The following is a 264560-nucleotide window of genomic DNA, read 5'->3' as shown; positions in this document are numbered from 1 at the left end:
AATTTCAGTGTGCTTACTGACAAAACAAGGATGTTAGACCCTTCCAGATATAGATAGGTTTGGACACATTTGTGTGTGCATATGTACATGTATGTAGGATCCAAAGTCCGGTGCTGGGTGGTCATCTAGTTTGATCCCTGTTCCTGGGATAAACACTATGAACAAGGCAACTTAGGAAAGAGTTTATTTGGCTTCCACTTCTGGGTGGGAATTCATCAGTGAAGGAAAGGAGGACACCAGCTAACACAGGAACTGAAGCAGAAACCATGGAGGAACCCTGCTTACAGGCTTGCTCCCTTTCTTACACAGCCCAGGCCCATCTGTCTAGGGATGTACTGCCCACAGTGGGCTGGGCCCTCCTTCGTCACCTAGACACATCCAGAGGCCACCATGATGGAGGATGTTCTTCAACTGAGGTTTGGTGTTTCTTAGGTGTCCCAAGTTGACAACCAAGATTAACTACCTGTATCATTTTTTTTATTCAAGGCCTCACTGAATACATTTTGCAAGACTAACCAGCCAGTGAGCTCTGGAATCCTCCTGTCTCAGCTCCCCAGTGCTAGCATTACAGATATGCACCATTGCACCCTGTTTTTTTAAGTGGCTGCTGGGATCTGAACCTATGTCCTCAAACTTGCTTAGCAGCACGTTCCTGGATGAGCTATATTTCCCAGTCCCTAAACATGGTTTTAAAGATAAAATGGGTTTCAGGAGGCTGAAAACATGACTCAGGAGTTAAGAGCACTTGCTTCTCTTTCAGAGGCCTGGGGTCCAGTTGCAAGTACCTATCCAGCAGGTCAAAGACATCTGTAACTTCAGTTCCATGTGACTGAATACCTTTCTGCTCACACACACACACACACACACACACACACACACACACACACACACACAAAAGCTTTGAACTTCGTATGCAATCTATTTAGCAAGCACTAGAGGGCGGTAGCTGTTTAACAAGAGTAGCCAAGATGGCAAAAAGAGAAGATGACCAGGCTTCTCCCATTCTTTCTTACCTCCTCTCTCTCACCTCCTTCTTTCCCCTCTCTGCTCCTAATAACCAGCCCTCACCACCATGGTCTAGGCAGAACCCATCTAAGAGAAAAAGCTGGCCCATTGAAAGTCCTATTTTTCACGTATTTTCCAACTTAACAGTTTGACACAAATCTCCAAGGCTTTAAGTAGATAGAACAAATAAAGTCTTGAGATGATTTAAGAAGCATTTTCTCCTTTTTTCATTTTTATTTAAATTAGAAACCATCTTATTTTACACATCAATCCCAGTTCCCTCTCCCTCCCATCCTCCCATGCCCCTCACTGACCCCCTGATCCCACCCCCTTCTGCTCCCCAAGGAGGGTGAAGCCTTCCATGGGGGATCATCAAAGTCTGTCACATCATTTGGGGTAGGCCCTAGGCCCTCCCCTGTGTGTCTAGGCTGAGAGAGTGTCCCTCTATGGGGAATGGGCTCACAAAGTCCTTTTGTACACTAGGGGTAAATACTGTTCCACCATGAGAGGCCCTCTATACTACTCAGACCTCTTCACTGACACCCACGTTCAGGGGCCTGGTTCGGTCCTATGCTGATTTCCCAGCTGTCAGTCTGGGGTCCATGAGCTCCCCCTTGTTCAGGTCAGCTGTTTCTGTGGGTTTCCTCAGTCTGGTCTTGACCCCTTTGCTTATCACTCCTCCCTCTCTACCACTGAATTCCAGGAGTTTGGCTCAGTACTTTGCTGTGGGTGTCTGCTTCTGCTTCCATCAGCTACTGGATGAAGGCGCTGGGATGGCATATAAGGTAGCCATCAGTCTCATTATAGGGGAAGGACATTTTTAAAAACATCCCTTTGTAGAGAATCAGATTAGTAACCAGGTGATTTGGGGGTTGAAAACGCCCCCCACCTTTGTTAATGGATTTGGAGAGGGCAGAGAAAGGCTTTTTCTGTGTGTTTACGGATGTTTCCTCCTCTATCCCTGCTCCACATAGCTGCAGCCTCTCCTGCGATGGGAAGGCTTGCTTCGTCTCTTTTTTGAGACAAGGTCTCACTCTGTAGCCCAGGCAGGCGTCAGATTCTCAACCCTCCTGCATTCCATTTTAGAAGTACAGGGTTACAGCCATGCATCACCACTCCTGGCTCTAAATGTCCCCTGTTCCTCCCTGTTTTCTTTCTTCCTTCTTTTATTTCTCTTTGAGATATTGTCTCATCTAGCCCAGGCAGTCATTGAACTAGCTATGTAGCCAAGGATATCCTTTGCTAGGGTCCAGCCTCAGCTCAGGTTTGGGTCCTGAGCCAGGGAACGGGTATCAGAGCAAGGAAAACTTCTGAGCACCAAGTGGATTGCACTCAAGTGGTCCTGACTAGCTCAAGCCATCTTTAATTACACTTAAACAGAGTTTTGCTTACCTGGGTTACACAAAAAGCTTTATTATTGGCTCCTATTTTTGATATTTAAGAAATACACCATGTTTTAATTATTATGAAAGTCACATTGTTCCCCTTTATGCTTCCCCAAATTCACCTCCCCCTCCCCATATAACCTTACTCTAGACATAGAGTTCAGCATTTTTACAGGGTTAATTAGATATCAGCCAGACACATCCTGTTCTCGGAGCACTTAGGTCAGCTGGCAGCCACTTGTGGTTACAAAGTTAAAAAATAATAGGCATGGGCACAATGCTTTAAGGACAACAATATTCAAACCCAGACAATTCTTTCACGTCTGCAGGATATGTTTTTATGTAGTTCCCTTTTCTACCAGAGGGCCCCATGTCACAATCTCTCTGTAAAAGGCAGACGTTGATAAGGCATTCTTTTCTCATTCCACTATACCATACATCTTTTACAAATATAATCTCCTGTGTGTGGTGAAGATGGATCTTTCCATACATATTTTACATTACGTTTCTCCCCCATTGGATCATACTAGATCCTATCATTGATTCTATGTTTGGTGTCCAGGGAACTTACTCTAAACAGTTGGCACTATGTGTACTCTTGAGGCCTTTTCTTTATTCTGTGTATGCATGCCTTACTCTGCTTTCCAGAACTGTGAGACATGGTTAATGTTTCAAGTGTTGTTCTCTCATAAATACCTATCTCTACTGAATCAGAAAAGTGCCCAGGATTGGGAGCCATAGTTAGTAAATCCAGATAAGAGATTTGAGAACCATTAGCCCCTGTTGAATCTTAGGGGAAAATATTTGAAAAGGAAGAGAATTTCTAGGGAAAATTATAGCTGTCGCATGTGTGACTGACAAAGTAAAATGGAAAACCTCCCAGAGAATCACCAATCTAATGACAGAGAAAAGTGCCTGCAGACTGCACGAAGTTTGCAAATTCCTACGCTGTCCCATGGTCTACTGGTCTGGAACATCCTGTGTAGCTGAGGACGACTTTAAATGCCTGATCCTCTAACTCGCCAGTACTGGGATTGGAGGAACCACGTCTGGTTTAGGCAAACGTGCTGCAAGCCCTGTGCCAGCTAAGCTATGTCCCCACTACCGAAGAGTCCCTCTTTCATCAGGAGAACGCTGGACCAGAGAAGCATGCTGCTCCTGTCTCATTTCAGTAAATACTGCCATTTGCTACTCAGTGTGTCCTGGACCAGGAACTGCAAAGCAATGATTTCCTTTGTCTACTGCCTTGGCCACTACATCCAGTGTTTACTATATACTACTATTTCCTCCCTCCCTTCTCTCCCTCCCTCTCTCCCTTCCTCCCTTCCTCTCTCCCTTCCTCCCTCCCTCCCTTCCTCCCTCCCTCCCTCCCTCCCTCCCTCCCTCCCTCCCTCCCTCCCTCCCTCCCTCTCTCTCTCCCTTCTATTTTCTCTCCCCTTTGAATCAGAGTTTTCGCTCTGTAGATTGATCTGGCCTCAGACTCACGGCAATCCTCCTGTCTCAGCCTCTTAAGTGCTGTAATTACTGGAGTGAGCATCCATGCCCTGATTCCATTTCCTTGTCGAAACGTTCTCAAAGTCACCTGACACCACTGCCTCCTCACTGTGGTTTAACTCTGTTTCTCAAAGTTCATGTTTTAACGCCTCTCTCACGCGACAGGGTTAGAAGGTAGAGTGCTGACAGATGAACGGCCTGGGCTGGAGCTGCAGGGCACAAGCCTAGCGTGTGCAGCGCCCAGTGCCTGATGGCTTGTACCGATTTTTAAAAAGTGGCTAGACTTTGCTCTCCCAAATAGATTAATGACCTATTGTAGAAGTGGGCTCCTGTCTGCCTCTACTCTCTCTCCCCCACTCTCTCATGTTCTCTCTCTCTCACGTTCTCTCTCTCTCTCTCTCATGTTCTCTCTCTCTCATGCAGGTACTTCTTTCCCTTCCACTCTTCATTCCACCACAGAATGAGGAAGATCTCCATCAGATCCAGCCTTAGGGACTTTAGAATTTTAGAATTCCCAATTCTGGAGAATGGTAAGAGATAAACTTCTGTGCATCCTAAATAACTAAGTCTCGGGAATTCTGTTACAGCAGCACACAAGACAGTGTCCTTGCCTGTTTCTCCTCATTCAGCTCCCACATCACCAATTCATTCCCTCCATACAACTCCAAGTCATCTTTTAATTACAAAACATAGGCATGTAATAGCATACATGAGACTATCTGCCCATACTACAGTAGCAGAGATTACTAGCTGAATGTGGCATGGTAAGGCTCCCGTATTCCACACCATCTAACCACCTAGTTCTAGGGACCAAATCCAGGTCCTGATATATGATAGGTGTCTTAGCTAGGGTTACCATTGCTGTGATGAAACACCATGACCAAAAGCAAGTTGGGGAGGAAAGGGTTTATTCCACTCACAGTTCCATATAACAGTTCATTAAGCTTCGAGAGCAGGAGTTGATGCAGAGGCTGTGGAGTAGTGCTGCTCCCTGAGGCTTGCTCAGCCTGCTTTCTTATAGAACCCAGGACCAGCAGCCCAGGGATGGCACCACTCACAGTGGGCCAGGCCTTCCCCCATCAATGCCCTCGCATACAGTCTAATCTTAGGCAGGCATTCTCTCAGTTGAGGCTCCCTCCTCTCTGATGACGCTAGCTTGTGTCAAGTAGGGTTATAACTAGACAGGACACTAGGCAAGCACACTACCAGTAGCTACACGCTAGTCCTAGAAAGTAGCTGTTAACATCTGCCTTCCTCCCACAAAATCTGAGATGTAAGTACCCAGCTCTCCCCATCATTTCTCTGACGTGCCAGAGAAATGTCAAAATGTCCACTGTGCTTTCAAGTAAACTTCCCCTCTTTACCCGGCAAGCCTTCTCATCCTCCAAAAGCAAGGTCATGTGTTACCCCTCCTCCACACTCTTCCAGGTGGGTATTATCCTGGATTTCTTCCTTGTCCTTCTTTTTGTTAGTGTTCAGGCATCTGCACTGGCCTGTCCCTGGGGTTCTGGCGGGATACGCCCTCAGCTGCAGCCACTAAGAGCACCACCTGTGCACATTCACTACGTCCCTTTAAAAGGACCCTGCCCACCACCTCCCCCCCCTCTCTGTCTGCTTCTCTGTCCGTCTGTCTCTCCTTCTCTCCCTTCCCCTGCCTCTCTTCTCTTTTGCCACTTCTGTCCCCAGCCCCCTCTCCCCTCCCCCTTTCCCATTTACTTTTCCCCAATAAAAACCCCCTCCACCCAAGCTCTGTTGCATGGCATCTTTCTCTTGAGCACCTCTCTTTAAAATTACCACACTTTTTCCTGTCTATCTGTCTGTCTGTCTTTCTTTCTTTCTTTTTTTGGGGGGGCAGGGCCTCACGAACAGTCTAAGCTGGCCTCAAACTCACAGTGATCCTCCTGCCTCCGCTTCTTGAGTGCTGGTGTTATAGGGAAGCGCCACCATGCCCTTCACAATTCTTTAATAAACATATTTTCCCCTCTGTTCTTTGTAAGAAAAATCCATTTACATCAACATAAAAGGTATATATGATTTGTTAAAACTAAATTCTATATACTTCTGATGACTGTGTACATAGCGTCTTTAAAACAACAAAACAAGAATCACCTCAGCACCTTGGTACGCATTTGGATTTTTTTTTTTTGTCTTTTGTCTTGTTATGTTGCTCAGGCTGGCCTTGAACTTGTGGACTCAAGTGCTCTCCTGCCTTAGCCTCCAGAGTAGCTGCAGAGTAGCTTTGACGGCTGGCACGTGCTACCTAGCCTGGGTTGCTTTTGCCTTTTAATGTGGCTGATTTATCTACCTGGCAATATGAAGAATGTCTGGAAGGTTAGCCCTCATCTTTCACTCCTTTTCATGTTAGAGTCATTTATCGTTTGCCATCTGTGGCTAGAGTGTGTACCTATCCCTCCCCCTCCATTTAATCCTAATTATATGTTGTAGGGGATGAGAAAAACACAGTGTGCAGAGCGGCAGGACTTGTCTGACCTGGTCGTCCCCTTCCATCCTTGCTTCATCTGCTTTTGGGCCCCAATGGCCTTTGCATTGAACTAGTGATCAATACATAGTGATTGGAAGGCCAGGGAAGATAGCTCAGGGGAGGAACATTTGCCTGGCTTTGGCTAGACCATGGGTTTGGTTGCCGCCATCATCACCAACATCACAAAGTTTGGGGAGAGCCCTAGAATATAGTTCAGTGATGGAATGTTTGTCTAGCATATAAGCTCAGTCCCAGCATTGCCAAAGAAAGAGAGGGAAGGAGGAAGAGCAGGAAAGAGGGAGGGAGGGAGGAACCTAGTGGTTAGTTTGGACATCTTTTCTTTTTTAGATTTATTTATTATGTATATAGCATTCTGCCTGCATGCATGCCTGCAGGCCAGAAGAGGGCAGCAAACTCATTGTAGATGGCTGTGAGCCACCATGTGGTTGCTTGGAATTGATCTCAGGACCCCTGGAAGAACAGTCAGTGCTCTTAACCTCTGAGCCATTTCTCCAGTCCCTTGGCTTTTCTTTTCATGGCACAAAAGGAAACAGAGTTGCAGCCAAACAAGACATGTAAGAGTTAGGGAGTGAAGGCAATCCCTTCTTTGCTCTCTGATCTACCCAGAGGCAGCAGCCTTTCTCCCCCAAAGCCATCCTTTCCTGAGTGATGAATGTACCCTCTTTAACTGCAAGCCAGAATACATTCTTCAACAAAAGGAGAGCTGGCTCAGGAAGTGATGTGATGACCTTCTAAATTCGATCCCCCAAAATATACTTTTTGTTTGTTTGCTTTGCTTTTGTTTTAAGCCTCACAATTGTAATTGCAGTGCTGGAGAGGCAAAAACAGGTAACTCCCTGGAGCCTGCAGGCCAGCCCCTCTAGCCTACTTGGTGGGCAGGGGTGGGGTGGGGGGGTGTCCAGGCAAGTAATCGACTCTGTCTCAAAGAGCAAGGCAAAACAAAACCCATTTCACTGCAGCATCAAAGAAAACTTTACCAGCTCCTCCATCACCTTTCTGATCATGTCCATCTACAGGCTTTGTGTGTAGTAAGCTCAGGGATGAAAAGAAGAGCAAAATGAAGAAATCAGAACGGCGGTGGATGAGAGCTATAACCCGGGGCAGTGCTTAGGCTCATAAGTGGGTAAACCAAGATGCACACATTCACATGAGTCCAGAGACCAGGCAGATGAACCACAACAGGCGAATGTAAATGATGATTTATTTTGTTTGTTTTTCGATAGGGTCTTACATAGCCCAGGCTAGCCTTAAGCTTTCTTTATAGTCAAGGATGGACTTGAACTCCTAATCATCCTGCATCCAACTCCTAAGTGCTGGGATTCAAAACGTGCCCACCAAAACCTGGTCCATGCAGTGATGGGTTTGTGGGTGCTAGACAAGTTCTCCACCATTTGAGCTACCTCTGGACCCTATTACTTAGTAGTTACTGAAACTACACATATAGTGCTGACTTTCTTAACTGTGGCTGATGACCGCTAACCAGTAGGGGTTTCCGTGCTGGGATGACCAGGTACAATGGCAACTAGATCAAATGCTGTCGCCAAGTACCCTCCTCTTTAAATGCCCAAGAGTGGTGGGGACAGGGACAGCTGCATTTCTGCAGACAGCAAAGAGCCACCAAAACACATTCTTTCCCATCCTCCCTTGCCTTCTAGACAAGCATCCTCATACTCTAATTAGGTGTTGTAAATCTCAGTTTCCAATCTTGAGACTTTGGCTGGTGTGGAGGATGGGGATTAAAAGAAAGAAAGGAAGAAGGAAAGAAAGGAAGGAAGGGAGAAAGAAGGAAGAAGGAAGGGAAAAGAAAGGAAGAAGGAAGAAAGAAAGAAAGAAAGAAAGAAAGAAAGAAAGAAAGAAAGAAAGAAAGGAAAGACCTGCATGAGAGGAACTCTGCCCATGTTGCCCCCATTCCGTCTCTCATCATGACTGGAAGCCATCCCCAGCCACAATCACAAAATATATTCCTGGCTAGATTTGTGACCTCCCACCCACTTTCCTGCAAAAGGCAAAACTTTGAGAAAAACAAGAGGGCTGATGGCATGTGCTGAACTTTCAAATGCTAAATGACGGTGAAAATTTTTTGGAAGAGAAACTATCTTTGAAATTGTGCTACACAGTAGAGTTAATGCAGCCCATATGTCCCCTACTAAAAGTTAGAAAAACAAACTAAAAACAATACTTTCACGCCTGCCAGGCTGAAATGTGATCTACTGCTTAATATTCACTTAACCCAGAGCCAAATACTTTAAAATGGTAATGATTCCAAAGGGCAGGCTGGACTCAGTGCATAAACAACAGACCTTAAAATTTATGTCCCACTCCTAGCTCTGGGCAAGACACCTAATCTCCTAGTTGCTTCTCAATTTTCTCAGCTCTGAAATGGGGTATCAGTACTTTGGAGGTGTTTATGAGCCGCACCAAACTGACTGTAAGGCATGTTCCGAATGTTTAATAACTGATGCTCTTTTCACAGTGTGGCTTTACGACGTCTTTTATTATCCATCCAGTGGCATGGAAGTAAAGGACGACGGCACGGATGAGTGTGGAGGACATTTATACTCAGAGCCGGCTGCCGAAGGTGTCAGCCACCCTCTCTTGCATCTCGAGGAAGGCCGAGGACGTGAAAAGAGAATTTAGAGTGAAAAGGGGCAGCTTTGGATATGCTAGGATCTGAGGTCATTGGAACAGAGGAGGTGGAGGCATGCTACCAAGAAATGGAGCCCCTCAAACGATTGCTTTGGGAGTTGCATTTGGCTTTCTCTGGCTGGTCCTGAATTGGAAAGTGAATGGGATTCTGGGTAGAAGTCAATTACTGCCTGCAGAGGTTGTGGGTCAGATTTACTGGCCACAGTTGGCCTAGCCATTGTTCATTGTCTGTGTTTTCAGTGTCCTTATAGAGAATTAAAAGTGTTCTAGTTACTTCCAAGAGACAAGCAGGCACTTGCCTGGTAGCCAGGAATAACTTGTACCTTTGATACCACCTAAAAACCCCTTTTCCTCCCAAGGAGTGGTGGCACACATGTTTAATCCTAGCACTCCAGAAACTGAAGCAGGCAGATCTCTGTGAGTTTGAGGCCAGCCATGATGGAGCTGGGAACGCCCACCACGAATATGAGCGGCCACATTCCCTTGGCTTGGACCCAGGACTGTATAAATGTGGAGAAGGCAGGCCGAGTGCAAGCATGCGTGCATTTATTCTCCCTCTGCCCTTGGTGTGAATGTGACTAGCTGTTTCAAGTCCCTGACTCCATGGCTGAAACCATGAACTGTAACATGAGATTGTGAGCCAAGTAAGCCCTTTTCCCCTTAAGTTGCTTATCACAGCAACAGGAAATGCAAGGAGGAAACCTGGTTTCTCACTGATCCTGGACCTGGTGGACCAGGCTGGATAGTCAGTGAGCTTCAAGAGTAGATGTGTTTTCTTTTTTTTTTGGTTTTACGAGACAGGGTTTCTCTGTATTATTTTGGAGGCTGTCGGTCCAGCCTGGCCTCGAACTCACAGAGATCCGCCTGCCTCTGCCTCCTGAGTGCTTGGATTAAAGGCGTGCGCCACCACCGCCTGGCTAGAGTAGACGTGTTTTCACTGTGGCCTCCAGCTCTGAGTTAGACATGCTTGGGACTAAAGCCTGAGCCTGGGCTTTAGGTGCTGAGGATCTGAACTCAGGTCCTTATAGTCAGATGCAGGCACTTTGCTGACTGAGCCATCATCTTCCCAGTTCCATTTAAACACTCCCAAAGGGAGCCAATTTAAGTCAGAAATAGTGGGCACTGGTTTGTAATCCTAGCTGCTTGGGTGACCGAATCTGAATGATGGAACGCTGAAAGCCTACCTGGACAACTGAGAAAGTTTGAGACCAGCTTAGGCTACTTAATGAGACCCTTTCTAAAAATTAAAATAAAAAAGCACTAGCTGGGCAATGGTTGCACACACCTCTAATGCCAGCACTTGGGAGGCAGAGGCAGCTGATCTCTGAGGTCGAGGCCACCCTGATGTGCATAGTGAGTTCCAGGACAGCCAGGGCTACCCAGGGAAATCAGTCTCAAAAAAACAAAAACAAAAACAACTTCAGCAACAAAAGAATTTAAGGATCAAGAATATAGATCAGTGGTAGAGTACTTGCCAAGCATACACAAGCCCTAGTTTCAATACCCAGTATCACAAAAAAAGAAAGAAAGAAGTTGGGTGGTGGTGGCTATACCTTTAATCCCAGCAGAGGTAGGTAGATCTCTCTGAGTTTGAAGACAGCCTAGTCTACAGAGAGTTCTAGGACAGCTAGGAATACTCATAGAAACCCTGTCTCAAAATAAACAGACCAACAAATAGGAAGGAAGGAAGGAAGGAAGGAAGGAAGGAAGGAAGGAAGGAAGGAAGGATGAAGAAAAAGAGTAATTTCAGAAGATAGACTGCTAAACCACTCAATACAATGGACATGCTATTAGACTAGCAATCAGGACAGCCGAGCTCTAGCCAGGAGCCTGAGCCTTCTTAGGGCCCTGTTCCTTATGGGTAGGCCAGGAGTCACTATCTGTCCAGCATACACCCCTTTGGTTTGGGGCCTAAGTAGCCTAATGTTTGGGAAAGGACCCTATAAAACAACCAGATTAAATCCTGTAAAGGTGGGGTTTTTTGTTGTTGTTTTGTTTTTTTGAAGTGAGATAAGAAAGAATACAACGTAAACCTTTGGAGTTCTACCATGTGGACCGGGCCTTAAATTTCTATATGTCCAGTTAGAGAGATCACCAGACTGAGACTCTCCATCCTGCCCACAATTCCTACCCCCACACCTCACTCTGCCTACCCCACACCAATGTTGTTGTTGCTTGTAAAGAAGTAGTTTTCTTTTTAATCCACATAAGAAGAATAATGTGCAATAAAATCACTCACGTGTCCATGCCATTAAAGCAGAAACAAAATTGTCTGGGCGAATGAAAGAGAGGGTGAGAGGAGAGAAAGGAGAGAGTACACGGGTGCAAATATAGTCAACACATATAATGTACATGCGTGTAAATACAGTGAGTGCACACGATGTACATATGTGTGAACATAGTCAGTGTGTGAACATAGTCAGTGTACGTGGCATACTTGTATGTGAATATCTTTATGAAAACCATCACTATATATAATGAATATATGCCAGTAATATAATGTGTAGAAAAAAGATGAGAGATTGTTACACGGACAAGCAAGTGTGCTTCAGGTCAGTCTGTTTGGCATTTATATTACTTTCTTGCCAAAGAAAATCCAGGAAGAACGGCCTCAAGAGCCAAAAAGTCACCCAAGGTACTTTGTGACAACGGCTGCTTGCGTAGTAACTGCCAAGCTGCCACACGACTGCCATGATGGGTTGTTTTAGGGTGGTCACACGTCTTTGCTCTCACTCTTCTCCTGGTAGAACCAATGCAATCAGAGATTTTTTTGTAAAACCATTTATCCAGAAATACCTCATGGGAAGGGCACCTGGGAATGGAGTGAAATGCATCTCCATCGGAAGCAGTTGTGTCTATATAGTTTTCTTTTCCTGGGAAAATTAACTGGCCTCTGTTTGATGATAAGGAGACTCGTTGCAAAAATAAAAAATACCAAAAAAATGCTGAAATCTCAATTTTTTTCTTTTCTTTCTTTCTTTTTTTCCACACACATGTGATCAATAGCTCTCCAAGGAAAGAAATAGTCCGTAAATAGTCTGGGCAGTATCTGCCTGCCTCACCCCGCATCCTACAGACAGACCTCAGAGGGCTGCCAGCGCTTTTTCCAGAAAAAGCTAATGATTACATCAGACAAGGTTCATGTTGTTGTTTTTTATTACTCTTTTTACTCTTTGACTCTTTGCGGGGGGCTGTCACCCAGCTCCCAAATAAATCACAGCCTTAGCTTGGCTTGTTTCCTTTTTTTTCATATTTTTTTATTTAACTTACACATGTCACTTTCAGTTCCCTCTTTCTCCCCTTCTCCCTTGCCCCCCAATCCTCCCAACACCTCACCCCCACTCCATCCCCCCTCCGCTCCCCAGGGAGGGCCAAGGCTTCCACGAGGGATTATCAGAGTCACATCATCCTGGGCAGGGCCTAGGTCCTCCCCCATGTGTCCAGGTTGAGAGCGCATCCTTCCACGTCCATCTGTATGCCCAAAACAAATAATGCTCTACTCTCCAAGGTCCCACATTTTGTGAAGGCCTCCTCTCTGTCATCCAGGTTCAGTGGGAGGGATGTCTGGATCAGTCCCATGCTGACCTCTCAGTCATCAGTCTGGTGTCCATGTGTTCCCCCTTGTTTAGGTCAGCTGCCTCTGTGGGTTTCGCCAGCCTGATCTTGATTCCTTTGGTCATTACTCCTCTTTGCACTGGGTTCCAGGAATTAAATTCAGTTCCTAGCTGTGGGTGTCTGCCCCTGCCTCCATCAGCCACTGGATGAGAGTTCTAGGATGGCATATAAGGTAGTCATCATTCTCTTTATCATGGGAGGGCATTTAAAGTAGGCTTAGTGACAGTTGGTGTCATTCTTGTAGATCTGTGAAAATCTCACTAGTGCCAGATCTCTCCTCCAACTTATACTGGCTCCCTCTTTTCTGGGATCTCCCATCCTTTTCTCCTCTATTCTTGCCCTGGCTCAACCTTCCTGCTCTCCCCTCCTCTTTTCCCCCTCACTTTCTCACATTTCCTTTTGCCCTCCCCTTTCCCCCTCAATCCAATTAGGAGATCTCATCCCCTAACCCTTCCCCTGGTTACCATGTATATCTCTCTTAGGGTCCTCCCTGCACCCCAGACTGTCTGGCGGTGGGATTGTAAGCTGGCAATGCCCTGCTCCATGTCTAAAATCCATATATGAGAGAGTACATACCATTTTTGTCTTTTTGTGACTGGGTTACCTCACTCAGGATGGTTTCTTCCAGTGCTATCCATTTGCCTGCAAATTTCAAGATTCCATTGTTTTTTCTGCTGAGTAGTACTCCATTGTGTAAATGTGCCACATTTTCTCTATCCACTCTTCAGTTGAGGAGCATCTAGGTTGCTTCCAGGTTCTGGCTATTACAAATAATGCTGCTATGAAAACAGTTTAGCAGATGTAAACTGTTTTTACATCTTTTTGTATGAGGGTACATCTTTTGAATATATGCCTAAGAGTGGAATTGCTGGATCTTGTGGTAGACTGATTTCCATTTTTCTGAGGAATCTCCATACTGATCTCCAAAGTGGCTGTACAAGTTGGCGTTCCCACCAGCAGTGGAGGAGTGTTCCCCTTTCTCCACATCCTCTCCAGCATAAACTGTCAATAGTGTTTTTGATTTTAGCCATTCTAATGAGAGTGAGATGGTATCTCAGAATTGTTTTGATTTGCATTTCCCTGATGGTTAAGGATGTTGAGCACTTTCTCAAGTGTCTCTTGGCCATTTTGGACTCCTGTATTGAGTTCTGTACCCCACTTTTTAATTGGATCCTTTGGTGTTCTGGAGACTTGTTTCTTGAGTTCTTTGTAAATTTTGGAGATCAGCCCTCTGTCAGATGTGGGGTTGGTGAATATCTTTTCTCATTCTGTGGTCTTCAGTTTTGTCTTGTTGACTGTGCCCTTTGCCTTACAGAAGCTTCTCAGTTTCAGGAAGTCCCATTTATTAATTGTTGATCTCAGTGTCTGTGCTACTGGTGTTATGTTCAGAAAGCCGTCTCCTGCACCAATTCGTTCAAGGGTACTTCCCATTTTTTCTTCTAAGAGATTCAGTGTGGCTGGGTTGATGTTGAGGTCTTTGATCCATTTGGACTTAAGTTTTGTGCATGGCGATAGACATGGCTCTGTCTGTTGCCTTTTACATGCCAGCATCCATTAAAGAAGATACCAGAAAATGGAAAGATCTCCCATGCTCTTGGGTAGGCAAGATCAACATAGTAAAAATGGCAATCTTACCAAAAGCAATCTACTCCAGCACCATTTGTTGAAGATGCTTTCTTTTTTTTCATTGTATAGTTTTAGCTTCTTTGTCAAAGATCAGGTGTTCAAAGGTATGTGGGTTGATATCAAGGTCTTCAATTTGATTCCATTAGTCTACATGTCTGTTTTTGTGCCAATACCAAGCTGTTTTTAGGACTATAGCTCTATAATGGAGCTTGAAGTCAGGGATGGTGATGCCTCCGAAGTTCCTTTATTGTACAGGGTTGCCTTGGCTATCCTGGGTCTTTCGTCTTTCCATATAAAGTTGAGTATTGTCCTTTTGAGGTCGGTGAAAAATTGTACTGGTATTTTGATAGGGATTGCATTGAATCTGTAGATTGCTTTTGGTAAGATTGCCATTTTTACTATGTTGATCTTGCCTATCCAAGAGCATGGGAGATCTTTCCATTTTCTGGTATCTTCTTTAATTTCTTTCTTTATAGACTCAAAGTTCTTGTTATACAGGTCTTTCACCTGTTTGGTTAGAGTTACCCCAAGATATTTTATGGTGTTTGTGGCTATTGTAAAGGGTGATGTTTCTCTTCTTTTTCATCCCCTTTATTGTCTATATATAGTAGGGCAACTGCTGCTTTGCTGAAGATGTTTATCAGCTGTAGGAGTTCCCTGGTAGAATTCTTTGGGTCACTTACGTAGACTATCATATCATCTGCAAATAGTGAAACTTTGGCGTCTTCCTTTCCAATTTGTATCCCCTTGATTGCCTTTTGTTGTCTTATTGCTCGAGCTAGAATTTCAAGTACAATATTGAAGAGATTTGGAGAGAGTGGACAGCCTTGTCATGTTCCTGATTTTAGAGGAATCACCTTTAGTTTCTCTCCATTTAGCCTGATGCTGGCTGTTGGTTTGCTGTATATAGCTTTTATTATGTTTAGGTATGTTCCTGTTATCCCTCATCTCTCCAAGACCTTTATCATGAAGGGGTGTTGGATTTTGTCAAAGGCTTTTTCAGCATCTAGTGAGATGATTATGTGGTTTTTCTTTTTCAGATTGTTTATATGGTGGATTGCATTGATGGATTTTCGTGTGTTGAACCATCCCTGCATCCCTGGGATGAAGCCTACTTGATCATGGTGTATGATTTTTCTGATGTGTTCTTGGATTCGATTTGCCTTTATTGAGTATTTTTGCATCAATGTTCATGAGGGAGATTGGTCTGTAGTTCCCTGTCTTGGTTATGTCTTTGTGTGGTTTGGGTACTAAGGTAATTGTAGCCTCACAAAAAGAATTTGGCGGTGATACTTCTGCTTCTATTGTGTGGAACAATTTGAAGAGTATTGATATTAGCTCTTCCTTAAATTTTTGGCAGAGTTCCCCCACTGAAGCCATCTGGCCCCGGACTTTTTTTGGTTGGAAGACTTTTTATGGCTGCTTCTATTTCTTAAGGGGTTATGGATCTGTTTAAATTGTTTATCTGTTCTTGATTTAATTTTGGTAAGTAATATCTATCCAGAAATTTTAGATTTTCCAATTTAGTGGAGTACAGGTTTTCAAAGTGTGACCTGATGATCCTTTGGATTTCCCCAGTGTCTGTTGTTGTGTTCCCTTTTTCATTTCTGATTTTGTTAATTAGCATGTTCTCTGTCTTTTGGTTAGGTTTGTCTATCTTGTTGATTTTCTCAAAGAACCCACTCTTTGTTTCTTTGTATTGTTTTCTTTGTTTCTACTTTATTGATTACAGCTCTCAATTTGATTATTTCCTGACGTCTACTCTTCCTGGGTGATTTTGCTTCCTTTTCCTCTAGAGCTTTCAGGTGTTCTGTTAATTCTCTAGTGTGGCTATTCTCTAGTTTCTTCATGTGGGCACTTAGTGCTATGAATTTTCCTCTTAGAACTGCTTTCAAAGTATCCCAAAGGCTTGAGTATGTTGTGCCTTCTTTTTCATTGAATTCTAGGAAGTCTTTTATTTCTTTCTTTATTTCTTCCTTTTACCCAGGGGTGATACAATTGAGCATTATTCAATTTCCATGAGTTTGTGAGGTTTCTGCAATTTGTGTTAAATTCTATGTTAAGCCATGGTAGTCTGACAGGATACGGGGTTATTCCAATTTTTTTGTATCTGTTGAGGTTTGCTTTATTGCCAAGTATGTGGTCTGTGTGGTGCTGAGAAGAAGGTATATTCTTTTTTGTTTGGGAGGAATGTTTTATAGATGGCTGTTAAACCCAATTGGATGATAACTTCTGTTAGTTCCATTGTTTCTTTTTTAAGTTTCTGTCTAGTGGACCTGTCCAGTGGTGAGAGTGGGGTGTTGAGGTCTCCCACTATAATTGTGTGGGGTTTAATGTGTGATTTGAGTTGTAGTAATGTTTCTTTTATGAATGTGGGTGCCTTTGTATTTGGGGCATATATGTTCAGAATTGAGACTTCTTCCTGATGGATTTTTCCTATGATGAATATGAAATGACATTCTTCATCTCTTTTGATTAATTTTAGTTTGAAGTCTATTTTGTTACATATTCGGATAGCTACACCCGCTTGCTTCTTACGTCCATTTGATTGGAAAGTCTTTTCCCAACCCTTAATCTTAAGGTAGCGTCTGTCTTTGAAATTGAGGTGTGTTTCTTGTACGCAGCAGAAGGATGGATTCTGTCTTAGTACCCATTCTGTAAGCCTATGTCTTTTTATAGGTGAGTTAAGACCATTGATATTCAGGAATATTAATGACCATTGATTGTTGATTCTTGTTTGCTTTGGATCCGTTTTTGGTGGTGGTTTTATGTGTGAGTTTTTTCCCCTATTTCTGATATCTGGTAAAGTAAGATTATCTATTGCTCATGTTATTTTGAGTGTAGTTAACTTTCTTGGGTCAGAGATTTCCTTCTAGATCTTTCTGTAGGGCTGGATTTGTGGATACATATTACATAAATGTGGTTTTGTCATGGAATATCTTGTTTTCTCCATCTATAGTGATTGAGAGTTTTTCTGGAAATAGTAGTCTGGGCTGGAATCTGTGGGCTCTTAGTGTTTGTAGAACATCTATCCAGGACCTTCTGACCTTCATAGTTTCCATGGAGAAGTTGGGTGTAATTCTGATAGGTTTGCCTTTATATGTTACTTGGCCTTTTTCCTTTGTTGTTTTTAATATTCGTTCTTTATTATGTATTTTTGGTGTTTGTCGCACCCACCTTGACCAGCAAGGAAGACACAACGTTCGGACTCTTCTTTAAGCAGTTTATTCAGGAAACCTTGAACAATCTTCTGACCCTGGGGAGTGCCAACCTACACCTTAAAAGCCCTTGGGTGGCCAACCCCAGTATGCCACATGGAACATGCAGATAGGTCCACGTACGCAGAAGCAAGCCTGATACCCAGCCTTAACCAAATACAGGTGAGGCTCTTAAGGTGTTGTTTATCACAGAGAGCACTTGCTGTCGGGCTAGCAGAAGGCGGAAGCCAGCGCCATCTTAAGGGTGCAGCACTTCGCAGCTCTCTACAGGTGTTTTGATTATTATGTGGTGAGGGGACTTTTTTTTTTTTTTTGGCCCAGTCTACTTGGTGTTCGGTAAGCTTCTTGTACTTTCATAGGCATCTCCTTCTTCAGGTTGGGAAGGTTTTCTTCTATAATTTTTTGAATATTTTCTGCACCATTAAGCTGGGCTTCTTTGCCTTCTTCTAAACCCATTATTCTTGGATTTGATCTTTTCACGGTGTCCCATATTTCCTGGATATCTTGTGTTAAGGATTTGTTGGATTTAAGACTTTATTTTATCGATGAATCTATTTCCTCTAGTTTATCTTCAGTGCACGAGATTCTGTCTTCCATCTCTTGTATTCTGTTAGTTATGCTTGCATCTGTAGTTCCTGATTGTTATTCAGCCTTTTGATTTCCAGCATTACCTCAGTTTGTGCTTTTTTTATTGTCTCCATTTCGGTTTTCAAGTCTTGAACTGTTTGAATTGTTTCCTTCATCTGTTTGTTTTTTCTTGGCTTTCCTTGCTTTAAGAGATTTGTTGAATTCTTGCTTTTTTTGGTTTGTGTTTTCTTCCATTTCTTTAAGGGATTTTCTCATATCCTCTTTGAGGGCCTCTATCACTTTCAGGAGGTTGTTTTGAAGGTCATTCTTTTCTGTTTCATCTGTGTTGGTATGTTCAGGTCTTGCTGGTGTAGAGTTTCTAGACTCTGGTGGTATCATACTGGTTCTTTTGTTGTTGACTGTGTTTTTATATTGCCTTCTTCCCATCCCTTCTTTCAGTGGGAGCTCGTGGGGTCTCTTCCTCTCCTGGTGGGTTTGGGTTTAAGGATCCCTTCCAATGCGTTCAAGCAGGCCCAATACTCCAATGGGTGCAGGTGGGTCTGAGACACTCTCAAGTACAGGGCAGAAACCAGAGGGGACTGAAGACTCAAGGCCAGGACAGGGGCTCAAGCTCAGGGCAGAGAATGGAGGGCACTGAAGACTGAGGTGTGGCCAGACTCAGGGTGATCCTTCCTGGCGGGGTCGGTCCTCTCTAGGCGCAGAAAATGCCAAGGGAGACTGAAGCAGGACGATGTAGGGGGTTGGGGCTCAGAGCAGGGCCCCCACTTACCTCAAGCACAGGGCAAGGCTGCTTGGCTTTTTGCCTCTGGCTGTTTTCCTTTTCTTACTTCTGTATTTCTTACTTTCACTCTTACTCCGTGTCTTTCTGGGTAGCTGGGTGACTGTCCCCTTACATCCTCCTCTCCTTGTTCTACTATGATCCTCTTCCCCTTCTTCCAGCTCTCTTCTTCTATTTATACTCTCTGTCTGCCAGCCCTGCCTGTCCTTACTCCTGCCTTGCTATTGGCCATTCAGCTCTTTATTAGACCGTCAAGTGTTTTAGGCGGCAAAGAATTACAGCTTTACAGAGTTAAACAAATGCAGTGTAAAACAAAAGCAACACATGTTTACATCGTTAAACAAATGTCCCAGAGCATAAACAGGTGTAACACACCTTAAAATAATGTTCGGGCCGGGCAGTGGTGGGGCACGCCTTTAATCCCAGCACTCGGGAGGCAGAGGCAGGCAGATCTCTGTGAGTTCGAGGCCGGGCTGGACCGATAGCCTCCAAAACAATACAGAGAAACCCTGTCTCGTAAAACCAAAAAATAAAAAATAAAAAATAAAAAAATAATGTTCGGGACACACCAAGCTGATTCCTTCCCACACCTCAACTTCTCCATTCTCAGTCTCAGAGGACAAGACCACCAGGAACTCAGGAAACATCTCTGGGACTGAGCAAAACCTGCATCCTGGATTTCCACATCTCACTAACCCACCCATTTATTTTTTTAAAATAATACTTTCTTATCGTCATTCGCGCACTAAATAATTATCAGTTTGTAACGTTTTTGGAGACAGTTTCATGTAGCCCAGGCTGGCCTTGTAGATTCGGCTGGTCTTGAACTCCCTATAAAACTGAGAGTGATCTCGAGCTTTAAAAATAAGATGTGCTTGTTTTTATGTGTTTGAGCATGTGCATGCATGTATGTAAGCACATCACGTGAGTTCATGGTGCCCATGGAGGCCAGAAAAGGGCATTGGATCCCGTGAAACTGAAGTTACAGATGGGTTGTGAGCCCCCATGCAGGTGCTGGGAACCAAACCTGGGTTCTCTGCAAAAGCAGCTCATGTTTATAACTGCTGAGCCATTTCTCCAGCCCCTGTCTCGAGCTTCTCGTCCTCCCGCCTCTGTCTTCAGTGACTTCTGGCAAAAGTATAATTTGCCTTTTTTTTTTTTTTGAAACAGGGTCTTATGCAGCCCAGGTTGGTCTCAAACTCTGTACATAGCTAAGAATGACCTTGGACCCACCTCCCACGTGTTTAGACTCCAGGCCTGTGTGTCTCCACACATGCTCTGACAATACTCTCATCTCACGCATCCATTCACTAAATATTCCCTGGCAGTTCCTCCACACCGGGCACTTTATCTGAAGTTAGAGAGTCAAGGGCCGTTGTTTCCGATGTCTTGTTTTGTTCTCTGAGATAAGATCTCTCACTGTGCTAGGCTGACCTAGACCCAGCTATATAAACCAGCCTGGCCTTTGATTTGATCCTATTCTCTTGCTTCTGCCCTTTGAGCAGAGGGATTTCAGGTGTGTACCATACCATGAAGTTAATACACAAATAATTACAGAAAATTGTGCCAAATATGACTTTAAACATTAACAAAGCAATATGAATAGAAGTTTTCTTAGGAAACTGAGAACTGATTTTGAAGTTCAAGGTTATCCTTGGCTACATAGTGCATTCTAGACCAGCCTGGACTGCATGGAAACCATGCCTCAAATAAATAGAAGACCGATGGATAGATGATAGATAGGTGATAGATTTTAAAAAATGAGGACTAGCTGACAGTTTACAGAGGCTGAGGAGTCACATGACCCAGAAAATTCAATGCTGTGTTAGCCTCTGTCCAAAGACTTGAGAACCAAAGAGGGGGGTGTAGTAAAAATCCTAGTTTGGGAGCAAAGGAAGACAAAATGAGAGGTCTCAAGCAGCAAGGTGTGTGTGTGTGTGTGTGTTTCTCCTTTGTTTTGTTTTCCTCAGGCACTCAACAGATTGGATAATGCCCACCCACATCCGGGAGGGTAATTACTGAGTTAAATTCAAATACTAATTTCTTCTGGAAACACCCTCACCGTCACATCCAGAAACATTGTGACCCATGGCTTATCCAGACTGATACATAGAATAAACCATCACACCTAACTTACTATCTGGGCTTGCCATCTAGTGCACAGGTGAGTGCCTCCTCCCAAGCTCCTGATTCTGGTCACACAGGAAAGAGGGGAACATTAAAATAGCAACATGGAATATGCCTAAGGCCCAGACATTCTGGAGACTGAAGCAAGAGAGTTGCAAACTGAAGACCAACTTGGGCAACTTAGTGAGACGCTGTCTTAAAATAAAAAAGAAACTTAAGAAGAGGGCTATAGCTGTAAGTAGAGCACTTGCCTAGCATATATGAGGTCTTAGGTTCAATCCTTAGCACTAGGGAAAGAAAAACACAACCCAAGAATCTAGAGCAGATTTGGTTGTGTATATCCAACAGTGTAAGCATGTGTTATGAGTGCCTTTGAAATGTATACTTAAAATAGTCCCAATAGTAAATTTTGATATGTGCATTCTACTGCAATTGAAAATATACTTTACTTATTTGTTTCTTTATTTCATTAAAACGCATAGATACACACATGTCACAATCTGCATATGGAGGTCAGAATGAGATGGTTTTCTCTTTCCACCAGATGTTCCTGGGGACCAAACTCAGGTTGTCAGCCTTGGCTCATAGCTACTTTACCTAAAGAACTGTCTCAATGGCTCTAAAATCATTTTAAATATGATTTCAAGTACATGTACTCTTCAGCCTTGAAAAAGGATGATGGACTCATATATGCTACAATATCAATGATGCTTGTGTCACATGGACCCAACTGTATGAAGTGTCCAGGACAGGAAAATTCATGGAGATTGGAAGCATGCAGATCAGTAGTTGTTAGGACTTGGAAACAGGGAGAAATGGAGAGAAACTGCTTGGATTTGGGGTTCCTAGGAATAATGGAAAGGTTGCAAAGCACTGGCGAGTACTAAGAACACTGAATGGTTAGCTTAAAGCATGGGACTCTGTCACGCATCACATACAAGACTGAGGTCAACAAGGGACTGCACAGACCTGGGGCCATAAGAGCATAATGGAGCTGAAAATTCCCTATTGTCCAGTGACACTGTAGCTTTCTGCATGGCATGGAATGATGCACCTGTCACTCTCGTGATTGTGGCAATACTGCTGTGACAACCTACTATGAAGTCACTTATATAAACCCATGCACACGTACTGTACATGATACTTGATGGTGGCGATAAACCACTGACTTAGGCTCACCTATGTACTGGTCTATACTTTAAACTTATAAAAATTGCATTGTGTGTGTGTGTGTGAGAGAGAGAGAGAGAGAGAGAGAGAGAGAGAGGGAGGGAGGGAGGGAGGGAGGGAGGGAGGGAGGGAGGGAGGGAGGGAGGGAGGGAGAGAGAGAGAGAGAGAGAGAGAGAGAGAGAGAGAGAGAGAGAGAGAGAGAGATGGGTTTCTTGTAGTGGTCAGAGGGCAGTTTGAGCGAGTTGGCGCTCTCCTTCCATTACATAGATTCAGGGGATTGAATTCAGGTTGTCAGCCTTGCATGGGAAGCACCTGGCCATCCCTATCCTGTATTTTAGTTTATTTGTTTATGGATTTTTAATATCTATTAACTATGTTTTAAGACATTTCCTATTAAACGGAATGTCATGTTATGGCTACACACACAGTGCCTTCACGCCTTCACAACATTGTGTGTTTTCCATCCGTTTTTTTAAATTAAGGAAGTAATTTTTTAAAAATTGTGTGTGTGCGTGCGTGTGTGCGTGTGCGTGCGTGCGTGCGTGCGTGCGTGTGTGTGTGTGTGTGTGTGTGTGTGTGTGAAGGGGTTGTGCTCATGAGTACAGCTGACTGCAGAGCTGTGGAGGCCAGAGGACACTAGATCCTCTGGAACCCATTAAATGTTTTCTTTTGCAAGTTGCCTTGGCCATGGTCTCTTATCACGGCAATGAGAATGCAACAGTACCTCATGGTGGCTCACATCTGTGCTTCCCACACCCAGAAGACAGAGACAAACAAAAACAAAACCCCATTTTCTGCAGGATAGTCTGTGCCTGTCCCAGGGTTCACGGGTGGAGAGGTTTCTAGAGCGCCAGGTCACGAGTGTGCCAGACGTTTGCCATGTTGCCCCTTGGGTGTCCTTTCCTCTCCTCTTGGCTCCGTGCCCCAGGAAGCTGGCCATTGCAGACTGCACGGATGACTTCCTTTCCCCTCGGGCTTCAGTTCGGCTCACAGGACTTGCCAGCAGGGGAACCGAGAACAGACACCGTGAGCGGCTGATTATTCTCCTGGTTTCTGGTGGGCTGGGCTTCCGGGCCTTGGCAGTCTTCCTCCAGTGGCTCTCTGACCCTACACCCCTTCTGCTTCGGGTCTAAGGGTCTGGTAACCCTTCAGCCCTCAGGTAGATGAGTAGCGGTGAAACTCCCCACCGCCCCTGTATCCTCTCATGCTTTTTGTTACCGTTTTTACCCTTACGGAAAGTGAATCCAGAGTTGGTTCTCTCCTCCCACAGTGTGGGTCCCAGGATCAAACTCAGGGTGCCAGTCTTGGTGGTAAGGACAGCACATTTAATGGTGGAGTCATCTCGTTGGCCCACGCATCTGGTGCTTTTAGTATTCACAGAGCAGTTTGATGTTTTTTTGTTTTGTTTTTCTGTTACTGTTTTAGGCAGGTCTTCCTAGGGACACTGACTATGAACATGCCTTCTTCCTGCGTTTGCTTCCCCAGGGCTGAGATTACAGGTGAGCTTTACCACACCTGGCTCAATTAGCATTTCTAAATGACAATTGGACCTAGGACTTTACACATTGCAGGCAAACACTGGGCCATACCCTGAGCCCCTTTAAAAATACATTCTTTGTTTTGTTTGAAGCAGGCTTGCATGTAGCCAAGGATGCGCTCCTGATCCTCCCGCCTCCACCTCCCAAGTGCTAGGATAACAGGCGTGAACCCATCTTTTCTTTCTTGGTTTTGTTTGCTTATTGTTTGAGACCTCGTATTAGCTGCTGGTCTAAATGCTATGGCAACAAAACCCCAGGTAAAGGGGGCCTTCCAGCTTCAGCTCAACTACCTAGACTCTCTGTCGCAGGCATGTCCAGAGGCCCTGTCTCCTGACTGACTCTAGATCCTACCAGGTTTACAGTACTAACCGTGGTAGATGTAGGTTTACAATCCTAACCGTGTCGATGGATGTCCAGGGTGGTTTTGAACTCACTCTGTAGCTGAGCCAAGCTTCAGTCCTCCTCCTTCAGCCTCCCGAGAAACTGTGATCACAGGCCTGCCCCGCCACACTTGTTTGCAAAGCCATAAGTGAACTTCCCACCTGAAACCCTTACCCCAGGTCTCAACGGATGGATTTTCCCCTTTTTGTGAATTTTTATTATGCTTTTGTTTTAAAAGGGGGATGTGCTGTTTTTATTTTTATTTGTGTGTATGTACAGTGTGTGTGTGTGTGTGTGTGTACCCGCGTGTGCACACGCACGTGCGCATGGGTGTATGTCACGAGAGTGTGGATGCCAGTAGACAATAGAGGAAAACATCAGATTCCCTGGAGCTGGAGTTATAGGCCGTTGTGAGCACCCGATGTGCATCCTGGGACCTGAGTCAGGTCCCCAGGAAGACCAGGAAACTGTTTAATCACTGTGCCATCTCTAGCCTGCTCAACTTACTCTTATGTCAATCATTTCTTGCTAACAGGCCCTGAGTTTAAGGAAGTGTACATTTTGGTAGTAAAGGAATTAAGGCCTCTAAGTTTACTGTAGTTATAAAGCTTTCACTAAAATAAGAAACATTCATACTCTTCATTAGCAGAGAAATTCTCAGTAGAGGAAACAGTGATATCCAACCACATTGTTACCGGGGATCAAGGGACTTCCATTCTCCACCCACTCCTGCGTGAAAATCAGGTTCCTTTTTGGACTTTGAAGTGTGTGTTAACATCTGCAGACGTCCTAAGGGAAATTGGCACGGAATACATCCATGTATGCTATTTTTAATTCCATGGGGTAGGGTGGGGGTGGCTAGGATAAATTAAGTTTCTCTGTATGAAATAGAAACACTTTTTAGAAGTCTACTTAAGCAAAAAGAAAAAAAATAAGGTTTCATAGCTACCACCAGACATAAGAGCCTACACTAGTAACCTCTAAACAGCTTATGATCAGGCTACAATAATAAATATGAATATTTGTGAGCTTACAAGTAATTTTCTTTCTTTTTTTCTTTTTCTTTTGGTTTTTTTTTTTTTTGGTTTTTTTTTGTTTTTGTTTTTTGTTTTTTTTTTTTTTTAGTTTCTCTGTGTTGCCCTGGCTGTCCTGGAACTCGCTCTGTAGACCTGCCTGGCCTCAAACTCCGAGATCTGCCTGTGTCTGCCTCCTGGATGCTGGGATTAAAGGCATGCACCACTCACCGCCCTGCATCTTTTTCTTTCTTTTGAAATATTTAATTTATTTTTAATTTTGATTTTATGTACATGGGCGTTTGCCAGCACGTGTGTCTGTGTGCCACATGTGTGTGTGTGATGCCTAAAGAGGCCAGAAGAGGGCGTCAGATCCCCAGGGGCTGCAGTTCTGATGGTGACAGTTAAATGTGGGAGTGTACCCAGATCCTCTGGAAGAGCAGGCACTGCTTTTAATTGCTGAGCTATTACTCCAACCCACCTTTATTTTTAATTATGTGTCTTTCTTGTCATCTGTGTGTGGGAATATGCAGGTACCTGAGGTGTCTGATCCATTGGGGCTGGGGTTACAGGCAGTTGTCTGGCATGGGTGCTGGGACCAGAACTTGGTTCCTCTTGGAAGGGCAGCAAGCACTCTTTTTGTTTTGTGTTGCGTCTGTTTTTTGAGACAGGGTTTCTCTGTGTAGTCCTGGCTGGCCTCGAACTCACAGAGATCCGCCTGCCTCTGCCTCCCGAGTGCTGGGATTAAAGGTGTGCGCCATCACAGCTCAGCTAGCAAGCACTCAGCGCGAAGTCATCTCTCTGGGACCCCTTTTCTTTCTTCTTGGTGTTTGGGAACACAAGTGTGGAGCAGCTCTCGGGGTTGCTTCTCCTTGTCCTCCGCGTGGGATTTCTGGAGTTAGAACCCGGGCTCAGGCTTGGCCGTAAGCACCTTCATCCACTGAGTGGTCTCCACAGAGGCCTAAGAAAAGGGCAGCAGTGGGGCTGGACAGATGGCTCAGAGATTAAGAGAACTAACCGACCTTTCTGAGGACCCAGGTTCAATTCCCAGCACCCACACCACACACCCCACCCCCACTCCCCCACCCCCATCTAAGGGTCCTGAGTACTGGGACTCCAGAGGCACATCGCCATGCCTATCCCAAAGCGGAGTTTATCTGCACTAAAGTTTGAGAGGCAGCGTACTGAAGCCCATGCCTGCCATCCCAGCACTTGGGAGGTAAAAGCAAGAGGGTTGAGTCCTACATGGTTGAGGCCATTCAGTGTTACATTGTGAAACCCTGTCTCAGAACAGCAAAAAAAAAAAAAAAAAAAAAAAATGTTTTAGAGGCACTAGCTCAAAGAAAATAAATAAAGGTTTATTATTTCACACAGCAAGAAATCTAAAGATAGGGAGTTCTGGTAAGTGGCCAAGTTCTAGGTGGTTTCCAGCTTTTTGCTTTGACATCCTAAATGTATTGCCTTTTGTCCATCCAGATAGCTGTTCTTTGTGACATAATGGCAGCCATAGCACTGGGCACCTTATTCTTACAGAAGCTGCAGAAGGGCATTCTTCTACTTGCTTTCTTTAAAGGAGAAAAAGTATTTCCTGAGAGGGCCTGAGGTATAACTCAGTGGTAAAGTGTGTAGTTAGCATGGGCAAGGGGAGAGAGAGAGAGAGAGAGAGAGAGAGAGAGAGAGAGAGAGAGAGAGAGAGAGAGAGAGAGAGAGAGAAGAATTTGTTAGTTGTGGTGGCACCACCACATGCCTGTAACCCTAGCAATGAGGAAGCAGAGGCCTTGCATGGTGGCACATGCCTTTAATTCCAGAACTTGGGAGGCAGAGGCAGGATCTCTGTGAACTTGAAGCGTCTACATAGTGAGTTCTAGACCAGCCAGGGCTACGTAGTGATTCCTTGTCTCAAACAAACAAACAAAAGGCAAAATGAGAATCAGTTCAAGGCCATTCTGGGTATATTGAGACCTTGTCTCAAAAGACAAAACAAATGTATACACACACATTTGCACATACACACACTTATTTCCTAGACATACCTGGGACAATCATCTCTCCTTCTGTTCCATGGGTCATAACAGTCTCAGACTGCACCAAACTGATTGAGGTAGTGGGTAATGGCCTTGCCATTGCTTAAGTCTATCATAGTCTGTTTCCATTCCCTGGGTCCCTCGGCACTGCCTGTGGATAGCTAAATTAAATGAAAGTTTTATTAACAAGGGCCACTGTATTAGTTCTCCTCCTGTATTCCTGACAGAAGTGATTTAAGGGAGGAAGGATTCGCATGGCTCATTTTGTTTGTTTGTTTTTTTGTTTGGTTTTTCCGTTTTTGGGTATCAACCATCATGACCAAAAAAGCATGGTAGTAAGATTGGCTCAAGCCATGTCAGCCAGAGTGTGAGGCAACTGTCATATCACCTTAGTCAGGAAGATACCAGGTCAGGCTGGCACCCTCAAAGCCCCCCCCTGAGTAGCCCACCTCCAACAGCACCTTCTAACGATTGTTCAGTCTCTCTAAATGATGCCATGGTGTGAGGACCCATTGTTCAAATACGTGAGCCTATGGGGGACATTCATATTCAAACCCGGTGAGTGCTAGTCTCTATACAGTAACTGTGGGCTGGGTGGGCCAGAAGAGACACAGTAGTGTCAACAAAGAGCAAAACAGATTTAGTGAATAGAGGGGCGTGTCCTGAACCCCCAACTTTTCTTGCACGTACTGAAGATGCATTTGCTGGTCAGGAGTAAGCAGGACCAACAATGAGTCGGTCGAGCTACAAATCGCCTGCAGGAACAGTGGAGCACTAGAGGGCATGGAGAAGGGCAGCAGGAGGCTACAGGAAGAAAAATAGTCAACGGGACAGCGTCGAAGACTTTCAAAAGGAAAGAAAAAAAGGAAGAGAGGGTTGGGAAGAAGGGAGGAAGGGAGGGGTGGGAAGGGGCAGGAACGGTTGAGGTTTTTTCATTTTGTTTTTATTTTCCCCTGTTCTCTCTTAAGCACCACAGCACAGTTCCGAGTCTCTCAAAAGGAGGCGCCATGTATGCTGTTGTAGGTCTGTAATTTCAGATCTTGGGAGTTTGAGGCAGGAGGCTCTACAGTTCACCCTCACTTCCTAGTCAGTTTGAAGCTAGCCTGGGCTACGTGAGAATCTGCCCGTTCTGCCCCACCATGGTGTGTGGGGGGGGGGGAGAAGGAGGAGGAGTCTATGGGGGAAAAGACAGATGTTGTCAGCAAGGAAAGAGGGATGTCTCAAATCTCAGGGACCTTGACCTTGATTGTCTCAAAAAGAACAGGCAAGTTAGGAGACGGGGAGAGACATGGGTGCCAGAGTTCTGGTGCCCCTAGTGTTGTCTCCAGACCTACAGCCGGCCTGGGAGATTGTGAGAGAAATGCAAATCTACAGGCCACACCCTGAGCTCTGGCTTGAATTGAGCCTAACTGTGCTAAACCCTGCAGGTGATGCTACAGCTCGGTCAAGTCAGAGACTCAGGCTGCCAGGGAATTGTTTACACAGCACCTACCTGCCTGCAGCCTCCAGCCTCTTCTGAGCCGTTTATTTCAGGAAGTGCTCTTCACTTTGCTCTTCAGTGTTTGCTGCAGCCAGGGACACCTGTGTGTTCAGACAGACACACGGAGGAGGGTGTCTAGCCCTCGAAGGGTAGGAACCTTAAGACGTATTTGGTGTTATTCTCGTTGAACCAACTGCATCAGTTTCCTTAAGAACTTTTTACTTAGTTAGCCTGGCCCGATAGCCACAGGAGGGCCATCTCAGCTACTCACGAGGCTAAGGCAGGAGGATCACAAGTTCAAGGGCTTCCAGGGCTGCAGGGCAAGTTCATGAGCAACCTGGATAACTTACTAAGCACACACCCACACACAGTTACACCACACACACACACACACACACACACACACACACACACACACACACACACACCTCCGTACTCACACTGAACCTGGGGCTGGGGAGATGGCACAATTGGTAAGGTATTTGTCCACAATCATGAAGACTTAAGTTAACAAACTGGGCATGTTGGTTCATGCCTGTAATCCAGACTGTGGAGGAAGGGACAGGTGGATGTCTGAGGTTGGCTACAGGTTCAGTGAGGGACCTGCAGAAAACAAAGGCTAAAAGTGCCAGGTAAAGCTGTAGACGACCACTGTGGAGCCACTAGGAACATCGGGTATGGGTTAGTTAAGACGGTTGCTACCTGATGTCCCAGAAACCATGAGCAAACAATAAGCATTATGTAACCAGCTCTGGCAAGAACACACTTTGTGTGACTTTCTATAATATGTCCTTGGGACCAAAGGTGCATGCTCTCACCTGAAATAAAGTATGTGGCATCTGCCAGCAGCTGCTGATCACCCATCTCTGCTGTCCTAACTCAACTGCATCAGGACCCTATCTCAAAGTAAAAGATGGAGGGGCTGGGGAGACAGCTCAGCAGATGGCTACACGGTCCTGATGTCCTCAGTTTGATCCCTTGTGCGGGTTAGTTTTATGTCAGCTTGATATGAGCCAGAGTCGTTTGGGAAGAGGGAACCTCAATTGAGAAAATGTCCCAACCAGATTGGCCTGTGGGACATTTTCTTGACTGATGATAATCGTGGGAGGGCCCAGCCCATTGTGGGTGGTGCCACCCCCTGGGTAGGTGGTCCTGGGTTGTATGAGGAATCAGGCAGAGCAAGCTATGAGAAACAAGCAGTAAGCAACAGTCTTTTAATGGCTTCTACCTCAGTTCCTGCCTCCATGTTTCTGCATTGAGTTCCTGCTTCCCTCAATGATGGGCTGTTACCTGGAAGATGAAACAAACCTTTCCTTCCCAAGGTGCTTTTGGTGATGGTGTTTGCTCACAGCAACAGAAATCTTAACAAATACATCCATGGAATCCATGTAAAGGTGCAAAGGAGAGAACCAACACCATATAAGTCGCCCTTTGACCTCCACATGTGTTGCGTGATCCTTTGATCACATTCTGATACTCCAGAGACTACTACTAAAATTTGCTTTGAATCAGAGGGTGGAACTAGCTGACCAAAATTAACCATAGAGGTTTGGAGGACTGAGAACAGGAAGTAGTAGGGTGGGTCTTAAAGAGGGTCTCGGGTTTTTGGATTGAGGAATGAGAGAGAGAGAGAGAGAGAGAGAGAGAGAGAGAGAGAGAGAGAAAGAGGTCACTTCTCCATTGCTTCTCTGATCATTCAGGTTCTTACCCTGGTATCTGACTCCTGAGTTTTTATTGATGAAGAATAATTAGATAAACACTTCACGCATGAATGCCATGGAATTCCTATACACATACATCATATAAACACACAATAATAATAATAATAATAATAATAATAATAATAATACATTAAATCTAAATAAATAAAGTACAAAGAATTGAAGAACACACCAGATCTTGAAACCTGGCCCCCAGGTATGGATACATACACATGTGTATGCCCCACGGCACCCCTCCACAGGGATGGGGATGTAGCTCATTGTTGGGGTGTGTCTTAGTCAGGGTTTCTATTTCTGTGAAGAGACACCATGACCAAAGCGACTCTTGTAAAGGAAAGCGTTTCATTGGGCCTGCTCATAGTTTCAGAACTTTAGTCTATTTTCTTCATGGTGGAAGTGTGGCAGCAAGCAGGCAGACAGGGTACAAGAGAATGAGCCGAGAGTTCTACATCCGGGTCCACAGACAACAGCAAGAGACAGACTCTGGCCTTGGAATGGACTTTTTGAAATTTCAAAGCCCACTCCCAGTGACATACTTCCTCCAACAAGGCTGTCATGACTCTTATTATAAGGTGCCAATTCTAGTGACAAGGGTTGCCCTCCCAAAGACTTAATTATCTCCCTAAAAGTGCATCTCCTGTCACCAAGACTTTGCTTGTTAGGCTGGCCTTGAACTCAGTGTCTCTGAAGATGACCTTGAACTATCAATTCTTCTGCCTTTAATTCCCAAGTTCTAGGATGGCATGTCCTCTTTGGTAGTGCCGCTATGAACAAAAATGATTTCACTGTCTCCCAAATCAACACATGGACAAAGCAAAGTGACTTGGCAAGGCAGTTCTTTTTGTGAAATGCATTTGCCAAGACCCAAACTGGGCTAGCAAGCACACTTGGCCAAGATGGCTTCTGACTTTTATCCATGACAGAGGTGTGACTTTGTCTTATCCTATTGATGAGATCTCCACAATCTATCTTGATGGACTATTGATGTAAAGGGGAAGGAGGAGAAAATTCAGTAAAATATGAGTTCTTGCCAGCTAGCTACCTTCGATAGAGAGAAACCTACCTATCTTTGATAGAAAAAAAAACCAAAACGTTTCTCACTAGTATGTTAACACATGAGTTTCAGAGGGCATATTCAGTCCTATAACACACTCAAATGAGGAAAAATGCACCCAAGTTCAGTGTTAGGAAAATAGTCTATATGCAGTGAGATGGAAACAGAAAGAGATAATCTTTAAATCAACAAAGGACTACAGAAATTAGTGTCTGCACTTCAAAACAGTTTTGAAGAAAAAACAGAAAGTGGCTTTGGGAGGGTAGAGATGTGGACTCCCAACTGAAGGAACAGTGCCAGCAAAGACAGGGAGGCTCAAACAGAGCAGCAGTTGCTGCGGTCCAGAGCTGCTTGGAAGTCATAGCCTAAGAAACTGGGTTGCTTGAGACTAAGCTAGCAGACAACCAACCACCCTGCCTTGTCCAGAACTGTCCCGGGCTGGCTGTGACCGTCCTTAGTCCTTCAGTTCGGAACGAACTAGGATGTCGGGTCACACCAGCAGACAGAAGCTCATACGGCAAGATACACAGTTGATCCACTGAGCCACTAAAGTGTCAGAATGTGTTTAGAAAAAAATGTCAGAGGGCTGTGTCAGCAAGCATGGTAGCCAGAGGTCAACGCCTATGCTTTGCAAGGGAAGGCAGACTCAAGTCGCCAAGCTTCTGCTAGCCAATGCATGTGGAAATTAAGATCAAATAATGTTGTTAAAGAGGAGGAGGGCAAAGACAGGAGGGCTGGGGGGAGGAGTATAGAGCATTCCTCCCAGTCAGTCACTCACATGGCTCTGTGAGCTTTGTCTTCTACATCTGTGAAATGGGATCATACCTAGTTGTTTTGTGAAATGGATAATACCTACCTCCTTGGTTTGTCTGATCATCAAACAGCCCCGTGTGTGTAAAAAAGAGTGGTTAACTATAAAGCACTCCATGATGGCTACTAATAGTACCACTGTCACACCCGTGTCTGTCACATTCAACCACATCAATCCGGACAGAGTAACTTCCTGCTGTTCAATAGTATTGTGTCATTAATAAACTCTGAGCGTCTGCTGGCTTGGAGAGGGTTGAGAGGTGGCTCGGGAGACTCTCTAGGGAAGAGACAGCCCAGAATCTTTCCCCTTTCCCTGCACACTGTAAACATTTAGACTGGGTAATGTGGGAGTCAGCCAGAAGGCTCAGCCATGAAAGCTAAATTACCCGAGCACGTACATGGTGGAAGGAGAAACCTGACCTCCCAAAGCTGGCCTGACTCTCACACTTATGTCTGGTATATGTATCTTTCCCTACATGGACATATCACACACAGAGAGACACACACACAGATACACAGTACACAGGCAGAGACACAAACACACAGATACACACACACAGACAAATAAAGCAAGTAAAGTGAGATTTAAAAGAATAAGAAAGTTATGTGTTGTGGCCTATGCCTCTAGTTCCAGTACTAAGAGGCTAAGGCAGTAGAATTGCTTGACCCCCAAGAGTTTAGGGTCTAGCCTAGGTTATATGGCAATCCCACATGAAAAAATAAACAAGTAAATAGACAGAATAATAGAAAGAGAAGACAGAGGGATAGAAGAGAGTGGGAGAGGTTTGTTCTTGACTCCAAAGTTTTCTCCTAAGGTTGTTATAACTTTATGTTGTATTCTGTTCATGTCCTGATAATCCCTTTCCAGAGGACAAAGTCAAGCAGTAAACATAGTTCATTGGGTGTCTGACATGTACGAAGCCCTGGCCTCGATTCCCAGCACCACATAAGCTCATACCTGCCGTCTCAGCACTCAGGAGGTAGAGTTAGGAAGACTAGACATTCCATGCCAGCCTCAGCTACATACAAAGTTCAAGACCAGCCAGGCCAACATGAGATCCCGTCTCAAAGAAAAACACATCAACCAACAAAGCTCACATTTCTTGATCAGGGTTCCATTTTCTCTGTTGTATTTAGTCTCTCTCTCTCGTTACAACTTAGATTACAGACCAACACATGACTTACCATGATAAACGGTGTCCTTTCTTCTAGCTCGCCTACTGTTTTAATCTAAAAAGAGTGTGTGTGTGTGTGTGTGTAAGACAGAGAGAGAGAGAGAGAGAGAGAGAGAGAGAGAGAGAGAGAGAGGGAGGGAGGGAGGGAGGGAGGGAGGGAGGGAGGGAAGGAGAGAGGGAGGGAGGGAGGGAGGGAGGGAGGGAGGGAGGGAGGGAGAGGGAGAGAAGACAGCTTTCAGGGGTCAGTTCTCTGTTCGTCCTGTGTTCTGGAGCCCTAACTCTGGCCGACAGGCTTGGGTGATGAGTGCTTTCTCTCACTGAGCCCTCTCCTCAGCCCTCTTTTTGTTTTGTGTTTTTGAGACAGTCTCGTGTAGCACACATGGTTGAGGGTGGCTTTGAACTCCTGATCCTCCATCTCCGCCTCCCCAGTGCTGAGATTTCAGGAGTGCGCCACCACACCCAGCTTCTCCCAGCTCTTCCTGTCCATGCCGCCCCTTGTCTGAGTTTCTTTTTTGGTGAACACATCCTGACACTTCAAATATGAGCTCAGTGTCTGTCACCAATGTGTGAAGTCTACTTTGGCTTCCTCAGGGAAAGTTAGAGATCTATGAGCCAGGGGCATCTTGGGCATTTTTCTAGTATAGAGGAGGGTGTGTTGTGTTATGTATTAGACTACTATTGTGAGGACAATTTACCTGGGGAGGTGTAAACCAACATCTACCCATCGCTATAGAGCATCAGTGACAAATCAAAGTTAGATTCCACTGGTCCAGCTTGGGGAACTAATACATTTATTGGGCTTACTTTCAGAACATGGTGAACAGTTTCTCACAGGAGTGTAGGTGGCCCCAGACAGCCACGCTGTGGGAATTCCCACCCCAGCGTGAATGAGGACTCACTCACAGCTTTATAGATGGGGCTCCCCAACTGCCTATACACTCTGGCACCCCCTGGGAACAGGAAGCCACATGCCATTCAGGCAGAATTACAAACAGCTAGGTAGAATGTGGGTGTGGCCGTGGCTAGAATCTCAGGTGACAGTCTAATGCCCCTTGGCATCTCCTCTCTCACTGAGAAAAAGTCAACAACCAAGAGGCCTGATAAATGAACACAGCTGTTCTGATAACGTTGAGGGCTCCTACATTCAGAGGAGGGCACTCCACAATGATTATGGAATTGGGTTTGAGGTTAAGCTCACATCTGCCATTTTGCCCCCTTTGGCTGAGGTTTAAGAGAAGTACTGTAGATTACCAAGAGCCTCATTCTGGAGCTAGATGGCCTGGATGAGAGATCTCAGACAAGTTATCATACTTTTGGTACTGCAGTGTATAAAATGGAGATGTTTGCATTAGTGCATATTCTATAGAATAGCTTAAAATACATATGTGTGTATATATATGACTACATCCATGTATATATACATATATGTGTGAATAACCCCTCCCATCCCCTTTTTGTGCAACTAAGGATTGATCCCAAGACCCTGGGAATGTTAGACAAGCTTCCTATATCCTACCAGTGTCTTTAGTTTTTACTTCCAGCAGTCTCGCCAAATTGCCCAGGTTGACACTGAACTCACTCTGTAGCCCAGGAAGGCCATGACTTTGCAGTCCTGCCTCAGTTTCCTAACTCGCTGGCATTACAGGCCAGGAATACCAGACCTATCCCTCTCTACTGTTCTCTGACCACTAAAAGTCAGCTTGTCTAGAGACCTGCCGGAGTGTTTTCACATGAGTTGAATTTTAATAGGATTGATAGTTTTCTCCATATTTTGAGAGGCAAAACCAAATTTATATATCCCTCAAATAGAACTGATTCTGAAATTAGAAAAGGAAAACTAATTTCTCCTTCCCTTGTAGCAGTACTCCTCTTCACCCTCTCTTGCAGAAATGGCAAGGATGATCAGGGGTTGGGAGTTTAGAAATGGAGATGGGAGGGGGATTATGAGCATGTTTTCTGTATCTGGACATGTGCTTTCTTTAAAACATTTTTTATTTTTTTAAAAGATTTATCTATTTTATGTGCATTGGTGTTTGCCTACATATATGTCTGCATGAGGCTGTCAGATCCCCTGAAACTGGAGTGACAGACAGCTGTGGCTGCCTTGTGGGTGCCAGGAGTAGAACCTGGGTCCTCCGGAAGAGCAGCCAGCGTTCTCAAATGCTAAGCCATCTCTCTCTCCAGGCCCTGGACATGTGCTTTTTTTTGTTTTTGTTTTTGTTTTTTCGAGACAGGGTTTCTCTGTATTGTTTTGGAGGCTGTCCTGGAACTCGCTTTGTAGACCAGGCTGGCCTCGAACTCACAGAGATCTGCCTGCCTCTGCCTCCCGAGTGCTGGGATTAAAGGCATGCACCACCAATGCCCGGCTGGACGTGTGCTTTTAAAGCAACAGTGACATTATTTCTTCCATTTTGTGTGAAAATTGAAGGAACCTGGCATTTCAAAGTTTAGATTCAGGCTAGAAGCGGGGTGAGATTTTAGTCAGGAACAGAGACGTAGAGTGAGGTGACAACGTCACCAGACCTTTTAGGAGCATGTAAGAAAACTGTTGTGTTAAGAACAGATGCACGTGCTAAAGCACTTCGTCAAGGATGGGACCTTGAACCCCCAGGCGTGGGTCCTGCTACTGCTTTACTGACAATACAACTTTAAACCCATTTGAGCTGGGAAATTTGTTATCAGATGACTCATGTGGGGAAATCCAGTTCAGTGGTGCCAAAGATGAAAGAAAGAGATTAGGCATTTAAATGTTGAGGTTCCACTCGGTCTTGTGAATGAACTACAGCTCTCTTGGATGGGGAGAAAACAGAGAAGGTAGTTATTCAAGTTAAAAAAAATAAAAACATTAAAGAGCTCTGTGGATTTCAATCATAAAACTTTATGCTTACAACATGTTTACCTTTCAAATAGCCTAAGTACTTTATTTTAAACATGCCAAAAGGTTTTTTTGAAGTAAATTATATATGAATAACTTTTTGTCTTCAGCTATTTGAGATTGAGAACTGGATTTCCCATCACCCCAGCACTTCTTATAATTATTTCCAAAAGGATCTTTCCTGTATATGTGATGAAGGGTTGGTCCCGTCTGGTGGACCAGTTGAAAATTCACTGGATTCTGAGGGCGCTACCAGAGTCAATGGACAAACCCTTGACCCATTCACAATCTGACGGTATTATCCCGGCGTAGTGGCATTAGAAAATGTGGTGTAGTTAGAGAAGTAGGTGTGCCCTGGGAGGGCGTGTTTTCTATCTGGCTCTTTGCTGCCTGGCAACCATAAGATGAGCATCTGTGCTGGGCTTTGTCCGTCTACCACGATCCTGTTTCACCACAGATCCTGAAACCAGCAGCCAAAACAAACCTTTAGTGTTTACATGATCTCCTTGAGTATTCTGTCACAGCCATAAAACGTCTGACCACACCCATAACACCCATGTGAAAAGTTTTATGGCAACCGCTTATAGAGAAACTTAGAACTGCCTCCTGTCTGTCTGTCTCTGTCTGTCACATTTTAGTCCAGTGCAGCTCAGAATGCTCTACGTAGACCAGCCTGCCAGCAAACTCATCATGACCCTCCTGCTTCTGCGTCCTGAGTGCTGGGTTTACAGTAGGGTTCCATTCATTTTTCCTCCCTGCACTTCCACCTAGCATCTTGGAATGAGGGCAGAGATCAGATGGTGGATATTCTAAAACTCCAGGCAGCCATACCAATCCTTGATTTTTTTTTTTTAGGGTTTTTTGTTTTTTTCTGGATATCACTGACAGTCACTCCAGGAAAGAGAAGGAACGAGAAGACCAATGCACCGCCTTACTCTGTACACTCAGATGCATGCTCAGCTTACTTCTCCCCCTGGGGGTGCTCATCCAGCAATTTCTGCCTTCTAGGACTCAGGCAGGGCAGCACGTAGCTGATGTGAGCTTGCACTGATTCTAACAAAGAAATGGGCAGACACCCAGTATATTACGATTCAACTAGCCCTGGACTTCATTATTGCATTATGACATGGTAGTATGTATCCCAAGAATGCAAGGCTGTTTTTTGTGTGTAGCTTCTGTGTGTGGTGTATTTGTGAGTACATGTTCATGTGGTACGTGTGCTTGTGGGTAGGACATGTGGAGGCCAGTGGTTGATGTCAGGTGCCTTTCACAATGACTCTCAACCTGCTAATGTCCCTTTATATTGCTTATCCTTAAGGTCAGACTCTGCCATTACTCCAGTGGGTCAACCTTATCCTGCGTGAGACAGAGTTCACAGAGGTGTGACTACTGAGACATGAGAATCATGGGAGACAATTTCACTTGGTAAAACTCTTGTTCATCAACTCTTGCCTTGGTGACTGCTTTTCAATAGGACAGGGGGTAGGAGATGAATATTATCCACCTCTATGTATCTCTATCTATCTATCTATCTATCTATCTATCTATCTATCTATCTATGTGACTATATATCTCCACCTAACTTCCTTTAATTTTTTCTCCTTCCTTCCTTCCTTTCCTCCTGTCCCCCCCCCCCCCCAGACAAGACCTCATGTAGCTAAGGCTGATCTCAAATTTGCTATGAAGCTGAAGTTGCCCTTGAATGCCTCCCCTGATCCTTCTGTTCCTCACTCCCACCTCCCAAATGCTGGGATTAATAGCATGCACCCACCTAATTTGGGTAGGGTTTTTTGTTTGTTTGTATGTTTGGTTTGGTTTTTCAAGACGGGTTTCTCTGTGTGCAGAAACCTTAAAAATTTAAATGTCATATGTAACAGATATCAAAGAGGTTAAAGGACCATAATTTGTTAGGTACATCCAGAGTATAAAAATCTTGATTTCTAGTTACCTGATAGAGACTCAAACTCGAAATCATGTACAGATGAATCCTTTTTCTATAATTAGTCAGTACTTTATGTGGCCATTAATACCATGACAAAAAGTTTAAAATATATATATGCTATTTTATACATTTTGAGATAATATTTACACCTTAATAAATGTTTTAAAGAGTCAAAATAAAGCCAAAGAATTATAAGATTAGTGGCAATAGAACAGTTCCTTAATTTTGGTTTATCTTCTGTCTCATATTAGGTGGCCAGCTTTAATCATTAATTGACTAGAACTACAAAAAGACCATTTTTATAAGTCTTTACAGAACAGTAGAAACAAATATTTGGGAAGATTTGTGAAATTTTATCCTGTTGTAAATGTGATATACCAATAGACCAATTTACTTTTTTTCTTGGGACATTTTTTCTGGATGATTTGCCCTTTTCCTTCAGATGTCTCATTTGTCCAGTAGTCTTCAGATTCCTTAGCTGGATGCCTTTATTCTCTTTAAAAGACCAAAACAAAACCATTCCCTACTCTAATTTTGGAGAGGGTCTCTTTTGGCAAGTTACATCTGATCAAATGAAAAGCATTTATTAATTTTATAGGTTACTTTGGTTTAGATTAAATGGCCATGCTCTTTGATGAACTACCAGCTCTTCTAATCAAGAGTTGTTCAAATCTAATCTTCATCAATTTTGATGATATCCATAGCTTTCCTTCTTTTGTGGAAACAAAGCAAAACCTCTTCCCCAACATAACACATGACCTGATTTCCATTCTGAGTTCAACACATCTTTAAAGTATACAGGCTGATTTATTTAAGAAGTGTTTTCTACTATTCAATGTCTTTTCATAACTGCTATTCCCTTCTCTTTAGCATTTAGAAATTTTAAAGCTAATAAAGCAATGTACAATCTATCTTTGAGGGGTCTTTGTTACTCCTTTCTGTTTAGTAAGCATTCTTTTAGAGTTCAATTAGATCTTTCTATAACTGTTTGCTCAGTGGGATTGTGTGGTATACCTGTAATATGCTTTATGTTATAATATGCAAAAAACTGTTTCATATTACCAGAGACATTTGTTCAGGTATCTCCATGATGGCCATAACTTCTAATAGATGTGTAATTATAGAATCAGTCTTTTCAGAACTCAATTTGCCCATTGAAATCCTGAATATGTATCTATTGTATGGTGTACATATTTTTAATTTCCCAAACTCTGCAAAAATGAAACACATCAATTTGCCAAATTTCATTTCTTTGAGTACCCTTTGGGTTACTTCCTGCAGGCAGTGGAGTTTGATTATACAAAGAACAAGTAGGACATTCCCTTGTAATTTCCTTGGCTTGTTGCCAAGTGCTGAAAAAAAATCTTTTTTCAAACCCTTGCTATTAACATGGTGTTTCTTATGAAATTTTGAGGCTTCTAGCATAGTTGACCAATTTCATCATTACCTTGTGATGGAGGGCTTGGTAGACCTGTATAGGATCTGACATGTGTTATATACAAAGGATGATTTCTATTTATGATTTTTTTTGTAACCAAATCAATAACAAAGTCAATTCTGAATCATCTGGAATAAATTCAGCAGTTTCAGTATGTAAAATATCTCTTTCTTCACAATGATACTCAGTAACTATATAAAGAAGTTCTGGAAAATCCAATAATACAATAAGAATAGCATGTAATTCTGGCTTTTGAATAGATTCATAAGGTCTTTGAGCCACTTTACTTAAATTTCCTGACTTATAGTCTGCCTTTCCTGATTAGTTTCTATCAATATAGAATGTCGGGGCTCCAGAAATTGGTGTTCCCTGTACAATGTGAGGAAGGATCCAATTAGTTCTCTTTATAAACTGAATTCTCTTGCTTTTGGGATATTTATTGGTAATCTTTCCCCAAAATTAGTGCATGATCATTGCCAATGTTCATTTTCTGTCTATAAAGAGGAAATTTCAGCATTAGTAAAAGGTTCCACAATTATCATACAAAACATCCCCATTATCAACAGACTGCACACCAAACTCAGCTTGTCTTACAAAGTTTTTCACTAAGCCAGGTGAAGTGACATAGTCCTGGCATCCTAACAGTTGGAAGATGGAGGCAGGAGGATCAGGAGTTTAAGGTCATCATTGGTATATGAAGAGTTTGAGTCCATCCTGGGTTATATGAAACCCTGTCTCAAAAACCTCAAATGATTCCAGGTGGTGTATATCTTTAAATCCAGCACTTGGGAGGTAGAGGCAGGTAGATCTCTGAGTTTCAGGCCACTCTGGTCTAAAGAATGAGTTCTAGGACAGCCAGGGCTCCACGGAGAAACTCTGTTTTCCAAAACCAAAAGCAAGCAAGCAAGCAAGCAAGCAAGCAAGCAAGCAAGCAAACAAACAAAAACCTAATCAAAACCAAACCAGGGAGGGCTGGAGAGATGGCTCAGAGGTTAAGAGCACTGACTGCTCTTCCAGAGGTCATGAGTTCAATTCCCAGCAACCACATGGTGGCTCACAACCATCCGTAATGAGATCTGATGTCCTCTCCTGGCTTGCAGACATACATAGAGGCAGGATGTTGTAATCATAATAAATAAATAAAATCTTTAAAAAAAACAAACCAAAAGAAAAAACAAACAAACAAAAACCCAAAACCACAACCACCAAGAAGTCCCCCCAAACCTCAAATGGATGAATGAATGACTAAATAAATAGTCAGTGTTGTGTAGTAATAAACCCAATTACTGTATGCTGGTTTTGACTCCGTTTTGACATTCCCTAAAAGCCCCACAGTTGAGCAAGATGGAACTACTTTCAAATCCCCAGCATGCCAAGCGCCCTGGTTGGTCTGTGCCTTCTTTTTTTATTATTATTTTTTTTATTTTTTATTTTTGGTTTTACGAGACAGGGTTTCTCTGTTTTGGAGGCTGTCGGTCCAGCCTGGCCTCGAACTCACAGAGACCCGCCTGCCTCTGCCTCCCGAGTACTGGGATTAAAGGCGTGCGCCACCAACGCCCGGCGGTCTGTGCCTTCTTAACTGCTCTGTTTCTACTTGTGATGCCTTGTCAGCCTCATCAACTGAGCCCGCTCTTGAGTTACATTCCTGGCCAGGATTCTCTAGTTCTTTCTTTGAACTATCTAGTGAGACTTCGGAGTTTCTACATTCAGCAAGTGTAACATTTTAACTCATTTGCGTTTACAAATTAGCTTGTTACATTGAGTATGAGGACTATTGGTTTTTCTCATTGTTAAATCATCAAGACTTAAGCCAGGGACTGTGTCTGATGTGCACTTAAATGACCGAGTGACAAATCAGTTCTATCCGAACAACATCTTTGGGAGGACTTACATTACAGAGGCTCACTTGGGTATCTCATGAAAATTTTTAGTAAAAATACAGTCTATTAAAGGAGAGGGAAGAAAAGGACATCTCTACCCTAATACCTATTTGTGCTATCATTTCTGGTCTTTTCTTAAATAAGTGGTATGAGTGTGTACACAGATGCACACATGTATAGAGTACATATAGTTATATTTTATACAAGTATAATTGAAGTTTTCACTTTCTTCCCCCAGTACAAGAGACTGAAGTCTAGGGCCTTGCACATGAAAGTCTACCACTAAGCCATACCCTCTTCCCCTCTCCATTTTTTTTACGTGTGTGTGTGTGTGTGTGTGTATGTGTGTGTGTGTGTGTATGTGTGTGTGTGTGTGTGTGTGTACTGGAAAGCCTGAGGGCCACAGCATATATGTGGAGGTCAGAGGACGGTTTGAAGGAGTTAGATCTCTCCTTCCACCACGTGGGCCTGGGGATTGCACTCAGGAGGTCAGGTATGGCGCAGGTACCTTTGCCCACTGAACTACACCAGCCTCTGCAAACGTTTCCCAGCAGTCTTCACAATCCTCCAACCTGGATTGGTTCAGGTCCTGCTCTCGGGACTTGAGTGGCCTTGGATAAGTCCCTGAATGTCTCAAATTCCCATTTTCCTCCTGTGTGCAAAGGACATCACAGCAAGTGATGACAGTGCTCGAAAGCTCTGGATGAGCCCCTTTTCCGTTTGCCTGCAGATAAGGGCATGCGATGGCTGGACAGAACACACCTGGTGTTCTTTTTGGTTTGACGCTGGGAGCGCCCAGCCTAGGTTGAAGCTGGCCAGGGGAATGCAGAGGACATCTGGGCCATTAGGAACGCCCACTGCACATGTAGTGGTACAAGTTGTTCTGGGGTTCTTTCTTTTTCAAGCAGAGAACCACTCATTCAATGTAGTTTGTAACCCGCAGACCAGCCCCGTCTTCCTGCCTCTTTGCTGTTGGGAATTGATGCCTCTATCGAAGGATTTGCTCTCTCAGTTTAGAAATCTTCAGTCCTTGTCAACTTAGTTTGCAAAAAAGGTCTATTTCTGGGAAGGCACGAAAAAGGCATGGGAAAGAAAAGAAATCTGTTTTTCTTTATTTTCTTTATTGGTTTATATTCATTATACATAATGATGGATACGATTCAAGCATGTAATTTTCTTTTAACGCATTAATCCCTATGCTTGCCCCTTTCTCCCCATCTCACAAGCCTCCTTCTTTCTCCCAGATTGTCACACTTTTGTTTTCTTATCCTATATGTGTAAGGTCATCCATCCATCCATCCATCCATCCATCCATCCATCCATCCATCCATCCATGTATGTATAGATACACACACAGTCTAGCAATCTAGATCTACATACAAGATTTATTTGTCGGAGTCAGGCTTACTATGTGTATAAAATCTAGGATCTACAATATTTGTCTTTTCAAGTTTGGTCTTTTTCGTATATAGGTGACTTTTATGTAAACATGTACGCCAGACTCCACACTGAGAGAAAACACACTTTCTTAAAAAAATCTGAGTCTGGCTTATTTCACTTCATATGATGATTCTCAATTCAGCGCACTGGATATCTGCTTCGCGTCGGCTTCTGCACGTCTTCCAGCGGGTTCACCGCTCCGTGCGAGTGCAAGCGGCACGGGCACGTCTGTTTTCCTAGGCGCAGCGCTGCAGCCCGGGGTCCCGCAGCTCCACCTGGCTCCGCGGCCGGGCGCACAAAGAGCGGGGCGGGCGGCGACAGGCCGGGACGCAGAAAGTAGTCCCGACCACGCCGGCCCCAGTGTCGGCCGACGTCGCCTCACGCCCTCCGCCGCCCGGGGAAAGAATCCCATTGGAATGCGCCCCGGGAAGACCTTTTCCCCGTCGGCCTGCCGGGGCTCGCGAGGCCCAGCTCGCGGGGGGACTCGGAGGGCCGTTGGCGCGCGCGGCGGCGGCGGCGGCTCCCGGGGTCCGGCGGCGGCGGCGCGCTGAGGAGGAGGGGGGGGGGGTCGGGCGCGCAGGGAGACGGCGGCGGCCCCGCGGCGGATCCCTGCGCCGCGGCGAGAGGAAGAGGCTGAATGAGGCGCCGCGCGGGGGGACGTGGGGCGCCGCGGGAGGAGGCGGCGGCATGGGGGCAGGCGCTGGCGTCGCGCGAGCCCGGGCCGGAGCGGCGCGCTAGAGCCCTGACGTGCGCCCTTTGCTTCCTTTCTTCTCCTCCTCCTCCTCCTCCTCCTCCCGGCCGCGGAAAGCATGAGCGTGCAGACCCGCCGCTGCGGCGGCCGCCCCGGCTCCTCGCTCGCGCGTCCCCTGGCCGCCGGTCGCCGGTGAGGGCCGCGAGCGCGCGCCGAGGGGGGAAGATGGGGGCCGTGCTGAGGAGCCTCCTGGCCTGCAGCTTCTGCGTGCTGCTGAGAGGTGAGGCGGGGAGGCCCGGGGAGGGGGGGAAAGTTGCCGGGGGTCGGGGAGGGGGGAGGGGAGGCGGCGGGGACAGAGGCCTGGTGCTGGGGGAGCCGCGCGAGCGAGGGGGCCCGCGATCGGGGGCCGCGCCCGGCCACGGCGCACACCCCTGCCCGGCCCCGCGGCGCGGCCGGACAAAGCTGCGGGCCTTGGGGGGACCCCTGACCCCCCGCACTGCGTCCGAATGACCGACTGTGCCTCGCTCTGCCTGCACTCCCGGGCAGAAAAGGGTCTTTTGTAGTTGGGCTTTTCAGCACCTTCGGTGTTGACCTCCTCCTCCCTCGAAGCCCCCCCGCCTTTCCCGTGTCTCTTAGGTGAACTTTTTATTTTTCTTCTTCAAACCTCACTGTTCTTCCCTCTCCCCTCCAGGCCTTGTTACAACTGATAATTGGCTTCCGTTTGGGATAGAATGATCCTGGGTGGAAGCACAGTTGGAAACTGACTCTAGGGTTATAGGTCGCGCTTTTCAGCATTGGGGACTCTTCTGAGCCCATAATAAAACACAAACGTTGCCCTCGCAACCCCTGGTATTCAGGACTCGCCCCCTGTTTTCGGAGTGTGCAGGGTACAGTTGGCACCAAGTAAGGGGAGTCATCCTCGTGTGGCGAGGAGCTTATCCTGGGGACTAAATTATCGTTTGCTGGGCATCCCTGGGAACTGCCTGACACTTGAGTAAATAACAGAACGCCCTGGGTAATTTGCTATGGGAATCGCTTAAATTTAGTGTTTGGAATGGGACTGTGAAGCTGACACCTACGTCCTGACTTTTTGTCGAGCGACGGTTTGCAAAGGAAAGCTTGTCCACGATCTTCTCCAGTTGATGAGAGGAGGGGCTGATGCTGTTGCGTGTTTCACCTGTGCAGGAATTTGGGCGCCTCTTGTAGTTCTGCTTTTGTTCATTTCACTTGTGCTAGTTAATGGGACCTCCCTGGGATTCTTAGTTACTAACTTAACAGGCTAAACTTTTAACTCCTTTAGAAGGAAGGAAGTTGGCAAAGCAGGATAGTAACTAACATCTTATAAGCGGGACAGGTGTGTCATCTCTGTGTATGTAAGAGTAGTAGCCTTTAAACGTAAGTAAGCATTTTCTAAAAATAAGGATATTCCAAATTATCTAGTCCTTCTTGTAAACTCCAGAAAGATAATTGCTGTTTAATTTCCATGGTAGAGAACTTTATATTATTAGGTGCTTGAGAGATTTAATATATGTTTTATTTTGTTATAGTAAACGCTATAAGAAGAGATTTTGCTATAGCTGTGAGAAAGTTGTAATTGGCATGAGAATATAAGTGACAGGTTCATAAGAGTTAATTATAAGAGCCAGTGGTTTGATCAGAGTTGGGAAAACCCAAATCCATAACCTAGGATGGGTTTAGCCTCTGATAGTCTAGTTGCAGTTCTTAGATGGGAATGGTGTGGTGCAAATGCTGTTTGTTTTGGTATCAGGGTTGAGTCTAGAGTAGATTCATTACTTGGGTGTATTTGGGTAATAGTTTAGAAGCATGATACTATGTAACAAACCCAAGAAGTAACAATCCAAAGTGGAGCTTCCTTTAGATGTAGCATAATAATGGTGCGAGGAGATCTTTCTTCTGTTTAGCACTATTTAATTGTATCTATCGTTTCAACTGAAACTGTCTTTTGATATAAAAGATTCTTGTTCCTAATTTAAAATCTCTTTACTCCTTGATGTTATCCTCTGTTATAAATGACAGTTACCCTTGGTTTCGCAGGAGCTAAGTTTAGTTCCTTGTAGTTCAAGAAGAGGTGGCACTTTTATACTGGGTGTGTGAGTTTGGGACTTTGACCCTGTAGCCTTGTTTAAGCAGTTGGGAGTCATTTACTGCTGCCAGCATCAGGGTCACTCCCTACTCCTATTATCAAATGACAGGTATATTGGAAAAAATGTGAAACTTGAGGATTTCACCCTGAATTCTGCAGCTTAAAGTTAGATCTTCATTATTCCTGCTCTGTTTCTCTCCGCCTCAGTTTATCTATAAAACATGTGTAATGATACCTGTCTGTCTGATTTGCAGGGCTATTAGGTGTGTTTAATGAAGTAACATATGAAGTGCTTCCCAAATATTAATTAAAAAATGTTTTAAAGACAAGATCTTTCTATGTTGCCCAGGCCGACCTCTGAATGCAACTATTCTCCTTCTCAGCCTCCCGAGTGGGTAACACATGGCCTTAAATGTTTTTTTTGTGTGAAAATTTTTGATTATTTATGAATGTTGGTGATTAAAGATTTAAGATCCAGGATTGCTTAAAGTAGATGGTATTGTGGTCATTTGCATGGAGCAGGGGCATTATCTGCCAGCTAGTTAATGGTAGAGCAGGGAATTACTCCATTCCCCTGGCAAGTGTGACCAGGGGAGCTCTTGTATGTACCCAATCCAGCTCCTATATAGCTTCGAATAAGGCAGGCAGGGCTGTGCTCTATTATACTCCATAGCTTAGGTTAGGTCTACCCAGGTACCAACAGAGAAAATAGTGTCTCTGATTTCCTAGATGAGGTATTTTCGGAAAGAATTACAATTCTATAAAAGATACATTGTTTTAATTTTTAAAAATTATGTGTGCCTGTATGTATAAATATAGAAGCCAGAAGCATGGGTTTCCTGGAGCTGGAGTTACAGGTGGTTGTGAACCACTTAATGTGAGTGCTAGGAATTGAACTCAGGTTCTCTGGAAAACAGTATGTACTCTTAAACCCTGGGCCTTCTCTCCAGCCACAAGAATTACAGCGTTTGAAGGCAAGCATGGACGCATATGCCTGCAATTCCAGCGCTTGGGAGGTAGAGACAGGAGACAAGGCCAACCTAGACTACATAGTAAGTTTGAGGACAGTCTGGGCTACATGAAAACTTCATCAACAACAACTTTCACCCCCCAATACCCAAAAAACAAACTTTCAAATGACATCAAAATATGTACTTGGTAAATACAAGCTTGGTTTTCTTTGAAGAGGCTTTTTAAACTTCTTATTGTCTGTATAAATGTTTTTATTTTTTTTGAGAATTTCATGCATGCATACAATGTATTTTAGTTGTGTTCATCCTATTATTCCTCCACCTAACTCCTCCCCCTAACTTCTCTCAGATCTACTCTTACCCTGGAGTTCCTAAAATAACCCACCAAGTCTAATTTGTGCTGCCTCTCTACTGTGAGTTTGGAATCATTTACTTGCATGTAGTAAACCTAGCAGGGGCCACAGACTGACTTTTCTTCCTCCAGAAACCATCAGCTCCCATAGCTCCTCAGACAGCAGTGGGGGCTCATGAGCCTCTCCCTGTCTCCATGTTGGAATGCTGACATACTTGAGTTTGTGCAGGGTTTGGGTAGCACTCCAGCTGCTGTGAGTTCATGAGTGCAGTGTCTTGTGGTATCCGTAAGACATATTTTGCCCTGATCCTCCATGACTTTTGACTCTTACAGTCTTTCACTCCCTCTTACAAGATAGTTTCTGATCCTTGCGGGGAAGGGAGTGTGTAGATGTCCCATTTGTGGCTGGACTTGTTATATGACAGTTCTTTGCTGGTCCCCCTCCCCCATAGACTGGTGAATGGTATCAAAGCAAACTAAAATTGTTTCCAACTTAAATTTGTAGAAAAGTGAGTCTTCCAAAATGGGTTTTCCTTTAAATCATGTTTTATAAGGTTTTAGGGCTGTCATATAGGCTTTGGCATGGAAGTCAGGAGATCCAGGTTATATTTCTTAAGTTTGGTGTTCTGTGCTTGGGTTGGTCACTTAGTCTCCCTATACCTTACTGTCTTCATCAAGGCAAGGGACTCTTTTGGGCTTTGAGAATTCTTGAAAAGTGAAATGGTCAGTTGTAGCTTTCCTTGCATAGTAGACCTCAAACCTGACGGTGATATGGTTTTTGTTGTTTTGTTTTTCCTTTTTGAGACAGGTCTCCTAGCATCAGGATGTCCCTGCCTCTGCCTCTTAGGTGCTGGAATTACAGGCACAGGCGTGTGCCACCATGCTTGGCTCTCACCACAACTTTGTGGTCTGTGTCTGATGCTTGCACACCTGTGTAGGTGCACTCCCTGTGTGCAGGCATGGGGTCCTCAGTTGCTCTCCACCTTATTTTTTGAAAAAGGTTCTTTCACTGGATCTGGGGCTTACTGATCGACTGACCTCAAGCCCCTTGGGTACTCCTGTCTTTACTTCCTGATGCTGATATTACAGATTCTGGGTGGCTTTTCCCATGGGTGCTAGAAATAGGAACTTAGCCTCATGTTCTCATGTTTGCATAGCAAGCAAGCACCTCACCCACTAAGTCATTTTTTTTTTTTTTTAACATTTTAGGGAACTTTGTGAGATTGGGTGATCTTTTGGGTTCTGGGTTGACTCGGGTGAACTGCTAATGTTTGGTGACAGCTGGTTTTGTTTGATCTCGTGCTTTTGTCCCAGCTTACTTGTCCTAGGTTTGCTCATCTAGCTGGGAAATAATTCAAGACTTCAAAGTTTCAGTTCACTGTTATCAGAGGTGCTAACAGTGTTTACCTATCGATCTGTTTTTTTAAAGGGAATTTTTTCCTTTGCTTTAATTGGAGGTGTTCTATTTGCTAAACTGACCTGTGTCCTTAAGCTGTACTTTGACCATCAAAAAGAACTTATCTTGTTTCAATATCAAAGGCAATTCTGTAAAGAGATATGTTGATAACTATTTTCTGAGAATGAATTTTGTCTGAATAATTTAGATGTATTAGAAAAACAAGTAAAAAAATTTGGTACTGCCGGGCATTGGTCACGCACGCCTTTAATCCTAGCACTTGAGGCAGAGGCAGGCGGATCTCTGTGAGGTGGAGGCCAGCCTGGTCTACAGAGAGAGTGCCATGACAGCCAAGACTACAAAGAGAAACCCTGTCTCAAAAAAACAAGAATTCAAGTAAACAAACAGAAAAATGGTCTTGACTACTCTGGGGAAATTGGTTTTCACTGTGGAAATTGTAATGAAAGTTTGTTTGGAGATGATTATAAAGGGGCTGCTGTGTTAGAAAGGTGGGGGCTTTTATCATCTTGTTTTCTGCCACTCTGTATCTCTTACCACAAGTGAGTTATGTAGCCTGCTTTGCTTTCTGTTTGATCGTAACCAGCATAACTTCAGTGAGAAGTGATGTGGAGGTTTGGGAAGGAGGAGCACCGCTGGTAGTAGGGTTGAGTAGGTGGCTGCTGCGGTGAATCTGGCATGGTGGCTGTAACCCTAACCTTTGCGAGGAAGAGGCCGCAAGATGAAGAGCACAAGGCGAGCCTGTCACAGAGCGTGAGCCATCCCCAGCTACATGACATCTTGTCTCGGAGAGTCCTACCAAACGGTGTCCCAGCTTAGTAAACATTTGAATGCTCACTGTGCGTACAGTGCCCCTTTACCAGTTGGTAGTTTCGGGGCTATGCTCTTTTGAAAGTTTGAAATCTGTTGCTGAAACGTTCTGCTTCCCATGTTTTGTGTCTTGTTGTATATGAAATAGGATGTCTGCTGGCTATCTTGCTTTATTTTTTGGCAGAGTCTCACTGTAGTCCACTTGCTCACTAGTGCTGCCTCTGCCTCCAGATGTGCTGGGAGTACAGGTGTGAACAGCCACGCCCAGCTTTCTTTTCACCTCTGTTCTAGTGTGTGGGCCACGGATGTGTGCAGTCACTTAGAAACTGCCTTCTGCCGCATTTTCAGGCAGGGTTTCTCACTGGCCTAGGACTTGACAGCAAGTGAGTCCCTGTGACTTCCTGATCCCTTCCTCTCTCTTGCTGGGGTTGCAGTTGCACCACCTTTGGCTTTTTTTTAAAACATGGGTTCTAGGGATTAAACTCAAGTCCTCTTGCTTGCAAGATGTTTTAAAACAGTACTTTATGGACTGATCCATTCCCCTAGCTCTCTTTTACTTTCTGAAGGGTTAAAACCTTAACACTGATTTAGGTGATGATGACTAGAAATAAGTTAGAGAGTGGAGAACTCAAACTCAGTTGATTGTGATACTTTTCACTTATTAAAGTGTTAAGTAAGCCAGGTGTGGTGACACATGCCTTTAATCCCAGTACTCAGTAGGCAGAGACTGGCGGATCTCTGTGCGTTCAAAACTAGCCTGGTCTCAACAGGACTGCAGGGTGGTTACATGGAGAAATCGTGTCTTGAAAAAAAAACAACAAACAAAACAACAGGAAAGAAACAGTTAAGTATGGGTAATACAATTTAATCAAAATAGTTAGAAGTATCCAGTTGGTGGGTTCTTTTCTGAAGACCGAGTAGATGCTGTCTATACTGAGTTCTTACGTGTTTTTAGCTTTAATATAACTGTGTTCCCGTGTTTGCTATAAAATAAGTTCCACTTTAATGACTAGGGCACTGATCTAGTCATTGAAATGTCAAATACATGATGAAGAATCAGTTTGCCCTTAAAATGATTTATTTTGTTGGGTATGGCAGTGCAAGCCTTTAGTCCCAGTTAGTTGGAGGCTAAAGAAATATTGATGCATGGAGATCAGTCTGAGATCCTGGCTCAAAAGAAATTAAAAAAAAAAGTACAGGGAAAACAGTGTTGTTAGATATTAGCATAGAATTTTGTTTCTTACAGTTTGTTATTTGTGGTGGTGACTATACTCAGGAAAGAGTCAAGCTGTTCAGGCGTGACATTAGAAAACAAGATGTGCTTGGGTTCTCCTTGTTGAGTGATTGGCACTTTGATGCTGTGGGCCTATTCTGTTGTTTAGCTTGCTTAGAAAGGCCATTTATAAGTGCTTTGACCATCTGGAACTAATTTCAGAAGATTGAAGATTCAGGATGACATTGAGGTATATAAGTGACTAATTGATACCAGGCATAATGTTACTGACCAGATTCCTAGAGTGAAGTGAAAATGCAAAGGTCACCACGGCCAGCAATTGTCATCCCTGTCCCCCAAGGAAAAAGGTCACTCAAATAATAAAAAAAAATTACCTTACCGAATGTTTGACTAGGAGGTATTTTTCTTCATTGGCCTTGATTACTTTTAACACTGAGATCCAGTGTAGATTATTAGAATAAGACTTTTCTTTATGATTGGCCAGCTTTATTAGAAAGTGAAGATTAAGAATATTCCTATATTTTGGGTGGCAGAGGCAGTTGAATTTCTGTACGCTTGAGGCCAGCCTGGTCTAAAGAGGAGTTCCAGGATAGCCAGGGCTACACACGCATAACACACACACACACACACACACACACACACACACACACACACACACACACACACGAGAGAGAGAGAGAGAGACAGAGAGACAGACCATGCCTCAAAAAAAAAAAACCAAGAAAATTGTATTTGTGCTTGACAATACAGAATCCCCCTTCCTGTCTTTATTCCCTAAACAGCAGTGTACCATCTGTTTTACAAAGTGCTTATATTAGGTGCTGTATTCTTGAACTGATTTAAGGAATTCACGGTGGTGTGTGTGTGTGCTAGATGTATATACTACACATTTCATATAAAATTTCTGCAGCTACAGGTTTTGGTAGGGAGACTTGGTTAGGTATGTGGGGTAGAGAGTTTGTGAATGGGATTTGGTATGCAGAAAGTAACTGACTCCTCTCCACCCCGTGTTAGGGATGGGACTCAGGTCCTATGCAGAAAGGCAAGCACCCTCCACTGAGCTATACTCCAGTCTTTGCTTCTTTGGAGGGAGCTCAGATCATCTTTCAGTCCTCTTTCCTTTGCTTCCTAAGTGCTGGATTATTGGTTATGATTAGTTTTTAAAACCCATTTTTAAAAAAGGCATTCATCATTCACATTGTGTAAAAATCTCCATTTTTAAGTGTCCACTGGTTTTTAGGATATTCACAAGGTTGTAGATGTCACCGTGATCTTATTCCAGAACATTTTTAGTACTTGCCAACACATCCCTTAGCAGTCCCTTTGTATTTCTCTCTGCCCCAGCTTCCAGTAATTTTGCTTTATGCCTCGGTGGATTAACATAATGTGTGGCTTTTTGTGTCTTCTTTCATGTGGTATAATTTTTTAATGTTTGTTGTATAACATGAATCTATATTTAGTCCCTTTTTATAGCTGAGTAATTTGCCTTGTATAGACATATGAAGTGACTCTGGGCTTGATTGTCGGGAGTCTTTACCTTAAGTTATTTTAAAAATCTTATCACTCTCCTCATTTGTTTTGAGAAAGGGATTTACTGTGTAGTCCAAGCTGGCCAGAAACTTGTAATCTTCTTGCCTCAGTTTCCTAAGTCCTGAGATTATATGCATGTGTCACCACACACAGCAGGAACTCAAATTTTTGATATTACTGAAAGATTACAGAATATCGTTTCTATTGGGCTGCTGAGATTTACCTAGATACTTACTAGCCTTTCTTGCTTCTCTCTTGACTTACAAACAAACAGCCTTGTCTTAGTTAAACCTGTGTGTGTGTGTGTGTGTAGGCCAACGGTTGATGTAGGGTGTTTTTAACAGTTCCCTCCCCACCTAGCATTGAGATTTGTCTGGACTTGCTGGCCATGAGCTCTAGGATTGCTTGTCTTTCCTTCAAGGTTTTTCAACCTGAGTTCTGGATATTGAACTCTGGGGTCTCATTGCTTGAGCAATAGGCACTTTATTGAGTCATCCTCTTAACTCTTAGTTAGACCAATTTATTTTTGATACTCGGATCTACCAAGTTCATATCTTCTAAACTCCTATTTAGAATGGTAAGATAGAAGAGACATGGAATTCTGTGGCCTTTCATTTTACGAATGAGAGAGGTGGGTGGGCAGCTGACTGAAGGCTGAGTGGCTGGCACTCTGGACAGAAGCTCTGCCTTCAGTGCTTCCTGTAGGTATCTACTCCTACCTTTTTACCTAAGTCTTTTTTAAAAGACGGCCTCACTGTGAGCCCAGGCTGGTCTACAATTCATAATCCTTCCATCACAACTGGCATTATGTGAACATGCCACCATGTTTATTATGGTTTTTGGAGTGATACTGAAAAAATTGATTTATTTATCTTTGAGACTGGGGCTTGGTATGTTGCCCAGACTGGCCTTGAACTCCTGGGCTCAAGTGATTTTTCTTCCTCATCTTTTTAAGTAGCTGGTATTACAGACAAATGTCACCACACCCAGCTAATCACTTTTGTTAGAAGACAATAACATAATTTGGAGTTTGCAAATAGACGGTTTGTTACAGGATGCCAGATAAAAACCAATCTGTACTTAGGTAGAAGAGAGGCTCATGCTTTCCTTAGACCCTCACCTATCTCAGCACCAAGCACAGGAACATCTCCTTTCTAGGCAAGGCCAGAAAACTAGCAGGAACTCTATGGGAGTGGAGCCAAGTGGAGAGGGTAAGCGGATTGCATGATCACAACCGTTTTGGTCTGGTCAGCTGATACTTGGAATGAGGAGAAAGTTGTGCATCTGCTTGCTTAAGCTTAGGGTGAGCCAAAGTTTAAGGGCTTGTTGGAGGGGAGAAGTCTGAATGTGGTCAAGCCTAGTCAGTGGGGACTGTGATGTGCATCTGTCAGAGGCCCTGTTGTTGAGAACAAAACCTGTCTCCCTTGGAGATGGCACAGGAGGCTGTGGAGTTAGTCTCTTTAGATTTGGCCTGATTGCTCTTGTGGTGTGACAAGAACGGTACTCTGCCATTCCTCTAATGGGTCTTTTAATGACTTTGCTCAGAATTTTTGAAGGACCCTCAGATTTTTTTTAAAGCCTCTTGAGACTAGAAATGTAAGTGAGGAACTCAACATCAGGTTTCAATCCTAGTAAAAGATTTGGGTTAATTCCCGGATTTCAGATGTTCCCCAAATACTCTGGGCTTTTGGGGCCTGCCAGGAAGTGACCATCCTTCATGTACCTGAGATGCTGGGAACTCTGAGCCAGATAGCAGGACTGCTTTCCCAGAAAGCGATGAACAAAGCTTGTACGTTCAGCTGCACTGGTGCTCCTTAAAGTGTGAGGCTGAAGCTTCAGCCCATGGTGCTTCCAATCTGAGGCAGACTCAGTGATAGAAACCAGTGTACTCAGGACTCAGTGATAGAGACCAGTGTACTCAGGACTCAGTGATAGAGACCAGTGTACTCAGGACTCAGTGACTAGAGACCGTGTACTCAGGACTCAGTGATAGAAACCACTGTACTCAGGACTCAGTGACTAGAGACCGTGTACTCAGGACTCAGTGACTAGAGAACAGTGTACTCAGGACTCAGTGATAGAGACCACTGTACTCAGGACTCAGTGACTAGAGACCGGTGTACTCAGGACTCAGTGATAGAGACCAGTGTACTCAGGACTCAGTGATAGAGACCAGCTGTACTCAGGACTCAGTGATAGAGACCAGCTGTACTCAGGACTCAGTGATAGAGACCAGTGTACTCAGGACTCAGTGATAGAGACCAGTGTACTCAGGACTCAGTGATAGAGACCAGCTGTACTCAGGACTCAGTGATAGAGACCAGTGTACTCAGGACTCAGTGACTAGAGACCAGTGTACTCATGACTCAGTGATAGAGACCAGTGTACTCAGGACTCAGTGACTAGGGACCATCTGTACTCAGGAGGACCTTTGGGACTGAGGAGACAGGCAAGGAGAAAACTTAGATTACAAAGGGTCAGACTGTTAGCAGTAATGAAGAGTTGCAGAAAAGAGTGGAGGATTACTTACATCCAGGAAGTAGGGCATTAAGACATCAGCAATATTCTCAGCAAAACCCACAATCATCTTTTAACAGTTCATTCAGTTCTGTGTAATTAATTCTTGTTCTGCTGGGTCTGTGTGTTAGTTCCATGAACCCATCTGTTTTATCTAGCAGCTTTTTAGAAATCCTGACCCAGTCTTCTTGTGTGAGCTCACAGAGATGCCACCAGACACCTGTGCACAAGAGTCACCCGGCACAGGCTGACCTTTTTCAGTGTCAACTTTTTTTTTTAAGTTAAAGATGAATACTTGCTGATTTGCAAGTATGTCCCAGGAAGCATCAGACTAAATTAAAAGAAAAAAATCTGGTGAGTGGTTGCTACAAAAATAATGCAGTTGGCAAGGATGTATGGTGTGTGGTGGTTTTTTAAGCATGCACACCAAGCTGGGTTCATCCAAGAATGTTTTATTTAAGATGTCTGGGAGTAGATTGATACATTTTATTTTAAAAGGGGAGTGGCTAGTACATCTAATAAGTGAATATAGGTGAGCATACTCTTTTCAGAGAAAAAAATAAAGATGTAAAAATCCTCAGACCTAGTGTTCTTAAAATACCAAGCAAACAGGTATGTCAAGAATATATAAACATTATCAAGTAAAAAGACTTAGTAAGTTTGGAATAGACACATCTTCTCCATAGAGTAAAATAACTAAAGTTAGTAATGTGAGTTGTCAACTAAGACCCCTAGTCTACCTAGAAGTTCAAATTAGTTAATTGCGACCAAGTTAACATTGAACCAAAAGGGATGGACTGCTCTGTATTGTAGCCTTAAGCAGACAAGAGCTCTGATAATAGAAACATCATTAATTTCTAGCAATTTCATACTTGTGTGCCTCTTTTGAAATAATTCAGATTAATAATGTCTTATCTATACCCTATAACATGGGCAGGATAAGCTTTCTTTTGATAGTGCCTACCAATAGAATTTTTAATGTTTGATCAGATAAACAAAACTGTTAACTTTGGACTTTTACATTTTAGCAAAAAAAAAAAAAACCTCTTTACGATTTATCCAGGGTCTTCTCGTAATCCCAAAGGCAGTATCTTAGACTTGTTCCATTTAGGATTTTTTAAACTATTTATTTTATGTGCATTGGTGTTTTGCCTCTGTGTCTGTGTGAGGGTGTTGCATCCTCTGGAGTTACAGACAGTTCTGAGCTGCCATGTGGGTGCTGAGAATTGAACCTGGATCGTCAGGAAGAGCAGCCGGTGCTCTTAGCCATCTCTCTAGCCCCCTAGGATTTGGTTTTAAAAAGGCAAAATGTCATTTGTTGTTAAGAGGACTGAATGTCTGACTACATAGGTAGGGTTATGGATCACGTAGGTAACACATTGGAAAAAGTAGTTCTTAAATGAGGCTTGTGTTTGTTTTTGTTTTTGTTTTTAAATAATCCAGAACATAATAAAATCAACATTAAGCATGGGGAATACTGATAAGACAGAGAACCTATGCTTTCTTGAGGGATTATTATAGTTATTTAGAAGCCAAAGCAAACCTTTTTAAATTCTCTCTTTGATCTCATACCTATAACCTAAGAATATTTATTAATTTTAACAGAACACCAAAATCTAATTTTTTATAAGGATTCACTAAGAAACTCTTGTATATAAATTCATTGGAGCCCAGCTAATTTTTACTTGAACAAAATTACATTCTCATGAATAAATTACAAACTTTTATAGTCATTTAGATTTTGTTCTACGTTTTTCCTGCATTCGTTTCATAACAATGATCATTTGACTTTAGCACAAAACTGTTGTCTTTTCCCTTCACAAAACACACCCCACATATCTTGTACATAAAGTTGTTCCTGTGTGACATTTTGAAGTCTCATTTGCATATAAAATTATAACTCATGTAATTGCAGCAACTGATGTTTTAAGAGAAAGCTACTTGGTAGATAATTGTGAAACTTGTACATCAGCATTTCATAGTAGACTAAAAGAATTTACAAATATACCTTGATTCTTGACCATACTTTTTTCTCTTTTTTTTTTCTTTTTTTCTGAGACAGGGTTTCTCTGTATTTTTTTGGAGGCTGTCCTGGAACTCGCTCTGTAGACCAGGCTGGCCTCGAATTCACAGAGATCCGCCTGCCTCTGCCTCCCGAGTTCTGGGATTAAAGGCATGTGCCACCAATGCCCGGCTTCTTATTTTTTATTATTACTCTTTTTCTAGTGGTGATGATATTCAAACTTGGGACCTTACACATGCTAGACAAGTGTACTATCACTGAGTTGTATTGCTAGACCAGTAGAATTTTTCAGTGTGACAAAAATGAGTGTTCTCTAATAAACTCACATAGCTAGGCAATGGTGGCACACTCCTTTAATCCCAGCACTCAGGAGGTGGAGGCAGGCAGATTTCTGAGTTCCAGGCCAGCCTGGTCTACAGCGTTCCAGGCCAGCCAGAGCTATACAGAGAAGCCTGTCTCAAAATAAATAAACACACCAAAACCTACCTCATATATTTAGCTTTTCTAGCATAAAAATAAGAAGCAAGAAACTATAATTAGAAAGTATGCTTCATTGTTATAGTTTACTTAAAATAACATAGATCGGTAATAACCACCATGAACTAATGTAGCACAAATCTGAAGTTTTATAGTACCAAAGATTTTTGGAAACTGTCTCCACATTGGTTTGCTGTATGGTGTGTATGTGCATATGTGAGCACATGTAGTGTGCACATTTGGAGGCCAGATGTCAAAATGTTTGGTGTCTGCTTCAATTGTTCTTCATATATTTTTTTGAGACAGGGTTTGTCACTGAACCTGGAGCTCACAATATAGCCATGCTGTGTTGCTAGAGTTCCAAGGATCCACCTGCTTCCGCCTCCAGTACTGGGATTAGTTGTACCGCAGTTCCCGCTGTTTGTGTGGGTTCTGGCAATGGGAACTCAGGTCTCATGTTTGTGCAGCAAGCACTTCACCTCCTGAGCTTTTTTTCTAGCCTCATGTTGGTTTGTTACAATATACAATTGTTGTTAGATACACAATTGTTATTAGAGTTTGTCAGATTAATGACTCCATTCAGCGAAATGCAAATGCAAGTGTAATGCTTGTTTATTTGGTCAACTAACCTTAAAAGTTTAGGAAAACATATCCAAGCAGAATAAATATTTATGATGGTATTACATTTAATGAGTAGCTTAGGAGACATGGAATACAGACATAAACTACTACTTGTAATGTTTTGCTTTTTGTTTCTTTTGTCCTGGAAATTGAACCCAGGACCTTGTGGATGTTGATGAGTATTGTGCTGAACCACATGCTGTGTACATTTTAGTAAATTAACAATATTTAGTCTCTTTTTCAGATTACCCAAATTCACTTTAACTTACTTAGCCTCCTTCTCCCCACTTTGAGACTGTGTAATCTAGATTTCCTTAGATTTGATTTGTAGCACAGGCTGGCCTAGAATTCCCCCCTGTTCTAGCTTTCTGAGTGCTGAGATTACAGGTGTGAGCCACCATGACCGGCCCTAACTTGGCTTTTCGAAACATTTGGGTTGGTTTCTATACAAATACTCTTGAAGGTGCAGTTTGGATATCTCAGGAATGATGGACTGAAGGGAGACCAGCTGTCTTTTTGGGTGTCTCAAATCTCTTCTGAGTGTATAAGAGCCCGTTTCTAGCTCTATTTCTGCATGGTCTCCAGTGGAGGATGGGCAGCCTCAGGTTTAAGCAGGCCTGTAGTGTCTGGGAGATTGGAGATGGAGGAAAGAATCTGGTAAGATACCAGTCGTTGCCCTTGAGCGGGGGTGGGGGGGGAGGGTGTATTAGAGGAAGAAGGTCCATGGAAGGGTCCAGGGAGCTTTAGGGAAGGTTGAGGGTAGAACGAAGTGTGTGTGTGTGTGTGTGTGTGTGTGTGTGTGTGTGTGTGTGCGCGCGCGCGCACGCGCGCGCGTGCATGCATGTGGAGGCATGCTAGGTATGGAGGCTTAGTGAGCCAGTGAGGGGAGATTTCAGGTTTTTAGGGACATTGACTTCTTATCAGTTGTCATTAGTAGAATTTTGCCATTTGTGAGACATTGAGCTGGGTTAGTGCCATGAGAGTACAACATGTGATCAGAGAATATGGAAGGCATCTGCTAAAGTTCCTTGTATGGGTTTAAAGGGTCTAGGAAAGAATACTCCCTTGTGAGGAGCCAAGGAAATTCCTTCGTGTCATCCTCCTGGAGGAGTAAAGGGAATACAGAAGACCCTAGAATACTTCTGTTAGTGTCAGAGACTGTTCCATACCCGTAGCCATAGCCAGAAGGACTGCTTGGAAAGATCCAAAGCAGTTCCTTATGCTACTACAGCAGACAGGTCTGGAGAACCAGTTTAAGAGTTTATCTCAGAAGGCTGGCTGTGTGGTTAAGAGCACTTGTTGTTCTTGCAGAGGACCCAGATTCAATACCCAGCAACCACACAGCAGCTCATGCCCCTCTGTAACTCCAGTTCCAAGGGTTCAATACCTGCTTCTGACCTCCTTGGCACCAGACACACACGGCATAACAGTCATGTACACAGGCAGACACAGGCAGACACACATGGCATAACAGTCATGCATAGGCAGGCACACACACATGTCATACAGTCATGCACACAGACAGACACTTACACACATTAAAAAAATGTTGATCTCTTACAAGGATGACACCAACTGGCAAACTAAGCAATAGTGGAGAGACTATCTTAATAGCCCCTCCCTGATAATGAGATTGAGGACTTCCTTATATGCCGTCCTAGAGCCTTCATCCAGTGACTAATGGAAGCAGAGGCAGATACCCACAGCTAAACACTGAACTAAACTCCTGGAACTCAGTGACAGAGAGGGAGGAGTGATGAGAAAAAGGGGTCAAGACCTTGCTGGTGAAACCCACAGAGACAGCTGACCTGACAAGGCGGAGCTCTTGAACCCCAGACTGATGGCTGAGAGGCCAGCAGGGGACTGATCCAGACCCCCTGAATGGAGTGTCAGTGAGGAGGCCTCGGCAATCTCTGGGGCCTTGGGTAGTAGATCAGTTTTTACCATGGCGTAGGAATGAACTTTGGGAGCCCATTCCACGTGGAGGGATGCTCTCTCAATCTGGACACATGGGGGAGGGCCTAGGTCCTGCCCCAAATGAATGGCAGGCCTCACCTCCCTGGGGAATGATGTGGGGATTGGGTGGGGGGTTAGGGGGCTAGTGGAGGGGCAAGGGAGGAGGGGTGGGAGAGGGAGATGGGATTGACATGTGAAGCATCCATGTTTCTAAATAAAAAAATATATTGGGAAAAATGTTGATCTCAGTGACAGGCAGTGAAAATAAGACACACAGAAGGAAAGAAAAGTAAAAAGCCCAAGGCAAAAGGTAGAGAAAGAAAAACGGGCTAATAATTTAAGTTTAAAAAGCTAGCCAGAAATAAGCATAAACTAAGGTCAAGCATCAAAAACTAAAAACTTAAAAAAAAAGTTGATCTCAGGAGCACAGCCTGGCCGAAAATTTGAACAGGAGAGGCATTCAAGTAATTCCCCGAGCACTGTCTTTGGGCTAGGGTTGTCACACACCCATAGATGATGTTTTCTTTGAATACAATAATGCTACCATCCAGATATTGAATGGAGATAAGATCTAGGCAGGCGTATGTAGGAAAAACTCTTTAGCCGAGGCTTAGGTTTTGCTAGTAGGATCTTTAGGAACCTCACAAACATACAAGGGCTCTTTCATAGCATAGCTGACTGTGCTGTAGGGTTTTGCTGGGGAGGTGACTAGGTTAGTTGGGATTAGCAGATGTCAGGACTAGGTCATTTTAGCAAATGACTTTTGATGTGATCTGCTGATTTCTGAATGGTGGTTAAGAGAGGATTTTCAGGGGCTGGGGCTGTGCCCTGTGGTAAACTGTTGCCCAGAGTGTATGCAGTGCTGGTTCTATCCTCAGAGTAGCATAATAGAGAGGAAAGGAAGACGGGCGAGAGGGAGGGGAGGAGTTACATCTGCTTGAGCTGAGGTGCTTATGCCAAACTTTCAGCGGTGATAGAAGCCTGACTACATTTAAAGCCAAGGTAGTGAGGAGCTTCATGGCATTTGGGACTCCTGGTTGGAACTTAAAAAGTTTTTTAGTAGATGAATTTGTTTTTCTGGGCTGGAGATGTGTTCCATTGCCTTGTACATGCTAGATAAGCACTCTACCATGGAGCCTACCTACCCTGCATGGTAAATCTCCCCCTCCCCTCCCTCTCTCTTCCCTCCCCTCCCACCCCTTCTCTTCCGTGCATGTGTGTGTGTGTACACAACTTGGGAGGAGTGGGTTCTCTCCACTGTGGAGATTCTGGGGACTGAACTCCAGTCATCGGGCTTGTTGGCAGGCATTTTTACCTGCTGAGCCATCTTTCCAGTCTCTAAATGAGGTTAGATTAGGCTCTGGAAGATGGAAGATTGCTTTTGTTGTTTTGCTTTTGGCAAGGCTGGGATCTAGCCAGGGCTTTGTGCATGCTATGTAAGTGTTCTGTCACTGGACTCTATCCCTTGCCCTGGAAGAGGAAAGAAGTAGATAAGATTTGAATCTAGTCTCGAAGGACTTAGATTTGCTCACTGGGAAAGATGTGTGAGAGCGCAGGGAAAATGCGTACACTGGTGATGGATGACGTGATGTGATGTTCCCTGTTTATATGTTAAACTGTTTTTATGTGCAGAGGTTTTAAAAGATGAATTTGGAGTTCAAGGAGGAAGTAGAATAGTGGAAAGCTGAGGTGTTGGCTTCATGTGGTACGCAAAGGGAATGAGAAAGCTTCTGAGTTGGGTGACGCACTGAGTTGGTTAGTATTTGAAACCTGAGCTGCCATGAGCCTTTGAAGATCCAGAGCAACTGATGGAGCTAAGCTGCGGAGAGAGTAACCCTAGTGTTGCTTGATCCCACAAAGACGGGAGGGCATCCCCGCCCTCTACTGAGAACAGGGGCATTCAATGTGTATCCCTGCATGACCTCACAGCATTCGTATATAGACCAGACTGGCCTTAAACTTTCAGAGATCCTCCTGATTGCAGTGCTGGGATTGGTGGTGTGTGCCATTACACCTGGGCTCAGATAACTTTTTGAGAAGCATAAGAAACATGTTGAAGATGTGACCCCTGCTTATATCCTAGGACCCAGAGAGAATTTTGACTGTTTGAGACCATCCTGGGCTACTGAGCAAGGCCTTGTCTCCATCAAGGGGAAAAAAGGGATGTATAGCCTTTAACCCTTCTTCCTGAGACACTGTGTTTATGAGTTGGTTTGAGAATGAAGGATTAAATGGAGCTTGTTTGGAGTTTCTAGCAGGGGAGCATAGTTACTCTATAGCTTTGGTGAAGGTCACTGTCTCTGAATGAGTGCACTGTTTTGGGAGGGGTGCACGTGGAACAATCCAGGGGTGGGGGTGGGGTGGGTAAGTGACACCTACCTAGCCAGCCAGATCAGCCAAATCAACCCTGAAGATCAGTGGGGTAACAGGTGCCCTTACATCTATTGGAGGACTAAGGTGTGAAAATTTGTAGAGCAGAGGAGGTTCAGGAAGAAAGTTTGGTAGGGATTTGGTGAAAAACAGATTCCTGAGCTCCTGCAAGTGTTTGCTAAAGAGATGTGACTACTGTTTGAATTCTCTTGTTGTGAAGTCAGGTAAACATTGTGGAGTGAACACATGGTATGCATTATGTGGGCTACTGACAAACAAGTGTGTAGAGTCTGTTGTATCTAGTAGATAAAACCGGTATTACAATTATCTCCACTACTTAACAGACACCGGTGGCAATGTTGTAGACCCTAATCATGCTTTACAAGGGTAACCGCACAAATGGACCTTTTGATAATGTTCAGTTAGTTTATAGTCCCTAGAAACCCTTAGTGGTAAATAGTGCTGTTAACAGGTTAATGTACAGTCCCCAGAATGCTCAACCATAACTAGTGCTGCTAAACTAAAGCTATTAATCTGCTTCTGGTCTCCTCCAGTTCCAGTGGCACTTAAAAAAGCCCACTAGACTTGAAATTACCAGAAAAGTTCTTTAGATTTTTTGTAGATAAAAACTGTTCAGTGGAAATATTGAAGTTTGACTTAGAAGTTATGAAACTCATTTGGCTGCCACTTACGCCATAAACAAGTTTGGTATAGAAACAGTCTTTCATGAATGATTGAGCCATAAAGAAAGTTAACTACTGCATTGTTTTTACTCTTGAATTGTAAAGGTTAAGTGTCCTGGGACTGTTTTTTGCTTCAGCTTTTGATATTGAACTCTTTACTAATAGGAGTGTTTTTTTTTCTGATGTTCCTGTTTGGTTTATACTAAATATATACTAAAACCTGAATATAAGACTATTCAGTAGTGACCATTGGGTGTGATGTGAGCATGTCTGCAGTGAGTTCAGGGGAATTTGATGCACTGTCTGGCTGTAGTAGTTAGCCACAGTAAGAAGAAAGGACCATTTTCTTTTTCGTGTATTTGACTGAGACACTTGTGTTTCAGTGTGGTTGGATTGGAAACTCATGTTATCTAACAGATGAATAGAACAAATATTCATAACCCAATTTGGCCAATGCAGTTCTATAAATGTGGACTTAATCATTACTTTTTTTTTGTAGTTTTGAGCCACTTATTGCTTTCAAATTAGAATAACGTTTGTGATTTGAAAAGGATGGGTACTTTTAGGGGTGGATAGTTGAGCGCACTTGATATTCTTGCACAGGACCCTGGTTCTGATTGCGGTTATTTGCAGGGTGGCTCACAGCCATCTGTAACTCCAGGTCCAGGGCCTCTGAAACCCTTTTCTGGCCTGTGGGTACCAGGCACGCATGCGTTGTATGGATGCGTAGGTAGAACTTTATATACGTTTACGTTATACTGGAGGACCCTGGGCTTGATCACCAGCCCTGTAAACACCTGGCAGCTCTTTCCCACCAGTAGAGCATGAGTGTTTCAGTTACTCATTGTTTTTATGGATAAGCTTTTAAATTGTATTGACAGACTCTCAGTAAGCAAAGACATCTGGGTGGAATTGGTTTCAATTCTCATTATGTTCTTTTTTAAAGTGCTACAAAAACATTTTAACTGTGAAAAGATTTTAGCTGGTTCACTAATGTGTTTTATTTATGTGTGTGGATATTTGCTGTGCGAGTTTATGTGTACCACATGTGTACAGTGCCCACACAGACCCAGGAGACATGGGATCCCTGGAGCTGGAGTTACAGGTGGTTGTGAGCCATTTGATGTGGGTGCTAAGAACCAAACCCAGGTTCTTTGCAAGAGCAGCAAACCTTCTTATCTGTTGAGCCATGTCTCTAGCCTCTTACTCTTGATAGTATTTGGTCACAGATACTGATTTGAAACCCGATTTATAAGATCTGATATGTTCTCTTTCTTATGTATTTTTCTTTTTGTTTCAGCGGCCCCTTTGTTGCTTTATGCAAACAGACGGGATTTGAGATTGGTTGATGCTACAAATGGCAAAGAGAATGCAACGATTGTAGTTGGAGGCTTGGAGGATGCAGCTGCGGTGGACTTTGTGTTTGGTCATGGCTTGATATACTGGAGTGATGTCAGCGAAGAAGCCATTAAGCGAACAGAATTTAACAAAACTGAGAGTGTACAGAATGTTGTTGTTTCTGGATTATTGTCCCCGGATGGGCTGGCGTGTGATTGGCTTGGAGAAAAATTGTACTGGACAGATTCTGAAACTAATCGTATTGAAGTTTCTAATTTAGATGGATCTTTACGAAAAGTTTTATTTTGGCAAGAGTTGGATCAACCCAGAGCTATTGCCTTAGATCCATCAAGTGGGTAAGTTTCTGTGTAATATACAAAAGGCGTTCCAATTTCTTTTTCTAGTCTTCCTTCACTGATAAATACGAAATGGGACTTTTGGTTTTGTTTTCAAGTAGACTTGACTATGGAAAGTTGGATTTATTCTTAAAGAACAGTGTTTATCCATAGTTGGTGGGGGTGCAAATTAATAGAACCATTGTGGAAATCAATTTGGAGATTTCTCAAAAAATTAAAAATAGAATTACCATGTAACCTAGTGATTTCATTTCTGGGCACATTTCCAGAGAACTAGATATCCTACCAGAGAGATAATTACATGTCCATGTTTACTGCTGCTCTGTTCACTACACCAAAGCTTTGAAATTATCCTAGTTGTCAGTCAACAGATGAATGCATAATATTGTGACTACTGTTCAGATCTAAAGAAAAGTAAAACTTACTTTCTGCATATTGCTCATTGCTGCAAGCAGTGAAGTAACCAGGGCAATCCTGGAGAGCCTACTCTGGTGGTAAAGACAGGGGAGAGTTGGCAGGCTGATCAACCCTGAAAGTACCCAGGTCCAGAACCAGGATTTTGTATTGGTCCACCCCAACATCTACCCCATCTGTGACCTGCTGGAGTTGGGGGTGTGTGTGAGGTCAGTCCTGTGGACCCAGGGCTGCAAGATCTCCATGACACAGGGCAGCAATGGGATGCCCAGGAAGAGTCCAGTGAGGGCCCAGTGTCGATGGTGCAACAGAGACCAGAGGCTCCAGCCAGACCAGTGATTCGACTCACTGTCACACTGCAGCTTCCATGACAAGACGCCTGCCTTCCTTCCTTCCTTCCTTCCTTCCTTCCTTCCTTCCTTCCTTCCTTCCTTCCTTCCTTCCTTTCCCCTCTTTTTCTCTTAAATCTTATTTTTTTTTTTTTTTTATTTTGGGGTAGAGAGGGAAATGGGTGGGATCAGGAGGCATGATGTGGAAGACACAAAGTCCAGGAAAATGGATGGACTTAGAATGTAAAATATTAAATGAGAGTACACAATCTCAGAAAAAGACTGCATATTTATTCTCCTTCATATGAGGAATCTAGTTAGATACACACAAACACATGCTTGTATGCACACAGGCTTGCACATGCAAATAAATGTACACGTAGATAATAGTATAACAGAAAAGAGAATACGAAAGGGTAAATATTAGAGGATTAGGAAACACTGAATGTATGTAATGGACATGAAGTATGAAAAAGGCTATAAAGCTAATTGTTTTTCTAGTTCTAATACTAATTTTTTTGTTTTGCTTTTAATGGTGAACATATAAAATCAAATGTGAAGTTTGTAGCTTCAGAATCGACATTTAAACTGTACATAAGTTCACTGAGATGTATAGACTTTGAGTCTGGTTGGTTTTGGTGTGTACTTTTTTATTTGCAAGGTTTTTTTTTATAAAGCTCATAAAATTAAGAAATATAAAAACAACAGTGTAAATAGTTTTGTTTCTTACCATAGTTATAGAACAGCCACATTTACAGTTCCTTTTTTTGTAATTAAGAGAGAAGGCTTAGTATCTGATCACTTAAAATGAGATTTTAAAATATATTCTTGATCATAGACCATCATATAATTAATCATTTTGGAATAGTATCTTTTATATTAAGCTATGAAATACTACTTAACGTATCTGCACTGAATGGAGAGAATAAATATTAAAAAGCTGTTTTCTACTTAGCTCAACATGCATTTTATGTATTTCCAGTGATAGTGTTACTTTCTGTACCCCACCCCCCTAAGATTATTTTCTAAAAGAGAAATAACAGCTCAGAACTGAAAATGCCATATCCCAGAACACAAACTCAGTGCTCACATTGTTCTTAATCTTAATTTCAGTATTACTGTATAATAGTTGACATTTTTGTTCAATGTATTGCTATGCCTGAATGTAGGTAACTATGTGAAAATGAATCTGAAATGAAGTAACTATTTTTTTAATTCTGAATACTTTGAGTATTTCAATACATTTCTTAGACTTTAAAAAAATTCATATTAGAATGCTTTAGACCTCTTTGTAGATGGGAGCAAATTAGTTTTATGTAATAAAGTAGAACTTAGAGCAATCAGATAAGGGTTTATATAGATTCTTTTGTTTTGATATCAGGCCTGATTTGCTGACATAGATTAAAGATGATGCCATGTTGTAAATAAATGAAAAGTTTATTTAGCTACAAAGATGACAGTGGTGCAGTGAAATTTTAGGGTTTGGCTGTTTTGGAGAGAACATGCACATATATATATATATTAAGTGATATTAAGGTGTAGTGGGCCTAGGGTTGCTCAGAGATTGACCATGACCATGAATAAGTTTTAATAAGAAGAGGCTTTTTATTTAGGTCCAGCACCCAAACCTGGCACCATGGTTATATACCTGAGAGTGCTCCCAAGACCCAACCCCTAACCATATCAACTCAGGGCTTACAAAGGCAAAACCCTTGAAGTTACAATTTTCGGTCTTGTGATTGTCTTTTTGGGCAGAGTAAACAAATTTGATTACAAAACAGAAATGACAGTTAGTCTTATGACCTATTATTTTGTAAGAACATCAGATTTTACAAAATCAGTCAATTTAAGGACAGTCTTCAACATCTGGGGAAAAAGGGAAGTGGGTTGACAGTGTACAGCCTGTACAAGCTAGGGGCTTGCTTGTAGGAGGCTTTTTTTTTCTTTTTGGTCTCAAGCATAGTAATTTTAACCATCACAAAGGAGCAGCTGTGGAAGTGAGACGGTCCTTTAAAACACACCATATTTAGGGTGTGCAGAAGAGGAAGGGCAGCTTTCAGGAGGTCAGTTCACCCAACCACATGGATCAAACTGGTGGGCAGGCTTGGTGCAGGTGCCATTAAGTGACACTATTGCTCTAAGCCATTTCCCTTAATAAAGTGTCAGAAAGTATGGAGGTAGTGAAGGGTTGGGAATCAGACAGAGGACTCTTAGAGACCATGCATGGTAAGCTGTTCCAGTTAGAGACTGGGGACAACCTTGAGTGGAGCAGGTGTTTGACTAATAGTAAATCTGCGGGGTGGGGATGTTTGCAAGGTGACTGCTTTTGTAGATCCCATTAGCTTTGCTGCTTCCACTGATCGGGAGGGAAGAAGACCTGTGAAAAGAAACAGTTCTTCCCCCTTCCCCTCCTCTTCCCTTCTTCCTCTTCTCCCTCCTTCCGTCAGTCTCCTCACTGTGCAGCTCAGGCTGGCGTGGCATTTGTAACCCTGCTTCAACCTTCCAAGGGTTGGGATTTCCCCCTTCTCTGTTTCTTGTTGACAGGCTCATTCTTGTTACAAGAGTGACAACTGAAATTAGCTGTTCAGTGCTTGGTATGTTTCAGACCTCTCCATTTGTTACTTTCTTTAGGAAGTTAAGGGTCCCTGTCTGCCTAAGGACAGACAGTTTGGGAGACAGAGGGTTCTTCAAGGGTGTGTATTGTGTTGCATGTGTTTGGAGATGGAAAGGGTAGTATTGAAGGAACCAGAAGGCCAGTGGGAGCTCTCATTAGGTTGATTATGCCAGTCCATGGATTTACAGCTGGAATACTTTCTGGTCTAGCACCCTGTTCATTTCTACATGGGGTTACAATTGCAATTACACATATACACTCTTTCTCAACTCTTAAGTAATTGTGGGATAATGATTTAGTGAGTGGCAGTTACTATTTTCATTTCATTCCTTAACAAATGAGCTTCACTGCTACTGTGATAGGCTTGCTATATTACTAAGAAGTACATTAGAGGTTTTCATTTATCTGTTGCCTTTTCAGTATTAAATGAGAGCATTTGCCAATAACTCATCATTGTAAGAATCAATGATAATGTACTTTGAAGGCAGAAATAGTGTCATTTAGCTTCTAAATGTGATTTGGTGAAAATATACACTTTTTTCCCCGGAGGCCCAAATACCTAGTGAAGTATTTTTCATTATTTCTGATGTTTGTGGTTATTGGGATGGAGGCATAAGTCCACCTTTTCCTCTTCAACTTTTGGGAAGTGACTTTGACATGGCTGTTTAAAACATAATTTATGGCTGATGACATGGCTTATTGGTTAAAGTTACTTGTCACTAAGTCTGATAACCTGAGTCTGAATCCTAGGATTAACATGGTCAATGAGAGAACCAGCTTCCACAATCTGTCCTCTGACCTCCACATATTCATGCACACATTTACACACACACATTTACACATACACATTTACACACACACACACACACATTCACACTCCAGTAAATATCATTAACATGTAATTGGGACCAAATAGAATCCAGCCAAATGGCATATACTTGATAATTAATGCAATAGGGAAAATATTTAAAAATTATGTTTTAAATTCATGAATTAAAAATATATCGCTCTTTCTGTATTATTGATCTTAGATTTGTGTCATGGATTGTTATTTTAGTGAGAAAACAGTCACAGGTATAGAGTTTACCACTTGCCAAATAGAAGAGTTGACTTCCAGATTTATTTTCTAGGGAAACATGACGTTTACTTTTTCAGATAAAGTGCTTAAAACAGTACTGAGGAAAAAGTAGACTTTTTCAGAGTCCAGGATCCTGAGTTTTGAGATTCAAGAGTCAACTGAGCTCCTTGCCATCACCATGTACAAGGAAGGCAGTTGAATGACTGGTATTGTTGAATACTGGGAACCAGTGCAGACATCTGTGTGCTTTGGGATGTATGGAGTTCTTTGTATTAGCAGTTCATTAAGCCTAGACTAGAGGAAGACTTTTCTAAATTGGGCCTCTATTAGTCTGCCCCCACCCCTGTGCTTTTAATACTGACTGGTAGTGTAGAATTCAGGCCAAGGAATAAGAAAGTGTGTGTCTTATGAAAATTGTTCCAGAAAGTAGTGTTGTCTTTTATATGGGTAGAGGACATTCCTGTACCTCCCTTGTTCAGTCCCTCATTCTATACTGGCCTTCATGATGCTGAGAACCTGGTTCATGTACAAGTCCCATAATAATTCTCAGACTTTTTTTTGCTTGATTCTAAATCCCTAAATATTTCTTGCAAGCTAAATGTTAGTGATTCAGTTTGAATTCATTCTGTTTGTAGCCAGCAAACTTGTGACCCCAATGGTACAGGTTTTAAAGATACATTTTTAAATATTCATTGTTGAGTGTAATATTAGTAATAGTACAAAGTGCCTACATAAACACTCAGGAGTAGAGGTAGAAATTGGAGGGAAGCCTGGGCTGCATAGTAAGGCTATATTATATCTTAGAAAAATCTAAGGGCTGGGGGTGGAGAAAAGAGGGAGTTAATGTATGTAACTGTTAGGCAAATTAATTTACCATAGATTATTTTAAAAATATATGTTACACTGGCATATCAAGATGATTAAACTAGTTCCTGCCACATTCAGGTGTTGAATGTGCTTTGAACAGCGGAACTTTATAAATTAAAAGTGTTTTACTATAGTCTCTCAGTTTTCCTTGTTAAGAATATAAAGCATTTTTAAGGAAATGTAAATTTTAGCTTTGTCTCTTGTGACGTAGTGATTATAGCCTGGGACTGATGAGATGGTTGGGGGGGGGTGGTAAAGGTACTTGCTGCTGATCCTGGCGACCTGAGTTTTGACCCCTAGGACTGGTGTGGTAGGAGATAGCTAATCCATGTTAGTTGTCCTCTTCCACACATGCTGGAGGGTGCGTTTGCATCCCCACCTCTAGACACACATGCACACAAATAGATCCGTTTTTAAAAATTAAAAAAATACTGCATAACGTTTATTTATGAATGTCTATGTAAAATTAAGACTGTAAGCCTTTACTTTAAAGAAAAATCTTCTCTAGATAATATTTTACTAGAATATGCTACCCAGAGTTTGTTTTGTCTCTTACTCAGCTTGTCATTTACTAACACGTTACTTCAAGTTGTTATATACTAGTATGTTACTGAGCTTGTCATTTATTGACATGTTATTCAGCTTTGTCATTTACTGACATGCTACTTCAGGTTCGTTATTTATTAGTGTGTTACTAAAGCTTTTCTGTTTACTAGTGCATTACTTCAGGCGTTGGACTTCTGTTTCTTCATCTGTAAAATGAGTTCTTTCATCAGTCTTCCTTTGTGTGTGTGTGTGTGTGTGTGTGTGTGTGTGTGTGTGTGTACGTGTACTGGAGATTGAATCCAGAACCTTGTCCACAGTTAGTACAAGCTCCTCTCAATTGTGATATCAAGTGTGTGTGTGTGTGTGTGTGTGTGTGTGTGTGTGTGTGTGTGTGTATACGTGTACTGGAGATTGAATCCAGAACCTTGTCCACAGTTAGTACAAGCTCCTCTCAATTGTGATATCAAGTTTTAAAAGAGGCATTTTAGGAGAGCTGGCATGATGGCTTACGCCTATAATCCTAACAGATGGGAGGCTGAGGCAGGTGGATTACCATGATTTTGAGGATAGCCCAGGTTTCATGCATGTGTTACAGGCCAGCCTGGACTACAGAGACTCCCATCATACTACAAATAGACATTTTATGAAAGCGTTCTAAATATCAGAACTTTTTATTCACATGTATATATTCAAATCAGCAATTTAGCTATACTTAGATTTGCAGGGTTCTGCCCCTTTTTAAAACCCAAGTGATTATATATATATATGTATATGTATATATATTTTAAAATTTATTCATTTTTTCACAATTTCATACCTGTACATATGACACTTTTATTCTATCTTCTCCACCCACATTATCCTCTGTATCCCCGACTCCCTCTCCTCAGGTTCTTCCCACTTTCCTATACTATTTTCATGTCTGTTTTCCTCTTTAAGCTTAAGTCTGCTCAGGTCTCACTGAGTTTCAGGATGGTCTGAGAGGCTTAGAGTAGCTGAGAAGGCTTTGGGCTGTCATGCCGAGGTTAGAATTGTTTCTACAGAACAGACTGTTCTTGTTGTGTGTCTTACACTGGGCTGTGCCTATTCAGAGCTATTTTGCTTTTAAAACCTAAGTCCCCTTCCTTCCAGTTTCACTTGATAAAACTGAAAAATACTTCAAAATGTAAAAGGAGGTTTTTTTTATTTGCAGAATGGAAAATGTAGCCAAGGGATTTGTATTTATGTTTTCTATTTCCTTTTTTTGATTACATTAATATTTATTTGGAAGTGGGCTAATATTTTTATTAGCATATTTTATTAGCATATAAGTTCTGCTTGATCAGCTTCTGGGATATGAATCCAGGCCCTTACGTAGTGTGTGAATATATATAGATGTTCTTAAATATTAGGATAGAGCATTTTTACTGAAAATGTCATACCCCTCACCCAGTTTTTCCTTATATAAAATGATGTCCATAATTTGTCTCAAGTTAATGAATTTTAATTTGTCTTTGTTTGTCTTAGCTATGTATCTCTGAGTGGCCTGGAATTCACTGTGAAGACTAGGCTGGCCTCCAGCTCAGAGTTCTACTTGCCTCTGCCTCTGAGTGAATTGTCTGATTTTTTTTTTTTTTTTGGTTCCATGTATTTTAAGCCCACTTTTATTAAGGGAATACTGAAAGGGAGCATTTGCAACACTAAGTGACTTAATATAGCATAAGATTTTTCAGAGCTTTGTTTTTTTTAGTGAAAGCTTTCTATTGTTTTTGAGTGCTAGCTAAGTAAGCACTCTGCTCTGAGCTACCTTCCCAACCCTTAGCTTTAACCTGCACACTCAGTGTAAAGAAGGACACTTCGTATCTTGGTTTGCTTGAAACAGGGTCTTACTCTGTGGTCCATACTGTAACTTCCTGATCCAGCTGGGAGTGCAGGGTTTCTTACTGTAGTTGTCCTCTTAACTGTGGCCATCCTCCTGCTTCAACCTCCTAAGTCCAAGAACTGTTATCCTGGTTCTTTATTTAATTTTGGAGTTGGGAGTCGATACATTATATATGATCAATTGGAACCCTACACCTTTGTGGGGGCACTCTGGGGTTACACAATATTTCCTGAGTTTTCATTTTCCACTTCAGTGGGTTAAGCCTAGACAGAAGACCTTTGCCCTCCCTGCTTGTGGGCACATTGTTTCGTTCCTTGTCCCAGAGTGCTTTGTGCAGGACTCTTACACAGACCTGTGCGTGCTCCAGGCTTTGTCTTCCTCAGTTTGCCACTGACATAGACGTCCTTTAGTTCCGAGACCAGAAAACCCTCTAGGGTTGTTGTTTACCCAGTCTTGCAAGATCTGCTTTTTCTTCTGTCCTGTTGGGTCCCTGCACATCCCCCTTTCCTGGTACCCTAGCTCTGTGCTTAAAGAGACCTTTCTGTATTTTATTTTGTGTGTCTGTACAAGTCAAGTAAAAAGTTGTAGTTTTAGGTGTTTTTGTAAAAGCTTTTTCTGGTTAACGAGTTACTAATTACTATGTTAGAAGTTCTGACTTTTGCGTTTTGTATATTGGAAGGCAGCTGTCCTCACCACTATACCGCCAACACACTGCCTGTAGATTGCCTATTAAGGTAGTTGGACATGCAGAGCTTGAGGCTCTGTGTGAGTTTTGACACATGGAAGATGGATATGCCTGCAGTGTCATTATAAGAGATTACTACGTATCTTAAGATTATTACTGTGTGTATGCTAATGACTTATAGGTAGGGTTAGATAACTAACTTAAGGGTCATGAAGAGAATTGTGACTTAGTAAAGGTCTGGTTCACTTGTTTTTTATAGCTCAATTTTGGTGTTACCTTTTTGTGTAATTACATTTTATAAAGGGCAGACATTCTCTCATCAGTTTAGATTTATTGCAACCAAAATTTTCTGAATATTTTTATTTTGGAAAGCTGGATTCAGATTGACTGTATACACCAAAATAGGATTCATGATGATTGTTAAAATTATTATTTTTCCTTACCTAATCATAGAAAATACATGATTATAATTCAATAAATTTGTATAAAGTAGCTTGTGTCTAATTTATCAGTTTGAGATATTTTTACTTTCTTTGAAAATAGTTTTTGATGTCTTAAAAACTCAGTATGAATCGGGCGTTGGTGGCGCACACCTTTAATCCCAGCACTCAGGAGGCAGAGGCAGAGGCAGAGGCAGGTGGATCTCTGCTGTGAGTTTGAGGCCAGCCTGGTCTACAGAGCGAGTTCCAGGACAGCCTCCAAACAATACAGAGAAACCCTGTCTCAAATAACCAAAAAAACCCCCTCCAAACCTCAAAAACAAAAAACCTCAATATGAGCCAGGAGATGCTTGTACACACCTTTAATTCCAGCACTTGGGAAGCAGTGGCAGGTGGATCTCTGTGAGTTCAAGCCCAGCCTGATCTATAGAGTGAGTTCCCGGACAGCCAGGGCTACACAGAGAAACCCTGTTTCCAAAAACCAAAACAAAACTCAATATGTATTTACTTTAATTCCTTTACTCCATTTAAAATTATTTTTTCAGAAAGCATTACAAATGAATATCAGGCCAGACACAGCAATGAAATCATAGTCATATGGACACTAATCAACAGCTTATAACAACCTGGTATTAGTTTCTGTGATTTTTTGATGGATAGCAGATGTGCATACTGTTGCAAAGTCAGGCTGTAACCACAGATCCTTAATTCTTTAATATCAATTAAATATGTTTATACTCTTAATTCAAAGCTAGAGTAGAAGTCATTGAGGCCAAAATAAATTAGGAGACCAGTAGGATACATAAATCAAGAGTTAATAATTGCTGATGAAAAGAGATTTCTCTTGTATGAGACTAGCCAGGTTTTGAGAAACCATTGGCGATAGTTCATTAAACCTACTGAGTGTTTCCCTAATCTTACTTTTGAATGTGTTTATAAAAACTTTCTATACAAGTTGAATTTAGTAACTTTATTAGTGCTTCTAGGTATCCATAGCTCACTGAGAGGTTCACTGCAATTAAAAAAAAAAACAAAAAACAAAACAAACAACCAAACCTACCTACTCCTTAATCTGTGCCTACCAATTAGTTTTCACTTCTGAGTTCAAAATAAGATCATGAGGGGCAGTCAGGGCAAGTTTTAGATGGGTGGGTGAGGGTACATTTGATCTTGAGACTGTTTCTGTGTTCCCAAGAGTTTCTCCACACCCTAAGGTCTTGTAGCCTTCTGATGCTTTTCATTCTAGAAGCCCATCTCTAGATGAAAAGTTCACACATTTCCTTCCTCACACTATTCTTCTCTGAAGGAAAAAAAAAAAAGGAAAAAAGATTTATTTACCCTTTAAAAAATTTATTGTTTTGAGTATTGTGCTGGCATCTGTATATGTGCACCATGTGTGTCTGTGCAAGAGGAGTTCAGAAGAGGGCTTCTGATTTCTCGGGAACTGAGTTTGTGAGCCACCATGTGGGCACTGGGGATGGAACCCAGGTCTTCTGCAAGAGCAGTGAGTGCTCTTTCCACTTAGGATAATATAGGAAGAGTATACTTTTTTATATACATTATTTCATTGATTTCAAAGCCTTTACCCTGAAATTAAGACACATTGAACAGAATTAAGATTGGAATAAAAATATATTTTTGTCAGTACTTTGAGAATTTTATTTAAGACAGTGGTTCTCAACTTGTGGGTTGTGATTCACAGCAGAAGCAAAATTATAGTTAAGAAGTAGTAACAAAAGTAATTTTATGGTGGGGGTCACCACAACATGAGGAACTGCATTAAAGAGTCTCAGTATTAGGAAGGCTGAGAAACACTGATTTAAGAATCAGTAGAATTTGTGAGACCTCAGGGGCAAGGTGTGGGGGGGTTGGAGGATGCGGAGGATCCTAGGTGCAGGTGTGTTGTATTATTAATCCTGTTGCTCAGTGCTTCCAGCATGAGAGATCTGTGCTGATGCACACCTCGTGATCACAGACTGGCTTCAGTGTTGTGTGGTATTTATAATTTTGTTAAATATAAATGTGAGGCTCCTTCTTAAAGGAAAAACATTCTAGAATGTTTACGTAGTTATTAGTACATGTGCTTATTTTGTGGCAGGACTTGTAGTCTGGTCATTCACAAGCTGTTCTCGGAGGCACTGATAAAAGGCTTTTGGGATGTGAAAATTCGAGGTACCCACACCCTGGCAAAGTGTGGTTTTGACTGAAATAGATACTTCTCAAAAAATCTTAAGTGTCTTATCATTTGTTTTTCTTCTCCATTGGCTTGTGAGATTACCAAATTGTCTGGGAGGATGATTTTAAATACTTTAATTTGATGTTGGACTGTTAAGTAATTTTGTTAATTGGAGTTTTTCTGAAGTGATTGATGAATAGTTTACCAGTTGCTTTGTAGGTACCTGGAAATACTCCTTAGTGATTTTTAGAGTTTCCTATACATTTCTTCATGTTATGTGCTGACTGTGCAGTTTCTGATAGAGCATCTTGAGAATAGATAACACTTGATTTTATTGTTGTTAATGATTCTTTACTCAGGTGGAACTTGATTTTCCTGAGCCTGGTGGCTTAAGGACCACACTTTGAGTAACAGGGTTTAGAGAGGGGTAGCAGATGTTTTCTATAAAAGTGCAAATAGTAAATAACTTTAGGTTTGGCAGGCCACATGCGGTTCTTGTTACAACGCTTTTCTTTTTTCTTTCTGGAGTTTGTTTTCCAACTCCTAAAAATATGTAGAGATCATTTTTAGCTTGTAGAGCCATATAAAAACATGGTGTGGTCAGCTTGCTGGTAATTGCTGGTCTCTGAGAAAGGTATATGCTTTTAGTCGTTCCTAGAAACAAAAATTCTGAAGTAATGTTTATGACTTTTCAACATTTTAGATGATCATGTGACTCATGTGATTTTTTTTTTAACCTAATTTATTGATAAGGTGAATCACCGCTGATGGTCTGAAAGCTATTTGTTTATTGCAGATATAAGAAATTGTAATGGAGATATAATTTATATGTAGTAAAATCTACTCTTTAGTTCCAGTATTATAAACAGCTGCATGCAATTATTCTGTCAAAGATAAAGCCACACATTTAAATTGTAAAAGCATATTTTAACCAGCAATGTATTGCAGTGGGGAAAAGGTTAGCACTAACTGAACTCTAATTTGTGCAAGGGTGTCCATTCTACAAGGAAACTAAGGGAGGAGGAAGAGGAATATATGTATAATATGTATAAAATATATGCATAATATGTATAAAAATAAAACTACAGGGATGGAAAGGTGGATTAGTGGTTAAGAACTTATGCTGCTCATGCAGAGAATCAGAATTCCTTTCCCAGCACCCGTGTTGGGTGACTCACAGTTACCTGTAACTCCAGTTCCAAGGAATCTGATGTCTTCTTCTGGACTCCTTGAACCCACATGCACACAAACACAGACACATAAATAAAAACAAACCTTAAGTACTACAAATGGTTACGGGAACTAGTAAGTGAGTTGAGCAAGATCACAGGTTATAAGATTGTTTGCAAAACAGTTATAGGGCTGGTGAGACTGAGTCAAAGCACCTACTGCACAAATCGGGTTACCAGACTTTGACACTTGGAACTTACATAAGAATAGAAGGTGAGAGTCAACTCAACAAAGTTGTCCTGTGACCTACACTGTGCACTTGTGCTGTGGGATGTGTGCACCCATCCCTTATGCATACATACATACAGTAGCAAGCAACAATCGGAAACTAAAATGTTAAGCCGTACAACTTACTATAAAATATGTAAAAGTAACTATGAAACCTGTAAACCTCTGCTGGAAACCGCAAAGGAAGAGTTTAAGAAGTCAAAGACACCTAAATAAACTAAGAGATATGCTGTAATGGTGGATTGGAAGATGTAGTAACGAACATGCTAATTCTCCTGTGCTGATTAACACTTTCAGTCTTAAATGCTCAGTATAATTTAGAAATTGGCAAGCCAGTCTACTACTGATTAAGAAAACAGAGATTAAGTTGCCAATACTACTTGTTTATGACACTATTAGAGACAAAGCAAGAGTAGCTCAGCAAGGCAATTTTTTGCAAAAAGGAGTTCCAAATCAGACTAGCAAGAACATTAGGAGAGAAAGTTCACTTGGTTTTTATTCTAACTCTGGTGGTGACTGTGTTTTTTTCCCCCATTAGCTGGAGTTAATACCTCACAGGTGATGGAAGTAATAATAGGTCATTAGGGATTAGTTTAATACTATGTCCATTTAGCTAAATAATAATTGTAGGTTTTCTTCTAGGGTCTGTGATGTGTCTAGCCACAGGTTCTTGGCCTGATAATGGTGTTAGGCATGGATTTCCTTTTGTGGAGTGGGCTGTGAATCCTAGTAGGAAGCGTTTGGTTTCTCCGGTAACTTTTGGGTCACTGTGGCTCCAGCCATCATGTGTAGATGGAAGTTTCTGTTCCACCTGGCCCTGTAGCTGTTCAGTCGCAAATAAACATACAGGGTCTTATATTAATTATAAACTGTTTGGCCTATTGCTACTAACAAACTCTTACAACTTAAATTAACCCATAATTCTTATCTGTGTTTAGCCATGCTGCTTAGTACCATTTCTCAGTATGGCATTTTCATCTTGTTTCCTCAGCGTGTGGCTCATGACTGGGTCTCTGCCTTTCCTCTTTCCAGAAATCTCCTAGTTTGGTAGCCCTGCCTATACTCCCTGCCTGGTACTGGCCAACGTTTTCTTAGACCAATATGAGTGGCAAATCTCTAGCTAACCATAGAGGTCTGGAGGTCTGTACAGGAAGTGAGATGACTGGGTGGAAACAGGAAGTGAAATGGCTGGGCACAGACTGGAAGTCAGATGGCTGGGCCGAGAGAGGAAATAAGTAGGAATACAGGACTCGTTCTCTTGTTGGCTGAGATGCTAAGGAGGTAAAGGTGGCTTTGGCTTGCTTCTTCTTCTCTCTGATTGCTCAGCATTTTCCTCTGTATCTGACTCTGAACTCTTGAGTTTTTTTATTATTTAGACCTATGAAGAACTCCTTTTTACAATCATGTCTTGCTAGTCGTAACAAGTTATTATTGTAGTTTAGAGGGTTTATACCTGGTTAAGAGTGATGATTTGTTTCTCCTCTGGTAGCATGCGTAATACCTTCCAACATTGCAAAAGCTAGCCAGGAGGGGTGAGTCAGCTTGACTGCTTCATGCTCTGTGCTCAGGTGTGTAGTGTCTTAAGCAGTAGGGTCTCATCATCAATCTCTGGAGAGGAACCAGGAGCTGCCAACAGCCCGTAATGCTGGGAGGTCTTTAGGGGCCTTGCTGGTCAATAATTCCAAAGTAAGTAACTCATTTCTGGGACCAGGCCTTTTCTTTGTTAGCCTTATGGTTTCTGGTAGGGGCATTGGTGCCCTGTTATAAGGTAACTCCAGTATTACTTTTCTAATGTGTGTGCATATATATATTTTAAGAATGTCTATAATAGTAGGTTTCCATATGACTTTTGAAAGAAAAGGTTTTAGTATTATTTATTCTTCCCATTTTCCCTCTTCTACCCTGCCCTCCTCTCCTCATCACAATTTATCCTTTTCTGTTTCATAAGTCCCCTTTAAAATTTCATTTATTATTTTTATGAGTGTGAGTGTTTTGCCTGGGTGTCAGATCCCTGGGATTGAATTACAGATTGTTGTGAACTGCTGTGTGGTGCTGGGAATGGAACCCTCATCCTCTGCCAGAGCAGGCAGCTCCGGCTTTTAATCCCTGAGCCATCTCTCCAGTTCCCATAATTCTCTTTTATCCTTTTATATCAGTGTATTCTATTTCCCTTCTCTTGAGAGCTCTTCTCCATGACTTCCTGATTGCTATGAGTATTCCTAATGTAACACATATCTAAATATTCAAACCTGCTTTTCCTTCTGTTTAGGATGGGGTCTCTGTATAGTACAGATTGGCCGCCTCAAACTTGTCCTTCCGCTTGGGGTTACTGAGTGCTAGGATTATAGGTTGGTATCTACATACCCACTTTAGTTGCTTTTTGAGTAGTGCAGTTTTGTTTAGATTGTTAGTAACTTGTAAGAATTTGGCTTCTTACAAAAGTATTATTATTATTACTATGCGGTTGTTGGGTGTTTTGCCTCCAAGTATGTTTGTGCAACCCATGCTTTTCTGATGCCTGGTTCCTGGAGCCTGGTGCATAGGGCCCTGGGACTGAAGCTACAGAGAATTGTGAGCTACCATGTAAATGCTGGGAATTGAACCCAGGTCTTCTGGAAGAGCATCCAAATTCTCTTAAACTGGTAAGCTCTCTCTTCAGGTCCAAGAGTTAGTCTGTTACTCTATTGGACTTATTAAGGAGTAAACAAAATTCAAAACTATTAAAAAACATTTCACTTTTGTGTTCTCCACAATTTTCCTGTAGTCAAAGGTAGTCAAAGCAGCGCAGAGTCAAAGAGACTGTACGTAGTGTAAGTTGTATATATTTTTGATGATTGCAGCATTGCCATTTGACTGAAGATGAAAAATTTTTTGAAGAATATTTATTACACTAATCTTAACAGTAAAGACAAACTACAATATATTGGATGAATTAGCAAAATAAAATCTCTATTTATAAAGAATTAGGTACTGTAAAGAGAAGCTTTTTCCTTGAGAGAAGCCTTCCCGCCAGCCTGGTTCTAGAGCTGCATCAGTCCCAAATAAACACATAGGAGGCTATATTAATTATGAAACTGTTGGCCTTGCTTGTTTCTTACTGGCTAGCTCTGACTTAAGTAATTACCCCATAATTGTTAATCTAAGTATTTCTCTTACCGGAGAATAGTTCCGGGCTTCCTAACCCCATGGCATTACATCTTGACTCTCTGTGTTTCTCCTTCCCAGAGTTCTCCTGAACTCCTAGTCCCACTTATCTAGATTCCTATTGACCCAACAGTGCTTTATTGACATAATCACAGGACTTCCCACATCAAGGTACTAAAAGGATATTGGGGAAATTTTGAGATCCGGTTCTTATAACCCAAATATTTTTAGTTAAGTTTTATGTGGTCATTGTGGAGTTTTAAAGTTCCCATTCTCAGATGACCCAAAGAAATGGGCAGCTGTATGTGGAAGGGATTTATTTTGTGCATTGCCACCATATATGTATGGACTTGCAGAACTTTTGGGCCACCTGAGCTAATGTTTTGAGTCAGCTGGTTAATAAATTCAACATATTAACATCACAGGTATAAGAACAGAGCATGACAGATAAACAGGTGTTGAAAAAAATCACATTCGGCTTCACTGGTTCTAAACCCTGTCTCAATATATTAGAATTTCTTGGGAACTTTTTTTTTTTACTGTCTCTGTGTCTGATTGTTTGTGTGTATGCGTGCATGCACGTGTGCACCTCAGTCCTCACCTTCCATGTATTGAGACAGGGTCTCTGTTGTACACTGTTGCATATACCTGGCCTTCCAAACTTCTTATCTCTTCCTCCCATTTCTTGGTAGGGATGTGCTGGGATTACAGATGTGTGCCCTGCATCCTGCTTTTATATGGGCTCTAAACCAAGGTAGTTAGGCTTACATGGCAAGTGCTCTACCCACTGAGTCATCTCTCCAGCCCCTGTTTGAGACTTAATGGAATTTTATTCAGCCATAGAGAAAAATGAAATTAAGAGATCTGCAGGAAAATAGATGTATCTGGAAATTATTAAGTGAGGAAAACCAGACAAGAACCACATGTCCTTTCTTATATGTGGATTTTAGCTTTTAATGTATGTGTGTGCACATATGTGGGTGTGAGTGTGATACAGGTCATGAAATGACTCAGCGAGGAAAGAGGTTTTGAGGAAGGTGGGGTAATAAAACATCTGGAGCAGTGGAGGGGAGGACTGCTGGGGATGTACGGTTCAGAGGGCCAGGGGGTTTGGGTAGGGGATGAGGATCAACAAAAACAAGCTATGCATGAAAATGCCATAACGAAACAGTGCTTTGTACTCTAACAATAACAAAAAAGTACATTGGTTCCACCTCAAACCAACTGAATCAGAATATCTGGTGGAAGAATCAGGATCAGTGCTGTTTTTAGTAAATTTTTTAGGTTGTTCTGTTGCCAAGGATGAAAATTTTTGCACCAGGCACTTTCTTGCTGTTGCTCTTGTTATTCTGTGTGTTGGAAGCCAGGGAGGAAAACATGCTAAAGAGAACTTATTCAGAAAACCTTCGTTTTTTTTCAATATCCAAGAACTTACTGGTTAGTCATAGGTATCCTCAGGCCTCCCCAAATGCTGATGAGCACCAGAGTTGTATAACTAGCAACACTTGTTATGAAAGTGTGGGTAATGCTTATTTGGGTTTCTCTAAACTTCATTGTTTCACTGGTTAAGGTGATGTAAGTATCGTTTTAATGCTATGTTGGCCTTTTGATCTCCCTTATCCATTCACATCAATACACTGCCTGTCTTGATACCTGCCCTGCAGGGAGGTCAGACCTTGCCCTTGGCCTTGACATGGGAAGAGCTGTGTGAAGTGATCTGAAAGTGCCCTTTGTTAGGAAGCTCTAAAGGGTTTGTTGGGGGGTGGCTTTGGGTCCTAAGAGTGTGTATCATTCATAGTTTTAATCAAAAGAAATCATTCTAGTTTAGTCACCAAAAGATTGTAGGTAAAAAGCTATTGGGTTGCTTACATAATTTCTTAAGCAATAGAACTTGGCTTAGACTCTCTATAGAGAAACAGTGCTACAGATCACACCCATGGCTGGCTCTGTTTAGGCAGTTCTGTTAGCGGTATGCTCCTCTCTGTCTGCAATGAATTTCAAATGCCGAGGCCACACCTCCCTGGAGTGAATTGTGAATGCTGTGGCCACACCTCCCTGGAATGAATTGTGAATGCAGGGGACACGCCTCCCTGGAGTGAATTGTGAATGCTGTGGCCACACCTCCCGGGAGTGAATTGTGAATGCAGGGGACACACCTCCCTGGAGTGAATTGCTTGTGATGTTTTCTGCTGCTTCCTCCTCCTCTGCCACATCCTTCTCACACTTCATTCTTCTTTTGTAATTTGAGACAAGGTCTGTTTGGCCCAGACTGACCTGGAATTTGCTATTTGTCCCAGGTGCACCTCCAACTCCAGGTCCTCTAGCTTCTACCTAAATACTAGAGTTACAGATGATTTCCATAACAACCAAAAGTTGAGGTTCATCTGTCTGATGGGCCATGACTGGGGCTTGTGCAATGTACTGATTGCAGGGAGGCTTGGAAAGCAAATATCTGGTACTCTCTCTGCACTTTGAAGATGTGGCTCTAGCTCATACAGTGAAGGATGCTGGGCAGCCCCTCCCCTTTCCCCAGTGCCAAGTATCTGACAGCATTTTGTGAGGGAAAATGAATGTTCCTCAGGTTTATGGATGTCTTTGCTACAGTTTGAATCTTGCTTGCATTTTCCCCCTTTCTAATGTTGGAAGAATAATTGAAATATGATAATGAATATAAAAGGAGATGGCACAGAATTTTTAAAACTTGTAAATAAGTCGGGTCCTAAGAACAATCTACTTGGTCTCTTTGTTTTTTAAAATATTAAGGAAAAGTTAAAATATTTCAATGTCTGGCTCCTACTTATACTGGTTACAAAATCAAAGCTTAAATACTTGAAAAAACTTTCCAAAGTTAGACTAACAGCAGATCTGCCATGTAGATTAGGTCATGCATTACTTTTATTCATGTGAATTTAAGATTCGGATAGTTGGAAAGATTGTGAGAGCCAGAGGTTTTCTGGACACACCAAGGCAGTTGCACATAGGAACACATAGGGGTTGTGACAGCATGCAAAAGATACAGGCTTCTCACCCCCAAAAGAAGATCAGATCAGACAGAAATATCAGTGTCTCCTGTAAGCTTATGCCTCCTTTATTTAGTTCCTACAATAGCAGCCTCATGCATTCTGTTTTAAATTGTGATTATTTATTGTGGAATGAGTAGCATGGTAGAAGTTACTGTTATAGTTGCAAAAATATAAATGTAAGGAGCTGTATGATGTCTTTTGGGAAGAATATTTACTCACCGTGTTTAGAGAGGGTCAGGCAGGGACAAGGCTGATAGCTTTCCTGTGGTTTTGGCTGAGCTGTGCTTCAGTCTGTGGATGATATACCACAAGAAGAGATACATTTGTTAATCTTATGAGGATTTAAGGTAGGAAGTATTATAAGATGGATCTGGAAAGGTAAGCTTGTATGAATGAATATTTCTGTTGTTCAGCTATCATTGATTCATTAATCTTCCATTGTTTTTTTCATTCTTGTGAATAGAATTAACTGATACATATAAAATGTGCCTCATAGGGACAGATCAGCCAAATTCTTTAATGGTTTCCCAATGCCATAATAAGACAAGTTGGGGCTGGAAAGATGTCTCAGAGGGTAATGTGCTTGCCATGCAAGCATGACCCAAGTTTGGATTCCCAGAAGCCATGTAAAGCTGAACTGGTAACATACCTGTAAGATGCTCTGGAAGGCAGAAACAGGAAGCTCCCAGGCCTGAGAGACTAGTGCCTAGTGTATGCATCAGTGAACAAGAGACCCTGCTTCAAACCACAGGGACACCTGCCCCCCTCCCTGTTACAATTTTAAAAAATCTGCTCAAGAGAGAAATATGCCATGAGGCAGAATTCATGCAAAAGGGTTTTTTATTAAGGGAAAAGGATTGTAAAAAGGAGAAAGGGGAGGGGGAGACCAGCTTCTGGGGACAGGAGAGGAAAGAGGGGCAAAGGGTGAGAGACAGAGAGAGGAGGAAGGGAACATAGTGAATTAGGCACAGGTGGTGCTCTTTTTTATTAGTTTATTTTTTTAACATTCCAATCCCAGTTCCCCCTCCCTCCTCTCCTTCTGCCCCCTCTCCCAACCTGCTCCATGGAGAGGGTAAGGCCTCCCCTAAGAAGTCTACTAAATCTGTTCCATCATGGCTCTGAGGCAATACCAAGACACAGGTGGTGCTCTCAGTGGCTGCTACCGAGGGCGTATCCTGTCAGAACTCAAGGAGAGGCCAGTACAGATGCCTGAATACTAACACCCTCCCCACACAGATGTAAGGAAAAATCAAATTTAAGCATCTGATTTCTTACACACGGTTTTTTGGTGACTTGGCTACTTGTGTGTCTGTATCTCACTCTGCTGTTTTACTCTGCAGCAACAATGGAAGCTGTGTTCTGGAGTTCCTTATTGCATGCATTGTGCTGGTGTGGTCCCTCTTCCTGAGTGTTTTCTTCCTCTGAGGCTCAACTCGATGTCTGTGTCTGTGGGACTAACCACCTTTCTGAAGTATATGAAGGAGAAGAGATCTCAAGTTAGAATAGCATTAAAATCTTTACTGATGTGTGGCTTTTGAATGGTGAATACTCAGGTTGTAAATTAGCATGTCAAATTGTAATGACACAGCCCCCACCCCCCAAGTTTATTGTGAATTCCTACTCACCTTCTCTGCCAACTCATTCTTTAAGTGTTACTACTTTTTTTTGCTAAATCTTTCAGAAGCTATTATGTAATCGGTAGATTATTAAGAATCAGTGTGTAGGGGGTGCTGGGGAGATGGCTCAGTGGTCAAGAGCACACACCATTCTTGCAGAGGATCCAAGTTTGGTTCCCAGCACCCTTGTCAGGTGGCTCACAACCTCCTGTAGCTCCATCTCCAGGGGATTAGATGCCTCTGACCTCCATGACTACCTTCACTCATGTGCAGCCCTCCCCACCCCGCCCCAGCACACTGCAGATGCCCTAAAAATAAAATCTTCAAAGAATTACCATGTGGGAAGTCATAAACCTCAGGAAAATGTATAAAACTTAAATGTGTCAGAGGCAATAAATCCTAAACATTAATTAGCTGACATAACTTGTACGAGTGTAAGATACTCGTCTATAAAGGAGCATTGGTCAAGGAAGGACTGCACGATTGGAGTTAAACTGAGAACGGTGACATGCAGAGGGAAGTGACCAGTCATGTAAAATGGCCTGTGGATGTGAGGAAGCTGAAGACCCTGGTGGAGACTCAGCAGGTCGGAGCTAGATTATGCTAATGACCCTACCCTTTATTCCTGAAGTGAGAAACCAGCAGAGTGCAAGGGGGGGGGGGCTCTGAGCTTTGTGCCCCAAGTCTGTTATTAATCTTGGGTTGTAGAGGAAGAACTTGAGGGAAAGAGGGGTGAGTAATTTACTCAAGGTCACTGTTGGAAGCGGCAAAACTTCTATTCTCTGAGACATTTCCTGGAAATGCTTCATGATGAAAGGATTTGTAACTAAACTGTACAACTTGTAACTGAAAACGACAGCTCCCTAGTCTCCAATGCCGTATCCATACTACCAGGTCAGATTCCTTTACCCTAACAGCTGTGTGTATTCTAGGACGTACCGATGCCCGCCTTCTTGGGAGACACGGTCTTCTGTCTGGAGATCTGTAGAGTCCATCCATGATGCTGCTGTTCCCTGCTTGTATCACTGCCCTGTTACTTTTTTCTCAAAGACATGGATGGACTTTTTGTTTTTCATCCATGCTGCCAGTTGCATATACTATAAATGCTTGCTGGGATTATTAAGATAGCATTGCAAGCACTTTTTTTCTGTTTTCACAGTATATTTTTGATAACTATGTTCAGTGACATAATAAAGGCTTGTTATACTCTACAGAGGATTTGACTAGGTTGTTTAAAAAATTTTTGGCTTGAATTTAGTTCCTAAAGTGTAACCTACCATTGTCTGTGCAATATTATATGGGATAATTGCAGTATTCCCCCATGGCCTTCTTAGGTCTGCTCTTTAGGAGAATAAATTCTATAAAATGCTGCCTGACACCTGTCCCTCTTTCACAGTCCCCAGTTTCCATTCGCTGACAGTCCCACAGGTTAGAGCATCCCCGTTACCTGCGGGGGTTCTTGCTGTCACTGCCCCAGGCAGATGCTTGTGTTCTTTATCTGTGTATTTGCTTTTAAAGGACTATTGATTCTAATGGAATCAGGATTCTTTCACGTTATGATAGTATTTTTGAAGTCTATCACATAGTCATCCATGAATCAAGCATGTAGTATGCTTTTTCCTATTACTAGTACTACTGATATGAGTGTTCACACATAAATGTCTATATGAACATAGTGTTTTCTATTTCTTGGGTAGAGAAATTGCTGGGTTATCTGACAAATTCAAGCTTAACTTTTTTTTTTTTTTGAGTGGCCACACCATCTTATATCCCCACCTTATTACATCCTTGTCAAAATTAAAAAAAAATGGTTACTCCTGTTTTCAAGTCCAGATTAGCTTTTTGTATATATAATGAAATGGCTAAGTCTCTTTTTGTCCACCTAACTTTTTTTAAACATCACTGGGAATTACATCTAGGACTTTTATAAGTGCTCACTGAGCTGGATACCCTTGCTTTCTATCTAAAGTGTCATTGATTGCCTTCATATTGATCTGTAAGAATCTATTGTGCATTCTGAGTAAAAACATTTTTTTATAGATTTTTTCGAGACAGAGTTTCTCTGTGGCTTTGGATCCTGTCCTGCAACTAGCTCTTGTGGACCAGGCTGGTCTTGAACCCACAGAGATCTGCCTGCCTTTGCCTCCCAAGTGCTGGGATTAAAGGCATGTGCCACCATCACCCTGCCTGAGTAAAATTCTTTATCATGTATATCACTTCAAATCTTTTTACCTAGTTTATTGCTTGTTAAAATTTAGATATAAAGGGTCCTTTAAAAGGCTTGTGTGTTGAAGACCTGGTCACTATCCATTAGAACATTCGCAATGTGGTGGCAGAGGTGGAAGGTGTTGAAGACTTAAGAGATAGGTGGCTAGAGGAAAGTAGTCTATAACAATAGTTAGAGCTCTACAGTAACTGACTTCAGTTTAATTAGCTGGGATAAGCAAGGTACACTGTGTGTGTGTATGTATGTATGTATGTATGTATGTATGTATGTATGTATGTATGCATGCATACATAAAATAGAGTAACAGAACAGAATACAAGCCCAGCATAGTAGCTCATGCCAGTAGTAATCCAAGCATTTCGGAGGTGGAAACAATAGAATTAGGTGTTCAAGGTCATCTCCAGCTACAAAGTCAGTTTTAGACCAGCCTGCATAAGAGAGTCTCAAAGAAAAATAAAAGTAGACAGAAACAGCCTGATGTGGTGGTGGCTGACTGCCTGTATGTCAGCAGGAATTACACCATGAGATGTGTGTAGTCTGTGCTGCAGTGAGCTCAAGGCAAGGCATAGTCACATTTGAGACTACATCCTTATCATTTAAAAACTCTTTAGAAATAAAATCAACCACAGACTTAGATATAAAAGTGAAAACACCTACAAGTGGCTTGAGTTTAGATACAGATTCCTTAGATAATGATACTGAAAATGGTGTCCATAGATGAAAACACTGGCAAAGTAGACTTGATCGGTGAGCAGTATAAAGAAAAGGAAAACAGCCATGTTAAGACTGTAGAAGCGTTGCTCTCATTATTCCTTTACACCCCCCTCGGTCTTCTCCTCACCGTCACAGTCTCTAGTTGCCCCTACTTTCCCTGAAACACAAAACAACTTAAAAACCTTCAGGTGTCTTCATGTTGCTGTTAGAGTAAAAACCCTTAAGAGAAACATGTCCTGCCTGCTTTCCTGTGTAACTTTATCTTGTATGAGCTAGTCCTTCTCTTACTCAGTCTAGACAGCATCCATCACCACCCTTCATTCAGGAAGAATCTGCTTGCTTTAGAATCAGAGTTTTGTTTGAATTTTTCTTCTCCATTTGCTAGCAGTGAAACTGAGCAAAAGTAAATTTACTGGGTTTTCTTCTTTGAAAAATGGTATGGAACATGAATATTTCCTAAGCTTGTTGGAAATGATATGTAAGTCAGGTGCTTTCTGTATGCAAGAGCTGCAAACACAGGCAATTTACTGTCATTGTTTCCATACTTGAATTCCATTTGAGTTTTAACATATTTATTGACTACCTTGTGTTTAAACATTTCTTTTGTGTACACGGAGTATACAAATGCTGTAGTCCTCATGCGGGGTTCAGAGGTGATTTATGGGAGTTTACTCTCCTACCATGTGGGGTCTGGGGCTGGAACTCAGGTTGTCACGCTTGATTGAGAGTGTCTTTACTTGCTGAGACATCTTCCTAGCCTGAATGCCTCTTCATTTATAGTTTGTAGTATCTCCATTAGCTTTCTTAAGAGATGTGCCGATAATTGATGCATAGCACAGTTTTCCTTCATCTCAAGAAAAAATATTTTTCCTTCTGTAATGAGATCATTAGATTTCGTTTAGTTATTATCTTTGGTCCCCTCTAGTCTGGCTCCTTAGCCTTTCTGTCTGTGACTTTCATGATGTCAGTATTGTCAAGAGGCCAATTTTTATAGAGTGTCCCTCAGTTTGAGCTCTTTTATGTACAATTTCACTGAGTCTGGGCATTCTCTGGGGGTGGGCAGGAGTCAGATGTAAAACTACACAAATGGCGCCTTGTTTTCAGTACCCTACAGTGAGAGGTTTATCATGTTAGTTCCGTCTCTTATTGATGATATTGACATAGACAGCTTGTTTTTGGTATTGTCATCCAGACTTTCTTTTTCTACAGTAACCATCTTCTCCTTGTTAATAAGCAACCTGTGGGATGTACAATGGAACAATGTAAATGTTCTTTTTTTGCAAATAAACTCTGACCTCTGGTTTTGTCCTCCTGGTGTTCCTTGTTCATATTGGGCATATTTGTATATTGGTTTCAAGTAGTAGATTATTAAAATATGGAAAAAAGATTTCTAGGGTTTACTTTCAGTTTGTTTTTTCTGAGAGAGCTTTGTGCAATAGTAGTAATTACAGATATTTTGTGGATATTCATGTCATGGCTTTAGTTTTGGTTTTATTGATTTTTAGGTTCATGTACTGGACAGACTGGGGAGAAGTGCCAAAGATAGAGCGTGCTGGAATGGATGGTTCAAATCGCTTTGTTATAATAAACACTGAAATTTACTGGCCAAATGGACTGACCCTGGATTATGAGGAGCGGAAGCTTTATTGGGCAGATGCAAAACTTAATTTCATCCACAAATCAAACCTGGATGGAACAAATCGGTAAGATTGCCTTGTTTTAAAATTTAATTTTATGTATTTGACTGCATGAGCGTATGTGCACATATGGGTGTGCCTGGGGGTGTGAAGGCAAAGATGACTTTGGACCCCTCAGAACTGGAGTCAGGCATTTGCAGGATGCCTCTCTTTTTGCATGAGTTCTGGGATCAGAACTCTACTTACTATGGCTGCTCAGCAAGTGCTCTTACTGCTGAGTCATCGCCAGCCTGCCACACCTTTTTTCTTCTTTTATTTAAGAAAGCTTCATTATATCAGCCAAAGCAAAAAGCTTTTTTTTTTCTTTTTAAAGAAATTGGTTAATTTTTCTGTGTCAAAAGGGAATTGGGGGATTAGAATAATTTTTAGTAGGTCTTTTAAAAAGTAGTTATATTTTCCCGAATTGGGACAAGTGATTGCTGAACAAGTGTGAGGACCTGTGTTCAGATCCCTACCACCCTCCACAAAACGTGGGACATAGCAGTGCACTCCTGTAATCCTTGTTCTGGGATGCAGAATCAAGATGAACTTGGGCTTTCTGGCAAGCCAGTCTAGCCAGTCACTGAACTCTAGGCTCAGTGAGAGACAGTGACTCAAAAACATGGAGAGCACTAGAGGGGAGACATCCAACACACATGCACTCACGCATGCATGCACAGTATACACATGTGCACAAAACATGTTCAACCTCCTTACTTCCATGTAGTTATATTTCTCGTGTGTTGTCATAACATTTTGAACATGCAGACTTAGTGAAGCTTTGCTTAGGAAAAAAAGTGCTGGTTGTCTGGGTGCACACCTTTAATCCTAGCACTCAGGATGCAGAAGCAATTGGGTCTCTGAATTTGAGGCCAGCAGAGAGGTAACATGGCATCATTCTCTGTAACACGAATAATACAAGCTGAAGATCAGAAAAGAAAAGCAGCCAGCTGAAAAAGCTGTCCTCTCCTTAGTGTGGCTGGAGAATAAATCTTTTTAGTCTGACTTTGTTTCTTCCTTTTATACTTCTCAAATCCTGGGATTAAATGTATGGGATTCCAAGTACTGAGATGTCCTTTATGTGAGCTGTTTCTCTTTTAGACTGTATCAGTTTTGTGTAGCTCAGTGTGGCCTTGAACTAATAGAGATCGTCTGCTTGTCGCTTGAGTCCTGGGATTAAAGGTGTGTGCTACCACTGCCTGACTTTTATGGCTTGTGGCTAGCTTTGCTTTCTGATATTTCAGACAGTCTTTATTAAATCATAAATAATATATCACCACAACTCTATGCAGGGGTGAGCAGAGAGAGAGCATGGCATCACTGTCTATGCAGGGGTGAACAGAGAGATGACAACATTGTGTCACTGTCTATGCAGGATGGTATCACTGTGTAGGAGTGAACAGAGAGATAACATGGTTTGCTGGGGTGAGCAGGGAGGTAGTGCGGTGTCACTCTCTGTGCTGGGGTGAGCAGGGAGGTAATGCGGTGTCTCAGGACTTGAAAGTAAGGAAGCTCCAGAAGAACTTTAACTCTGAGGGAAAGCAGCATGTGACACATATTAAGATTGACAGGAGGATCTCTTGAGTTCAGTGCTAGCCTGGCCTATGGAGTTGAGTTTCAGGACTGCCAGGGCTACCCAGAGACCCTGTCTCAAACCCCTCCCTACCCACCCGTCCCCCCAAAAAAGGATTGATAGGAGATACGGAGCATGGGCTGCTCGCTCAAATATCTGGCAAGTGTAGTGTGTCCACAGGTGTAGTTAGCAGTTTAACCTCAGTGAACTCTTTGAAAATGTAATGCCAGAGTTCTTACTCAAGTTAGGGGACCACATGGAGTGGAAATAAATTGTGTAGGAGAACTGATTCGCAATCGCACAGAAAGGGACAACAGAACAGGGAGAAATGAAGGGGAAGAAGGATGGGAAGGGGACAGCCAGTGGTTCTCAGAAACTAAGCTGTCACAGTTCTGAGCAACACAGGAACAAGAAGGATGCATTTTCTAAGTTGGAAAACTACCTTAAATAGTGCTCTCTTTTTAAAAGTTGAGAGAAAATAATTTGACAAAGGAGAATCAGAAAAGTATCAGATGAAATGCCATTTAAAGTTACTTCAAAGGGAAAAAGAATAAGCAACAGAACACACACACATACATATACACACAGAGAGACAGACAAACACACACATCACACACACACACACACACACACAAGAAAACTTCACCATAGAAGAGGGCAAACCTTTGTTTAAATATGACCAAAAGTTAATGAGAAACCAGTATAACATGTAAAGGAAAATGTAACATTAGAAAAGTTCTGAATTAAAACTCAGAAAAATTTGTAATTGAAAGAAAAATCATTTTAGATAAAAGGAAAAACAACTGAATAACAAAAATCTACCTTAAATGATCAGTGACATAACAGTGAACAACAGAAAGTTTGGCAGAAGTTTAGAGGAGGGAAAATGAGGTTTTATAGGTTTCATTAGGAGATCTAGTAGAGACTTTCAGAGTGTCTCAGTAACACTGGGAGACCTACAGGAAAATGTATAAAAAATTGAAATAAAAAAGCAGAAAGAAACTTCTGTAACTGAAATAAACAATTCCTGAGGTGAAAAGTTCACTAGGGAATTTAAAGGCAGCTGCCTTTATATTTGAGTAAAAGAAAAAAAAATCAGGAGACTTGAGACAGGACAAGGCGGAGTATCAAATCTGAGGACCAGAGAGAAGAAAGACCGAGAAAGGGAGAGAGGGAGTGGCGGTGTGGAAACCATTGAGCGGCCTAGATGCTCACTCTCTAGATACAGAAGGAAAAGCAGAAGACAGGGACGGCAAGAAATGTCTGAAGAAACCGTTGTTGGAACCCTCAGATGTGAAGAAAGGCAGGAGTGCCAGTATTTGAGAGGCCCTTAAATTTCATGCAGAGGAATATATTCTATGGCAAATTATAAGCAAATTTAGAAAAACCAAAGATACACACACACACACACACACACACACACACACACACACACACACATATTTGAAAGTAAGAAGAGAGGTGACTTGTTATGTACAAGGGAACCTCAGTTAGAGAATGGGCAGAATTCCTAGATAAACTATGAAGACCAAAAGGCAGTTGGCCAGTATTCAAAGCATTAAAAGAAAAAAAAAAAAGAGTTTAGTATCCTGTATTGATCAAAATTTCAAGTGTGAGTAAGAAAGTGAAACATTCCCAAATATACAAAAACTGAAAGGATCTTTCCATATAACAGTTTTTCTTTGGGCAAACAAACCTTCAAGTACAGCAGACCTGGAGTTCTGCTACACAGATTCATTCCTCTTGAAACTCATGATCAGGATGTAGGAAATGCAGTTTGCACTTGGCTTTGGCATGGACTTCCCATCATGCTTCGTTCATTTTTTATTGTCTGAGCAGCCTTTGGAGCTCTACGTGCCTTGCTAGTTTCTCATGTTTATTTAACTTCTCCTGCTGTGGGCTCTGATTTGATGTTACCCGGCTTTACCAGTTATTAATTCCAAATTCCATTGGTTTACTTATTAACTTATTATGTCTTACCTATTTGGAAAACAAAACCCAGTTTTTCCATTCACTGATAATTGAGGTTGCTAGTATTGGTATATATTTACAAATTTATGTTATATACACAGGTAAATAATAAAGGATTATAAAAATAACCTTTATATTTTTATGTTTCTAAATTTTTATAGAGAACACATATTTATCCCTTTTACAGTCAGGAAAAAATAACAACTGGGGGGACAAAAAGAACTCAAGTTTGCCATGCCTTTTGGTTCCTTTGTGTATTTCCTCTCATTCTTCTACAGACCCTAGTAACTTTCCATGCTTCTGGCTAATCTATACTCTTTTGGGGTCAAATTTTAGCTTAGGATTTCCTCATGAGGCCCAGTTATATGTTATCTTGAAGCATTCTGTCAATAAAAATTTCTTATGTGGGGGAGGCACATGTCATGGTTTGCATTTGGAGGTCAGAAGACAACTTTGAAGATTCAATGCCATTCTACTGTGTGGGTCCCAGTGATCATCAGGACTTGGTAGTCATTTTTATGGTCCCCATTCTGTCAATCTTAGCAATGGTTTGCTCATTTGTTCTATTACTGAATTATAAGAATATTTTCTAATGTAGATAAGATTTCATCATTGAATATATGATTTAGGAACATTTCTATCACTATATAGCTTGCATCTTCATTTTCTTTATGGCATTTTTTGAAACAAATATTAAAAGTTTTATTATATGCAATTTTTGCCCTTGTTAAAATTGCTTTTGGTGCTTCCAGGAATCTTTGCCTGACAAAGTGATAGACATTTTCTTCTATGAGAGAAACTCCCAAGAAGAATTTTATTAGTTTAATGCTTCATTTAGATCAGATGTATGATCCATTTTGATTTCTTTTTTTTGTGTAGGATAGCTCTCAGATTATTATAAAATGTATCCCTGATAGTATTTTGAGTGTATACCATAAAAAGTAATTCAATGTTATATATTTATGTGTGACAGTATAATTATTTTACTTATAGTGCTGGAGATTGAGTTCAAGGCCTCACTACATACTATGGACTGGGAATTGAATCTAGGACCTCACACATCCTAGGCAATGCTGTATCCCTGAACTGTATATTCTTAGCCCTTTATGCTATTATTTACTTTTAAAGAAATAAATTTGGGCGTGGAGGGGAGAGAGAGGGAACTGGGACTGACATGGGAAGCAAGCTTGTTTCTAATTTAAATATATAATAAAGTGTTAAAAACAAATTATTTTTAAAAAATTCTATTGTTCATATATGTGGGGTGATCAAAGGACAACTTTTGGGAATCAATTCTCTCCTTTCACTTTCATGTGAGTTATGGGACCAAACTCAGGTTGCCAGACTTGCTAAATAAGTACCTTTACCCATTGAGCCATCTTGACAAACCTTTTTTATTTTTGTGGTGCTTGAGATTGAACCAAGAGCCTCATACAAGTTAGGCAAATACTTTTATTCCTAGCCATTATTTTAGTAAAAAATGAGAACATTTATTTTTAATTGCTTGTATGTAGAAATGTAAACTATTTTTATGACTCAAATATCTTACAATCCTGTTGAATTCACTAGGTTTGGGAAGATAAACCTAAGTATATTCTGTGTACAAAAACATGCCATCCGTGAATGATGCTGTGTACTGCTTCCCTTTGTGATCTGGGTGTGATTGTCTTTTTGCTTGGTTGCCCTTAGTCTTGTGACATAATGTAGAATAGAAAGAAGTCATCTCTTCTTCCTCCAGAATCAGCACTTTCTGTCAGATTAGCAGAATATAGGTGTAGGTTTTTTTGTAAAGTGCTTTCTTCAGGTGAAGGAAGTTTTCTTTTATTCCTAGTTTGTTGACTTCATTTTAAATTATGAATGATTATGGATCTTGCCTATAGAAATAATTGTGTGTGTGTTTTTAAATAAATGTTGTAAATTGCCCTTTTAATTGTTGAACCAAGTTGCATTTCTTGGATAAATTCTACTTAGTGATGATTTACAATTCTTTTTAGATGTTCTGTTGAGGATTTTTATGTCCTTATTCATGAAGGATATTAATATATAGTTTTTCTGCTGCCTTTGATTTTGTTACTAATTTAGAACCAGCCTTTAAGAATTTAAGAATGAGTTGGGAAATGCCTCCTTTCCCTTTATATTCTCTCATCTATCTATCTATCTATCTATCTATCTATCTATCTATCTATCTATCTATCTATCTATCTATCTATCATCTATCTCGTGAGTGTCTGGTAGATTTAATCTGTGATGCTGTCTGAGCCTGGCCATTTCTTAGAGATTTTTTAAATGACTGAGTTTGTTTATGCAGCTCTGTTGATCTCCTCCGTGATTCTATTTTAGTAATTGGTTTCTTTCTAAGAATGTTTCCATTTCTTGTAAGTTGACTAATTTATTGGCACAACATTGTTTATGGTTGCTGCTTATAATTATAGTTTTTTATTTTTTTAAGTGTGATAATGGTGTTCCCCTTTCAGTAATGGTGTTTTTCAGTTGCGTGGTTTGTCTTTTTTTCTTTGACATCATAACTAACAGGTTGCAGTTTCATTAATCTTTTCAAAGAATCAACTTTTTGTGTTACTGTCTTCCCATGCTTTTTGCTTTTATGATCTTCCTTTTCTAATGTCTTCAGGCTGAGACAGTTTAAAGGAGATTAATTTGTCATCTATCTCCTAATTAAGGCATTTGTAGTCTATAAATTTACCTCACTGCTTGGTGGGTGCTCATAAATTTTTATGCATTGTATTTGTGTTTTGTTTAGCTCAGTATTTAACCGATCTTGCGAATTCATCTTTGATGGTTGCTGTTTTGTTTTTTATATTTTGATCTGGTTCTTACTCTGTATGATTGCCTGTCAGGCCTCAGATTTGTGGTACTATTTCTGCTTCAACCTCTAAAGTGTTAGGATTATAACCATGAGCTACAGCTACGACACGCCTTGTGACACATTGCTTATTTACAAGAAAATGAGGAAGAATTTAGAAAATGAAAAATTGAGAGAGAAGTTTAGTTTTTTGGTTTTTCATCCATTTTTATTTCTTTTATAAAAGACTTATCTATTTTATATGTGACTCTTTTACCTGAGTGAATGTATGTGCATGTGTGTTGTATGTACTTGGTGCCTATGGAAGTCAGAGGAGAGCGCCTGATCCCCTGGACCTGGATGGTTGTGAGCCAGCATGGGATTCTGGAAACTGAACCCAGGTCCTTTGTAAGAGTAGTAAGTGCTCTTCACTGGTGAGCCATTTCTCCAGCTCTGGTTTAGTTTCTTGATGAATTCTGCTTCAGACAGAAAAAAACACTCTGTATAATGTAATATGAATAATAAAGACCCAGATACCGATGTTAGGGTTCAACTTCAATCTGAGAGTCAGAAAAGCAAAGCAGCTGGCCACTAAATTTCTTATCTCTACTTCAGACTGAATGGGCTGATCCTGTCCCCACAAGCTCTTCGCTAAGTCTCATACTGTAACCTTTCCTCAGCGTGGCTGGAGAACAAATGCCCCTCTGAGACCTTGCTTCTGTCTTACATACTTTCCTAATGTTGGGATTAAAGGTGTGAGCTACAATTCTCCTTTAGACTGATTCACTCTTGTGTAGATCTGGGTGACCTTGGACTCACAGAGATCCATCTACCTCTTAGTCCTGAGTCTTAGGATTAAAGTGTGTTCCTGTCATCTATGGCTTGTGGCTAACTTTGCGTTCTGAATTCGGAGGCAGGCTTTAATAAATAATATATCACTACAGTATAACTTTAGTATTTATTGATTGATGAGGCACATTTCACCATAGGTCTTTTCTTAGCCTCTGGAGTATTGGTGTTATAAAACTGTGCCCCTTCACCAGGCAAAACCATGCATTAGTATGTATGCTTATACTTTAGTGCTGGAGACTGAACCGTGTGAGTGATAGCAAGCACTCTGTTTCTGAGCTGCATCTCCTGAGATTTGAGTTTCGTAATGAGCTGGCATGTGGAGTTAGGATGTAACATCGTGATAGAAAGAGTGCTTGCCTCGTGTATGCACACTCTGAATTCAGTTCCCAGGACTTCAGAAAAATTAGGAAAATGAAAGAAAATTGATGATTTAGGTCAGCTAATCAGTATGATGTTCTATAATATAAATTAGTTGACTTCAACTTGTACTCAATTTTAAAAATAAAATATATCTTGAATTCATAACACTTTAGGTCAGGACGGGTTCATGTGTCACAGACACGGATTCCACAGTTCCACAGTTGTCCTTGTCACCCCGTGAACCTGAAGCTGAATTGTTCTCTTCAGTGGCTTAGGTGTCTGTGTCTGTCTCCTCTCCCTCCCCCAGGCAGCGTATTGGAAAACGTAGTTTATGAAAATATTGAAGCAGTTATTGTCTCAAATATTTGTTTGACTGAAATCACAATTTATTCATTTTGTCTAGAACACTTACTAATTGCACAACTCTGACACTGCAGAGTGCTGTTGGCTTGAGTACTAAACCTCTTTTTATGCAACATGTTTTGTTTGTGAAATTCTAGTTTTCATTATGAACATACTGTGCCAGTGCAGGACTTTACTTAGCTGTCTGAGTTGAGAGGTTTAATTATAGTACAATAAAACAAGTATTATTAATAAACAAAAATCATTAATAGATAATTTTCTGGAGCTAGACTGAGTTCTGTCATTTTAGTATCGTGTGTGTTTTGAGTTGCAGTTGTTAAAATCATAAGATTGAGAAACAGGCTCAGGCTCATTGCTCTTGCACATCAAGAAAGGGACAGACCTCTCTCTTGTTGCCTTAAATCTACTTCCTAGTGTCAAACTGCCACCCCTGGGATTTTCCTCTGTGCTTACTTCTTTCTTGTCGATGTTAATTACATAAAAGAATAGAAAATGTGTGTCTAGAGATAGTTGTTGAGAAGGGAGGTTGACAACAATGTTAAGATTTGGGCTTCTCTGTCTTGTGACTTAGTTGACCTGCTGCCAAGGCAGGGACCATTCTGAATGTTTGGTTAGGGTTTTTTGACAACTTGAAAACATATTTGAATTGTTTTTCATAGATGGATTTAATCTACAGGTATGTGTTCCTTAGTATGTGTATATGTTGATATGAACTGTTTTCCTTGCTGAGTGATAATGTTGTCATAAAGGAAAATTTAAAAGTTTGAGTTTTTCTTTTTGTGTTTGTTAATAGGCAGGCAGTGGTTAAAGGGTCCCTTCCACATCCTTTTGCCTTGACGTTATTTGAGGACACATTGTACTGGACTGACTGGAATACACACTCTATTTTGGCTTGCAACAAGTATACTGGCGAGGGTCTGCGTGAAATCCATTCTAACATCTTCTCTCCCATGGATATACATGCTTTCAGCCAACAGAGGCAGCCAAATGGTAAGTGATCTGGGTTTTTAAATTCCAGGTTGGAACGGCTCCGTAGCACTCTGGCTTTAGTGAGGCCCAGGAGGAGGAAGGGCATATCCAAACTGGGCAGGAGGAAGAAAAGAGAAAAACATACAAACAGAAGTCAGGTAAAACACTAGTTTAAACCCTTGTGACCCAATACCTTTTATTTGGGCCTGGGATAAGAGAAGTGGAGAACAGAAATGAATTAAAAATTAAGAATGCTAACTTTAGTCTTGTTCATGTTTTTCTTACTATTCTTGGATGTGTGAGTATGCAAAAAAATATTGATTTAATAGGAAACCTGTTAACCTAGCTGATGAATTCCAGTACCTAAGCGTGGTGAATAAATTACTTGCTTAAGCATTCATATGCATTTCTCCTTTCCCTTTTATGTGTTTTTCTTTCTAACTTTGCTTCTGTTTTTGGTTATCGTTTATAAAGACATGGGGCTGTGTCTGCTGACAATGATCCCTTTTAAGAGAGGAATGAATTTGGGTTTTAAAAGGAATATGAGAATAGTAAATGTTTGGCACTTGTGTGTAAATAAATGTCTGGCATGTGTCTGAGTATATTTCAAATAGTTTCCATAGCCCAAAAAGAAGAGTGCTTGGATTTTGAGTTGTTTGGTATTAGTTCTTTTCATTTAGGGGGAGATAATCAAATATTGGATGTGTTACATTGGAGTCTAATGACTGTGAGCCCATAAAAGTATTTTAAAATAGATGTGTTAATCTATGTAAAAATAAAATATTTATTTAGTCCTTTGTGAACTTTGTATTCTCATGGTTAGTCCTCAGAAGGTCTCCAAACCCCATTTTAAATAGCGCAGTTGATCCTTTGTTTTACTGGTTTGAGAATTTTATGTTTATGTTTTATGTATGTTGCTCTCCTTATATTGATATTTCCATGAAATTATTTGACTGTATCTGTTTCCACAGTGCTCACAAGTTTGGCTTCTTTCCATCTCTTGTTCTTCTTTGTTCTTGTTGTCTCATTTTATTTTGCAGTGCTAGAGGCTAACCCTAGTTCTTGTACACTCTAGACCACTACTCAAACCACTAAGCTACAAGTTAGCCTTAAACAAAACAAACAATGGAATAACGAAACAGCATCCCGTGTATCTCACACTGGTCCCCATCACTGTACCTGAGACTGACCTCGAGCTCCAGGCCCCGAGGGGGGAGATTCCGGGTGTGTGCCATTGTGCTCGTCTGGGCCTCACTTCCCCGCCTCCAGTGCGCTGAACTTACTTTTCCTCTTCTTCATTCTGGAGGCTGGCTTTCCACATTCTAGTTGTACTTTTTGGCTTTCATAACATCTGCCACAGTGTTCCCATCCTTGATGTTCCCACCGGTGTTCAGAAACCTTAACCTCTATTTAATAGTGTTCTCCTCACTGCTTCCAAGGGCCTGCTCTCCAGTTTTTTATGCTGAAGGCTTTTTACCACACCCCAAATGTTCACAATGTCCCCTCTTGTCCTTCAGGATGCCTTGTGGCCCCATGCATTCTGTGAAGTTTTTTTACTTCAGCATTTTAAACACCAAGATTAATTTTCTCTTGGGTGTCTACCATCTTACAGTTGGCAATGTGGAATATAGTATTTAGCTTCCCTGTTTTCTTAGTTTATTATGTTAGCCACTGATAAGTTTATAAGCTTCAGTAAGGCAAGGACCTTCTGCTTTTCTTATTAGCTACTCCTCTTTGGGTAAAAAAATGCTAAGTAAGTTTTCACTAATTAATTCCTTTCCTTACAGATGGTTGGTAGTCAAGCACCTGGATGAAATTTGGTAGTCATTTTGGTTTATCACAGTTGCTCATGTTATGGTTGTTAACCTTTGTATATTTGGAGTAAGTGAGGTCATCCCTAATCATTGGCATTAATCAGTGTGATTTATATTTGACAGCTACAAATCCATGTGGAATTGATAATGGTGGTTGTTCCCATTTGTGTTTGATGTCTCCAGTCAAGCCTTTTTATCAGTGTGCTTGTCCAACTGGGGTCAAGCTTCTGGAGAATGGAAAAACCTGCAAAGATGGTAAGATTGGTATGCCAGGGAGGAAAAAGTGATGAGAGCAGTTGGGTTCTTCATGAGCTGCTCTGTACTTCCTTTGTAACTCTAGCATTGGCAGTGCTTTGGGAGACTGTTCACCCTGTTGGTAGCAGGGATGGCTTATGTTTTGGGGCACATTTTATTTTTATTTTAAGTTATTTCATTTATTTAGTGCTTAAGAAACATGCTGCTTTGAAAAAAACAAAACCTATAATAGTTACTATTTCCTCTTGACCAAAGTTCATAACCACTGAAATCACAGTCTCATAATAGGCATATAACACTTATAAATAAAAACCTGAAGGAAAATTATTTATTAAACTTTTATTGATGAAGAGTAAAAAGGACTAGATAAATTTTTCTATTAAGCTATCGAAAGATATTTTTGACTGCTCTTTAATGACAAAGACGTACTTAAAGAAAAAGTTCCACATTGTGCTATTGAAGTAACTTTTATTTTTGTAACTCAGCTAGTCCACTTGGCCTCTTCTCCTCACTTTATAGACAGGGCATGTTGGAATAGGGTGCTGGCTTAGGACACTGTAAGGAGCCCGTGGTTTGGGAGAACACCAGCTCTTTGTCTTAATGAGGATGTTATTCTTCATTCTTACCTCTGTGGGTCACCATTCTGTGGCAACCAGCAAAACCTGGTAAGAAAATTGTTACATGTGCAGTGGCTTCTTTATATACCGCCTAAAGCCAGGCGCCTTTATTCCAGAGCATGTTAGAAGCTCCCGTCAAGGAGGTCAGCGAGTCAGGGAGATGGAATCCAGTCAACTTAGTGAATGTTTATTATGAATTGGCGTTGATAAATTATTCTCATAGTCAAAGGTGAAGCTGGCTGACTCTTGTCAGATGGTGTCCATGGTAAACAGTGATTTGGTTTCAATTTAAACAAAAGAGTTTTTGTAACATTGCTTTTCTGTTTAAAAATGTACCTTGACATTGAAAAAGAGGATTTATTTCAGGAATGAAAGTTTATCTTCTCCTTCACAGTGGTACATATATACATGCTTAATCAGTTTTGAGTTTCAGATGCATAGTTGGCACCTAGTAGCCTGAAGGTAACTATGTTGTTTTGATCACCTTGCTCAAATTAATAGTTCTGTGAATTCTTTGCAAAGTTTGAACTAGCTCCTTTTGGCGGTTAGCAGGGGCAGTGAGTTGTGTGGAACCATTTCTGATTTGCGTGCAGTTACCGGCTGGGTTTCATTTTCTCCAGTTTTGAGTTCATGTATAGTCGGCCCTCCAGTCAAACGGCCGAAGGTGAAACTTGTCACTCCTCTTGCTTTTGCAGCTATGATTCCAAATTCATACTTCAGTTTACATTCAGTTGACAGTTTACATACTATGTTTTTTATCAGCCTCTTAGTGATTATTTTGCTGGTGGTTTACTTGAATATTAAAAATAAAAAAGATTGAACTTAATATTTTTATTCTTAATTATGTTTTCATTGTATCCTAATTCATGTTAAAAATTTCAGAAATTGGACTCATAGCTCAGTCTTTATTATTATTAATTATTGTTATTATTATTAGTATTAGTATTTTTCGAAACAGGGTTTCTTCACTGCCCAGCCCTCAGTCTTTATATTTAATGATAGATCAGTTGATACTTATTGAATACCTCTTATGATTAGTACCTTCCTGAATTTTATCTCTATTTATCTTTAATTTTTACAACAACCTTTACATATTTAGCTAAGTGTAGGCTCAGAGTGGCTCTGTGTTTTGAACCAAGTGTTACTGGCTCAAGCACCCCTAGCTTGTTGCACTGCTGCACTTCCTAGGTCCCGCTTTGCAGTGCTGCTGCCCCTTCTGCAACGCTTCCCTGCCTGCAGGGTGTCAGGTTTGCCCTGTATTCCTTTAAGACAGCTTCACCGAGAGAGGATCTGATCACACACCGTAAAATTCTACTGTTTCAACAGTCAGTTTTTAACATTCTTGTCTTGGATTTATTTTATCATTTGTGTGTGTGTGTGTGTGTGTGTGTGTGTGTGTGTGTGTGTGTACACGTACACATGTATGACCACACTTTTGCATGCATGTGTCTATTCATGTGTACAGGTGTACATAGAGGCCAGAGAACATACTCAAGGGTCACTTTCTAGGTGTCATCCACCTCTCGTTTCCCCTTGGAGACAGGTCTGTGGCATGGGATTTGCCAAGTAGGCTAGGCTGGGTGGCCTGTGATATGCGGAGGTCTACTTATCTTTACCATTCTGCCGGCGTTGCTAGTGTATTGCCACCATGACTGGCTTTTATTTGTGGGTGGAGGGGGTCAGACCTGGGTCTTCATGCTTGTAAGGCAAACGCTTTACTGTTTTCCCAGCCCTTCTTTTAGACCCTTTATAACATGCTTCTTGAATAAAGGATCTGTATTTTACAGATTTCTTCTTAGCTATGGGGAATAAAATGATAACTGATTACTTTTGCATACCTTTTACATACCTTTGTTATCTGGGGCTTATCTAGTAAATGAAAGCAAGCGTGGATCAAAACTTGATTCAGAAAGGTAACTGTTATGGAGTTATGTTATGTTTCACAGCATCACTTTTTAGTTCTACTCTAAAGAGAGTAGATTAAACTCAGCTAATTTTAATTCCTGAGGACTTCTGTATACTTTATATAGAGTGGCTAAATTTTGCCTGTGGCATTCAGATGATTGCTTGATTTTGCTTTGTTGGTTTAGGTGCCACTGAACTATTGCTTTTAGCCCGAAGGACAGACTTGAGGCGCATTTCTTTGGATACACCAGATTTTACTGACATTGTCCTGCAGTTAGAAGATATCCGGCACGCCATCGCCATAGACTACGATCCTGTCGAAGGCTATATCTACTGGACTGATGATGAAGTGAGGGCCATTCGTCGTTCCTTCATAGATGGCTCTGGTAGCCAGTTTGTGGTCACTGCCCAGATTGCCCATCCTGACGGCATTGCTGTTGATTGGGTTGCAAGAAACCTGTACTGGACAGACACTGGCACTGATCGGATCGAAGTGACAAGGCTCAATGGGACCATGAGGAAGATCCTGATTTCAGAGGACTTAGAGGAGCCCCGGGCTATCGTGTTAGATCCCATGGTGGGGTAAGAACACTCATGTTAGCTTCTGTTTTCTGCAATACCAAGAGGCAGCAGCTTAGGACACAAGGGCTACGGGGGTTTGTTTGTTATTCTCTAGGAAACAGTCACATCAGCTTTAGAATGCAGTGGGTAGAATGTGGTCTCAAAGATTATCACTTCTTAAAAATTTCCTTGAATAACTTTGGTGATTTGTATTTCTAAGCTGTTAGACTTGTTGATTTGGATGTGATCTGTAGATTTTGCTCAGTATCATGGTCATGAAAAATGTGGAAAGAAATTGTTTTCAGAATTCTTTCCCTCCTCCCCTGGCAGATTTAATTTTATCCTATTTCAGTAGTTATTGTGAGAATTATATTACTTTATAATCCTTGGTTCATGAATGACTCACCTTTGAAAACCTTGGGGATAGCTTTAGTCTACATGTTTTTGTGAGTGAATGTAGTCCAAGGAAGAAACAGCTTTGTCTGTCGTCCCAGCTGTTTTGCTGGGAGGCGTGTCCTGAGGGCTGATGCAGTGACGGATGCTGTGCCTCAGTGTACACAGTACCGTAAGAGCCACTTAGACATCCAGGAGCCTCAGGAGTGCTCAGTGCCGCAGGGGCATTAGTTATTTGGGGAATTGTTTGCTATTTATACTAGGTAACTTTCTGTACCAGAGCCGAGAAGCCATCAAGCAAGAGGGTACATCATGGGAAGAAGAAGAAATGTATTAGAAGAAATATAAATAATATTGGGGGACATTTTTCATCAATTCAAGAGAGCAATTTTGTTCTGAAAATGTGCTTATATACTGCTGTGATGTTAGAAACTTTGCCAAAGCTTAGGTAGTCCTATGTTTTCCTTCCTTCCTTCCTTCCTTCCTTCCTTCCTTCCTTCCTTCCTTCCTTCCTTCCTCCCTTCCTTCTCCTCCCGCCTTCCTTTTAACTGATGATAATGTAATATGTGGATTTTTTATTTTCTACTTTCAGCTTTTTTTTTTTATGTGCTTCTTTAGGTACATGTATTGGACCGACTGGGGAGAAATCCCAAAAATTGAGCGAGCTGCTCTGGATGGTTCTGACCGAGTGGTTCTTGTTAACACTTCCCTTGGTTGGCCCAATGGCTTAGCTCTGGATTATGATGAAGGCACAATATACTGGGGAGATGCCAAAACAGACAAAATTGAGGTTTGTTTGTTTGTTTATTTTAAATATTTGAAACCAATTTTATAATGGTTTCTGGGTGAGTAGTAGTTTGATTCACATGGTCTCTCAACAATTGTCTGGAATTCTAGGATGTCATTTCTAGAAATCTTCCTCTGTGTTCACCGTTCTTGGGATAATGGGTTGTCTTCATCATCTTAGGGTTGCTGAGTTGTGTTGGTATAGGAAATGCGCTTTCCATTGTTTCTGGTCTTAACATTTTTATAGATGATTTGCTTCATTTTGGATAAAGTAGCTACCTGAATTTCCTAGAGCTAGTTTCTGCAAACCAAAATTATATCAGATCCATACAGGAAAACAATATCTGTCTGTCTGTCTGTCTGTCTGTGTACTAAGATATATTTATATATCTACCTATGTATGTAGATATAGATAGTGTGTGTGCCTAACTTTTTGGTTTTGATTTGGATTTGGCAGTAAAATATATTAAATTCTCAATTTGTTGCATAAAAGCAAAACTTGCTTGTTTATTGAGACATGGTTCCACTGTATAGTTCAAGCTACTCTCAGACCTATGAGTTTTTTGTGTTAGCTTCCCAGGCATGTGGCACCATACCACATTAAAAACGAGTTTTAAATTGATTTGTGGCTTATATAGGAGAAACAGTTAGCCAAATCCTGGGAAAAAGATTTACCTAGTGATAGCATTAAGTTTGTGGGCAATAGAATTATGGTGAAAATAATCAGTAGTAAATATTTTAATAGAATGTTTGTAAATGGCACATCCTTGATGCTGAATGTAGATTAGGCTGTCCTTTTGGGAATTCATGGCTTTTCATATAAGGAATGGCTTGAAGAAAATAACTCTTTATAGACAGCCCCTTATATATACCTTATGGATATATAATTTGGACTGTGGAGCAGTTATTTTAGAAAGATAATTCTGTGGAGTTTGAGGGACACTCAGGGAATAATGAGTTAAGGGCTTTCCTTCCAGAGTGGAAACTTAAAATTGAAAAAAAACCATTAATACTTCACCAGTCTCAAATATTGGAAATTATATTTTTCCCCCATACAGCTGGTTTCCATTAGCAGAAAGTTTTGTATGGTCTAACTGTAACATTTCTCCTTGACTAGAGTTTCAGTGTACCATCCCCCATCCCAGTCCAAGTCAGGGTTGGGATCTTCAGCAGCCAGAGGGGAGAGTTGACGCAACAGAGGTGGTAGATCCCTGCTTCAGACGGTTGCTAGCTTTGTTTGCTTACCTGTATGTAACTTGCCCTACCTGGGCATGTAGGAAAACAACTAAGAAGCTCATGTATCCTAAAAGAGTCTAGTCCTGAAATTTTATACAAGGAGAAAAAAAATGCTTGATTTAATTGGCACCTAGAGGGTTTTTTAAAAATTTTTATATTTGGTTTTGTCTTTTTTAGTTTATTGTGATTGGCTTGAAAAGAAAAGTGTTGCTTCTTACTGAGAATGTTAGTTCTCTTTCCCACTTTCAGTCAGAGTCACAAGTAGTTGAGTGGTCTTCAAATAGAGAAACAAGAATTTATTCATGAAGTAAGTACATAGTAATTAAGCAGAATTCATCGTGTATACGATGGTATTGTTTGTCCCTTCCCCTTCTGTTATCTTTCCCTGTAGAATCATTTTTTGCCTTGCGTTCTTGCACACAGATGCCAGTTGTGTGCCTCCCCTCGAGAAGGTGTGTGTGGGCGGGGGTGTTCGAGAATCACCTTCCTCTTGACAGTGACAGACTCACTCTCAGGAAACTACAGAAGGGCTTCCGGTTTTTCCCCTGGATATTCTGATGTGCTTTCACAAGTTAAATGGCGTGCTCCTGCCCTTTCTTTTCAGACACATCCAGAACACAACAGTTACTGCTACTTATCTCCACTGCCTCTTCCTTCTCTTCCTTCTTTTTGTCTTTCTTTGGTCTTGCCCAAGCTTGGTTCTCCTGGGCTGCAGTGATTCTTGTGCCTTAGCCTCAGAGGGTTGGGACTTAAGTGTGTCACTATACCTTACTTATTAGTCCTCTTCTACACTAATGTGTAAAGTTGCCGATGGATAGCAGACTTGAGTTGTGAAAGGATAGCACTTCATCTAAACCCATCTTCTGTAGTTTTCTACCGTGCGGTTAGAGTGGCTGTGGAAGCCTGTGTTCCCAGCGTGCCCATCTCCATGTACTTGAGAATAGGCAGATAGTGTTAAGCTTGCCACTTTGGGAAAGGTAAAGTGTAATTTTTAGACTCTTGTTATATAGCAGCAGTTTCCAGGGACTTCTCTGACCCTAGTGTGGATGATAAAGATCCCTTCCAGTCCTGTCTCCAGGAAAGCTTCCTAGCTCTGTCACCGAGGAGTGGGAGCTGCTCATCCCTGGGACTGTAAGGGAGTATCAGGCTATGGCAGCCCTGTTTGCTTCTGAGGACACTTGAGGAGAAGAGATAGTTATCTGGTAAATCATTCTGTGGCACAACAATTTCTTGTGTTTTGGATGGAGGACAAAGAAGTGCTCTGAATACGTGGGCCTTTGCTCTCTCAGTGGGTGGGGCTTAGAGCTGCTTCTCCCTCTTTCTGTTGAAGTGGGAGGTGTGCTGGTTGTGTTGAGTTGACGAAGGATTCAGAGAAAAGCACAGGAAGTCCTAATTTTCAGACTAGATTCTTCTTAGAGTTGTAGGAAGGTGGACTAGACTTTCTTGACACTTAGAATGGCTCCTTCAGATGGAGGCCGGGCACAGGGCATTGTGAATGATGTCACTGGAGGAGAACTGGCGCCGGCCGGGCTTCTTCCATATAAAGATGTGTAGGTGAGGGTAGTCTGCTCCCTTAGCTCAGCAGCCGCTGTGGCTGCATAGCTGTGGGTGGTGTGTAAAGGTACAAGCTGGTGCTTGTCTGCTGTTTCTGCAGTCCATGGGAATGCTCCCGTCTTCTGTGAGCAGGCCTTCCACAGCGTTTACTCTGTTCTCAGCCTCCCGGCGTTACTGCAGTCTCTTATGGCTTCTTGTATTAGCAGAAAGAAATTTCAGTTTTTCTGGTAAAGGAGATGTCAAAAACCTTTATTTCTCATTTATATGACCTAACAGTTAATGGGAAACCGTTGTAATTTTGACATTTACATCTTTTTGTTCGAGTCCCTGCCCCAAACATGGTTTGCATCTAGTACCTGCAGTCCTACTTATTAATAGCAAAAACATGTCATTGATACTGTAAATTGCTCCTTGCAATTTAGTCTTTGGGAATGGGTCCCTATATTGCCCAGACTGGCCTAACCCTTGTGCTTTTGCCTCGGTCTCCCAAGTATTGGGAGACTACAAAAGTGCATCACCTATCCATTTAAGTTGTGTTTTTCTTGAGGATGTTTTCTCACTGTATATTCATTTAACTAATTAAAAAATAAGTTTTGATTATTCTTTTTCAAAAAATAATATCATAACTAAAATTTCTTGACTTTGTTTTTACTAGGCTTTTTATTTGTCGCCTCTCCTGTTCTGAGCTTTTACTCAGAGTGTAACAACACTTAGTAGTTGTAGCTAAAAAGGGTTTGTCATTTTTGAACACGTGTAGATATTTTTTGAGATCTCTCATTGTAAGATCCTTTACTTTGGTAATAAAGTATCTGTAGGTTGTATAGCCCAGATTTGATCATACACGCACTGTTTTTGGTGGGAGACAGACAAATTATTAGAGCCCTCCGTACCAACCAGTTTTGAATAAAGAGGTATTATTGTCTGTGTTGTATGTTGAAAACTTGGCAGTTATTGAATGTTCTGTTTCATATTCTGAACCTGAAATTGCTAGGCTACATTTTCCTCTGATGACAACTTCGTTTGTTTTATCAATACCCTAATAAGGAAAATTCCTTCCCAAGTATTCAGATTTCTCTTTAAAGGAATTTCTTTGTCTTACATTTCTAGCCTACATGATGTGAAAGCTTGTTGGGACACCCATGGATCTGTCCATGCTTCTTTTCCTTACCGTTGGTTTCTAAGATAAGAAATTATAACAATCTTTTGTTAAGAAAAAGCTCTTGATTTTATATGCCAAGTGTCAGTGAATGCTTCTTTTTGATTCTTCTACAGCTTATAATATTCATAGTTCAGAGTTCCTTAAAATTGATTACACTTTGAATTTGAGAAGTGCAGAAGTGTATTTAAATTCCTGAATCTTCGCCCATTTGTTGTTCTCTACCACGCTGCGTGTATGTTTGTGAATATGTTTTCCTCCACATCTTGCTGACATCTGATCAGAGAAGAATCGGTGAAAACTCTGTTGCTAGGTTCTTCAAGCATGGTTTTGCCTCATTCTATCCTTTTATGTCCGTTAGGGTCCATAGGAGCTTGTGAGCACCCGTTGAAAGGTTGTTGGTAGAGCAGTCGTAGAAGCATTATTTAATGTGTTATAGCCTACAGAAGCCAGAGCAGTCATCAACCACTTGCGTGCTGTTGTCTCATGCGAAGAGAGCCTCCATGATGGGTGTAATAGCACTCTCCTCAGCTGCCACAGAAACGCTGTTATCTCACCAGTAGAGATCGTTCACCTCAGTTATGGACAGTTTCACCTATATAGTTTCAGAACAATATAATTCATCTTGGTACTTAGCATTTTAGAAGCCTATTGTTAAACTTGCTCTTGAAACATTTTTTAAAATGTTCTGCTGTGCCGGGTGTTGGTGGCGCACACCTTTAATCCAAGCACTTGGGAGGCAGAGGCAGGCGGATCTCTGTGAGTTCGAGGCCAGCCTGGTCTACAAGAGCTAGTTCCAGGGCAGCCTCCAAAGCCACAGAGAAACCCTGTCTCGAAAAACCAAAAAAAAAAAAAAAAATTCTGCTGTTTTGGTTTTAATATAAAACAATTTAATATGTACACTGATGTTTTTAGCTTCAGTCCTATTCTTTTTAAAGTACTTTATTCCTTGGCTGTAGGCACAGGTCAGTGGTATAGTACTTGCCTAATATGTAACAGGCCCTGTTACTTCATTCCTTTAGGCTTTGAACTCTCAGGGGGAAAGGACACTTGTTTCACTATCTTTTTTTTTTTTTTTAAATATATGAGTGTTCTGTCTGCATGTATGTCTGCATGTCAGAAGAGGGCATCAGATCCCATTATAGATGATTGTGAGCCACCATGTGGTTGTTGTGAATTGAACTCAGGACCTGTAGAAAAACAGCTAGTCCTCTTAACCACTGAACGATCTCTCCAGCCCCTCTATCCTGCTTTTTTAATTTTTTTCCTTAATGTATGTTTTTATTTAAATTAGAAATATGAATGCTTCACATGTCAATCCCAGCTCCCTCTCCCACCCCTCCTCCCTTGGCCTTCCATCAGCCCTCCCAGCCCCCCACCCAATCCCCACATCATTCCCCAGGAGGGTAAGGCCCTCCTTGGGGGGGGGGGATATCCAAAGTCTGTCGTTTCATCCAGGGCAGGACCTAGGCCCTTACCCATGTGTCCAGGCTGAGAGAGCATCCCTCTATTTGGAATGGGCTCCCAAAGATCATTCATACACAATTTTATCCTGCTTTTGTAACAAGTGGAGTCTACACCTTCAAGTTTATGTCAGTGTTTAGTAGTGAAAAGTAGTAATCTCATATTAGTTTTTGAAACATTTTACAATACTGAGCCCTTACCTTTGTTATTTTTATATTTAAGTGAGTAACCTTAAATGGCTTACATAATCTTTAGTGTTTGCATTTTGGCCACAAGACCACTTGAACCAAATAATAGTTAAGGTTCTTCTTAGCTGTAGCATTTCTGGTGTTTATTCTCTTAACTGTCTCTTCTGTTAAGAAAGGATAGTTTACTTTGCCTTGGGAGAATTACTAAAAGGGATTTGGATTTTTATCTGCTACACATAAAGAAGCTGGATGGGAGCTGTAGCTCTTAGTATCTCCGTTTCTCTGAAAGGACCTTTCCTATTAAGCTGTCCAGGGCTTCTCTTAGGGGAGGTGTGGCCAGATGTCCATTCACTCCAGAGAGCAGACCAGTGACAGACTGAGGAAGTGATTTCTTTCAAGTCCAGCTTGATGAGCGCGTGAGCTTAACTTGGGCTCCTTTACTGACAGAAGCATGGCTGAGGGGTCACCTGTGGGAGCATGGGTAGTAATTTATAGGCAACACTACCAAAGAAGAGTCTCCAGGTGGGGCCTTGTGTACCCCATTTCCTTGAGTGCCTTATTAACTCACGAAACCCATTCATTAACTGCCCATCGAGCTCCCCCTTCTATAATGGAATGTTAATGAGGATGGCCTTCATCCGATTTCAAGACTGCAACGGCTATGTCTTGCACAGAGGACAGTATCATAGCTCCTATATACAGTCTCTTCCATTGCTAACAAAAGTAGTAGGTTAAATAAATGTTTAAAGCTATTGTTTGATGCTCGTCAAGTACATTAATTCTTTTAAATTAATAGAGTCTGTGTAAAATACAGGGGCTGAAGATTGTTTTTGGTTTTTTGCTTGTTTTAAGATGTGGGACCCTCCCAGCATTCAGGAGGCAGAGGCAGACGGATCTCTGTGAGTTCGAGGCCAGGCTGGACCAACAGCCTCCAAAATAATACAGAGAAACCCTGTCTCGTAAAAACCAAAAAAAAAAAAAAAAAAAAAAAAGATGTGGGACCTACTGTGGTTTCAAAAGGTCATTGATATTTTATTTTTACTGTCTTTAGAAAGGGGGGAAAGGGTAGGGTAGGTGACTAACTAATGGCAAAAAATCACTGCTTGGAGAGTTCCTTGCTGAAGACTAAGTAGTTAACCATGTAGGAGTTTTGACTTCTTGCATCAGCTTGCAGTTATCAACAACTATTTGAAGATTTCATTTCTGTTCATTTTGAAAGTCCTCTGTGATGAAAAAAAAAAGGTTCTTCACCTTGCCCCTTGCCCACTATCCTACTTTAAGTGTCATCTGCAGTGCAGAAATTTAGGCCTGCAGCGAATGTGACAACGCAAGCTTAAAGGACTGGGGATGTGTGAGGCAATGGTGCTGGGACCCAGGGCAACACCGCCACACGACATACTCTAAGCCTGCAATTTATCTGTTAAACTAATTTTTTAACTAACCCTCATAACTTGGCTTTGATAATCAGTAAAGATCTGTAATACCACTTTTGTGTTTTAGCTACTGTGTTAATCCTAGAGTTTTAAAAGTGAATCATTCTGGCCAGGCATTGGTCGCGCACACCTTTAATCCCAGCACTCAGGAGGCAGAGGCAGGAAGATCTCTGAGTTTGAGGCTAGTCTGGTCTATAAAGTGAGTTCCAGGACAGCCTCCAAAACAATACAGAGAAACCCTGTCTCGAAAAACCAAAAAAAAAAAAAAAAAAAAAAAGCGAATCATTCTATGGCTGATCACTGGACCTGGGGCAATCAATCTACCTTTTTAATATTAAGGTATTATAAGCGATACATTTTCTACTCAGATTGCACATAGAATTTACTTTAGCAGTGTTAGAAAAGAATGAGAGGGAACTGAGGTAATTTTCCATGTTAACATGTTAGTGTTTCTTGATTTATTTGTGACTTCAAGACAGTAGAACACTCTGAAGTATTTCATAAATCATTGAGGATAATTGACTGTGCTGTCAGTATTCATCATAATGATACCTTTATCTGGAAATCACTTTGTTGTTTTGAGATGGGGTTTCTCTGCATAGCCTTGGTTGTCCCAGAACACTCTCTATAGACCAGGCTGGCCTCAGACTCAGAGATCCGCCTGCCTTTGCCTACTGAGTGCTGGGATTAGAGGCTTATGCCACCCTTCCTGGTTTGGAAATCAGTTATTAATTATCTAGTTTGCCTGAATAATTCAGGTTTAAATAAATATGGTCACAACAATAACTCTTAGCTCTGTCTGAGAAAAGAGTGTGGTAACTGGAAATGTCTAATTCTAAGCATGATTATTTTCAGCGATGATATAAAATAACGTAATATAATTAATACACTCTAATTCCCTTTCCATGATAAAAACATGTATATACTCAGATGTAGGTTGTCTTGACCTATGTTTAAGAATTTAGAGGGTGATACTTTAATTTCGTACCTGGAGTTTAGACAGTTGTATGGTATCCCTTAATTTTGCCTCCTGGGTCCAGAGCATTCCTTTGTACTTGTCATTTTGCTGTATTTTCTGGTCTGGTCTTGAACTCTTGAACTCTAGTAATCCTTCTGCCTCAGCCTCCTGAGTACAGTATTCCCTCTCCTACATTCTCTCCCAGCTTATTTTAATTTTGACAATGACATTTTACTACAGTTACACTTATGCATCTTAGGAAGTTGTATCAAAGATAAGATACACTTCTCTAAATCCTGATTATATCTTTCTTAATAGGCAAACTTTTAGTAACCTGCTTTATTTTGGTTATTGACTGGTATATTTGAAACAATGATTCATTTTGAGCAGAAGTTCTCAACCTTATTAATACTGTGACCTTTGAATACTTCCTCATTTTGTGGTGACCCCCAAACATAACATTATTTTGTTGCTACTTAATAATTGTAATTTTGCTACTTGTTATATATCATGATATAAATATCTGATATACGACCTTCAATGGGATTGCAACCCACAGGTTGGGAAACACTGGTTTAGAGCTTAATTTAAGTCTGCATTGTGGAACTTTGTAGCATCACCATTCTCTGTTCTGCTGTCATGTGTTCTTTCAACTTGTCTAGTCAGTTACATAGGAGCAGTTTTGGTGGCAAACTGTCAGCATTCCAAGATTTCATGGGTAAGTTTGCCATTACCTAGTCTTTGTGCACAGTGTGTTATGGTTAGCCTACATCTATTCCTGTTGTGACCTATCTTCTCAGTGTGGTTATCAGGATTTTGGAATGCCTCAGAATGTTAAACCTCACACCACAGTGTGGTGGTGGCTGCTGAACCACTGAAGACTCTAGTTCAGATGTGGAGTTATTTAGAAATGGCAGAAGTATAATTTCAGTTTAGCTAATTAAACTAGTCTGAGGTAATACTGTAAAACACTCTCAAGAGTTGCCAGATATAATTAGTGACATCTTAGTTTTTAAAGTTTAAAAATTATCTTTTGGAATCTCCTAAATTTTTAAAAATTTGTTCTGGATTCAGATACAAATGAGTTTTTACCATGATTTGCTTTATTTTAAATATAAAAGATATATAAATAAAAGATATAAATAAATAAAAGATAATCTATCCCAAACTGTTGCTTGCTGGCTGCTACAACTTGATAGTGATTTTCCGGGAGAAACAATTTGTCCCTCTGCCATGCTGCTTCTGCCCAGCGCAAGGGCAGCATGGCTGATCCAAGACCACTGTTTCCTAATAGAAGTGTCACCTCTGCAGAAGATGGATTTCAGTGACCTTACACAGGGAAGCATCGTTCTGTAGATTGCGGTTCTTAGAGTCTGGCCAGGCTTAAGCTGCTGATCCTTTAATCTCTTCAGAGGAGCCTTTAATTGCTCTCTGCATCATAGTAACAACAAAAGTGATAAGCACATTTATTCCTCACAGCAATTATCATTATTGTTATTATTCAGAGGCCCTTGGATTTGTTCCTTATCTTCTTCCTGTCATTTCTCTCATTATAGAAAATTTCAGGCATCTAGAAAGCAGACTAGAGATAACCATGAACCACCCAGCTGTCCATACTTGGCTCATCCAGAGTGCTGCACAGCTCAAGGGGAGAGTTCTTTCAGTAATGGTACTATACTGTACTGCCAAGACTGGTTTGAGATGAGAAGAAACGGAACCGCTAGGCCTTTTTGTTATTTTTACACACATCAGATAGTGTTTTGAAATGTAAATTTATAAATGAGATGTAAGAAGAATGATTTTAAAGTGTATTTTTTTGTCATATTCTCAATTCTAAACTGAAGATAACAGGCTTGGGAGAGGGCAGAATTATAACTTTAAAATGGAGAACACTACATTCATTGTATGCTGTACAGTCACCTCGTTGAAATTTGAATCCCACATGGTCCAGCATGTAGCCACTAGCCAGATGTGTGAATGTAGCATTTACAATATGGCTTTCTGTGTAAAATACAGAGTAAGAGACCTAGGATGAAAGCAAAATATCTTAAACCTAGTTAAGGTTAACAACCTAGTTAACATTTGGCTATGTCAGATTGAGTCTATAATGTTGTATCTTCTCATTTTTACTTTTAAAAATGTATTTGCCAGAAAGTTTGGAATTGAAGATAGGCATGGTGGCATACATCTTTGTGTCACAGCAGTCTGAGGCCAGGACCGGGTGGGCTACATAGAGGGAAAGAGGTTGTCTCTGATACCAAATAAAAAGAGAAGTTGAAGTTGCCACTCGCTCGGCTCAGGCTTGTGAATTGTATTTCTCTTGTACAGCATCGTTTCAGACCCGATTCTGTTGTAAAAATTACAGCAGATGAGAGCAGGGAGACTAAGAAATTAAGAGAGAAAATATGAACACAATTATGTTAAAATATTTAGCACATCTTAATTACATTGACTAACTTGAAGTAAATAAAATGTGTGGTTCATTCCTTCCCCCTACCCTCCCCCAAATCCTTTTAGCCTTTCTTAAAATAATAAGAAAAGAGCATCTTTTTCTTACTCTTTAGCAATTTCATACATACATACCATGTATTTTGAACATATCCATGCCAGCTTTTCCCTCTCAATCCCCCTACACATACCTCACATGTTCCCCTCCTACTTTCATGTCCTCTCATTTTAAAATCCTGCTGAGTGTCTTGTGTTTGCTGGAGAGTTGACTGACCTTGTTGGCTTGATCTTGTGCAGATGAAATAGCCCTTATGTCCTAGAGTAAGAGACTGAGGAGAGTTGGAAGGATGCTCCTGAGAACAAAGCTGTCAGAGTCAGCTGCGACTTTCCAGGGACTTGAGTTTCTGACTGAAGATCTTCCTAAGACTTTATTGTTAGTTTTACCAGATATTGCTTTTAAAAAATAAAACAAATAAACAAACCCTCCCCCTTTAAAAACATGTGATTTCTTAGCGCTTCTTACTCCCGAGACCCTTGCTGGTACTTAGAGCACGTCTGCATAGATCTGATCTGTTTTGTTGAGGACCCCTACACCTGCATTTCTGAGACCCATAAAGCAGCGAAGGCTTGGCATGGTGTCTTTGGTTGCTGGTCTCTGCTTCAATTTGTGTATGTGTGGGTGATGCTTTTTGTTTTGGTTTTGTATTGTTGTTTTGGGGAGAAAAAAGTGATCTGGCAATGAAGTAGAGATGCCATATGAAGTACATTGTTAAGGCTTCTAAATATCAAAAAAAGGTGTAATAATTAAAGCTGGTCCCAAGGCATTTAGATAGGTTCTTTTTTAACTTTTATTACCAGTGTCCCAGGAACACATTTGATAGCCATAACTCTGTACCTTAAATTAGGTAACTTAGCATAGAGTGGACAGTGACCACTGAAGGGCTGTTCTCCTTAAAGGGCTTTCCAAGCATTGCTTTCTGTAGTTGCTTTTATCCTGGTATTTAATACATCACGTTGAAGACCGATGCTGTCTCAGAAGTTCTCTGTGAATTCTTTCTGCTACAGTCAAAGCATCTCCTTTGGAATCTGCCAGATGACATGCTAAGTGCTTTCTTGACCATGTGACCTTAGCACATGTTAATTCTTTTCTTCTGGAAATAACTTACCTCTTTGTCAAAATTCTAGTTCTTCAAGATGAGTTCCAACTACTGCTTGCTGAAAGCTTTCCCTGTTCTCTCTAGTCCACAAAGAGGAATATACTTATAGTTTGACTGTAAATACAGCTCACCTTCTTGACTAGGCTTCTGTTACCTTAGGTGAGAAGCCGTGTTCTCAGTTACCCTAGCAATCATCATGCCTTGGTGGTGACTTTGCTGAGTTAGCTGCATTTGTTAATGTTTGATTTAGGGAGAGATGGGTGGAAAAGTCACCTAGTTGGCAAATTGTTCCTTTTGTGTGCTAGCCTAGTTTCCTAAGTAGCAGAGGTAAATAGGACTGAAGTTAGGAAGTAAGAATAAAGCTGCAGCCGCCTCACAGTTGTTCGCTGGCTCTCAGGGTCTCATAGGCCTGTATTAGTTTTATCCTTTAACAGTGTGGTTAGTTTGTCTTTTATTTCTACATATTCTTTTATACTATGTACTTTATCTTATAATGCTACACTGTAATAATTTTATCTATTACTTGTAGGTATTAAAGCATTTCAGTAAAATAAATCTTAACCAGGAGGAGCTAGCATTTACCAAGCACCTACTGTACATTTGACACTGTTACATATGTAACATTTTTTAAATTAGTTTTTGAATAATCAGTGTTAGTAATGGTTTACTTGTTAACCAGTGCATGGTAGAGAATCTGAACCCAGTTTAACTGTTTCTGTCACTATTATTTGCTATCACTTGAGATTTAAATAAAAAGAGAGCAGAGAAGTTATTAGACAGATGGTGCAGAATTATTATATGAGCTAAAAATTTTGTCATTTTGAATTGTGACTTTAATTTTTTATTTGTGATTTTTAGTTTTATTCTTAGCCTATTATCCAGATTTATAGCTGTATCATCCAATCTAAAAAATATTTTTATGTAGATGAGTATTTTGCCTGATTGTAAGTATGTACATCACGGGCATGCCTGGTGCCTACAGAGGCCATAAGAGGGTATCAGATTCCTTGGAATGGGAGTTACAGAAGGTTGTGAGCTGCCTTATTGGTGCTGGGAATAGAACCTGGGTCCAATGAAAGAGCAGATCGTGTTCTTAACCACCGAGCCCTTCTATCTAGCTAGCCCCCAATCATTCATTTTTTTAAGTTAAAAATTGTATTTTTATTTTGTGTGTAAAGTTGCTGGTATATGCATGTGGAGGCCAGAATTCAATTCTGGTGTCATTCTCAGGTCTTGTCCAACATGAGATGGGGACCCTTGGGAGCTCATTGAGTAGACTAGGCTACTGGGCAAGAAAGCTCCAAGAATCTTGGCAGTGTTGGGATTGTGAGCATGTGCCCCCATACCGAGCTTTCATGCGGCTTCTGGGAAGCAACAGGTCCTTGTGCCTATGCAGCAAGCACTTTACTGACTCAGCCATCACTGCAGCCCTCAGCCATCTTGCACTGAGGCCGCTCATTCATTCACATGATGAGCAGAAACCACATAGGGTGATAGAGCTCAAAGCAAAGAATTGGGAGATCCTGGAATATTCTTGAAGTAGAAATACAAATTTATTTTACAACATTTGGTATTAGTCATCTCATTTGTACTTTTAGACCAGCAAATTCATTTTAATGGATAACTTTGAACGCAACCAACAAATTAGTGTAATTTATTAAATGTAGTATAATGCAAGATAATTGATTTAAGATAGCAATAAAACTAGTCATAAATTCAAAACAGACTTGTTTTAGTGTACCATAAGTTTGTAAGAAAGTTTGTTAATAAAGAATATTTAGTACTCTGTGTAGGGTGCTCTCTGATGGGATGATGGACATCTCTTATTTTTTCATATATGACTTTTAGATGAGATAGTAGTGCATTTTCCTGAAGAGGCAGGAGGAAATACTGCATTGAAACTAACCAGAAAGCCAGGTGTGCCAACGTATTTCTCTAAGTCTAACATTTTGGAGACTGAGGCAGTATGCTGGTGAGTTCCAACACCTTTGGCTGTATAACAGGAGCCCCTGACCAAACAAATGTACAAAACCCTAATTCAACCTTAGACTAGAATTTACAGGTTCCCTCCCTCCATGTGTGTGTGTGGGGCGTGTGTGTGTGTGTTTGTGTGTGCGTGCACACATGCACGTGCATTTGGAAATCAGAGGTAGGTGTCAGCTGTCTTGCTCAGTCCCTTTTTGAGACCGGAGCCTCACTGATTAGGTAGGCTGGCTATAGAGCTCTGGGATCTGCCTGGGTTATTGTGTGGGTGCTAGGGATGCTACCTCAGGTCTTTAGACTTTTGTAACAGGCAATTTGTTGACTGAGCTGCCGCTCCAGTTCTAGAACTTAGGTTTGAAAGTTTTCTACGTAAAGTTAACAGAAGGAATATGGTTGATGAAAGATCTTTGAAATCTATTAATCTTGAAAAATTTGAAGCCAAGGTTTGGGGTTGGGGATGGAACCAGTGGAATGGAAATGAAAAGCAACTTTACTATTTGGAAGGAGGGAAGGAGGGAGAGAGGGAGGAAAGAAAGAAGAAAAGAGAGAACCAGATTTTGCTGAGTAAGCTTAGTGGAGTTTCAGTGGGTATGTAGGGACTAAGGAAAGAAGAGAGGAGTCAGAGGCCGCTTTTAGCAGTTCAGTTTGGAATGCATTTCAGCAAGTTAAAGGAATTGATGAGAGGAGGCTCTTGTCACAGATCATATGCAAATAACATGCCAATAAAATAAGAACAAGTGATTAAGTGGATGTGCAGAAACAGTGTGTTTGTACGCATGCTTCCTGAGATGTTATGTTAAAGCACAAGGGAACTCCTATGAAGTATTGGGAGGAAGTCCTTCCGACTCCAGTCTGGGGTGGAGTAAGAGTCAAATAATCTTAATTAAGATGGGGATGTAATGGGGCTGGGTAGATGGCTAGCTATTAGGTACATTTACTCTTCTAAAGGATCCCACCTTCAGGGTATCTGACACCTTAGTCCCCCTTGAGTGCCTGCATTAATGTGTACACACCCACATGCACACACAAACACCTACACTTCCCCTGCCTAAGACACTTTTTCAATTTGGATATCTAGTAAAGGAAAGATTCTTCGTGACAAAATTGAGAGTAGTAAGAGAATAGAGCCAAGAATTCTCTCTATCAATGACTTTAGAAAGGAATGGAGAATGTTTCCATTGTATATTGCCATGGGTTTAAAAACTTGGGGGGGGAGAGCATTTGTGGTTCACGTAATAACACTGTAGAACTGAGAGTGAGGGCACTGTATAAATAAGTTCTGTCTGTTTTTAGGAAGTTGGCTTGAGAGCTTTGCACAGATAATTTCTAGCAATTCTCACAATCCCACTTTAGGGTAGTGGTCACTGATTTTTAAAAGTGTATTCAAGCCGGGAGTGGTGTCATGTCCCAGTTATCTCAGCACTAGGGTGGCTTCAAGCAGAAAAATCTTAAGTTAGTGACCATTTGGGGCCAAATTGTGATATCCTATCTCAGAAAAAGAACACTAAAATAAATAAAGTGTGAATTCTAGCTACTTCTAAGAGCCTGGGTAAACTGTAAGAGTCTGAAGAGTGGAGAGAGGAAGGATTTTATAGACATGATGATAGCAGCCACAGTAATTATTTCTTTTCTCCCTTTAGTCACTGTTAGATTCTTCCTTTATATGACTTGTTTATGCCTTTGTGCCCTCTAGTCCTCTCAAGTAGGCAGTCATTTTTTTCCTTTTTAACATGAACAAGCAACACATATTTTCTAGTAGGAGAAACCAAGAGTTTAAAAATAAACACTTTAGAGCTGGAGAGATGACTCAGCTGTTAAAGGCTAGGCTCACAACCAAAAACAAACACTTTATGCATTCATGTTAAAAGAGTACAAATTGTTTGTAAAAGCCAGGCATATTGACAGGGTAGTTTCCCTTGCTTTGCTTTATTTGTGATGAAAGTATTCATTTCATTGTGTCCCTGGTTTAAAAGCCACTTAGCACTTACTGAACTGTTTCCTAGGTCTTGCATAGTGACTAGCAGGAGTTGAGGCTCTGCTGGAGCACACATTCACATTAAACACAGGAAGAAATAACTGACTTCCTGTCACTTGTACCTTCACTCACTCTTGGTATTGTACCTAAAGTAGAAAGGTCACTCAGCAGTGAAAGACATGTGCTGCTCTGGTACAGAACCAGAATTTGCTTCCTCCCGTTGGGCAGGTTACATCTACCAGTGACCCCAGTTCTAGAGTAACCTACACTCCTTCTGGTTTCTATGGGCACCCACACACATGTGCTCATAGATTTATGTTCATGTATACACATAGACCCAGACCTATTTAAAAAATAAAAATAAAAACATTACTTACATATAAATATGGTCTAAGAATGATCAATTGAAAGAATATGGGAATAATCCCAAAAGTTGAAGCTTTTTAAAAAAAAATTAGATGTAACTTCAATATGTGTTTCATGAAGGACATGGAATGGTGTTTAGGTTTTGATCTTCAGAAAATGTTGTTTACTGTTACTTACAGTTGTCTAATAGTCCCATTATATCTGGTAGAGATAAGCATTAATATAATCTCTTCCATTAGATATGCATCAAATATCATTGAAACTTGCAAGTGACAGTACAAGGATACAGCAGTTTTGTTTGATCAATTTCCAGGTGTTAGATTTCTTTGATGAAAGTTCAGCAAATGTCTGTGAACTTTTTGAGAAGATAGAAAAGATAGCATCTGGTTGCCCATGTAGGCAATTACGGTGCTGACTTACTTGGAATACCCCGCCTATGCCAGCTTCTAAGTAGTCATTGTAGTCTTGAACTTCTGATCTTCTTGTCTCCACCATAGCCTTTTTTTTTTTTAATAGTGCTAGGGATTGAACTCAGGGCTTTCTGTGTGCTTACACCAACTGACCTAATAATCTTAAGAAGTTAGACATCAGGAAGCTTTTGCCACTTCTCCAAACAAGATTAACACAGGCTACTACAAATACACAGATGGATTTACTGGTCTTGGGTAATTAGGAAGGATAGGTATAGCATCGATTATGGACTGTATTTGCACAGAGGGTATTGCAGACTCCAGGTACAGTATTTTTATAAGTAGGATCTCAGAAGAATGATTTATTCACACGTCTTGTCTTTTTTAAATTTTTGGTGGTGGTCATTCAATGCAAGAGTTTCATACTAAGTCTAAGCTTACTAGAAAAATTTAAGGGAAAAATAATAAAAAATTAGAAAAATAAATAATAAGAAATTAGAAAAAGAGGCAAACGTGAACTTAGGATGAACGTTTAAAATTATTCGCATTGAATCATTTTGTGTTTTGTGATACATTGTCTTAGCAGGAGTTTTCATTTACAAACATTCAAAGGATAAGTACTGAACTCAGTCTCCTCCTCTTCCACCATAAACTAAAGGTTATGAATACTGATGGCACAGGGAGACGGGTGCTGGTGGAAGACAAAATTCCTCACATATTTGGGTTCACCCTGTTGGGTGACTATGTTTACTGGACTGACTGGCAGAGGCGGAGCATCGAGAGAGTACACAAACGAAGTGCAGAAAGGGAGGTCATCATAGACCAGCTGCCCGACCTCATGGGACTGAAGGCCACAAGTGTTCACAGAGTCATTGGTGAGTCATTCCAGAAGCTCTTAGAAATGGAAACTAGATCTAGGAAAGATGAAGAGAGGCAGGCAGCAGCTTGTAAAGCATAGGGGTGAATTGTTCATGTTTGAAGTGATTTAAAATCATCTTTACTGTATCTGCCTAGTAGTCTAACTTTACAGTATGCTGTTCTGTGCAGACCCATAGGCAGCCACCTTCATCAAAAGAGCTCTGCCCTGCTGTATGAGTAATGCACCTTATTTTAAAAGCTCACTGTGGAGATAAAGCATTTCTCCATACTCACGGATAATCCTGATACTGCTTGTTTGTAAAAATAGAGTTGAAACTAGGTTAGAACCAACACATATCTGTATGAACCAAATATGCCCAACTTTAGAAGCGGATATGTGTTGATTGTGTGAATGTATGTGTTTTTCTGTGCCTTTTGTAACGTATTTTTCTTTTAGGTTCCAATCCCTGTGCTGAGGAAAATGGAGGATGTAGCCATCTTTGCCTGTACAGACCACAGGGTCTTCGATGCGCTTGTCCCATTGGCTTTGAGCTCATCAGTGACATGAAGACCTGCATTGTTCCTGAGGCTTTCCTTCTGTTTTCACGGAGAGCAGATATCAGACGTATATCTTTGGAAACAAACAATAATAATGTGGCCATTCCTCTCACTGGTGTCAAAGAAGCTTCTGCTTTAGATTTTGATGTCACTGACAACAGAATTTACTGGACTGATATATCACTGAAGGTTAGCAAAGAAGTTTGGAGTGCAAATGCTGGGACTGAAAGTGCGAGCTTGAATGACAATGCCATTGAATTACAGTAACATACAACTACAGCAGTTTATGCCAGCTGACTGTGATAGAAGGTGCCCGTTGTGCATTATAGCATCCTTCTGTTTTGCTGTTCCTAGAATTAATGCTGAGAAGCTTATTGAGCTGGTGAGGAAACTCCTGGCTGTAAAATCTAGAGGGTAGTATTTCTTTCTTCTAGATTGTGGCTTTATCTCAGTTTGTACACTTCTAACTTGCAAAGAACATGAGATGTTGGAACAAAACGGTTGGGTTATAGTGGGTTTTAAGAAAATCTACTAATTTAGTGAGGGGGAGGGATAAATAAACCTTGGCTTTAGCTGGGTGAACCACCATCTTGGCAGGACTCTTGTATTAAACGAGAATATCTACAGATAGACACCACTTATACACCACTTGGCTTAGAACTTGACAGCAGCTAACATCTTGTTATTAACTTTTAAAATTGATTTGGTTAAAAAACCTTAATGATGATGCAGAAATTGGTTCTGTTTGTTTTATGAGCTTAGAGGTGGCTGAGCTCTGAATTGATGCTGATCTAGCATACTTGCAGGTGTCTTCAGAAAACTGGCTCCCAGTAAGCTCATAGCATTCTGGTCCCTTCTTTTTCATTTGGTTGCCTGGAAATTAAAAAAAAAAAAAAAAAAAAAAAACCTCATTCTGGGGAGATGGCTCCATGGGTTAGAATGTGTGCTCTGTAAGCATGATGACTTTAGTTCAAATCCCTAGCACCCCTATAAAAAGCTATACATATCTTTTCATGTCTGGAGCCCCAGTGTTGAGGAGTAGAGGCAGGTAGAGCCCAAGAACTTGTTGGCTTGCTAGTGTAGCTCAAACAGTGACCTCTGGTTCAATGAGAGATCCCGCCTTAAAGGAACATGATGAAGAGCGGTGGAAGAAGACACCCAGTGTTCTTGTCTGGCCTATGCCTGTGCGTTCCCAACATACACACCACACTAGATAAACAGAGACAGCCAGCCATCTCATTCCATTGCCTTAGTCAAAGTTTCTTGATTCTTCACCAATTCAGAAATTTCCCCCTAAATAAATAGTTGCATATATTAAAATTGTCACTTCTGCATTTATGTACAACCAGTAAAACCGAGGCTTCTGGACAATGCTCTGATCTTAAGCCACATGTCTTAGTTGCACATTTTATTTTTGCAGACTATTAGCAGAGCCTTTATGAACGGCAGTGCACTGGAACATGTGGTAGAGTTTGGCTTAGATTATCCAGAAGGCATGGCAGTAGACTGGCTTGGGAAGAACTTGTACTGGGCAGACACAGGCACGAATCGCATCGAGGTGTCAAAGTTGGATGGACAGCACCGACAGGTTTTGGTATGGAAAGACCTTGACAGTCCCCGAGCCCTGGCTCTGGATCCTGCTGAAGGGTAAGTAGCTTTATGTATGTGTTCTTCATAGCTCCGTCGCACTGTGGCTTTGGGTTAGCCATATCCTTGCTGTCTTAATGTTTATTCATAATCTGACAACTAAATGATAGGAAAGATTTATTTTAAAACCAGTTACTGCTGGGCGGTGGTGGCGCACGCCTTTAATCCCAGCACTCGGGAGGCAGAAGCAGGCGGATCTCTGTGAGTTCGAGGCCGGGTTGGACCGACAGCCTCCCAAACAATACAGAGAAACCCTGTCTCGTAAAACCAAAAAAAAACAAAAAAACAAAAAACAGTTACTGCTGGGCATAGTGGCTCATGCTTTGTAGGACTGGCACTTGGCATGCTAAGGCAGAAGCATTGCTGGAAGTTCAAGACCAGCCTCAGCTACATCATGAGTTCCATTCCAATTGGAACGACAGATTGAGACTATCTCAAAAGTCAACAGAAACCCAGGAAATTCACATTTTGCTGCTTAATAATAATTCATTGCTAAAATGTACCTCATCTTAAGGGTAAGGCTCTAGTTCTAGCTGTGATGTGTAACTTACTTTCATACTTCTCTACCTTTTTGGCCTTCCATATATAAAAAGCCATAGGGAGCACTAAGATTAAAGAGACCCATCAGAAAAGTAGTGGGTAAGTAAACAAGTATTTTAAAATGTCATTAGTAGTTGTGCTCATTGCTTAGCCCACATACTAGGATGGTACATGTGCTTCTATGTGTAGTTGTGTTCCCTTGAACTGTATGACCAAATATATTTTCCAGCTTTGCCTTTGATACGAGCCTTTCAAAGGCTGCGGTTTATTTTTAGATTAGTGTTCTCTGCAGCTCGTTTTTGAAGAAAGTTGATTTATATAAGTTGGAAGGTGTAAATCCGGTATTTAAAATTTTTTTAAGTTGTTTGCATTCAGAAATATACAAATTTAGTAAAGTGAATCATATTCTTAGAGCATACCATTAATCCTTTTCTTAATACTAGATTTATAAATGTTAATGCTCCAGTGAAGAAATCATTGGTTTATTTCCAGTTCCTAGGTCTGGGTAGAGCATATTGATTGGGAGGACTAAGGAAAGCTATGTGACTCACATCTTTCTTGGGATGCAAGAAATGTAGTTAGTTGGAAATGACTAAATACTTGGAAGAATCATGGCCATGACTTTGTTTTGAGCATTTACTTAAGTTACTATGTATTTTCCTCAAATTTACTCAGTTATTATACATAAATATGACCTCTTTCCTCCAGAAAATCAAATTTGAACTATTAAATTTCTACTGTTTTGAATTCAGATTTATGTATTGGACCGAATGGGGAGGAAAGCCTAAGATTGACAGAGCTGCTATGGATGGAAGTGAACGTACTACGTTAGTTCCAAATGTGGGGCGAGCAAATGGTCTAACTATTGATTATGCTAAAAGGCGGCTTTACTGGACAGACCTGGACACTAACTTGATAGAGTCTTCAAATATGCTTGGTAAGTGTCACTCCTTTGTTCTTAGGTGCTGCTTTTATGTAGAAGTCAGTAGCTGCCACTCATTGTTTAGATGGTATTGCTGACACTTCATGTCAGTAGCTAGCTTCTTCTGCTGTTCTAGAATTGCATCTTTTTTATTATTATTAATAGCTGCCTGATGACCTGATTTATTTACTATGAAAAGTGTCATTTCTATTGGATCTGATATTTTTGAAGGGATACTCCTGAGGTGGATATATATATATATATATATATATCTTTTTTGTAGGAGAAAGAAATACTGAACTGTTAAGTCCTAATGTAGAGTAAATAAAATGAAAATCAAAATACTCCATAGGAATTTAAAGAAGCTTAGTGATTTATAGCAAGGATATGAGTTTGAGGCATGGGGTCAAACTATAGATACATTAATTTCAGAGGCCTGATCTGCTTTTATAATTTTTTATGAATTTTTCTATTGTAAATTGTTTACAAAGATAATGTTTCATATGTTGTCTTTTTTCTCCCTCAAAAGACACTTGTTCCTCACATGGTTCATTTCTGTGACTCTCCCTTGTCTACTGACTTTCCCAAAATAGGACTCAACCGTGAAGTTATAGCGGATGACTTGCCTCATCCTTTTGGCTTAACTCAGTACCAAGATTACATCTACTGGACGGATTGGAGCCGACGCAGCATTGAACGTGCCAACAAAACCAGTGGCCAAAACCGCACCATCATCCAGGGCCATTTGGATTATGTGATGGACATCCTTGTCTTTCACTCCTCTCGGCAGGCGGGGTGGAATGAATGTGCCTCCAGCAACGGGCATTGCTCCCACCTCTGCCTGGCTGTGCCAGTTGGAGGTTTTGTGTGTGGATGCCCTGCTCACTACTCCCTGAATGCTGACAACAGGACCTGTAGTGGTAAGTAAGTTACAGTATGCCCCAGAGGCAGCTAGAATTAGAAGAGAAAGCAGAATTTTGAGAATGCTTCAAAAAAAATTGTATAATTAGAAGAGAAAACATACACGTTTTTGTCACTTAATTCATGATAGCAACTTAATTTCATAGCAGTGTTGTCTTACTTTTGGGCTTTAAGTATTTAGTGAAAAATGTGTAGTATGAGAGAAACACACATGTGTTAATACATACTGCTTATTTATTCATAAAGGAAGAACAGTGCAGTAGAACAAAGAGAATCCTAAAATATACTTCTTGGAAGTACATGAAACAGGACAAACAAGCATGTTAATTGTCTATGAAGCTATACAGGAAATGCACATGAAGAAGTTTAAACCCAGGGTAAAGCAGTGGTTGACAGATGTGGATGGTTCCCATGCCAACATAGTGTGTAGTCACTGATTGATTCTAGATATTCTCACCTAGTCATGGTCAGAATTTGAAATGATGAGGAGGGATATCCCTCTAAGTTCTATTGCTGTGAAGAGACACCATGACCGTGGCAACTCTTATAAAGGAAATCATTTATTTGGTGCAGGTTTACAGTTTCAGAGGCAGCATGCAAGCAGGCTGAGTTAGCTGAGCATTCTATATCTAGATCCACAGGCAGAGAGACACACTGGCCTGGCTTGAGCATTTGAAACCTCAAAGCCCACCTTGAGTGACACACTTCCTCCTACAAGGCCACACCTACTTCACGGAGACTGCACCTCCTACTAGTGCCACTCCCTAGTGACCAAGCATTCAAGTCTATGGGGATCGTTTCTGTTCAAACCAGCTCACCCTACAGTTTCTTTTTAGAGTTAACAGAAATCTCACGTTAAAAATAAACATACACAGTGCTAACAACAAAGCATGTTACAACATTGTTGGCTACTGAAAACCTGGCATATGACTTAAGTATCTATGGAAACCCATATCTTAAGGGTTAGATACAAAAATTAGTAAGTGATCGGATCAGGAAGTCTTGGGAGGCAGGAGACTGTCAGTTTGGAAGAAAGTAATGGCTTGGTGTAAGATTTTAAATTCAATTAATGAAATTGTTGTTATCTGAAGAAATGTATCTGAAATCATATAGGGAAGGATTTAATCCATTCTGAAATAGGCTTCAGTTATGGAGAAAGAATGCAGATTATAATTAAGAGATTATACTTTAGAGATTCCCACACATTGTTTTTTTCTTTATGCAAACTATTTCTTAGCCTTAATTTTTCTCATTTTAAAAACGTGAATAATAGCTAGAGTTGCTGTAAGAATCCAACAATATATATTAACTCAGTGCGTGAAAAAGTGATGTGACTCTGTGGCAGACCTGGACCGCCAGTTGTTGGTGATGGGTGGTGATGGAGAGATGTGCTTTGGAAGTAAGCTTAGTGTGGAGAAGAGAGATGCAATAAAACAAAGGTGATTTCCCAGTTTGGTGTTGGAGTTAGTGCATTAACAGAGGGAAGTGGTAAGGCTGCCAGTGACGTCACCTACATAGAGAGTTGAATGCTGGGCCCGGCAGACTTGGGAAGAACCAGGTAGCAGTTTAAGGTACCTGGGAGTATGGGTTCCTTTAACACTGCTCAGGTATGCCCAGCTCTATCAATAGCGGCCACAGACGGTGTTACATTAAGGGGCAGTAGACCAGGGTAGTTTATGGGCCATGGTTTACAGTACCTTATGGAGAAGGGACCCAATGGCCACACGAAGTGGCTCAGAAGGACAAGTCTGCAAAGGGCTCTGAGACTTGGCATTGCCAGAGGCCAGAGAACTAAAGCAGAGAGCTCCATCAAGGTGCCAAAGAGAAGAGACAAGATTGTTTCAAACAAAGGTTGCTGATCACTGCTGAGAGGTTAGGTGAGGTCTTAAAAATAGTATCCATCCTTTAAATAGTTTCCACCCATTTTGGCTAAACGTGGGTCTGGCTGACCATGAAGACAATAATTTCAGGGGAGTAATGGTGAAAGACAACTTACACAATGGTCTCACAAAGAAAAGGAGGGAATAGTGACATGCACGGGTATTTCTGTCAAGAACTTTAGCTTTTGAGTGGGAGGAGAACTGTTAGAGAATAGAGACATAAGGAAAAGGCAAGACTTCCTGGGATCATTGGTGTATGTAGCTGGATATGTATGTAGCTGGATATGTCCCATTGGTTGGTTGGTGGGTGGGTTGGTTGGTTGGTTGTTTGGCGAGTGAACATCATGGGGAATTATTGTTGAGTGCCCCTAATATCTGTGTTTGACTGTCTGATACAGTCAGTGGTACCTCAAGGCTTCTTGTGTGCTGTTTTTTGAGTACTATGTAATATTTGCTAAGAGTTGTATTAGATTCCAAGTATGAGAAACTTAATACATAAGTTCTTGCTTACAAAAGTGTTCCCTTATTAATTTGCATCTTGATTGATTTTAAAAACCAGTTCAGATCAGCTTGTCTCTGGCATCAAATGTCACAGTGCTCTCTATGCACACAGAGTAGAACCCCTGGCTCTTACGAGGCCTTCAGAGCTCAACATGAACAGGGTCCCTCACTTCACAACAGCTTCTTTATTTCTCACTTCATTACTGCATCTCCATCCCGCACACCCTAGTTTCCTCTCTAACCTGTTTCTGCTGTTCTTTAACTTGCTCTCTCTATAACAGACACTTTGGTCTCAGTGCTGGTTTCAAATATGCAAATCAGTTCCATTTCAGGACTGTTGAGCTATTTATTTCATCTGCTTGTCGTGTTCTTCCTGCAAAACTTGGCGTGGCCATCCTTCATGTCTAAGTCTTTGCTTAATTGTGACCTATGTAGCAAGCAACCTTCCACCAGTACCATCGCCAGGGTCCTACAGCTTCCCTTCCAGTAGCATTTAGATAGAACACTTTGTTGTGTATTATATAATGTATACACTCGACTGTTTACATACTGTTACTTCCTTTGTTGTACTTATTGCTTACTGTGTATGCCATGAAGCAGCAGCTTTGTTTCTGTTTTCTTCACTGATGTATCTGAGGTGCCTCTGGTACATGGTAGACACTCGATGTTATTGTTAAGTAAATGAGTGAAGAAATAAAAGCAGTTTTGGAAGGATGTGTGGCCTTCCACTCAGTAGCTTTTGTGATCTTGAGAAAACTTTTAACTTGTCTGAGTTTGATCACCTATAAAATGATAGAGTAGGGACTGAATGGCATTCTTTGTGACATGCTGGATTATAGTAATTGAATGGCATTCTATGTGATGCGTAGGAATACAAGGATTAAATAGCATTCTGTGTGACGTGGTGTGTTGGGATATAGGGATTAAAATGGCATTCTGTGTGACTGATGTGTTGATAATGTAGGGATTAAATAATATTCTGTGTGATGTGTTGGGATATAGGGATTAAATGGTATTCTGTATGTGTGACATGTTGCTAATACAGGGATTAAATGGCATTCTGTGTGGTATGTTAGAATATAGGGGTTAAATGGCAGTCTGTGATTTGTGACATATTGATAATATAGGGATTGAATGGCATCCTGTATGATACATGACGTGTTCAAGTTTTTCAATAAATATCTATTTCTTTTCCTTCCCTCCTCTAATTTTATTCTGTTACTTACAGAATCAAGGCTACAGGGCTGTCTTTGTTGTCATTCATTGTTTATTTCTTTACATCATTTTTTATTCTTTCATTTAATATGCATTAAACACTCACTACATGCTAGGTCTTATGTTAACCAGTGGAAAATACTAACAATGAATGAAATAGACAGAAATGCCTGCTTTTACCGAGCTTATATTTCCCTGGAACTGTCAAGGGGAACAGTGTGAGGACTATATGATGATGTGTGTTATGCAGAAATAGTAAAAGGAAGAAAATGTGATGACCAAGATTGCAGTGTTAATAGGGTTGCCAGGGAGCTCCATACTAAAGTGACATTTATGTTGAGACTTGAAGGAGTTGAGGAGATGAGCTATGAGGATGTCCCACCTGACTTGGTAGGTTACTCAGGAGCTTAGCAGTGGTAGAAGAGTGAATAATGATACTGAGGGTGAAACAAGAAGCCAGATTTCACAGTCCATCTTTGGTACTGAAGTAGCCCTATGGTCCCTTGTGTAAACTGGGAAATGATGTTCCCTTTGGACAGATTGAGTCCCCCAGATACATAGCTTGGTTCATAAAATGAAGGTTGCATATCTGTCCTTGGTGCTTTTGGTACCATGGATGACACAGTCATATTTGGTAGGCTTGGTCATGAAGACTGTCCTGTTCAGAACCATGAGTAACACCTGTCTTTAACTTATAGATGAATGCTGGTGCTACCCGAAAACATTGAAAATGCCCTCTGGCTTACACTTCCAGCTTCTGCACATTGTGTTCATTGTGGGAATGCAGACTAGGAAAGAGTAGCAAAAGTCTAGGAAGAAGACTAGGAAAACCCAGTGACTATTTTATTATATTTTGAGTCAGGGTCTCCTGTTGCCTAGGCTCTCTTAAAGCTCTTGAACTTCTCATCCCCCTGCCTCAGCCTCTCAAGGGCTGGTATTATAGGCAAGTACCATTCTGCTTAGGTTTGTTTGTTGTTTGCTTGTTTTTTAAATAACTTTCTATAGGAAATGTGAGAGTGTGGTTGAGGATTAGAGGGTAGATTTAGACTTTTTAAATGGCACATATTTTATCACTTTAAGCGTGGACTGTAAGAAACTCAAACTATCACCTTCCCCTGAGAAATATTCCACCATTTATAATTGTTAATTTTTTATTAAAATTTTTAATTATACTTCAATTTAATTGTGTATGTACATGTGTACACCACTACACGCTTATCCTGTAACTTACATATAGAGGTCAGGGTCAGCCTGAATGAGCTGACTCTCCTTTTACCATGTAGGCCCTGGAGATGGAACTTGGACCACCAAGCTTAGTGAGAAGTGCCTCTACCTTGCTGAGCCATGTAAAGTGTGTTCTTACAGTTGAACTCTGTTGAAATTGCTCATGGCTGCTAGGTCCATGTGTGATGGCCATTTCTAGTAGACTGGGTACTTCCTGAATCTTCTAAGCTGGGTGTGGACTTTTCACCAATGAAGAACTTAACAGAAATGTAGTGTTGCAAGTATCAGGCTTCTTTGAATGTAAAGTAAGCCCCAACCACAAGTAAGAGCTGTGAAGATTGGGAGTCAGGCAAGGAGTTCTGGCATGGCCTCCTGTGTTTACATCCTTGAGAAGGACATGTTTCTGCTGGGTTTAGGTAATGGCTGAGCACCAAGAAAAATAAAGTGTTGTTATCAAACGTATGCATATAAACTATAGGAAACTCCTCTCCCACACTGCCATCATTTTCGGTGGTTTCCATTACCTGTTGTCAGCCTCCATCAGGAAAAAAATGCACGGAAAATTCCAGAAATAATTCATAAGTTTTAAGTTGCATGTGGTACTGAGTAGCACAATGCAACTTATGTCAGTCCTACCAGGATTCGAATCATTTCTTTGCCCAGCACTTTTACTCTGCATGTGCTAGCTTCCTGGTAGCTCCTTAGCAGCCATCTCTGATGTCACGTCAGCTGTCACAGTATTCTGAGTGCTTGTATTCAGGTGATGTTAATTCTCCTTAGTAGTTTCCCCAAAGCAAAAAGTAATGAGTGGCAATTATATTATGGTATATTATAATTTTTCTTATTGCCTGCATGTATACTTGTCAATCACACCAGGCTGTCTGGTGCTCATGGAGATAAGAAAGGGGCATTGAATCCCGTGGAACATGAGTTAGAAAAAGCTGTGAGCTGCCATGCGGTGGGTGCTGTGAGTTGAACCTGGTACTGCAGTTGCTCTGAACCAGTGAGTCCTCTCTCCAGCCTCACATTTACAATGATTCTTTTGCTTTCGTTTTTAGAGTTCTGAGATTAGAGGCAAGGGCCACTATACCTGACCTTTATACTTGTTTTCAATATTATAGATGGATGTTAAAGTGGTTAAAGTGTCTTTTTTTTTAACTGCATGCTGGGACTTGAACCCAGGACCTTAAGCCAACTAGGCAAGTCTTCTCTCACTGAGCTGCATGCCAACTAAGCATCTATTGTTAGCTTCTTTATGTCTTAGATGATTAAAAATCAGTGCCCAGAGAGATGTAATTACAAAATTTTAAGGCATTTCTCTATTTAGCCATTTTAATTACTAAAGATGAGACACACACATCATTTATAGGTTTCATCCCTTTTATGTAACTCTAGAAGTAAGCTATTTCCCTTCTGACGCCCTTATCTATTCAGATGCAAGTGAGCGTTGACTTTTTTAGTCAAATACAAACTCTATTAAATAAAAGAAGACAAATTAGTTATTCACAATGGAGCCGAAGGTCTAGTATGTATGTAAGGTATGAAGATCTAATACTGTGTAACTGAAAAATAGTTATGCAAAGGCAAGCTGGAAAGGATCAAGTTTTACTAAAGAGACACAGAGGTGAGCACTGGGTTCCAGAAGTGAAAGAACTGTATCTGGGTGGGAGTCAAGGAAATCAAAGCAAGCTACACAGAAGATATGACAGTGAAATGGTCCTGGTGGTATGGATGGGATTTAGAACTAAACCAGGGAAAGAACTCCAGGCAGTAAAACCAGAGAGAGCAATAAGAAAATGCCTGGTCAAGTGGATGGGAAACAATTTACAACTGGATTTGTAACTGGTTTATTCTACTCAGAAGGGAGTTTTTGGAGGTGTGCCAAAGGGTTCTCCCCTCAGCCTTAACATGTGATTCTGTTGGGATACACGAAACAGGCTCAGCAAACCTTGGGGTGGTAAAGAAGAGAGTCACAGTATTTCAGATTTGCTCTTTTCTCTTTTCAGCTCCTACCACCTTCCTGCTCTTCAGTCAGAAGAGTGCCATCAACCGCATGGTAATCGATGAACAGCAGAGCCCTGACATCATCCTTCCCATCCACAGCCTTCGGAATGTTAGGGCCATTGACTACGACCCTTTGGACAAGCAGCTCTACTGGATTGACTCTCGACAGAACATGATCCGAAAGGCACAAGAAGATGGTGGCCAGGTAACTCAGACTTAATATAGAGTCCATTTCTCACTAGAATTGCTGTAACCATCCACAAGGCTTCATCTGCCTACAGGGAAAATGGAAATCTAGGGCTAGGACTTCTTTTTGTTTACTACTCAGAGTAGCTGTACTCTTTGAACATCATTATTTGATGATGGCATTGGGTTGTAAATTTTATCAGGGAAGCTAGGTCATTAGTAACTTTTTCACCACTGGTCATATCTGTTGAGTGCAGCCTTCCCGCCAGCCTGGTTCCAGAGCCGCATCAGTCCCAACTGAACACACAGGAGGCTATATTAATTACAAAGCTGTTGGCTGTTTGCTTGGTTTCTTACTGGCTATCTGACTTAAGTATTTACCTCGTAATTGTTAATCAAGTATTTCTCTTACCGGAGAAAGGGTCTGGACCTTTTACTCCTGGAGGCTACATCGTGACTCCCTGTGTTTCTCCTTCCCAGAATCCTCGACTCCTAGTCCCACCTATCTTGCTTCCCCTATTGGCCAACAGAACTTTATTGACATATACACAGGACTTCCCCATCACACATCCATTAATGCCATTTTTTTTTTCATTATCCCCTTGTATACATGTTTTGAGATCAAGTAGGTCTTTGTTCTGATCTCAGCTCTATCACTCACTAGAAATCTTAGGAAGGGTTTTGGTTGGACAGAATGTAAAGCATAAAGCCCATACCTGTTTAATAGTTATATTACTAATTACCTTTTAAGACTCATTGATTAAGAAGCATGATAATCTTAGTAAAATTAAAAATGCAGCAATGTGTTATTGATTCTGTATTTTTTTATTACTATTTGGGGACTTTAGAATGAGAGTAAGGATAATATCAGTCTTACCTGTGTCTATGTGCCATTGTAGATTTCAGTACTATTATTTATACTCCTTCCTTCTGGGGTTAGTCAATGTAAACTTGTGATTACAAAGCTATCTATTGTCTTCCTTACAGAAAAGATGTTAAATTGGATTTTGAATGGTTAAAATTTAGGGAAATATTACTCAATTTTGCTGTCTTACCTTACAGTAAAGAACAAGGAGGGTGAGATACACATACATACATACATACATACATACATACATACATACATACATATGAGTGCTGAGGGATCGTTTAGCAATGTGGTCATACTTTGTACTCCAGCTGTACCTTGTACTACATAGGCTAGTACTAGTGGCCAATAACTGGTAGAGAGAAATTACACAGCCAGCAAATAGATTAATTTTTAAAAGGCGATGCTAACTCAGAATCCTAGTAAATGAAATAAAATTTTATATTGACAGAATAGATAAATCTGCTTTTAGTTGGCTTTGTAGGAAAAAATTATTAATTATAGTCAGGCATCTTGGTATAGGGCAGTAGTCCCAGAATCATGTAGGAAGCTAAAAATGAAAGCTCCTGGCTTTAGAGTAAGACCCTGTGTGAATAGTTTCTCTCTCTCTCTCTCTCCCTCTCTCTCTCTCTCTCTGTCTCTCTCTCTGTCTCTCTCTCTGTCTATCTCTCTGTCTCTGTCTCTGTCTCTCTCTCTCTCTCTCTCTGTGCTGTGTGTGTGTCTGTGTGTGTGTATTTGTTTGTTCCTGATTGTTATTTTCTCCAGAACAGGGCTTCTCAGACTTGGTGCTGTTGGTCTTAGGGACTCTACAGTTCTTTGCTCTGAGGCTTCCCTATGTGTGTACTGCAGGGTGTTTAGAAGCACTCTTGGTCTTTACCCAGTAGTTGTCAGTAGGTTTCTCACATCTTGATATCAAGATGTCTCGACATCCCCAATGCCTGTGGATGCAATATCCCCCTCACTTGAGAACTGCTGCTCTAGAGGTATCTCCAGGTTGTGATTGGAGCCGCAGTTGTTTATAGTTATGGGGAAAAGGCTGTTACCTCCTCTGATCAAGACATTGTCAGACTCCTGAACTATCTTTGCTGTCCTCAGCATCCCCTTCTGTTCCATAAAACAACCCATGGGGATATTTGAAATGCGTGTTAACAAGCAGGCACACCACGCATTAAAAACCCTTTCTTTAGGAAGTATCCCCCAAAGACTGGACACCCTTCTGAGTTGTGGTCATGGTCTGTAGTTGTCTGGTGTGGAATCTAACTTGTGTGTTTTTCCTTTCTTTAGGGTTTTACTGTAGTTGTTAGCTCAGTTCCAAATCAGAACCTCGAAATACAGCCCTATGACCTCAGCATTGATATTTATAGCCGTTACATCTACTGGACCTGTGAAGCTACCAATGTCATTGATGTGACAAGATTAGATGGGCGATCAATTGGAGTGGTTCTAAAAGGCGAGCAAGACAGACCGCGAGCCATTGTGGTAAACCCTGAGAAAGGGTATGTTACAAAAGCCCCGGTTAGACACTTTTGCCTCTGATGCCCTCCCTCCTCACCCTTCCTTGCACCAGCAAACAACTCCACTCAGTGTTTCCCACTTACTTGGACCTGTGTTTTCTTTCTGCTCTTTCTGACTCTACTGCCCAGAGTTCTTTCATTGGTTTAGTTCTAAATCCCACCGATACCTGAAGACTGTTTCACTACCGTGTCTTCTGGGTAGCCTTCCTTGACCTCCTCCATCCCCCAGCCAGGTGTGCTGCTCCCACTCCTGGAACCCAGTGCTTACTTTAGTCACGCTTATTCCTTTCCAGTTTGCTTCTTACTTAACTGTTTTTCAGTTACATAGTTATTACTAGACCCTCAGCTCCATTGTAAATAACTAGTATGTCTGCTTTCATTTAATAGAGTTTGTATTTGATTTTTAAAAAAATCAATGCTCAGTTGTATCTGAATAGATGATGAGGGCGTTAGCAGGGAAATGGCTTACTTCTAGAGTTACAGAAAAGGGATGACACCTATAAATGATATGTGTGTCTCATCTTTAGTAATTAAAATGGTTAGAGAAATACCTGGAAATTTTGTAACTAGATCTCTCTGGACATTGTTTTCTTTTAATCTGTGAAATTTAGCTCTCTGAACACTTCTTGGTACCCTCTGTGACTGTTATTAAAAGTAATAAATATATTCTTTGACTTTAAAAAAACAGCTGGGAGTGGGCAGGGAGAACCTGGAGAAGGTTTAATCAGTAGGTTTAATCAGTTGAGCAGCTCTAGTGCACTATTGCACAGTAGGCTGATTGCTAAGAGTGACTGACTGCATAGTGCATGCCCAAAAATCATCACAAAGACTGTTTACTGTAAACAGTAGACCCTTGAGGATATAGATATGTTTAACCTAACTACAAAGTATATCCATGCATTGAAATGTCCGGTTATTCCATTATATGCATGATTTTGTGTGTTTGCCTATAGCTGAAAATTTTTAAATAGATTTGAAAGCATTTTACCTCCTTCTATCTTTATAAATAAATGTTTGTGTTTGGGAGGATTATACCTAAGGCCTTCTACATGTTACACAAGTGGTCTCCCACTGAGTTGTACTTTCTGCATTTATCTTAAGAATATTCTCAGTTTTTCTGGTTCTTCAGTAATTTTTAAAACATTTTCTCCTGTTGTCTTCAGGTATATGTATTTTACCAATCTTCAGGAAAGATCTCCTAAAATTGAACGGGCTGCCTTGGATGGAACAGAACGGGAGGTGCTCTTTTTCAGTGGCTTAAGTAAACCAATTGCTTTGGCCCTGGACAGCAAGCTGGGCAAGCTCTTCTGGGCTGATTCAGACCTCCGGCGAATTGAAAGCAGTGATCTTTCAGGTATCCAAAAAGTTTCTGTATCATGACTTGAGTTTTAAGATGATTTCACTACTGTGAACTTGTACTTTCTTGTATTGTTTTTGTAAATGATTGTAATTTTTTTCATTAAATATATTCTGCATCATTTTAGTTGGGGGGATCTTTGAGATTACGTCCTTGTTCCCTAATTACTCAGCAGTTTTATTGATCTGAAAATTATGTGTCTGTTTGTTTTCTTTTCTAATTCTTCTGCTCTACTGTTACATTCTGTCGTCTCTGAACTGGAGCCTATGACTGGTCTCTTTGTGCATTCTCCGTGTGGAAGGTCAGGAGCACTCTTCCATATGCAGACGTTGTTCTGAGATGTGCTTCCCAATATCTCTCCTTCAGATCTAAGTACTCTCACTCAAGGAAGAGCCTGGCTCACTCTGGTACTCACTCTTTAGAGTTATCATTTTTACCTTTAGCGTCTCTGTGGTCGTCTCTCTTCTATCATAATTCATGACGTCCAGTTTCTACATGGCCTCATTAGTGACCAGGAAAATAAAATTGAAATAATGCACTGTTTATTATTTATGGTATGTTAAGGTTTCTTATACCCAGTGCTTGCCAGGATGGTGGAAATGTCATCCTCTCTTAAGGGTGGAGGTGGCCTCATTGGTACAGGCATCTGCCTGATGTGAATGTTGAACCCAGTCTCCAGCACCACAAATACAGGACACTTTGGGGTAAAGAGTAGAACCTTAGTGGAGGACAATCTGCCAGTAATTATCAGGATTTAAAGGAGGTAGATAGAGCCTTTGATTTGGCAGTTTCTCTTTTAGATGACTGTCTTACAGAAATACTAACCAGAGTGATCACTGAACATCACTTGGGATAGTCTTTCATGGAGAAATTCCTTGTAGCTTATCAGTATGTAGACTATCAGTGCCACTCAAGAATAAGGAAAGGCAGTTGTGGTTAAGTGCTTGTAGTCACAGCACGTGGAAGCAGAAACAGGAAGACTCTTATTTTGAGACCTGCCTGGACTAATTCCAAGAACCTGCTAAAACAAAAACAAAAACAAACCAGCCAACCCCCACAGTGCTGAACCTCTCTGTTGCCTAAAAGCTGTGTGGTGGAATTTCTACATAATAGTGACAGTAGCACACCCATTTGTACTGACAGACAAAAACAGGTGTGGATTCTCTCCAAAGCTGTAATATTAGTTTGAAGATCCTATCAACATTATATGAGAATTGTCTCCTTAGAACCTGGTAGTGTTGGGGATTTTTACAAGTTTGGTAGTTTGAAATGTATATCATAGTAGCAATGTTTTCATCTTATGGAAATTGAGCACAATTCCATTTGTGTTGATTGATAGTTTGCATTTCCCTGTCTCTTACTGCCCCCCCCACCATTTTAAAGAAAGCCTTGCACTGTTGACCACACTGTCTGAAAACTTGAGGTCCCCTGCCTGCTTGTGCCTCTTGAGCAGCTGCAATTGTGGGTATATGCCACTGTACTCACCTGCCATTTTCCACTTTGAATTTCTAGAATTTTCTTGTGGGTTCAGACTTTGAATTTGCTCTTAAAGTATATAAAGGTGAATCTGCCTGTTCAGGATCAATCTTGGCCTTGTTTAGTGAGGTTTTTGTCTGTAGCCATCTTGTACTTTACATATTCGTAGGAATCTCCTTTTGCTGATGAGACAAGAAACCTTGCATTTTTGTCTACTTATTCAACACCATTGACTAGACAATCTGTCTTTTCCACTATTTTGAGACTTAAGTTTAAAAAAAAATAACTGTTTTGCCTGAATTCATGTCTGTGTAGCACATGTGTACCTGGTACCTACGCTGGATCTCCTGGCACTGGAGTTACAGACAGATGAGCTGCCATGTGGGTACTGAGGATCATGTAGCTCAGTGCTAGAGCTCTTGTCCAGCTATAAGCAAGGTCTTGGGTTCAGTCCTCATTAACACCCACCCACAGGAAATTCTTATACACAGGAGTCCTCTCTGAGTTATATTGCATAAAACTTTTGATGTTGCTGACTTGTACATGGTTCTCCTTTTTCTTCAGAGGATATGTTCTAAGATCCCCTGAGAGCATGGGTGACAGCAAACTCTAGAGGTGACAAGAATCACCTGTCTATGCTTCAGCATTACCACACCATCCAGAAGTTAATACCCCCACCGCCTTGTATCACTGTTCTTAGACATTGAGTCCAGGATATTATGATTAGTCCATAACCTGTGAGTCAGATGGACTGTATTTTGAGAAGCCAGGTGGAGTCAGAGTAGAATTGTTTTTGATAAATGTCTCAGGTGTTTTCAAAAAGTGAGGGATGTTAGGCATAGGACCCTGGGCTTACTACCACTGCTTCATCAAATGAGCATGACTTTTATCGGCTTTATTGTGTTAGTTTTTGACACAATTTAATTTGAAAAGGGGTTCTGCTAAGAAAAAATTGAAACTCACTGTCCCAAGTTCTTTGCTGCATTTCATAACTAGAAAAGATCCTGTATATTGGTAGTAAATTCCCAGTTGCACATGTCTGGTTTAGTACCGTTTTCTAGTACATTTAAGTCTCGTGGTGCAGAGCTTGTATTTCACATACTTTACGAATCTACTTGGTATTCATTGGATAACTGTTGAAAGTGGGATTTGGCCACACAAATCATTGCTGTTGAATATTTTCCTTTTCCCAGGTGCCAACAGGATAGTGGTAGAAGACTCTAATATCTTGCAGCCTGTGGGTCTGACCGTGTTTGAAAACTGGCTCTATTGGATTGATAAGCAGCAGCAAATGATTGAAAAAATTGACATGACTGGTCGAGAAGGAAGAACCAAGGTCCAGGCTCGAATTGCTCAGCTGAGTGACATCCATGCAGTAAAGGAGCTGAACCTGCACGAGTACAGTAAGTGAGGTGCAAGGAGCACTGTGTGCCGTGTAAGAAACGAGGCATGGTCTTGGGGCTTTGTTTTTATATTTAGAAAAACACTTTGTTGAGTATGAAGTCTTAGCACCAAGGGGTGGAGGCAGCAAGATTGCCCACTTGGAACCAGCTTGGACTATCTCGCTAGACCTAGTCTCAGTAAACCCAAGACCTGGAATGTAGTTCAGTGTTAAAGCACTTCCTTAGCACCCACAGGCCCTGGGTTTGGTCTTCAGACCAAGTAGATAATTGAATAGTATTGTGTACCTGAAAGACTGAGAACAGCCTCTGTTAATGCACATTCAAATATAATAAGTAATGTCTATTTGGGACAATCTACTCCTTTGTGGATAGATGACAATCACAACATCAACACAGATTTATGTAGCACCCATATCATGATGGAAAACAAATGATAATTGATGGCTATATTGCATAATGATAACGATACTGTAACAGCAAATGTTGGGTTGTTTGTAACACAAAAAATAGAAAATTCAGAGCAGTGACTTCATAAAGTATAAGTTGTGAAACAGATATTGAAAAGTCACCTAATGGTTTGTCTTTTTAGCTTCTCCCAAGTAAGAGGAAATTAGATCTTTGCTATGCTATCTTTGGCAATTGAACAAGCAAGTAATTTTGTCTGTTTCAGTTCCATGTGACCATTAAGTTTTTCCTTCTACTAACTTTAATTTTCTACAAATTATTTATTAAAATACACTTTTTTAAATGAAATAATTTTATCTTTTAGAAAAGTAGAAGTTCTGAGTTAAAATATTTAGAAGAGAAGTCTCCCCTGGCAATTATTCTAGTTCTGTAAATCATTTATTACTATTAATTATTAGGCTTTTGAAACCGGCTCTTGTGTGGTCCTTGCTGGCCTGGAACTTGCTGTGTAAGCAGTCCTGACCTTAACTTACGGGATCCACCTGCCTCTGCTTCCCAGTACTAGAATACGTGTGTACCCCATCATGGTCAGCTAATATCTTAATTTAAAAAGTAACACAAGCCTATCATAGTTAAGTTTTATTCATTGTATTTATTCATAGTTTTGTTCATTATTTTGTTGTTGTTTAGGATTGAACCCAGGGCCTCATTCATGGCAAGTACTCTTACATGGAGCACTTTCCCCCAGCCCTTGCTTGTAATACTTTAAAATGAAATATGCATGCCTAGATTTTGTATATGCCTGTAATCTCTGTAGTTTTAGAGGCTGAGATAAAAGGATCATCACTTGGACTTAAGACCAGCTGGAACAATGAAGACTCCCACATCATTCCCCTCCTCCATGCCATGGTTATACAGAGATGCTTTGTTATAGCGATAGACTATGGAATTACACTATATAGAAATAAAATCAGAACTTATTTATATTTAGTACTGCTTGTGGTTCATAAATCATTGACTTTATTAATTACATTCTTTTCCAGGACAGCACCCTTGTGCCCAGGATAATGGTGGCTGCTCACATATTTGCCTTGTAAAGGGAGATGGTACTACAAGATGCTCTTGCCCCATGCACCTAGTTCTGCTGCAGGATGAGCTGTCCTGTGGAGGTAAGGATGTTAAATTTTTTCTTGTGCAAGCCAGAATTCCACATCTCGATCTAGCCATCTGTGGCTAGGCAGTGAAGTTGCTATTTCTTCTGACTTAATCGGTAATTTGTGTTCTATTTGTTCGCATGCTACCAAGCTTGCCTTTTTTCCTCTCAGCCCCCCCAGACTGTCCATGCTACTACAGTCTCCAGTGACCATCACTTTTGGATTTTATACATTCCACATACAAGCATGATTATGTGACAGTTACCATTTTGTGCCTTCTTTTTTTCATTTAACATATATTCTCTTGGCTTATCTCTTTGTAGCAGATGATAGGAGTGCTGTGATATTTTCAGCCTATGAATTATATTTCCTAATAACACAGTAGCTTCCCCACTCCTCAGGGAAGTAATAAGATGAATTCACTCTGGTCTTCAGTTATTGAATTCTGAATTTTGTCTGTGTAAATGTCATTGTTTGGAATCTCTCCAGTGAAAAGAATATTTTTTGTTCAAATCCATCAGGATTTTCCTATTGTTTAAAAAAGATTAAAACAAAAGTAAAGCCCAATAATGAAAGAAAATTTATAAACCTTATGGTGTATATGTCTGCACGTCTGTAGGGGTACACACATGTATCTTCCCATGTGCAAGTGCAGAAGATATCTTCATTATTTCTTCTTTCACCATAGTGTCTGTTTATCACTGCACTCCAGGATGGCGGCCTAAGCTGCTGGGCAGTCTCTGCCTACTTTCCACTTCCATAGGAGAGCTGGAGTTACAGGTGGAAACCACCACATTCAGCCTTGTGTGGGCTCTCACCCCAGGTCCTCACACTTACCAGTGTGTAGTCGTGTGGTAGTTTGTTGTCACTCGTGAGGCATAGCACGTTTTTGGTATGCTCTTTTGTTAAATCATAGTGTGGCAATTCTGAACACCATGGTACTGTTCATACTCTTAATTAAGAAGTCCTCTTCCTGGCGATAAAGCATAATTAATTTTAACTGGAGAAAAACGATTGTGGCATGCTGTTACCTGCAAAAGTAGCGATTTGAAAGGACTCTAGTTTCTATTTTTCAAAAAATTGTTAAATACAGCAACTGGATAAATAAAATACTTCATTTTATTTACTTTTTTTAGTGCCGGGGATGGAACCTAGTAATATGGATATTAGTCAAGTGCCTACCAGTGAGCTTTATCTCCAGTCTAAGTCATCCTCTTAGTAAATACTGTGCTTATGGAGCTGATATAAAAGTATATTTGGCTTAAGGGGAAGGAGGTTTTGTTTCTGTTTGTCTGCTTGTTTCTTTGTAGTGCTGAGACTCACCAGACCCTTCATTTGGATCTTTATGTCTCCCATATTAAGGCCTTGTCCTACCAGATTGTGGGGCTGTTAGGTCTTGGAATCTCTGACATTTTTGAAATAGAATCTATGTTGTCCAGGCTAATCTCTACTGCCAAGCTTAACTGGTTCACCTACTTCAGCCCCCTTAGTGGCTGGAGTAGTGCAGTATCCGCCACGGTCCCTGGCACAAAAATCTTACTATAGTGATGTTTCTCGCTAGGAGAGCAGCTGAGAGCACAGTACTTGCCAGGGTCCCGTTCTGAGCATTGCAATTATGTTCTGTAAAGACACACGTTTCTATGAATCAAGATTTAAAGAAATTATATATTCAGGATATAAAAGTGTGATAAACAGGATTACAAATAAATTTTATCTTTCCAGCTTTTGAAGAAACACATCTCAGTAGCAATGGCAATGCATTCTGCTTAGATTACAGGAACTTGAGGTTCAAGGTAGTACATACAATTTGAGAACATGGAAGCACTTCTGGGTACCCTTGACTATAATACTAAATCTCAGTATTATAAATTAAATTCATTCACCAGAAGATCTAGACACACACACACACACACACACACACACACACACAAATAGTATTCCATAATTCCATGTTGTTACTTCAAGAGGAGGCAGAGCTACTTTGTGTGGCTGAAAATCAAAATATCCTTTTCCGGAAGAAACTGATGGCGTGGGATACTAGTGTGTCTTCTTCAGAGACCTAATATGCACACAAAGGGGAGGGAGGGAAGCATTGCTGGGTGTGGAGGTTATGCTTGAAATTCCCACAGAGCAGCTCTTAAAAGTCTGAGGCCAGCTCGGACAACTTAGGGAGACATTATCTAAAACGGGAAAAATTGCTAGAACAAATAAAACAAAATCAAACCTTGCACAATAATGTAGACATTTAATACTACTGAACTAGATACCTTTAAATGATTAAATTGGTAAAATTGGGTTACATATATTTGATCACAGTTTTTAAAATTGTGATTCTGTATAGAACACTAGATTTGCTTTAAAAAGCAAATCCTGAAGAAATTTCTCACTGTGTTAATAACAAATAAAACTGAATCAGATCCCATCTTCCATTTAGAGGATTTTTTTTTTTTATGAGACAGGGTTTCTCTGTTTTGGAGGCTGTCAGTCCAGCCTGGCCTCGAACTCACAGAGATCCGCCTGCCTCTGCCTCCCAAGTGCTGGGATTAAAGGCGTGCACCACCAACACCCAGCCCATTTAGAGGATGTTTTTTGAAGGGACTTAATTTTTTGCTGATAAAGTGACTTTTTTATTTGTATATAGAATGAATAGCAAGTCTTAGAAAAGTATGCAACTGTGCTGTAACCTCACTCAGGATGTAGAGGGTTACTATTAAGAAAGTACTCTTATAGGTGGTGTGCTTGGGAGACAGAGGTCAGCCTGGACAATGTGAAATTCTTTTTCAAAATAACAATAGAAACGTACGAACAGGGAGGGTGGGAAAGAAAGGCCAGAGCAGTCACAGAAGAAAACATTGCATGTGGACAGTGGCACATGCCTGGGACCCAGCACTGGGCCACAGGATGAATTAGCGTCTGGGCTGAGCTTGTCTCACTCATCCACTGCAGGAGAGAGAAGGGGAACGAGGAAGCAGAGGGACAGAGGGAAAAGAAAGGTAAGAAAATGGAGAAAGAGAAAGGAGCCCTTGGGTTCTTAGTAGGTGGTTTTCCAGTAAAAGCACCCACTCTTCAGTCTGTAGCTCCATACAGAGTTAGTTTCTTGAACATTAGCAGTGGAATCATAGCATTTAATCTTTTTGGTTTTAGATTCTCTTACATAATGTAGTTTTGAGATCTGATAATATATCAAATGTGTCAGCACCTTTTTGTTGCTGAGTCATAGTTCATTATGTAACACTGCAGTTACTCTCCTGTGAAGAATTGTTAATATTTAATTTTTAATAAAACTGCCATGCATGTTATATGCTCTCTTTAACTTATTGATTCCACAATTGAAATAAATGAAGCATAAAATCTAAACTTCTATCCAGCTTTTGAAACATGATTTCATTTGAACCTGGCTTACTGTCTTAGGTTGTATTTCTTCCCAACTTGCTCTCTGGCTTTATCTGATTTTTTTAGAGTCTGATGTCCACTCTGGCGAGTTCTCTTTCATTTTGCTTCTGTGTGCTTGTGCTATTACAAATGCGAGTCTCTCTTCTTGCATAATACCCTTACTTATTCGTCAAGTGCACTGGATGCGAGTCTCTCTTCTTGCATAATACCCTTACTTATTCGTCACGTGCACTGGATGCGAGTCTCTCTTCTTGCATAATACCCTTACTTATTCGTCAAGTGCACTGGATGCGAGTCTCTCTTCTTGCATAATACCCTTACTTATTCGTCACGTGCACTGGATGCGAGTCTCTCTTCTTGCATAATACCCTTACTTATTCGTCAAGTGCACTGGATGCGAGTCTCTCTTCTTGCATAATACCCTTACTTATTCGTCAAGTGCACTGGATGCGAGTCTCTCTTCTTGCATAATACCCTTACTTATTCGTCAAGTGCACTGGATGTGAGTCTCTCTTCTTGCATAATACCCTTACTTATTCGTCAAGTGCACTGGATACGAGTCTTCTCTTCATGCATAATACCCTTACTTATTCGTCAAGTGCACTGGATGCTGAGTCTCTCTTCTTGCATAATACCCTTACTTATTCGTCAAGTGCACTGGATGCGAGTCTCTCTTCTTGCATAATACCCTTACTTATTCGTCAAGTGCACTGGATGCGAGTCTCTCTTCTTGCATAATACCCTTACTTATTCGTCAAGTGCACTGGATGCGAGTCTCTCTTCTTGCATAATACCCTTACTTATTCGTCAAGTGCACTGGATGCGAGTCTCTCTTCTTGCATAATACCCTTACTTATTCGTCACGTGCACTGGATGCGAGTCTCTCTTCTTGCATAATACCCTTACTTATTCGTCAAGTGCACTGGATGCGAGTCTCTCTTCTTGCATAATACCCTTACTTATTCGTCAAGTGCACTGGATGCGAGTCTCTCTTCTTGCATAATACCCTTACTTATTCGTCAAGTGCACTGGATGTGAGTCTCTCTTCTTGCATAATACCCTTACTTATTCGTCAAGTGCACTGGATACGAGTCTTCTCTTCATGCATAATACCCTTACTTATTCGTCAAGTGCACTGGATGCGAGTCTCTCTTCTTGCATAATACCCTTACTTATTCGTCAAGTGCACTGGATGCGAGTCTCTCTTCTTGCATAATACCCTTACTTATTCGTCAAGTGCACTGGATGCGAGTCTCTCTTCTTGCATAATACCCTTACTTATTCGTCAAGTGCACTGGATGCGAGTCTCTCTTCTTGCATAATACCCTTACTTATTCGTCAAGTGCACTGGATGCTGAGTCTCTCTTCTTGCATAATACCCTTACTTATTCGTCAAGTGCACTGGATGCGAGTCTCTCTTCTTGCATAATACCCTTACTTATTCGTCAAGTGCACTGGATGCGAGTCTCTCTTCTTGCATAATACCCTTACTTATTCGTCAAGTGCACTGGATGCGAGTCTCTCTTCTTGCATAATACCCTTACTTATTCGTCAAGTGCACTGGATACGAGTCTCTCTTCTTGCATAATACCCTTACTTATTCGTCAAGTGCACTGGGTACGAGTCTCTCTTCTTGCATAATACCCTTACTTATTCGTCAAGTGCACTGGATACGCGTCTCTCTTCTTGCATAATACCCTTACTTACTCGTCAAGTGCACTGGATACGAGTTTCTCTTCTTGCATAATACCCTTACTTACTCGTCAAGTGCACTGGATACGAGTTTCTCTTCTTGCATAATGCCCTTACTTACTCGTCAAGTGCACGGGGTCCCTGCGAGACCTTGAATAACTAGCTCCTTTGGATTGCAGTCGTTGTCAGTGTGCCTGCTAATCCATAAGTGACTGTATTGTCCCTTATTTTGTACTTTCTACTTGTCCCTATCGTAACCAAATTCAGGGTTGTTTTGTTTTTTTTTTAAAGAATATAGGACAGATTTTATGCTTTTAAAGTCTTGACACAATCTGGTAAATTTTTGAAAACATAATGAATGCTAAAAAAATAATCCTTCAGATTTAGCGTGTAAATCATCCACCTGTAATCTGTACTAGTCTGTTTTAAAGATAAAGCACTTCTGGTCAGCATATGATAAACTTTTATATTTCTTAGAGAATTTACTAATATGTGTTTTAATGAAATCATGATATACTTAGTATGGTGGTACAAACCTATAATCCCAGCATTCAGAAATATAAGGCAGGATTGTCTCCAACTCAAGACCAGCCTGGTCTGCACAGCACCAAGACGATAAAGTGATGAGGCTTTAAAGAAGTCTGTAGTTCTACGCTTGTCCTTGTAAGATCACCTTCCCTTAGCGGTATGGCCATGTGTGGCCTTGACTAAGTCTACTGCTTAGTCTCTCTGACTCTCATCTTTCCCACTTGTAAAGTGAAAAAATCATGATAATAGTAACAATACTAAAGTCTGACCTTTCATAACATAAATGAATTATGTTAGCAAAATTATTTTAAGGCAGAAATTTTACTGTGAAGAGTTTTTATATTTTTACATCATTACAAATTTGTGTGTTATCCTTTCAATATTCTGCTGGGTTTTCATGACTGCTTCTGCATTGTTCTTCTGTAGTTTTGGTAGGGACGTAGAAGAGAACTGGGCCTCACATAGATAACTAGAAAACTGACTGTAATAATAGCGTTTCCGGGGGCTGGAGAGATGTGCCTGTGCACTAGCAGTTCCTATCCCCAGTACGTGCATGGAAAGCCAGGGTGGATGGTACACCTGTAATCCAGGGAGCAGAAGAAAGCTGAACTTGCAGCTCATTGGCTAGTCTGTCTCAGAAAACAGAATGAAGTACCTGGTATCAGCTGTTTATCTACCTGTGTATATGTATACCCACGTGATCAAGCACACATAATAATGATAGTCTTTCCAAATAATATGACTATTCATCTTGGGTCTACACCAAATCATGCCAAGCAGTAGTTTCTTGTAGGTTTGATTATAACTAATTTACATGTCTTTGTTATATTATAATTATGTGTGCTGAGCTAGGGATATAGATCAGTGATAAATGCTTACTCAGTATATGCAAAATCCTTGGGTTATTATATACATACACACACACACACACACACACACACACACACACACACACACACACACACACACACACTGTTGTATATGATAGCATGTACCTGTAGTGGGAGTTTAAGCTGTTGGATGGTTGTGAATTATTTGAGCTCAGGAGTTCAGCAGAAAGACATGAGACCTTGACTACTAAAAAAACAAAACGAAACAGAAAGCAGGAGTCGGGGTGCTTTGAGATGATGGCTTAGTTGGTGAGAGCATTCGCTGCACAAGCATGAGGACCCTGCTCACAATTCCAAACACCCATGTAAAAATAAAGAAATGCTGGACATGGCTGTGTGTACATGTGCTCCCAGGGCTGTGTCAAGGTAGGAGATGAGTGGGGCTTGTTGGCCACCAGGGTAGCTCCAGGTTTAGTGAGAGGCCCTGTCTTAAGTGGAGAGGGTTAGAGCAGGACACCCAACATCCTCTTGACCAGTGCCTGTACATACACATGTACAGACTGATGGGGAAGTCCTATGTATATGTTAATAAAGCACTGTTGGGCCAATAGGGAACCAACATAGGTGGGACTAGGAGTCCAGGAGAACTCTGGGAAGGAGAAACACAGGAAGTCAAGATATAACACCATGGAGTAGGAAGCCCGGAAACCTCTAAGGTTTCTCTTTACAACAGACACCTGTGCATGTACATACACAAGAAGGAGATGGGAGGGAGATAAGGGGGATGGGGAGGGAAGAGAGAGAGAAGAAAAGAAAACTACTGCATGTGGTAGATTGTGCCTGTCATCCTTGAATTTAGTGGGCTGAGCTAGGATTCCTGTTGAGTTTGAGCAAGCTTGGGCTACAGAATAAGATCTTGCCTCAACCCCCTAACTCTGCCCTTCCCTCTTTATTGATTTTTGTTGCTGTTATTGTTGTTTGGGACAAGAGCTCTGTATGCATCCCCATTTGACTCTTAATCTTGAGATCTTCAGTCTCCCAGTTGCCAAAATTGTTTATAGACAGCACCACACCCAGCAGTACCCAGCAGTTAATTTTCTGTGGATTTTATATGGCATTTTATGGTTTCAGAACTATAGAATTTCTCTCATGAGTCTCTAGAGGGGCTTGGAGAAATGGTCTGTGTACTTGCTGATCTTGCAGAGAACCCAGATTTGGCTTCTAGCCCCCAGTGCTAGCTCACAGCCATCTGTAACAATGGTTCCTAGGAAGCTGATGCCCTCTGCTGGCTTCCACGGCCTTCAGGACATTGTGCATGTATGTACGGGCAGACACTAACTCATACATAGAAAATAAAAAGAAATCTTATCTTCAGATTCTGGCCTGTTTCATCATTCAGTATCAAAAGCTCACACTTGTTAATGCTGACACCACCTCATGAAAAGAACCTGAGAGTGTTGCTGAACTGTAGATGTGCCGTGTGGAGTACGTCAGTTCTGATCCCAAGTCCCAGTTTCACGATTAGCTACAGAACCAGCCATTGTCTTTGTTTGGTTTTGTTTTATTTATTTATTTATTTTGTGATGAGCTCATTAGGTTTTTTGTTTGAAATCTTACCAAATCCCTGAATATAAGTACAATCAATTTCCATGTAGGTCATTCTTTCAGATAAAAACAGTACTCCGTTTTGACTTATGTTTACAATGTGAGGATTAAAGACCAGCCTGGTTAGATGTGCAATGTAAACTTAATGTATACCTCCACCTTTTAAACAATAAAGAACTCAAGACTTGATTTTTAACCATTAACAGTTTTCTTACTGACTTATTATGAATTTTTTTGTATCTTAAAAGGCAGGATCTCATGTAGTTTGGGCTGCTCTCAAACTCACTGTGTGGCTAAGGACAACCTTTAACTCATGGTTGCCTTTCCTGTACCCCCAAAGTGCTGAGATCACAGGATGTGCTATGGAGACCAGCTCCCATCATAAACATCCCTAAGAGAACCTGGCTGTTTTTGTTCATTATGCTGTGGTTTTGAGGCTGTGTGTCATACAGGGACTCCTACTAATGTAGTACGACTGCAGTGTACTAAGGTCCCTTCAGCTTTACTCGCAGTTCCTTATTCTGTAGCATCAGTGCAAGTGTGGAAAGTGCAAATGCCACTCTAGAATTACTATAAACAGTTCTCACCTGCTTACTGCTCTGACTGGCGGCGGGACCCGAGAGTATGGAGCTGATAAATGAGGCTGACTAAAGTCTCATGCAATAGCCCACTTTATTCAGAGCATCAGACAATTTATACTTGAAGGGTTAATAGGAGTCACATGAGTAAAGCTACAGACACAAGGACAAGGCCATAGGTGGCAGGCAAGCCACATGTACTGAACAAGCTGCATGTGACAGAAACATGTTTAGAGGACTCTAAACCAAAAACAATAGCCAGGTGTTGTTACTTCAGATTTGAAGTAAACTCACTGCTATCCACTACCTCAGAGCTAGAAAAGAAGTAAGTTACAAATCCTTATTGTAAAACGCTGTATATTTATTTTTAATGAGCTCCGTTTGGCTATAAATGTTCTACCTCTGTGTGACCACTCCTCTTCTTGTCACTCCCTCCCTTGTTCATGTGAAGAACCTCCAACATGCTCTCCTCAGCAGTTCACTTGTTTCACCGGGGACATTGACTGTATCCCTGTGGCCTGGCGGTGTGACGGGTTTACTGAATGTGAAGACCACAGTGATGAACTCAATTGTCCTGTATGCTTAGAGTCTCAGTTCCAGTGTGCCAGTGGGCAGTGCATCGATGGTGCCCTTCGATGCAATGGTGACGCAAACTGCCAAGATAAATCGGACGAAAACAACTGTGAAGGTATCAAGAGTTCTCAGTACTTGGTTTATAGTTTCTTTCCAGCAAGTTATTTGAAATTTAGTGGTTTTTTTTTCTCTCAGTAGATTTGGGTTTTATATTATAGCATGAATATTATACATGTTGCTAGTTATTTGAACCATTTCATATGTGTTAATCTGCTCATTTTGTTACTTTATTGAAATGTCCTCGTGGTGAACGTCTTTTTAACTTTTTTGTGACTGTGATAAAACAGCATGACCAAGGGAATCTTAAAGAATAAGGCGTTCATTTTGGCTTAAGGTTCCAGAGGGAGAATCTGTGAAGGCAGGGATGCTAGAAAATCACATCTTCTACCTCAGGATACCAAGCAGAGGGAGTGAACTGGAAGTGGGTGTGACTAAACTCAGAAAGCCCATTCCGCAGCGCTGTACCTCCTCCAGAAAGCTTCAGCTCCCCGTAATCTCCCCAACAGCTCCACCCACTGAGGACCAAGTGTTTAACTATGTGAGCCTGTGATGGGGTATTGCTCATTCAAACCACCACAGTGGGCATTTTTATAAAGAAAGGGGTTGTGTAGATCACAGTTCTGCAATGTCAAGGGCATGTTGTGGAATAATTACTTTAACTATGTAAAGATGTGTTGCATTTGTTTATACTGAATTTATTTAATGATGTAAAGATGTGTTGCTTTGCCTGCCTAAGGCAACTGATTGGGCTAATAAAAAGCTGAACGACTCATAACTAGGCAGTAGAGGGATAGGTGGGGCTGGCAGGTGAGAGAATTAAGTAGGAGGAGGAATCTGGGTTTAGGAATAGAGGGAGGGTGGGGAGGATGAAGGAGAAAGAGAGGGTGTCTCCCGGGGTTAACCAGCCAGACTTGGAGTAGGACACACAGAATGAAAGAAGCGTTAAAAAAAACCCAGCAAAATGTAGATGAAGAGAAACAGGTTAATTTAAGTTTAAAAAGCTGGCTAAAAACAAACCTAAGCTAGGCTGAGCATTCATAATTGATAATAAGTCTCCATGCCATCATGTGGGGACTGGTGGTCATAGAAAGCCTGCTACAAGGTCATGCGCTGCCTTTAGTTGTGCTCTGGTGGAGACCTTGAGGCATGGCAGCACAGTGGCACGAGCATTCGGGAGATTATGAGCACATCTCAGTAGGAAGCCAGAGCAAGAGGAGGTGCCAGGCTTCTTGTTCCTTTAAAAGTGTGTGGGTGTTTTGCCTGCATGTATGTCTGTGAGCCTAACACCTGAGGAGGCCTAAAGAGGGTGGCAGACCCCTTGGGATTAGAGTTATAGATGGCTGTGAGCCTGTGTGTGGGTGCTGAGAATTGAACTGAGGGTCCTCTGGAAGAGCTGCACGTGCTCTTGACAATTGAGCCATCTCTGCAGCTCTTTTATAGCAACAGTTTTTCTCAAGAGCTAACCCACGGTACATGACAGCTCCCTAACACATCTGAGAAAGGGGTCCAGGTACCTCCCACTGGGTCCCCTCTCCCTCCATTGGATCCCTCTACACTCAGGCCTCCTTTTGGAGAACCATATAAACCACACCAATAAGCTCTGCAATTGAGAAAAGGCATCAAAAATTAAGTAAAATAAAGTTTTAAGAACAAAGAATGAAATTTTTCTTTCTTACCAACTGGAGTCCGTAGAGAATGGAGCTTGCTTTGTGTCTAAGCCTGATGTGTTTTAGATTGTACTTAGATAGAATTTGTTTTCATGCTTAATAAGAATTAAATTGTGCCTTTTTTCTAGTGCTCTGTTTAATTGATCAGTTCCGCTGTGCCAATGGTCAGTGTGTTGGAAAGCACAAGAAATGCGACCACAGTGTGGACTGCAGTGACAAAAGTGATGAGCTGGACTGTTGTAAGTAGGAAGGACGCCCTGTAAATTGTTCTCGAGAGAATCTGAAAAACACCCTTTCCTTTTCCTTTTGTATTGTACTTACAATCCAGATTTCCTTGTGTAGCACACATATTCAGGTTATTTGCCCCAGAGTTATATTCCTTTTTGCTTTTAATAATTGTTTAAAGACGATGGTTTCTTTGTGCACGGAGATAGTGAAACACCAGGAAAAAAAAAAGACTTTGCCCAGCCGCATCTAAAGTCACAAAATTCTCGGGTCATTTTACATACATGGAAATTAATTGCTAATCTTTGTGCACGGAGATAGTGAAACACCAGGAAAAAAAAAAAAAGACTTTGCCCAGCCGCATCTAAAGTCACAAAATTCTCGGGTCATTTTACATACATGGAAATTAATTGCTAATCCAAACTTCTTTCTGAACATTAGTTTGTATTTAGTTTGACATGCTTCTACCAGCTTCTCGGGGTCAAGAATTTAAATGCTTTCTTCCTCCTCCTTTCTTGCCATCCTTCTTCCTCATTGCTTGCATGGCTGCTTGCCTGCCTCTCTTCCTTGGTTCCCTCTGAGCTATCCCCCTGCCTCCCAAGGTGGGTCTTGCACTCACTAGTGCAGAGCTGCAGCAGAGCCACATAAGTGAGTGTAGCCCAAAGGAGGAGGCAACCAACTTTTCAGGAATGAAGATGGAGTAGATCAAGGAAGCTTCCTAGAAAAATGATACTTGAGATCAGATGTTGATGAAAGTGTTTGTTCTATACGGATAGAGATGCTACATTATGTATAGAACCAGGAAAGGGTGAAACCAGTCATCTTTCTGGAACTGTGTAAATGGGATTGCTGCATTAGCTGTGTCTTGTGTGTGTCACCAAGAGAGAATAGTGGCATACGTAGATTGTGAAGGTGACATTACACTCACGGTTCAGAATCACTGGCATTTCTAAGAGAAAGCTAAGGTGGGAACATGAAAACAAAAGCTGTAAAATGTGTTGGAGGTGATATGATTGTAGACAGGGATACTGTTAATTAGGCTGTTTGTTTTTTAATTTCTGTGGGCCACATCAGGGAAGTATAAAGATGAGATGCATATGTAGATAAGCAGGTGTCTCACAATGACTTTTATGCACATGAAGTAGACTACATCTTTATTTTCCTGTTTCCTTTATTTTAAATGCTGGTTGCAACCTGGTAAATTGTTTCCCTGTCTACTAGTGCTTTGCAATGTGTAATTGAATATGCTCAGGAGGTGTTTGTGTACTGCCTGAAGATGATCTAAATCAAGAGGAACAGTGCTGCTGGGAAAGGGGAAAGGGAGGCTGGGTCTCAGTTACTGCAGGGACAGAAGAACTTAGATATAGTTGGCAATTTTGAGTTGACCCACTGGTACCTCATGCTGTGTGTGACTAGAGTCCTTAACCAGGATATGCAGCAGGAAATAAACACTGTAGTATCATAACATGCCCTGATATGGGTATAATGCTTGGTTAATGCAGCGCTGTTTGCTGTCTTTGTTTTAAATTTAAATGGCTTTCACAGGCATGCACTTCAATGCTTGCCATGGCCGTGGCAGTCTTTATTGCTCTTAATTGGTCTGTCCCACTTATTATGTATTTTATGTCTGAATCTGGGAGAGGTGGTGATAAACGTGAGTTCAGTTTGGGATATGTTACATTAAAGGTGATTAAGGGCCATTCCTTTAATATTGTTAGGAAGTTGAATAGGTCTGTGACTCAGGAAGGTATTAGTCACTGTTTAGGTTATTGATGGCAATTAAAGCTATGGGAATGGATAAAATCTCCAGAGAGTAGAGGAGGAAGCAAGCAGATAGTAATAACTCAGGGAAGCACGTATAATTGGTTGACAGCAGGGATAATAGTAAATAGGGTGGAGCATGGTCATGGGCCCTCATGACCCTAGCACTTGGGAGGCAGAAGGTCAAGACTTAAGGCTCAGCTTCAGCTACATAGCAGGATCGAAGCCAGCCTGGACTAGGTGATACCCAGTATCAAAAAAACAAATAGTAAAACTAGGAGAGTGGTGCCTTCCATAGTGAGCAGATAACTGTTTAAAAGAAAACAGGAATCCACTCTATTGACCGTGTAGAGAAGTCTGTGAGATGAAGTCTCTTGAATATGGCAAATAGGAGGGCTCTATCTAGCCTTTGCCGGGCCATTTCCCTGCAGTGGTGACAGGGGAAGCCTGACTTGAGCAGTGTAACCCAGAGACCAGCAGTGTGGGGCAGGAATGTCAAGAAAGGATTTTTCTTTCTTGAATCTTGGCATTGGAAAAGAATACCAAGACCCTAGAAGAGAGTGCAAGGTAACGTCGCTAGCAAGAACTAAAGGGCGAGTGCTTCAGACTCCACACAGTGCAGCTGGAGCTAATGGCCACAGCAGGGCAGTTTAGTGCTGTCCTTGTCACTCGCTTATTTTCTGTTAGACATGAGTTTAGCTACATGGATAGGAGATTTCATAACAAGAAGCAGAAAGTGTTTTAAGGGCTCTTTACTATGAGATTACCCGTGGGTTAACTTGTAATCCAGGCCAATCTGGCCCTGCCTCTCACCCATCCATCTGCACATGGCAGGTGTATGTATTCTGACACTTTAAAAAAAAGACCCCACCCACCTTGCTCTTTCCTACTCTTCCCCTGGGGCAAACAGGACTTTCCCTGTCTCCATCTTCTCTTCTGTCCTCCCTCTGTGTCTGTGTTTCTCTTTATCTCTTCTCTTTCCTTTCCCTCCTCCCCTTCCTAGTAAAACTTCTCACTAAGCTCTGTCTGCCTGGTGTGTTTGTGGCCCCCCCCCCCCCCCGTCACCCTCTTGCCAAACATGGATTCCACCAAGGTCCCCATGTGCTTTATTATAACATAACCAGTCAGAATGGAAGGATTTTCCTTCTGAATAATAGAGTGGGTAATAAGTTTGATAACTCACTTATTGCTCTTTGTGAAAGGTTGTGTCTATGGGGCTGCAGTCAGAACCAGCTGACCTGCCCACAGTTCGTTCCTGAGATAGGGAGTATAGATTGAGAAAGACTAGCTAAAGACTTTAAAAGAAAAGACAGAGACACAGGATAGTGTCAGGAGGGCAAAATTCAATCCATACTGAACACCCTGAGTTTATTCTTCAACATTCAAAGGGGGGACAATGGCAGAAGACTTCTATTATCATATATAAGGGGCAAACTCACTCACTTCCCTTAATCTCCCAGGTATTTGGTAATCACACCTACCATACAGCCTTCAGAGTCAAGAGTAAACACACCTGAGCCCAAGTCTGTTGTTAGATAAAGACATCCATTATCAAGGCCAAAACATCCTGCAGCAGCCAAGCTTTAGACTTACAGGTCTAAGGACAGTTTTAAACTCTCTGATCTTGAGGCAAGATGAAATGGACCCCTCTTTATGGGCCCTAAGAGCTCTTCCCATTCATGTCTTCTGCTTCTTAAAGACTCAGGTAGCCAGGAGTCCGAGAAGGTGGGTGTCCTGGGCAGGGTCCTTCACAGTGACCTGGTCTTCTTTGGTCGCCCTCTAGTAATCAAGTTAGAGACCTGTGTGTCCTTGCTCTCAGGCAGCCAGAGGCCTGAGGACAGTAGAGGTTGGAGCTAAGTACCATTTAATTCATTTTTTATGTGGTATGATATACATATATTATTGACAGAAGTTATTGTCCTACCTGGTCCCATAGCCCTTTAGTAAACGTGCAGAAGCTTATATTAATTATAAACTGGCCTATGACTCAGGCTTCTTATTTGCTAGCTCTCTCAATTTTTAATTCATTTATATTAATCTGTATACCTCCAAGTGGTCTTGGCTTACCAGAGAATGTCTGGACCTCCTCCTTCTACTGGCCAATCAGCATTTTATTAAACCAGTAAGAGAAACACATATTCACAACATACAAAAGGACATATACCCCATCAATATATTTATATAAACTACATAGTTTGATTCATCAACATTTTGTTTTTATTTTTGCATTCTTTTATTGCTATTTTAAATGTACAGTTTTTCCATTAGATAACTATAGTATTTTCCGTTTTAGATCCAACTGAAGAGCCGGCACCACAAGCCACCAACACAGTTGGTTCAGTTATTGGAGTAATTGTCACCATATTTGTGTCTGGAACCATTTACTTTATCTGCCAAAGGATGCTGTGTCCTCGTATGAAGGGAGATGGGGAGACTATGACAAATGACTATGTGGTTCATGGCCCAGCTTCTGTACCCCTTGGTTACGTTCCTCACCCAAGCTCTCTGTCGGGATCTCTTCCAGGTAAGTAAAGATTGGCTTGTGATAATCTGATCTTGCCCAATTTTAAGTTCTAAAAATATTATTGCATTTCTGTGGAAAGGGGACAGATGTAGAATTACAAACTAGATGACTTTGGGTTTAAGAACTTCTGAGAGTGAATTGTTTTTTAAACTTTTACATTGTCCTTCTATGCAGAAAGGACTTAGGTGTGACTTCATCTCCTAGCTTCAGACCTCTGATTGCATTGTGGGGCTGCCCTGTATTGAAAGCAAGTCAGCCGGGGCCTCCACAAACAAGGGTTTGGAAATAGCTGGTTGTCAAAGAAGGAACAAACTCCCCTCTGCCTTCTCCTGGTGTAGCCAAATGCCAGAGTTCCACCACTGGGGAGACCATATTGCTCCTGGACAGGAAAGCTTTTTCCAGTGTTCTGTGGTACCTTTGGTGAAAAGTTTTGCCTTTTAATGAAATGGAGGTGATGCCTAACCTCTGAAAATTGGAATTTACTGTAGTTTTGACTAAACAGCCATAATATTTAAGCTTGTAAATGGAGATGCTTCCTTGTTGCCTTCCCTATTTCCAGTGAGTAGAAATGGAAACATAGTTGGAACAAACAGACTTTTTTCTTTATCATTAATAGTTGTGAGTCCAGAGGTTTCTGGGTATCCCGTGCCTTGATGCATGTCTTTTAAAGGCTTTGCTTTCTTTGGAGCTCATCTGTCAGTTTAATCTACCCTGGTTTCCAGTCTTCCTCCTCAGTCCTTTCCTTAAGTCTTCTGTGAAAACCTCTCACTCTGAAGGGCTCTGTTTCCTTGGACCAGACCAGGTGGGAGCAGCTTGGTCTTTTTAGAAGCCAGTTCTCAACGGACCATTCATTTCAACGTTTGTTTCCTTTTTTCACTAACTCTTTACAGCTATTACTGGGGAAAGAGGACATAAATTGTTTTAGTTGGGCTGTTTGTAACTTCAGTGTTAATTCGTGATTTTATATATTTTTATAGATCTTACTCATCTTCATTTTTGCCTCCTTCAGGAATGTCTCGAGGGAAGTCAATGATCAGTTCCCTCAGTATCATGGGGGGAAGCAGTGGGCCCCCCTATGATCGAGCACACGTCACAGGAGCATCATCAAGCAGTTCTTCAAGCACCAAAGGCACTTACTTCCCTGCAGTAAGCAGTCTGTCTTTGCTTTGCTTTGCTTTTCACTGTTAAAATACAGAATGCTAGATCACTTCATTTAAACGTGGGTGCTCGGGGATGGTAATGTAAAAATAGTTGTTAGTGTAAGATTGAAGTACATAGGAGTCAGTGGGGAATTTACCACTGTACATGTAAAGTTTAAGTTTACTCTGTAATAATAAATGTAGCTGAAAGCATAATAATAATTTCACAGTTCAAATAAAAAATAAACTACTAAGGACCAAACAAACTTAGGACCTTGATTTTGTAAGCTGCTAAAAGAAGAACCATGTGCCTAGGGGAGACAGTTGAGTCTGTAAAATGCTTGTCTCAGGGCAAGAGGACCTGAGTTCATCCCCAGCGCTAAGATTAAAAAGCTGGGCCTGGTGTGGAGAGGAGACTCTCTGGAGTGCATTGGCCAGCCAGTTTGGACAGAGTTCCTAATGTTATGATTTCCTTTGGCCTGCAGCTTCATGCGTGCATTACATGTTCTTGTACTTACACATATAAAAATAAAATTTAAGAGGAAGCACAGTAGAATTCCTCTTAATAATTTTCTACAAACATAGAAAAGTTGTGTTTAAAAAATTAGAGCCTGCGCCGGGCGTTGGTGGCGCACACCTTTAATCCCAGCACTCGGGAGGCAGAGACAGGCGTATCTCTGTGAGTTTGAGGCCATCCTGGTCTACAAAGCGAGTTCCAGGAGAGCCTCCAAAACAATACAGAGAAACCCTGTCTCGAAAACCAAAAAAATTAGAGCCTATCTGTACCAAGCAAGCCAGTGATGTAGGTGACAGTCTTTTTGTTGTTTTGTTTTTCTTACCACTTGTTCGGGATAAAGAACTTGTGGTCTCGGAAAGTGGAGTTACAGTCTTAGTGCTATTTAGGTAGTTGTTTTGAAAGAATCCCGTGTTAATAGTGTAATGGAAAAGAATAGATACAAAGATGAAGAAATAGAAGATAAAAAAGGTGCTCTACATTTATATCTCTGGAAGGTATTGTTAGTTTAATATTTTAATTGTTTTCCTTTTAGATTTTGAACCCACCACCTTCGCCTGCCACAGAGCGATCTCATTATACCATGGAATTTGGTTACTCTTCCAACAGTCCTTCCACACATAGGTCCTACAGGTACGACACTATTGCGTGGGAATCAAGATTCACTAGACTCAGTACAGGTTAAGCGAAGTTTATTCAGGGAGAATGAACTACACAAGAAGCAGGTGAACCACCGCAAATTCCAGCTCTAAGGAGTCACCCTGGCTGCTCTCTGTGACCCGACTGAGTGGGCTGGGGTCCAAGACCCTACCTAGTCCTACCCTCTGTGACCACCTGTGACCACGCCCAAATGGTCAGTGCTACAGGTGTGGGAGGGGTGCATATCTCACTACAAGACACACCTTTTTTTTTCCATATTCCATTGTGAATATACTAAGCCTCAAATGAACAGACCATAATCACCAAACAAAGAGTAGGATTCTTGCCTTGGCAAGACTTGATTGACATTTTCCACTCCCAAATCTTTTCTTTTTCATTTTATATTTTAAAAGAGACTTACACAACTGGCTTTTAGAGTAATGCAGTTGATGACTGGGCGAGACAGGTCAGAGTTGTGAGCTTGCAGGCAGCAAGATCACAGACATTGAAAAAATCAGGAGGTTAGCCCACATTTACATGTGTCACTGTGACCTAGAATGAAAGATTTCCCGTGTAGTTAGCTGCATGGAATAAACAAGTCGTCACACAGGACATGATGCCTCTGTGCTCACTGTGAGCGTGTCGAGTAGGTCTATTACTGTGTGTGTTCAAACACCAGGAGAAAGTCTGTGTTCTGTCTGGAACCTGCATGCTGTGCCTGTGGTCCTCAGTGCCTGTTACCATTTGGATAACGTTCCTGTCAGTCGCTCTGACCTGGCGCCACTTTGCAGTGATGGAAATCAAATGGAAACTGCCTACCAAAGTCAGTTAAGGCAGAGATAGGGTTGGCTCCAACATGATTTCCATGAGTCATTGTAAGACTTCTTTTCATGCCACAGTTTTGTTCTAAAATGTCAAAACAAAAACCGAGGCCTGAAAATTGAAAAACAATACCAGAACCTAAAATTTCATTTACAAAATTTCCTTGAATAAAGTATCAAGCAAACTATACAGCTGCCTTAAATCATTTCCCATATCTAAAGTAGGCTCCAAATCTATGTCAAACTTTATCAATTGTCATGATTTTTGCCTAAGCTGACATTTCACACAATTTTGGCGATTGACTTCCTTCTTTTTTCCTTCTTTTTCTTTATGAGATTAGAAGGTTTTAGCCTTTTAAATTTTAACCCGGAAAATCTCCCCAGGCTTTGGCCTCTATTTGGACAGAAAGATGAAACAAAAAACGAAAGTGCTATGATAATGTCTTGTTGGCACTGATGGAAAAAGTTCCAGGAGCCTGCTGAGTGGGACCTGTGGGGCGTGGCTGAGTGAGCTCAGAGACAGTTCCTGTGTGGGTCTTTAGGATGAACATGAAATAAGATAAGCTTGGCCATACATAGAGTCAAAGTTGTAGAACTCATACATAGACAAGCCAGTGTTTTAGGTCAGCTCTTACCTTCATAAGTAACTATAGATTATTTAAAAAGGTATATAAACCAGTGTAAACATGTATTAAACTCTTACACTGTATTAGAAAGTTTATTGACCCTTTAGGCATTTAACTACACTTAGGACAGTATATCTGACCATACAGAAATCAAAACTACTATCAGGCAAGTTATGAAATGACCAAAGCTTGTTGAGTGAGAGTAGACTGTGTGAAGACCCATTTCCGCACCATGAAGCTGCAGGAACTGCTGAGATCTGAGTGTGAAGTGTGTGACAGGTGGGCCGAGGCTGGAGGTGAGCAGTAGACCATTTGCTCTGGGTGGGCAAGGCCCTGGGTTCAGTCCCCAGCACCGGGAGGAGAAAATAGAACAGTTTTCCAAAGTGCATCAATAGTAAAGATACTGGGGGGCCAAACCCAGGGCCTTATGTCCAGCACATGCACTTAAATTTACCTCAAGGTAGCAGAGCACATTTGGGACTCCATTGAGTTCCTCTCTGCCCTCCAACTCCATCCATCTTCACTTGTTTAGTTAAATCTTACTTATAAATAAAAAAACTGCAAAGATCTCCCTTTGTTAAGGTACCATTGCCTCTTCATCTGTGACAATTAGAAGCACAGTGGCTTTATCTGTGATAGTGATCCTGGGGACCAATGGCCTTACCGCACATGCCAGGCAAAGACTACCCATCCATACAGACTTGAATTGCAACAGCTCATAGCTTTCAGGCTGAATTTATGTTTCTCTGATTTCTGATACAGAATATTCTTTCATAAGACTAACTATGCTTCTCTTTATTTCTTCCATGTACTAGCTACAGGCCTTATAGCTACCGGCACTTTGCACCGCCCACTACACCCTGCAGCACTGATGTCTGTGACAGTGACTATGCTCCTAGCCGGAGAATGACCTCAGTGGCAACAGCCAAGGGCTACACCAGTGACTTGAACTATGACTCAGAACCCGTGCCCCCCCCACCTACACCCCGAAGCCAGTACTTGTCAGCAGAGGAGAACTATGAAAGCTGTCCCCCTTCTCCATACACCGAGAGGAGTTACTCTCACCACCTCTACCCACCACCGCCCTCGCCCTGCACAGACTCCTCCTGAGGAGGGGCCCTCCTCCTCTGACTGCCTCCACCGGGAAATGTAAATACACATCTGGTTGAGATCTGGAGGGGGGGAGGGAGCTACAAAGAAGAGTGAGGCAGACTGTACAGTTAACGTTATAAAGTGGGTGGGCTGCTGGAGATATTTGTACAGAAGAAAGGATATTTATATATTTTCTTAAAAGCAGATGTGCTGCTTGTGCCATAAAAGTTTGTATAAAATATAAGTTTGTACTAAAGGTTTTATTTTTGCAAACTAAATACACAAAGCATGCCTTAAACCCAGTGAAGTGACTGAGCACAAAGGAAACAGGGACAACAGAGACATCACTGCCCGGGCGTGTCTGTCTGGGTTTTCATTGCGATACCAAAAACTAAAGGAAAAGAAGAAAGTCATTCCATCTCAGAGTGGCAAACTTGGAAGTAGCCAAATCGCCTTCAGGTTAATTAATATTTGAGGGCCAACAAGTTAAGAAACCGTAAAAGAAAAAAAAAATTACAGTACTAACTTTGGACAAAGGGCTTTGTTTTCTCTAGGAATCCAACAGTTTTCTTAAGGAAAATAGATATTTGTACAATCCATTTTGGGTGTTGCTGTTGCAGGAGATGAAGTGTCTGTTGCAGGATGCTGTGCAGCCAGTGAGAGACCACACCTCTGCCCCAGTGCTTGGTAACATTGGCTGCTTTCACCTTGCTGCCTCCCCAGAGACTCGTAGGCCGTTCTGCCAAGAGCCATGATTTAGTCAAGATTTTTAATCTGAGGAATTGACTAAATGGAATTTACTCAACAAGGGATTGATTCGGTATATCTACTATGCTTATTCACCATTTGGCTGAGCTTTTAAGTTGTAGGTTGTTTTTGCATATTCGAAAGTTAGCCATATTATTGGTCTTCCATGATTGTTTTAATGCTCATTAAAGTGTCTTTTTACAACACATATAGACAATGCTTAAAAATCACAAATCTGTTATATTCTTGTAAATTAGTTGTGTATCCTTGCAGCATACAATATTACAGTGTGAAATTATTTTATGTATGTTTTTTTGGCTAAAACATTGAAATGTGCTCTGGTTAGAAACAGTCTATTTAAAAAGAAGGGGTTTTTTGTTACTAGGTTTCCCCTATATGAACTGTTTGTGACATTTTCACTTTCTGTGGACCAGCTTTTCTTAGCGTGGCATCTACAGGTATACCTCTGTTAGTGTGAAATGAGGTTCCTTCCTGTTGTGTGTGCACTGTGAATGTGTCTGTTTTCACACAGCCCGCGGTCTGTCCTTACAGTCACCTGTGTGTCTATGTGTGTGCTTCTCTCTTATCCCGTTATGGACTAAGATAGTTTCACAAATGTAACAGCGGGGATTAAATGAGAAGACTCACTGCGAACTTCTCAGCTGCACGAACTTGAGTGGTGGAGACTGATGGGAGTCTCTTGTGTAGCATGCCTGACCTGCCGTCAGGACAGCCTGAGCTGCTGCTACCTCTGCCGCTCTCAGGGCTGACCTGCGGGGTGACCTTAGCCCACCCTGCTCTGCCACTGTGCCAGATGTTTCTCTCCCGCTTCTTACATGTGTGTAGCACTCCTCTGCCAAAGCTGAACTGTTTTTAAGCTAGTGTGCTTTTACCTTAGCAGGTGTTAATTACTTACTGAACATATTTTAAATTATATATTGATGTGAGGCTTCTCCGGACTTTAGAGCCTAAGCAAAAACAATGGAAGAAATGATTCCAGAATTTTGGCAGAATTTAAATAACTTTTTAAAACCACATAAGTACATTTTAAAAGAGAAAACAAACCTTTCAAGATAATGCTTATGTTGTTGGGGACAGCTTAGTCAGAATCAGGGGCCCTTATCTTGCATATAAGTAAATGGCAATCCATCCATGTCTTGCATTTCAGTCAGATAATCATTAACTCTTCCTGTTACTGAAACAAAGTGCTCGGAGTCAAAGACAGAATGGACATCGAACTTGCCTTCTGTGATGCACAGGGGCGCTTGATGCTTACGTGGAGATGGAAAGGTTAGCAATAACTGGGTATCAGTTAGAATTTGAAAATTCTATGTTTACATTTTTAATGTGCATCTTTATCTGGTGGGCTTCCCATGTAGAGACTTGCACTATAATGAGCTAAGAAGGATGCTGCCTTGTCTCGTCTCAGTCCAAGTGCTTGTGCTGCGATGGCAATGGCCTCTTCTTGCAAATACTGATTTGTGTGCCAATTTGTTGAAATGATTCGAAGGCAGTTCAGGTTAACGTCAGTATCCTCTTTCTGGGGCAGCTGAGTTGTAGTGAGTATTTCTGAGAGTACCTTTTAGTGAGATGGTTGTTAAACTTGGGAAAGAGATAGTGATACTCAAGTTACATGGACAGTTAAGTTTAAGTAAACTGTGTCTTAATTATTGAACATAAGAAAAACAAGGAGAAAAATAAACATATGAGAACACAAATTGGGAAACGGGGGACATGATGTGACTAGACTAATTATTTAAGAGGAAACTTGAATAAAATTTGATTAGGTTCCATAGTTACATGGATATTTATTTTGAACTAGTATCTTAAAGTATGCCTATAGGAGAGTGCATGAGGTGAGCTTTGGTATAGCTTGCTTTTGTACACTGCAGCAAGCTTTTCTGTATTGAAGTCTATTATAACTAGGACTCAAAACTTGACTCTTAGAGTCTTAGTCTTCTAACCAAGGCCGGAAAGTTCTTGTTTGGGTCAGATAAATGGCACAGTCACAGAAAAGGTTTAAATTAGAGTTAGTGGGTAGAATATTACTAGTATTTTTCTTTTTTAAAATTTTTCAGTGCTTTTGGCAGTGCACACCTAGTTGTAAAAATAGCCATCTATCATATTTGTCTCACCGTAAGGCCATCAGTGAACAGATAGTTAAGTCATTGTGGTTAATGACCAAGGTGGCTTTCTGCAAGTAAGCCTGCTTCTCTGCAAACAAAAAAAGTCGTGTCTTGTCCACCCCCTACTGTGCCCTGCTTCTAGTGACTGTGGACTGCTTCTGTGTAGCCCTTGTGACTCTACAGAGAGAATTGCAAACTGATTTCTGTAGATTGGGGTACGGGTGTCCATTGGTTGGCACTATTTAAGAATTCCCAAATGAGAGCCATGCACAAGTGTGGGTGTGGACTGAGTCCCAAACAAGTTTTCCAAGCATGTCAGAATCCCTGAAATTCCCTGAGGTTTTCTTATCCCAGGCCTAAAACAGGCATGAGAAGAGGTGAGATTTTAGGACTTCTGGGATGGCATTGCTTTGTAGTAGTGTCAAGATTTAGCTTTTGAAATCCTTATGTTTTCAAGTCAAGGATGTTGGGCCTCAAATATGGAATTTCACATTTGTGACTTAAGTGACTCGTATTGTGGATCCGTATTTCAGTACAGTTCTCTGACTTCACAGCTCATTGAACTCAGCTTACACCCGAGTAGAGGGAGGGGGTGCTCAGGGCTAGCTTACTGACTTCTAATCGAATTACCAACTCTGTCCTCACCCTCCTGCAATGGAAGGGGGCTCTGGCATTTTTGATTTCTCATTTTCACAGGCATTTGCAAACCATTCTTAATTTTATTCCTAGGGAATTTTTAGAATTACAGACTGATTTATTATACTCAGAAGCAGAGTATGGACTCAACATATACTAATCATTGGGTTTTCCATCATCACTTAGCGCTTGCCCAAAGTCAACACCAAAGAGTTATAGACAGCATGCTTTTGCTTAACTGTCCATTTGGGCTTTGTTTACCCATGAACTGTGGGAAAGTTGAGGGGGTGGGGTAGTTCTACATCCATGTGGATAGGTATCTATATCAATGTCAGGTGACGGGAGGCTAGAGAAAGAGGATACGAGGGGCTGAACCGGACTGGCCTCGTTGCAAGTGAAGGATCTGGTGCTGCTTTCAGATGTTTGTCCTTTATGAGTCTAAACTTTTTCTTAAGCTTTAATCTTTGTCACTGTCTTAAAGTCAGCTGGTGTTTCTTGTACATCGACTTTGGTACGATGGTGCTTTGCAAGGATGTATTTATATTATAATGGCCAACATTTGGTCAGCCCTTGTCCACTTATTCACTTCCCCCTTTTTGTAAAATAAGTGCTTTAATTATAAATTGTATAAAGGTACCTTGTATAAACTCCCTTTTGATTATTACAATAAGCTGAACTGTAACAAATGAAATGTTGATTTTTATAATAAAACAATGGAAAAATCAGTGAAAAATGGAACTGTCATTTCTTCACACCAAGAAATAGTGACAGTGGTTGTGCTTTGTGTGAGTAACACCCCTGTGGGTCAGATAAATCGCAGCTTGATGCGGTTTGTACGAAGAACTGAGGAGGGCTACTGACTACTTCGGGGCTGGAGCACCTGTGCCTGGAAACGTGGAGAACAAACGCGCGCTGCCTTGTTGTCCTTGATGGCTATGAGCGATGCCTTTCCCCTCTCCTCATCTAGCCTTAAAATGGTGTTGCTTTCCTGGTGTGGAGCCCAGTGTGATGCCGTGAGAGATTCCTGGAGCTAAACCAATAAGGGTGTCCGTACCAGGCCCCACTGGGTCTCACTTTGCTGATGTGATAGGAAGTGGCACTTTAAGTGGGAGCAACACTCTGATGTGAGGTCCAATGAGCTGCTCTTGAGTTGATCTTGAAAGAAGTCTTGTTGTCTCCACTTTCCTTCTGAGAAAGGAGCAACCACTGAGATCACACCATTTCCAGTAAAATGGAGGGAAGAGCTCAAGAATGGGGAAAAGCCATGTGCACCTTGGGCCTCTTTTTGCCATATGGGCTTTCGGCAACATCTATACATTCCTTTTAATTTGAATTCATTGCCTTGGATGTGCAGCTTATATAGTTTCTGTAAATTTTCCTCAGGATGAATTGCAGCCAGTGCTCTCTCTGTCCTTTACACCATTATGCAGTCTATACATTTGGCATCATTCTGGAAAGTTTTCTACTTGAGATTTGCTTTTGCAAATTCAGATTTAGTCGAAGCAGAAAAATCGATCTTCCCCCATACAAAGGCTAAAGCGAAGGATAACTTTATTGAAGTCTGACCAGTATTTACTGTGCACCAGGCAGTATGCTGAGTCCTCCCATATCACATTCAAAAGTAATCAACTAATTGGTGAATAAACTTGATAAGAAATGCCTTTCAGAGGATGGACTTTTCCACTATAAAATTTCTATTAAAAACAGGTTGTCAGTATAGAGAAAGGTAAGACTGGGACCTGTATTCTGCTCTGTTGTATCACAATGGGATGTTGTCTTAGTTACTTTTCTATTGCTATGCTAAGACACCGAGACCAAGAATTTAATGGAGGCTCGAAATTACAGAGGGCAGGTAGGTATGGTGCTGGATCAGTAACTGAGAGCTTACATCTTGGTCCACAAGCACAAGACACACTGGGAATGGTTTGGACTTCTGGAATCTCATAGCCTGCTCCCAGTGACACATGCCCTCCAACAAGGCCACCCCTAATCCTTCCCAAACAGTTCCACCAACTGTGGACCAAGTATTCAAATATATGAGCCTGGGGGTGGGGGGAGCATTGTTACTCAAACCATCACAATTGTTAAGCCATATCTGGACACATTGAGATTTTCTTCACTTTGGGGAAGGTGGTTGTACTTCCTTTGTTTTGAGATGGGCTCATAAACCAGGCTGGCTTTGAACTTAGATATCCACCTGCATCTGCCTGAGTTCTGGGTTAAAAGTCTGCACCAGCATGCCTGGCTCCTAAGCATGCCTTAGTTTGCTTTCTATAAATGCTTTCATTACCTTCCAGTTTATAACTTTCTGATTTTGCTGGTTTTTTTACTCTTTGAATAATGAATCACACAAAAGTATGCTTCATTTCTAAATATTTGGGGAATTTCCCAATATCTTGTTACTTTAAAATTCATATCCATAAAGGTCAGATTTAATCCTTTTAAATGTTTTGAGACTTGTGTTATGACCAGACTGTGGTGATGGCAGTGGATGTTTCTGGAGCCCTTTGGAATGTGCGCTCTGCTGGTGGTGGGGCCAGCTCTCTGAAAGTCAGTGGGATCGCTCATGTCTTCTAAGCCCGATGGGTTTTCTATCTACTGTTACAAAAAGAGTTGAAATCGCCAGACGTCCCTGTGACTCTACATGCTTCATCGTTTCTGTTAGCCTCTGCCCACACATAAGAGTTGTCACATTCTCATAGCTGTTCACCCGTTAGCATTATGCAGTGCTTTCCTGTCCCTGTACTTGAAGTCTACTTGTCTGATGGTAACATTCCCACCACACAGCTTCCTTGTTACTCGTATATGCTTTTCTGCCCTTTCACTTTCAACCTCTCTTTTGTGTCTAGACACTGAGATGGCCCAGTAGGTAAAGGCACACTTGGCTGCCAAGTCTAAGGACCCGAATTTGGCTAACATGGAAGGAACCAACTTCCCTGTCATACTCATTAAACAAATGTAAATAAAAATGTTAGCCCTATGTTTTAATGGGGTCTTTATTCTTTTGTTTACATTTGTGTGTTTGTTTTGAGACAGGGTCTCACTATGTAGCCTAAGCTGCCTTGGAGCTCGCTATGTAGACCAGGCTGGCTGTGAACTTAGAGCTCTACCTGCCTTAACTGGAGTGCTAGGAGTTTTTCAAGACAGGGTTTCTCTTTGTAGCCCTGGCTGTCCTGGAACTCGCTCTGTAGAGTCTAGTCTTACCTACTTGGTTCTTTCCCTTAGTTGAAATGTTTGGCCATTTCTCTAAAGCGGGTGTCATCATTGTGGCTCCTGCCTACCATGTCTCCCTCCTCCCTAAGCCCTCCTCGCCTTTGAGACTGAGACTCACTTTATAGTTCGGGTTGTAACTCATCATGTACTCCATGCTGTCCTGGAACTCAGTCTTCCATGTTCTACTTCCTGTGTGGCTGCTGTTGTGTTTCATCATGACCAACTTTTAGTCCAGTGGTTCTCAACCTTCTAATGCAGTTCCTCATGCTGTAGCTACTCCCAACCATAAAGTTGTTTTTGTTGCTGCATAATAACTAATTTTGCTACAGCCATGAGTAGTAGTGTAAATCTGGTATGCAGAATAGCAGTGTGTGTCTGTGTGTCTGTCTTTGCTTCATTCCCTCATTGCCCCCGTAAGGTCAGTCCCTGAAGCTGTGCAGAGCTTAGCACCACACAAACTTGAGGACCAGAGTTTGGGGTCTCAGAACCCACATAAATGCTGACTCACCTGTAATTCCAGTGCTCAGAGGGCAGACATCACATCAGGCTTGCTAGCCAGACTAACTGTATGGGTGAACTATGGGTTTGACTCTCAGACCCTGTCTCAGTTAAGAAGACAGAAGACTGTCCATGTCAACCTCAGACCTCCACACACATATATGCACCTGCCTATGTATCTACACATATGTGAACATACATACACAACACATACATCTTTTCAAAAAAAATGTCCAAAGTCTAGGAGGATGGTTCAGTCAGTAAAAGTGCCTGCTGCCCAAGCATGACCGTCTGAGTTCAGTCCCTGGACCCCATGGTGGACGCAGAGAACTGACTCCTGATCCAGCCATCACCACCACATACCTGAAGTGACACTCACACCCAATATAATAAAATCAAGGTAAAAGGACCCTGTTCAAGTCTTTGATTTCAATTCTGTGGGAATCTACCCAGAAATAGAAGTGCTGTGTTATATACTAATTCCGTTTTTTATATCTTGAGTAGTTATTCTGTTTCTAAAAATCCACCCCTATTGGAGGACAGTTGATATGCTGCTAAGGGAGGGGGAGTTACTTACCTTTGGAGTCATGACCACTATAGATGGTCCATGCCTCAGTGGATGGCCACAGGCCCATGGGTATCACTGATTGGATTCAGGTAGTTAATAATATTTACATACACATACGTATATATACGTATATCATTGTGTCATCAAAGATGCCCTTGAACGTATGATCCTCCTTCCTCAGCCTCCTGTCTGCCACCACACCCAGCTTGTACCTTCTGTTCTGTTTACCGAGACAGGGTCTTACTACTGTGTAGCCCTGGCTGGCCTTGAACTCAGATCTATCTGCCCTTGCCTCCCAAGTTCTGAGATTTAAGGTGTGCACCACTATGCCTTGCCTCACATCATCTTGATGTGTTGAAAATAGTTTATATGTTTGTACAATATGTATGTGCGCACATGTGTGCATATGCATTTGTGTTTGTGAATTCAGATGCTACAGTGTGTATGTGGAGGTTAGAAAACCTTGGGTGTTGGTCTTCATTCACCACATTGTTTTGAGATAGTCTCTCTGTTATTTTCCCATTGCATACATCAGGCTAGCTGGAGTCTGGAGACTATCTTGACTCTGTCTTCTATCTCCCCATAGGAGAACTGCGATTACAGATGCTTATGCTACATGTCAGGATTTCACGTAGGTTCTAGGGATTTGAACCCTGGTCCTCATGCTTGTATTGCCAAGTCCTTTTACCCAGTAAACCATCTCCCCAGTTCAAGTCTTCAAATTTTACCAACATATAAATGTCCTCCTTTGCCTTTGTAATCTTTCTGTGCACGCATGCGTGCATTTGTGTGTATGAACACGTGTGTAGAGGCCAAATACTGAAGTAGTGTCTTCCTCAGTCAATACTTTCCACCGTATTTTTTGAAGCAGAGTCTCTCCCTGCACCGGGAACTCACTGACTCAGCTACACTGGCTGGTTCACAAACCCTGCCCTGGTATCTCCACCTCTCCGGCTCTGGGATTACTGGTGTGTGCCACCATACCTGTCTACTACATGGGCAACGGGGCATTGTGCAGCAAGCATTTCACTGAGGAGAAAATCGGAGTGTTCTGCCTATTTCTAAAATTGGCTCCATGAATGCACCTTTCAGTAGTTCCAGGGGATTGTGAAACCTTGGGCGATCTGCCTACACGTACACATTGATTGTCCTCATCTGTAGACTCAGGGACTGTCTGCAGCGTGGGGTGCTACTCTCCTCCCTACCTTCCCTGTACACTGAAGCCACGTTCACGTCAGCCTTCCTAGACTCGTGCTCAGACAGACTGCTGTGCTCTGGGTGGTTCCTGTCTCTGAGTACAGCCAGAGAATGCTTTCCATGCCACATTCTAAAGCAATCGTGGGCTCATGTACCTTCTCATCTGTCAGCATGACCATTGCCGCATCTTCAAAACCCTTGTTTCATTTATTTTGTCTGCAGTAAAATGAAGACTCGGCCAGGAGATGAGATCTAGTTACTGTCCCATCACCCTGACTGGAAGCTCCGTATGATTTTGGAATCGCTTGGAGAGTTTGTTATGACTCCGGGGATCTCGGGCTACACTCCAGCCGTAATGATTTACAAGCTGTGGCAGAGGCTGGGGTACGGTCTACAACCAGGTGCCAAGAAGTTGCCTGGTGTCAGATGTGTGAAGTCAAACTGTACAAAAGAGCTCCCGCGCCACTGAGAAAGGCTGCGTGTGCCAGTTCATAGGGTGTCTGCAGGGGGAGTGCTTTGGATCCCCCTCGAGGAAAGGCATCCAAATACAGCCCCATGGCAGCCAACGCAGAGTCCTGAGAGTCCGTAAATGACGCACAGGGCGCTGGTGGGGTGGAGGGGAGGGGAAGAGGGGGATGGAGGAGTAAATGTGGATTAGGAGAACCGGGAAAGGAGGCTGGCAGGCAAGCACATTCCAAGGGGAGAGGACTTTATTCGGGATCTGAGGTGCGGGAATGCATGACACATCTAGGAAACTGAATCGTTGGTTGGACGACAGACAGAACAGGGAGAGCTTTCAGTGTCTCCATCTTAAACAGACCCACAGGAGGAAGTAGAGGGTAAGTCAGTCCCTGTGCTGCACGGGTTAGTGATGTCTTTTGTTTTTGAGACAGGGTCTTACTATGTAGACCAGATTGGCTTGGAACTTGCAATCCTCCTGCCTCAGCCTTTCAAGTGTTGGAAACAGGAGTACTACCATGCCTGCCTAAACGGTTTTGTTTGGTTTTTTTGTCATAATATCGATAGCAAAAGAGCAACCAGTAACTGAGAATTGCTGTGTGAAATGCTTGTTACTCTATGTTTTTGGCATTTTGAGGGGTTCACCACCCAGCTCCCAAATACATCACACACAGAGGTTTATTCTTACGAATGCCTGGCCTTAGCTTGGCTGAAATTTCTAGCCAACTTTTCTTAAATTAACCCGCCTACCTTTTTCTTGCTCTCCTCTTCCTCGGGTCTCCTCCTATTTATCCTCTCTGCCTGCCAGCCCCGCCTGTCCTTGCTCCTGCCTCGCTATTGGCCGTTCAGGTTTTCATCAGGACCACCAGGTGTTTTAGACAGGCACAGTAACACAGCTTCACAGAGTTAAACAAAAGTCACACACCTTCAAGTAATTTTCCACCGCCGAGGATGGAGCACTTTCAGCAGTGCTGTGGGCAGCTCACAGTAGGGAACACAGCAACCAGTTAACACGAATTCGGCCCGAGAACCATTCCGAGCACTTTATGTAGGTAGGATAACATGTTTGGTCTTCACGGAAGCCCTACTATGATGCCTTACTACTTATTTTAACAGATAGCACTTTTTGGGAGGGGAGTGTTGGGACAAGTTCTTGAACTCATGATGTTTGTCTGGTTGGCCTCAAACGTGTGCTCCTCCCACCTCAGCGTTGGCCTCCTGAAAGCTGGGGCTGCAGGCAACTGTCACCACACCCGGCTTAGATGACACTTTTAGCAGCAATCTTCCAGCGTATTTATTTTACTAGTTACCAACCATTGCGCTACCTCCAGGAAAAATAACATCCCAGAGCTCGGGCTGGGGAGATGTCACTGTGGGTAAAGTGTTAGCCACAGAAGTGTGAGGACCTGTGTTTGGATTCACAGCACAGACCTAGCCAGCTGAATGTCTCAGGGCACATCTGTAATCCTAGTGATGAGATGGGAGGTGGGGACAGGAGACTCCCCAGAAGCTCTCGAGCCATCTAGCCTGGGGTATTGATGGGGGAAGTCCTGTACATTTGTTAATAAAGCACTGTTGAGCCAATAGAAATCTAGATAGGCGGGACTAGGAGTCCAGGAGGATTCTGGGAAGGAGAAACACAGGAGAATCAACATGTAACCGCCATGGGGTTGGAGCCAGGAACTATTCTCCGGCAAGAGACATACTTAGATTAACAATTATGGGGTAATTACTTAAAGCAGAGCTAGCCAGTAAGAGACAAACAAGGCCAACAGCTTCATAATGAATATAGCCTCCTGTGTGTTTATTTGGGACTCATGCGGCTCTAGAACCAGGCTGGCGGGAAGGCTTCTCTCAAAGAAAAAGCTTCTCTTTACAGGGTATGAAGCAATGCGTAAGGGGCCTTGCCTCAAACAAGGTAGGCCATGAGGACCAACGCCTGAGGTTGCCCCTTGACCTCTGTACACACACTATGGCATGTATGTGCCCCCACTCTCAATTCCAGAAACCTAGTGGAATGGAGGTGTGTCACACAAGGGGATCTGTAGGTGATGAGCTAATGAGTTTGTACCAAATGGAAGTTTGTCAGACTGCCACAGTAGGTTTTGAGGGAATGGGTCAGCAAGGCTTATACCCAAATGTGGGGACATTATTTATGATTTAATAAAGCTTGCCTGAAGGTTCAGAGTGCAAAGCCAGCCACACTAGACAGCCATAGAAGCTGGGCAGTGGTGGCACATGCCTTTAATCCCAGGACAGAGGCAGATGGGTCTCTGGGAGTTCAAGGCTACCCAGGGCTACACAAGAGTGAGTCAGTCTAAAAGAGAAACAGAGCTCACACCTTTAATCCCAGCACTAGAGAGGTGTATAAGGAAGAAGCAAAGGGTCTCATGTGGCAATTAGTCTCTAGCCACGCTGAGGAGAGCAGGACAGTCTAGTATTCTAAGGCTTGGGGGAGAGCAGTGCAGTCTGGAGATGTAATCTGAGGTTCAGTGGATCACCCCTGGGCATTGGTAGAGGTGACCCTCTGATCTTTCAGGCAATCTTTAGTAAATCATAAATAATATATCACCACACCCAAACCAGAGCTAATAGTAAACCCCAATAGTGACATCTTCCTAAAGGTAAGCTTGAGATAGTGCGATTACCAGGCTATCCCAAATGTAGTCTGAGAACAAACAGTACCAGAGACTAAAAGAATAAGCACGTGCAGAGTTTATTGTTTCACCTCCATGAGAGCAACAGACACCTGCTGAACACTTCCTCTAGTGTAACTAACGGGATGGTTTCCGTTCTGAACACGTAAAGGTAAGATGACCACGGATCTTTCCCGACTCCCTCATACACTCAGCTCAAATAACCTCAGTGCAAAGACCATGCTACTGAGTCCTAAGAGCTGGAAGAGCAAGGCCTCTCCCCATGCCTCTTGAGTCAAAGGAAGGATGGTTCTAGAAATGTGGGCTTCATCTGCTTCATGCATTTAAATTTTCTCCTGAAGCCTATGCTGAGAGCAGTGGGCACAAGACCACCGTTGGACAAGGAACATTCCAGATGACAGGTCTTTGGATATTTCAGTCTACTTCTTCATGTGATATCCCCAGGATTTTTTCCTAGAGGAGAAAGGGAAAGAAAGCCCTTAACATTCAAAGTTTGAGTCACTGAAGTGAAAACATAGGCTGGGGAGGCTGGGCAGGAGCTGGGGAAGGTGCGGAAGGCTGGTTTGGCATCCTTGGGGAAACCAAGCGCTAAGGCCTTCCGTTACATATCCAGGACTAAAGACTGACCTATGAAAGGCCTTGAGACCCCTCTTAAGATTCCAAAAAGGAAGGGAGAGTTGTCGCCAATGGTGGCGGCAGTGCCTGTGTGAACACACTCCTCGCCCAGCAAGGAAGAAGCCTGTTTAGTTTGTGTCGTGTTTGTTTTGAGCATGAAGGGTCTCTCCTACAGACTCTTGTGTTGAACACTTAGACCCAGCTGGTCGCCCTGTTTGGAAGGTTGTGGAACCTTGAAGGGGTGGAGCATTGCTGGAGGAAGGGGGTCACTGAGGGTGGACCTTGACATTTTATAGCCTGGCCTCACTTCCTGTTTGCTTTCTGCTTCCTGTTCACCCAAGATATGAAATGAGGAGTCGCACACTCTCACACCATGGAGCTGTACACTCCCACATCATGGAGCTGCCTTCTCCTGCACGACTGTCTTCCCTCTGCAAGCTGTGAGATAAAACAACCCAACCTCCCTCAGGTCACTTCCTTCTCAGCACTGAGAGAAGCAGCTAACACAGCAGGGTTTGGAGATGGAATTGATCCTCCTTCTAGGACTGCTCAAGTCACCACTGAACAAGCATTGGCTCAACATTCTTGATGTATGTAAAGTGACAGGAGCTGAGAAAGACGGGAAGTATGTGCATATGACAGGAGGCGCGTATATATCACCCCAGGCAAAATGTCGCAAAGCTGGAAAGGTTAGTTGAGAGCCCAGGAAACCTGCAGTATGGAGACAAGAGCCCAGAGCTTGCTTCCCCCACCCCACTCCCATCCCCCTCCTCATTCACCTTCCCTTGGATCGGATTCGCCTTCCTTCTCTACTCTTTCCTTCTCTCTTCCTTTTTTCCTTCTTTCATTTTGAGATAGCATCTTACTCTGTAACCTAGGCTAGCTTCGATCTCACAGCTGTCACCCTGTCTCAGCCTTCTGAGAGCTAGGATTGTGTATACATCACCACGCCCAGCTCATGCTTCCCCAGGTAGCATCAATTCGTGTTTGTTCTAAATATCCCTCCTCCAGTGCCTCTTAGTTTTCAGTGCTTTTCTGGCGTCTTGGCAAAGTCAGTTCTCGCACACCATTGCCTTCTCCGTCTTCTAACTGACACTCTCCAAATTAACTCAGGCCAAGAGTGAAGATTAAGGTTTATCATAACCGGGACAGCCACATTTGGATGTCCCATGTGGGTAGACTGCTTGCCTAGCAGGCACAAAGCCTTTGGTCCCCAGAACAGGAGGAAATAAGGAAGACTCTGATTCAAAAGCAAAAGCAAAAATACATATAAATAAGAAAAATATAAAAGCAAACAAAAACCAGATACCGGAGGATACACCTGAGCCTGTATCTTGCTTGCATTAGTACATGAGGTCCTGGATGCAACCCCTAGGGGCACAATGTACACACACACACACACACACACACACACACACACACACACACACCCTCCAGCAATTGCATCAGTTTCTAGTCTCTGAAAAGCCCCTTCAAATCCCTCCTGAAGGACTCATCTACTTCCTCAGACTGCATCTGCTTCTCTCTCTCTATCCAGTAGCCAAGTTAAATAGTTAAAATGCTTGCATTCCTGTTTCCTTCTTCTTTTATCTGATTGCTGGAATTAGAGCTGCTTTTTATTACTGATATATAATTTATAATTAATAATTATTGAAATATGTTACCACAAAATTCTTCCCGCTAAAGTGCATAGTTTGGTGGCATTTAGCAATCATGGCTGTACCCCATCACCCTAGAACCCTTTGTCACTCCAAAAAGAAAGTCAGCCCCAGCCCCTCAGCAGTCTCCTTTCTGTTCCATGAATTTGCTTATATTTTGAACATTATATGTGAATAGAACCATATAAGAAGTGACATTCTTGTCTAGCTTCTTAGCATAATGATTTTTTTCGATTTTTTTTTTTTTTTTTGGTTTTTCGAGACAGGGTTTCTCTGTATTGTTTTGGAGGCTGTCCTGGAACTCACTTTGTAGACCAGGCTGGCCTTGAACTCACAGAGATCCGCCTGCCTCTGCCTCCCAAGTGCTGGGATTAAAGGCGTGCGCCACCAACGCCCGGCGATTTTTTTCGATTTTACTTTTATTTTTCTATCACATATATGCATGTGTGTCTGTGAATGTGTGAGTGCCCACAGAGGCCAGAAGAGGGCATTGGAACCCTGGTATCTGGAGTTATAGGCAGTTATGGATGCTGGGAACCGAACTTGAATACTCTTGAAGGGTAGCAACTGCTCTTAACCACTGAACCATCTCTCCAGCCCAGCATAATGTTTTCTCTGGTTCATTCATGTGTCAGAGATTTTTCTCATCTTATGGTTCCACCATATACCATTGCTCGGCATAAGCTTCATTTTGTTAATCATTGTTCATTAGCTGATGGACACTGCAGTTGTTTCTGCTTCAGGAATAATGAATTCAGCCATGAATATTTATGTACATTTTTTTGGTTGAAAATGTTTTCAGTTTTTTGGGAGGTAGAGATGGTAGCTCTATTTTGCTTTTATTTATTTATTATTTATTGGTGCTGGGGATCGAACCCATTGCCTTCGCCACTGACTATACTCTCTACCACTGGGTTACACACCCAGCTCCTGATGACTCTACTTGACATTTTGCTAACATTTGTGAGAACTGCCAGATTGTTCTCCAAGGGGCTAGGAGGTTCCAGTTGCAGTCTCACAGATATCCTTTCTCTTAGATATCCTAGTGGGTAGCGTTCCTCAGCCTTTTGACTTATATCTTTCCAGTATTGAAATAAGCAAGCATGCCAAGCATCTTTCCTTTTGCTTATTAACTATTTATACAGCCTCCTGGAAGAAACAGTGTACAAGTCTATTGACCATTAAAAAAAATCGCTCGTCTTTTTCATTGTGGAATTAATTGTAAGCATTCATTACATCTTCCAGATGCAAATCATTTCCCCCTTTTGTACACCTTCCTCCCTCCTTCCCTTCCTTCCCTCCCTCTCTCCCTCCTGTCTTTCTCCCTCCCTCTTTCTCTTCCTCCTTTCCTCCAACATCTTATTTTCCTCTCATTCTCTATCCTGATTTCCCCCATTCCTCTCCCTCCCCGCCCCACGCCATACTGGGGATTGAACCCAGGGCCTGACACATGCCAAACACACACTGCACTGAGCTGCATCCCTGGTCGCTCTCTTCCCATCCCCCACCCCCTCACAGAGGTCGGGAAAGGAGGGCAGCAGAGGGACTGGAGAGGAGGGAAGGGGACCTCCTTCAGAATTGGTCATGCAGCTTGAGTTTGGGGTGGTTAGCACGCGACACAGTTCTCACACCTGCTGCAAATGGGGACCACAGAAAGGAGCAGAAGCTGAGTGGGAGGCCACTGAGGACAACGGCAGACTTTTCAGCTCCATGGGGAACATATGGCACGCGTCTTCGTGAGACCCAGGAGACCAGCCTATGAGGAAGACTCTGCCATACCTAAAGTCGACTCAAGTGTCCTGCTGTCCCTGGAACATTCTTGTGGGAAGAAGCCCAAGGACGGCATGAGAGGGCACCCATCCTCCTAAGACAACCTTGAGCAGTCGGGAAGGAGAGCTCAAAGCTGGCCTGATGTCAATCTTGAACAATTTGGGGGGGGGGGGGTGAGGGGATCTCAGAGAACAGAGGTTAAGATGGAGTACGGGCGGGGCACAGGGGTAAGGCAGCTGGTGCGATTAAGTCAGCTCATCAAAAACTAGGTGCAAGTTCAATTGCTAGTTTTTCAGTCTGTGTCACAGTGTCCCTGCTGAGGTCTAAGCAGCAACGGCAGAATACTGTGTGAAGGTCTGCCCTACACCCTGCTGGCATCCCGGGGTGAGAACAAGTGTCCCTGCCCTCATCTGACCAGCTGCGTTCTGTTGCGGCAGACTTTGTGGGAAAGGCATGGCGTCCACTGAAACATTTGTCTCACCAGCTCCTCATTCCTACTTCCCCCTGACCCTTTACCCCACCCCCACCCAACATACCCTCTGGGGGCTCAGTAACTGTTTGTGGATGAAGAAGACTGTTGCTAAAAATATGTTCCAATTGATGGGCCTTGTCTCTTGCCATGTGAGAGTCCTAACCCCATGAGAACTGACTCCCAGATGTGTTCCCTTTGTCTTAAAAAAAATCTTATTGCTCATCCCTTATTAGAGTAGAGAAGGCATGTGTGTGTGTGTGTGTGTGTGTGTGTGTGTGTGTGTGTGTGTGTATGGTGTGTGAGGGTGTGTGTGGTATGGTGTGTATGTGTGTGTGTGCCTGTGGGGGGTGTGCACTCACAAATGTGTGTGTGTGTGTGTGTGTGTGTTACGGTCTCACTATGTAGTGCAGGCTTATCCCAGACTCACTCTTCCTGCCTGGGCCCCCTAAGTATAGACTTGCCACAGTGCCCAGTTGAGGGGACTCATTTTCCTAATGGGTCACACTTACCCATCCACCATTCTGTTGGACCCAGGGGGAGAAGTACTCTTTTAGATACTTGGTTCCAAAGCCCAGCATCCTATTCATTGGGTGGTTGTCGATGGCCGTGAGCTTGGCCATGGCATCTATTGCAAGGGCAGCCTTAAAGCCCTGAGCTTTGACTTCCGATTCTCCTCTGGTGTCTATATCCCTCAGGAACAGATCTGTGATGGTCTTGAACGTTGAGTAGGACAGCCCTTCCTGGAAGCTGCTCATCAAAGCCTTGTCTTTCTTCATCTGGGTGTGAGAGGAAAGGGAATTAGGAGGCACATGGGAGGCCACGCTTGCTCAAAAGCACCACTAAAAGGACCTTGGATTGCGGAGTCAGTCATGGCATGGCCTCCTACAGAGTCAAGTGGAGCCAGGTACCTGCTCTGTGGATGCCTTTCATTGGCACAAATAAAGTCTATTCAACACTCAGGTACTTCCTAAACACCAAGGATGGAAAGGTGTCGTGGATGACTCAGACCCGGTGCTTACCCATGAGCCCACAGTCTAGTGGGAATGGCTCGTAGTGCTGTGTGCTTTCAAGAGGCAGGGTTATGGATGCGATCTGAACCTTAGGGACATCTTGGGGGTATGCACTCCGTCTCACCCTCTCCCGGCAGTGCAATCTTGGGGACACTTCACCTTTCATATGTGTTGATTTCATCTCTCAATTAGTGTAGTGACATACAGTGTTGGACATGGAGGAGGAGTTCTGGGGGCACAATGCGGCCAGGGAAGATTCCCCATATGTATTTTTTATTAAAAAACAAGAGCGGGGGTGGGATAGTGAGATGGCTCAGTGGGCTAAGTCTAAGTTTGACACCCAGGACCCTTGGTGGAAGGAGAATGTAGCTCCTGCCTGCCCTCTGACCTCTCCGTGCATTCCACGGCATGTGCACATGTACATCCCATCCATTGCCACAGGAAATAAATAAATAAATGTAAAAAATCCACAGATCTCCTTTCCCATTATTCTACCCAACTGATTTCACCTCCCACCTGGTCCTGGAACCCGGATCTCTGGGGACTGCTGCTTGAGTTCTGCCCGATGCTATAAGCTTCCTGTTTCCTTGCAGGCCCACTCTGCCCATGCCAGTGATCCCAAAGCTCACACAAGCCTCTCCCTTCTCTTTAGCCCAGTATCCCTGGTTTCCACTCTATACCTTCCCTAGGGCTTTGTCCCCTTCTGTCACCATCTTTCGGGCACGTGTCTGGCAAGGTTACTGGAGAGGAGCTGTGGTCCTGCTGTGACTGCCATTTTATTCTGCTTTCCCCTTCTGCAGAAGCCCACATGCATTGTCCCTGAAGCTGACTTCCTCCCAACAGGTCTTGACCACAAAGGAAGACTCTCTAAGCCAGGTCCCGACTGACAGACCCCAGCGACAGGTGACAGTCTATGGGCACAAAAGAAAGTGACTTCTGATGGCACTCTGGGCTTGTTCTTCAGTGTCACCCGAGGACAGCTGTCTCACTTTCTAGTGGGAAGGGTTCCCTAAGTTGCACTGGCCTGCCTCTCTGGGTGAACTGCTAAGACAGTCTTTAACCAGGCAAAGTCCAGCAAGGGGATTTCAGAGAGGACCCTTTGAGCAGCTTTGAGACACATATTCAGGCTACTGGGCAACTGCAACCATCCACACTCCCCTGAGGTTGAGTTAGATGAGAAGGAGGTTGATAAACCTCAGCAGCAAATTTCCATTTTCCCGACATCTTTTCTTACAATAAACATAGTTGCATCTAGTTTCCAGAAATTCCAAGGAGGCTCCAGAAGATTTACTTGTGTTTTCCAAAGTGATTCATTTTTGAGATGCTGCCAGTATGAAGATGCAGACTCCAAGGGAAATAAAATGTGGGACTACGTGAAAGGCAGGACTCTGGAGAGGACGAGAGTCAGAGCCTCATGCACAATTCGATTGTCCTGCCCTAGTGCGTGGGCGCAGACAGGAATCATACTAACCCTAGGGGCTGCATACCTCTCTTCCTAGATGATCCCCTGAGTATTTCAGCAGCTCAACAATTCTGCTTATTACTTGGTCCTCTCCATCTGTTGGGGGAGAGGGAAATTCCAGTTATTTCTTTCCTTCCCGTGGCAGTGCTTGTAGGGATGGAGAGAGAAGCAAGTATTCAAATCCTTAGTTGATAAATCTCACCCTTCCAGACTTCTCCAGGCCCATCCCTTGTCTCCCTTGCCCAGTCCCTCCTTCCCCTCGGATTCTCACTGAGAAACTTACCACTTATTTACTGTACAAATACTGTAAGACATCAGTTCCACTGCACATAATCCCGTCAGTGGAAATACTTAGGAGACATTCCCTCTCATTTTTATTTCGCCACTAAGCAATAGCTACATACAGCCTACCCCCACTCCACCTGCTGGGGGCCAAAGCCAGAGCCTCATGTTTTCTAGGCAAATGTTCCAGCCCTGGGCTACATAGCTACTCCCCTTTGCAGGCTAGTCCTCAGCAGATGGGACTTTTGTTAAATATAAATCCTGTGTGTGTGTGTGTGTGTGTGTGTGTGTGTGTGTGTGTGTGTGTGTGTGTGTGTGCGCGCACGCATGCAGAGACCAAGGGTCAATGTTGGACGTCTTCCTCAGTCAGTTTTTGAGACAGGAGCTCTTACCAAACTAGTGCTCAGCTGGGCTGACTGGCCAGATGGCCCCAGAGATCCCCTTTCTGTGCCATCCTTGTGCTGGTCACAAAGGCACATGCCACCATGCACAGCTTCACATGGGACCTGGGGATCTGAACTCAGGCTCTGAGCACAGAGAACACATTACCAGCTGAGCCAACTTTCCAGCCCCATAAATCCCACATCTGATCGTATTTCTACCTTTGTCAGAGAGCATGGAGCCAAATTTACAGCCGTAATGTGGAGTGACATTTTCCTGGCCTACATTTAGGGACCAATCTCATTCTTAAGCCCTTTTTATTTTCCTGTGTGTTTTTTTCACATTATTTTTTAACTTGGTTGATTTTTATGTGATTAAAATTGTCTCCACAGCAAGGTGGGGTGCATGGGAATGAAATGAACAAATTCCTGAGTTCCCTAGCATGAAAGGCAGCTGGATAAAGCGTGGCTATCTTTGGCGTGGACTATGATGGCTCTTTTTCACAACTTGCTACTTGGGAAACACCACGGTGAAAATGACCATCGCTTCAGCACAGAATCTAAACAGAGAGATGTCAGTTACCGAGGGAATCAGGTTTCTCACCTAAGGCCCAGCCTCTGAGGTGGTGCAGGAGCCACATGTTTATCTTGGCTGGAGCAAGGGAGGCCAGGGAATTAATGTAGCAAAGCCCAAGGAGAAGGAGGGGCAAGGCGAGGAGAGTGATCGGGACTCACAATGCCTGAGAGAAAGCAGGCGTCCATCCCTGCAGCCCTGGACATGTTTCCTGCTTCCCTCTCTCTGGGAAAGATGCTGTGCTGGAGTCCTGGACCCCTCCCGCATGCAGGGGAGGGCGCCTTGGCTTTAGCTCGTCTGAGAATATCACTTTCCACCTCCCAGGCACACTCGGGACGCCACAGAGCCCCAGCTCTTTCTTCTTGGCATGCGTGGAAGGTTCCTCACTCAGAGCCGTGTGGCAGTTTTTAGTTTCAGATGTGCAGCAGACAGCGGAGAAAGCCCTGTACTGACTGATGCCTTTGTGGGGAGGACATTTGCCTTGTCCTTCGTGATGCTACAGACCCAGGAGACACTTTGTCACCGTCCTTATAGGTCTAGTTGATGCTGGGGAGAGAGAGCTGAGAGGAAGGTCAACGATGAAGGAAGGCAAAACCTTCTCCCTTCTGTTCTTCTCTCTGAGCCCAGGGTTTCCACGTGGCTTCTAGAATCTGTGGTAGTGCCAGCCCCTGCTACTGTGTGGGCAGTGACTGACCAAATCCGCTCCCCAGCTCTCACCTCTCAGTACCGTCTGAAGAGGACCGGGTGTGGCTAGACCAAATATGAGTCGTTCCCCACAGGTCTGTTCTCACCTGTTGGTGCTGTTTGGGAGGTTGTGGAGATTTTAGGGAGTGGGGCGTAACCAGAGGAAGTGGGACCCTGAGGACGGCCTGTGGGGGTGTGTTGTGACTGGGACCCTGAGGATGGCCTGTGGGGGTGTGTTGTGACTAGGACCCTGAGGATGTCCTGTGAGGGTGTGTTGTGACTAGGACCCTGAGGATGGCCTGTGAGGGTGTGTTGTGACAGGGACCCTGAGGATGTCCTGTGAGGGTGTGTTGTGACTGGGACCCTGAGGATGTCCTGTGAGGGTGTGTTGTGATTGGGACCCTAAGGATGTCCTGTGAGGTTGTGTTGTGACTGGGACCCTGAGGATGTCCTGTGAGGGTGTGTTGTGACTGGGACCCTGAGGATGTCCTGTGAGGGTGTGTTGTGACTGGGACCCTGAGGATGTCCTGTGAGGGTGTGTTGTGACTGGGACCCTGAGGATGTCCTGTGAGGGTGTGTTGTGACTGGGACCCTGAGGATGTCCTGTGAGGGTGTGTTGTGACTGGGACCCTGAGGATGGCCTGTGAGGGTGTGTTGTGACTGGGACCCTGAGGATGTCCTGTGAGGGTGTGTTGTGACTGGGACCCTGAGGATGTCCTGTGAGGGTGTGTTGTGACTGGGACCCTGAGGATGTCCTGTGAGGGTGTGTTGTGACTGGGACCCTGAGGATGTCCTGTGGGGGTGTGTTGTGACTGGGACCCTGAGGACGGCTTGTGAGGTTGTGTTATGACAGGGACCCTGAGGATGGCCTGTGAGGGTGTGTTGTGACTGGGACCCTGAGGATGTCCTGTGAGGGTGTGTTGTGATTGGGACCCTGAGGATGTCCTGTGAGGGTGTGTTGTGACTGGGACCCTGAGGATGGCCTGTGGGGGTGTGTTGTGACTGGGACCCTGAGGATGTCCTGTGAGGGTGTGTTGTGACTGGGACCCTGAGGATGGCCTGTGAGGTTGTGTTGTGACAGGGACCCTGAGGATGGCCTGTGGGGGTGTGTTGTGACTGGGACCCTGAGGATGGCCTGTGGGGGTGTGTTGTGACTGGCCTCCTCTTGTTTTCTTTGCTTCCTGGTTGACTGCAGAGTGAACAACTGTCCTCGGCTGTACCCTGGTGCCACACTCCGCTGCTTAAATGCATGTAGTCCGGCAACCACGGAGGGAACCTTCTGAAATTGTAAGCCAAAATAAATAGTTTCTCCCTTCAGTTGCTTCGGGTAGGCACCTTTTCTCACAATGGCAAGAAAAACAGCTAACACATTGGGTGTCTGACAGCCTGGGCGTTTGCCACGAGTCCTGGGTTGGTCGATGCGAACTCTGTGCACGACCGTTATTGAACGATTAGATCTGACATTTCCTCCCTCCCTCCACAGGAGACGTTTCTTCTGTCTTAGCAGTGAGTGGACGTGTTGGTTCAACACGCTCATAGCATCTCTGTGTCATGGGCCGATGTCTTAAGCTAGAGCTCAAGGTCTCCACCATGTTGCTGTGAAGTGGACTGAGATTCCCAATGTACAGAGCCCTTAGCTGTATATATACATGCATGCATACATACATACATACATACATACATGCCCATACACTTCTACCTGGCACATGCTCAACCCAACACACTCTTAAGGAAGGCTTACCTTTCTTAGAATCACAAGCTATAGGTTGAGGACCTTGAAAGCAGACGTACAGAGGCTCCGGGACACTGTCTTTGAACTTGAAGCTGCCTCCCTGGATGTGGCTGTCTTCTGGTGGTGGCCAGGAGTAAACAATTTCAGCTACTCGGTTAGCAATAGAAGCAACTTTGGGGTCCACAGCTGAAACAAGAAAGAACTGCTCAGAGGGTTTCCCCAATACTGGGGCTGCTGCATGGGCTGCCCAGTTGCCATGGATGAAGAGGCCAGCCTAGCATGAGAGGACTATCTCCAGGAGTTTGTGTTTGAGGTGGGGCATTCTTCAGAAGGGACCAACAATTCCCCAGGAGAGGCTGGGACAAGGTGGCTCTACAGCTCTCCTTCCACACCCTCAGTTCGCCTCTTGCAAGGGAACAGTAAAGGGGGGAGAGGCAGGGCACTGCTTGACAGAAAGCTCATGGTGGCTTTATTTTCACTCTTTATTTGTATTTGGGGGACGCCCTTTATACCTTGGAGAGGTGGCCTCTACTGAGAGGCCACTAGAGAGTGTTCAATAACTTGATACTCCTTGCTCTTACAGCCACAGGTTCCCCTTTACGTTTCATAGAAAACATTCAAGTTATGCTTATAGGTAAACAAGGTTGCATAGACACTATCCGATGTGGGGGGTCACATCTGTATCTCAGCACTGAGGATGCCAGGGCTGCAGGATCATGAGTTCCAGGCCAGCCTGGGCTACAAAGTCAGACTCAATCTCAGAACAAGTGCATGAAGTACAACTCATCCTTCATGAATCTGTAATCTGGGAAGGGACACAGCATGCTTTCCCACTCGGGGCAGGAAGGTTTACACGGTATAGACCCCCTTATTGTTACTGCCACTTAGACACAAGTTGGCTTTCTGTCTGCTTGAGGGAGGGGAGAGGGAGTGCTGGAATGGGCAGGTCCATGGCTGACTCGTTAGGCAGTAAGCCTGCCACTGGCTTTCCACCAGTCACTTCACTGCAGGGACTCGAGGCGGCTCTGCGTTTGGTGCCAAATGGAGCAGTTGAGTCGTGTTACACTGTGACTGGAGAAACTGTCCATTCATTTGCAAGACCTAAGGATGGGGAGTCAAGAGGTCGAGGTCAGCCTAGGCTGCACAGCGAGGCCCTGCGTCAAATCAACAAACAAATAAATAAATAAACACACAAATACATAGAGTGAGCCGAATAATCTAGAAAGCCACCTCTGCCTCTCCCCTTTCTTCCTGTTTATAACAGGGATGTGATGTCTAGCTATGCATCAAACTATGTTCTATGGTTATGTACATAGCCTCGGATACAAATTGGCCAATAAGCCCACTTTCTGTTTAGCTGAACCTTTTATTCTTAACCTCACCGGAAAGTTATTTTTCTTCACTTGTGTCTCCTTAAAAGGGGGCAGGCGACATGAGCAGTTTCTTTCGAAAATGTCGTTTACTCCAGGGAATGAGGAATGAAGACTATAGAAACTTCCTGTTTGCCTGTGCAGGCCACACTGACCCACAAAGCCAGGTCCCGGGGGCCTCCGGGTTCCCAGTCCTGATAGCTGCTGCCTATGTTGGGAAGAACAGGGCAGGAGAGGAAGACCCTGAGCAGCCTCTCGCTCTTGGCACGGCTGCAGCCTCAGCTGTGCTTGGATTTAGAGGGTAGATGCTTCCATTCGCTCGGAGAGTTTAACAAAGCTGGGAAGACAGATGGTCTCTGTGTGGTCCCGGCTGTGTCTCCTTCAGCAGTGCCCCTCCAGAAATTCTTGCTGCCCCTTGAGTGACTGGTTCTGCACATCCTCTGGACCCTGGGTTCTGGTGGCCTGACTGAACTATAAGTTCCCTTGGTCACAGAATGGTACGAGCCTTCCACAGGCAGGACCTACTCCAAAAACATAGGATGATAGCAGCACTTCAAAACTGAGCCGTTACTGCCCTCTGTTGACTAACTAGGGACAGGCCCATGACACCTGGCAGGAAGAGGCCCCGCTGGAGTGGATGGGAAGATGGAAGACTTCTGCAGAGGTCCCTGGGTGGAGGTAAAGCCCACAGTGAAAGTGACCTGTTCAATGCACTGATGTTTTTCCTAACAAGGGAAGACTTTATCAGTTTGGTTGTTTTTTTTTTAAGATTTCATTTTTACTTTATGTGCATTGGGTTTTTGCCTGGTGTATCAGTGTGTCAGATCCCTTAGAACTGGAGAGCTGTGAGCTGCCATGTGGGTGCTGGGAATTGAACCTGGGTCCTCTGGCAGAGCAGTCAGCACTCTTAACCTCTGAGCCATCCCTCCAGCCTCTTTATCCGGTTCTTACAAAGGTGGTTCACCTTTTCTTTTTAGAAAACCTTTCTTTTAAAAAAAAGATTTAATTTGTGTATTTTATGTATATGGATCCTTTGTCTGCCTGTACATCTGTACAGCAGGAAAGGACATTAGGTCCTATGGGACTAAAGTTACAGATGTCTGTGAGCCATCGTGTGGGTGCTGGAAATTGAACTCAGGTCCTCTGGAAGAGCAGCCAGTGCTCTTAACCTTTGAGCCATCTCTCCAGTCTGGTAGTTACATATTGAAAAGTATTTTGTTTGTTTTTCTTTTTCAAGACAGTCTTGCAGTAAGCTGGCCTCCGACTTGCTATGTAGGCCAGGCTGACCTGGAACTCCATTCTTTCCCTTCTGACACCTGATGGTGGCGGGTATGGGCCACTGTGCCCAGCTGAAAAACTAGTTGCTTAAATCTATTTGTCTGTCCTTTCCTTCTCTCCTTCCCTCCCTCCAGTCCCGCCTCCCTCCCCTCCTTCTCCATCCTTGTTATTCCGTTCATGACCCTTCCCACCTCCTCTCTCCTCTCTCTCTTCTCTCCCTTCCCCTTCCTTTCTCTCCTCTTCCTCCCTCTTTCATTTGGTTTGGTTTGTTTGTATTTTAAGACAAGGTCTCGTGTAACCCAGGATGGCCTCCAACTCACTATATAGCCAAGGCTGGCCATGAACCTCCGAAAGTCCAACCTCCTTCCCCTCAGTGCTGGGATCACTGGCTTGTCTACTTGATGTTTCCATCAACCATAAGAGGTAGGGAACGGTGTGATCTCCCCAATACACAATGTGGTGTAAGCACCGTAGCCAGGCTCTCCAGAGGTCAGCTGGCCTAGGAGAAGGTACCTGGCTAAGGTGCCCTCCTTTGTGCTCCTCTCTTGAAGCAAGCTTATTTGTAGTCACAGAGGTGAAAAACCTCTGCAGCCACCTTTCACCCCACCTACTTCCTTGACCGGGAAAAGTGGATGGTTACGATGCAGATTAGCGACGTGGAAAGCCCAGGCCTGTCTTCTGCAGGTTGGAGGAGAGGCAGAGCACTCAGCACACACGTGGAGGGAGATGGGGGGCGGTAGAGTATTATTTTAAGGCGTCTGTGACTTTTGTTTGTGCTGCATTTGTTTAACTCTGTGAAGCTGTGTTACTTTGTCTGTCTAAGACACCTGAAGGTCTAATAAAGAGCTGAAAAGCCAATAGCAAGGCAGCAGCAAGGCTAGGCGGGGCAGCAGGCAGAGGGAATAAATAGGAGACCCGAGGGAGCGAGGGAGAATGAGAGAACAAGGAGAGGAGGACACCAGGGGTTAGCCACCCAGTCTTCCATGGATTAAGAGTAAGATTTGCAGAAGTAGGAGAACAGGAAAAACCTGGAGTCAAAAGGTAGAGGGGATAATTTAAGAAACAAGCCAAACTGAGGTTGGGCATTCATAACTAAGAATAAGCCTCCATGTTTGATTCATTTGGGAGCTGGATGGTGGGCCCCCCCAAAAGAGAAAAAATCTTATTACACAATGGCACACCAACATGGCACTCGTAATTCCACTGGGCCTGGGAAAGCTTGAGAAAAAAGAGAGGTGGGTAGGATACTGCCAGTCAGTGATCTCCTGAGCACCTAGGACAGTAAGTAGGAATTAAAAATGAAGCAAAAATGCCTGCTGTGGTGCAAGCATTGGCATTCTAGAGCTCTAGGAAGGTTGAATGCAGTTCCTGGTGAGACAAGCCTCCCATCAGGACAAAAGCTTGGTTCTCACTGAGTATCCAGGAATAGCTTTATCAGTCTAAAGTTAGCTACTGCAGTCAGAAAAGACTAAAAGATATGAAGTAAAAGATGGAAAAAACCTGTCAACAGGTTGCAGTGTGTTTTACAATGTATGCAGACTTAAGAAAGAAAGAAGGGTATGGACAGTCATAGAAACAAACAGTTGAAAAATAATAAAATGGAGTCTTTAAAGGGACAGTAAAAGCAATATAAAAGAAAAAAACCACGTCAAGATGGGAAATACACAGGGTATCTGGATCCTGTAGGCTATTGTGCTCAAAGGCAAAGGACAGCTGCCAAGAGTCCTGGGATTGACAGAGGGACCGTGGAAATAAACCAGCTTAGATATTTTAAGAATTCCTTAACTTTAAAATGGAAGTCAACAAATGAATTTGTCAAATAGAACTTAAAAGATGTTTTGGAGATGCAGTTTTGCTTTTGTTTCCACGGGAAACAAGAGGCTGTGGATTCGGTCCCGGTTGATACGGATCTGGTTTGATCAAGGAAGACCTCCTGAAATTTGACAGGTGATATCTATCAACAAAGATCATAGCCGGTCTTCCCAGGACTTGGTCATTTTTTCTAATGGGACCCTAATGATGCCTTCTCCCACAGCCAGCAAGAAGAGGTTAGAGAAAACTACAAACACATTGCCAAGAGCTGAGCTACGTAAGGCTTTTGATTATTTTGTGGGTCATGGGTGTTTGATATAGTTTAGGGGAATATAGGAATATAGGATAAAAAGACGACTATTAATCTCAGATATTTTGCCTTGGCACGGATTTTGGTATATGGATACAAATTCCAAGTCAGTTTTGTGACACTGTATATGTTTTTGTTATTGTTTAAAGGATTTCTGTATATTGAAGCTAATTTAAGGTTATTTTTGTTATAACATCTATGTTTCTGCTGTTGTTTAAGGTATTGTATCTGTGTAATTCATTTAAAATATAAGGTAAAATTCTAGTTTTTGAAAGCCATTATTATGAACTATTTAGGATAATCAAGAAATATACGTCAGGAGTCATCTATAACAACGAAATTTGTAGCTATGCTAGGTATGTTTTTCCAATCATACAAATATATATTTTAGATAGATGGTCTTCAAACCTTTCAAAAGTCTACAGAACATAGTATTTTAAATGTTTTGTTAACTTAGGGCTTTTCATGACAATGAGACAAATCTGCTTCTGGCAGCAGCAATTTACTTCAAAGATCATGGGTATTGAAGAACCTCCGTATAGAGTTTGCTTTCATAGTGGCAAGGTTAACCACTGGGCAAAAAACAAACAAAAAAACCTGCTCTTGCCTTTGACTGCTGACAATGTGCTGTGCAGACTGGACATGCAGGACACACAGGAAAGTGACTGCTGAACTTGGCCAAAATAAGGCAAGATGGTCTTTCGGGGTTCCTGCTTCACAGAAGAAACTGCCAGACATTCTGCAGGGCATAGAGCAAAGTAACTGACAAACTGTCAATATAGGCAGGACAGTCTTTTTAATTTTTCTTCACTAAAAAGTTTGCCAGTACTACGAGTCTGTAAGTTGAAGATAGATGCCCTGATATTGCAGAGAAACTTGGGTGGCTGTCCAGTCAGATGTCTGTCTTTGCTAGAGTTTTTGGAAGTTATTTACAATGTACTTTTTGTTTATTTAAATAATATATCATTCTGGTGCCTTTGATGGAGTTGAATACTAGGTAGTTATAGTTGCAGTTTTCCTTAGATGTGATAGAAAGTAAATTAGGTATAAAACTGGATTCACTAAGATAATGCATTATTTTCTCTGGATATGCTAACTACAAATGGACAGAATATTGTGAATTAATTCTTACTTGATAACTATTTTTGTTGTGTATAGTTTTACTATGTTAAAGTTAAAACCTTTTTATTTAGACAAAAGGAGGGAAATGTGGTAGAATATTATTTTAAGGTGTGTGACTTTTGTTTATGCTGCATTTGTTTAACTTTGTGAAGCTGTGATTCTTTGCCTGTATAAAACACCTGATGGTCTAATAAAGAGCTGGATGGCTAATAGAGAGACAGGAGCAGGGAGAGGCAGGGCTGGCAGACAGAGAAGGTAAATAGAAGGACAACCGAGGGACCACGAAGTAAGTAAGATTTACAGAAGATAACAGGGACTGGAGAGATGGCTCAGAGGCTAAGAGCATTAGTTGCTCTTCCAGAGGTCCTGAGTTCAATTCCCAGCAACCACATGGTGGCTCACAGCTATCTAAAATGGGATCTGATGCCCTCTTCTGGTGTGCAGGCAAGTATGTAGATAGAATACTATACATAATAAATAAATAAATCTTTTAAAAAAAAGGTAGATGGGACAATTTAAGAAAAGCTGGCTAGAAACAAGCCAAGCTAAAACAGGCATTCATAACTAAGAATAAGCCTCTGTGTTTGATTCATTTGGGAACTGGGTGGTGGGCCCCCCCAAAGAGAAACAACATCTTACTACAGGTGTGAGTGAGAGCCCTCCACAAACCTACCTTCACACTCCAGGCGCTGCTCCACACTGGAGAGAGACCTGGCCCAGTGCTGGTTGCCACCCAGAAACTTTAGGCCCTGACGCTCGACTGCAAAGGAGCTCTGAACACCCTGAGCTCGGAACTCCTTTGGCGAGTTCGGTGGGCCTTCCTCCTCAGTTGCTCTGAAGAACGTTCTCCAAGAAGACTTCTTCTTGCCAAGGCTTATGTGCTTTTCACTGGAGGGGGAGCTTCTACAAGACAATGGCACCTGTGTCCATGAATCCGTTGACCAAGTCCCCAGTGCTTTCTGGGACAAACTTCTTGTTCTGGAGAGCTTGGGTGAGAAAACGGCTGGGGAGCTCTTGAAAACATGGTGTCTGGCATAGAAGACCAGGATTTTACACTCTATGCTGTTTGGGTCATCGTCTTCCAGGGGGATGTCTTCCAGGTCACCCACACTGGTGCTGCACATGTTGGGTCTGGAACGACAAAGGGCACATGGTGGTGTACATGTTACGTGGTGTTGTATATGTGGGAGCATTTACTTTGCAGGCTCAGAGAAAGCATGGGGAGGGGCCGAAAAAGCATCCCTTGGCTCTGATCCCACATGGCTAGGATAGCCAGGAAGTAACCAGTGTCAGAAAAGTCATTGCTGTTACCGGGACAGGAAGAGACAGATGCATGGACAACTCCAGGTAACAATAGAGTAAGAGCTCTGAGGGCGGTGAAATCAGCTGGGCATGTGGAGGCAGGTCAGCCAGCTTCGAATGGAGGAGCGAGTGAAGGCAATTGAAGGAAGATTTGGACAGGTGATGTACATTCCACCTTAAAACTGCATAGACCGAGAACAGACTCACGGATACACGCTTGAAGGTGGTCAACAATGACACAACAGAATCGTCTGATGGCCAGAGCTTGTACCATGTAGCTCAGGCTAGCTCCAAACTCACCAAAGTATGAATCAATCAGGGAAAATAAGTAGAAAGGCAGCTATGACCAGACTTTTGGTGGCCAACCCTTCTGTTACTCAATTGCCTTCATGTTTTAAAAACATGCCCTCAGTCAACATTGTGCACTCAGTGTATACTGATACAAGCTAAGAGGACCATCACCTCACTTGGTGATAGAATTTCAAGGGGCAATTTTTTTTGTTTGTTTTTTATGACATGGTTTCTCTGTGCAACAGTCCTGGCTGTCCTGGAACTAACTTTGTAGACTAGGCTGGCCTCAAACTCACTGAGATCTGCCTGCCCCTGCCTCCCAAGTGCTAGGATTAAAGACATGTGCCATCACCTCCTGGTGCAGGGGACAATTCTTATGTCTTGTATTAGGCAATTGTTGACTAAAACATTATTGTGTGGTGCAGGACTGTGTAGCTTTCCCTGCCTCTGTCCTTGGTGGGGCTTTTAGCCTTATCTCACTGCTCCTGTTGGGTTTTTGCCCTAACAGATGGAGAAACTATAACTATAAACAAACCATGGTGATCTTAATGGAACCCAATGGCACATTTCTCCATTCCTTTCCACTATAAACACCAGGACCAACCTACAAAGGAATGGGGTAGTATGTGCAGACAGGGTTTCAGGAGGATGGACATGGGACAGACAGGGATTGAGAAGGATGAATGTGATACAGATTGGACTCGGTTGTGGGACTCATGGTCATGGCCCGACAGCTTCAAACTCACATACTGAGCAACTCAATCTCTTTGGTCCTTGTTTTCCATATAGACTGAGAATCAAGTGTCAAGGATATAGCTCGGTGACAATATGCTCCCCTAACATGCACAAGGCCCCGTGTTCTCAGCAACGTAAGAAAAGAGCAAGCAAACAAACCTCTACACTAAGAATGTGCTCTAACTTCCCTACCTTGGCTTTGCTATTTGAAGGAGGGATAGGGCTCTAGTGCCTCCACAGGTGCGTGCTTCGAGTTGCCGAGGTGGTAGCCATGCTTTATTAGAAGAGGCACCAGCTGGCCTGAGGAGCAGCTTCAGGCCAGACCCGGGGACTAGCTAAGCAAGTTCTAGTGGAAGGCAGCTGGGATCTGCAAGGTAACTGAGCCAAAGTCGGGTGAAGACTGAGGAGCAGAAGAGGCTTTCCCAGGGCAGCCGTGGGCAGCCTTGTAAAGCCCAACACCTGCTAAACAGCCATGTTTACACAGCTCCTCCCATGTACACAAGCGGCCTCTGGCAACTGGGTGTGACCAGGCACTTGGGGAGCGCAGCACAGGGTGGGTGGGTGGGTGGGGCTCCTAACCAGCATTCTTCCCCCTCTTTCTGTTTCTTCACATTCTGGAGCAATTCCTATGCTTTGGCATGCTGTCTTCCCTCAACTGCTCCAATTGCACACTCGCTATACTGAGGCCTAGGGCTGTCAGGAGCCACTGGGTTGTCTGGAGGACACGCCTCTTGCTGCTTCCTCATTGCTGTTCCTTCTCTGCCAATAAAGCTGATCTGTCCGGTCTTTCCCACACAGGCTTTCTCACAGGTCCATAGCTCCTCCCCCTCATCCCGCCAGTTCCTCAGCTGTTGTCCCACACCTTCTCCAGGCCCCCTCCCAGCCCCTCTGTTCTCTTCGGAACACCATCCTCTCCTTCCCGATATCCCCCAACCCAGGTTCCACCGGGTCGCCAAATGATCTCGTAAGACTGAGCATCGAATCTTAGACGTGACTCGGTCTCAAGCCTAACTACATGAATTTGCCCCGCAGACCCCAGATGAAGACGGCATACATATGTATGTGGTGACAGCCATGTCGTGTATGCAGAGAGAGAGATTGGAGCATCACCTGAGAGATGGCTGTCTTGTAGGGTTACCATTGCTGCGTTGAAACATCATAAGCAAAGCAACTTGGGGAGGAAAGGGTTATTCAGCTTACACTTCCGCATCTCATCAAAGGAAGCCAGGGCAGGAACTCAAGCAGGACAGGAACCTGGCCGGAGTCAGGAGCTGATGCTGAGGCCATGGGAGCGTGGGGCTTACTGGCTTGCTCCTCATGGCTTGCTCGGCCTTTCTCTTTCCTTCCTTCCTTGATTTATTATGTACACAGTGTTCTGTCTGCAGGTGAGGAGAGGGCGCCAGTTCTCATTATGGATGGTTGTTGAGTCACCATGTGGCTGCTGAGAATTGAACTCGGGACCTTTGGAAGAGCAGTCAGTGCTCTTAACTTCTGAGTCACCTCTCCAGCCCCTCAGCCTGCTTTCTTCTAGAACCCAGGACCACCAGCCCAGGATGGCACCACCCACAATGTGGGCTATGCTCTCCGCCATCAATCTTTAAGAAAATGCCCTACATGCTTGCCTGCAGCTGATCTTACAGAGACATTTTCTTAGTTGAGGCTGCCTCCTGGCTGATGACTCCAGCTTGTGTCAAGTTGGCGTTAAAAAAAAAAAAGCCATTACAATGGCTCATGGGTCAAATGGCCAGGAATAGGCAGCATGGCAGAACTATCCTGCCTCAAAAGAAGATGGAAGAGGAGAACCCCCCGGAGTTGTCGTGTGACCTCCATGCTTCTTCTAAGGATTCAGGCACTATGCTGGCCTGCCCCTGTGGCCTGGCAGAATGCACTCAGGCAGTACCCTGGTCTGCACGCAGGTGCAAAGGACCCCTTTAAAAGACAGACCGCACCCACTTATGCTCTCTTTCCTGCTGTTCCCCTGGGACAGACAGGACTTTTCCTGTCTCCCTCTTCTCTTCTGTCCTTTCTCTGTCTCTGTGTCTCTTTACCTCTCTTTCCTTCCCTCTCCCTCCTCTTTCTAATAAAACTTCTCACTTACGCTCGCTCTGTCTGTCTGGCGTGTTTGTCCCTTCATCTCAGTCACCCTCACCTGCCATGGAATCCTCAAAGGTCCCCCCCATGCTTTATCATTAACACATGTGTTGCAGTGTCAAATGCATCCCACCCCTGCCCCCAGAGTATGACTTAAAACTGAATCATATCAATAACTCCTGGACTCAATGACAAATTCTCCATCACTAAAGCTGAGATGAGCATTCTGTGACATTATTTGTGATTTAAAAAAACCCTAACAACTATGTGATGAAAAAACTAAGATCTTTTAGACATGGCTCTGCTTGTAAAAGCACTTACTGCTCTTGCAGAGGACCTGGGTTCACTGTCTAGCACTCACATGGGAGTTCCCAACCACCAGCAGTTCTAGCTCCAGGGGAATCTGATGCCCTCTGCTGGTCCCCACAGGATCCTGTTTCTATGTGGTGCACATAAGCTCACAAGCTCATGTACACACACAAAAGAAAAAATTCATCAGATTTTAATCTGATCAAGTACGGGGAGTATAGGAGGTGGAAGCCTAATTAATGCTCATAAGGAAGCAATGATCTAAATTCAGAATGTGGTCAATGCTACAGGATTAATGCCGATGAATTTGTGGTGTAAGCCTCAGGAGGATGAGGCAGGAGAATCACAAACTTGAGGCCAAGCAGGGCTACATAGAAAGACTGTTTCAAAAAGAAAGAATTAGGCAATGGGTCATATTAACAGATATGTGGAGCTCATACACATGCAAACACACACCAAGGTAGGGAGAGCGTCACAGACCAAAAGACACAGACACATCCCTCGGATGCAAAGAGTGGTCCTCCTTGAGATCTGAATTCAAGCACATAAAGTTGTAGATGATGCTAGACGGTGAGGTTGGTCTGAATATGAGGCCTGATTTACATGGTTTTGAGTTGTGTGTTTGTGCTGTGTATGCAAATATGGTAAGAGTATGTACAGTGTAAGGACACGACAGCTAATCTCCGTTGTCACCTGGCTGGATTTAGAATCGCCTTGGGGACACACTTGTGGGCATGTCTGTGAGGGCCTTTCTAGAGAGGTTTAACTGAGGCAGGGAGACCCTTCTGAATGGGGGGTGGCACCATCCCATGGCCTGGAGGCCTGCACTGAACGGAAACGGAAGAGAGTGAGCTGAAACTGGTAATTCATCTCTCTCTGCTTCCCGACAAGAAACATGGCATGACCAGGCACCGGAAGCTCCTGGCATCACAGGTACAGACACTCTCCCTGCCTGGCCTTCCCTAAGTGTGAGCCCAAGTAATCCCTCCCTTCCTCAAGTTGCTTCTGTCAAGTATGTTGTCCCAGTAACAAGAAGATAACAGATACAGATATGAAGAGTGGAACTTCGCCTGGCTGTCTGCGCACCCAGAATAGTGCCCAACAGCATGCAGGTGCTCAACAAACGTGAAGAGTGAATGAATGAAGTGAGTATATGAATGAATGGAGTGAGTGAATGAATGGATGGATGGAGCGAATGAGTGACTCGATGAATGAATGAATGAATGAAGAGACAATGAAACACGAGACATCTGGTAGAATTTGAATTTGGGTAGTTTGTTTGAGAAATTACAAATAAATGTTACTATAACTATGTCCCAAATATTACGAGTTGAACTAAAGTCCAACTTGCTTATCCGAAGTTCAGATGCACCTGGGTGTCTTGTATTTGCTAAGTCTGACAACACCATTAATAAAAGACGCTACTGAGAAGTCCCGAGACCTAATGGGAAAAGCGTTGGTATTGAAACTGAGGCAAGCAAAAGAGTCAGCCAGGAAGTGGCCACAGTGGGCTCTTCAGTCACAGTGGGCAGGGCTGGCTCAGGAGACACTGAGCCCGGAGCTCTCGGGGGGTTTGGAAGCTTCCTTTTAAATCGGGCAGTTTGGGTTAGGTGTGGTGGGCATACAGTTAATCCCGAAATGCAGAGGCAGAGAGGCAGAGGCAGGTGGATCTCTTTTGAGATCAGTTTGCAGAGAGATCCCATCTAACACTATAAACAAACTGGGCAGCTCAGGACAGGCAGAACGCAGGACGCTCTTGTCCCATAAACTCTTCATCTGAGGACAATTAGGGTGCCCTAAGCCTCCACGAGAGACGTTTATGGACTTTAACAAAACCCAAGTCCCTCACACATCATGGTGTACAGGTGGGGAGGCGTGTGTTCAAACTGCAGACATGTGCTGTCTGGGAGAGGAAGGATCCACTTCTTTGAGAAACAGGCTCCTAAATGGCTGACTCAGGAGCCATGTCTGAGATGGGGGAAACCGCTGAGCTGAGGAGGAAACCGGAAGTAGTCCTTCCACTTTGTAAGAGGGGAGACTTGTGTCTAGCTGGTTAGACAGACCTGGGGGACTGTCAACCACAGAGAAGTTAAGCAGAGGAGAGAGGGTGGCCAGAGCACCGTGGCTGCAGATGGACAGAAGGAAGACAGGGTTCTGTGGTGGCAGCTTGGACAGAAGGAGACAGGTCAGGCAGTTCGAGGCCGGCCTGGGCTGCAGGGAAGGTAAGATTTTGAGAGAGTATGTGTATTATGATCAAAACCCGCTGCATCAGTGTGTGAAATTCTCAAAGAACAGACACAACGAAGGTTTTAAGGTTTGAAATGGTGTGGGCTTTTCTTCATACTGAACCTTAATTAAGGGAGAGCTACCATAAAGCTGAAAGCTTCGTATTTTAAGTAGTGAGAGAACTTATCATGTTTGATGCTTTCAGTTCTCAGTGATCCGCAGTGGCCTTTCTGCTTATAGAAGGCACCCCAACTTCTGGACCTCAAAAACACAAATGGTAAATTTTGTTTGTGGAAATCCCAAGGGCTACCTCAGAGGCCTTATGTTAATTAGGGGATTCAGGGATACATCCTCTCTCTTACCCTGCAGCAATAGCTTTATCATGGTCAAGGCCGCATTGCCAAAGGCAAATGCAGCAGCTTCCATGGTCTCTTTTCCCTTCCTGAGGGTGAGAGCAACTTGTGAAGGACAGTTGCTTGGTCTGTTAGTGTTCTGGGAGGACCAGGCTGCAGGCGCCACCCAGACCCTGCTGAGTGGCAGTCGCATTGGGAAGTTTTCCAGACTGTGCACTCTAGTCTGTGTTGGAGAAAGTGAGATTTCACTTCCCTCCCCGAGGCAGGTGGGTGAGGGCTCGGAGGAAGTAGCTGGGAAATTTCACTGTTCCCTGAGAGGCCTCCACTGCCTAGTGTCCCGGTTCAGCTGCAGCTGGAACCTCTCTTGGCTTGCTTCACCTCTGCTTGCCTTGGGGGTGAAAACCAGGGAGAACCCACCAGCCTGAGTGTGGCTCTGTCTTAACACACTCCTCTCAGGGAGGTCCCTAGGCTCAGCTGCAAGTTCTGTCGTGCCTGGTCACTTTGAGCTGCACCTTTAGCATCCAGGGTCCCTTTTGCCAGGTGGACTTTGTGTCCGCATCTCCCTCCCTGCCTTTCTCCAGACCTCTGTGTGTCTCTGCTCTTTCTGCCCTCTCTCCCATCCCCAAGGATAAGACATGGTTTTCAACTCTGAAGGTGAGATGAAGAACGAGATGAAAAGTCTCAATTTCTCACAACGCAAGCTAAACACAGACACAAAGCGTTGAGCCTACTTATCACAGCCCCGACTGGGGAAATGGGGTCAGAACACTCAGGGAGAAGAGAGCTTTCCAAGGGAAGTCTGCTAGGACTAGGCTGAGCGCCCAAGTTCCTGCAGACTGTTCATGTCTCCAGGTTCCGTTGCGGGGGTCCCATCCTGCGCCCCCAAACCCTGCTCCAAGATGGGTTCATCTCTGCGGGCTCTAAGCAGCTATCATGCCATTACACGCCTTGTTATATTTACATCGAGAGAGAATTAAAAAGACCAAATCATCCAACCCTTCTGTAGGAAGAGAATCCTTTTGCCAGCGGTGGTCAGAGCACTGTGGAGGCAGAGGCAGGCGGATCTCTGAGTTTGAGGCCAGCCTGTCTACACAGCAAGTTCCAGGACAGCCAGGACTACATAGAGAGACCCTCAAAACAAAAAATAAAAAACAAAAACAGAGGGAGGGAGGGGGAGATGGAGGGAGGGAGAGGAGGGAGAGAGAGAGAGAGAAAGACAGAGACAGAGAGAGAGAGAGAGAGAGAGAGAGAGAGAGAGAGAGAGAGAGAGAGAGAGAGAGAGAGAGAGAGAGAGAGAGAGAGAGAGAGAGAGTTGCCCTTTTCGGGAAACCCAATGAACGAGTTTCTCAGTGTCTCTGCGTTCCAAGGCTCACATGATAAGAACTTTCGTTACAGGAGCCCATAGTTCCTGGGTTAGACGGCCTTAATGCAACCTGGCTGTGAGCTCCAGAGGGAGTAGAGACAGAAACTGATGTCCCCTGCTGCTGTACCTGGTCTGCAGGCTGTCAGCTGGTTAGCTCTGGCTTCACCTCAGGTGTCAGGTAGCTGTTTGTACACCTGCGGTCTCTCAACAGGCAACTGAGAGGAAACTTCCCGCTGATCTTGACTTCTCTCCACACAGCTCAGAGTCTGGAAGCTCCCTGTAGAAGGATCCTGAAGTTTGGGACCAAGACGAGAGGAAGCCACTTCCTCATTAAGCTCCGCCCCCAGCTTTTTAACAGAAGGAGAGGCTGCCCTTTGCTCAAGTAATTTGACTCGAAAAGCACTTGGATAGCCTTTATAGGACCCTTCCACAGCCCTCGGGAACAAATAGGTGGGCCTGTCTTGATGGTTGGTTCTCTGATTTGCATTTTATCAGTTTTGTCAGTGTTTACCGACCAGCTAATCTGCTACAGGTACACATTTACCCTTTAAGAAGACATCCAGTGCTTTTCTTCCTTACAAATGGTGCACTGTTACCTCGGGACATTTTCATCAAGCATGTGCAATGTGTTGTGACTGTGTCCTTTCATGTCCTCTGGAGCACCCCCCCCCACACACACACCTCTTGCCCGTACCCTTTGTTCCTCTGGGTAGTTTTACTTCTAGTTTCATGTTACATGTATGTGGTTATGGTTGAAAAAAATAAGCTGTGTAGACACGCCACATTTCTCTGTCCAGTGTTCTGTTGTTGCATATCTAGGGTGACTCCAAGATGAGTTGACTCTGGGTCCTTTGGGTAAGCCAGGAGTGACACAGCTGAGTCAACTGCTTCATCTATTTTAGCTTTTTGAGAAACCACCATGCTGACTTTCATAATGACTGACTAGTTCAACATTCCTGGGGACAGGGCACAAGAATTCCCTTTAGTCCACACACTAGGCAGCATTCCTTATTTGTTTTCTTAAAAAAAAAAAAGGAAAGGGTTCTGCTTATTTTTATTTTATATGGGTGTTATTTAATGATTGTCATTCTGGCTGAAGTAAGACAGAATTTAATTTTAATTAGTATTTCTCGGGTGGTCAGTGAGGTTGAACTTTTTTCATATGTTTACTGTCCATTTGTACATAATCTTTTGAAAATTGTTGATTTGGCTAGTCCACTTATTGTGGTATATAATTTCTTGTTGAGAACATGTACACACACACACACACACACACACACACATATATTCTAGATATCAATCCTCTGTTTTACTGACAACAATTTTCTCTCATTCTGTATGCTGTCTGTTCCCTCAATTAACTGTTTCCTTTGCTGTGTAGAAGCTTTGCCATCTCATGGGGTCCTATCTGTCAGTTTCTGACATTGTTTTCTGGGAGACTGGGGTCTATTCAGAAAGGCCCTGCCCAAGTCTGTATCTTGAGATGTTTTTCCTATTCTTCCTACTAACAGCTTCGTGACTCACATGAGGGATTCGGATTCATGTGGAGTTGATTTTTGCACAGAGCGGGAGATAAGGATCTAGTTTCTTTCTCGAACACGTGGATAAGCCAGTTTTCCCGGAACTGTTTGGTGAAGATGCTATCTTTTCTCCAATGTGTATTTTTGGCATCCTTGAGAAAAGGCAGGTGGCTGTAGCTGTGTGGACTTCAATCTGCATCTCCTACTCCATTTGACCTATTTGCATGTAAGATTCTGTGTTAGTACTCTGTGGTTTTCATTACTCTGGTTCTGCAGTATAACTGCAATCAGACACACTCAGGCCTCCAGAATTCTTTGCGCTCAGGATTTCTTTAGTTATCTGTGTGTATTTGTGTCTCCATGTGCATCTTAAGGGTTTTTTTTTTTTCTATTTGTGAGGATGATACGGGAATTTTGGTAGGGAATATATTAAATTTGAAGATTTTTATGTTAATATAACCATTCTCACAATATTAATTCTAATCCATGGATGTGGGGCATTTCTATATTCTACTATCTTTAAATTTTTCTTTCTCTAAAAAATACAATAAAATTTCTTTCTCTAATGTTTTAAAGCTTTAATTGTTGAGGTCTTCCTTGGCTAGGATTATTTTAATTTTTTTGGTTTTGAAGCAACTTTTAATGGAGATGTTTTTCCTGACTTCTTTCTCAGCATTTGTATTGTTATATAGGAAGACTACTGAATTATGAATGACAATTTTATATACTATTGCTTTACTGAAAATGTTTATATGATCTAAAAGTTTCATGATGGAGTCTCTAGGGTCTTCTATATAGAATCTTATCTGCAAATAAGGACACTTTGACTTCTTGCTTTTCTATTTGTGTTGAGTATATTTCCTTCTCTTGTCTTATATCTAAGTCTTTAAGCACAGTGTTAAATAAAAGGAGAAATGGACACCCATGTTTTATTTTTGACTTTAGTAGAATATTGAATTTTTTCCCATTTAGTGTAACATTGGCTATAGATTTGAAATACAGAGCCTTAATTATGTTGAGATGTGTTCCTTCTATTCCTAGTCTCTGACGCTCTTATCATGAAGGGATATTGGATTTTGTCAAGTACCCTTTCTGCATCTATTGAGAATATCATGTGATTTCTGTTCTTGAGTCCATTTATGCTATGTGTTACATCTATTGATTTGCATATTTTGAGTCATCCCTGCATCTCTGGAATAAAGTCAACTTGATCATGTGAGCAGTCCTTTTTAATTTTTCTTCTTTAATCTTGCTTGCAAGTACTTTACTGAGATTTTTTTTATATTTAAGTTTAACAGAGAGATTGGCCTATGATTTTCTCTTGTTGTTGTTGCTGTGTCTTTGTGTGGTTTGGTATAAGGACTGTCAAGTCCAAAAGAAACTGGACAGATGACGATCTGTGGTGACTATCAGCTCACCAAAGCACATGGAGGCCTCCAGGCTCACTCAGTGCCTGTGGCCTCCTCAGCTCTTCTCACCCCACTCCCTGTCCTAAATTTCTCCAGCTCATCGGCTTCCTTCACCCAGCGTCTCATTCCCAAAGAACCTGTCATTCTGGAAGAGCTCTGTGCTCTTCCCTTGTCTTCCTCTCTTGTCCCTCTCTCTTGGTCTCCTTTGCCCACACACTCTCTTCCTCTCTTGTTTTCTCCATCTCTGTCTCGTCTCACGGGCCTGTCCAGTCTACTGGTCATTTTCAGTCTGTTACCTTCTCTCCCTGCTTTGGGCTCTTCCAGATGCCTCTGGCTGTACTCTCCCTCGTATCTACGGTAAAAACCTACCTATCCACGATGCCTTGGAGGACAGGGAGTGGGGTGAGAAGAGCTGAGGAGGCCACAGGCATTGAGTGAGCCTGGAGGCCTCCATGTGCTTTGGTGAGCTGATAGTCACCACAGATCGTCACCTGTCCAGTTTCTTTTGGACTTGACAGTCCTTATACCAAACCACACAAAGACACTACAAGGACAATAAAAGCTTCATAAAAAGAATTTGATAATACCCTCTCCTCCTCTATGTTATGGACTAGCTTGAGAAACTTGGTGTGAGTCCTTCAAAGTTCTGCTCAAACTCAGCAGTGAATCCATCTGGGCTTGGGTTTTTTTGTTTTGTTTTGTTTTTTGTTGTTGTTGTTAAGAGGTTTTTGTTTTGCTTTGTTTTTAAATTTTATTACTGCCTCAATCTCATTGCTTGTTATAAAATCTGTTTAAATTGTTTATCTCATCTTGATTTAATTTTGTTATGACATATGAGTTTAGAAATTCATCCACATCTTTTAGATTTCCTAGTTTAGTTTTTAAATTATATCCTCCCAATGAGGTTTTTGCATTTCATTAGTATCTGTTGTAATCCTTTCCTTTTCAACTCTATTTTTATTACTTTGAAGTTTCTCTCTGTCTCTCTTTTTCTGTTTTGGTTAGTTTGACTCAGAGTTTATCTTTTCAAAAGAGCTAACTCTTTGTTTCATTGATTCTTTGTATAAATTTTTTATTGTTTGTAGTTCCTTAATTTCTGTTATGATATTATTTCTTTCCATCTACTTATTTTGGATTTAACTTCTTGTTTTTCTAAGTCCCTAATATGTATTGTTATTTGAAATCCCTGGAGAAGGTTATTTTGTATTTTGGTGTAAGTACTTATACATAGATTTGAGTATGTTGCCTTTTCATCTTCATTTAGTTATAGGAGTTTTTTATTTCACTCTTGAGTTCTTTGATGACCTATTCACCATTCAGTAGTGCCATTGTTTAATTTCCATGTGTTTCTGTATGTTTCTATGGTCTTCCTTGCTGTTGATTTCTCGTTTTATTTCATTGTGGTCATATAAGATACAAGAAATTATTTCATTTTTCTCATATTTGTTAAGACTTGCTTTGTGCTCTAACATATGGTTCAGTTTAGAGAAAATTCCACTGATACTGGAAGCAATGCGTGTTCTGTGGTTTTTGGATGGAATGGTCTATAAATGTCTGTTATGTATGATGTCATTGAATTCATGCTTCTTGTTTAGCTTTTCTCAGTATGATCTGTCTACTGGTACGGTCTATCCATTGACCTATAATTTGAAATTACCCATTACTGTTGTGTGGAGATTAATGTATATCTTTACATCTATTAGTATTTGTTTTATATAATTAGGTACATCCATGATTAGTGCTTGTATATTTAGAATTGAATTCCTTCTTGCTGGGTGATATATTTCTGTTGTCACAAAAATCCAGATCAAACCAGATTAAAAGCAGATAAATGCAGGTTTATGGGTATAGCTTTGGGAGGGTTCACCAGTCCCAAAGAATGGGGCCAGAGAAGCTATGCCCAGGCATAGGGTAATGATGTACCAGCCAGGAGCTGGGATTGTGCCCAAGTATGATCAAAAGCTAGGTCCTTGGGTGGCTGTTGTGCCCAAACTCTGAACCCCCAAATCACCAAGAGACCCCATCCGATGCAAAAGCAAAGAGTCTTTAATTAACTAACGAGTTAACTGTGTTATCTGGTTTCCTCCGTCCACCCAACACAGTGGGTAGAGCAAGAAGGACCCGGAGGGACCGTGGGGGCAGGGAATATATTGGATTAGAGCTAGGGGATTGTCTGGGGGTCTGCAACAGTCTCAGGATTAGTGCACTTCTGGGCTTGGGTGACCTGTCCTGAGTTGATTGGTCAGCTGCTGCTGCAGCCAGGTTGCTATGGCCCATAGGCCCTCCCAGGGCAGTTGCTAAGCTCTGCATTCCACTGTTACTGGAAAGCACATCCAGAGCCCACCCGTTAACTTCTGATTGGTTCCTTGTGCCACATGGAGGGCAAGATCAGGCAAGGTCAGGGCCTTAGCACATGTTGCTGAGTCAGGGGCCTACATATTACTGGGTCTTTTCTGCAGCCTGTCATGGCTGCCAAAGCAGGAGGCTGGGTAAGGGGCTGGTCCCTTCAGTGGGTACTTGGGTACCATTCCTTTGTTCAGAGTTTTCTCAGGTTGGGGGAAGTAGGACAGATGGGGTTTCCCAGCTTGTGCAAGCGGGGTGGGGGGGTGGGGGGTGGGAAGAGTTTCCAACTGAACACTGGGTTGTTCCTTTATTCAGTATATAGTGCTTTATCTCTTTTGACTAATTTATTATATTATTATTGTGTTTGTGTGAGTAAGGGTATGAACATGCCACAGTGCACACATGGAAGTCAGAGAACAACTCTTGGGATTTGCTTCTTTCTTTCAGCCTTAGTTTTTTTGGAGGCGAGGTCTCTTTTGTTATTTCTTTCACTCTGGAAAATTCCATTAACTGGTCTATGAACTTCTGGATGATTCTCATGTCTCTGCCTTCCATCTCACTGTAGGAGCGCTGGTGTTACAGATGTGTTCCATGACATCAGGCTTTTTATGAGTTCCAAAAATTTGACTCAGATCATTCGGCTTATGTGGCAAGTGCTTTTACAAATGTCTCTCTTTTGACTAATTTTGGTTTGAATTCTATCCTTTCAGGTGTTAGAACAGCAAAACCTACTTTCTTCCTAGTTCCATGTGCTTAAAATGCCTTCTCTGTCTTTTCACCCTAAGGTTGACTGTCTTTTGGTGTGGTGTGTTTCTTTGAGGGATAAAATACATCTTATTTCCAAATCTAATCTATTATTTTGTGTCTTTTGATTAGGGGGTTGAGGCCATTAAGATTCAGAGTTATTACTGACAGGTATGTCATTTTGTCTCTTCATTGATTCTGTAGTGTTTGGCGCTTTCCTGCTCTGCGTTTGCTTGACGGCTGTCCTGGTTTGTTCTTTCCAGCGGCATCATGAATATTCCTTTCGCAGAAGGTCGAGCACCTCCTGTAGACTACTCTCTGTCATGCATTTCTTTAGTCCGTTTTTACCACTATTTTCCTCCTTTAATTATGATAGATAGTTTTGCTGGGCATAGTATTCTGGGTTGCAACTGCTGTCTGTCAGAGCTTTAAACACAATGTTCTAAGGACTTCCGGCTTTTAAAGTTGTGTTGAGAAATCTGACATCATTCAAACAAAGCTACCTTTATATGAGACTTGATTTTTCTCTCTTCACACTTCAGTATACTTTCTTCTGTATATTTAAATGTTTGTCTATAATATGACATGTTCTTTTATGCTTTTTGTTTTGTTTTTTCGGGACAAGGTTTCTCTGTATTGTTTTGGAGCCTGTCCTGGAACTCACTCTGTAGCCCAAGCTGGCCTCCAACTCCAGATCCTCCTGCCTCTGCCTCCTTCAACAAATCCTTCTGGCCTGCACCATCAGAGCTGGCTCTTTTATGGTTTTATTTGTTTTTTAAAAAATATCTCTTATATCCAGATAGACATCTCTTTCCTTTTTTAACCAAGATTTTGCTGTCCATGTTTTCTATTCCTTTAGTATAAAATTCTTCTTTTTCTATGTTTATGACTCACAGATTTTTGTCATAGTGCTCTATGAGTCTCAACTGCTCTGTTTATATTTTATTATTTTTTTCTTTGCCATTGACTGAACATCCCAACTTTTCCTCCTTGTCTTCAGACCTTGATATTTTGTCTTTCCTTTAGTTCTTCCTATTGATGCATCTTTCCACAGAAATTTCTATTTGGCTTATTGCAAGTTTCCTTTCTTGTGTTATTTCTTTTCACTATTCCTAACTCTTTATTAACTTCTACCTTAATATACTAACCTGTTTTACTCCATTAATATATTTGTGTTTTCACAAGCAAATGAACAGAACTAGAAAAAACCATCTTAAGAGAGGTAACCCAAAACCAGAAAGACAAACATAGTATGCACTCACTCATAAGTGAATACCAGACATAAAGCAAAAGATACCCAGCCTACAATTTACAACCCCAGAAAAGCTTGAACCATCTTCCAGAAATAGATAGAAGCAGATGCAGAAAGACACAACTAACCAATGGGCCAAGCTTCTGGAATATAACTGAAGTGAGGGAGGAGTGATAGATAATATGAAAAAAGGGGTCAAGACCATGATGGGGAAACCCACAGAATCAGCTGACCTGAGCTAGTGAGAGATCACTGACTCAAGTCTGACAAATGGGGAACCTGCATAAGACCAAACTAGACTTCCTTAATATACGTGACAATGATGTGACTGGGACACAATATGAGGCCAAAGGCAGTGGATCCAAGATCTAACACTAATGCACAAACTGACTTAGTGGAGCCCATTCCATATGGAGAGATGCCTTTTCCAGCCTAGACAGGGGTGTGGGGGTGGAGAGGTGCCTTGGTTCTGCCTCAACTAGATGATGGGACAGACTTAGTAGACTTCCTAGGGAGGCCTTACCTTCTCCGTGGAGCAGATGGGAGTGGGGAGGAATAGAGGGAGTGAAGAAGAGGAGGAGGGGGAGCTGGGTTTGGAATGTAGAAAACAAATTAATGAAAAAGCTAAAAAGACAATAAAATAAAATAAATATTTGTGTTTCCTTGCAATTAATTCAGAAGTTTGTGTTCTTTTTTATTTCTTTGGTTGTACTTACACTCATTCTTTAGAATTCTTTCTCTGGGATTTCATCTAATTCACTCTCATTAGATGTCATTACGGTGAGATTAGTAAGTTTTTGGAAAGGCTTGGTGCCTTGGTTTTTCATGTTTCCTATATTTTTGCATTTGGACTTATATATTGGTCAAATTATTTTTCTTTCAAAATACCTATTATTATTTCAGTGGAAGTGTTTAAGATATTCAAGAGGGATTAAGTTGTAACTGTAATTGTTGGAGGTACCAAGGTCAATCCTTAATACTCCTTTGGGAGAGGAGTACTGTCTGCTTGGTGGTTCCAGTCTTTGTTCTGGATGTTTTCTGGGCTCCAGACCTCTGGGTAGGTTTTTGTGAAGTCAGGCCAGAGATGCCGTCTTGCCAGGGGACACCGTCCTCCATGGGTTGTCTTACAAACACTGTTTTTGCCTTTGAGTGGACTATTGAGCGTTTGGGTCACATTTACTGGCCCGTTAGTGGGTGGTCTTGCATGGGTCAGGTCACAGGTGTTGTTCACCTCTGGGTGGTCCTTCAGGAATCCAGACATGAATGCTGGCTGAAACCCTGGTCTGTCTTTCCCAGTGTCAGGCATGCTACTTGGACCCTGTGTCAGTTTCTTTCCTGTAGACTCTGGCTCCAACCAGGTTTCCACCCGGCTGAATACTGTACAGTTCTGGTAGAAACAATTTCCCTCATGGTCTAGAGGAGCTATGCTAGCCAGGATTCGGTGTACAGTCCTGTGACACTTATTCTGGGTTCACAGGGAGGGTGGCTCTTAGGGGGGGTCCTAAGCCAGCTCCCCAGCTGCTGGCTCCCCAGGGGTCTTTTAAAAAGGGTGGCTCGCTGTTGCTGGTCAAGTGCCAAGGAGAGCAGGTTTCCCAGCATGGCTTCTCTCTCTGCTGCTCCTGACTGCAGCCCTCTCCTACCTTCTTCCCTCTCACGTGCTCCCCCTGCCCTTTTCTGAAAGATTGCTGACAGGCGCACGGACAGAAACACGGGCTGCCTTACCCTGGAACTCGGTTGGCTCCATGACCTGCCAACCCCTCCAGCGCCGGCTCTGCTCCCCACACCCCTCTGTCCTGCTGTAAGCAGTTTTCTATTGAGTAAGCAGTTTTCTATTTTACTGGCCGTGAAGCCGGTGCCTCTCCGCCATGGCTCTCTTCATCTGACAGCTGTCACCTTTCCCCAGTTTACTCTCTGGACCTGGCAGAGCCTACGTGTCACCTACCATTGTCCACACGAGTAATCTTAACCATGCCCGAGGGAAGGTGTCAGGATCCCTGTTTCCCAGAGGTGACAGCCTTAGCGGAGTTAGGGTTCTCCTCTGGTGACTGAGATCCAAATCTTGGTCCTGCTGGCTTCATGCCAGACACACCATCTCTCCCGGGACCCCCAAAACACCATGTTCAGGTGGGATGAGTGGAAAGCTTGTAAACATGAATTTAATCCCAGTTGTAGAAAAAGCCGTTAAACCTAATTTTAGACACAGCAAGCCGGTTCTCTATGCATAGAATTCCCCGTGTGTATGAAATAAGAAATAGTTAAATATGGCTTTAGTCTCTATCCAGGCACTTAACTGACAGACATTTGTATTCTTTTTTATGATCGGAAACTTGGAGCAGGCCGGTGGAAGTGTGAGGTAAAGGAGATGGTGGGGGGGGGGGAATTGAGACTGCTTTCCTCAAACGTGGGGAAGAAGTGGTCTTTTAGCTCCTGGGCTAGCAGACCCAGGAGAGGGGAACAGACGACATGAACAAGGGGAATCCCAACTCTTGGTGTTCCAAAGTAAACTCTTACCCGAAAACTAGTGTGATGTTTAGGAGTTTGGTCAATTGAGGAAATATTAGGAATTTGTTTTCATCTTTAAAAAAATTTAAAATTATTCTTGTGGAAGATGAGATACTAAATGCTTCTTTGAAAAATTTTCCAATAACAGAATGTGTAGGAGTGAACCCCACAAAGCTATCCGCCCATGAGGGCGGGGACATGTTTACTGACACAGGTAGATATAAAAGGAAGTGAAAGAAAAAGGAACCTTCCTTTTTTCCTGGAAGCCAGCCACGCTTCTAACTCCTGGTTTGTGCGTCTCTCTCTCTCTCTCTCTCTCTCTCTCTCTCTCTCTCTCTCTCTCTCTCTCTCTGGTAAATAAATATATTGTTTTCCTATAGCATTGACTATCATTAATAAGAATGCATACAAGCAACAACAGAGTCACACAGCATGATTATAGCTGTCATTAGACATTAGGAATCCCCAGTGGTCACCTGCTATCCCAGCGCTTTAGAGGTTGAGGCAAGAGGACCAGGAGGAGGAGGTCATCTTTGGTTAGAGTTAGGTCTGAGGACTCCTGGGCTACCTGAGACTTGTCACAAGAGAAAAAACTAACCAACCAACCAACCAACCAAACAAACAAACAAACAAACAAAACCTCCCAAGCTAAGACATCAGAAAGGAAGCTAAGAGACAGGAGGTGAGCTCACCAAAAAGCATAGCCCATCCGCAGTCATGCTGAGTCTCCCAAGTCCAATAAGCTGGTGCATTCCAATGCCACACTCAACACATTTTATGTATTAAGAACCTCATACGAAAACTACTTTTCTCACACACACAAGGAAACTACACATAAAGTTATAAAAGTAGAAAACATGTGAAACCTAAAAAGTACATATAATAAAAGTAGGCAGAGGCAGGTGGATCTCTGTGAGTTCGAGACCAGCCTGGTCTACAAAGCGAGTTCCAGGACAGCTTCCAAGACAATACAGAGAAACCCTGTCTCGAAAACCAAAATAAATAAATAAATAAATAAAAAAAAGTACTGCTGGGTGGTGGTGGCGCAGACTTTAATCCCAGTGCTCAGGGGCAGAGAGGTAGGTGGATCTCTGTGAGTTCAAGGCCAGTCAGGTCTACACAGTGAGTTCAGGAAGTCAGGGCTGTTACACAGAGACCCTGTCTCAAAACAAACAAACAAACAAACAAATAAATAAACAAACCAATAAAGATATTCATGTCCTCCCTCCCTTCCTCCCTTCCTTATTCCCTCCCTCCCTCCCTTTCTTTCCATACCACATATTGTTAAAATGTGTTGGTTTTGTTCTAGTTGTCGTCTTGGTACCTAGTCCAGGCTTTGCTCTGTCTTTTTATATTGCTGACCCTGGAGGAGCTTAGAAGACACCACCTCTCAACACATCACTCTGACATAGGTCATTTTGAGGTGACAGCGGTGGTCACAGGGCAGACTCTTCACCCTCCGTACTCTGTGAGGAGGGGCAGGAAGGTTCTCACTGAAGCTCAGTGTAGACTGAGCCCCTGAAGACAGCATCAGACCTCTCTAAAATGTGTTTGCTCTTAACTGGCTGCCCTCGAAAACCTAGAACCTTTTCCTTTGCCTCGCTACTTCCCTCCAGGTTGATAGGGTTCATTTGTGTTGCTAAGATGCCGCATAAGCCCTGGATTCTTGCAGGTTTCTGTCGTTTCCTTTTTTTGCCTTTTAGTTTTTGAGATAGGGTCTGGCTGTGTAGCTCGGCTGCTTCCACTTGTGATTTCCCTGCTTCCTTTGCCTAGTGCACACCCTGACTCCGGCTCAGTTTACTCATCCCTCAGGTCCCCTGTAGTTTGTGTGTGTTGCGTGTTTCATGAAACTTGTTTTTCTTTGGTTGGTTAAATGTCTTTTTTATGTGTTTGTTTTCCGATATGGGATTTCTCTGTGTAGCCCTAGCTGTCCTGGAACTCGCTATGTATACCAGGCGGGCCTCAGACTCTGAGATTTGCCTGCCTCTGCCTCTTGAGTGTTGAGATTAAAAGTGTGCACCACCACCACCCAACTAACCACCTTACTTTTCATTTTTTTTCAGAGACCGGGTTTCTCTGTGTGGCCCTAGCTGTCCTGGAACTCAATCTGTAGACCAGGCTGACCTCTAACTCACAGAGATCCGGAGGTGGGACTAAAGGTGTTCGGCACTTAGCTAAATGTCTTTTTTTTTTTTTTTTTTGGTTTTTCGAGACAGGGTTTCTCTGTATTGTTTTAGAGGCTGTCCTGGAACTCGCTCTGTAGACCAGGCTGGCCTCGAACTCACAGAGATCCACCTGCCTTTGCCTCCCGAGTGCTGGGATTAAAGGTGTGCGCCACCACCACCCAGCAGCTAAATGTCTTTTAACTTACAAGAACGCAGAGTCAGAATGTGGGAGGAATAAAAAGTTTTGTTTTGTTTTGTTTTTTCCCTTCCCCATACCTGTCAGGTTATCCAGCATTGTGTTTGGGTGGAGACAAAATACAGGGCTGTGCAGTCATCATCAGAGACAAGTCCCAGAGCAAGCTGCTTCCATCCAGTGCAGGGCTCCCCGGCAGAGCCCCGATAGAACTGCAGTGGAGTTAGCTATCCCAACTTCCCCCGAGGACTCTACAGTCAAGAACACCTCATACTTGACGCTAAGCCACGAGAGCAGATGTTGGTCTACACTTGAATCTGACTGATAATGAGGCAGTGGCTACTCTAGGAGAGGCTGAGAGAAACTTGGGGAAAGTGAACAGTCATCTTGTCAAACTTATGATCACTAGAGAATTCAGAGCCTAACTAGTCATCAGCTTTAAAAATAAACATGAACATGCTTTCAGTCCCGGCTGCAAAGAGGTGTAATTACAATGGCTCGAGTTTCCTGGAATCCCTCAGCTATGCGGTGAGTATTTCCAGTTACACCCATCTTACCGAGGTAGAGAATTGCTCAAGGTGACCTGTATATGCAAAGCTGGCATTGGAGGGAGCCCAGGCAATCTGTTCTTTAGAACACATACACCCTGCCATCTTTCCAGTCACTATTAGATGTGTCTTCCTTTTTTAACACTTTGTCTTCTTTTCTGGGCTCATGAGCTCTGCCCCTTGATTCCAGAGTAGAAAAATACCGCAAGGTTTGAATCAGGTAGAAGACTGAAGATATCCTTTCGGTGGGTTGTTGAGAGTTTGGAAACCATCTGGATCTACAGAGGCTTGCTCCTTGCATGATCTTATTATTCCACACCACAGTTCTACAGAGATGCAAGTTAGTATGTAGAGAGCTATGGTAGTGCCTCCCACGGAAATGAGAACCAGTTCCTGCAGACTGCAATCCTTCATTGAACTGCAGAGAGCAGCCCGCATTTCCAGTTTTTCCTGTTTGCAAATCCATCTCGGCATTCCTTATCTGACTACAAATACCTGGTGTTTGAAGTTCTCCTTCGAACCGGATAGAATATTTTATTGCTTTCAGTTAAATGAGTTATAGAAGGCGTTTGACATAAGCTCTTTCTGGCGTTTTAGCTATGCCGAGTTTAATTAGGGCTGCTTGTGTGAGCGTGCCCACGGGGTCATCTACTAACACGGGCAATTTAACCCTGGAGAAACAACACCCTCAGCCCCAGCAACTGTTAACTGCCAGTAGCTCCTCGAGGGGGGCCACTCCCCTATCGGTGGTGGAGACTGATGCGAATTCTTTTATAACATGTAGTGTTATGATCGTTTTACATTATTATTAACATTAGTTAAATCGTTTACGTTCTTTGACTTTCACTATAGCTTCTTCTTGGACTATACACTTGATTGAAGCTCTCGTGGAGACATTTCTGTCAGTCTTTCTGTTTCTGACTAGGCGAAGGATGTCAGGGAGACTTACAGCTTGACTCTGGTGTCCCCACGGGTACACATGCGTTTGGATCTTTCTTTCCAGCAGGTGGCGCTATTTGAGGGAGGTTAAGGACTCTTTAGGCGGATTCAGGAATTGGCTGCTGCAATTGGACCTTGGGTCTCTGTTTCCTACAGGTCTGCACCGATGTGGACAAGCCACGTGCCAAGCTGGGGAAGTGACCAGCTGTTTCAAAAGGGCACTTGAGCAGGCCAAGGGGGACAGCGTTCCTCTGTTGCTTTCTCAGGTCTCTGCTCCAGTTCCTGCCTCCAATTCCTTTACTGCTCTCAGTGCAAAGACAAATTAACCCTTTCTTCCCCGGGTTGCTTTTGGTCATGGTGTCTTTATCGCAGCCATCGACAGCAAACCAAAAGCAGGTCACTGATGTGGGGTGCTGGAGGGGTGGGCTGACTTTTACAGTCTTGGGGAGTTGTTGGTACGGAAGCCTCACACTTTTGGGAGTGCCCTGCAAAAAACAAAAACAAACAAACAAACAAACAAACAAACAAAAAAACCACCCTGGGCTCTCATGGATAATGAGAGTCATGCCTTCCCAAAGAGTCCACGAGGAGGGCTGGGGCTATAGGTAGAGTACCTGCCTAGCATCCACGCCTGGTACCCAGTTCAATGCCTGCACAAGCCAAATAACAAGAACCTAAGGAGCTGATGAAGGACATTTGTTTTTTTTTTTTTTTTTTTTTGTTTTGTTTTGTTTTTTCGAGACAGGGTTTCTCTGTGGCTTTGGAGGCTGTCCTGGAAATCGCTTGGTAGTCCAGGCTGGTCTCGAACTCACAGAGTTCCGCCTGCCTCTGCCTCCCGAGTGCTGGGATTAAAGGCGTGCGCCACCAACGCCCGGCTTCGATGAAGGACATTTGAATTACATGTTCCATAACCGGGGATCAAAGGTCTCAAGATACAGAATGAGTTGGAGAATTACAGGCCAGGTGCAGGTACAAAATTTCTTGGGTGGCTTCTCATTGCTACCCAGAATGTAAAGTGTGGGTTGATGGAATGAGGAACTTGACCCTTCAACTTGTTTCTGGCTAGGTGTCTGAGTGTGGGCAAATTATTTAATGCCTCTGGCCTCCAACACTCTGTGAATGGAGTAACCAGCACATCAGCAGTAAGGCAGAGGGGATGTAATTCACCTTCGTCCTTGAGTCTGCTTGACATTGTTTTATGATTGACTTAGGTAGTGACAAGGTTACAGAGACCTGAAGGTGAGGTTGGGGAGGATTATGGAATTTCAGGCCACGGAGTGAGACGATCATCCTAGATGTGAGCCTTGGGCCTGTCGTTTCTTATTTGGACTCTTCTCTCTCTCTCTCTCTCTCTCTCTCTCTCTCTCTCTCTCTCTCTCTCTCTCTCTCTCTCTCTCTCTCTCTCTCTCTCCTCCCCACCTCCATCTCCCTGAACCTGGGGCTTGCTTCTTCAGCTACAATGGCTATCCAGAAAGCCCCAGAGATCTACCTGTTTCTGTTCCCTGCACTGGGGTTACAGATGTGTGCCACCACACCTGGCTTTTTCTGGGCCTCCAAACTGAAGTTCTCATGCTTATACAGCAAGCACTGTAGCTCCCTAAATAGCTTATGAACAGTTTCCTTAACCACACTAGCCTCAGTTTCCTGGTATACTAAAGGAAGACGAAAGACCAAATGGCAGGTTTTATTTTATTTATTTTATTTTTTAGTTTTGTATTTTTGTGGGAAGCACTTAGCAGGTGTTGGGTACAAAGCTAGTATTCCAGAAACTACCAACTGCTGTTGACATGTGACCATTATTACTCTGGGAGAAGTAACAGTAGGTGATATATGAGATCCCAAAATTATTGTAAGGTCAAGTGTGTGCTAAAATGTAGAAGGTTTAAAAGAATGAGAGAAACCTCCCTTAGGAGGGGCTCACGTCAAAAATGCTCTATCTCTGCTTCGTTTGAAATGGTGTAAGGCAGCTTCCAAAACAGCCATGATGGGGCCTGGGATGGCCCAGCGGTTAAAGGTCCTCGTAACCAAGCCTGAGGAGCTCAGTTTGATCCCTGACGTCCACACAGTGGAAGGAGAGAGCCAACTCCGAGTTATCCTTTGACCTCTACACTGGTGCTGCTGTCATGCGCGAGCTCACACATACAGTAAATAGATGTAATTAAAAAACCAAACAAAAGGAAATGATACTGGCATGCCACACCTGCAAAGCTGTGCTCTGCTCTCATGAGTTTGCAGAATTATGTTGACTCCAGGGACTTGTGCAGATGAGGCAAGCATGTCACCAGCAAGTTATAGCTCTGGCTTGATTCTTACCGTATTTAGACTGCTCTTTCTGTGGAGCCCTGGCTAGCCTGGGATTTGTCGGGAAGCTCAGGCTAACCCAGAACTCACTGCAACCTTGTTGCCTCCGCTTCTGGAATTACACCTACGTGCTAAAATGCCTGTTGCCCAGATTGACTCTTGTGCCTTTGAGTTGAGGAACTAAAGAAGATAGTCTGTCTGCATTCATATCTCAGCTCTGTCTATGAACCAGGGCAAACAGTTGGACCTCTCTGTGCCACTGGTAGATAATTTGGGTGAAAATGACAATTAAGATGGTCCTTCCTATGACCAGCTTCACACAAGACATGCTGTGCACTCATGCTTATTGCCCACACGTTTCGCAGTAGCCAGGATGTATGAATCATGTTAACTGTCCATCCGCAACTGAATGGACAGAGGAATTGTGATGCGAGTACAGCATGGAGTCTCAAAAGGAGAGGAATCTCGTGAACTCTGATAGCGCTGAGGAGCCTGGTGTGCACCGTGTTAAGTGAACAAAGCCAGCACAAGAAATGCTATTCAGCCTGTTTCCCACAGACTTAGAGTTGACTGGTGTCAGACAGAGGCTGGGGGAAGGAACACTTGGCTACTGTACAGACTGGTGACCCACAGCAATGAATAATTCATTATATGTTTCCAAGCAGGTGACGGTGTAGATTTTAAGGAGTAACTTGTTAATTAGCCTGATTTAATTAATATGCATTACAAACTCAAATCAAAGCATCACATTGGTCTGACATGATGATACATGTCGCCTATAATCCCAGCATTTAGGAACAGAGTCAGGAGGGTCACAAGTTCAAGGCCAGCCTGGGCCACATAATATGACCTTGTCTCAAAAAGCTTAAAACAAACAAACAAAAATCTTTGCATTGTATCCTACCAATGTATACAATTATTATTTGTCAATGGAAAAACCATAAAAACTGAAGCTGGGCCTCCTGGCACAGGCCTGAAATCCCAGTTACTCAGGAGGCTAAGTTCAAGACTAGCTGGAGCTTCTGTGTGGTTTCAAAGCTGGTGGTGATACAGCTCGGTGAGAAAGCATTTGCCCAACACCCGTAAGGCCCCAGTACTGAAAAAACAAAACAAAAAACAGGAAAAAAGGGTGAGGAAGCACAGATCCTCACACCACATCGACATTCTTTCTGTGTAGGGCCTGTGCCTTCTCTCCACAACGTCTGGGAGACCTGTCAGAACCTACCGGCCTGTTCAAACATGCCTGAAAGGGGGAATGAGGACTGAGGAAAGAGACAGACAAGAGACAGAAGACAGAGTCGGGAGGGCTTCCAGTGAATACTGTAACAGCTCCAAATTTTATTTTCCATAGCACTTTTATATCCAAAGCAAGGGGGGAGGGCAAAAAACTTCCTTACCGTGATATAAGGAACAAACAAGTGTGATTACTTCCTAAATTCTCAAAGCATCCCATAACCACACACTTTGCTAAACATACTGCCATTTGGCCTAGAGGAGTGAACTATCTAGTAATCAAGCCTTCCACCAAACATCCTGTTATCTGGCCTCGAGGATCAAGAATAGGTTTGAGGCCAGGTGGTGGTGGCCCATGCCTTTAGTCCCAGCACTCAGGAGGCAGAGGTGGGCAGATCTCTGTGAGTTTGAGGCCAGCCTGATCTGCAAAGTGAGTTTCAGGACAGGCTTCAAAGCTACACAGAGAAGCCCTGTCTCAAGAAAACCAAACCCCTCCTCCCCCCCAACCAAAAAAAAAAAAAAAAAAAAGAAAAAGAATAGGTTTGACCTCTCTGACCTTAAGTCAAGATGGAACGGAGTCAAATCTGTGCGCTTCCACACTCTCGTCCTTCAGAAGTTCTGGCAGGTCCTTCAAGGTGAGTCTGTTCACCCTTGCACATACTGTCCCGTGGTAGTTTTGGGGTGCATCTCTGAGTACTTATTGGCCTTCTGTGCATCAGAGTCCACCGCCCAGGCCTCTGCTTTCACCCGGTTTGCCTGAAGAACAAGGAGACGTGACTCACCTCAGGCCTCCCCTCAGCATGCACCTTTGCCCACACAGGAACTGAATGCTCCCTGTGGCAAGGCTCCAGCAGAGGAGAGCCTCAGGAGAACCAACTTCCCTGGATGAAGAACCAGAGTTAGGTTCCGAGTTGCAGAGAGCAGGACAGGGGCCGGATCCACTCTGTGCGGTGACAACACCTCACAGTGACAGCCATTTAGTGAGTGGGGCCCACCGTGAACAGTGAAAGGCTTGATGCTACCATCGGGAGTTAGTGGAGAGGAGCCAGGACCACGCCGTGGAAACTTTGTGTTCCTGAGCTGGGTTTCAACATCGTGGCAGGTTCTGGTGACATATTTTAGGGCTTACCTGCGGTCACAGCTATGGCTATGTGGTGTGCCAAGCCAGTGAGGCTGAGACGGGACCAGCCCTGTCCAGGTGGACCTGGGTCTCATCCTCTCCCTACTCCGGGGTACAGAGACTGCTCTGTGAAATCCATCTCTCGTCCCCTTGGCCTCTGTGTGTCCTGCGTTGTCCCTTCCCTTCCCCACCCTTCCCTGCTCATTGCTTCATTGTTAGCCTAGAAAGGTGACTTCATGGTGAACTTCACATTGTGCCTTAGTTACTTTTCTATTGCTGTGATGAGACACCGTGACCAAGGCAACTTATCAAAGAAAGAGTTTATTTGGGGCAACAGTTTCAGAGGGTTAGAGTCCATGCGCATCATGGCAGGAAGCATGGAAATAGGCAGGCGGACATGAGCCTGGAGCCGTAGCTGAGAGATCACATCATGAGGCAGAGAGGGAGCTGAGAATGGTTTGGGCATTTGGAACCTCAAGAGCTTGCCCCCTGTGACACACCTCTGCCAACAAGGCCACACCTCCTAGTCCTTCACAAACAGTTCCACCATCTGAGGACCACATATAGGGGGGTCATTGTCATTCAAACCATCACACCCCAAAGTCACGAGATTCACCTAGAAGTTTCTCAGTTGTCTCATGAAAGCCTCTCCGCTTAGCCTTGGTTAACCAAGCTGTTCAGTATCCACACTGAACACGTCCACAGAAAAAGCCCGGGCTCTCTCTTTTTGGGACACTTAGTCTTTCTATTTTTTCCTGGGATTCCATTGCATTGTCAAGTTTCAGGTCCAGCTACTCCTTTACTACTTGCATCCTAGATGGACAGCTATCCCCCAGTACCTACGAGGGAATTGGTTTCAGACTCCTCCCAGATAACCAGATCCTCAGAGGTCTAAGTATTTGCAAATGGCAGATACTTAAATTATTTCTAAATCACTTATAACCCCAGATACAATGTACACGTTATGCAATAGTTGTTATACTGGATTGTTTTGCATTGCTATTTTGGTGTGAAGCCCTGTTCCCCCCTCAAAGGCTCATCTTGAGGACTTGGTCCCCAGTTGGTAATGCTACTTTGGGAGATACTAAAATCTTTAGGTGATTGAGCCGGCTGAAGGCAGGAGATTGGGGGTGGATCCTTGGAGGATTCCTGTCTCCTCCTCTCTACCTCCAATCTGCAATGAGGTGAACCCCCTTTGTCATACACTCTCCTGGATGACGCTACTCTCACTACTAGCCTAGGAGCACTGAATCAAGTGGTTATGGCCTAAAACCTTGGAAACCATGAGCAGAGGCAAAATCTGTCTTCACTCATTGTTTTGGGTATTCTGTAAGAGCAACGGAAAAACAAATAGCACATTTAGGGAATGTTAAGAAAGAAATTCTGATGGTGGCTCACGCCTTTAGTCCCAGCACTCAGGAGGCAGAGGCAGATAGATCTCTGTGAGTTCAAGGCCAGCTTAGTCTATAGAGAGAGTTCCAGGACAGGTTCCAAAGCTACACAGGGAAACACTGTTTCCAAAACAAAACAAAAATTCTGTAAATTAGCACAAATGCATTCTTTCTCCCCACATCCAGCTGAAGCCACAATGAAAACCATTCTGTAGACATAGATGTCTCGGGCTATAAACCTCTGATTTTATTCACCCCTTTGGCATTTCTCTTAGGACCTGGTGTTTCCTTGGTTCAAAGCCCTTTCAAAGGCCGCTCCCCAACCTCTGCATACCAGGGTGTCCACGATGAGCTCCCATCGAACACCCTACCTCAGTTCTGCATGTTACATCTCCTATATTCCTTTCCTCCCACCCTTGGCCCAAGCGTCTCGACCCTCTTGTCCTTTTTGCTGAGAATTTTGCTCATTGAGGCTGGTGGTTTCACTACTGTGTATCAACTTGGCATATTTACTGCTGTCTCTTATAGCACAAAGTTCTAGAAACCATCAAGTTTAAGAGGGAGCTGTATTCTAAAATCGCATTATACGTGACTTGTTTAGAACTCACATCTTCCCCTTGCACCGATGTCCTCCATGATGGTTGGTTTGGTCAGGTTAGGCCGGGAGAGGCCATTTAACTAGTAGGACTAAGCTAATGTGTGAAACCCATAGAACCTTAAGGACAGTAACAGTTGGGTAGAATACAGTGTTTCCATGGGAAGATATTTTCTGGGTTCTGCATTGGAATGCTAGGGCACATTTCCACCCCCACTTGCATTTAAAAAACACTACAGTACTTTTTGAGGGACTACTGTACACCAGGAAGGGATATGTCGTTGTGTTTTGTGTTGTTTTTTTTCCATCAATACAAAGAGGTGGGAACAGTTGTCACCTGTTTCAGATAGGACAGTCAAGGCTGCTCTTCATGATCTGAATGACATAGAAATAACCGAAGGCCTGCTCCACAAGTTGAACTCCATACCTGGAACCCATGGCTAGAGGTCATAGGTCCTAGGAAAGAACCTAGTACTATTTTTTTTTTTTTTTTTGTTCTTCGAGACAGGGTTTCTCTGTATTGTCTTGGAGGCTGTCCTGGGACTCGCTCTGTAGACCACGTTGGCCTCAAACTCACAGAGATCTACCTGCCTCTGCCTCCTGAGTGCTTGGATTAAAGGTGTGCACCACCAATGCCTGGCTAAGAACCTATTACTATTATTCACCTAAATAGACATAGCATTAAACCAACTCCTCAAGACTTACCATCAGGGAAGCTTTTTTTTTTTTTCAGTAGATAGTGATTAACGCAGAAATCCACAATGGTCAAGATGCAGAGAATAAGGAATTTCTGTTAAAATTTCATTTAGTAGATTCTCTATTCCTATTTATATCAACATCTCAGCTCCTTTCTTTAGCCTGTGGAGTCTGTTCTTAATGTTGATCTCTGGACTGCGTCCCAGAGTTTTGGATGCTGTCATTATGCTTATTTATTTACTATTTTTCTTCATTTGTATTTGAATGTAATAGATCCTAGCCTTGTACGTAATCCCTGCTGTTCACTCTTCTGCTTTGTCAACTCTACCACTGATGGTGACCGTTACACCTTTTATTTCAGTCATTGCATTTTCATTTCCAGCGTTTTCATTTTTTACAGAATTTGAGTTTTTCATTGGTTTTTCTCTTCCATTTTGCTGACTTTTCCCATCCATGTTGCTCATTTCTCATCCATTTTGGCAATTTTCTCTCCTGTGTTGTTAGCTTGCCTCTACAAGTCCTGTACTGGTTTCCTTACTTCATACATGTGTGTTAATGGTGGCCTTTTTGAGACCACTAGTCATTTTTGTTGGTAAACTCTTGAGATATTTTCTTTCTTCTTTTAAAAAAAGATTTATTTATGCTATTAATTTAAGTTATACAGTGTTCTGCCTGCATGTATGCCTGCAGGCCAGGAAGAGGGCACCAGATCTCGTTTAGATGGTTCTAAGCCACCCTATGGTTGCTGGGAATTGAACTCAGGACCTCTGGAAGAACAGCCAGTGCTCCTAAATTCTGAGTCATCTCTCCAGCCTGAGATATTTTTCTTAGCTCTTTGTCCTATTGCTGGGACAGAGTGCTTCGGCAAAAGCAACATAAAGGGGAAAGAGCTTATTTTAGCTCACAGTTCAAGATGCCCATCATAGAAGGGAAATCGAAGCAATGGGCAGTTGGAGCAGCTTGTCCTACAGCATCCATGATCAGGAAATAGAGAGAATGAACGCCTGCACACCAGGGCTCTGTTCACCCTTCCATTTTATGCAGTCCAGTATATGTCCTGTCCGCAATCAAGAAGGATAGTTCCGTATCAGTTGACCAATTGATGTAATAAAAAAAGGGTAGGGCGTGGTCTGAGGATCTGTGGTTGCTTGCCTTCCTCTTTGGTTTTGTTTTTCAGTGAAAGGGCCTTACAGGTGTTGAGCAAATGGTTTCTCACTGAGCTGTATCTCTAGCCCCTGGTTGGTTTTTTATTTTTGAAGAGGATCTTACCTATTAGCTTTGAAATCACACAGAATATCAAGCTTATTGTTTTTTCAGCTTTTTGGAGACAGGGTTTTATCATAAGGCCCAGGCTGGCCTTGAATGTGTGATCTGCTGAGATTATAGACAAGCATCACCATGTGAGACCAAATGTGATGCTTTGATATGTGTTTGTAATGCACATTGATTAAATCAGGTTAGATAACAAGTTACTCACATCCCATATTTTATTTTGTGTAGTAAAAATATGTAAAATCTACACTGTTTTGAAACATGTAATGAATTATTCACTGCAATGGGTCACCGGTCTGTAGAGTAATCATTTCCAAACTGAACCTTTATGCCTTCATCTTAATTCCGGAAGGATTGTTTTTGCTGGACATAAGACTCCAACATTTGTAGATCTGCTTGTGAAACAAACTTACAAGTTACTGCTTTACAGATGAATATTGACGGATCTTTTTTTATTTAAATTAGAAACAAGCTTGCTTCACATGTCAATCCTAGCTCCCCCTCTTTCCCCTCCTCCCCTGTCCCCCCAAGTCCCCCAGGCTCCCACCCCATCCCCCCTCCATTCCCCAGGGAGGGTGAGACCCAAAGGCTGTCATATCATCCGGGGCAGGGCCTAGGCCCTCCCCCAAGTGTCGAGGCTTAAAGAGCATCCCTGAATGTGGAGTGGGCTCCCCAAGTCCATTCCTATGCCGGGGATAAATACTGATCTACTACCTGAGACCCCATAGATTGCCGAGGCTTCCTCACTGACACCCACATTCAGGGGGTCTGTATCAGTCCCATACTGGCTTTTCAGTCATCAGTCTGGGGTCCATGAACTCCCTCCTTGTTCAGGTCAGCTGTCTTTATGGGTTTCATCAGCCCCAGTCTTGACCCCTTTGCTCATCACTCCTCCCCCTCTGCAACTGGGTTCGAGGAGTTCAGTTCAGTGTTTAGCTGTGGGTGTCTGCTTCTGCTTCCATCAGTCACTGGATGAAGGCTCTAGGATGGCATATAAGGTAGTCATCAGTCTCATTATCAGGGAAGGGCATTTAAGATAGTCTCTCCACTATTGCTTAGATTGCTAGTTGGTGTCATCATTGTAGATTTCTGGAAATCTCACTAGTGCCAGATCTCTCCTTAAACCTCTATTATGGTATCTCTCATCCTGCTCTCCTTCATTCTTCCCCAACTCAACCTTCCTGCTTCCCCATGTCCTCCTCTCCCCTCCTCTTCACCCCGTCTCTTTCTCCCTACTCCCTCTTCCCTCTCCCCATGCTCCCAATCTGCTCAGGAGATCCTGTCCCATTTCCCTTCTCCAGGGGACCATGCATATCTCTCTTAGAGTCCTCCCTGTTTCGCAGACTCTCTGGCAGCGGGATTGTAGGTTGGTAATCCCCTGCTCCATGTCTAAAAACCATATATGAGTGCGTACATACCATGTTTGTCTTTTTGTGGCTGGGTTACCTCACTCAGGATGGTTTCCTCTAGTGCCATCCATTTTCTGTATCCACTCTTCAGTTGAGGTGCATCTAGGTTGCTTCCAGGTTCTGGCTATTACATATAATGCTGCTATAAACATAGTTGAACAGATATCCTTATTGTATGAATGTGTATCTTTTGGGTATATGCCTAAGAGTGGAATTGCTGGATCTTGTGGTAGACTGATTTCCATTTTCCTGAAGAATCTCCATACTGATTTCCAAAGTGGCCGTACAAGTTGGCACTCCCACCAGCAGTGGAGGATTGTTCCCTTTTCTCCACATCCTCTCCAGCATAAACTGTCATTGGTGTTTTTGATTTTAGCTATTCTGACAGGAGTCAGCTGGTATCTCAGAGCTGTTTTTATTTGCATTTCCCTGATGGCTAAAGGATGTTGAGCACTTTCTCAAGTGTCTCTTAGCCATTTTAGACTCCTCTATTAAGAATTCTCTGTTTAGTTCTGTGCCCCACTTTTTAATTGGATTATTTGGTATTTTGGAGACTAGCTTCTTGAGTTCTTTGTTAAAATTGGAGATCAGCCCTCTGTCAGATGTGGGGTTGGTGAATATCTTTTCCCATTCTGTGGGCTGTCAGTTAGTCTTGTTGACTGTGTCCTTTGCCTTACAGAAGCTTCTCAGTTTCAGGAAGTCCCATTTATTAATTGTTGATCTCAGTGTCTGTGCTACTGGTGTTATGTTCAGGAAGCTGTCTCTTATACCAATTCATTCAAGGACACTTCCCACTTTCTCTTCTAAGAGGTTCAGTGTGGCTGGATTTATGTTGAGATCTTTGATCCATTTAGACTTAAGTTTTGTACAAGGCGATAAACATGGATCTATCTGCAGTCTTCTGCATACCAGTACCCAGTTATGCCAGCACCATTTGTTGAAGATGCTTTCTTTTTTCCATTGTATAGTTTTAGCTTCTTTGTCAAAAATCAAGTGTTCATAGGTGTGTGGGTTAAAATCAGGGTTTTCAATTCGGTTCCATTGGTCTACCTGCCTATTTTTGTGCCAATACCAAGCTGTTTTCAGGACTATAGCTCTATAATAGAGCTTGAAGTCAGGTATGGTGATGCCTCCTGAAGTTCCTTTATTGTATGGGGTTGTTTTGGCTATCCTGGGCCTTTTGTTTTTCCATATAAAGTTGATTAGTGTTCTTTCCAGGTCCTTGAAGAATTGTGATGGAATTTTGATAGGGATTGCATTGAATCTGTAGACTGCTTTTGGCAAGATTGCCATTTTTATTATGTTGATCCTACCAATCCAAGAGCATGGGAGATCTTTCCATTTTCTGGTATCCTCTTTGATTTCTTTCTTTAAGGACTCAAAGTTCTTCATATACAAGTCTTTCACTTCCTTGGTTAACACTATCCCCAGATATTTGATGCTGTTTATGGCTATTGTAAAGGGTGATATTTCTCTGATTTCTTTCTCAGTCACTTCATCATCTGTACAGAGTAGGGCCACTGATTTTTTTTGAGTTTACCTTGTATCCTGCCACATTGCTGAAGGTGTTTATCAGCTCTAGGAGTTCCCTTGCGGAGTTTTTTGGGTCACGTATGTAAACTATCATATCATCTGCAAATAGTGAAAGTTTGGCTTCTTCTTTTCCTATTTGTATCCCCTTTATCTCCTTTTGTTGTCTTATTGCTGTAGCTAGAACTTCAAGTACAATATTGAAGAGATATGGAGAGAGTGGACAGCTTTGTCTTGTTCCTGATTTTAGAGGAATTGCTTTGAATTTCTCTCCATTTAGTTTGATGTTAGCTGTAGGTTTACTGTATATAGCTTTTATTATATTCAGGTATGTTCCTGTTATCACTGATCTCTCCAGGACCTTTATCCTGAAGGGGTGCTGGATTTTGTCAAAGGCTTTTTCAGCATCTAGTGACATGATCATGTGGTTTTTCTTTCGAAGTTTGTTTATATGGTGGATTACACTGATAGATTTTCTAATGTTGAACCATCCCTGCACTCCTGGGATGAAGCCTACTTGATCATGGTGGATGATTTTTCTGATGTGTTCTTGAATCCAGTTTGTGAGTATTTTATTGATTATTTTTGCATCGATGTTCATGAGGGAAATTGGTCTATAGTTCTCTTTCTTAGTTGTGTCTTTGTGTGGCTTGGGTATCAAGGTAATTGTAGCCTCGTAAAAAGAGTTTGGCAGTGAGCCTCCTGCTTCTATTGTGTGGAATACTTTGAGGAGTATTGGAATTATCTCTTCTTTGTATTTCTGGTAGAATTCTGCACTGAAGCCATCTGGGCCTGGGCTTTTTTTGTTTGGGAGACTTTTGATGACTGCTTCTATTTCATTAGGGGTTATAGGTCTGTTTAGATTGTTTATCTGCTCTTGATTTAGTTTTGGCAAGTGATATCTATCCAGGAAATTGTCCATTTCCTTTAAATTTTCAAATTTTGTGGAATACAGATTTTCAAAGTATGCCCTGATGATTCTCTGGATTTCCTCAGAGTCCGTAGTTATGTCCCCTTTTTCATTTCTAATTTTGTTAATTAGCATGCTCTCTGTCTTTTGGTTAGTTTGGACAAAGGTTTGTCTATTTTGTTGATTTTCTCAAAGAACCAACTCTTTGTTTCATTGATTCTTCTCAGTGTTTTCCTGGTTTCTACTTGATTGATTTTAGCCCTCAATTTGATTATTTCCTGGCGTCTGCTTCTCCTGGGTGAGTTTGCTTCTTTTTGTTCTAGAACATTCAGCTGTGCTATTAGTTCTTTAGTATGACTGTTCTCCAGTTTCTTCATGTGGGCACTTAGTGCTATAAACTTTCCTCTCAGCACTGCTTTCAAAGTGTCCCATAAGTTTGTGTATGTTGTGTCTTCATTCTCATTGAATTCGAGGAAGTCTTTAATTTCTTCCTTTACCCAGGGATGGTGCAATTGTGTATATTTCAATTTCCATGAATTTGTAGGGTGTCTGTGTTATTGTTGAATTCTAATTTTAATGCATGGTGGTCTGATAAGATGCAGGGGGTTATTCCAATATTTTTTGTATCTGTGGAGATTTGCTATGTTTCCTATTATGTGGTCAATTTTAGAGAAGGTTCCATGTGGCACCAAGAAGAAGGTATATCCCTTTGTGTTTGGGTGGAACGTTCTATAGATGTCTGTTAAACCCATTTGGGTCATAACTTCTATTAGTTCTTTTGTTTCTTTGTTAAGTTTCTGTCTGGAGGTCCTGTCTAGTGGTGAGAGTGGAGTGTTGAAGTCTCCTACTATTAGTGTGTGAGATTTTATGTGCAATTTGAGCTTTAGTAATGTTTCTTTCACGAATGTAGGTGCCTTTGTATTTGGGGCATAGATGTTTAAAATTGAGACTTCATCTTGATGTACTTTTCCTTTGGTGAATATGAAGTGTCCTTCTTCATCTCTTTTGATTGATTTTAATTTGAAGTCTAGTTTGTTAGATATTAGGATTGCTACACCCGCTTGTTTCCTGGGACCATTTGATTGGAAGACCTTTCCCCAACCCTTTACTCTGAGATAACGTCTGTCTTTGATGTTGAAATGTGTTTCTTGTATGCAGCAGAAGGAAGGGTTCTGTCTTCGTATCCATTCTGCTAGTCTGTGTCTTTTTATAGGCAAGTTGATGCCGTTGATATTGAGGGATATTAATGACCATTGATTGATGATTCTTGTTTGTGCTTGATTTATTGTTAGTGAAGTTATTTTGTGTAGTTTCTCCTCCCTTTTTCTTTTGGTGTTTTGTAAAGTGGGATTATATATTGCCTGTGTCTTTGTGAGTGTAGTTATCTTCCTTGGATCTAGGTTTTCCTTCTAGCACTTTCTGTAGAGCTGGATTCATGGATACGTATTGTTTAACTCTGGCTTTGTCATGGAATATTTTGTTTTCTCCATCTATGGTAATTGAGAGCTTTGCTGGATATAGTAGTCTGGGCTGGCATCCTTGTTCCCTTAGCGTTTGTAGGACATCTATCCAGGATCTTCTGGCTTTCATTGTTTCCATTGAGAAGTCAGGTAATTATAATTCGGATAGGTCTGCCTTTGTATGTTACTTGGCCTTTTTCTTTAGCTGCTCTTAATATTTTCTCTTTACTCTGTAGGTTTGATGTTTTGATTATTATATGGCGAGGTGACTTCTTTTTCTGGTCCAGCCTATTTGGTGTTCTGTAAGATTCTTGTATTTTCTTTTTCTTTTCTTTTTTTTTTTTTTTTTGAGACAGGGTCTTGTATTTTCATAGGCATATCTTTCTTTAGGTTAGGGAAGTTTTCTTCTATTCTCTGCCTTTTGGTTAGGTTGGATAAAGGTTTGTCTATCTTGTTTATTTTCTCAAAGAACCAACTCTTTGTCACATTGATTCTTTGTATTGTTTTCTTTGTTTCTACTTTATTGATTTTAGCTTTCAATTTGATTATTTCCTGGCATCTACTCCACCTGGGTGAATTTGCTTCTTTTTGTTCTAGAGATTTCAGTTGTGCTGTTAATTTTCTAGTATGACTATCCTCCAGTTTCTTCATATGGGCACTTAGTGCTATGAACTTTCCTCTTAGAATTGCTTTCAGAATGTCCCATAGATTTGGGGATGTTGTGACTTCATTTTCAGTGAATTCTAGGAAGTTTTGCTTCCTTCCTTCCTTCCTTCTTTCTTTCTTTCTTTCTTTCTTTCTTTCTTTCTTTCTTTCTTTCTTTCTTTCTTTCTTTCTTTCCCTAGGAGTGATGCAATTGAACATTGTTCAGCTTCCATGAGTTTGTGGGGTTACTCCAAATTATGTTGTTGTTGAATTCTAATTTTTAAGCCATGGTGGTTTGATAAGATACAGGAGGTTACTTCAATTTTTTTTTGTATCTATTGAGGTTTGCTTTATTGCCAAGTATGTGGTCGATTTTAGAGAAGGTTCCATGTGGCACTGAGAAGAAGGTATATTTTTTTTGTGTGTTTGGATGGAATGTTCTAAAGATGTCTGTTAAACCTAATTGGGTCATAACTTCTGTTAGTTCATTTGTTTCTTTGTTCAGTTTCTGTCTGGTAGTCCTGTCCAGTGCTGAGAGTGGGGTGTTAATGTCTCGCACTACAAGTGTGTGGGGTTTAATGTGTGATTTGAGTTTTAGTAACGTTTCCTTTATGAATATGGGTGCCTTTTTATTTGGGGCATAGATGTTCAGAATTGAGACTTCATCCTAATGGATTTTTTTCCTGTGATGAATATGAAATGACCTTCTTCATCTCTTTTAATTAATTTTAGTTTGAAGTCTAATTTGTTAGATATTTTGATAGCCACACCATCTTGCTTCTTAGGACTATTTGATTGGAGAATTCTTCCCAACACTTAACTCTGGGGTAATGCCTGTCTTTGAAGGTGAGGTGTGTTTCTTGTATGCAGCAGGATGTATTTTGTCTTCGTATCCATTCTGTTAGCCTGTGTCTTTTTATAGGTGAATTAAGACCATTGATATTGAGGGATACTATTGACCATCGATTATTGATTTTTTTGTTTGTTTTGGATTTGCTTTTGGTGGTGATATTGTGTGTGAGTTTTCCCCCTATTTTTGGCTTTTGGTAAAGTGAGATTATGTATTGCCTATGTTTTTCTGAGTGTAGTTAATTTTCTTGGGTTGGAGTTTTCCTTCCAGAACTTTCTGTAGGGCAGGATTTGTGGGTATGTATTGTGTAAATCTGGTTTTGTCTGGAATATCTCAATCCATATATAGTGATTGAGAGTTTTGCTGGATATAGTAGTCTGGGCTGGAATCTGTGATCTCTTAGAGTTGGTAGAATGTATATCCAGGACCTTCCGACTTTCAGAGTTTCCATGAAGAAGTCAGGTGTAATTCTGATAGGTTTGTCTTTATATGTTACTTGACCTTTTTCCTTAGCTGCTCCTATTATTCTTTCTTTATTCTCTCTCTCTCTCTTTCTCTCTCTCTCTCTCTCTCTCTCTCTCTCTCTCTCTCTCTGTGTGTGTGTGTGGTGTTCTGATTATTATGTGGTGATGGAACTTTTGTTTTTGGCCCACTCTATTTGGTGATCTGTAAACTTGTTGTATTTTCATAGGCATGTCCTTCTTCAGGTTGAGAAAGTTTTCTTCTATGATTTTGTTGAATATGTTTTCTGCACCATTGAGCTGGGTTTCTTTGCCTTCTTCTATACCTATTATTCTTAGGTTTGGTCTTTTCATGGTGTCCCATATTTCCTGGATATTTTGTGTTAAGGATTTGTTGAATTTAAGATTTTCTTTGGTTGATGAATCTATTTCCTCTAGTTTATCTTCAGTGCCTGAGATTCTGTCTTCTATCTCTTGTATTCTGTTTGTTATGCTTGCATCTGTAGTTCCTGATCATTTACTAAGCTTTTCTATTTCCAGTATTCCCTCAGTTTGTGTTTTCTTTATTGTCTCTATTTCAGTTTTCAGGTCTCTGAACTGTTTGAATTGTTTCCTTTATCTGTTTGATTGTTTTTTTTTCTTGGCTTTCCTTGCTTTCTTTAAGAGATCTGTTGATTTCTTGAATTTTTTGGTTTGTTTTTTCTTCTATTTCCTTAAGGGATTTTCTCATATCTTCTTTGATGGCCTCTATCATTTTCATGAGGTTGTTTTGAAGGCCATCCTCTTCTGTTTCATCTGTTTTGGGATGTTTAGGTCTTGCTGTAGAGTTCCTAGACTCTGATGGTGTTATATTGGTTTTTCTGTTGTTGAATGTGTTTTTATATTGTCGTTTTCCCATCCCTTCTTCCAGTGGGAGCACATAGGGTCTCTTCCTCTCCTGGTGAGTATGGGTCTAAGGTTTTCTTCTGGTGTGTTCAAGCAGGTCCAATACTCTGATGGGTCTCACAATGGGTGCAGGTGGGTCTGAAGCATTCTATGCTGGGGTAGGCCCACAAATATCCAAGGAGGGGGATGTAGGGAGTTGGGGCCCCAAGCAGAGCCCATACTCACTTCAAGCAGAGGGCAGAGGGTCAGGCAACATGTTTTAAAAAGGTGGAATTTATGAGGAAAATAAAGTGGCATTGTTAATAAGCTGGGGACACCAAGGTCCAGAGAGTGACCTTGACTTGTTAGTATCCACATAAGGATGCTCAGTCAGTATCTGTGTGTCCTGCTGGTTATCACAGATGCTCACCATTGTGCTTCATGGATATGGAACTCAGGATGAGTGTCAAGAGCACTCAAGTCTCCTATGCATGATCACCCCAGGACTCATGGTGAGGGACCGGGTACCATCAGCCATGAACGCTACAGGACTCATGATGGAGGGGGTACCATCAACCATGAGCACCCCAGGACTCATGGGTGAGGGACAGGGCACCATAGGCCATGAGCACCCCAGGACTCATGGTGAGGGTACCATCGGCCATGATTTGCAGACCAGAAAGTTCTTTCCTGATGCTGTTTGTCAATTAGAGAAATGTGGTTTCAGAAAATAATAATACTTATTAATTTAGAAAAAACTCTGTAACCTGCTTATATGTTTGTGCTTTGTGCTTGTGAGCAGACAAAAGATTTTTCAGTTGTTACATCAAAGTGGCTGAGTTCTCAGGAGACAGGGGACCACGGGGGAGAAGGGATCTATCAGTCCCGCCTTTCACAAACACACAGGACACGGAAGGAAACTGTGGTGTTCAGTTATGGTCACCAGGTGGCGCTACACACACGCTATCAAGTCAATCATTGTAGGCCTTGGGGTTTTTTAGTTACCAAAGCAAGGGCTGGGAACTGGGGGGTGGGGTGGGATGACGGACGACGACTCCACAGGTCCTGAGCTTCAGTGCAGAAAAGCAGAGCTGAAAGGAGGTAGGAAAACCCCAAAAGAGCTTGCGCGGTGCAGTTGTGCTGCGGGTAATCCTTTAGCGAGTGGAGACTCAGGGGTCCAGCACAAGGAAGCTCTGACATTCCAGACCCAAACTCCTCCAGGGTTGGCCTGTCACTTGTGTGAATCCTGTTTCCACCTGACTACTCTGTCTAGGGAGAAAATCAATTTCTCTCTCTCTCTCTCTCTCTCTCTCTCTCTCTCTCTCTCTCTCTCTCTCTCCCTCTCTCTCTCTCTGTGTGTCTGTCTGTCTGTCTCTCTCTGTCTCTCTGTCTCTGTCTCTCTCTCCCTCTCTCTCTGTATCTCTGTCTCTCTGTTTCTCGCTGTGTATGTGTCTCTGTCTGTCTCTCTGTCTCTGTCTCTCTGTGTCTCTGTATCTCTCTCTCTCTGTGTGTCTCTGTCTGTCTGTCTGTCTGTCTGTCTGTCTGTCTGTCTGTCTGTCTCTCTCTCTCTCTCTCTGTCTCTCTCTCTCCCAGAGACAGTCTGGAGCTTTTGAAGGAGGGGTTAGTCAAGGCCATGGCCCAGTAGTGCCTTTGGGGAAGACCCTGGGACACCTAGTCTCATCCATCCCTCCAAAGGAAACGTGTGTAGGCGAAGCCATGCGGCTCCACATCCTGAGTCTTCGGGTCTATTTGGCAAATTTGCTCTGAAGAGGCGAGAACCCAAACCCCATGCTTCCATCCACAGAGCCATTTCTTGGTACCACAAGAAACAACTGAGTATTGGCTGTCTGCCACTCTGATTGTGGGCCAGGGTCCACTGCACTCCGGTGACCACCGGCGGGCGGCACGATGCAGGCGGCTGCTGTGGTTGCCAGTCCCGAGTATGCATTAGTGGCTGGGCCGGACTCCCGAAGTTTCTGATGCAGATGCTACCGGCCTGGAGACCACACTTTGATGATCCGTTTACTCAGGGCAGAGTGCTGGTGGGGCGGATCTGCAGCAGAAGAAAGCTGACGGTAGCGGTTTGGCGGGGTTTTCTTCCTTGGGGGTTGTTCATTCCAGGGCTGCAGGTCCCTTCGAAGTGCTTGTCTTCTGCGGATGCTGTAAACCGTTCTTTCTATATCAGCGCGTGCGGCCCTAGCAGTGCAGTGGAATGGACACATGCTGACTCTGGCGCCTGATTTAATGCCTTTTCCGTATTGGAAGCCTTAAAGGCTCCCTTGCTGTGCGCACCTGAAATCCCAGCGCTCGAGCCTTGGAGGCAGCAGGATGGTGAACATGAACCGAGCCTGGCCTGGCCACTGAGACGCTGTCACAAGCAAACGAGGCAGTTAGCGAGGTGATTCTGGGCTGAACAATCAATTCTAGCTCCCGCTGTCCCCCCACCCTTCCATTTACTGACTCTTTATTTAGGGACAAGCTCTTACACAGCCCAGGTCTGGAAATGGTTATTTAGCTGAGGGTGACTTTACACTTTTGATCCTCCTGCCCCCACCTCTTGAGTGGTGGGCTCGCCGGTGCGCACCACCAGTTTATGGGGTGCTGGGGACCAAGCTCAAGGCTCTGTGGATGCCTGTCAAACACTCTACCAACTCCAGCCCCAGCCCCCTTTCTCACATGGTGATTGTATCTGTAATCTATCTGCGAACCCCTATTTATCCTTGGAGATCTAGTTCAAATAACCACGAGAAGCTGGTCTCCCTCCCACTCCTGACAATTAATTGCTGCGTTGTCCTGTCTCTGGAAGCATGTTGGACGTGCTGAGCTGTCACCTCTACCTCACTGGGCCGTGGTTATTGATGTTCCTGCCTTCCCTTCACATAGGGTGGCCCCGCTTTCATGACTCTGTGACAGGCTACGTCCTGGAGAAGGGGGTGCGGTGAAGCATGCGTGAGACTCTGAGTAAGGAAGTTTATTCAGCGCAGTAATGAGCAGCAGAACAAACGTCCACTCAGTGGAGCAGACTCCAGGGGGTACTTTTTTCTTCCCACCTACTGCTATCAGGGTTATGCACGCACTGCAGCTTGTCTTTCAAGAACCTGTCCCCATCTCCCCCTCCAGACACACAATCCGCAGCTGTACTCATGCGTGGGCTGTCATTACTTGCACACACACAGCCATAACTTTCCTTACTATTCCCACACAATGCCCTCCTCACCCTCGCTTGACCGGCTAACAGCCATGACCGAGAGAAAGCTGAGCGCTTTCTCTTTGTGTTCTTGTAGCATTTTGCATGCACATGTGTGGTTTGACTGTGCCTCTAAAAGTTTGGGTGTTGAAAACACACAGGTTTGTGTGGCTGGTGTTTTGAGGTGGGCTTCAGTGATAACTGGGAATAGTTGGGGCTATAGAGGTGGGAAGCCCCTCTGTGGGGTCAGTGACTTCATAAGACGAGAGACAGAGATGCCAGCTAGCGGGTGGCCTCCACTTCATCACATGACAGTCTTCATGGTGTCAATGCAGCATGAAGGCTCTTACTAGATGGTGTCACTGACTTCCCAGTCTGCACCACACACCAGATAAACTTCCATTTGTTATAAACTACCTGGCCTCGAGGACTGTGTTAAAGAAACAGAACACAGGTTGAGACAATATCTTTACCAGAAGGTGGAAATCATTCAACCTTGTTTATATAACCCTTGCACACACAGTAGATGCTTGGGAAGTGTTGAGCGGAGACAAGCATTTGCACACCCGATCTCTACCATTCACACAGAGGACACATTCCTGTGGTTCACGTCTCTGATGCCATAGCTGTGTCTCTCACGACACATGGTGATTCTTCACCTGTATCCAGGGTTAGTTATGGCTTTGGAATGGAGGGGCACATTTTCCTGGGGGAAATCAGAACCTAAGTGGAGGGAGACAGCAGAGTTAGATTCCCACCTGCCACCTGGATTCTACTGTGATGGTCTCAGGTAGAGAGACTGGAGTCTACGTCGTGTGGTGAGAGCTTTTAAAATTATTTCCAGATGGCTCACAGTAATCTTGTCATTTAGTTATTGTGTCCTTAGGTTATGGGTAACCATAACAGGATCAGTGATTTGCTTAAAATTATATGAATTCAAGGAGCAAAGCTACATTACTTTCTCATTGTTTTCTATGGCTCTTTCCCCAGCTTGGGCTTAGCAATGCTTTTACATTTCATTTCACTTTGTATGTATTTAAGTCTTGCTTGCATGACATATGTCTGTGTACCATGTACATTCCTGGCACCCACAGACGTCAGAAGAGGGTGTTGGATTTGTTGGAACTGGAGTTACTACAAACGCTGGTGGAGATAATACACCCAGATAGATAATACATCTATCTCCATCCCTGGGTCCCCACAGATATCACAGGAAAGTCATGCTTTAATTGTCTTTTACCTGCTGAAAACCTCTGCAAATCCTAATTTTACAGTTGCTTAATCCCCATGTCCTGGGTGTAAGCCTGCATTTTAGTACTGCCTAATATCATGTTAGATTTACCAGATATTCAGTTATTTATACTATAATTTCCATGTGGTTCATCCTGATATTTGGTTACTTATACTATAATTTCCGCATGCTGCTTTTTCTGAATAGATTGCCCATCTACTAATTGCTCATGTCTGTGCTTTTTCCTTTAACTTCCTTGTATTACCTTAAAGCCTTTCTCTGCTAATTTGATCAGTGTCCTCTCATTATTCATTTATTTGAGACAGGCTGGCCCTGAACCACTCTATAGTTGAGAATGACCTTGAACTGATACACTACTACATCTGACCTCATCCAAGACTCTTTCTGTTTACTGTTTTGTTTCTTAGTTGTTAGGTGTCCGGTAATTTCTTTATTATGTACTAAACCTCATGGATTTTAAGGCCTTCTTTTAAAGTGCATTGCATTTTTCTTGGTAAGCAGTTAGTCTATTGGTGGGTTAGCTGGGTGAGAGAGTCTTGGACTTTGGCTCTGTTTTGGGCTCAGCACAGCCGCTCTCTAAGGATGGACAAACTAAAGGTGAGGCCCCACAGATCTCTGCTGAGTACTTGAGGGTCGTAGAGTTCTCTCCTGACTCCGTGACCCCCTGTTGAGCACACAGCTCCTAGCGTCTGTTCTCTCCTGACCCAGTGAAGTTTTATCTGCACATGTGCAGCTTTGTTCCCAGATGGAGACAGGGTGTTGCCCCAGGCAGATGCCTGCTCTACGCAGCTCCGTCCTTCCCTGAACTCACCCTACAGCATCAATCCTCGGAGCAGCCCTGACATTCAGTCTCCTTTCTCCCATCCCCGCCGTGGGCTTTGCCTCCCCGTGCTGTGGTTAGAGAGCAGAGGAAGGCTTCTTGTAGGGAGGGCTTTCTTTTTTGAAAGGTTTCAACTCCGTCCATCCGTAGTGGACCACCTAAAACAGCTATGCCATATATGTGGCTTGTTTGACTGTTGATGTCAGAAGAGTGAGTCTGGTGTCCCTTACTCTGTGACAATCAGATGGTACCTTGTCATAGACAGACATTTGTCTATTTTGTAGTTGACGTAAATGAGCTAAGAGTATGCAAACACCACAAGACACATCATAACCTGCTGGGAGGATGCTCAGAGTACCTTCTCTGTTTCAGTCCTGTCCAAAGAAAACATTCATCAACTCTCTCTCTCCCTCCCTCCCTCTCTGCCTCCCTCCCTCCCTCTCTCAATCTCTCTCTCTCTCTCTCTCTCTCTCTCTCTCTCTCTCTCTCTCTCTCTCTGTGTGTGTGTGTGTGTGTGTGTGTGTGTGTGTGTGTGTGTGGTGGTACTGAGGATAAGGCCTAGAACCTCCCATGTGCCAGAGGAGTGTCCCAGAGCACTTCTCCTCACACAGCTTGGACATGCTTTCCTCTTGATATGGGCTGTTGGCTGACAACCCATGCATCCCTTTATTATTCTTGGCATGCTGGAACCATCCCACTAACTTTCTTCTATATTTCTCTTGGAAACAACTTCATAAAAGTCCCTTTATTATCCATTTAACCATGCCAATATAAATCCATCCATCCCTCTCATTTAATTTTAGCATTGCTCTTTTTTTCCCTTTACATTTCCAGCACGCTCTAGAATTTTGCATCCAATTTCTCTATGTTTTTTCTTCAACAAAAACTTTACGAATGTATTATCATTGTGCTTGTGTGCACGCACGTGCCATGGTAGGCATGTGGAATTCAGATGACACCTTTGCGGGGCCACTTTTCCCCTTCCACCTTTATGTGGCATTGTATGACACACAATTCCTGGGAAGAATGACAGGCTAAAGTAAAAATATTATCTGAGTTCAGCATGGTGAACCAATAAGTTTATTGGGATTACTTACAGAGGCACAGCTAAAAGGTTACTAAAGAGCAGAATTGACTTGAAGATAGCCACATTACCAAAAGATCACCCCAGCAAAGGTGACAGCCACAAGATCTGGAAGCCTGTGTCATACTGCACAACCTACAGGCAGCTTACAGGTTGGAATGCCTCTTCCAGGCAGTTCAGCTCGTCTGACAGTGCTGCTCAACAGTCCTCATGCCTATGTATGTGTAGAGAGAGAAAAGCCTAGTGAATTTTGTCAGTTTCAGGGACTTCCTGAAGCTGTTAAACTGTTTACTTCCTGAGCTTTCAGGAGCTTTCGTTGGGATGTTATGTGCGTCCTCCCTTTATAACATCCTGGGTCTTAAGGAGTCTTCCTTAGAGCTTCCCTCAAGATGGAGTGTTTTATCTTCGAGGAAATGGATATAAGACACATGGATTCTAGGGACTGACTTCAGGTCATCAAGATTGCATAATAAATGGTAAATGCCTTTACCCACCAAGTCATTATCCTCCCTACAATCTGTCCTTTTTCTTCAAAAAATTCTTTCATTACATATATTTGGTTGTGTGTGTGAGTGTGTGTATGTGCGTATGAGTGTATGTATGTGTGTATGAGTGTGTGTGCATGTGTGTGTATGTGTGTATGAGTGAGTGTATGAGTGAGTGTGTGTATATATGAGTGTGTGTGTATGAGTGAGTGTGTGTATGGGTGTGTGTATGAGTAAGTGTGTGTATTGAGTGTGTGTATGAGTGTGTATATGTATGAGTGTGTGAGTGTGTGTGCATGTGTGTGTATGTGTGTATGAGTGAGTGTGTGTATGTGTGTATGTATGAGTGTGTTCATGTATGAGTGTGTGTGTGAGTGTATGAGTAAGTGTGTGTATTGAGTGTGTGTATGTATGAGTGTGTTCATGTATGAGTGTGTGTGTATGTATGTGTGTATGTGTGTATGTATGAGTGTGTGTGAGAGAGAGACAGCGCGCATACAGAGGTCAGGGGACGACTTGCAGAAGTCAGTTCTCTTCTTCTACCACCACGTGGGTCCTGGGAATTGAACTCAGTCACTAGGGCATCTTTACTAACCCTGCCCGTTTCCTTCTTTATTATTTATTTATTTATTGAGACAGGGTCTTACCATGTAGACCTTGCCTAGAACTCAAAGAATTCTAGCTGCTTCTGCCTCCTGAGTGCTGGTATTAAATGTGTGCACCGTTACACCTGGCTTCATTTATGTCTTTATGCAACCATAAAGAGACTAGAAGCCTCTCTGGGGTTCTTTACATTTCATAATTCCTTTCTCTTTTGTTCTTTTTAATTTTTGAGACAGGGTTTCATGTAGCCCAATCTGGCCTTTACCTCCAACTCCTGATCTTCCTGTCTCTACTTCCTAAGTACTAGCTATTACAGGCATGGGCACCACACCCAGCTTAAGTCCCACCGTTTCTGTCCAGTTTCTCCATCTGGATTGCCCTGTTTATTGCTTCCAGTTGAGGGTTGCTATTCTCTTCAGGGCCCGCCCCCAGCTCTTCATCACTGCCTAACCTGTGAGAGAGACGCTGTCTGCCCTGGAGGGTCAGAGGCCTGGTCTCTTTTCGGTTCTCCTTTTTGTTTCAGCCTCTTCTTGTGTGACAGGAATGCACCCCTGGTGTCAAACACCCCCTCCATCTCCGCAACCCCCAACCTCCCATCTTTGTGAGGTGGCTTTTGGCTACTGTCTTCAAAAACAAGAGTGTTGCATCACTCCTATTCTGTCATAACCACTGTCCTCTTCTGTACACAAACAGTGTCAGTCCCCTGCCTCAGCTTCCATTTTGGCAGGTAACTATGGGCTTGTGTGCCAACAAACACCTTCAGGCCCGGCCGTGCTCTTGCCATCTGGGTTAACTGGTTGATCGGGAAGCTTTTCTTCCTTCTTCTGTTTGTTATTTCCCCCATCTGGAAATCTTCCTCTTCCTCCTCAACCCACCCCTTCTTGAACTTTTGGGAAAATGAGACATGTTTTTTATCCATGCTTTTGTTTTCCAGGCTCCTTTTGGGGACCTGTAGGTTTTTCTCTTCTTTTCCTTCGTTTCTCTCCTTCCTTCTTTCTTTTTTTAATTAGAATTTATTTCTTTTGTGTGTATGTGTACACTCATGTGGATGCATGTGCCGTGGTGTGGGAGTGGAGGTCAGAGGACAGCTTGTGTGATTTGGTTCTCACCGTGTGGTTCTGAGGACCAAACTCAGTTCATCAGGCTCAGTGGCAACCATGCCTACTCACTGAACCATTTCCCCCAGCCATTCATCACCCTCATCACCGTCATCACCATCAACAACATCTTTAGTAACAGCGAGACAGTTTCTTTTTTTTGGTTTTACGAGACAGGGTTTCTCTGTTTTGGAGGCTGTCGGTCCAGCCTGGCCTCGAACTCACAGCGAGACAGTTTCTTACTTTTTCTTTTAAAAAGCATAATATTTTATTAATTATTAATTCTTTGAGAATTTTTTACAATATATTTGAACCTATTCATTCCTCCCCATTCCCCTCCCAGATCCATCCTCTACCTCCCTACTCACTTCCGGACTTCATGTACTTTTAAAAAATAACACCCTGAGCCGGGGGTTGGTGGCGCATGCCTTTAATCCCAGCACTCAGGAGGCAGAGGCAGGTGGATCTCTGTGAGTTCGAGGCCAGCCTGGTCTACAGAGTGAGTTCCAGGATGGCCTCCAAAGCTACAGAGAAACCCTGTCTCAAAAAACAAACAAACAAACAAACAAACAAAAAACCACCCTGAGTCCAATTCATGCTGCCCATATTCTCATGAGTGTGGTGCCATCCACTGTGGACCTACTCAGAGCCACAGTATCATAAAAAGTGATCACCTCAATAAAAATGCTCAATATACTCACCATCCCATGTAGTAATTGCGTTTGTTACTTTTCTGTTGCTGTGTGTGATAAACTCTCTGACCGAAAGCAACTTAGCGAAGTGTCCAAAGGACGTCCATAATGGCCAGGGAGGCATGGCAAGATGGCAGGAGCAGAAAGTTGGCTGACCCCATCTTTATCTACACACAGGAAGCAGAGAGAACGAACAGGAAGTGAGACAGGCTATACACCCTCAAAACCCATCCCCAGTGACACACTTCCTACATCAAGGCTGCACCTCTTGAAGGTCCCATAACATCCCCAAATAGTATTCAAATACATGATCCTGTAGGGGACATTTAATCATTCAGATCACTGCAGTACGATTTGCTTTCTTTTCTTTTTATTGTGCAGAGAATGCTAACTTTTAAAGAAAACTTCAAGTATATAATACTATATTAACTTGCCAACACACTGTAATACAGATCTCCTGAACTAATTCATTTTGCATAATTAAACTTAGTACCTTTGGACATCTTATCTCCTCTCAGAGCCTGACAACCACTTACCTGCTCTGTTCTCGATCCCACACTGAAGAGAGATCACGCAGTAGTTGTCTTCCTGGCTTATTTCTCTTGCAGTGTCCTCCAGGTCCACCCAAGCTGTTCCAAACGGCAGAGTTTCCCTCCTTAGAAGGCTGGCTACCGCCCCAGCATGTGGGCGTGCGGATCTACTTCTCTCTCTAGCAGATGATGATGGACGTTTAGACTTGCCTCTGATCCTGTGAGTCCCACCCTTTGCAGGTCTTTGTACAGAATACACAAAGTGTAGACAAATAAATACCCCAGACTTTTCCGCCAGCAGGTCAGTTTCATTACTTCCCAGGAAACTCCACAGCAGTCAACCATGATCTTTTTCTACCTAGATGGTTAGTAGAGTACCACACTAAGTCACATTAACTGAATCCTAACATCTTTAGGAACAAGGTCTCTTAAATCTGGCCTGCCTGGGGGAGTCACTGGAAAGTTCCTATGCTACCCTGATCCCCGTTTCCGATAAGACAGATTTCTTTGATAGTCTGAACTAACTTCTCATTTCTAGGTCTACACCTTTGTACTTTGTCCATCCATAGCAAACTGAAACAAGGGTGTGTCCCCCCCTCAAACTGTAGAGAACCTCACACAGTTCCACGTGGGATTACTCCCAGTGCTGGGACAGCTTTGGAGAAGCTTTGACTATATACGGCTCCCTACAGTGTCTGGATAAAGGCTGGAACTTTAATGTGATCAGTTGAGGGACTTCACGTTGTCCAAGGCCTATGAGACTGGTAATTGTTGTCTGTATTCCTCTGGTCACTATTGGTGCTGCGTTTCAAAACCCAAAGGGTCCTATGCAAGGCTGTGTCAGCAGACGTTGGCTGTGGCTCCCAAGAGCAACTTTGGCCAGTTCTGAGGCATTGGCTTCAAGACAATGGGTGCTGTAGAAGCATCTCCTAAGATTCTTATCCAACTGTTTGGGGGCGGGACTGGTCATGCTTCTAGAATCACATAGACAGGGATTCCCAGTCTAGTTCCCCTGCTTTCTAGGAGGATCTATGAAGCTTTTGAGTCTATCATGTCAGCACGAACATAGCAACGCCTATTTCAATGGCTGACTCTCAGAAATTATGGGGCATTTTGTAAGGTATGATTATGACAAAGTGTTTTGTGAATGATAGTCATTTATTTCATTTTCTCTTTCTTCCTGTTGTCTTTACCTCACTTTGTGTATGTGTGAGGGCAGGGCATGGATGGACTCAGGGCATACAATAGACAAGGCAGAGTGTAGAAATAATGAAAAGAAAGACTCAGGGCAGGTGACCCCCCTCCGCCAAGACGTAACGTAAGACACAGAGAGATGGAAATATAGATAGATAGATAGATAGATAGATAGATAGTATATATAAAGAGGGAAAGAAATCCATATGGTGGGGGAGGGTTCTCGTTCCCATTTTGTGGGAGGATAGGTGTCAGGACAGGTTTTACTGTAGGAGTTGGGGAGGGAATGCTGTTTAGGGTTCCTTGACTGGTGTGCTCTCTTTTGGAAGGGCCAGGACAGTATTAAGATAATGCTGTGTGCTATGCTCCAAAGGTCCGGGACCTGGACTTAGGGACAGAGTGAGAGGACATGCAGAGGGGACCCTGCTCTACTTACTGACTTTGCTTAGGAGGAGGCCCTGTCTCCTGCCCTGTGTTGAACATACTCAATTAGTCACCCAGCTGAGAACAGGAGCCTGCCTGGAAGGCACCTGAAGGTTGAGCTTGTGAGCCACAGGTATGCGAGTGTCAACGGTAAACCTGCATGGGATCCAGAGGAGAGCTGAGGTTCTAGCTGCAGCCTCACTCTGGGCTCGTGTGCGGTAATGGCACATCCGGGAACGAACTTTGTGTGACCGGGTTATCTCCTACCATCTCATTCAGGACATATTTCCCAACCTCTCTGAGTTCTAGGCTCGTTAACACTCCTAAAAATCTATCAGCCACACTTCTACCATCTGCTCTTTGCAATCATTTAAGTTCTATGCACATCCACATGATTTTGTGAATTTCTTATTACTTTGAAGCCCACGTATTTTTGTGGTTACAGATGAGGAACATAGCTTCTAATAGTGTTGAATCTGTGATCCAGGAAGTACTAGGATCCATGGTTTCTGTCTCCCCCAGAAGGGAGTCGGGCAGTTCCAGGGGGGTGGGTGGGATTGTCTCAACCAGGTGAACATGTTCTAAAAAGGAAGGGACACCAGAGCTGGCAGCAAGGCTTCTGCGTGTCAGCCGTTGGGGAGGAGAGTCAGGCTCAGAATGGAGTCTTTCATGAATTACTGCTTGGCTCTATTCCCAGAATGCCCGCCCGCTAAGGTGAAATTGCCCAAGGGAAGAGGCCCTGGTTGATCCACAAATCCCCTAGCTACTCTCTCAACAAATGGGCAGGGCTAGACAACAGGGACGTCTAAGGAACCACGGGCAGGAGGTTTTCTTCTCCTTAGCACAGCGGCAGGTCACGCCATTAGGAAGGACTGGCAGGGAACCAGGGAAGGGCCGTGGAAGCCAGAGAAAGGCAGCAAGATCCCATTTTTACCCACCTTGTTACTAAATCCGGAAATGGTCTGAATGCAGCCCGATCCAGACGAATACATGCTTCTGGAGACCATCCACTTGAGCATGACACTGATCAAGGGGCGAGTTTTTCATGCAAAGAAGGGATTCTGACTTCCAAAGAGAGCCAGGGCCTGATTGGCCAGTGTCAGGTCCTCTAAACAAATGAGGGATTCAAGCTCGCGCACGCACGCTGATTATCTGCTCCTCCTAACCCAGTGGATAGCTGAGCCAAGAGGGAGGCAGCTCATTGGTCAGCTCTGAAAACTAGGACAGGGCAGGCCCTCATTGGCTTCTGTGTGAGTAGAGGGATGTTTGTCGCTAATGCATGTTTAGCTCTAGGATTGTGTGTGAGCCCCGGGTTCCTATTCACGCCCTTATTTTGCTTTACAAAGCAGACACGATCCCTGTGGGATTCCTTCCCCACGTCTGGTAGTTGTAGGGAAAAGGGACCAGTCAAAGAAACACACCCTGAGCAGAGCCAAAGAAACACACTTTGGCCCTGCAACCAGAACTAAAGAAATGTACCCTGACCCTGAAACCAGTGCCAAAGGAACACACTTCTGTTCAGGCCTGGCTAGGGGTGGCTGCTGCCTGAGATCTTCTAGTGAGGCTTTCTCCGGAAAGATGGACAGAAACAGGGAGTCCTCCGGAAGTAGGGGACTGGGCAGTTAAAACTTCACAGTTTGCTTATTTGTCTCGATCACTCACAAGTGTGAGGGCTTTGCAGTTTTTTATGTGTACATATGGGTTCACGTACATACGTGTGCGCACGTGTGTGGAAGCCAGCGGTTGGTAAATGTCTTTCTCAATTCCTTTTCCCACTCACCCCATAAATGAGTAGACCTTATGTATTGTGTCCACAGAAAACATGTAGCTGTATAAAACGGACAGGGAAAGCAGCCACATAGAAACAGCTACAAGGAACAAAGTAGAGCATAGGCAATGGTGAGTGGTCACAGAGCACTTGAGGAGGTGGGGGTCAGTCCCACTGGAAGGGGAACAGCCAAACCGGAGTACTGACTTACGCTTCCTGGTGCCCCACTGGCAGATTTCCCCTCTCTTCAGAGCACAAGGAGCTCCCACTGCTGACCCATCCCCGCATTTCAAAATTGGGAGTCATTTTGAGACAACTAACCTCTTTCATCTAACCTGGAACAATGCAGCTTTTTGGAGAGTTAGCTCTACCTAACCTTTTAGGGGCTCCTCTCTTTTAAAAAAATTATTTTTATTTTCTGTGTGCGGATAGTTTGCCTGCATGTGTGTCTGTGCACCATGTGTACACAGTACTTGAGGAGGCCAGAAGAGGGCGCTGGAGTCCCTGGAACTGGAGTTAGAGACGGTTGTCAGTTGCCATGAGGGTGCTGGGAATTGAACCTGAGTCTTCTGAAAAAGCAGCCAATGCTGTTAACTGCTGAGCCATCTCTCCAGACCCAAAGGGTTCCTCTCTTAAAAAAATACTTTCTCTTTTTCTTTTTCATGTGTATGTGGTGTGTGCGCATATGTATGTTCAGGTATGTGCAGATGTGTATGCATGTGTGTGTGTGTGGAGATCACAGGTGATGTGGAGATTCTGCCTGAATTGTTCTTTCACCTTCTGCTTTGAGGCAGGGTGTCTTAGTCAAACTCAGAGCTTGCTGATACAGGATCCCCCATCTCTCCCTCTGAGCCGGGATAACAGGCCAGCCAAGGTGCACTCCCTCCAGCTTTTGTGTGGGTCTTGGGATCCAAACTCTGGTCCTTCTGCTTGCTGGTCAAATGCTTTACCTGCTGAGGCATCTCTCCAGACCCCTCCTTTCTGGTCTATAAAGACAGAGTCTTCCTAAGTTGCTGAGGCTGGCCTTTGTCTTGCACTCCTCTTGCTTCTGCCTCCTGGGTGCTGGAATTATGCTATGGTGTCCAGATAAATAAGTGTTGAAGATGTTAGCGGCTAAGTCTTAAGATTCAGAGAACCCAGAACATTGCTGGGTTTGTTATTGGTCTTCAGTGAACTAGCTGTAGGAAGAGGAAGAAGTCCACGGATGAAGGACAAAGGAAAGAGAGATTCAGCCTCAGTGACAAAGTCCTTGCCATCTGTCTGTTGCCTCCTTGTGTATCTCCATTCCCTCCCTGTAAAATCTCTTTTGTAACCCTGAATGGCAAGAGAGGACTTTGTGATGTAAGCCCTATTTTTCTCCTTGAGCAGTCTTTCCCAGTAGTCACCTTCCTTGCTGGAACACCGTGACTCTCAGTTTAATTGGCCTTTCTTTTGTAAGTATGAGGGTTGGTCCAGGAGCCCCAGTGATTCTCTGGGATAGATGGTGACCAGGTTCCTTTTGTCCCAGCTCCTGGTTACTATCTGGCTCCTATCACCCTGGTGTGACTGGAGGAAACTGGTCTGGGGCAGGTCAGCCACATTCTGCTTGGAGCTCCCTGCCAAGGCTCTCCCTCCCCCTTCCTTGACTTTGGTTGCCAACCATATACAACCTAGATGTCACGCTGCCCCTGATTTCCCAACTTTGGACATCTGGTCTTGGCAAATCCTGTGTATTCGACTCTGGCTGAACTATTTTGACCTTTCTATGATGGAACCCTGGGCGCACTGGGTTTGGGTTTTGTTTTTTCCTTTCCTCTAGAATTTTTCTTCCCATTGCCTCCACCTTCTCATTAGAACACATCACAACACAGCAAAACAAGTATTTTAAGCACCAACCAGACAGCAACAGAAATCAAACCAAACCTCCTTTTCAAAGAGGGAACCCCAAACAACATCCTCACCCACACCTCCGAGGAAGCTAACCTGCTGCTTTCCAGAAAGTGATGGAAACATGCTATTCAGAAAACATTCAGCACATGAGTCATCTGCCCACCCACTCGTTCATCTGTATGAAAATAGACCCGTCATCTGCTTCCACGCCCAGTTTCCTGCCCAGAAGCCATTATCTTCTGGTGGCACCAGAGATAATTACTCCAAGGGACTGTTGCTGGCTGGCAGGAGGCAGTGCCAACTGGATGGTGTACCAGGCCTGTCAGTGCCTAGCTATTCCAAGAAAGGGAGGGTAAAGAGCTGGACTGAGCTATGGGAATAGGGGTCATTGATTGAGGTTGACCTCAGAGATCCCAGAGTTCTAGGTTCTAGGTCTAGACAAGGCAATTGTCCTGCCAGAGGTCATCCCATGGGCAGATTTAGAGATGGCACGGATTTGGAGTAACACTCAAAAGGCTGTTGTCTTTGACGTCAAGATACATTGAGACTGAGAGATTTACATAGGGACAATTGACATAGTGTCTACAGAGGAAAGAGCACAATAGCAGAACCTTAGTGTGTGGACTCTAAACCGGCAAGGAGTCAGCAGCCACTGCCTTGCCTTAGAGTAGAGTTTTCACACCCTTGGAAGGTCTTGGATTAGACAAACAGAAACTGGCACCCTGTGACTCATGGGCTAAATCTAGCCCATTGCCTGTTTTTATACCAGCGTTCATGTTTTAAAACGACCAAAACAAGAATAGCATTTCTATGGCCTGGAAAAGTGATGTGAAATTCAAAATTCGATAACCACAAATAAAACTTTATTAGAGAATGACCATATAAATTGTCCTAGTTAACCTCAACTGTCAACTTGATACAGCCTAGAGTCACCTAAGAGGACTTGCTGAGACCAGATTGGCATGTGGGAGTTTCTGTAGGGAAATGTCTTGCTTTAGTTGATGCAGGAGGGCACAGACCACCACGGGCAGCACCGTATCCAGGAGGGCACAGACCACTACGGGCAGCACCGTATCCTTGGCCAGCGGTCCTAGGCTTTGTAAGAAAGCTAGCTGCAAGAGAGCCAGCGAACAGCGGTTCCCATGGTTTCTGCTTCATGTTCCCTCAATGATGGACTGAAATGAGTCTTCCCTCCCCTAAGCTGTTTTTGGTGAGACTGTTGAAGCAGAGAGCAAATTACGATGCATGTTTTTTCCCAGCTCTCTTCGGGGCTTTTGTGGATGATTGGGATATTGGTGTGTGTGGCTAGGTGATAGATGCCCAGGCAAAGTCTTTGCAGCCATCCCACTATAGCCCAGGGTCCACATTTCCCTGTGGGTCTCCTCCTACTCCTCTTGCAGCATCTTTTCTCCTTGTGACTTCTCTATCTGTTTCCCAGAGCATCTTCCTACCCATTGCTGTCCTAAGTGGGTCTGCAAGACGTGGTAGTCAGACACCCAAGGAGGAAGGTGTGACTTAACCTAGGGTTTGAATGAAAGCGGAGGGGAGGCAGGCTGGGGGGAGGGAGTTCTAGACAATGAACGGAATCCATTGTTCACATGGTGATTATAGCCCATCAGCCTAGTGTGATCTTGACTTCAGTGGCTGTCTGGGATAGCCATGGTGTTGGAAAAGCACCTGGGATTGGAAATCAAGACACCTGGGTTGCTCTCCAGTTCTCTTACTTGTTTTCTCCGAAGATGTTTAGTGAAATGGCTCCATGCTCCAGGAATTCATCTGTTAAAAACAGACCCCAGAGCTCCATGGAGAGATAGTAAAATACATAATTCACTTCCAGGAGAGTTAAGAACGCTTCTGAGAGGCGGCTTGTCTTCCTCGTCCTGAGCAGAGCAGTGCCTTTTTAGTTTCTTCCCGGGCTGTGGCCAGGGCTCAGGTTACCGCTCAGTGATCCCACCTCACAGAGACCCCAAAGATGCTCAATGAAGTCCCAGGATGAGATATTTACGACCTCTCTCCCCAGTGGCTAAAACCCCTTAAGGGCTCTAAGTTGCCCTTCAAAGCATGAGATCTGAGTATGGAGCCCCAGAACCCAGGGAGGCAGAGACATGGGGTCTTTGGGGCTTACTGAACAGCCAGTCTAGCCAACAGGTGAGCTCTGAGTTCAAGGGGAGATCCCATCTAAACAATGAGTGGATAGCAATAGAGGGAGACATCTGATTTTGACCTCTAGCCTCCACATGAGCAAATGTGTGCATGTACACCACACATAAATGCCCATATCAACATGAACACATATGTATATCATATAAAGACACTATACACATATACACTCAGAGAGACAGACACACAGATACACACACACAGACAGACACAGAAACACACACATATACACACACACATATACATACAGAGATCAAGAGAGAGGGGAGAGAGTGAGGGAGAGAGGGGAGAGAGGGAGGGAGAGAGGGAAAGAGAGGGAGAAAGAGGGGGGAGAGAGAGGTATCTTTTACATCCTGAGCCTCAGTGTGAAGCTCCAATTGAGGAACATGCTCTAGTGGTAGAAAAAGTTTGAGATTAGAGTCTTGTGGCTCAGGATTGAGAAGTGAAGGGGCTTTCATATGACAACCAGATCATCCCTGTTGTGCTAGCTCATAGCACTGCAGCCACTTGCCTGTTTACATTCCTAAGTGTGCATTTGTCACTTCTTGCTTGAGATCATCAGTCTCATAGGCTGAGATAATTTGGGAACATTAATTCTAGCATTCTAGAACATCCAGGGTAGGTCTTACTTCCACACTTGCTGTCCTAAATGACACCCATCTCTGGGAATGTCCCCCCAAAAGCACACTAAAGTGTGCTTTACTGTCATCTCTCAAGTCAATAAAGATGTTTGGGAAAGATGACACGGACTTCATCCCGTAATTCTCAGCTACGGATTAATCTCTAAGTTAGCCTGCTATAAACATAACCCTCTCTCCTCTCCTCTCCTCCCCTCCCCTCCCCTCCCTCCTTCCCTCTCTTTCATTTTGTGGTTGTGAGAATCAAACCCAGGGCCTCAAATTGGATATTGTACGTAATCCTAGTGCTTGGAGACTGAGGGAGGAGGGTTTCTGTGAGTTCAAACCCAGCTGGGTTGTACAGTGAGACCCTACCTCACTCTTTCCCTTTTCACCAAAGCCCAGGGTCTCACACATGTTAAGCAAGTGCTCCACCATTGAACTACACCGCCAGCCTAGCCTTTGAATTTTATATCTTCAAATGGCTACAGAACTGTGAAATACTATAGCATCCACCCAATATTTTCCCATTCAATCCCCATACTCATTTTAAATATTTATTCCGCGGCTGTACCTGTAAAGATCTGGGATTGACTCTAGGGAAACAAGAGACTACGTACACCAGGAGTTCAGCGCTAGACGGAAGAAGGAAATGAAAATAGCAGTCATATCAGTGAGACGAGGGTTGGAGGACAAGATGAAGCAGGAGGCAAGGGCGGGGAAGCAGCTCAGCTCCGTCTGGCAGTGTTAAGGAGACGTTCTAGGTCTGCTCTGAGCCTCTCTAACAGGCAGGTATCCATGTGGCATGTCCAACACCATGTGAAATCCAAGCATGGTACCTGTGGCATCCTCCTGACCCCGGTGTCCAACAAATGCTCATTGGATTTGTTTTAAAGCAAGTCAGGGAGCAGAGGGTGCAGGCTGGGGAGGAGGAGGCTTTGAAGGGGTTGAGGGAAGGTGAGCCAGGCAGAGGCAGTGAGAGAGGACAGAGGACAGGAGAGCCAGGGCTCGTTAGGAAGGCAGCTGAGGTGGGGGGGGGGCAGTCTGCAGCTCTCTGCTTTCCTGGGAAGCTGGGGGCTAGTAATGTCATTGTCTGAGATGACAAGGAGGGAAATCCCGAGCTTCAGCCTTAGAGGTCGGTGAGAGATGTAATGGGATGTCTTTCCTTCCCTGTTCGGACTTTGGTTTCAAATTTCCTAATGATACTGACTCAGATGACTTCTAGGTGAGGGCCAGGATGAGTGAGAGCAGTGGTGAGCTTCACTCTCCCCAAGGAATGCTTACACGGTGTCACAGGCTCTTCACGCTGGCCCTGCTGGGTCTCCTCTATACCCGTGGCCACAGTTTTTGGCGTAGAATGTCTATGCGTCTTTACACACCACTGTATCTGTGAATGTGTCTAACTCATTTCAGTTTTCCTGGGGATTGCTTTATTTCGATGCCAAACCATGGTTAAGAGACACAATTCTCATCAGTTCCAGGCAGACCAGCATTGCTACTTACCCTGCAAGAGTGCTCTGAGCTGGGTGTCCACAGAACATTCTAGATGCCTGTGATTGTTAATCTCCACTGTCAGCTTGATTGAGAAGCATATAGGCAATTATTAAAGCGTGCCTCTGGGTTTCCAAAGAGGCTTACCTAAGGGGAAAAGCCATGCCGGGCCTGTGGGCAGCGCTCTCCTATAGGTTAGCTGCTGATGGAATTACAGGGGGAAGGGGAGCTGGCCACTAGCTCAGGCATCCCTTTTCTCCTGCTTCCTCTGCAATGCGGGCAGTTACACCACACTCGCCCTATGGTGGGTGCCTGCCCACCACTGTAGACCTTGGAAACTATGAGCCAAAAGAAATACCCTCTATTCCCAATAAGGTGTGTTCTCATAGCAACAAGATAGGCTCCTTTGGGACCCAGGAAGGTCACCCAGGGCAGGCAAGGGGATTGACAAGGGGGTGGCTGCAGCTGGTCCAGCCACCTCTCTTGGAGCTGCGCCAGGACCGTCCACTTCACATTGGGCACTCAATTACGGGAGTGAAGGAAATGAATGAAGAACGCGCAATAGAGCATCTGTCTGGGCTCTCCCAGCCCTCAGACCACAGCTTGTACTGCTAAACAGAAGTTCCCGGGGAGCAATTCCCTCCCGGCCCCTTTCCTGTCACAGCAGGGTGCACTACAGGAAGCTAAGGGCATTGCTTCAGGGAAGGCTGTTTTTTCTCTTAAAAAAAAAAAAAAGACAAAAAAAAACCTCAGGTCATTGAAACCAAGTGATTGTGGGTATCCTGAAATCGAGTCAGCCAGAGAAGGCGCGTGGGTGGTTCGTGTTCCCGCGCCTTGGGCTTCCCCTGCACAGACCCCTCTACCCACTCTCCATGAGGGAGAGATGCAGCTTGATTATTAGGGCACATCTCCCCTTGCCTCCTGTAGTAAGCACACGAAAGCCTTTGGCCAATCTAGCCCTAAATGTTTCTCTAGAGTCAGATGTAGCAACCCCCTCACGGTTCTCCTCCAAAGGTTAAACAGTTCCCACAGGGTACAAGAAAGGGCTTTGAAAAACAGCAGGTCTTTTTTTCTTTTTCTTTCTTTTTTTTTTTTCCTTAACTTCAGCACTTCTGGTAAATCTCTGATCCAGCATCTAGTGGTTAACCACTGATACAGGAAGTGACATTTAACGTTTTTATCACTCAGCCAGAAATGGAAGAGTCTGTGTTTAGGGAAGATGGAGGGCTGCCCACCACCTTCATCTTAAAGGCACATGACCCCTTTTCCTGACTGCAGGGCTGATGGGCAGCTTGTTTCCCTCCAGCGGGCTCACCTCTCTGCTGGGGTGAATCACCCACCCGAGAGGATGTTCAGAGCCTTGCTACTGGGGTGGGAGCACAACCCTGTTGGCTATTGATAGGACGAAGCAGATGGTGCCTGGTTCCCCTTTCTCAGGAGCCGTTGCATGTGGGGACAGGCAGGAAGGAAATGAGCTGGGATGCTTGTGTCCCAGGCACAGCCAACCACAGCCTCGGGTGGCTGAGTGCACAAGGCCACCTGGCCAGATGAGACAGGATAAAATCCTGCTGGCCATGGCAAGGGGGGCAGTCACCTGAGGCCTTGTTGACCCCCACCAAGGTGCTCAGTGACCCTTAAAGATGACGTTGATCATTGCAAGCCACAGTGGGGGCCAGTTCATTCAGTCTCACTCAGCAGTCACCACCATCTCTGGCTTCCCTATTATTTTTCTGTTGCATGGTAGGAATGAGGGGTTTTCAGTACAACTGCTAGGTAGATCCCCGGCAACAAGAATGGCAGCACAATAACGAGTTCCTCCGTGGTAAGCGTCTACGTTTACTAACTTTCCCTGCCCAGCATCCAGAGCTGGTAAGTGCCACGGCCAGCACTCCACACCAATTGAGCCTGGTGTACCACGCCCTGCTCTGGGGGTAAGAAACACAGCCTCAGACATCACCTCCCGGCCCATCTTTGCCCCGCACATGGGGGCCTCTAAAGATACTGAGAAGTTTGTGTGGGAGCCCTGCTAGAGAGTGTGGGTGCATCAGACACGGAATAGCTGGTAAAGCCCCTGATGCCTCATAGTCATCAGGGTGCTGCATTCTCTAAGAAATTCCCCCTTCAGGTGCCTGGACCCTGCCCTGAATGAAATGATAGACTCTAGATATCCCCTATGCGGAGGGAATTGGCAATGGGGTGGGAGGATGGGGGGGGGGGATGGTGGGGTTGCGGGAGGAGGGGAGGGAAAGGGAGCTGGGATTGACATGTAAAATTTTATAAAAATAAAAAAAAAAGAAATCCCCCCCTTCTTCTGGAATGAAATGGCATGATACAATTATGAAAGGGAAGCGTATTGAGTTACAAAATTGTCTCTTCTTGCCCTTTGTAGGTGACCACATGGATTCCTGGCCATGTCAACACTAGGAGGCAGTGGTGCCATGGGCCTGCTCTGTCACTGAAGTGGGTAGGTGTCATAGGGTCAGTTGGTCCGCCATGAGGCCAGCTGCTCCTGGGAGTGAGTCACCTACTGATTTCTGCTCTACCTTGTTCTAGGGAAGGTTTGTGGTGAGGAGCTACCATGGTCTGTTGGACCCTAAGTTTGTCTGTCCACACACTTGCTTTGAAGATCTCATGAGAGCTAAAGGTCTCTGCAAAGAAAGTGTGTCCTTGTGAATCTGCACGTCTCTCTACGCGGGGAAAGCATGGACCACTTCAAAGTGTTTCTGAAAGGACAGAATTGATGTCACATGCCCTGGGCTGTATGCACAATGGTGAGGGACTTTGTGCTAGAAATAGTTGAAGGGTCAAGAGTAGGATTCTGGTCCTCCTTAGGGCATGCTGTTTCACAAGGCATGTCTTCTCCATACACGCCCTACAGAGATTTTACCTGTCAGACCAAAGAGGAACAAACAACAAAGCAAACTGGGCGATTTCCTGTGACAAAGGACACAAAACCACCCTGTATCAAAGCTACAGTCTTCTAAGGGTGGCCAGGCCTGTCTGCTAGGGACTTGGAAAACACTCATGGCCAGGTCCACCTTAAAAATCAGCCCTAGCATTTGCGCGCGCGTGTGTGCGTGTGTGTGTGTGTGTGTGTGTGTGTGTGTGTATGCCTCTGTGTATGTGTAAGTGGGTACTCATGTCTATGTATGTGCAGAGGCCAGAGGAGAACATCTTCACATTATTTCCTTGAAGCAGGCTCTCCCACTGAACCTGGGGTTCACCACAGTCAGCTAGGCTGGTGTCCCGTGGACCCCAGTGATTCATCGTCTCCCTCGCCTGCCGCATTAGGCTTGTGCAGCATGCCCAACTATTTTGTGGGTGCCAAGGATCAGAACTCGGGTCCTCCTGCTTGTGCAGCTAAAGTGCTCTTGACCCACTGAGTCACAGCCCCAGCATTTTCACAAGGGCCCTAAGCACTTCGGTGTCCAGGCTGTGTGGAGAACCTCCTATTTAAATGAAGAGACAGATAAGTTTAAAAAAAAGCAGAATACGCTACCATGTAGAAAATGATATACTTTGATTTTGGTAATTATAGGTTGCTATGGAAGCAGAGGTAGAGCCACTTAGCTCAGTCCAGGAAGAGCTGGCGCAGGAGGAAACATCTCAGATGAGATTTCAAGATTAGGAATTAACCAGGTGAATCAGTGCAGAAGGAGCTGAGGGAAAGGGAGTGGAGTTAGGAAGGACGTGAGATGGGGTGGGTAGGAGCCAGGACATGCTTTGCGGTCTCCTGGGCTGTGTTAGCAGCTGTGACCCATCTGGGAGAAGCAGGGAGTACAGTGGGGGAGAGAACAAGGATAATCCGATTTGTCATGGGCAGTGGTGGCCGCTGATGCTGAACCTCTGGGCTTGACCATACAGGAGACTCTAGCTGGGACCAAGCAGGCTTGCTTACGGGAGGATCACACAGGTCCTAGAAGCTGTGTAGGCGCCAGAACTTCTGCAGGCAGCTTACGGTCCGTGGAGTTTGTCCACGCATCCCGTGGGCAGCACAGTCCTCCTGGGATGGTCACGGGGATGTATGCCTCAGGACAATGACGAGGGTGGATGCTGTGTTCTTTGCATCTTGCCAGCCTGTTACGACTTCCAGGGCTGCTTCCCACTCAAGAAGCTCATTTCCTCAGCTTTGCCCATCCTGACCAACCCAGAATCCCGGAGGCAAGCTGACAGCAAACTGACTGCCACTTTTTGCAATCCGTTACTGTGTCCTGTTTTTCTCATTTGAATAAAGTCCTACTGTCTATCCACTTATACTCCTGCAAGACATCCTCAAGTCAGACTCCTAAAATAATGGTAATAACCAACATTGCTTTCCTCCTTGTCAATTTTCCCTCCCTCCTTCCTTTTTTCTCTTCCCTCATCCTCTTCCCTTTCCCCCTCTCTTCCCTTCCCTTCCCTCTTCCCCCCACTTCACGAACTAGGGTCTCTTTATATAGCCTAGATGGGATGTGAACTCATGATTTCTTGCCTTACCTTTCTGAGCGCTGTGATTACAGGCATGTGCCACCTTACCCAGATTCCTTTATGTTCTAATTCACAAATTTAGGTTCTAGTAGAGTCCTTAGAGACACCACGTCACCGCCACCTAGGGACGCGCCCCATCTGGAGTCCCACTCATTGTCTTATACGCTCATGTGTCTCCGCTCTCACAATCCACCGAGGCTAACTTCAAATTCCGCAGCTCTCCTCCTCCTCCTCCTGTCACCCCTCTCTGCTCCTTTGTCTTCTCTTGTTCCTGTGCCGATATCTGTTTGCCTTTTGGAGGCTTCATCTCTGCTTTATTTGGCATAGTGCTAGTCCACAAAAAATTGGAAAAAAATTCTCCAAAGCTGTCAAATCTGGATTCTATTACTTTACTCATATTTATTTATCTATGATTTTCTGCAGTAGCGGGGATTAAATCCTCACGCATCCTCAGCAAGTGCTCTAACACTGATCTACATCTCTATTCTTAATCTGAATTGTTAGGGCTGTGTGACGGGTTGTTAACTGGATTTAGAATCACCCAGGAGACAAATGTCTGGGTATGTCTATGAGCATCTTTCTGGAGAGATTTAATGAAAGGGAGAAGATCCCCCCCCCCGAGAGTGGGCAGCATCACCCCCATAGGTGGGGGTCCTGCCCCAATAAAGAGGAGAAGCGAGTGGGGTACTGTAGTCAGATGTTTCTCTCTTACCTGTCAGCTCTCAAATAATCACTCAGAGGCTTCATATAAATTATAAATGCTCAGCCAATAGCTCAGGCTTATTGCTAACTAGCTCTTGCATTTAAATTCACCCATATTCCTTTGTTTATGTTCTGCCATGTGGCGGTACCTTTATTAGCATAGCGCATTCACCTACTGTTCCCTCTGCATCTGACTGGTGACTTCTGACTCCACCCTTCTCCTTCCCAGCATTCTCAGTTTGGCGCTCCCGTCTATCTTTATCCTGTCCAGTTATTGGTCAGTCAGCTTGTTTATTAAACCAATCACAGTAACAAATCTTCACAGTGTACAAAGGAATTACTCCACACCATTTCTCCCTTTTTGTCTAATTAAAAAGGAAGGTTTTAACTTTAACATAGTAAAATTATATACAACAAAACAGCTATCAAGTAAGAATCACAGTCATACTATCCAGTCTATTTGCACATAAGTCAGTGAAAATGCTCCATTAGGGCAAAGTACCCATGAATCTCTGCTTCCTGAGTAAGAAGCAGTGTGACTAGCCACTTCCTACCTGTGCTGCCGTGCAGGGCCTGCCATGATGGACTGTATCCTCAAACTTCAAACCTAAGAAACCCTTCCTTAATCTACTTTTGTTATGCCATTTTGTCATAGCATAGGTAAAATAATTAATATAGGCTTCTTAGTATTACGTATAACAGCATAAGAGAAAATATGTTATAACCACAAATACATAATTGTTAAATAATGATTGCAGTACACTTGTGGTTTGAATGGCATGTAGAAACAAAGGTTGGCATATAATTAAATCCTGTCCCTAAACTCTCCCAGAAGCCCTGCATCTACTGTTGATCCTTCATAATTTATATTCTAAACAAATGAAATACTGGGGGATGTATGCAAATTAGTATTTGCCTCCAGGCTCCTTTTGTTATTTACAAAATATATTTTTCTTGTGTTCTAAACCATATAAACTATGCCTTTTTCCCCCTGCTGCCATTTCTCCTTGGAATATTTCCCTTGAACACATTCACATTGAGTTCCTTCCTTCCTTCCTTCCTTCCTTCCTTCCTTCCTTCCTTCCTTCCTTCCTTCCTTCTTTCCTCACCCTGTAACGTGCATTCTTCCCGCCAGCCAGGGTTGGCGGTATGTGGTAGGTGGGCAGTAGGAAGACTTCCTTGAGGAGGTGTTGTCTTTGCACAGATGACAAAGAAGGGTTAATTAGATGAGGGATGGGGGATGAGGAGATTCAGAAAGAGGACAAATGTCATGGAAGTTTGGGTAGTGGATTCGTGAACCCACAGAAGTCCATGGGGTTGGATGGCAGAGGGAACCAGCAGAGGGTTAATCATTGTGGGCTTTGAAGGGTGTGTTAAGGATCTTTTCATTTTAGCTGGAATATTTTATTTTAAAAATTTCCATTTAATTTTATGTGTATGGGTGTCTTGCCTACATGTATGCATGCGCATCATGTATGTACAGTGCCTAGGATGGTCAGAAGTGGGTGTTGGATCTCCTGGGATGGGACTTGAAGACAGTTGTGTGTGGCCTTGTGCATGCTGGGAATTGGACTTGTGATCTCTGGAAGAACTATCAGTGTTCTTAGCTGCTGAGCCATCTCTCCAACCCCATGCTGAAAATATTGTAATAAAACTGCAGAACGATATCAGATTTATATGAGGTAGGTTAATAACCGGCAACCCATCCACTCTATCCTTCATCACAGAGAGATCTTGACCTGGAAAAGATTCATAAACAAGTATGATTGTTGTAATTGTTTGTGAAACGCCAGGAAGGTAGGAGGATGTGGGACGTTTTTTCTGTATGAGAAGTCAAAGAAGGCTTCAAGAAAGCAACATTTGAGCAAGGTATTAGAAAATGGTGTGGGAGCTGAGGGCGGGGTTCTGGCACTGCTCATGCCTAGCATGCTGGAGCCCTTGTTGGGTCCCTTCCATCATGGATGCCCAGTGCACACACATGCACCTTGACATAGGTAGGGGCTGTCCATGTCATAAAAGGTGTGTGCAGAGAAGGAGTTGGGAAGCAGGCATTCTCTATCCATTGTAGAGGCACGTGCAAGCATCACACACTGCATGGGTATTATGTGCTCTGGGAATCCCTAAAGGTGGTTAGGTGGTTAGGTGGTTAGCAATATTCTCTCTCTCTCTCTCTCTCTCTCTCTCTCTCTCTCTCTCTCTCTCTCTCTCTCTCTCTCTCTCTCTGCCATCTCTCTCTCTCTGCCATCTCTCTGTCTCCTGAGCATGAGGTAACCTTGCCCTTTCTAGAAGACCAGATGTGAGCAATGATGGTAAGCAGGAGGGAAGTCTGTATCTCCAGGCAGAAGGTTTCAGAGCCTCTGCATGTTTTGACTCGCCCTCTTCTGCTTTTGGCCACTGACAATGTTCAGGAGTAGAAGCCTCATCAGACTGTGACGTAGGATGAGGATGGTGGTACCAATAGGATCTGTGGAGGATGAGCAGGAAACCACGCTTTGTTCTAGGCGGCTGAGATATGGAGTCATTTGTTATAAGGGCACGATTCAGTTTGTCATGACTGCTACAAGGATCTGCTGATACCTACGAAGTGGGTGAGATTTTGCATCACATGGAAGCTGGCACCTATAGTGGCACAGGTTGGGCACCTTAGTCTGTTGTACTTGTGTGGGGCTTGGTGGAAGATGCGGAGTTTCCTGAGTCAGAGACATAGGACTTTGCTGCTCATGGCAAGACAAGCAGTGCAAGTTTCCTCATTGCATTGATTCCTTGGTCCTCAAAAGCCTGTTTTGTAGAGTGGCCCTGATGGATGCTCACCCGGTGAGTTTGTACCATGACCAAGACTCTCCATGCTTAGGAAACTCCAGCCGTTTATAACGAATGGCACATAAGCCTACCCAACTGTTTCCTAAACCCAAAAGCAAATGAATCTTCCCTCATGGTCTGGAGAGAGGCATTGTCCTTATTTTCCAAAGTTGTTTACTGCGCAAATATGCTTAAGGAGATCTGGAACAGCGTTTGTCAGAGACTCTGCTGAAGTGTAGAAACATGACAGACTTGGAGCTGCTCCCCAACAGTGTCTGTGAGTGGTGGTGGGGTAATGGGTGGTAGGAATATCCAGAGTAATAGGAGGAATTTGGTTGAAGGTTGGACTTTACCCAGTAGGCATTGTGGAGCCCTCGAAGGTCCTAAAATGGGTGCTATGGAGAAGGGGGGTGGTGGGCAGTACTAGGAGGGAAATTAAGGCTAAAGATACTGGATTAGGGGAGTTGTCTTGATTTTGTTTTTGTTTGAGACAGGGTCTCTCTATGTAGTTCTGGCTCCCCTATAGTTAGCTATGTAGAATAGGTTGGCTTCAAACTCTGAGATCCTCCTGCCTCTGCCTCCTGAGTGCTGTACTAAAGGGCTGCATCCCTACATTGGGTTAGATTTGAGGAATTTTTAACAGATTAAAGGGAGCTGAAGTTCCCAGACTTTCTGTGTTCTTAAATAAATTCTATAACCTTCAAAGCCCAGCCCCAAATATATCATAGTAGAAAGGTTTTGATAAAGAACCCGTGTTAGTCATTTGCCTTGTTGCTGTCGACAGAGACAGCTTCCCGAAACAAGGATCTGCTTAGACTCATGGCTTCAGAACAGACACGTCCATCATGGAGGGAAGGCACCGTGGTATGAGATGAGGCAGCCAGTTGCATTGTGTCCACCAAGTGGCAGATCACTCTCTCCCTTTTTATTCAGTCCAGGACCCTAGCCCAAGGAGGCTGAACCAACAATCAGGGTGAGTCTTCTCTCTTTAGTTAACCCTTTCTGAAATTCCCTCACAGACACATCCAGAAGTGTGTCCCCCTAGGTCATTCTAAATGCTGTCTAAAAAGAAGAGCCGTCACAGAAATCAAATGTAGAAGAAATAAAACACAAGGAGCTGTGCTTTTCTTAAACTGACCAAGAGAGACCTGGAGCCTTCCTCCTGCCGTTCCAGTTCCAGGAGAAATCCAGGGGACCCTCTGTGGAGTCCCTGCAGTCTAGAAAACACACAGAGACCTCATTTTCCTTGTCCAACTTAGGATGGAAAGACTGTTTTCTATTTCTCTCAACATTTGTTTTTGTTTGTTTTTGTGCTTTGAGAGGGTTTCTCTGTGTAGCTCTGGCTGCCTGAACTCTGAGATTTACCTGCCTGCCTCTCCCTCCTAAGTACTGGGATTAAAGGTGTAAGCTATCACTGCCAGGCTTCTCCCGACATTTTGATCTGATCATTTGGTAGCAGCTTCTTTCACTTGACACAACAGGATGCAAACTCCACGTCCATCTCTGTATTCCCTGAGTTGAAGTTAGCACCTGCCATGCTGCAAGACTCTCCACCAGTGTTTGTGGAATTTAATTGAATTGATGTGGAAAATGCATCAATGAAGTAACGATAGAAAGCATTTCCTTTTAAACTTGATTATATATAAAAGCTAGCCCCTGAGATGCAACCATGGGAAAATAAGGACCAAGGATGAAAAACAATGATAACAACAACAACAAGATAAAACAAAGAACAACTGTGTTCTGTGGAAATTCTATGAAAATTATTTTAGTTGGTCTATGGACCAACACATGTTTGTTCAAGAAACAAAGAGCCTTTTATTAGAAAGGGGACCATGGTCCAAATAAAAAGCACCCTTGAAATTAGTGTGCTATTAGTGAAATTAGTGTCAGAATGTCTCAAGTGTGTGAGTCCTGCCAGCCAGCTGTGGTTTTGCCAGGTGAGGAAGGGCAGCCCCGCATTACTCTGCTGACTTATGCCTTGCCAGCAGAGTGTTTACATTTGGAAAAAAAACACAATAGTTCAAAAGAACTTCATGAACTAGGTTTGATCCAGCTGCTGTCTATAGCAAGTTCAGGAGGAGTTCATCGGGGATCTACTGAAGATAGTTCTGGAATCTCAGAGCTCCCTGCATTTCCATGGGACTTCATACTCATTTGGTGAGTGAATGCTATTGACTTCCAAGGAGAAAAGTCATATATGATCTCTCGTCATCCTGCTCTGGGTATGTTATAGCCCCTGTTTTAAGACCACATGAGACTGGGTCTTGAAATTTGACAAGTGGGGGGGCCATCTTTACATAAAAGAATGCAAAATTAGGTATGAACATGAATGTTTAGAATGAGAACAGAAATAACGCAATGACAATTTATCACATGTTAAAAATATAATATTCTTATTTTAGCAAGTACTCAAGTTTCTGTCTTATTCTTTGAACTGGTTGCATTTAGGTCCTCATTTTCTTGGCATATTATGAATTTTATTATGTTTTCATTGAATTTATTATTTCATGTTATAACAGCATATTTTTGTTTTGTTTTGCTTTTGAGATAGTGTTTCTCTGTGTAGCTTTGGAGCCTGTCCTAGAACTCACTTTGTAGACCAGGTTGGCCTCCAACTCGCAGACATCTGCCTGCATTTACCTCCTGAGTGCTGGGATTAGAGGCACGTGCCACCACAGCAAATTTTAAAAATTTCTTTCTAATGTATCATTTGTGTGTGTGTGTATACATGTATGTGTAGAGGCCAGCGATCTATAATGGGTATCTTATTCAATCTCTTTCCACTTCACTTTTAAGACTGGGTCTCCCACTTAACTTGGAGCTTGAATTTGGCTAGGTGGGTTGAGCACTAGCCCCAGAAATCCAGCTGTCTCCATCTCCCCAGATGTGGGATGGCAGATGTGTGCTAGCACAGCTGGCTTTCAAAAGTGGTTGCTGGGGATCTAAACTCAGGTCCTCACGCTTGCCATATTCTCTCTTCCTAACGGACTCTTAAGACCTCCTTCTCAAGCAGAATATCAAATAATCTAGGAATGTGTTGCTATCAGCGTTTCTATTTTCTTTTTATATAACTTTAGCTACTTAAGTTTGAATTTGTTCTTTGAATTCACTCATTAAAAACTATTTTCCACCCGCAGTGCTCCCTCCCCCGTGTGTGTGTGCGTGTGCGTGCATCTGTCTATCTGTCTGTCTGTGTGCACACATATGCCATGATCTGTGTGTGAAGGTCAGAGGACAACTTTGTACAGTCCACTTTCTTTCACATGGGTTCTAAAATCAAACTTAGGTCTCCAGGCTTGAGCTACAAGTTCTTTCATCGGCTGAGCTATCTTGCTGGCCTTAAATTTATTCTTTAACCCATATACAGAAACAAAATTGTGGGATTGGAGAGGCGGCTCAGCTGTTAAAAGCACTTTCCTAAGGACCGGAGTTCAGTTTGTAGCAGCCACATTAAGTGGCTCACACCCATCTGTAACTACAGCTCCAGGGGACCCGATATCTCTGTTACCTGTATTCACTTTCACATACTCGCCCTCATATGTGCATGGCTAAAAGTTAATGCCAAATTAAACATACACAATACCCTCAAATTACGATATTCATGAAGGTTACATTTTGATACCTGTATACATGTGTAATATATAAATCAGGTAATACCTGTTTCCTCAAGAATACCATTTTTATGATGAACATTTTCAAACTCATTTTTTCTAGTTTTTGGAAGTGTATATTTATAGTGTTGTTGTACTGTCATCATAGTACCGTATATTATTGTTGATGTCACCCTACTGTGTGATAGGATGCCTGAACTTCTTGCTACTAACTGGGCTTAGTTACAATGTTGATTTACTTAAACTCTAATTTAGCAATCCATTGGTAAACCTTTCTCCACTGGGTGTATTTTTCCTTTTTCTCTTTTGAGACAGAGTCTCACTGTGTAGCCCTGGCTGGTCTTAAACTCAGAGCCTCCTGCCTCTGCCTGTGCATGCTGGGATTGTAGTTGTGCATCATACTTGACTGGCCGTGCTTTTATACAATAGCAATTTTGGCGTGTTTTAGTCTTTTATCTAGGTTGGCTAATTAAAAAAACATCTTTTCACTTCACAGCGTGTGAATAGTAATGTAAGGAGAACACTTGTCTGTCTGGGCATGTCCTTCTCAAGCCTTTACAAATCCCTTACAAGCTGTAAGATTTCAGGGCATTTGGGATTTTCCTGTGAATTCCTTTTTTAAACATCCCTTGGATTGATGATATGCATGTCCTAATTCTCATGGTATGTTACAAATTTTATGTTCTCATCATTGACATCACTATTTGGTGTCATATCAGTAAAAAATTAAATCTCTTATAATGTATTTTATGATTCACTGATTAATTCAAATAGTCCAACAACATATCATTATATCTAATTGAACTCTATCCCTTCTCTTTTCCTTGATGAATTAGTAATTGCCTTTGACATAATCACATTATTTTTTCATTGTAATTTGCTTTGTGTGTGATTCTAGGACTGGACCTCAGGGTCTTGTACATGCTAATGAACTCTCTGCCCCTGATCGGCACTCCAGCGCTATACTTGGCTTCTTGGTGTTACAGTGCCTATTGACTTTTACTATTCCTTTTTATTGTTTTTAATGTACACTTCATCAGTGTGGTGTTTGTATTTGTGCCTCTCTGTTTTGAGACAAGCTCTTGCTGTGTGTCCTACACTGGCCTTGAACTTGTGATTCTGCAGCCTCAGCTTCCTGAATGCTGGAATTACTGACATGCTTTCATTCTCCTAACTCATGCTCTCTCTCTCCCAGGGCATGGCTCTTTAATAATGAAAATGTAAAACTTTAGCCAGAAGGTTATAGATCCTCATTTGTCTTATCAAGGCATTCCAAAACATCTCTGGATGTTGGAGGTAGCTAGGAAACAGGTTGGACGAAAACCTTAACTTAGCACATGCTTTGGACCAGAGAAACCTTTCCCGTGTTGAGGTGTGTGATGGGCAGATCAAGCAAGGACAGGTGGTGTCAGATGAGTGTTGTAGACCCCAGGGAGACAAGGGCAGTTCACATGGGCTGGAATTGGTACAAACTCATCAAAGGAACCCAAGGAGACAGAGTGGTAGGATGAGAACCAAAGAGGAGGTTGGCCAGACCTGAGTAGGCCTGAAGTGAAGTCTTCTTAGAAACAAACAATGATCAACACTGTTATCTTTCCTATGTAGTTTTTGAAATTTCTGTCACAAGCTAGGTGAGTGTAGCTATATGGGTTTATTTCTAGTCCCTCTATTCTATTCCATGGGTAAATATGTCTGTTTTCCTACTAGTACCACACCATCTTCACACCTATAATTCTGGAGCAAAATTTGAGATCAAGAATTGTGATACCTTGATATTGGTGTTTTGCTTAGGGTTACTTTAGCTATTTGGGGCTACTGTAGCGATATTTGCACATCCGTGTTTATTGCTGTATCATTCACAGTATTTAAGCATGGAACTAGCCTAGATGACCACTAACAGACGATTTTAAAATGTGGTACATATTCATAATGAAATTTTATGTAGCCATAAAGAAATGAACCATAGCATTTATAGAAAAGTGAATGGAACTGGAAGTTATTATGCTAAGTGAAATATCTCCGACAAACATTGCACAACTTTTTTATTTTATATGGAGATCAAATACACGTGTTTGTGTATGTGTGTATCTATGTATGTTTGTGCACACTGTGGTATAATCCTTTTGTAATCTGTGAATATGTTTTACTCTCACTGGTTTAATTAAGAACTGAGTGGCCAACAGCTAAACAGGAAGAGGTTAGACAGGAGAGCCAAACTAAGAGGACACTGGAAAGAAGAAGGGTAGAGTCATGACAGTCTCCAGCCAGACACAGAGAAAGCAGGAGATGAGCATGCCATGAAGACAAAAGGTACCGCCACATGGTAGACTGTAGTTAAGAAATATTGGTTAACTTAAGTTATAAGAGTGAGTTAGTCGCAAGCCTAAGCTATTGGCTAAGCATTTATAATAAATAATAAGTCTCTGTGTGGTTATTTGGGGAGTCAGTTGGTGGGACAGAAAACCCTGCCTGTGTGTGTGTGTGTGTGTGTGTGTGTGTGTGTTCTGTGTGTAGATTGTGAAACTATAAAAGGGACCATTTGGCTATGGTTAGGTCTCAGTGGTTATATATTGGCCATTTGCCATTATATGTTTTGAAAACTCCCTGTTCATTTCATTAGCCCATTTATTGATGGAGTTGCTTGATTTCTTGTTATTTGGTTTTCTGAATTTTTTTGTATATTCTGCATATTGACCCTCTATCAGATATTCAGCTAGCAAAAACTTTGATCCATTCTAGCATAGACAGTCATTGGTGTTTTTGATTTTAGCTATTCTGACAGGAGTCAGCTGGTATCTCACAGTTGCTTTGATTTGCATTTCCCTGATGGCTAAAGATGTTGAGCACTTTCTTAATTGTCTCTCAGCCATTTTGGACTCTTCTATTGAGAATTCTCTATTCAGTTCTGTACCCCACTTTCAATTGGATTATTTGGTGTTTTGGAGATTAGTTTCTTGAGATCTTTGTAAAATTTGGAGATCAGCCCTCTGTCAGATGTGGGGTTGGTGAATATCTTTTCCCATTCTGTGGGCTGTCGGTTTGTCTTGTTGACCGTGTCTTTGCCTTACAGAAGCTTCTCAGTTTCAGGAAGTCCCATTTATTAATTGTCGATCTCAGTGTCTGTGCTACTGGTGTTATGTTCAGGAAGCTGTCTCCTGTACCAATTCATTCAAGGGTACTTCCCAATTTCTCTTCTAAGAGTTTCAGTGTGGCTGGATTTATGTTGAGGTCTTTGATCTATTTGGACTTAAGTTTTGTACATGGTGATAAATATGGATCTATCCACATTCTTCTACATGCCAGCATCCAGTTATGGCAGCACTATTTGTTGAAGATGCTTTCCTTTTTCCATTGTATAATTGTAGCTTCTTTGTAAAAAATCAGGTGTTTGTAGGTAGGGGGTTAATATCAGGATTTTCAATTCGATTCCTTTGGACTACCTGTCTATTTTGGTGACAATACCAAGCTGTTTTCAGGACTATAGGTCTGTAATAGAGCTTGAAGTCAGAGATGGTGATGCCTCCTGAAGTTCTTTTATTGTACAGGGTTGTTTTGGCTATCCTGGATCTTTTGTTTTTTCCATATAAAGTTGAGTATTGCTCTTTCAAGGTCTGTGAAGAATTGTGCTGGTATTTTGATGGGGATTGCATTGAATCTACATTGTTTTTGGCAAGATTGTTATTTTTACTATGTTGATCCTACGTATCCAAGACCATTTCCATTTTTTGATGTCTTCTTTAATTTCTATCTTTAAAGACTCAAAGTTCTTGCTATAGAGATCTTTCACTTGTTTGATTAACATTACCCTAAGATATTTTATGTCGTTTGTTATTGTAAGGGGTGATATTTCTCTGATTTCTTTCTCAGCCCATTAATTGTCTGTCTATAGTAGGGCTAGTGATTTTTTGAGTTAATCTTGTATCCTGTCACTTTGCTGAAGGTGTTTATCAGCTGTAGGATTTCCCTTGCAGAGTTTTTTGGGTCACTTTTATGTTAACTATCATGTCATCTGCAAGTAGTGAAAGTATTACTTCTTCCTTTCCAATTTATATCTCCTTGGTCTCCTTTTGTTGTCTTATTGCTCCAGCTAGAACTTCAAGTACAATATTGAAGAGGTATGGAGAGAGTGTACAGCCTTGTCTTGTTCCTAATTTTAGAGGAATCACGTTGAGTTTCTCTCCATTTAGTTTGATCTTGGCTTTTGATTTACTATATATTGGTTTTATAATGTTCAAGTATGTTCCTGTTATCCCTCATCTCTTCAAGACCTTTATCATGAAGGGGTGTTGAATTTTGTCAAAGGCTTTTTCAGTATCTAGTGAGATGATCATGCAGTTTTTCTTTTTCAGTTTGTCTATATGGTG

General features: G+C 42.8%; 2 protein-coding genes and 1 long non-coding RNA gene across 6 annotated transcripts; 1 reads left to right on the top strand and 2 right to left on the bottom strand.

The window, feature by feature from the left end:
• Nucleotides 1-43547: 43547 nt before the first annotated feature.
• On the top strand, nt 43548-165922 carry Lrp6 (LDL receptor related protein 6). 2 transcript variants are annotated; one of them, XM_040743418.1, is made up of 23 exons: nt 43548-43897; nt 63980-64373; nt 89071-89268; nt 97954-98150; nt 100067-100198; nt 102906-103302; nt 104293-104464; nt 121447-121663; nt 122104-122393; nt 123625-123851; nt 125144-125328; nt 125907-126233; nt 133061-133263; nt 135397-135608; nt 136790-136980; nt 139653-139862; nt 141311-141436; nt 150499-150735; nt 152476-152586; nt 156627-156857; nt 157867-158003; nt 159046-159143; nt 161412-165922. In XM_040743418.1, the coding sequence occupies exons 1-23, from the start codon at nt 43564-43566 to the stop codon at nt 161704-161706; spliced, it is 5121 nt and encodes a 1706-aa protein (XP_040599352.1). In that variant the 5' UTR covers nt 43548-43563; the 3' UTR covers nt 161707-165922. The 2 variants fall into 2 exon arrangements, with proteins under 2 accessions (XP_040599352.1, XP_040599353.1); XM_040743419.1 differs by lacking the exon at nt 63980-64373 and having other exon boundaries at nt 43838-43897.
• A 7910-nt stretch (nt 165923-173832) lies between these two features.
• Bcl2l14 (BCL2 like 14) lies at nt 173833-219360 on the bottom strand. Of its 2 annotated transcripts, XM_005072864.4 has the most exons (8): nt 219259-219360; nt 216696-216895; nt 199118-199267; nt 190994-191451; nt 184438-184614; nt 180802-180872; nt 178814-179080; nt 173833-174242 (listed from the first exon to the last, which is right to left on the bottom strand). In XM_005072864.4, exons 4-8 carry the CDS (start codon nt 191442-191444, stop codon nt 174204-174206), a joined length of 1005 nt encoding a protein of 334 aa, XP_005072921.1. In that variant the 5' UTR covers nt 191445-191451; nt 199118-199267; nt 216696-216895; nt 219259-219360; the 3' UTR covers nt 173833-174203. The 2 variants fall into 2 exon arrangements, with proteins under 2 accessions (XP_005072921.1, XP_040599351.1); XM_040743417.1 differs by lacking the exon at nt 199118-199267.
• An 11513-nt stretch (nt 219361-230873) lies between these two features.
• Nucleotides 230874-241792, bottom strand: LOC110341398. Of its 2 annotated transcripts, none has more exons than XR_002383330.2 (4): nt 241648-241792; nt 239099-239334; nt 238572-238729; nt 230874-231710 (listed from the first exon to the last, which is right to left on the bottom strand). It is a non-coding gene; the product is annotated as an uncharacterized LOC110341398 (long non-coding RNA). The 2 variants fall into 2 exon arrangements; XR_002383329.2 differs by lacking the exon at nt 230874-231710 and adding an exon at nt 235650-235899.
• Between the last annotated feature and the right edge of the window lie 22768 nt (nt 241793-264560).

The sequence above is a fragment of the Mesocricetus auratus genome, unplaced genomic scaffold (assembly GCF_017639785.1).
Source record: "Mesocricetus auratus isolate SY011 unplaced genomic scaffold, BCM_Maur_2.0 Super-Scaffold_100001, whole genome shotgun sequence".
Classification (NCBI taxonomy): Eukaryota; Metazoa; Chordata; class Mammalia; order Rodentia; family Cricetidae; genus Mesocricetus; species Mesocricetus auratus.
The sequence above is the reverse complement of the archived record's forward strand: the minus strand, read 5'-3'. Positions and strand labels throughout refer to the sequence as shown.

Coding starts and splice junctions, on each gene's coding strand:
- Bcl2l14 (XM_005072864.4), bottom strand. CDS start 191,444: ATGTGCAGCACCAGTGTGGGTGACCTGGAAGACATCCCCCTGGAAGAC. Junction 184,615..190,993: donor GCAGCGCCTGGAGTGTGAAG/GTAGGTTTGTGG, acceptor TTCTTGTTTCAG/CTGTGGACCCCAAAGTTGCT. Junction 179,081..180,801: donor GGGATCATCTAGGAAGAGAG/GTATGCAGCCCC, acceptor TCTCACACCCAG/ATGAAGAAAGACAAGGCTTT.
- Lrp6 (XM_040743418.1), top strand. CDS start 43,564: ATGAGGCGCCGCGCGGGGGGACGTGGGGCGCCGCGGGAGGAGGCGGCG. Junction 64,374..89,070: donor GCCTTAGATCCATCAAGTGG/GTAAGTTTCTGT, acceptor ATTGATTTTTAG/GTTCATGTACTGGACAGACT. Junction 121,664..122,103: donor AAGTGTTCACAGAGTCATTG/GTGAGTCATTCC, acceptor TTTTTCTTTTAG/GTTCCAATCCCTGTGCTGAG.